At 33.6% G+C, this 288358-nt stretch overlaps 2 pseudogenes; both read right to left on the bottom strand.

Annotated features, from left to right (window-relative positions):
- Positions 1–59048: 59048 nt before the first annotated feature.
- LOC121498573 lies at positions 59049–256352 on the bottom strand (annotated as a pseudogene).
- Positions 256353–285465: 29113 nt separating this feature from the next.
- LOC121499009 lies at positions 285466–287326 on the bottom strand (annotated as a pseudogene).
- Between the last annotated feature and the right edge of the window lie 1032 nt (positions 287327–288358).

The raw sequence follows: 288358 nt of genomic DNA, 5'->3' as shown, positions 1-288358 counted from the left end.
CACTGATAGTTTTCTATCAATGCCTCTTCCTGGTTTTACTAAGCAAACTATTTCAAGATAATGCAATTATTAACTCCAGAATCCTTGATCAGCTAGTGATCCAATGAATCACCATGACTGGCAATATAATCTTTTGGAAGTGAGCCAATTTTAGGAACGTTTTTGAATAATTTAATAACTTTCCAAATAAATCGGAGTCAGTTACATAAATTGCTTAAATCATGTTGGACATTTTGACACTTCAGCTACCTCAATATTATTTAATAGTTCTCTGGGAAGTACCATCAAAAGAGAAAGAAAAAAGAAAAAGTAGAGAGCATTATGATTTGAGATGATTACAAACTTAGGTTGGAATAATGAATCAATATTATTTAATACAGTGATTCATATACTATTCTGTGAATTGTATTCTCTTTGCCTAGCTTTTCAATAGCATTCAATTGGATTATATATTTATAAAATACTTTAATTTAAAGACAATAAATTTAATTGCTATCTACAAATTAAGTTTTGAGAAATTACACGGAGGTCTCATACCTTTAAATTCCAAAACCCTAAGTAAAATTCACTGATAAAAAAAAAAAAAAAAGTCAGTAAATAATTGCACAAGTGGAAAAGTTACATTTTTCTGGCTAAGTTGTAACTTATGCTATGATAACCTGTGCTATGATAACTCTATTTCCATATGTGTTTTATGTATATCTTATGTATCCAACTAAGCCAAAAGACTTGCTCAATCAATGGAGTACATTTTATAAAAACTCTGTAATACATTCTTAATGCAATGCATAAGAATGACTAATATATGCATGCCTACAGTCTATATCAGTTGGTAACTTTTTGTCTTGTACAGTATCCTTCCTTATATTGGGAAAAATAATAGATGAAATTCCAAATTAGTTATAATCATTCTTTTTTTTAAATTTATATCATAGTTTATTTTCTATCTTTTATATATCACACATACTCATTGAAGGAAAAAGACTAAAACCACAGAAGTATGCCAAAAGAGGTGATATGTAACTGCTCTTACTCCAAAAGAGTCATTCTAGTATAAACAAATATACAAAAAAAAGCCACAAATATATATTTCAGATAGATGAATAGGCCATATTCTGTAAATACTAATTTATTATACCTTTTATGTTACAGAAATACTAGTTTTATATAACTACTTTTATTTTTAATTCATTATATTATTATTTTTTATATTTTTTTTAATTAGAGTTCAATTTGCCAACATATAGCATAACACCCAGTGTTCATCCCACCAAGTGCCCCCCTCAGTGCCCATCACCCAGTACCCCAAACCCCTGCCCACCTCCCTTTCCACTACCCCTGTTCGTTTCCCAGAGTTAGGTGTCTCTCATGTATAACTACTTTTCAAAATATTTTAACTTTGTCTATTTTTTCCTTATGCCTCACTTTTCTCATCTATAATTTAGGGGCTCATCATTTTTACCAATTTACAAGAAATTAAGATATTTTCCTAACAAGAATTGTCTTTGAAATCTTACCAACAAAGTAAACACTTTGAGATTTATTTTTTTTTAAAGTAACATGAGAGGTTGGAGAGCAGGGAGCCGGATGTGGGACTCGATCCTGGGACTCCAGGATCATGCCCTGAGCAGAAGGCACATCCCCAACCCCTGAGCCACCCAGGCATCTCAAGGGTTTTTTCTTTATCATACTAGTTCCAAATTAATCATACATAAAAATTGTGTCCAAACTTAAGAATTAGTATTAAGATAAGACTTAATGTCTCTTTACCTAAAAATCCATTTGCTTTCTTATTCGTTATTAATGCAAACAGACATATTTAAACTGTAGAGCAGAAATATATACTTAGCAATAAGTGGAAAAAGACAGAGAGAGGAATAATTTAAGCAGGATGGATGGATTTCACTTTATGTATGTCCTACACTGAATTCAAGGTGAAGTTTAATACTTAAAATAGATTTTAGGTATCTAGGCATCCCATGGGGCATGTAAGTCTAGTGTTTAATGATAGATAATTGTTATAAAATATGGGATCCAAATTCAACGAACTACAAAATTTTCTAGTGTTCCAACCAAATTAGTTATAATGATTCTTAATTTTGCTATTTCCAATCTATTGCATCCATTAAAACTTTAACAGCAAAATCAAATTTAAATAAGGATAGCAGTCAGCCTTATGTTGTAACTGATATGAAAGTCAAAAGATCCATTACCTTATGAATAAATTTGATATATGCATGTAGGTTTATTTTAATAATAAAAATTGCTGATTGCTCCTTCAAGATTCTGTGAGTAATATAGATATATACATTTGTTCACGAGATGGTCTTCTTGGGTGTATGTCAATCTAGCTATGCTATAGTTTTCCATTTATTCAGTCAAACAGTAATCTAGGTAGTTTGTAGATGTGATTAAAGTCCATAATCAATTGACTTTAGGTAAGGGAATTATCATAGATAATCTTCCAGGTTATTCTGCTTCAATCAGTTAAAAAGCAGAGGTGAGTCTTCTCTGAAGATGGAGAAAAGTACTTGTGGACAGCAACTTCAGCTTATGTCCAAGGGTGCCTGGTGTTCTGCAGTAGGAATTTCACACTTGTCTAGCCAGATCCACAATTATATAAGTTAATCTATTGCAATAGATATCAATATATTCCCTACTAGTTCTGATTCTCTGGTTGAACCCTGACTGATAAATATTTTGGTACCTGAAATAGTTCTAGAGGAATACAATCTTAAAGACAAGTTTCCTGAATTGATTTTGGTATGGAATTGGTTCTCTAATCTGATTAGATTTAAAGGCACTAATGACTGTATGTTTAGTAATCAAGAGAGCACTCAGAGTCCATGGCATAATGTGACAATGGCAATATGAAAATACTGCCATTGAATATTCCTAATCATATGCTTACAGAAAGCAAGGTTCCACATGATCATGTATTTACTACCTTAGAATATTTTATTCAAACTAAGGAGTAAAATAGAATTGGCTTGTTGGTCCTGTGAGAAGAAAGTGGGTAACAAAGATCTCAGGGCTCCAAATTCCCAGCTCTAACTGTGTGTTAATGACTTAAAATCTCTATATGTCCTGAAATAAATCACTATCTCCTATAACTTTGAAAAAATGCAGAAATTTCTGGAAATCAAAGCCATAAATACTTCAAGTGGTTGAATTACAAAACAAATTGAATTATCAACCCCACAGGTTGATCTGCTCTACAGATTAAATATGTCTTCCTAAAGTGAAGTTATGGATGAGGAGGGAATAGGATTCTGAAAATTGAGATTTTGAGATATGGGCAGATTTTGATGAAGCTGGAGACATTGAACCCACCAATTCTGCTTGGTCTTCTTTGCCAGAAGCAGCAGCTATTCCTCCCCTGCCTGTGTGGGTTAACTCTCTTTCACCTAGAGAACCTGTAACTGCATCTCCTGGGGTAGTTGCCTAGCAAGTCACTGCTGATTCTCCTCAGGACCTAGCCCTATCATCAATCTTTGGTTTTAGACTATAACTAGACTCAAATCCCAATAGGCTACACAGGATGAGATACAAAGTTCGACTCATGAGAAGTGGCATGATACTCCCACATATCTGGATTTTTATACAATTTATGCAGAATAAAATGCAGTGAATATGTGTGGAACTGGATCATAAGGATAGTGAATCATAATGGCCAAAATATAAAGTTGTGTCAGGCTGAATTTATTGATATTGTTCACTAAGGAGAGATCCTGGATTTGATGTATAAGTTTGAGGGTTTTGAAAGGTCAAATATAGCCCATACTAAATGAAGTTAAAATGCTAAAACTGCCTTGGTATAACATAGAGGCAGGTGTCCAGACATTAGGAATACTGGAATGCCAGAGTATACTTATGTAGATCTGCTTCAAAGTACATATTTTCCACCTTGACTATGAGAAATGTATCCATGAGAGAAGCCCTAGCATTCTTGAAAAGCTCTATGTTGTGTCTTGTTTGTAGACTATAGACTAGGGCAGAAATTACTACCAGCAAACTGTAACCCCTAAAATGTAATAGTCATAATGGGAGCCTGGTTAACAGTGCCTTAGTGACTGTACTTAATTGTCAAAGATAAGGTGAGTATGGTTATGCTAATGAATTATAGAACCAAGGCACAAATCAGAGCACTGATTTGCAAAGATCTATAATGTTGGTGAGTTTATAATGGTATACTCAGATAATGACAGTGGATTATTATAACCTTAATCAAGTGGTGTCTCAAATTGCAGTTGCCGTCGCAGATGTGTTTTCATTACTTGAAACGAAGTTCCCTACTACCCTGTACGCAGCTATTGATCTGGAAAATGCTTCTTGCTCTATAGCTGTTGGTAAGGACCACTAGAGCGTTTTTCTATCAGCTGGCAAGGAGAGCAAAATATCTCAGAGATATATTAGCTCTCCAGACATATGAATTTAGTCAAGAGACATTTTGATCCTCTTTCCCTTCCACAAGACAGCACACGGGTCCTTAACATTGATGACATTATGCTGATTGGACCTAGTAATCAGGAAATACAACTAATTTAGACAAATCCAACAATTAAAGGGCCTTTCACCTCACTGAAATTTCTAGAGGCCCAATGGTTGGTCAAACTCTACCCTCTAAGGGTATGAGGGTATAAGGGTATGAGTTGCTGTATCCTGCCCCTCCTACCACAGAAACACACACACACACACACACACACACAGAGAGGTAAAATGGCCTTTAGAATTTTAAAGGCAACATATTCCTCATTTGGGTATGCTATTGTGTCTCATTTACTGATTGACTGGAAAAGCAGCTAGTTTTGAGCAGAGCCTGGAACAAAAGAAAGCTGTGCAGCAGGTACAAGTTGCCTGTTGACACAGGTTTTCTTAAATGCCTGGAGCAAAAGGGGAGGTGGGGTGGGGGGTGTTGGAAGAAGACAAAGAAAAAGTAAGAAAATATATACCTTTACCTTCCCTGTCCTTGCAGATCGGCTCTGTTAGTTATTCTTCTGACACTTGGGTAGGCTGCTCCGTTCACCACGCTTTACACTCTCATCTCCCGGGTGGGATGAAGACAAGCCAGAGGTGAAAGCTTTGGTCTTCGCGGGTCTTTTCTGAGCATGGGCCGGGGGTGCGGATGCGCACAACTTTCATCAAGCGCTGTATATTTGGCAGCACCTGCGAGAGCTTTTCAGTCCCTCACTTACCTCCAAAGAATCTCTCTCTTCAGCTTTCTATTCTCCCCTCCAGACTCCATCATGTTTACTGTTTGCCTGAACTGGCACCATGTGCCCCAGAGAGGTTTTTCCTTGGCCTTTCAACATTTTTCGAGGAATGCTCTCATCGTGTCTCCCTTTCCGCCCTGAGCGAGCTCCAATTTAGATGTAACAAAGTGAAATGCCCTGCGTGGGTTCTTCAGGCAGCCTCGAGACACGTTCCAACAGACGCAAGTTCTGTGGATCTCTTCTGCTGGGTGCAGAGCCAGGCCACGTGCTGCTGCGCTGCCAAGACTGGGGGGAGCGGGGGAGCGCGGGAGTGAAGGATGAGTGAACATGCTGCAAACTTCTACCATTTCAAAGGTGAATTTTCCTAGATTTAGCCTTTACTTGATTTCTCTAAACCCCTCCCTGTTTTCCAGAGGTCCAGCAAATTGATTCTGGCACTTTTTGCTCATTTTTTTGCTGATTTTTTTTTTTTTTTTTTTTTTTTTTTTTTTGTGGAGTGATGAGCCATCAAAGCTACCTAGGCTGTCGTTGTTGCTAAGGTCATTCCTTTTTTTTTCATTCCTTTTTATAAGAACTTTTGAAGTCAGGGTTCCTGGGTGGCTCAGTCCGGCTCATTCCGCTGTGAGCAGCGGACACTTGATCTCAGCTCGGGTCTTGATCTCAAGGTCAAGAGTTCAAGCCTGGCTTCAGGCTTCACCTATGGAGCCTACTAAAACAGCTTTTGAGTCAGGCACTGTAAGTTCATTCTCTCTCTCTCTCTCTCTCTTTCTCTCTCTCTCGGTGTTTTTAAGTTTCTATGTCTTTTCTTTTTCCATATATATTTTAGGAATAGCTTGTAACATTTGGGAAATAGTACTCAGACTTTAATAGAAACTGCCCTAATCTATATAGATCAGGAATTCTCAGCTTAGTAATAATGAGCTTTTGAATTCATGGACATAATACTCTTCATTAATTAGATCTTTTAAAAACTTCCCTCAGGAAAGCTCTGTAAGTTTGGGTATACCTTTTTGCACTTGTTTTGTTCAATATGTTTCTAAGCATCGTATTCTTTATGATGCTATGAATATGTAGTTGCTTTCTTATTTATTTTCAATTATTTATTGCTAGAAGTACATTTGATTTTTATATATTTCCCTGAGTTCTTGCTGAGCTCATTAGTTTTTATACATCTGTGTGTATGTAAAATTCTTAAGATTTTCTTTATACATATTCATGTTGTATATGAATAAAATAATTTTAAAACCAGATATTTTTGTCTCTTTATTTTGCCCAGTTGGCTAATTGCACTGTCTAGAATCTCATGTACTGTGCTGGATGAGGAGAGAGGACATTAAGCTATATTTCTAATTTTAGGGAAAAAAAACATTCTTTCTTTTACCATTAAATATGATACCACTTCTGTTTTTTTATACCTGCCCATTTTCAATTGAAGAAATTCACTTCTATTAGTTAGATCAGAGTTTGTTGAAATGTTTTTTCAGTAAAATAACATATTTTAAAAGATTTATTTATTTGAAAGAGAGAGAGTGCAGGAGCAAGAGTGGGAGAAGAGGCAGAGGGAGGGAATTTTTAAGCAGACTCCTGGATGAGCCCAGAGTTCAAATCGGGACTAGATCCCACGACCAGTGAGATCATGACAGAAATGGAAACCAAGAGTCAGAGGCTCAAAAACTGAGCCACTAGGGTGCCCTAAAATGATGTTTTCTTGACCCATTTCTTTATTGATATAATACAGATGAATATTTCCATGTGTCTGATAATCATTTAAAAAACAAACCAGAAACATCTTTTGTTCTATCACTAGCCAAAGTAATTAACATTTGCATTTCAGAAATGTGAATGTAAAGTTTTACTTATTTATCTACAAAATGTACAACATAAGTGTTACTCAAGAAATATTAGGGGGATCCCTGGGTGGCTCAGCAGTTTAGCGCCTGCCTTTGGCCCAGGGCGCGATCCTGCAGTCCCAGGATCGAGTCCCGCGTCGGGCTCCCAGTGTGGAGCCTGCTTCTCCCTCTGCCTGTGTCTCTGCCTCTCTCTCTCTCTCTATGTCTATCATAAATAGATAAATAAATCTTTTAAAAAAAGAAATATTAGTAATTATTCCTTAATTCCAAACATCATGATGAATACTTGAATTATTAGATTTTATTTAATATTAACAATAATTTAAATATGAATAAATAATTTATTAATAAGCCATCTACTGTGAATCTTTCACCAAGCCTCTTTTAGATGCACTGAATATTATTTTTTTTACATATTAATATATTGGTCTTGGCCTCCATAGTTTCAAATATGCAAATAAAAATCAAAGAAATAAGATAAAATGTCAGATGAGATTATCTCTGATTGGGTAGATCTTTAGTATATATCAAAAGAATAATAGAGAAATAAATGAAAAGCTAACAGGAGTTATGTAACAAATGTTGGATTATGGTTAATTTTTAGTATCAGTTTACATACATATTTTCAGTTCTATTATTGGAATATTTTAATATTCTAAAAACACTAAATAACTGATCTTTATTTTAGTGAAGACCACCACTATAACTCTTGCCCCAAAGGTGTTAATTCCCTATGAAAGATTTTCCACAAATTTTACTCATTTTTTCAAACTATCCATTTTATTTTATTATACGTGTACATTGCTTAGGAATATTGAGTTTATGGAGCAGATTTTTTAAAAAGGTTTAAATACTAAGTGTATCATAAGAAAGATCTAAGGCATCTTATAAGTGGTATCTAGGATAATTTTTGGAGGTGTGTAGACAAGGGAAGCTTAAGAAAAGCTAAATGTTTATCTTTACATTATCTACCATTTTAATTATAATTTTAACAAGTTTCCCTAGGTCTTGAGTATCTTTTTTTATCTAAATACACCTATTTTTTTCTAATTGGCTTATAAGAGAGAACAAGGGAAAATTGTTATGTTTAGTATTTGAGTTAGTGTTGGGCAGGGAAACAAGACATGGCAACAATGAATAAGAGAGAGAATTTAGTAACAATACAATTGGAACCAGAGGGAAACATGAAATCATAAGCCATGGGTATTTGTCAGCATATTGGAAAATAGACTACCTTCCATAAGATTGAGGAGGTATTTAAATTATCTGTGATTTTAATGATATAGGCAGGCATCTGGATTGAAGTTGGTTTCTTCACATAGAAAAACTGTTGGGACTCTGGTGTAAGAGTCCATACTAGCCACCCACCTCTTCATATTGTGCTTGTGATTTACTCCTACTATCTTCAAAGTTTGGAATATTTTTGAGTCTCTCTGAATTATTCACCATCTGCTAGTCGCTTTTGAGTGCAAAAGTCACCATGTGCTCTATTGTTGCTCAGAAGCCAATTTGCTGGTATGATATTCCAAGGTTTACTATGTGGCTGCACTATTGCACATTGGAGCAGAAAAATATGTCTCTGAAGTTCAATTTATATATTCAACCAACTGCAGTTATTTTGAAAAGTACAGAATTATTACTGTTCTAAAGTGGATCTACCCCAATCTAAAGAGATTTAGTATATTCAGTGATCAATTCCATGCAGGGAGTATAAATTTCACATAAACTAACACTAACAGATTGCAGTGATTCTAATGAGTGAGTTTCTCTGTCTTTTAGGACCTATACGAATAATGCAGCCATGATAAAGGAGAAGAACTGAAAAAATATGCACACTCTTCACAAGGTAATTACCCAAGGGAAGATTATATTAAAATAGATATGTTGCTCAATTTCTAAAGTAAATTCACACATTTTTACCTTAAAAATGACAACATATGTGGAATAATGCCTAAGTATGAAATCATTATACTGGTGTTTTCACTACAGTGAGGAGATGTTGAATAAAATATCCACCTCAATAATTCAGCAAGTTTCAAAAGGTGTTACGGTAACCTGGAGTTGGCAGTTAAAATGCATAATTTTCATACACCATTACATAAAACTTTCTAATTCTGGGCATCAACTCAAAATCTGAGAACTTGTAATTTACTTTCTATTGAAGCCAGTACCTCAATTATAATATATATATATTATATGTATATGTATATTTATTTATTTATTTATAACATACATATATATATACATATATATGCGACAATATTATCTGAGTAACATTTATATGTGATATATCAACATGCCTAAAACATGTTACAAAGAAAACTGAACTTCTTTCCCCTAAAAGTCATAGAAAAAATATACTCTTTCAAAGTTTGTCTACTCTTTTCAAACTTACAAAAAATAGTGCAAATGTAACCCTCAAAGAGATGCAAATGTCTTCAGTATCAGAGGGATGAAGTATCTGAACATTAAATTTTGCTGCTAGAATTTATCTCTAAGTTGAACAGTCAATTAAATTATGATTTGTTAGAAAGGATACCTATAATTTTTGTCTGTGTGAGCCATATTGTCCTGATTACATAGTGTTAGAAGTATAGTATACTGGACATATTCAGTTTCTAATTTGCACTGTCGGGATGAGAGGTCAGAATCTTAAGCTACACATATTAAGACATTGCTAATTCTGGGACACTAAATCCTCCAGAAATGTCAGCTCTACTGTTTCTATTACCTGTCATACTGAATGCCCTTGCTTGTTTTCCAGCTTTTTGGGTTTTATCTTTTCAAGACAAATTATTATATCATTCATCCAGGCCACATATCTATAGGAATAAATATATTAAAATCCTATTATAAATTTCAATTTTGTCACAAATTTCTAAATAGCAATTAAAATGTCCCAATTAGACTAATAAGAGTGAAGTCCTAAAATAGTACAAACTGAAAAAGGTATTTTATACATTACCTTACCTTATTTCTAGTAACTTTTTCATTTGGAGAGGGAGGTAAATAGGAGAGTTGGGTAAACCAGCATTTGTTTTATTCCTTGAAATGGAAAGAAAAACAAAAAAATAAATTATATGCCTGTTTTTTCAAGAATTTAATTTTGTTTCAAAAATAAAGAATCAGGGGTGCCTGGGTGGCTCACTTGGTTGGGCATCTAACTCTTGGTTTCAGCTCAGACTGTGATCTCATGGTCATAGGATCAGGCCCTGTATACGGTTCTGTTTAGCATGGAGTCTACTTGAGATTCTCTCTCTCCCTCTGCCACTTCCCTTGATACCTCCCTCTCTCTCTCTCTCTCTCTCTTTCTAAATAAGTAAATAAAATCTTTGAAAAAAAAAGGATTACATTCACACAAACACACAGACACATTTTATGTATTAGCAAATTTCTAAAGATAGTGTAAAACCTATCCACCATTCACTCCATGTGCATTCAGCACGTGTCATCAAGAGTAGAAATTCTCCTTCCCTTGAACCCAAGCTAGTCCTGAGACTGCTTTGTCAATAAAATGTGAATAAAGTGAGGGTTAAATGCTTCTGATCTCAGGCATTAAGATGACCTAGCAGCTACCATCTCCATCATAAAGCCCTAAGATGCCATGTAAGAAATCTAAGAATCCTGATGAAGAAAAAGCCACTGAAAGATGTCATGATAGTTTAGATATGATGTGGAGAGTCCACATAGAGAAGTACAAAAAAAAAAAAAAAAAGAGAAGTACAGAGACACCAGACATGCAGACTCAGAAGACAAGCCTAGCCATTATCTGACTGTACCTTTACAAGAGACCTTAAGCTAGATCTATAAAGCAACCTACCAGCTCTGCTCTGGTCAACCAGAATCATGAGATTCAATGCTTGTTCTGTTAGGTACTACATTTTGGAGTTATTTGTTATTCGACATTATTGGAATGGAATAGACTTTTTTTAATGTAGAAGTGATGTGCTGCTGTTGCAAAAGTAGAACAAAACAAAAACTTAGAATATGTGTTATTCATCTTGGAACACCATAGTGTATAAAAGCTGGAAGTGCCTTGTGAAGACTGTTATGCTTGAAAGAAAGGGAGAAAATTATGATTTGAGCTGGAAAAATAGGGGCCTATATTATATTAAAGCAAAATAAATAACAAAATAGCCTACCAAAAGCCTTCACAAAAGGTTGAGAGAGTCCCTGAAGAATATGTTGATCTGACTGATGAGGTTTCTAGGCAGAATGGTGAATGTCAACTGTTTTTGGTTTTGTTTAATAATAACAAAAATAAAGTTTGATAGGTGATAAAATATAGGAGAAGTCAGCTGAACACTCAGTTTGGCAGGATAAGTTAGAGGAAATATAAAAAAGTAAGAATAAGAAATAGAAGTAAGCAGGAAATAGCCTCAGAGTAAAGGTCAGATCTAGGCCATTGCCAGTAAATGTCACCTCAGGATATATTTTAGATCAAGGATTAGTGTAAACCCCTTTGTTAAACTTCAGAAAACTCTAATTTGTTATCTTTAGACATTTTGACCCAGACAAAAAGGGCTCTAGGTTAAAAGTAGGACTTCTAAGAATTTAAGGGCACTTAACTCAGCAGCCTCACAAGAGGTCCAAGATACCAAAGATTCCACCTTTGAAAGAAATAAAAGTGATATTTGTTTTTATCTAAAGGATTTTATTATAATCTGATACATAAAAATTCATAAATTTTATTAAAGAAATTATGTTATATTGGACTAAAAAGGATAGATACAACTTATGATGAAAAGAGTCCAAAAAAAAAATAGAAAGAAAGAAAAGAGTCCTCTGGACCCTCAAGTCAATAAGCGGGATGAAGATTGAAAAAGCTACTGAGCTACAAACATGAGTCATTTTTTATACAGAAGTGAAGTTAACTCAGAGAGCAAATTAAAATGTAGGAAGATAGAGCCAACATCTAAAGGAAGACACTTCAGTGGAGCTGGAAGTTCTAATCAAGGAACTTGATATATATGTAACTGGATTTAAAATTCTCATGAGCTACCTATTCCTCTCTTCGTGCCATTTTCTCGTGAAAGCCAACTATAGATTCTCTGTCTCTGCTCACTACTGTATTTTGAGTGAGTGGAGTGCAGAAAATTTATTTCTCTTTCAGAGGTCCTCAGCTCAAAAGTGACAACATATAAAAGCTGAGAAATCACACCAGAGGAGCCTCATCCACACTGGAACTGATTTGAACTAGGGAATTCTAGAATTCAAGCTGATACTTTAGAAGGATGAAACTTTTGGGGTTCTAGTAAGGGAATGGGTAGGTTTGGCACATGGAAGGAAATAAATTGTTATGGCCAGAAGGTGGATTGTCTCAAAAGCTGCCCCATACAGGATGCAAATGATACTCAATCAGGAGGTGGAACTTAAGTCTTTCCACTTGAATCCAGGCTAGAATTGTGACTAATTTGACAAATAGAATGCAGAGGAAGTAGCATTCTGGAAGATCTGATCCTAAATTTCTTAATGGTCTTCTAAGACCATTAAGGTAACTCACTCTTCTTTACCCTTGGAGCTATAAGACTTTGTACAAGAAATACAGGCTATTATGTAAATGGAAGTCCATGAAGAGACATCCTGGATAATGAGGTGCTAAGAGACGTCCTGGATGATGAGGTGCTAACTGGAGACAATAGCCACATGGAGTATTACGATATTACAAACAACTAGCTTCAACTCTAAGCCCAGGTACTGTCTGACTGCAACCACATGAGACCTGAAGCAAAACCAGTAAAGAAACCAACCAGCTGAGCTCCTTCTAAATTGTGACTATAGGGATCCCTGGGTGGCGCAGCGGTTTGGCGCCTGCCTTTGGCCCAGGGCACGATTCTGGAGACCTGGGATCGAATCCCACGTTGGGGTCCCGGTGCATGGAGCCTGCTTCTCCCTCTGCCTATGTCTCTGCCTCTCTCTCTCTCTGTGTGACTATCATAAATAAAAAAAATAAAAAAAATTGTGACTATGTAATAAAATGGTGGTCATTTTAAGCTAGATATTGACAACCATATTTGACAAAGGGTTCCATAATATATATTTTAGGATTTGTGATCCACATATGGTCCCTATTCTTATAACCCTTTAAAAGTGTGAAGAATGGACTTATTCTAGTTTACAGGTCATACAAAACCAGGACACAGGCTGTAGGCAGTACTTTAGCAGCACCAATTTTAAGCCATTAAGTCTTAGGCTGGTTTATTCCTGAGCAGCATGCAACCAAAACAATTTATTATCATATTTGAATCATAAGGAAGGAATTTGATGCCATATTTAGGAACATACAGATATATTAGAATAATAAAATTTCATTATGTTCTTAAAACAATGTAAGCTTGTATCTGGAAAGTAATGTGCTTTGACCTCGTTTCTCAAACAGTAATACATAAGATAAAAATATGTTATAAAGTAAATCAACACTAATTCACTAATTCTAGGAATATAATGTGACATTATAAGTTTCAATTTAAATATATTGTAGCTGATCAAATAGGTTATGGCTCTCTGAATTCCAACTTGGCACCCATAAATTATAAAACAATCAGTTTAATAAATGCATGTGCTTGATTTCACTTTGCTGAAATCCATCATGTTAGCTCACAAGAACCTTCAAACCCGCACACCTACCAATGTTTGTGAACAAAACTCTATGATTCCTCATTTGTCTTGTTATGAAACTGCTTATTGAGTGCCTAGTGTGGATCGTAGCGGTTGCTTTGTAGTTATGTGGCGGGAAATGATAAAATATTTACAGTACATATTTTGATAGAGAAAATGACTTTCTCAAAGAAAGAAATAAAGAAAATGACCTTCTCAAAGGAAAAAGATGCACATGGTTAAGAGTTAGAGATAAAATGGGAAGTAATTTTAATACATGTTTATATCCGCATGGTAATTTTCATAGAGTATGCAGAATATTTGCCAATTGACTGAAAATAAGGTGGGACATAATTGTCAAGTGAATGTTGTGATTAGTAGTTTTGGTATGTGATTGGTAGCACATATTTTGTGCTAAACTTCCAAAAATTGATTTGTTATCGATCTGTATGTATTACTTTTGTATATATTATTTTCCATACAATATATGGAGAACTGAAATCAATAATTTGTAGTATCATCAGATATCCAAATTTTTGTTTGCATGCAAAACTTTGGCAATTATATACATGTAAGTTTATATAAATCAATATATAAATATTTAAACCAATCAAAGTATGTAAACATATCAATAAAAATGAAAATTTAGATTTTTAAAAATTGTTTTTATTTATTTATTCATGAGAGACACACAGACAGAGAGAGAGAGAGAGAGAGGCAGAGACACAGGCACAGGCAGAGGGAGAAGCAGGCTCCATGCAGGGAGCCCAACATGGGACTGGATCCTGGGTCTCCAGGATCACGCCCTGGGCGGAAGGTGGCGCTAAACCCTTGAGCCACCAGGGCTGCTCTAGATGTTTGATTCTAAGAGGTAATGTATAAAAAATTTAAGATATCCTTGTTTTTAAAAATTTATTTGAAAGAGAGGGAGAGTGTACAAGTTAAGTGAGGGGCAGCAGGAGAAGCAGATTTCCTGCTGAGCAAGAAGCCCAATGTAGGGTTCAATCCCAGGACTCTGGAATCATGACTGAGCTGAAGGTAAATGCTTAACTGACTGAGCCACCTAGGTACCCCAAGATATGTTTATTGTAAGTGAAGTTCAGAATTATTAGTTCTATTCTATTTTTATACTGATGTGTGTCAACTCAGTGGACAACTAAACAAAACTCAACTCACAATTCTTCATTTGGAATTTTTATTTAGATATCTGTCTCTTAAGTATTCACTGGCAAAGTCATTTAATTCCCTTCTTACAAATAAATAGGCATATAATATACCAACTATCAACTTTGTTGCTTGTTACTTTACATTGTTATGTCCCTATAACATCAGTTTTACATTGGCCCTCTCCTGATAAGCATCCAAATTATATATGATCCTTTTCCTATATTCTCTTGCACATTATAAACGTGTTAGCATTCCAAATTCCTGTAGAGCTTTCAAAAGTCCTTCTAAGCAGGATAACCATAGACCTTGAGGTTTTCATGAGAATACACAAAATATCTCAAATCACCTACTCTAGCCATTGTAAAATTTATGCTCACAGTTACATCTTTAAATAGGCAGTTTGAGAGCAGTCCGGGTGGCTCAGCGGTATAGCGCCACCTTCAGCCCAGGGTGTGATCCTGGAGACCCGGGATAGAGTCCCACGTTGGGCTCCCTGCATGGAGCCTGCTTCTCCCTCTGCCTGTGCCTCTCTCTCTCTCTCTCTCTCTCTCTCTCTCTCTCTCTCATGAATAAATAAATAAAATCTTTAAAAACAAACAAATAAATAAATAAATAAATAAATAAATAAATAAATAAATGGGCAGTTTGAGGGAAATACCCTTTCCTGTTTCTTACAGGAAAAGAGAAGGATACAGAATTGGACATTTATTATTCTGACTCACCAAAAGAAACACACACTCATGCTGTCTTTTTTTTTGTCTGTATTTAAAATGCTTACCAGCCATTCATACTATCATTTGGTCTACATTTAAAATGCTTTACAACCACAAAGTTCTTCCATATTCCACTTTTTGGACACAAGCCATACCCTTAGTTGAAGTTTCAGCTTCAGCTATGTGTAACTTATACATTTTTAGTGAAATCTGAGGGTTATAACTAGCATAGCAAATTAGCTTTCTGAGTTCTGAGAAAAAGTTTAGCGTTATTGAATACCTTAACTAACCATTAACTCCAAGATGTCCCATTTCACCTTTGACAGTTTTCAGTGTGGTATTCCTTAGAAATCCATCTAATGCTGATAAACATTTTCCCAGGGAAGATTCATTCAACATCACATACCTGTTTCTCTTAAGTGGATCGTTAATATTAATGCCTACACACATGGAACCAGAGTGTGTTATGACGATTAAGGTTTTTTTGTTGTTGTTATTGAAATATAACTGACATACAATATTCTATTAGTTTCAGGCATATATCATAGTAATTCAATGTTTTTATACATTACAAAATAATCTACACATTAAATCTAATTTCCATCTGTCATCATACAAAGTAATTACAATATTATCAATAATTTTTGTAATTTAAAATTCAGTGCTTCTTCTGAGTGGACTTTTTTTTTTTCCTTCTGCACAGGATACCTGATAGTCTTTTTATTTATTTATTATTTATTTATTTATTTATTTATTTTCCTTGCTCTTCCTCTCTTTTGGGAATTCCCTACTATATTTTGGTTACTATATTTGTTGTATAGAAAAAAGTATAGCAACATTTATGAAAAAAATCCACTAAGAAAACTAACAGTGTTTTCCTAATTACATATTTTATGGTGATAAAAAGAAGCATTTTTAAATAATGTTTTTAAAACTGTTTAAGTGATTTTAAACAATTATTCATTTTTGAAGTACAAAAGTGCCTTAAGATTTCATTCTGATTCATTTCATATCTTTTTATGTTGCTTAGCAAAAAACTTTGAACCTAAATAGTGCTTAATATATAGTTGCAGAAGAGTTAATTACTGAAGTCGTGTTTTTATACTTTAACATATATACTTTATTCATACTTATATAAATGACAGTAAGACTGCATACTTAAATTATTTTCTTTTCATACTTTAGCATTGTTTTAGCTCATTGAATTTGAAAATGATTGTTATTATTTGAATAAATAAGCACTTTTTAAAAGTAAAACATAGATAACCAAACCTGTTTCTCTACCTATCAGGTGATGTTGTACATTAAAAGTAAACCAATAATCAAAATTATAATGATTATTGTTATCATCAATCATATATATTTAAAAACTACAAGTAACACCTGTACTTCTGATTTCTTTTTTCTCAAACTAAACAAAAACACAACTATTTTTAACCAATATGAAAAAAGTTAGTATATTTAATGTATTTCTAGCTTGCAAAATAAAAAGAAAACATAAGAAATGCAAACAAAGTGCTTAAAAGACATAAACAGGAAATTGAAAACATAAAATATACATGGACAATAAAATGTGAATGCACAGCAAGTAAAATGTGAATAAAGAATAAAAAACATTAAATATAAGAGTGCATTTTCACCCATCAAGTTGACATTTTTTTAATGATAATATTTAATGCTTTTGAAGGTAAGACAATAGTAAAGACAGATTCAGTGCTGGTCAGACTTATAAAGTTAGTAAAACGTTTATGAAAACATTCATATAGCCTATGTACATTAGTATGCCCATCAGAAGTGCTCACTGATAATCCAATTTATGAGAGAAAAAATAAAAAATATTAACCACAATTGTATACAGAAGCTGAAACATTTATACAAATGTGAAATATTTAGAAACAACTTAAATTTCAAAAAAATTGGTTAATAAATTATACCACCTGTACAACCATCAAAAACAGCTGTACCTCTCCCAAATGCTTGCTAGGATATACAACTACAACTGCATGTTGCCCACTTTTGAATTAAAGCCTCATGGGGCTGCTTCTGAACTGGCAGCATTTAAGAAACATTCATGCACACCAGAAACATAGGGGGTCTGGAAATGTTTATTGCATAGTTTCTACTTTAGGAAACCCAGGCTCAGAATGTAGACAATTACTACATTAGAGAAAAGACACCCCACCATGTCGGACACAAATAATACATATTGACTGTAAAGTGTTTATTTTCTATATTACTTACAAAAACAGAGTTATTTACTCTCTTAGTTGCAAAACTTTCTCAATCACATATGTTTTTGAAAAAGCATAATTTTAAGCATAGTCACAGCAGTAGATGTATTTCTCCTGACTCCACCATTTATTAGCCAGGTAATATTGTAGTGATATTTGTTTCAGTTTCTTCATTTGTCAAATTGTGGTAATATTTATAGTTAAGTAATAAAATTTTGTGAAAACGGAATCATTTTCTATATATAATATACATTAATATATAATGTATATAATATATAATATATTCAGTGAAAAATTATATAATATATATATATTTAATTTAGAACAATGCCTGGCAGAGTAAATGTTAGCTAAGTGATTTTTACAAAAATACATGATTGTTTGTTTGTGACTTTTTTTCGGGTGTGGAATTTTCATTCTAACAGACATACATGGAGCTATGATTTTAATAGCTTTATTGTCCACGATGTGTCTTATCCAATTGCCTACCTCCATACAGTTTCTTCAGCACTATTTTGTAGATGTGGAAATTACTTCCTTCCTCTACCAGGTATTTCTTTCTATTCCCTTCTTCCTTTGCTCTTCAGAAAGATTACAGCAGGGATGCGTGGGTGGCACAGTGGCTGAGCATCTGCCTTAAGCTCAGGCCTGATCCTGGGGTCCTGGGATGGAGTACTGCATTGGGCTCCCCATGGAGAGCCTGCTTCTCCCTCTGCCTCTGTCTCTGCTTCTCTCTCTGTGTCTCTCATGAATAAGTAAATAAAATTTAAAAATAAAAGAAAGAAAGACTATGGCAAGTGTATTCCTAGTTTTAGGATGTTTTGAAGACAAATAAGCAAGAAACTTTATTTCAATCATATATATTTAAACCATAATATAAATTGGTTTTCTATAAGATATACAGGTTAAGAACATAATAGGGAGAACTTATTTCAGCTCTTTCACCTAAGGGTATTAGAGAGGCTTGGTGAAAAGAAAAAAGAAATCGATATAGTTATACCATTCTTGTTATAGGATTTTGCATTCTCCCCATCCCCCTAATTGAGAATTGATTATTAATAAAGGCTCTTGGGAGTAAATATGGGGATTCATCCCTTCCATATTTTTGCATACTCAACATATTCCTTATCCTTTTATATTTGATGCCAATCTAGATGTTCTAAAATTCTGCCTTGACAGAATGCCCTGACATTATATAAACTGACATTACATGGTTCCTGGGAAGAGCTTGTTTATTGATAGTTTAGGAGTACGTAATCACAGGGAAATTATGCTGAATCCTGTTCAGGTCTGTCTGTGGAAGATAATCTCCTTCAATATCATAAGCACTTTTGTAGAAATGTTTCAAAATGTAAAATGTTCCAGTCACATGGCCTTCTACAATTAGATTTTTAATACTATTTCTTGTCAATCTACATAAGCTAAATTTCAGACTTAATATTTAAAACTCATTATAGTTACAATTTATCCATCACCTCATACCTGTAACATTCACTATCATAATTACTCTCCAAGGCTCCTGAGTGGCTCCTTCAGGTCAGGTCCCTACATTTGGCTCCCCGCTCAGTGGAGAATCTGCTTCTCCCTCTCCCTGTGGTCTCTTTCTCAAATAAATAAATAACATATTTTAAAAATTACTATCCATTTATAGCACATCACGTTTACATAGTTAATATTTTCTCTTCAACTACAAATGCTATCAGTAACCTATAACAATTAGTTTCATCTTTAACATAATATTAACTTCATTATGTTCATATAAAAACAATATACAACTTACCAAAATTTGATTCTATTTAATATTATTATCAGTGATCTGTATAATAGAGTTAAGAGGACAGCTAGTAGTTTTATAGTTAAATAGTAAGCATTTCCTTTAACAAAATTAGCTGTTTCTTCAAAAGTAGCTATTAGGCTCTTGTCATTATACAGCTTAATGAATTATTTAAATTTTTCTGATAATAAGATTCTTGTTATAGCTATTTTGTTGATGGTTTGAAATTGATATTATTTACAAATCTATGTTAATTTACCTTGTGGAAGACACTGGCGGAACATATAATCTCATTTTGAACAAATTATTTTATTGGTTTCAGTATTTATGTTTGGATTTATCAAAGTCCACTCAGGAGATAGAAATCACACAATGGTTATTTTAATAGAGAACATGTGTTATAAAATTCAACTAGCTCTTTTAAGAACTAAGAAGGCTTTATTGTTTATACACTACTATGTAACCAACTATCCTTTTACTTAGTGACTTAAGACAATCATGATTCATTTTTCTCATGATTCTGTGGGTTGACTTGGATCACCTTGGCAGTCTTTCTATAGCAAGTGGTCCAATTGGGATAATGTATGCAGCTCCACACAACTGCAGTCTGGCATCTCAGATAGGGTAGCTGAAATGTCCAAGCATGGCTATACTTCTCTCAAAGTGACATAGCTGGACTTCTTAAGTGGTCGCATAAAATTCCAAGAGTACAAATATAAAGTTGCCAGGCCTAACTTCTATCCCAAATTGGTCAAAGCAAGTTGCCATGTCAACTCAAATTCAAGAGGAAAGGAAAAAAATCCACGTAATGGGAAGAGTTGCAAAAATGTACAAAGATGGGAGAATAGTTGACAAATGTTTACTGAAGACAAAACATAGAAAAGAAGACTATGTTCATGGAGGTAGCAACCACAAAAGACAGCTACCCACTTAGAATGTTAGAGCAGAGAAAAGATTGAGATAACTAAAACTTAGAGGGTTGGAGGAGAAACCACATGAGGCTGGAACTCAGACTCTTGGTAAAAAGGCATGACGCAGCTAGAGCTTTTTTCTCAAAGCTCAGCAGACGGACACCATGGGATGGCACCAGACATTTTATATATTAGCATAGAAAGCCTTTATTTAATTTCATTCAGTCTTTCATGAATGCTAGCAGCTCTGAAGGGATATGATGATGGTTTCAAACATACTGAAAAAAATAATGGAATCACACTATTACTGGAACAAAATGTTCACTGTTTATCACTGGAGTGAATCTTCCATTACCATGTCACTATAGTGAATCAAATAGGAAGCAAATAAGATGAAAAAGAAAAATCAACAGAAGATAGCAGAAAGGAACAGGTCTATTCTCCATCTTTTTTTCTCCCTCTGGCACCCCCTATTGTTGAGCCTAACAAAGAGCCAGGTGGCTGAGCAGAAAGGTGGTTTGTAGACACTCTGTCCCTTCATTATAAAGTCCAGTGTGACCTGGGGTTCAAATCTGAGCATAATATCTACTTGTGGATGTGAAAAATAAGGGAAAAAGTGAACATCCCCGTACTTGAGTTGATAATTAAAGGGGAAATTTGTCATAAGTTAATTTGCACTATGAAATTTTAAAGGTAATTTAAAGGTAGCTTCCTATATTGCCTCCATAATCTCTAATGTTTATTGACCCTTAACTAAAGATAATACCATAAAAATTATATTTTCCCTTAACTAAACATCATATTATAAAAATATATTTTCCCTGTATGAAAAAAAATTGTTGGATTCTGTAAGCCTTACAAATAATTTCTCAATATATTTTTTAAGATTTTATTTATTTATTCATGAGAGACACATGAGAGAGAGGCAGAGACATACGCAGAGAGAGAAGCAAGCAGGGAGCCTGATGTGGGACTTGATCCCATGACTCCAGGATCTTGCCTTGGGCTGAAGGCAAACACTCAACCGCTAAGCCATCCAGGCGACCCCCCTCAAAGAATTTTAAAGTTAAATTCAGTGATCACACTATTTTAATAAATTCATGGAATCCAAGGATGGCTACTTATAAAGGATGTATTTAGGTATTGCAAGTTTAATATGGATTTTTGTCTTTTATCAGTGTCATTAACTTTCATTTACAACACATTTAGAGGGTGTGCCAGTATAAAGAGTTTAATTCTGCCATACAATTCTTAGAAATATTTTACTTGTACATACTTTATTTAAAGGCATGATTAAATATGTTCAAATACTTAAAACATAAGCACACATTTATGGAATTTTTACAATCAGTAATTTTTGGTTGTGAATAGCAGTCCCAATTTCTTATTTGTCTTTAGAAGACAACTGAAGCCTCACATTATTTCAAGACCGCAATTATGGTCATTCTGCTATTCTCCTTTTTTACTCTTCAGCTTCCACTAAATAGTAACAAAAGGAAAGCTCCACAAACAAGTGAATTGCTTACAGAGTATGATTTTTGTATAGAAGTCTGTAGGTAGATAATAATATTTCAATGTTTTTAAGAAATTAAATTTTTATACCTAGTTTGAAATTAAGATAAAAATTTGAATATGAATGACTTTTTTAGTTGAAAGTGGGAACAGGAAAGTAAAAGTGCAGACTGCAAACTTAAGCCCTCCATTATATAGTATTATTTATGCAGCCTGAATTACTTGTAGAACAGGTATGCTTTTTCTAATGGCATTCTGAGTAAATGGTCTGTGGGCCCGGATGAATTACATGATGTCAGTATTCTATGCACTGGGCAGAGATTTTCATTCCATACATCATTCACAAAAGGCAGCAGGAATTCTACAGTCAGGAGTTCACATTTCAGTTGTTTTTAACACTTAGGAGTTGTTTTGAAGTTAAAAAAAACAAAGATCATATAGTAAGTCATTATGATCTGCATCCATATAATTTAAGACAGAAGCTATGCCACCCACTTGGGGCAAGGCACAGTAAGTTCTCTTATAAGAACCATGGCTAGAGAAATGAAACTATCACAGTGCCTCAGTCTTTCATGAGGAGACATTTCTTCTTTTATTGTTCTATGTGAAATAGTGCACAGTAAATAATGCTTTTACAAATGTTACCTCTGATCTGCTGAATACATAATGGGGAAAGAGGTAAAACTTAATTTTCCTTCAAAATGCTTTCACATTGACACATTTACAAACGAAATCACAGTATAGACCCAGAAAAGAATTGTTCTGGTACCTTACAGCAAGCATTGGGAATGCTACACTCATTTATTTAGAAAAGCCCTCTTCCTATTAGCTTCCTTTGGTTTTGTATAGCACATGGAAAACTTGTGAGATAGGCTAAATTCATATTCTCTATTCAGAAGTACTTACTAATTTGCAAGATTATTTTTTGGTTATGGTTATTTGTTCTTCCCATATAAAAATCCTAAAAACTGAGATATGGGAGTATTCCCTAGAAGTTCTCTTTTTTTATCACTCATAAAATTCAGTGCGCTTTGTGCAACATTACTAATGCATGATTCTCCACTTAGTTTTGAATTATCCAAGAGATAGAGAAATAATTTTCGTATTTGGCAGGGTAGTGAACAAATTTATGCTAAGTGTTTCAGATATTCTGAATCTTAGTATGTGAACCCCGCATGTTTTTTTTTTTAAGTTTCTCAGTGTTACTTACGGTCATCTTTATTTGTGATATGAAGACAGGATAGAAAGTTCTAGGCACAAAAAGATGGAATGGAATAAGATTAAAGAGAACATACTCTGAGCCTGAATGCTTGAATGTTTGAATCCTGGCTCTGTCACTTGTAAGCACTGTGCCCTAAGGGATTTAACCTCCTTGTCTTTAATGTCTTATGTGAATGGGAGAATCAATGATAATATTTACACCATAGACTTGTATAAGGTTTAACAGATTAGTGTATTTAAAGTATACTGGTATATTTAGAGTAATTTTGAGTAACTGGTACATTGGAAGCACTACAAATTAACCTCCCAAGGAAAGGGAATTGGTCAGTTTTATTACTCCTGAATTTCTATTACCTAAAAGAGTACATAGTTGACACTTATTATTTGGATTTCAATTAATTCCTTGCTGTTCTGGAAACTATATTATCTGGCTTCTTTTGTCTGGTGCCTACTTGGTAGCTTCAACCAAAGGAGGCACTATTGGAAAACGAGTGAAGAAAGAGAAAAGCCACGCTGTTCCTTCTCTATCTCTCTCTTAAGTTGAGTTTTCTGTAGTGGGTGTCTTTCCCTTGTACTACTAATTCCTTGTTTGGCTCCTTCTAACAAGTCCTCAGGTACTTATACACAACACTGGTTTCTGAATTAAAGTAACAATACTTCATCCCTGTGTCCATTCTCTTCTGGATGATAGCTGCCTTCCCAATTTTTCTTCTTTTATGTCACTTCACTATCTCTTATTTATCCTCTCAAATCTTGTATTTTATACAATTTTCTATATAAAATTATCTCTGAAATACCTAGAATGTTTCTTGTTTTCTTGTAAGACACTTATTGATATATTTCTCAATAAATAAATGCTGTCCAAATGAATTAATAAAGAAAACAGCAGTTACATATCACCACATGATACATTCTGATTCTTGAGGTTCTGGCATGTTCATCCAGTACGGAGGAAGTCCTACTTCAATGTGGCAATCTTTAAAGGAAAGATGTTTTAGAAATGAGGCTTACTTCATAATACTATAATTTGGGAATTAAAGAAACAGAAAGAAATGAGCCTCTAGACACTGGGAAAAGAATGAGATTGATCCCTCATTTCATACTAGAGTTGTTACAGTACAAATCCCGCATGTTTGTATGATACTTCCAGACCTGTCAAGATCCTTTATCTCTTATGAAAAAAGAAGAAGAGTGTTTTAAGAGTGGCCACTATCATACCCATCACCAGCACATAGATCCAAGTAGGAGATGAATAGAGCATGATGCTAACACAGGATATTAGAGCTATATTAAAGTTTCTTTATGCTTTACTTTTGTTCAGTGTCCTGCCCAGTACTAATAGATTCTCTACTAACTAGAGTGTGCCTTTTTGAAGGAAGCCTTTGGTATGAGCTGTAGAGTTTGATAATAAGCTATTATATATTATCCTGGTACTTCTAAAGTCACAAAAACTAAGAAACTTTCTACACATTTATAAGGAAGGTCCATTTTTTTGTTGTTGTGAAATTGTTAACTTTCAACCATCTATTATATCTTAAATGCATTAATTTATTGTCATTATCATAGTAGCATCTTATTTCATAAAATAAACTATTTAATATTGAGTTAATGCTCAATATTTGATTGACTTGGGTTATCACCTTTTCTTGAGCTTCATGACTTAGAGATAAGTTCAGTGCACTTCTTCTAACTGAAAAGTAGGATAGAATTTGCTGTTAGCCAAACTCCTAATATTCCTAAGGACTCAAAGATTGTCCATAGGCTGACTCTACTTTAGGATATTGGTATGCACAAACAAATCATGTAATGTGTGTTTTTTTTCCCAGAGCTCATTGCAGTTATCTTAAATGTGGCAATAGTAGTACAAAAGTGGAAGGCAAGTTGGTATAAATAAAGGGTAATGAAACAGAATCGGAAGAACTCAGAGTTATCTCATTATTGCCGCATACTTGCTGTGGGACTTAATGTCTATGCCAGTTGAGAGGACTGGGCTGAGTACTGAAGTTCCCTTTAATCTGATGACCAACCATCTAATTGAGGTTTTCTATCAATTTAGGCAGACCTAACAGGACTTTTGGTTGTAAATTAGACCTTGGTAACAGAATAATCTATTTGTTCTACTAACAGAAGTAAAAGGGTATATGGATTCTGTTGATTTTTGAACTTTTATAAATAAATAGAAAAATATCTGTGGTTTTTTTATTATTATTATTTTAATCTGTGGGTTTTGAAAGACTGATAAGCACCTGAACATTTCTGCTCAAATGTAGTTAACCAATTCATAATAAAATTATGCTTATTTGTTATTTATATTTAAATTATGAATAGCAACTACTATTTTTTCCAAAAAAGATCCATCCATCTCCTAGAAATAAAACTAATCAGTATAGCTATTTAGGGATCCACATATAGAAATAAAGATGTAGGCTTGAATTTTATCAAATAGTTCACTGACTTACAAACATAGCTGTTGCAAAATAAATTAGCCCCTGACTTGTTGTAGCAAATTTTCTTTAAAAATACAGTATGTATTTTCACAATTATTATATATTTAGTAGTTTTTTGCATTAAATTGTATCTCAAACCTGAACTTACAGTACGTTCTAAATTCACTAGTTCATGAGCTCTTAGGAGGAGATACTCTATGTTACTCTACTCAGATATAAGTAACATACCCTGTGCTGTTACTTATCCCTGTGCTGCTACTTACTTTCCTTATCTCACTTTACTTACTCCACCAAGAGAAGGTAGGACCATTTGCCTTTTGAAAAAAATATCAGAATATCCTGGACATCTTTAGCTCAGCTATCCCTCTGTGTCTATTGGAAGATAGCTTCCCCCTCTCCTCTACAGACTCTTCTACATCATATGGAGATCCCTGCCACCCTAGAATTGCTTCTGTGCATCTAGGTGGGTAAACCCTTCCTGATATGGAGTTCAGTTTTAAGTCCTGTTTTGATCTTCTGCAAAACAGTATTGACAAACTATTGCAACAAGAGCAATATCTGGATTACCGTATTTTATTCCTTTATTTCTAAACTGTTCGAGAATAGAGAGATTTGGGGAGTTGCTACTGTTGGAGAGGAAGAATTTTCCCTATCCTTTAAGGTCCTTATAGCTGGACAAATAATCAAATTGACATGAGACAGATTATCAAAATAAGATCAAATTTAGTAGCATTTTGTAAGGAGAATCCACACAGACATGGGGATTCCAAGACAGTCAGGCAAGATGATATTTATGTATTTATTTATTTAGCCCAAGGCAGATGTTCAACCACTGAGCCAACCAGGTATCCCTAGATTTGCATATTTTTATAGACAAACTTGTATGTCCATGTACATATGTTGGGTCGAAATAATCATTTTCCCCTACTCTTGATCACATGGACAAGCTACATGTAGCTGAGGTTACTACTTCTAAAGATTTCCTTGTAAATTTATGCTTGTTGAAATTTAAAAGACTAGATCTAAAGTTACCTACCTAGTGTTATACACTAGTAAGTTATCAGTAATGCTGTCTCTGGCAAGCAAAACTTATCGATTCAATAGGTCTAGAAAGACCAAATTATTCTAAAAACAAAACCCTGTCTAGTAGAAAAATGTGTGCCTGTGTAGAGAGAAATAGTAGCCTTGCATTCTGAAACTGTGCCTCTACTCTAGGTCCTACAGGCTGGTTATTTGTTGAAGTTTGGACAGCCAGTATATGTTTGTTGGTCACTGCAGTAGTCAACTGAAATTACCTACAAATTTGCCAAGACTGAACATGCAGCTGCTTCTTCTGCAGAGACCTAAACTTTACTACTTGTATTTTTGGTGACTCATCAGTGGATAGTCTCATTATAAGCAATAGTCAAAAATGAGTGTAGCTTCCTTAGGTCAGAGCAGTTTAAAGTCATCTAATTATGGCAACAACCAGTCTAGCCACATAGAAATGTCTACAAACTACAAGTTCAATATACCTTGTCCACATATTAGCCAAGGTCTGTGTACTCTGCCTTATTACAAGACTCTGCCATGTTATTTGGCTTTGAAATTCTATTCCCTGCTTTATTTCACTCCATTTATGCCCAGTGTCCAATTGTTGGAGACTTTGTAGTATAGGGGCCATGGGCAGACCACCCAAGATGGGTCACTTTGGCATGAACATTATTTTGAGTTCAAAGCAATCCAAACCCAACAGATTCAGAAAAATCTCTTTACATTCCTTTCAGTTGTCTGCATGTACCAGGAAGAGAGCTCTTAGCAAACACTTCTCACTACCTAAGAAACTTAACTATATAATAGGGCAACCTTTGTTTTCTAAATATCTCCTTTCATCTTCTTGCTAATAGTCTTTGGCCCTTTTGTATCCTCAGACCCCTATCCTTCTTCTTAGCTCATGTAAATATCATCTTGGTCAGCCCGGGTGGTTCCGCGGTTTAGCAGCGCTTTCAGCCCAGGGCGTGATCCTGGAGACCTAGGATCGAATCCCTATACCAGGCTCCCTGCGTGGAGCCTGCTTCTCCCTCTGCCTGTCTCTCTCTCTCTCTCTCTCTCTCTCTCTCTCTCTCTCTCTTTCTCTCTCTCATGTGTCTCTCATGAATAAATAAATAAAATCTTAAAATATATATATGCAGAAAGGCAGCACCTGAAGGAGAACAAGACAGAAGTACTGTTTCTCTATAGATCTAATGGACTTATGATTCAGATTTAAAATATTAGCTTTAGTTAGGACTCTTCTGAATATTGTTTATTTGCTCAAGGTACATGAATACTAGTTGAAAAGTCTTCCTTAGGTGACAGATTTCTCACACTTGAGAGATTTAAGCATATTTTTAGCCCAGATAAAGAAAACACATAAAGTTAAACAAAGTCTTATCTAGAGTATTATTCAAAGTCTTCCATTGTTAATTCTGAAAAAAAAAAATCATTAACATGATTGATTTGCAGGCACAGTTGAAAACAAACAAACAAAAATCTTCATAGAAACTTTCTCCCTCAAATATCACTGGATCTTTGCTATGCTCTTGTCCATCACTAATAAATGGATTTTTTTTTTTTTTTTATGAGAGTCACAGAGAGAGAGAGAGAGGCAGAGACACAGGCAGAGGGAGAAGCAGGCTCCATGCACTGGGAGCCCGACGTGGGATTCGATCCCGGGTCTCCAGGATCGCACCCTGGGCCAAAGGCAGGCGCCAAACCGCTGCACCACCCTGGGATCCCCAATAAATGGATTCTGAAAACAGATTTGCCTCAACTATTCCTCTAGGAGAGGGACAAGTTTGTTTTTAACTTTGATGGTGGTGAGTTCAAGAATATTTTTGCCCTATTAAACAACAGTATGGTCTACCTCAAGACTTGGCCTAAACTAGTTAAACTTTTGGATCTCTGAAAGAACCCCAATAGTTCCAGTGAAAGAAATCTCATAATCCAGCAGTTGACAGAACTCTAACACAACCTAAGATTGAAGAACCACTTTGGCTAAGGCAAAGCACAATAAGACATTGGAACAGATTTTAATTCCTTTGCATTTTTAACATATTAAGGCAAGATTTTTTTTTTTTATTTCAGACTTGAACTCCTTTGAAGTTTAAATAGAAAGAGGATTTAATCTTTGAACTTTAATATCTCCTTGGAAAGTTCATAATGCTAAGGGGCTTATATTCATATTATGGCATGTGTACAATGCTGGCATTCTATTGTTGAAAGCCTTTATGAATTTTATGATTATATTTCTTAATGAAGACATTTTAGACCCTTGGATAATTTCTGATAGGCTATGTCTAATCTGACTAAACCTAATTTGAGATGAGAAATGGAATAGAGAATAGATTTTCAGCCTTGGAGCAGAGTAGGTTTGGCATGAAATTTAATTAGTGTATTATTCAGATCTATTTCACAGCCCATGACAGCAAAATATTAGCCATTCTCCAGTGGTCTCAAAGGGGAAGGTTTGGTTTGGTAGGGGCAGTACAGGAAGGTGGTAGCAGGCTTATGCTGAAAGACTATTAATCACCTATAATGACATGAATAACCTCATCATTGGTAATCACGGTCTTAATTATTAAGACCAGTGGGGTAAGGAAAAATAGCTGGGGGATGATCATTGGGGCATTATTTATTTTCTCTTCTTGATAGTTCTTTCCAATTGGTAAAAAAATTAAAAAAAAAGTCTCTTTTCGTAACACTTCTTATTCCGTTTAAGACCAATTTTCACTAATTTCACCAAAGAAAATTTGGAAATGATTAAAAGGCAATGATTAATTAGCATTGCTATGCTCTTCTTTCCCTAGGGCATGAGTTTCCCAGGTGTGGGCTCTGATCCTGAAGAGATGAGAGCTACTTTCCTTGAGTTATACTGTGATTGAGTGGGTTATCTGCTTGATTCAGAGATTCCACTAGAAGGTCAGATTGATTGTAACCTTTATATTGGACTTAATCATAAATATAGCTTACATCTTTCTCTCTTTGCTTTCTTGTATTTTTTCCTGGTAAACAGGAGGGAATATTTACTGGATGTTACTTTGAGATATGCAAAGTACACATTTTGACATACATTTTTTTTTTTAATTTACTAATCATGGGCACAATAAGAAATTTTATAATGCTCTTTCATCCTGTAACAATATAAACTTAATCTACTAAGCTTTGTTATTTGGGGGCAAATATATACAAACACCATAAATCTATACCTACATACATACTTACATACATATATATATAACGTGTATATATTGAAACTTAAAAAAAAAGATGCTGAAAAAAGAATATTCTTTACAGAATCATTAGTTATATTTCAAATAAATTAGCCCTTATTTTTGGGTTGTTCCCTAACTCAATTTTTATATCTACTGACTAAAGAAAATATGAAAGAGTAGGTACCATGAAAAAAAATTCAGATCCACATTATTAAGTGAGATAGTTTGTAATAGTAACTAAAATAAAGTGCCCTGCAAATTGACTGCCTGAGTTTAAATCTATTTTCTGGTATTTATTAACTATGTGAACTTGGGCAATTCATTTAATGACCTTTGTCTCTGTTTTTACATCTGTAAAGTAATGATACTAATATTAGTATTTACTGCATTGGATCATTTGAGACTTAAATTAGTAATTACGTAAAATATCCAGAAGAGTTATTGGCATATGGTAAATACTATAAAATTGTTGGCTATTATCATTTGCAGGGTAAATGATATGTTGAGGATGTTCTCAGACAGATATTGTAGTGAAATAGAGATGGTGAACTTCAGAACTTCCAGACATGGTTATAAAGTTAGCTTAAAAAGCTAGAGGAAATATGAGCAAACTTTTTCATGTAAGAAGACAGACACAAATTTATTTGCTTAAGACAAGATAAGGGGGATTCTTGGGTGGCTCAGCAGTTTAGCGCCTGCCTTTGGCCCAGGGCGTGATCCTGGAGTACCGGGATCAAGTCCCACATCAGGGTCCCTGCATGGAGACTGCTTCTCCCTCTGCCTGTGTCTCTGCCTCTCTCTCTCTCTCTGTGTGTGTCTCATGAATAAATAAATAAAATATTTAAAAATAAAAAAATAAAATAAAAGACTAAATAAGATGTTATTCAACCTTGGATTTGTGAAATTAATGAAAATTTTAAATATAGCAATCCATTTATTGTATGATTTGGAGATCTGGTTCTCTAAATATAGTTCCTAGACTAGCAAAATTAACGTCATCTAGAAACATTTCAAAATATAATATCTAGGCCTTACCCAGCCCTACTGAAGTAGAAACTCAGGAAATGGGACAGAAATCTGTTTTGAACAATTCCTCAAAATAATTCAGATACATGCCTATGAACCATTCATTTTTGAGGTTTTTGTATGTAATATCAGACACTTAGTCATTTAGAATATACCTGAGGAAGTTAATTATACAAAATATAAGTGAGTTTAATGTTTCAAAAATACAGGTTAAAAACATAACATGGTGTTTAGACTGAACAATGATAATGCTTACTTTTCATTGATAATCTCCATATGCCATTTAATTAATGAAAGCAGTCTTGTTAGTAAGTATTAATTTCTACATTCTACTTACCAAGGGTTAATCAAAGGCTCTTACAGGATTAAAATTATATAGCTAAAAGATGGTAGACTAAAATTTTTATTTCATGATCTAGTGATTCCAGACTGTAAAATTAATGAGAGCTATGATGCTTTGATAAGAATGGGACCGGGTAATGATGAAAAGATAAAGATGAAGCCACGTTGTCCCTTCATTTCCCTCTGACCGTTGTTTCCCTTTATCACTTGGGAATAACACTTCCCCCATAGAATGACATTTTCTTCTGTATTTCCAGCATTATGCCTGCCAGTAGATGATTGCATAGTTATTTGAGGATAGATCATTATATTAAACAAATTTCAACTTATAATCAACAAATATATAATGAGAGCTTACTAAACAGCTTTATGTATCAACTATTGATACAGACTTGCATAAGATAATGCATATTCCAAGGAGTTAACAGTCTTGATGAGATAAACATGAAAATAAGTTTTAAACAGCTTTATTGAGGTATGAGTACCATACAAAAAGTTCTCCATATATAATGTATACAACTTCATGAATTTGGAGATAAGTAAATACTCTCGAAACTATCATTACAATTTATGCCGTAAATATCTACCACCTCCAAAAGTTTCTCCATGTTCTATTTATTATTTTAAAAATAAAAATATTTATTTAAATGGGTAGATATTCAAAGGCAAAGTAATGAGGTGATTATTTTTGTTATTGCTTCTGTAGATATTTATCATATCCTTTGTGTGTCCAATTTGACTTTAAATAATTTGTATCCAGAGGCCACTAGTGAGCTGATTAGTTATTAATCATTCTGAGTTATTTTTGTTGATTTTTTAAAATTGATTTTATTCTATATTTTAAAGTGATTATAGTTATATGTTGTAAAACAATCAAATAAGAAAGTGAAGGTTAACTACTGTCAAGAACCTACAATATTTCCTGTCCTTTCCATCTTATTGCTGTGCCATTTCTATTCCTTGCTCTCTGTCATTTCTTTTCATACACTTATAATGTCCTTTATATTCAGAAACTTTTTCAACCTCTATTTTACTGTTTTCAAATTGATTTATGGCATATTGTAAATAATTAACTAGTCAAACTATTTCTAATAAGTAATCATAAGGAAGGTGATATCAAATGTTTTCAAATTAAAAATTGCCATCCTATAAATGTAAAATCCCATAAATATCAAATGAACATTTACACAACAATAGTTTTCCCTTTGGACATACAAGCCAATAGTCATTTGCTAGTTCAAAGATTTTATTTGGCTTAAATTTTTAAATATTGTGTTTAAGTATGGTGGTCTAAAACACAATAGTGAAGACCCATTTCTGTATTGAGGGTGTGAAGAGTTCCACCTACCTGCTCTCACGAAGAACAATTACAATTGGTAAAATAATTTTAAAAAACACATATACACACATTTAAAATGTCTGGAGTTTGTCCTAAGGGCACACAACAACAACCAACCAAAAATCACACTTAGGTGAGAAAACCTGTTAAAGCAAAAAAACCTAGAGATTCTGTGGCAACTTGAGCCCCTACCTGCTGCCTTCCTGCTCTTCCCTCAGCACAATACAATGGAAGATCCACCCCAGGTAGCTGTGCACAAGAAATTGAGGCTTTCCCTCACCAGCTCTAATTCCTCTCACTCTATATTACAGAAACTACATTTCAGGTGAGAGTTAAAAAAAATAAACCAAAAAAAAAATCCAAAGAAGCACATCAAAATGATGCTCACTATTATTACATCAATGAAATGTAAATCAAATCCATAGTGAGATACTACTTTGCAGTCACTAGGATGATGATAATAAGAAAGGGGATAATCAGCTGCTTGAAAATATATGTATAAGTTGGAACCCACTTACACTGCTATGAGGAATGTAAAATGGTGCATTGCTTTGACAAGAGTCCAGCAGTTCCTCAAAATTTTGAAGCATTGGCTTAACATATGATCCAGCAGTTCTACTTATTGGCATCTACCCAAGGGAAAAGAAAACATATGTCCACACAAAAACCTGTATATAGATTATCACAGCAGCATTATTTATAATAGACAAAAAGCTGTAGCAACACAAATGCCCATTGATTGATGAATATGTAAAATGTGGTATACTTATATAATACAATGTTATTCAGCTTAAAAGGAATGAGATACTGATGTATTCTACTCCCTAGGTGAACCTTGAAAACATGCTAAGTGAAAAAAGCTAGCTACAAAAGACCACATTTTGTATCATTACATTTATATGAAAATACCCAAAATAGACAAATCTATAAAGACCAAAAATAAATTGGCAGTTGCCTGCAGTCAGAGGGGTGGAGGGGGAGTAACACATTTCTGCTAGTGTGCATGGATTTTGTGGGACAGTGAAAGTTCTAAAATTGGTTATGGTGATAGTTATACATATGTGAATATCATTAAAAATGAGTTATACATTTGGAATAGGTAAATCTGTGAATTTTATCTCAATAAGCTATTTAATAAGATATTAAAAAACACAACACTCATATTCACAGCATACAAACCTTCTTAATATTAAATGTTGAGAGCTATTTGTACACATAAGGTCAAGAAAACATAATTTAGAAAGCATTAATGAAAATGAACCACTCATAATGCCATTTTGGGGAGTAATCTTGCACTGAAGTTAGTTTTCCACTGAGATGATAGAAAATTAATACTGTCGTTTGTTTAAGTATAAACTAATTGGTTAACCTAGAGAGCCAAAATATATATTTCAAGGGAAAAAAGAAAACATACTTAAGAGCACAAACTATACAACCAGATCCCTTGAGTTAAGATACTTGACTGAGACTTAGAGGCTATGAGACTGGTTGCAGAATTCTGGTATCCTACAAATCCTTTATAGATTTTTGATACTAACCTTTTACCAGATGTGTCACTTGTAAATATCTTTTCCCAACTGAAGATTGCCTTTTAGTTCTGTTGATTATTTCCTTCTGTGTGCAAAAGCTTTTTATCTTAATGAAGTCCCAGTAGCTCATTTTTGCTTTTGTTTCCCTTGCCTCTGGTAACAGTCTAGTAAAAGATGCAATGGTCAAGGACAAAGAGGTTGCTGCCTGTATTCTCCTCTAAGACTTTGATGGTTTCCTGTATCACATTTAGGTCTTTCATCCATTTTTATTTTTCTTTTTTTTGCATATGGTGTAAGAAAGCGGTACAGTGTCATGCTTCTACATGTTACTCTCCAGTTTTCCCAATACTATTTGTTGAAGAGATTATCTTTTACACATTGGATATTCTTTCCTGCTTTGTTGAAGATTAGTTGACCATATAGCTATGGGTTTACTTTTGGGTTTTCTTTTTTTTTTTTTCTTGTTTATACTTGTTTTTCTTTTTTTTCTTTTAATTGGAGTTCAAGTTGCCAACATATAGCATAACACCCAGTGCTCATCCCATCAAGTGTCCCCCTAAGTGCCCGTCACCCAGTCACCCCCACCTCCCTTTCCACCACCCCTTGTTCCTTTGCCTGAGTTAGGAGTCTTTCATGTTCTGTCTCCCTTTCTGATATTTCCCACTCATTTTCTCTCCTTTACCCTTTATTCCCTTTCACTATTTTTTATATTCCCCAAATGAATGAGACCATATAATGTTTGTCCTTCTCTGATTGACTTACTTCATTCAGCATAATACCCTCCAGTTCCATCCACGTCGAAGCAAATGGTGGGTATTTATCATTTCTAATGGCTGAGTAATATTCCATTGTATACATAGACCACAGCTTCTTTATCCATTCATCTTTCGATGGACACTGAGGCTCCTTCCACAGTTTGGCTATTGTGGACATTGCTCCTATAAACATTGGGGTGTAGGTGTCCCAGTGTTTCACTGCATCTGTATCTTGGGGTAAATCCCCAGTACTGCAATTGCTAGGTGGTAGGGCAGATCTATTCTTAACTCTTTGAGGAACCTCCACACAGTTTTCCAGAGTGGCTGCACCATTTCACATTCCCACGAACAGTGGAAGAGGGTTCCCCTGTCTCCGCATCCTATTCAACATTTGTTGTTTCCTGTCTTGTAAATTTTCCCCATTGCAACTGGTGTGGTGGTATCTCATTGTGGTTTTGATTTGTATTTCCCTGATGGCCAGTGATGCGGAGCATTTTTTCATGTGCTTGTTGGCCATGTCTGTGTCTTCCTCTGTGCAATTTCTGTTCATGCCTTTGCCCATTTCATTTTTTTAATAATAAATTTATTGTTTATTGGTGTTCAATTTGCCAACTTACAGAATAACGCCCAGTGCTCATTCCATCAAGTTCCCCCATCAGTGCCCGTCACCCATTTACCCCCACACCCGCCCTCCTCCCCTTCCATCACCCCTAGTTCCTTTCCCAGAATTAGGAGTCTTCATGTTCTGTCTCCCTTTCTGATATTTCCCACCCATTTCTTCTCCCTTGCCTTCTATTCCCTTTCACTATTATTTATATTCCCCAAATGAATGAGACCATATAATGTTTGTCCTTCTCCGATTGACTTATTTCACTCAGCATAATACCCTCCAATTCCATCCATGTTTAAGCAAATGGTGGGTATTTGTCATTTCTAATGGCTGAGTAATATTCCATTGTATACATAAACCACATCTTCTTTATCCATTCATCTTTCGATGGGCACCGAGGCTCCTTCCACAGTTTGGCTATTGTGGACATTGCTGCTAGAAACATTGGGGTATAGGTGTCCCGGCGTTTCATTGCATCTGCATCATTGGGGTAAATCCCCAGCAGTGCAATTGCTGGGTCATAGGGCAGGTCTATTTTTAACTCTTTGAGGAACCTCCACACAGTTTTCCAGAGTGGCTGCACCGGTTCACATTCCCACCAACAGTGTAAGAGGGTTCCCTTTTCTCCGCATCCTCTCCAACATTTGTGGTTTCCTGCCTTGTTAATTTTCCCCATTCTCACTGGTGTGAGGTGGTATCTCATTGAGGTTTTGGTTTGCATTTCCCTGATGGCAAGTGATGCAGAGCATTTTCTCATGTGCATGTTGGCCATGTCCATGTCTTCCTCTGTGAGATTTCTCTTCATGTCTTTTGCCCATTTCATGATTGGATTGTTTGTTTCTTTGCTGTTGAGTTTAATAAGTTCTTTATAGATCTTGAATACTAGCCCTTTATCTGACACGTCATTTGCAAATATCTTCTCCCATTCTGTAGGTTGTCTTTTAGTTTTGTTGACTGTATCCTTTGCTGTGCAAAAGCTTCTTATCTTGATGAAGTACCAATAGTTCATTTTTGCTTTTGTTTCTCTTGCCTTTGTGGATGGATCTTGCAAGAAGTTACTGTGGCTGAGTTCAAAAAGGGTGTTGCCTGTGTTCTCCTCTAGGATTTTGATCGAATCTTGTCTCACATTTAGATCTTTCATCCATTTTGAGTTTATCTTTGTGTATGGTGAAAGAGAGTGGCCCAGTTTTATTCTTCTGCATGTGGATGTCCAATTTTCCCAACACCTTTTATCGAAGAGACTGTCTTTCTTCCAGTGGATAGTCTTTCCTCCTTTATCGAATATTAGTTGACCATAAAGTTCAGGGTCCATTTCTGGATTCTCTATTCTGTTCCATTGATCTATGTGTCTATTTTTGTGCCACTACCACACTGTCTTGATGACCACAGCTTTGTAGTACAACCTGAAATCTGGCATTGTGATGCCCCCAGCTCTGGTTTTCTTTTTTAATATTCCCCTGGCTATTCGGGGTCTTTTCTGATTCCACACAAATCTTAAAATAATTTGTTCTAACTCTCTGAAGAAAGCCCATGGTATTTTGATAGGGATTGCATTAAATGTGTAAATTGCCCTGGGTAACATTGACATTTTCACAATCTTAATTCTGCCAACCCATGATCATGGAATATTTTTCCATCTCTTTGTGTCTTCCTCAATTTCTTTCAGAAGTGTTCTATAGTTTTTAGCGTATAGATCCTTCACTTCTTTGGTTAGGTTTATTCCTAGGTATCTTATGCTTTGGGTGCAATTGTAAATAGGATTGACTCCTTAATTTCTCTTTCTTCAGTCTCATTGTTAGTGAAAAAAAGAAATGCCACTGACTTCTAGGCATTGATTTTGTATCCTGCCACACTGCCAAATTGCTGTATGAGTTCTAGCAATCTTGGGGTGGAGACTTTGGGTTTTCTATGTAGAGTATCATGTCATCGGCGAAGAGGGAGAGTTTGACTTCTTCTTTGCCAATTTGAATGCCTTTAATGTCTTTTTGTTGTCTGACTGGGGAGGCTATGACTTCCAGTACTATGTTGAATAGCAGTGGTGAGAGTGGACATCCCTGTCTTTTTCCTGATCCTAAGGGAAAGGCTCCCAGTGTTTCCCCATTGAGAATGATATTTGCTTTGGGTTTTTCATAGATGGCTTTTAAAATGCTGAGGAATGTTCCCTCTATCCCTACACTCTGAAGAGTTTTGATCAGGAATGGATGCTGTATTTTGTCAAATGCTTTCTCTGCATCTAATGAGAGGATCATCTGGTTCTTGTTGTTTCTCTTGCTTACAAGAGCAATCACATTGCTTTACGATGTTGAACCAGCCTTGCATCCCGGGGATAAATCCCACTTACTCATGGTGAATAATCTTCTTAATGTATTGTTGGATCCTATTGGCTAGTATCTTGTTGAGAATTGTTGAAAATTTTTGCATCCATGTTCATCAGGGATATTGGTCTGTAATTCTCCTTTTTGGTGGGGTCTTTGTCTGGTTTTGGAATTAAGGTGATGCTGGCCTCATAGAACGAATTTGGAAGTACTCCATCTCTATCTTTCCAGACAGCCTTAGAATAGGTATGGTTTCTTCTTTAAATGTTTGATAGAATTCCCCTGGGAAGCCATCTGACCCTGGAATTTTGTGTCTTGGGAGGTTTTTGATGACTGCTTCAATTTCTTCCCTGGTTATTGGCCTGTTCAGGTTTTCTATTTCTTCCTGTCCCAGTTTTGGTAGTTTGTGGCTTTCCAGAAATACGTCCATTTCTTCTAGATTGCCTAATTTATTGGCGTACAGCTGTTCATAATATGTTTTTAAAATCGTTTGTATTTCCTTGGTGTTGGTAGTGATCTCTCCTTTCTCATTCATGATTTTATTAATTTGAGTCTTCTCTCTCTTCATTTTAATGAGGCTGGCTAATGGTTTATCTATCTTATTAATTATTTCAAAGAACCAACTTCTGGTTTTGTTGATCTGTTCCACAGTTCTTCTGGTCTCGATTTCATTGAGTTCTGCTCGAATCTTTATCAACTCTCTTCTTCTCCTGGGTGTAGGATATATTTGCTGTTTTTTCTCTAGCTCCTTTAGGTGTAAGGTTAGCTTTTGTATTTGAGTTCTTTCCAGTTTTTGGATGGATGCTTGTATTGCAATGTATTTCCCCCTCAGGACTGTTTTTTGCTGTATCCCAAAGATTTTGAACAGTTGTATCTTCATTCTCATTAGTTTCCATGAATCTTTTTAATTCTTCCTTAATTTCCTGGTTGACCCTTTCATCTTTTAGCAAGATGGTCCTTAACCTCCGCGTGTTTGAAGTCCTTCCAAACTTCTTGTTGTGATTTAGTTCTAATTTCAAGGTTTATGGTCTGAGAATATGCAGGGGATGATCCCAATCTTTTGGTATCAGTTCAGACCGGTACCCCGGGCGGGGGATGCCAATCTGCACAGCTGGGGGCCGTCAGGCCGCTGGAGTATCCTCGGTGCCCTGTGTCCATCCGGCCTCCACCTGTCCCAGGGGGAGGGCAGGATCCTGGGCTGTGTCCTCTGGCGCCCTGGACTCTGGGGCCTGCGCCACTGGAATCGTGCTCTGGAGGCTGCACAGCCCCCTCCGCGTGGAGCCTCTGTCCCAGGCGACCCCGGAGCTGCTCCGGGGCAGTGGGGTGCGTGCTGCAGCCCTTTAGGGAGCTCGGCTGTGGGGTGTGGCACACTCTCCTGGGGCGCAGGTGTCACAGTGTCCCAGGGAGCCCGAGGGCATCCCCGCCCTCCTGGGGTCCTGCTCCAACTCCCTGCCAGCGCCTTTCACCCGGGAATATTGGTGAAGCTCCTGCTTCTCCAGGACCGGGCTTTCCCGCCCTGGGGGAACTCCCTGGGCCTTAGCCCACTCCTCTCGGGGCCCCTCCCCCTTGGATGCTTTTTAATTTTTTTTCCTGTCTTCCTTTTTTTTTTTCCCCATCTTCCTACCTTGATAGAAGCGCGAACTCTTCTCACTGTAGCATTCCAGCTGTTCTCTCTTCAAATCTCAGACTGAATTTGTAGGTTTTCAGGATGATTTGAAAGTTATCTAGGTAATTTGGTGGGGACGGGTGACTTGGGGACCCCACTCTTCTGCCACCTTGCCGCTATCCATTTTTGGGTTTTCTATTCTGTTTCATTGACCCACATGTCTGTTTTTTGTGCCAGTACCATACTGTCTTTATGACTGCAGCTTTGTAATATAATTTGAAGTCTTGAATTGTGACTTCTGCTTTCCTTTTTTTTTTTTTTTTTCTCCTAAGGTTGATTTGGCTATTTGGGATGTTTTATGGTTCCATACAGATTTTAGGATTGTTTTTCTAGCTCTGTGAAAAATGCTGGTGTTATTTTGGTAGGGATTTCATTAAATGTATAGATTGCTTAGGGTAGTAAAGACATTTTAACATTATTTTTTCTTCCAATGTTATGAACATGGAACGTCTTTCTATTTCTTTGTGTCATCTTCAATTTCTTTCATAAGTGTCCTATCGTCCTCAGAGCACAGATCTTCTACCTCTTTGGTTTATTCCTTAGGTATCTTATGGTTTTTGGTGCAATCTTAAATGGGACCAATTCCTTGATTTCTCTTTCTGCTGCTTCATTATTGGTGTATAGAAATGCCACAGATTTCTGTATATTGACTTTGTATCCTGAAAATTTAAGATTTGCAAAATATATTCATTTATTTAAAACTCTGAGAAACATGGGGAATCCCTGGATGGCTCAGCGGTTTAGTGTCTGCATTGGGCCCAGGGTGTGATCCTGGAGACCCAGGATCAAGTCCCACATCAGGCTCCCTGCATGGATCCTGCTTCTCCCTCTGTTTGTGTCTCTGCTTCTCTCTCTCTCTCTCTCTCATGAATAAAGAAATAAAATCTTAAAAAAAACCTCTGAGAAACAGTTGAATAACTGCTTAGCTTCTTTCATGCATAATTTTTCAGAGATATTAGATGATTAAAAACATTTTTTTTTCAAGGCACACTGATTATACACTTAGTATTCCAAACAACATTTAAGAAAATATTGTCCTGTGTCATGGCTTGACAAATTTTTTTTCAGCAAGGGGCCATGTAGTAAAATATTTTTGGCTTTCCAAGTTTAAAAATCTCTATTATCTTTATCACCTCTACTCCCCTCTACCTCTATAGTGTGAAAGCAGCCATAGACAATAAAAAAAAAAAAGATAGCTATAAATAAAACTTTGTTTACAAGAACCCAAGGAAAGCTGGATTTGCCTATTTATTGTCTGATTCCTATAGGGAATGGAGGTGCTTTTTTTTTTGAAAATATAGAACAAGTAGGCCAAGATAGTTTCAATTTCAATTCATAGCTGCTCAGTCTAATAGCTGTTAGTTTTCACAAGCCATTAGTTAAACTAAATCTACTCTAATAATTAACTTTAATCTCTACTTTCTTCCTATAAAATATGAGAACTATATCTAAGAAGCTATTACTAAGTATATGTAAAATAAAATTTATAAATTACCTATTATATACAGTGCTTAGCCAAATTTATAGTTATTGCATTTTTAGTGTTTTACAAATACATGTAACACTTTCACTGAATTAGGTAAATTATTGGGTAAAATAATTTAAAATTATATGTTAAGAATTCTTTACCTATTTTATGTTCAGTTCCTTAAAAAGATTTTAAAAATTATTTTTAAAAAAGAATATCCACTTAATGTTTATCTGTTTGGAGATATTTTTTTCCTGTTCTTTATGAAGAAACTTTTTCAGTAAAGTCCCTCGGGTCTTAATATCCAGTGTTTTTTTTTTTTTTTTTTCGATTTCTATACAATCATTTTATTTATGTTTAATAAAAAATATGACTCTTGAAACTACTCAAATTCCCATTTTCATATTTGTTGCCAGAATGTAACATTGAGCAATTGAGCATGTGCCCTGTATAAAGCAATTAATATGATTTTCAAGTAGACATATAAACACACTATCTCTCTCTCTCTCTCTCTCTATATATATATATATATATATATTACTCCTTACCAAATCTTCCTTTGTTTTTTCAGCATGGAATCCTGTTTGGCAATTTAAATTTCATTAATTTAAATATATCCATCATTTTAAATGAATTTTGAAATAAGTGTGATTTTGCATTAAACACACATATGTATATACACACAAACTAACTGATACCATACACTTAATGGTTTAAGCCATTCTTCAGTTTTGATGGTGCTCTTGTGTTATTTTATAGAAAAGTGTAAAGAGTAAAGTCCAGGTTTCAATTGAAATAGGCTAAAACTGGGATCCCTGGGTGGCGCAGCGGTTTGGCGCCTGCCTTTGGCCCAGGGCGCGATCCTGGAGACCCGGGATCGAATCCCACATCGGGCTCCCGGTGCATGGAGCCTGCTTCTCCCTCCGCCTGTGTCTCTGCCTCTCTCTCTCTCTCTGTAACTATCATAAATAAATAAAAAAAAAAAAAAAAAAAGAAATAGGCTAAAACTCACTTTAGGGTTAATGAATCTTGTATGAAAAGAATAGCCCATGGGATTTATTATATATATATATATATATATTCTTGAGTTTCAGTCAAACCTGTGACCATGTCCTGGAGACAATATGACTTTTACAGAAAATGGTGGATGTCATTTATTATTTTTTAAAAATATTTTATTTATTTATTCATGAGAGACACAGAGAGAGAGAGGCAGAGACAGGCAGAAAGAGAAGCAGGCTCCATGTAGGGAGCCTGATGTGGGACTTCATCCTGGGACTCCAGGATCACTCCCTGGGCAGCCACTCAACCACTGAGCCACCCAGGCATCCCGGTGGATGTTGTTCAAATACTGGCTCTGACATTTGAAACCTTTGGTTCTCTTTTCATCTACAAAATTGAGGCAGTAATGTCCTAATTGCAAGATTGTATTTAGAATTGGATGAGATAAAGCATTCTTAAGGAGCCTCAGGAATAAGTTTTCAAACTTGGCATCACATTGAATTAACCTGGGGAAACTGTAAAATCCTAATGCCTAGTGAAAACTAGATTAATTAAATCACAATAACGAATGGACCCAGGCATCAGCAGTTTTACCATCCTTCTAGGTGATTCTAATGTCTAGACAACTTCAAGAATTATAGGCGTATAAGAAGGATTCTCAAACTTCCATTGGAAATTGATCAACTGAGGTTTGAGATAAAATATGGACTCAGTATTTCAGGGGAGGTTTCCAGATTCTGCACTTAAAAAAAAAAAAAAAAAAAGTTAACTAAACAGAGAGAGAGGAAGGAAAGACCAGAGGGGGAGAGAGAATGCCAAGCAGGCTCCATGCTCAGCAGAGCCCAACATGGGGTTCAATCTCAAGACTCTGAGATCATGATGTGAGCTGAAATCCAGTCAGATGCTTACCTACATTCGAATAGCAATGGCTCAACAGATACTAAGTTTTCTCCCACTATTTACAAAAATATTTGAAAAACTAGCAGAAAATTGAGAACAGGTTTATTTATTTATTTTTTAATCCATGGAAATGATGCAATTCTTATAGTCAGGAATTAATTTGCAGCTAAATGCATAACCTTTATTATTATCATTGTTATTGTTGTTATGAATTAAATCATTTGAGTATTTTATTTTTGAAAAACTTATAATCCTTTCTGTGGTAACTCTGAAAAGTAAAAAAAAAAAAAAAAGCATGTATTTGCTTTATTTATTTTTTTTTCTACCATTAAAACTGGGAGAGTAAATAAAATTGCATTTTTACTTATGAATGGAAAGAACATAAAATTAATCTAAATGCCAACATTTGAACTTTTAGAATTAAAAATGGCCTATTTTTCCATGCTACATCATCAAATAGTATTCTATGCTACACACACATACACATACACTTGCGTGAGCACACACACACACACACACATTATAATATGCTTAAAACAGAATTATGTTAGCATGAGTATTAGGGTTTTTCCAGATGGGTGCTTCTGAAGAATTGTAGCCATTACATTTTAGAACCCTTTTGTCTTCTTTCCAAATAAGTTAGTGATATTAATGAGATTTTCTATTTTTGCCTGAAGAGTTTCTTAAAACTGTTTTTGGGTTTCAGAGAGTATTTCAAGTTGTACCTATATTTTATTTCTTATACTATTTTTCTTTCAAAAGTATATGTTTTTCAGTGATTGAAAATTTCTTATTGGAGAAAATATAAGGAAAAAAGTAAAACCCATTCCTAAAAAAATAGATTTGTATAACTTTCTCTTTATAAATACATTTTATTCATTTTCTTTAAATATTTTATTCATTTGAGAGAGAGAGAGAAAGAAAGAATTTAGAGGGAGAGGGATAAGCAGACTCCCCATTGAGTAAAGAACCCACTCTGGGGCTTGATCCCAGGACCCTGAGACCATGACCTGGGCCAAAGGCAGACACTTAATCCACTGAGCCACCCAAGCACCCTTTGAATATATTTTAAAATAATTACTTAAAAGAGATTATATTGGTTCACTATTATTTAATCATTATTTATTGTAGAGGAACAAGGACATATAGATTATTAGTACCATATAGTATAATTATAAAATATGGTTTTTGTGGAGGGGGTTGTAGAGGAGGGCTTACAGACAGAGGGAGCAGAGCACAAAAGAATCCCAGGATCCTATCATCTCATAGTGAGCTGTGTCCAGTGGGCAGTGCTGTACTGCGTTCATAGCAGTTGCTCCTTAAATAAAGGGTGTCCCTACCTTCTGAAGATATATGCAGTGAGTAAGGGAATTCCCAAGGAAATCATAAAAATGGTATTTGCTCCTGGTTGAGGGAAAGGTTGGGATAAAAAGAGGGAACCTCCCAAGTTCAGCAACTCATAGGAACTTCCTGGGGGTTGACTCATCCTGGGAGAGTCAATTCTCTATTGAGTATATCTATATACTCATTCTCCTCATGAGTCATTATCTGATTTTGTTAGAGTCATCTAGAAGAAAGTTTTATATGTAATAATTCCAAATAGTTCCAAAACATATTAAAGTACAAACCAAGCACACAATTAATTAAAAATTATATATATATACCATTTCTTGTCATTTACCTGGAAATCTTTATACTAAACATTTACAGTATACATTTAAGTGCAATCTTCCCCAAAATTTCTCAGGTTAAAAGAAACTGCTTGAAATTCTGTTTGTTACATATGAAAGTTTTAGGACCATTTGCCAGTAATAACCCATGCTCATTTATAATTCCAGGTTGCAATAAAATGTAAAATAAAAAATAACAATAACCTAGGTTCTAGGCAAGATCATCCCTGAAATAAATGAAAACATGCAATTATTAAATTCTATTACTGATTCATTGTTAATAAATATATAAATATATATTATCAATAAACAAGATGACATTTCAAAAATTAAAATTACATAAAATTATAAGCATAAAAATAATTCACATAGATATCACAATGAGTAAAAACAAATATAAATTATTTAATAGTAATACAAAGGAACTAAGAAGTATCAGAAGCAACAATATAAATATGAAGACTACCTCACTACAGATGCTCTTCTTAATTTGTTATTTGTATGATTTTGTTAAATCACTTGATGGCCTTTGGACTCATTTCTTCATTTCTAAAACAGGAATAAAACATTGTACACACACACACACTCACACATATAAACACATTTGCCCACGGAAAAGGCTAAATTACTATTTTATGGCTGGGCCAAAATGCATAGACATTGCTGAAATCTTTTTATTTCAAAATGAAGCTTGGGAAGAAATCAAGAGCATACACACACACACACATACACCAACACATACCTAAATATAGAACATGCTTAAACACACAGATTATCTATTTGTGCAAATAGTGGGAGTACATATTCTTACCTTTTTGAATATATATTTAGGGTATGATCAGAAGAAGACATATCTATGTGCATTGTATCTCCCAATTTTAAGTTAGGTCAATAATTACAATACATTTGTATTCTAATTGTGGAAGACAGAAGTCATTCTTCATGAAAAGAAATACACCAATTAAATGCAAGGCAATGTTCGGGAATCTCTGGGTAAATCAAAGCTAAATGTCTTAAGCTCATGCATTTTTGTCTGTAGTAAGAAATGTCCCAAAATGAATGTGAAAACATATTATGTGCCCAAACAAGAGACATAGGAAAAAAATGAAAATATCCCACTGAATGATTCAATACGATTTCTTAAGATTTGGTGTTTGGAATGATCCATGATTGACGGTTAGGGTATTATAGGTGCCATTTATGGGAAAAGAACTGTTTTTATAAGGCTTTACTATGCACATTTTGTATTACTCTGTAGGATTCTGCTTGAAGTCAATGCATCTTCTATAAAAAGATAACCAACAAAAGCAACTGCTTTAATTCTTTTCACAATCTGTTCATTTTCTATGAAATATTATCTTCTATCTAGTCGTCTTTTTGTTTCTGAATTCATAAAGTTTCTCCCATTTTTGTGATTCTGATAATAATATTATTAAAATTTGAAGAATTCACTGCCTGGGATATGTTGATTTTTGGTTGTTTTTAGCAACTTAGGATCAGAATAATTTTAAAACAAAATTGCCTATGTGGACTGTGTTCAATCTATATATTCATTTGTTTAAATACTAGTTTATAATGAATTGAAAGATATTCTAACAATGAAAATATTCAGATAAAATATAGTATGATAAATGATACTCTTTTTACCACCACATAGCATATTATAGAACAAGTTTAGTAATTGTGTTTGTAAGTATTGGAAAAGACATCTTAATCAAATAAAATCACATATAAAACATGTTTCTAATCACAGCTCAGGGCAATAACAATATTAACTAGCTGCTTCTAAGATTTAAGGAGTGTTACGCCTAATTGATTTTACATTAGCAGTGGCCTGAATCACTTTTTAAGACAAAGTTATTCCTAATTATTGGAACTGTGACTTGATTTTGAATTAAAATTTAAAAGACCAAATCATGATACATTAACAAACAGCATGCCTTCTTTCAAAGATCTAAAGAAATAGCTATAGCAATGTCCATAATTCTTTTTAGTATGGTATTAGCATACCTCAAGAAGTCAATACTGTTGTTGAAGGGAAAAAGGCATTTACTTCTAAATAGCTCCAGTATTTTAAACATTTAATTACTCTATTCCTAAAACTACTATTACTACATAATTGTGAGCTGGACTAATGTCGTGTTGATATGCATCACGCATATGAGGCTTCGCTAAGTGACTTATTCTTCCAGCTGCTGTCATGCTTCTGGCTACTTTGCTGCTAGCCTTATTCTAAGAAGTTGTCAGGGGATGCAGAGTTTTCACTCAAGGAATACCAATGTAGGACACAAAGCCCAGTCCCTCTCTCTGCATTGAAGCATGACTATGAAAACCTACTTATAATGGTTATACTTTATCTTGCTAGGAATATGGAGCAAAGTAGAACTCTCAGTAGCTACTAGTAGAAGTAAAATTAGTGCAAACAGGAAGTTTAACAGAGTTGGATATCCACATACAATATAACTCAGCGATTCTTCCCTTAGGCTATAATAAATAGGAAACCTGTATCCTTACTCCAAATCCATGTACAAAAACATTCATACAGGAAGTATTCAGGACACTGAAATGACGCATGTCTGTTAATAGAATATTAATAACCTACATGAAAGTGAGCAAGTTATTTAAGAACTCCATAAAAGGATAAATTTCACAAACATAATACATATAAATATGTGATTCCATAAATATAACATATAAATATATTTTATAAATATAAATATAAAATAAAAACAAAGTTGGATAAAATTAATTTATTGGGGTAAAAATCAGGCGCATACTTCACTTTGGGTCAAGGGACTAACTTTTGATTCATAAGTGGCAAATCAAGGGCTTCTAGGTTTATACTAATTTTTTAAATTAGTGGGTAGTTGTAGATTTGTTCATTTTGTGATAATTTATTGAAATGAATACTCAGGATCTGGGTATTTATATTTGTGTGTTTCACTGCATTTGAAGAATTGACTAAAAATATTTTTGAAAAGCTTTAAATGGGGCAGCCCTGATGGCTCAGCGGGTTTTACGCTGCCTCCAGCCCAGGGCGTGATCCCGGAGACCTGGGATCTGGTCCCACATCAGGCTCCCTGCATGGAGCCTGCTTCTCCCTCTGCCTGTGTCTCTGCCTCTTTCTCTCATTCTCTCTGCATTTCTATGAATAAATAAATAAAATCTTTAAACAAAAAACAAAAAACTGTATAATCACTGCTCTTTGATTTATATCTCAAAAACTAATTTCTGCACACCTTTATTCCTACCCTTGGAATCTCCCTAAATTATTTCTAAAATGTCCTTCTGATCTCTCATCTCTGAATACAGATTGGTTTATCCTGCAATGTCTTTTATTTGTTACAGTACACTATTGGACTTATTTTTCAGAAGATGTATGAAGTATTTTTTCTTAAAGATTTTATTCACTTATTTGACAGAGAGAGAGAGAGAGACAGAGAGAGAGAGAGAGAGAGAGAGAGCAGAAGAAGGGGAAGCAGCAGGAGAGGGAGAAACAGGTTTTCTGCTGAATGGGGATCTCAATGAGGGCTCAATCCCAGGACCTTAGGATCATGACCTGAGCTGAAGGTAGGCACTTAACCAACTGAGCCACTCAGTTGCCCCAGATATATGAAGTATTTATATTACTACTTGTATTTTGTATTTTCCATACCCAGTCGGGACAGTTATACTGCTCTTTTATGTTTCTTTTTTTTTTATAGCTACTGTATTTGCCAAGTTCTTTAAATTAATATTGGGATGTTTACCTCATTGCTAGTAGTGTTTCCTTTATGAATTTCTCACTGCCATTTCAGACATTTATTAGCTGTAAGATATGCTTGTTTATAATTAGAGTAATGACTCTTATTTTATTTTTTTATGTAATGTCTCAGATTCTTTTTACAAGTTTACTTAATCCATAAAAGCAGTAAACTTCATATATTTTCACTAATTTAATTAGAAGATTGAAATTGTTAACTTTTTAAAAATAATGACAAGGGTGATAATTTCACATGAGGCTTTTGAAAACAAATGGGATACATTTTAACTATCACAATTAGTAGTTGTTTCTATAAACATTCTTCATCTATTCAAGTCACCTAGTAAAATTCAGTTAATAAGACGGTGTTTCCTACATGGATATTCTCTTAAGAATATTCTGAAATTGTTCTTTTGATGTTTTGATTTGATGATATTTAGAGTTTTAATTTTGCTTATCTTTATATGGCAGTTTTTAATGAAATTAACTATAGTTTTGTATTTGGGAACACTTGGTCCAAATCTTGGTTTGCCATTAACTTTAGATATGAGTTTGGAAATCTAATATGTTTTATTTTATTTCTTTTCTTAGGGCATATTTGTTTCTATATTAAAATGAAAAATTTTTATGAACAAAAAATTCATTTACACACAAACATAAATATGAATAAAATATATGCAAAGTAGCAAATTAGCTATGTTGCCTCTTACAACTTGAAGTGATGTGAAACATATGAAAGATATATAAAATTGGCCTCTGCTCCATAAGTGCTTTGGTATAATTGTCTGAATAAAACATTACTGTTGTATTGGGATCATTGCTGTTTTCAGCACACAAAATATGTTTCAAAATTTATGAATTTTACTTTTAACACAGCATTCTTACCTGTTTGAATATTGAACTCTTTCTCTAACCATCAAAGATTATGTGTAGCAATATTTTTTAGGAATAGACTAGGTCAATATGCTACAGTTATTCTATGGTGGTCTTGACATATATATGTATATATGTGCAATATAGAATTTATAAATTATGTCATACACACACAATAAGATAGACTAGTTCTAGTGACTTCTAATATCAAGTAGTAATGACTGAGTGTCATTTCACAGTAGTAAATGGCTGGTTTAAAAATGATGACTCCATTTATTATCCCCTTACGAGATGTTTAAAGATTAAAATTAAAATTAGATTTGTTTCCATACTTTGGCTATTGTAGATAATGCTACTATAAACATTGAAGTACATGTATCCCTTTGAATTAGTATTTTTGTATTCTTTGGGTAAATACCTAGTAGTGCAATTCCTGGGTTGTAGGGTAGTTCTAATTTTAATTTTGACGACCTCCATACTGTTTTCCAGAGGGACTACACCTCTGCTTTCCCACAAACAATGCAAAAAGGCTTCCCTTTCTCTACATCCTTGCCAGAACATGTTGTTTCTTGTGTTGTTGATTTTAGCCATTCTGACAGGTATGAGATTATTGTAGTTTTGATTTATATTTCTCTGATGATGACTGATGCTGAGCATCTTTTCGTGTGTCAGTTGGCTATATGTTTTCTTTGCCAAAATGTCTAATTATGTCTTCTGCCATTTTTAATTGGATTATTCATTTTGGGGGTCTTGAGATTTATGTTTTTTATGTAATTTGGGACCCAACCCCTTATCAGATGTATCATTTAAAAATATCTTCTCACATTCTGTACGTTGCCTTTTAGTTTTGTTGATTGTTTCCTTTGCTGTGCAGCAGCTTTTTATTTTGATGAAGTCTCAATAATTTATCTTTATTTTTGTTTTTGTTTTTGTTTCCCTTGCCTCAGGAACATATCTAGAAAGAAGTTGCTATAGCCAATGTCCAAAAAGTTATTGCCTGTGTTCTCTTCTAAAACTTTTATGGCTTCATGTCTGCATTTTAGGTCTTTAGTCCATTTGAATTTATTTTTGTGTATGGCATAAGAAAGTGGTCCAGTTTCATTCTTTAGCATGTTGCTTTCCAGTTTTCCCAACACCAGTTGTTGAAGAGACATTCTTCTTCCCATTGGATATTCTTTCCTTATTCATGGAAGACTAATTGACCATATAGTTGTGGATTCGTTTCTATTCTTTTCTATTGATCTATGTGTCTATTTTTGTGCCACTACCATACTGTTTTGATCACTAAAGTTTTTTAATATATCTTGAAATCCAGAAGTGTGATGCTTTTAGCTTTGCTTTTCTTTCTCAAGGTTGCTTTGGCTATTTGGGGTCTTTTGTGGTTCCATACAAATTTTAGGATTGTGTTTCTAGCTCTGTGAAAAATGCTGGTGGTATTTTGATAGAGATTGTATTAAATGTTTAGATTGCTTTAAGTAGTATAGACATTTTAGCAATATTTATTCTTCCAATCCATGATAATGGAATTTTTTCCATTCCTTTGTGTCATCTTCAATTTCTGTCATAGGTGTTCTGCAGTTCTCAGAGTACAGGTCTTTCACCTGTTTGGTTAGGTTTTTCTTAGATATCTTATGGTTTTTGCTGCAATTGTAAATGGGACCAATTCCTTGATTTCTCTTTCTGCTGCTTCATTATTGGTGTATAGAAATGCCACAGATTTCTGTACATTGATTTTGTATCCTGCAACTTTACTGAATTTATGTATCAGTTCTAACAGTTTTTTGGTGGAGTGTTTTGGGGTTTTTATATAGAGTATCATGTCATCTGCAAATCCATTGACTGGTGAATGGATAAAGAATATGAGGTATCTCTCTATATATATATTATGCTATATTTATTATCCCATCTATATTATGTCTGTATATATATAGATATAGATATAGATTTATAGATATATACATACAGATATAGACATAATGCGATATTACTCAGCCATAAAAAAAGAATGAAGTCTTGCCATTTGCAACAACGTGGATGGAGGTAGAGAGTATTATGCTAAGCAAAATAAGTCAGAAAAAGACAAATACTATACTATTTCACTTGTATGTGGAATTTAAGAAACAGCACAAATGAGCAAAGGGGGGGAAGAGAGAGACAGGCAAACCAAGAAACAGACTCTTAAAAAAAAAAACAGTTTATTTATTAATGAGAGACACAAAGAGGGAGAGGCAGAGACATAGGCAGAAGGAGAAGCAGGCTCCATGCAGGGAGCCCGATGTGGAATTGGATCTCAGGACTCCAGGATCACGCCCTGAGCTGAAGGCAGACGCTCAACAACTGAGCTACCCAGCTGTCCCAAGAAACATATTCTTAACTATAGAGAACAAAGGGATGGTTACCAGAGGAGAGGTAGGTATGGATGTGGGGGGATGGATGAAATAGGTGATGGGGATTAAGGAGCGCAATTGTGATGAGCACTGGGTGATATATGGAAGTGTTGAATCACTGTATTGTACACCTGAAACTAATATTACACTGTGAACTAACTGAAATTTAAATTTAAAAATTTTAAAATAAATTAAATTAGACTTAGTAGAAATATCTTATTTGCTAAGTCTTATACTTTTTTAATTGTTTTCACAAGAAAACAATTTTAAATCTTACCCTTTTAACAGATGGAAGAGTTTTCAAATTTTCAATTGGAAAGAAGATGAAGAGGGTTGTGTGGTCTTTCCTTGTGTCATTGAGCTCACTTATTATGATGAAAAGAATAATAAAATAAAAATAAATAAAAATAAAATATTCTAGTAAAAAAAGAATCAACTCTGCCAACATCCTGATTTCAGACTTTTAGATTCTACTGTGAGAGAACAAACTTCTGTTGTTTTAAGCTACTCAGTTTGTGGTGCTTTGTTATGGCAGCTGTTAGAAACTAATGCATATAGACCTTGACTTTTATTTATGATCTTATTTTGGCTTCCACCTAATCACCTGTTGTATCATTTATTGTTGTCTCTTTCAAAATGAAAACCAACAGTATGAAGGCTTTAGAAGTAAGATGGGTTCAAATATCTTCCATCATTTAGTAGCTGTGTGATCAAGAACAAATTATTATTTTTTTAAAGTCTGAATGTCTTATTTATAAAAATTGTAAAATAATAATAATTCTTTATGATTGTGCCTGGTATTTAATTTCAGCTGTTATCATTAATTTAAGGTCTTTCTGCTATATTATTTGACTTACAGAAATAAGTCAATACTACTTGCCCTTTGCTTACACACACACACACACAGACCACACACAGACACATATCTTGTAAACATGCTGTGCATGTGTTTCAAATGTACAGACTACACAGGAAAGTTATGTACAAATTATTCTACCTAAACTTTTAGTCTATCTTCCCTACGTCAATTTAGGATTGACATAGAAAATGTGAGGAAATTCTGATAGTGCCTATTATAACACTCAGTGTCACATTTTCTGCAGCTGGTTGTGATGTTCCTTATAATTGTGAATATTACAAATGTAGAATTGCTGTAGTATTGTCAAGATAGGTAATGTGTTTCTACTAAATGAATGACCTGCCAAGCTGTTGAGATTGATATTAATTTGATTGAATGGAATTTTTTGTAATGACTCTACGTGTAAGGTGTGATAGCAAAATAAATCATTTGTTTCCTTGATGTTGAACTTTATTATATATATATTCTTACTAGTTCTCAGGAAACAGGATAATACCACACTTCCCAGTAAACTGGCAAGAAATGGATGTACTTAGCGGACCTGTAATCCTTTGATTCCCCTCTTAACATTTAGTTCAACCCTGAATTATCTGAGAAGTTCAAGGCAGTTGGTGCCTAAGTCTAAGAATAGTTGAGCTGTGTTAGAGCAGCCAGATGTGGTTTGTATTTGTAAATGTAGATAACATAAGTCTTTCTGAATGGGATATTACAGCTAGAAAACAAGATTATGCTGCATAAATCGGGGTAGTATCTGTAAATATAACAACATGGATTCAATAGTAAAATATGTGAACTTCAAAGAGAGGTACCTTATAATGTTTTGCCATGTGAGTTCTTGGGTCAAACTGCTTGGTATGGATTTTTGCTCCACCACTCAGTAGATACACCACCTTAATAAGGGACTTCAATATGGATAGCTCCAGTTTCCTCATCTGTATAATAGAAATAATAATATTTAATTGTGTGATTTCATGGTATTCATCAAATATTCTATCAACTCTTCCTCATTTCAGAGTCCTCGAAGTAAATCCAAGGCAAAGTGACTTGCTTTGGCAAATAAAAATATGACCTGACATAGATATAGATAAAGACATTTATGTTTTTAAATATATTTAATGTATTATATAATATATATTATTTAATATATAACATATTTGTTTTACTAAAATAGTGAAATGTTTATGTATGATTCTCCAATCTTTCTTCCCTTGCCATGACAACTGCAGTGGATCAAGGAGAAATATATGAAAACAACTCTATACCCTTTTAGGCTTCCATCCTTGGTTTCCAACCAGCATTATCTTTGTGGCTAAGCATTGTTGGTCCTGATAGAGTTGACTACTCAATGACTTGTCATCTGCAGTTTAGGGCTTTAATTAGAGTTTATTCATTTGTGGGATGCTGTCATGCCCATTCAGTTCACAAAATATTATTCAAAAATGAAGTTTCAAGATCTTGACCCATTCCAGGCCTTTAATCATGAACAACTATCCTCTTTCCTGGTATTTATCTCCTAAGGCCATTACTTCAGAAGAGAAGCTTATTCTTCATCATATTATTTCTCTCTAAAGAATACTTATTACAAGATAAAGCCTTCATTTAACTTTGCTGTTCTCCTCCTTACTGAAGGGACAGTTATGAATTCTTGAAATGGATATCCATTTGGTCAACAATGGTTGCAACACAAGAAAACATTTTCTTTCCTTGAAAATTTTTAACATATTGTTCCTGTGATATTCTTTTGGCACGAATTGGTGCTGTCAAAGTCTAAGCACACTCTTCCCTTACACATGTACTCTTTCTCTGTCTACACACCCAAAGGACTTATTCTTCGTCTAAAGTCAGGTAGTTTTATCACAATATGTATCGATAAATCGCAGTCATCACATAGTTTTCATTTATTTTTTTAAGATTTTATTTATTTATTTATTTATTTATTTATTTATTCATTCATTCATTCATTCATTCATTCATGTGAGACACAGAGAGAGAGAGGCAGAGGCACAGGCAAAGGGAGAAGCAGGTTCCATGCAGGGAGCCCTGACGTGGGACTCGATTCTGGGTCTCCAGGATCACGCCCAGGGCTGAAAGTGGTGCTAAACCGTTGGGCCACCATGGTTGTCCTCATTTATTTTAAATCAATACAGTTTCCATTAATAATACAGTTTACTATATGTTCTGCTCCCTTGCTTCTCCTTCAACAATTCCTATTAATTTGTAGTTTCATTGTCTATATTTAATATCCCTTATTTCCTTGAATAATTTATGTTGCATTTTTATGTTTGGCTTTTAAATTTGTTTCTTTTTAACCTTATGATCTTATATTGGGTTCTCTTTGTCTAATCTTAATTTCTAAATGATATTTTTAGTTTATTTTAATTCTCTCATTCTTCTACTCATTTCAGATTATTTCTAGTTTTCACATTTTATATTTTCATGTTTTGTGTAAATGTCTTAATATCTTTTAATCATTTTTTAAAAGTACATTAAGCTTTGATACTTTTAGCAAATTTTGGGGGTGAACATGCTGTCTTTAGTATTGTTTCTAATTCTCTTGTTTATCAGGATAATTTTAGGTAGGATTAGACCTTTATCACTTACTACTGATTTTGTCTGCATATGTGTGTGTGTATGAGTGTGTATGTGTGTGTAATAATTTTTTCTAATTTTGAGGCAGAGGCTTGGTTTAGTCAGTAGCTTTTTATAAATTAACCAAATTCTCTACAGTGTTAAAAATATAACTATTTTCTACCTATAGCTAAGGTGGAATAACCTCCACTGTAAACAATGGCAAAACTGGGTACATTTATATTGCAGCTGTTTTTGGCATTGAATAATAAACCACAGTGAGAAGAGTTAGAACCATAATAAGACCTCCACATTCACCTCCAATTTCATCCTTGGAACATATTCCTAATTAAGAAAATGGATCCCAAGCTGAGCTGAGATATAGAAATGGAGGGTCTGTAGTTCTCAGTGGCTGGAATTTGTGGGCCAGGTTGTTTGAAAAGATACAGCTACCTAAAGAAAGGACAACTGAACTGAAATATGTAAAGGGGTTCTGCTCAAGTCATTGGCCAAGCTCTTGTTTGCATTTTCTTGGAGGCCTCTTTGAAACCTAGCAATTAGTGGTTCTGAAGGTAGAAACAAAGATGTAACAGATTACACATATCTGGAAAATGCTGGAGCTAAATAGCCCAGCCCTTGTGGAGAAACTGCACCAATCACTTAGATCATTCAGATTAACCCTACAAATATTTACATCGGATATGTAATATGTTTATATTATATATACACATATTTATGTTGTTTTAGATATATATACATTTTTGTATTTATACATATGTTTGTTTCTTTGCAAGTCTGCTGATTTATTATTGTATTCTGGACTTGGCTATTGGCACATGGTAAAGAGTGAATAATTTGATTTTTCTGTGAAACATTTTGATTTCTTTTAAGATTTTATTTATTTATTCATGAGAGACACAGAAAGGAGAGAGAGAGAGAGAGAGAGAGAGAGAGAGAGAAAGGCAGAGGCATGAGCAGAAGGAGAAGCAGTCTCCATTGCAGGGAGCCTGACATGGAATTCGATCCCGGGTCTCCAGGATCATGCCCTGGGCTGAAGGCAGCACTCAACTGCTGAGCCCCCCGGGCTGCCCCCATACATTTTGATTTTTGTTCAAATCCTTGATTTTTGTTCAGCAGATATATGTGTATATGGAGATGTATATATTTGTATCTATTGCATATAAATATCTATCTTCATATCCACATGTCTCTCTCTCTCACATATATACATATATATCTTTATATACATCTGTTTTTCAATATATGTGTCTATATATTTATGTATCTATCTCTTATACATATCTCTCTATATAGATAGATGTAGATATATAAAAGCAGTTACACATATAAATATATCTGACAAACTAGAGGATACATTGCACTAAATAGAAACAAATCCAAGAGTTGACCCAGATGTTGGAATTAGTTTATAAGGACTATGTTGCTGCTATTATAATCAAGTAAGAAGATGAAGACATCATTCTATTGATTGTAAAGTAAAACCGCAGGAGACAAAGTATTAAACAACATAAATGCAATAAATAAAGATCATAATACTTGAACAAATAATTACATGTTAAGTATGAAATACACATTAAGAAGCTAGAAATTTGTACTAAAATTATAGAAATGGAAAAAAGTGGAAGGAAGAAAATAACTACAAATGAAAACAGATCAACAAAGTAGAAAATAATAAGTTTAAGGAAGCTTACTGCTGGGAATTTTCATAAAACAGGTGAGTCTCCAACATGACTGATCACAGTGGAAAAAAAAGGAGATATAAACTATCAATATAGGAGGAATGAAGGAGGAGCCACCATCAGCCATCATATGGACCTTAAATGTATAGTTGGTCAGTATAAATAAGAATTTTTATTTTCATAATTATAACAATTCAAATAAAATTAAAATCTGAAAACAAAATTTGTCAAGTTGACACATGAAGAATTAAAAATTGTGAAGGGCTCTATATCTATTGTTTTCAAGTTTTAATTTAAATTCCAGTTAGTTAAAAAGTAAATAAATAAATAAAAATAAATTCCAGTTAGTTGACATACAGTATAATTTTAGTTTCAGGTATAGGATTTAATGATTTGTCACTTACATATAACACCCAGTGCTCATCACAAGTGGATTTCTTAATACCTATCCCATTTAACCCATCCTCCTGCCCACCTCCCCAACAGCAACCCTCACTTTGATCTCTAGAGTTAAGAATTTGTTTTATGGTTTGCCTCTCTCTTTTTTTTGTTTCCCCTATGTTTATCTGTTTCGTTTCTTAAATTCTATATAAGAGTGAAATTATATGGTATGTGTCTTTCTCTTATTTTGTTTAGCCTAATACTTTCTAGCTCCATCTCTACATCTATTTTTTAATAGCAATTTAAATTTTTCCTGTCAAGAGGTCTCAAGGGCCAGATTGCTTAATTGATAATTTTTATCAAACACTTAATAATTAAATCATAACAATTTTACACAAGTTATTTCAGAAAATAGAGGACAATAGATACTTTCCAAAATAATTTTATTCATTCAATGTAAGTAATTAATTCATGAACATAAACAATTTTTCAATGAAAATATTAGCAGATCAAATTATGGAACACACAAAAGGTTTAACAAACTTTGGCATAATTTTATCCCCATTATGGAAGGTTGTTTTAATATCCCAAAGCAGTCAAAGTAATATTCTACATTATTAGGAACAAGAAAAAAATCAATCCCCTCAAAATTTGCAGAGAAAGTATTGACAAAATTCAAACCAATTTGTAATTTCAGAACATCTCTCATAAAATAGGAAACGTTAACTTTGTTAAGTTATAAAGATTGTGTACAAACCATATATAGCTGATATTCTGGATGTTGAAATACTGAATAGTGTCTTCTAATTTGGAAGCTAAGATAAGAGTGTGTCATCTTAAAAAAAAGTGTGTCATCTTAACATTTCTATTCATTATTACAGTAGAGGGCATAAATTGTGGAATAATCTAAGAAAATGAAATAAAAAGCATAATGATAGGGAAGGAATAAGTAAAACTATTTTACATGCAGATAATATGTCTGTTTGGAAAAATCCTAAGAAACCTAATAAGTGAATTTACCAAAGTCTAAGAATAAAATATCATTTTTTTAAAAAGATTTTATTTATTCATGAGAGACAGACAGAGAGAGAGAGAGAGAGAGAGAGACCCAGACAGAAGGAGAAGCAGGCTCCATGCAGGGAGCCTGATGCGGGACTTGATTCCGTGACTCCAGGATCATGCCCGGGGCCGAAGGCAGGCGCTAAACCACTGAGCCACCCAGGGATTGCCCTAAGAATAAAATATCAATGTTGTTTCTATAAGCTAGCAAACTAGCAAGAAAAACTGAAAAACGTGTTTTATTAAAGTGCTATTTTCAATAAGATTTTTAAAACATCAATTACTTTGGAATATCTTTTACTGAAGACAGACCACTACACTGGAAACTATCATACTTTATGGAGTAAAGAAAATCAAAAGGCTTTGAAAATGTAGAGACATATCATACTCATACATTAGAAGATTTTGTATTGTTATAATGCTAATTATCTCTAAAATGATTGGTAATTGCAAATGTATCCTGATCAAAATCCAAGCAGCTTGTAGAAAGCAACCATCTGATTTCAAACTTTATATATAAACAGAAGGACTTAAACCAACCAGATTATGTTGAAAAGACCTAAAATTAAAAAATAAATACCTTTGTAACATTCAGTAAGAAATATTTCTTAGGGAGGTCAAAAGAACAACCAAAAAATGAAAGTGATGAATTTTATCAAAATTTGAAACTTCATCTAGAGATACCGTTAAGAACATGAAGAAGCTGCTTCAAACATTAACAGACATGCTGTTTGAGGATTTCTTTAGGTTAAGCCACTAAATGGTAGATTCTTAAATTATATTCTTATCTATAAAAATAAAATTATGCTCAGCTTTGAGGGAAAAGAGTGCTTTGATTGGTATTCAATTGATACTACTGAAACAATTATTTCCAAATAAGGTTAATACAAATGTAATAACTTAAAGGGTTGACTCTACAAAACATTCTTTGAGTAACTTTGAGAATGGAAACCCTTGGAAGCTGAAATCCATCTATTTTTACAATACACTTTTTTTTTTTTTTTTTTTAGGAGTTGCCAATAGCACTTTATTTTTTCTTTTCAACATCCTGTTCTGCAGCTTCCTTGGCCCTTTTTGCCCGGATGCCAAAGAGCCGGGCATTGGCATGGGCCATGCAGAGGCTGGCAAATGCCTTGAAGTTCTTCTCCTCTTCTGTGATGACTCTGGCCTTCTCCTTCTTGTAGACATTCCGTATGGGCATGACTGGTCCTGTGAGCTGTGTTGCCAGTTTGAGTTCTTCAGCTGAGCTGTTGCCCTTCTTGGGGGCCGAAGGCTTCCTGGGGAAGAGGATGAGCTTGGAGCGGTATTCCTGGAGCCGCGCCACCTCCCTGTGAAGCCGGCCACCCGGAGCTCCTCCAGGCTGAAGCCCCTGCCGGCCCGCACCTTCGTGTGGTACCTCACCGTGGGGCAGGGAATAAAGAGATACAATTTCTTATAACATTACAGCTCATTTCAAGTTAGCCTGATTCTTTTTTATCAATGCATGTCATTGGCAACTAGATACTATGAAGCAATACACTTAAGTCACCTTTTCTTCTCTAATCACAGAACACCAAAAAATAATGGCAATTTATATATTCATAGAATAGCTTGAGGCTACAATAAAAGCATTAGATGTACTTTCACTATTTTCACATTATTTCCTAAAAATGTTTTAGTGTCATCAGAGGGAATTGTCTTAACAATCTCTAAAATGAAGGAAACATACCATCTCTAAAATCAGTTATTATCCAAGGGTTTCTAATAAAAGCTGATGAAATCTTGTTTCCAACAGTAATTTTTATTATTACAACCTTTTTCAATTTATAGCACAAAGTGGGTCAAAAATTAATGAGCTTTTTAAAACTACTGGATTAAGCATCACTGAAGTTATCATTTGTAAATTGAAATATCTTTATATTAATCAAAATAAAATGATGCAATGATAATATGCATATAATATTCAGCTCTTATTACTGTTATTAGAAACTACATTATTTCTGTCTAAGTATTCAAGGACAAGACAAATATTTTATTAAATTAATAATTGTTTTTCTTTAAAACATTGACTTAAATAGCATTAATCTGATCGCAAATTAAACAGGCTATGACAAGAATATAATCTCCACAATTCAAATTTAAAGAAGAGTCTACACTTATAAGATAGAGCTATTAATAGATCCTTTGTTACTAAGAATTTTTTTTCTGAGAGATGTATAATAATAAAGAAATAAAATAAATTTTGGGGACACAATTTTTCACTTTCATAATCTTTCAGTTAATAGTTTCATTTCCCTGGGTAGCCTATCAGCAGAAAATCAGGAATCATAATTTAGACACCATGAATAAATCATTGTGTATATTTCTCAAGCTTTGGACCCTGCAATGTGTATTGTTTTTACTTTTTTCTGCTTTCTGTATTCTTTTTTGTTTTGTATGTTTGTTTGTTTGTTTTTAGGATAAATACATCAGCAGTAAGAGGGAGTGGGAGGTATACTACAATGAATTTTTGGTAAAATTTCATTAAAGAAAACATCAAATATGAACCAATTTGATGTGATTCAAACTAGAGATTAGTTACATATATATATTTGTTAAGGAACTTAAAGCTTCAGTTTAGGGATGCCAGGTGGCTCAGCAGTTGGGTGTCTGTCTTCGGCTCAGGGCATGATCCCGGGATTCCGGGATCAGGTCCCACGTTGGGCTCTTTGCATGGAGCCTGCTTCTCCCTCTGCCTGTGTCTCTGTCTCTCTCTCTCTGTCATGAATAAATAAATAAAATCTTAAAAAAAATTAAAGCTTCAGTTTATAGCAATATGCTAATATAGGATATCTAGAAATGTTAAAAGTGTAATTTATTTAACACACTTAGTTTTGTTGCTGTAAACTCTTGAAGTTCAAATCAATAAAAATGTAGCTATTTTTCTGTCATTTCTACCATCAAAGAAAATGCATGTGCTTCCAGACAAATCCTTCCATGCTATTGCCATAGTTCTAGCATGTGACAGGAGGCAGCAGGTCTAAGGTTCCCAGCTGCTATAAGCATACTTTAACCTGTCAAGTCTTTATGGAAATAACTTACCCAAGTAAGTTTGAGGTAAAGGAATTATCACTCTATCCACCACTCCTCTTCCTACTCCAACCCTCTCTCTCCATGGCATATAATATAGCCACATACTTCCAGCCCAAAGAAGACTACAGTAAGACACATTGTAATCAAATTGTTTAAAGTCAAGGACAAAGAGAAAATTTTGACAGTACCAAGAGAAAAGTGTTTTTTCCCTGTATAAGAATAGCTCATAAGATTGACAGATTTCTCAGAAGAAACGTTGTAGGCCAAGAAACAATGGGATGATATATTCAAAGTAATAAAACAACTACCAAATAAGAAATCTATACCAATGAATTATCCTTTAAAAATGGAAGAAAATTGGGTGGCTCAGTCGGTTAAACATCCCTGCCTTTGGCTCAGGTCATAATCTCAGGGTCCTAGGATGGAGTCCAGTTCTCTGCTCAGTGGGGAATATGCTTCTTCTCCCTCTTCCTCTGCTCCTCCTCCATGCTTGTGCTCTTTTCTCTCAATAAATAAGTAAGTAAGTAAGTAAATAAATAATAAAATAAAAAGAAGAAGAAGAGGAAAAGAGAAAATCTTTCTCAGACAGAAATTGAGGGAGTCTATCATAAGACTTGCCTTATAAGAAATACTTAAGATCTTCAAATTGAAAACATGTTACCACAAAAACATATAAAAACATTACTGTAAAGACAAATATATAGGCATAGACAGTTTAAGTAATGCTATAAAGGTGATGCATAAGTCACTTTATGCTCTAATGTAAAGTTAATAGATAAAATTTTCTTAGTGAATACACAATATAAAAAAGAAACAAAAAGAAAGTAGGAGAGGAGAAGGACAAAAGAAATGCAAGATAAACAGAACCAATTAACGAAATGCCAATAGTCCTCACTTATGCAAAAGTACTTTAATGTAAATGAATCAAACTCACCAAACAAAAAGTACAGTGTCTGAATGGATACAAAAACAAGATGTACTTTCACCAGTTCCACCTGAAAGGAGCTAAAAAGTCTCCACTAAGTCCTAACAATAAGTTAAACAATGGAGACAGTAAAAAAGTAAGTGATTGCTGAAGGTTGATGAGGCTGGGGGTGAATAGATGGGTCATAGAGGATTGGGGGGCAGTAAAAATACTCTGTGTGATACCATAATGAGGTATTTGTCCAAATACACACCAAGAATGTACAACACCAAAATTGAACTAAAATTTAAACTCTGGGTTTGTGTGACAATGATGTGTCAATGTAAGTTCATCACTTGTAATAAATGCACCACTCTAGTGGGGGAATACTGATATTGGGGAGGTTGTACATGTGTGAGAACAGGAGATATATGGAAACTCTCTATATTTTCTGCTCACTTTTGCTGTCGATCTAAAACTTCCAAAAATAAAAACAAAACTAAGATCCAACAACATCCCATCTGCAGAAGACTTACTTTATAATTAAAGACACAAATAGGATGAGAAGTGAAGATAAAAGATACTTCAAAGAGAAACCAACAGTGCTTATGCTTATTTTAGAAAAAATGGACTTTAAGTGTAGAGACAAAGAATGTCATTATATGCTGATAAAGGGTCAATTAAACCAGAAGATATAATAATGATAAATATACACCCATCAAACTTCAGAGTACCTAAATTTATAAAGCAAATATAGACAGAACTCAAGGCAGAAATTGACAGCAATATGATAATAGTATGGAATTTCTATAACCCACTTACAATAGTGGATTATATATGTATGTGTGGTGTCCAGAGAGAAAAATCAATAGAGAAATAGATGACTGGAATAGCACTTATAGACGAAATGGACCTAACACAAGCAAATTTTTTTACTTAACAGCAGCTATTCACAATCTTATGGCACTCTATAACAAATTAATTAAAGACTTAAGTGTAAGACTTGAAACAGTAAACTACAAGAAGAAAACATAGGGGGAAAATCTCCTTGACATTGGTCTTGGCAATGATTTTTTAGGTATGACATCAAATGCACAAGCAACAAGGCAAAGATAAATAATGGGGACCATATCAAACTATTAACCTTCTGTACAGCAAAAGAAGCAACAGAATGAAAAAGCAACCTACTGAATGGGAGAAAATATCTGCAAATCATACATCTGATAAAGGGTTAATATTCCAAAATATATAAGAATGCATATTACTCAATAATTTACTCATAAATAAATAAATACATAAATTAATTAATTAATAATCTGATTTTTCCCCAATGGCAAAGGATCTGAATACACATTTTTCCCCAAAGAATAGTTGCCAACCACTCATCTGATAAGAAGTTAATATCCAAAATATGTAAAGAACTCTTAAAATTCAATAGTAAAAATACATAAATGAATAATCCAATTTAAAAATGAGCAAAGAACCAGAATAACATTTCTCAAAAGAAACAAACTGCCAACAGGCTTATGAAAATTCAGCTCATACTTTTATTTAAAAATCCAAACAAAAGGGGCAGCCTGGGTAGCTCAGTGGTTTAGCGCCACCTTCAGTCCAGGGCCTGATCCTGGAGACCCGGGATCAAGTCCCAGTTAAGACTCCCTGCGTGGAGCCTGCTTCTCCCTCTGCCTCTGCCTCTGCCTCTGCCTGTGTCTCTGCCTCTCTCTCTCTCTCTCTCTCTCTCATGAATAATAAATAAAATATTAGAAAAATAAAAATCCAAACAAACAGAAGTAGATAACCTAGTGAGTGACAGTGAGAGGAAAGGAGTTATCCAGACAGTCTGACATAAGAAATATATAAGATCAGGAGCACCTACATGGCTCAATCAGTTAAGCTTCTGATTCTTGGTTTCAGCTCAGGTCATGATCTCAGGGTTGTTTGATCAAGGGCCCTGTGTTGGGGCTCCCTGCTCAATGGGGTCTGCTTCTTTCTCTCAATCCTTTTGCCCCTTCCCCCACACACCCTCTAAATCAAACTTTTAAAAATAAACAAATCAGGAGATTGAACAAACATAAAAATTAGGCTAGAGATTACCTCTGGGTTACCATTAATGTTTTTAGAAAGGAGTTTATTGCACCTCAAGAGTGCTGACTGGGTTTTATTTCTTGACCTGGGTGGCTATTATATGATGGCTCACTTGTGCAAAATTTATTAAAATTTATCATTCTCTTTATGTGTGATAATTTGTAATTATGAATGGTTTAACTGTAGATCACTTTATCAGAGGAAGGTTTGTGGGAAAGAAAAAAGAAACAATCTGGTGACTGGCTTTTAGCAGTATGTACTCATTTGTCTAGGATTGATAATGGTAAATAAGCCTGGAATATATACATTTATGAGGTTTGGCTTCCAGGAAAATGTCACATAAGCCATTTAGCCTCTGAGTATGAAATGAAGATGTTTCATTACCTGGCTTCTGTGCCAATATGGTCACTGCCCACCTATCTTAGAAATATATCTTTAATCTGGGTCAGTGAATATCAAATGAAGAAAGAAAAGACCTAAGGAGATATGTCTATAGTCCTGGCCTCTTCTGTTTTCACCTTGTACTTATTTGAAAAGCTTTATGGACCACGATCTCTGATTCATGAGAATCTGATTAGGAAATCCAGTATCAGTGCTGCTTTGATGATACAATATAAAAAATAAGTATGTTTATAAAAATGATAAAAACACAAGTATGTTTATACAATTCACAACTATAACATAGTGTTAAAAACTGCTTGATAACCATGGTAGTAAAATTCATGACACTAATATATTCTTGAAATTATTTAACTAGATATATTAAAATAATTCACGTAATCAACATAATACATAAAGTATGTGATACAAATATTTGATAAAAAAGTATTTCATATAATCAAAGACTAATTTGAAATTTAAAATGCTTCATAGAAAATTAAAAGAATATCTTTAACCTAATAAATGTTACTTATCACAACTCTACAGCAAATTTAAGGACCAGAATGTACATATAGACACCACATCTTTAGTATTGTTTCTTTACTCATAGGCAACAAAATAAATTAAATAATAAAAATATGTCAAAAATTGAAGTTATAAGTATTAGAGAAAAAGAAAATATACTTACCATATCAATTGTCATTAAGAAGTATGTAGAAGTATCTACAGTAATGAGTCAAAAACATTTGCTTTTTACAAGAACCATTAAAATAATTTCATTTCCAAAATAGATAAACAAATTTAAAATATAACAGCAAACAAAAAAAAAAAAATAAAAAAAAAAAAAAAATAAAAAAAAAAAAAAAAAAAAACATAACAGCAAACAAAACACATGAATAAGATTAATCTAATAGAGAAAAAACATTATTTTAATCAAAATATAAAATTTACTTAAAAATATAGAAAAACAGACATAAAATGATGCATTTTATTCAAGGAAATAAAGACACAAACTTAATGTAATGTGAAATTCCAATATGGCACTTTAGGGAATTTGACAAGGTAATTCAAAATGCCAGTGAAATAAATAAATAATCATTAAAATTTAAGAGTATTCAAAGTGTTTTTATCCATCACCTCAGAATAACTTTTCAAACTTTCTGTCACAAATTTATATAACGTGGCTTTATTTGGAGGTTTGTTTACAATTCTATAGTCCATTCATTTTTTTTCAATTGTTATATTTATCCAGAATAAGATTAGTCAATTTAATTTAATCTAGAGTTAAATAATTTATAACTGAGAATGTTTACAGTTTAATCTATTTTGTCAAGGTCCGTGGTCCCAGACCTTTAGACAAATGCTATAAACCTCTAGTCAGCAACTTTGTCCTTCCGTCAACATAGAATAGCATGAATTAAGGTGCCCATAGTGTTTTTGGCTGTAATTCTTACAGAGGTATAGAGAGTAACCTTAGTTGAATGAAACATATATAAATATATAATATCTGAGTTAATTTTAGGATTGTCCATTTTTTGTTCTCACTTTCTGAGGATTTGTAGATCAAAGGCAAATAGATATTTTACCATACACTGCTATTGAAATTCCTAGTCTCTATAGAATGATTCATTAAAACATTTCCTCAGTGGAAAAAGATGTAAACATTTATCATTCAGATAAATATGTCAATTAAAACATACAGTTTGTTGGAACAAGAAAAAGAGACCAAAGATTCACAGTGGTCTATATAAGACAAACTCTGCTTGGGAGACAATAAGAACATTGCGATTATCTGGCAACTGCTATATTTATCTTAATTTGAGTTACAATCCTTACAAGGTACAATATTATACTCCAGATCAAAAATACATGAAAATATATGGCTATCAATTGATCTAAAGATGTAACCATCGTAAGTATAAATAGGAAGTGAATTGATAAGGGAGTTAAGTGCATTTTATAAGAGTACCATTTTTTTTTATTTTTTTAGCTTGAGATAACACAGACATACAAAAACAATTAAGATAGATGCAAAAAATTAATCTAGTAGAGAGGAAGTACAATATTTTGCCGTTGCTCATATTTCATATTTTGTCTAAATAATATTTCATACTTTTGTTAGCATTTATAAGCATTGAAAGCAATGTAATATGTCTTTTGATTTAAATGATTATATGGTCTCATATTTCCCATGCTCACATTTACAAAAAAATCCATTACATTTTTATGCCTTTGGGCATTGCTTCTTCCCTTCTTAGGTTCAGAGTTATTCCATCCATACATCATCTTCTACTTGGTCAAATGCGTTTTAACTTTAATATCCTTGGTATACTATCATGTGTTAATCATCAAATGTTTTTGCACATGCATAAAATACATATGGATATTTAGTTTTAACATCATATGTGTAATCATAATTAACATATAATTTTAATACTTCATTTACGTAGGCAGCTCTGGTGAATATTGTAGTATATTGCTTAGATGTCATCTCCTCTAGCTCTTTCAAGAACAAAAAGTCTTCCCCAACTTCAAGTCTTAGAAAACTCAGAAGGCTAAATATTATGCATAATACCTGACAACCCAGTCTTAATCGGTGGTAGAAAAAAGCCTCAAAACTGTTCGTCCCAATTGGCCATTTAAGTTTAATAGTAAAAGACCAATTAATGATAACAATACTTAGCAAAACCTTCAGAAGGAAAAGAGAGTGTTTTATGGACCATTTGTGTGTGTCTGTGTGTTTGTGTTTGTCTGGATGTATTTATGGCAGCTTTAGGTTGTTAGTTTTTAAAGTCAGTACTTTTTAAGTGAAAACAACTTGACCAAGAAATCTGTCGCAGAATTTTTGAAACCTATTAAAAACAAAGTTGATGAGAAAAAAATCCGGTCCCAAACAGACTAACCCCATGCCTACCCTAATTTGCAGACTTACTGGTTCCTGCCTCCTCCCTTCTCTGCCTCAGGGAGGGAGATCCCCACCAATGGCTCTACTTTCTAGCTGATCACACCCATTTACCTATGCAGATTTATGTGGCACAAAGACTACTTCAAGAAACCAGATGTCTCTCAGGGGACATGTTGCTAAGTGTGTACTTGCCTTACTACTTGTTTCCAACCAATTAAAAAAGAAATCTAAAACTCAGTCCTACAAAGAGATCACAACATGAAAGAATTGTTTAAAACCTCTTTTTTTCCCATCATATTGTCAGTCTTTTTGGACTGTTTTACGTACTAATTGAAACAAATTTACTTAAGAGTCAGAAGTCATCTAGCTGTTTTCTAGTCTCTTCACTTTCTAAACTATATTCACTCTGTTTTTAAAAGGACCTGAAATTTTGGCTAATGTAGGATATAATGGTGGTGGCAGAGACTTAAAAAAGGTGTTTTTTTATTGTTTTTTTTTGTTTTATACTTCCAATAGATGCTGCTGAGTTCAATTGATGCCTTGGAAAGGCTGAGGATGATCAATCCTCAATTAAAACCTAAATGTGAAAGGCATATGGCTTCATTGGCAGCATGTACAGGGACTCTCATTTCCTGCAGCTGGAACATAGAAAATACGTAGGATCAGGGCTAGAACTTAATTATGAAAGAAGCAGAGCTCCTGAGAAAGTTGTATTCTCAATCCCAGCAATATGTTACACTAAGGTCAGGGCTCTGAAAGGAAGGATTGGGACTCTGAGACTTCCTATGGAGTTTTCTTTGTAAATGCACACTCAGAAGTCTTCAAACATCAGATTCTTCTGACAGCTTTGCACTTGGAATATTATCCCTTTGTGTCTTTGTGCCAAAGCTCAGAATTCACCTCTTGGTTGAACAAAATACAGAGGTGTCTTCCTTGTAGGAAACATGTGCTCTCCTCATCATCTAACTGCCTATTTCCTCCTGGCCACAAATTTAATTAGCATTGTTAATCATTTCCTGTGGCCGCTACAACAAATCACCTAGGTGCTTCAAACAATAAAAAATTATTCTTTCAAAGTCCAAAAGCAGTATTACTAGGTGATAACGTGCCATCAGGGATGTGTCCATTCAAGGGGGTCTAGAGAAGAATCATTCCTTGCCTCTTTCTGCTTCTGGTGCTACCTACATTCCTTGGTTTGTGGTCATAATGTTGCAGGGTTGCAGAGTTTTTGTCTCTCAGAATCAAAGAATGAATCCTGTAGACACAAAAGGATGAAGTGAAAGTTTATTAAGTGAAGTGTTTATTAAGAATGGGAAAGAGGGGATACCTGGGTGGCTCAGCTGTTTAGTGTCTGCTTTCCACCGAGGGCATGATCCTGGAGTCCCAGGATCGAGTCCCATATCAGGCTCACTGCATGGAGTCTACTTCTCCTTCTGTCTGTGTCTCTGCCTCTCTCTCTTTCTGTGTCTCTCATGAAAGAATAAATAAAATCTTAAAAAAAGAAAAGAATGGGAAAGAAAAGCACCTCTTTAGAGTGAGAGGAGTCCAGAATAGATTGCCAATGAGGTCTTTCATGGTACTCTTTTATAGGAAACTGACCAGGGAACTTGGTAAATTTCTTGTCAATATCATGGTGGACTTGTAAATATCATGTCTATATTTAGAATAAACATGGTGGACTTTTAACTATCATGAGACTAAACTAAACAAGGGTTCATGTAAATATCATGAGACCAGAACACCTTGTCTGGTCTCATGTCATCCATAACATTTCTCCACATCTGGGATTTCTGTGAGCCTGGTTTCACAGTCTCCCTGCATGAGCCTGATCACATAGCCTCCTATCAATCCCTACCTAGCCTCTCCTGCCCCTCCTATCTCTTTTATACAAAGATGCCTGTGACTGTATATAGTGCCCACACTGATAATCCAGGATAATCTTCCCATTTAAATATCCTTACCTTAATCTCATCTCAAAGGCCCTTTTTCCTCATAGGATAACATTAATTCTCAAGCATTAAAGGCTTGATAGTTTTGGGTTGTCATTCCTTGGCTTACTACATAATTAATTCATAGCTGTAGTAGGCATAGTAAAAAAGGAACAGACTGTACTATTAATGAGCTACAGAATTTAGTCAACAAGTATGTATTAGCAGATGACGGGATGCTGTGTATATGGTTGGATCCTGAAGATACTGAATCAAGAGTGGTGGAATGTAAGGTTGGATTAAGAATTCCCTTCCACATAAAAGCCCTCTCCTGTGAAAGGCAGCTTCTCTACGGCACCAGGAAGTAAGAAAAGAAGTCACTGATGTGGCAAGGGTTCCTATTCCTGATCAGCTCTAAGAAGTTTGGGATGCTTTTATATGATGAGGGCAGGAAGGAAAGGTGTGCAACCCTGGTGATCCACTTCTGCATCCCTTAGCATTTTTTCTTGCCTGATTGTAACTGAATATATATGTGCAACATTTCGACCCTGAGAAGAGGAAAGTTAATAAGAACCTGTATCACTTAGGAATGAGAGTTTAAGTGTAAGTGATAGTGATAATGGAGAATGAGGATTTAGAATAAATAATAGAAAAGGAAGATGATGGGAACTAGTTGTGGCCCTGAAAACAACTGCAGAACTGGGCCTGCATGTCACTAACCTTCTTCCAAATTTTAACTGAGGAAGTGAGGCCCACGAGAGCCATAGAAAAGCTGCTTCCCATATATGTGTAGAGAAGTGATTTGTATAGCACATGGTGCTATGAAATTGTAGAGAAGGTATTTTCATGCTTCTGAATGTTCAGGGCTTTTGGAGCAAAAAATACAGACAATCTAGGTTAAAGAATTGTTTAGTAGTAACCCTAAGAGGAAAATACCTCTGAGAGATTTATTGGTTTACCTCTTCTGAGCTATGTGTTTATAGTCCAATGAAGAATTAAAGCCCAAGCCATTAGTTTATATTCCAAAAAACTGTAAAATCCCAGATACCATTCTCATAGAAGATTTGAGGGTTTTCTCCCTTTCTCCGGAGAAGAGAGTGGCAGTTGTGCAGCAATTCCTCTATAAACTCCCAAATTTATTACATCAGTGTTCCTCCTCAGTAGTACATCCCCCTGTATGTGCAGCTGACAACTGCCTTCATTGTATTGCCCCAGAGAGATTGGGGTCCGGGGAAATGATGCTGCTTTGCTATAGGTAATTCTGATGCCTCAGCCAGAAACTGCATGCTTCATTTTATCTTACTTATTTTTTAAATATTTTATTCTGAGAGAGAGAGTGTGCATGTGCATATGTGCGAGGTGCGGGAGGGACAAAGGGAGAGAGAGAGAGAGAGAGAGAGAGAGAGAGAAACAGACTCCCCACGGAGCTGAGTGTGGAGCCCATCACAATGCTAGATCTCATTACTCTGAGATCACAAACCAAGCCAAAATCAAGAATCAGATTCTTAACTCACTGAACTACCAGGCACCCTCCACATGCTTTGTTTTAAAAAACAATCCATCTATACATATAAAACTTAACAGGAGCAGACCTTGGCAGCCGTAGAGCTGTGCTGCTAAGATGCATTTGCTTTATTAAAACAAACAAACAAACAAACAAACAAACAAACAAAAAAGCTTTATTGAGGTATAATTGATATGCTAAAAACCGCACATATTTAATGTTTACAATTAAATTGAGTTTGGACATAAGCAAACACCAGTGATAACATCATCACTATCCAGAATCTCCCAAACTTCTTGGTGTTCCTCTGTTTTGGGATTTGTTTGTTTTGTTGTTTGTTTTTACTTTGAAGAGAATTATTGTGTGTGGGGTAGTTGGTAGACACTCTCTAGCTGCCACACAACTGGATGCCCAGCAGTGCTCAAGACAAAGCTTCATTCTTTCTGGCCTGCTCACAGACAAGAAGTGAAGATGACAGGGGACTACTGGGTCATTCCTGCCCAGTGTGGTACTCCACTAATGGCATTTTCCCCTCTGGGCCTTTCCATCTAATTGGCCAACAATTTTTGAGAACTTCGCTGCAGTCTGAGAATCTTCTTTCCAATCCTCATTCCTTCCCCTTTCACAGTTATAAAACCTGTATCATGGTCTGAAGTCTCTGCCTACCTTTTCCCACCATACATCTCTTCATTGTTTAATTAGTTCTTTGCATTTGCTTCTCAGTAGAACTGAACTAACACCAAAACAGTTTGGATATAGGCGGGATCCTAAACAACATACAGTTGCCTCTTCTCTGCCATAATATATTCAATAGAAATAGGGCATTTCACATACATTGAACAACTATATCAACAACATTCTTTTAATTCTCTCTCAATAAACAGAAAGTGACCAGTAGATTAAAAATGTTGGTAAGACACATGCATCTCACACAGTGGATAGTAAAGCTCACAAAGATTCAGGGACTTTGTACTACCATAAAACTATGAGGTGTCTAGCGCTATAGGTTATCAGTATACTCAGATGACTACTCCAGAGTAACAGATTAATTATTACATTTTACACCTTCCACAATAAGAAAAGGAAGCAAAACCTCTAATAGACATCTTTAGGTTCTGGATTACCATGTTCCACAATTGGTAATACTATTTTAATGCATGTACAAGGTGACACAAGAGGCTACCAGTGCTGAGTGGGGATCAGAACAGAAAAAGGCACTACAGAATGTCCAGGCATGATGCAAGTTCATACTACTTTTTGCTGTATAATCTAGCAGACCCTATGGTATTAAAAGTATTAGTGCTACAGGAAGATGACTTATGGAGTTTACAGCAAGTCCTAATAGGATAATGACATGTGACAAAAACCATGCTATCTACAGAGGAAAATTATACATCTTCTGCAAAATAGCTCCTAGTATGGTAATGAGTCCTGGTAGAGATGAAATGCCTAACCAGAACACCAAATAAGCTCTGTTTCACCCTTTAAGTAATAAGATTGGGTAAACCAGTCAGCATTCCATAGTAAGGCAAATGTGGAAAATCCAGTTCAAAAGCAATATTGGAGGAGACAAATACATTACGTGAGCAGAGAGTCAGACCCTATATCTTCTACCATGATTGTAGCAGTGCATCTCCATTAGAAATATAATACTCACCAGGCATAGCAGTGGGAACTTTGGTTTATCCTACTAAATGTCACCTTGTAAGTACTCCAGGAAAAGCAGCTGACCAGAATTATGGAGAATATACTTCCCTAACATATTATATGAGTAAGTGGTTGCAAGGATCACAAGGGATAAGTCTACACTGGATGCCCTTGGGGGTTCCTAGAATTTCCCTGCTATTAGAATATATCATTCATTTCCTTGGTGTCAGGAGTGTTGGGAGCTGACAATAGTCAACTGTGTACCTCTCCAGGAATTGTTCTTATCTGAAGAAAGCTTTCTTGCCCAAAGTTATACCTCTTATCCAAAAGACTAGTCAGTGCAAGAAATGTAGGCCAAGTTCCCTTGCATCAATATGGGACAAGTTTGCAGGGCCATCCCCATCACAGATATCTGAGTTTGATGAGCTGAGACTGTTGTTATAACAAAATATCACTTCAAGTTCTTGTTCTATCACTTTCGCTTTTTTCATTTCTCTACGATGTACATCAAAAAGCACTTCCCAGTTAATCTCCTGGACATAAACTCCTGTCTCAAATTCTGTTTCCCAGAAAACACAACTTCCAAGTCCACTTATTTATATTATGATTTTTAAGGTTATGAAACTGTTGATAGATTTATATATTCTGGGCTAAAAACAAAATAACAACAGAGAGGAAATAGGAATGTTTTTTGTTTTTTTGTTTTTTTTTTTTTGCTTTTCCAAAGTAATGTGAAACTATTGTGGGTAGTCAACATATCCTTGCTTTAAAGGTAATAAATCTCTCAGATCATTGGCTTCCTATCAAAGAAGATGGAATGTAGAGAGATTTTTCAAAATAAATGTGATATCAGATGTCCTACTGAGATGGTGTATCCTAATTTAGTTTTTTAATACCCATAGGTTATTTCCTGGTGTCATTTAGACAAATAAATCATAAACACAGGCAGCCCCGGTGGCGCAGTGGTTTAGTGCCACTTGCAGCCTGGGGTGTGATCCTGGAGACCTGGGATCAAGTCCAATGTCCGGCACCCTGCATGGAGCCTGCTTCTCCCTCTGCCTGTGTCTCTAAGAATAAATAAATAAATAAAATCTTCTTTAAAAAAATCATAAATACTAGATTAGATCATTTCTGGCTCCTCCAAATTCTGGACTGTAAATTGTAATTTTATTCATTAATCCTGCGACTCAATATATATATTTTCTTGTTTTATAATGTTGATGAGGATTAAGGTCTTTGATATATCCCATTTAGAATTCCCCTTATCCATGTCCAAGGCCTGTGGTTTTTTTGCAACAGCTGCACAAATTCATATATATACAAATATATATATATATTCATATATATACAAATTCATATATATACATATATATAGATATATCTATATATCTATATCTATATCTATATATCTATATCTATATATATATTAAAGTAATCTCTATTACCCAACATGACCCCAAGATTAAGGGTCACAATCTCTATTGCCTGAGCCAGCTGGACACCCCTACATAAATTAGTTATAAAACACACCCAGGGAAAAATGAAAACATTTCCAGTTACCGCAACTTAGCAAACAGATTTGTGTCACTAATTTTCTCTAATGGTCTTTCTCTTTTATGTAATCTCAAACATGAAAATCAAAAAAACAAAAATTTTATCTCATTCAAAATACCTGAGCTATGGCATACAGCTTAGGTCCCTCCAGACAGTTTTGATATTTTAACGAACCTGGAGAAAACGATTAAGATTTGTTACCCATACCGTTGATAGGTTTCTACCATCTGCCTCAGGGTTTATAAGGCAAAAGATTTTTAAATTTAAAAAGAGAAGCATAAGTAAGATAGTCCTTTAGATGCAGAGAGAACTTCATTCTTAAGATATATAGCTCTTTATCTTGGTGCTATCTCTCTTGGACCCTTTCCCAGAACTTTTTACTGTCCAAGTTGATAGTCTGTCAAGACTTTTGACCTGGATATAGTAATTTCTCAGAGTTTAACTCTTTCTGCAATTGAATCAATCCCTTTAAATTTTATTAATTCTCTACTAGGGTTTTTATGGATTTGAAGAACAGGTTTTTAAGAAAAAAAAAATACTATGATCAGGTAATTTGTCTTTGTCCAGACTATGTAATGCATCATAAATAGAGCAAGAAATTAGCTACTCAGAATCTTTCTCATTAGTCATTTCCCTAGGAATTTCCCCCACATTAACTCTGTCTCTGTTAAAAATGTTCTAAGTGGAGAATATGAATATCACAAAGCAGATTTAAGATATCAATTTCAAAAAGAAAATTTTTCAAGCAGTGCAGAATACCAGCCCCTAGACAATCTGGGTGGTAGATTAGGTTTGGTATCCCCCTTTCAACATTTTTTTAAAGATTTATTTATTGGGGTGCCTTGTGTGGCTCAGTGGTTGAGTGCCTGCTTTCAGCTCAGGGCATGATCCTGGGGTCCTGGATTTGAGTCCCACATCAGGCTCCCTGGAGTCTGGTTCTCCCTCTACTTCTGTCTCTGCCTCTCTCTGTGTCTCTCATGAATAAACAAATAAAGTATTTTTTTAAAAAAATAAAGTGATTAGTCACTTAATATTAAAAAGAGAAAAAAAAAACATTTACAGAGTTTTAGGGAAATAAAGCTGATTTACAGTCGAAATTTAACTCTGTCAACTCTGTCTCTAACTCTGGATCACAATAAAGACAATGAGGCCCCTAGTAGCTAGTTGGTTAAGCATGTGCCTTCAGCTCAGGTCATGATCCTGGGGTCCTGGGATCAAGCCCCAAGTTGGGGGTCCCTCCTCAATGGAATGCCTGCTTCTCCCTCTCTTTCTGCAGCTCCCCCTGCTTGCATTCTCTCTCTATCAAATAAGAAAAATAAAAATTAAAAGAAAAAATAAAAATAAGGACAATGGATTTATGTTGTGCTCTTAGAGTCTAAAACTCCCTGGAGGACCCTCAATGTCAGCATATTTAACAATAGCTTTCAATGGGCCTAACCAGCTTAATAAACCTGACTTGTTTACATGATTTCTTGCACAGATATTGATATTTGAAACCATAAACACAGTACAATACATGAGTTCAAATAAAAAAACCATGAGAAGTATGCACATAGCATGTCTCATGGACCTACGGTGCTCACCTGCACTTTCTTCCGCTGCCTCTATCCTTTGCCCTAAATGATAACTATAATGAGTATGTTCTGTAAAGTTTTGTGAGTCCTTTCAAATATCTGACCCAGGGAATTTTGTACTATTCAATTTCTCTTGCTCAGGTAAATAAATTCAGTACCCTTTCTATAAATTTATACCATTGAAAAAAAAAGAAAGAAAGCTTTCTTCCCCTTCTTCCCTCCCCACCTTCCCTGACTTCCCCCTCTTCCTTCCTCTTTCTTGCTTTTTCTTTCTCTCTCATTAGAATACAATTTCTTATACCTATACAATTCTCTATCTCGTATACTTCTTTTGTTTTTGTTTTGTTTCATTTTGTATGGCAGATATGCATGCTGACCCTTCTGGGGACAGGCATAGTCTAAATTCAGATATCTAGTCTCGCTCAGAAAGACCTGGATGGGATCAATTTGACAGAAAGCTCCTTTCTCTAGAGGTCTTTTTTTTTTTTTCTTTTTCTTTTATTTTTTCCCCCTCTGGTTTGCAGGCAATTTGTCTTCACACTCTAGTCTCTGAACCTTCTCTAATTATACAAACTGGATACATGCTAGTTAGAGTATGGGTTACACCTTTGGGGAAGGTTAATTCCCTGCAATTTACTAAATATATTTACAGACTTAAGAAAAAGGAATCATTGAAAGAACCCCTAGCCTTCCATTACCACTTCACCTGGTGTTCTACATCAAAATTTCATGCAAATGAGAGAAAGGTTTAATTGTGACTCCTAGATTTTGGCCTTGGGTAATTGAGTGAACACTGGTGATGTTTAAAGGTAGGGGAAGCCTTGGTTGTTTATTTTGTTAACTGCAGTGTTGAATGATAGAATGAAGTATTTAACTGTACCATACTGTGTTTGAGTTTCCTATAAGACATTCAGGTGAAAATGACAAATGGCAAGGTGAATATTTGATATACTTAAGAACAGATGCTATTCAATAGGAGTTTACTAAGATACCTATATTTGTTTTGAGTGTATCAGTATTGTAATGTTATAATGAGATGTCAAGTATTTTTTCACAAAGAAAAATTTCAATGTAATTTGAAATTGAGCAATAAAATTATTTTCCAGGTTATCATCATCATCATCATCATTATTATTTTAGTTTTGGTCAACTATCCTCAGGGTACATAAACCCCAAGTAAAGCATCCCAATAAAAATCAATGGTTGTCCTCCCATTTCACTCCATTATCAGTAAGGACTAGAAATGACAAAAATAATGGATATAGCACAATTTGACTTGGAACATTTTCTTGAAGACAACAAATAAAAGCTCTTCAACATAGAGCACTATCTAAATAATTCATCTTTGGGCTTACTCTCTTGTGTTGTCATGTTTTATTTAGAATACTTCTTCCATAAAATTGTTATAGTAAGATAGAGATGGATCTACGTCCCTTAGCTTGCAAAGTGGTATAAGTAGAAGATATATCAAAGACAAGTTATGAGGGCAAACTAGAAAGTGAGCAACAACTAAATGGGGCAAGTCATGTAGTCTGTCTTACTGGTGTATAAGATAAAACAGAAATTTTGGATTATAATATAGTTTAAAGGAAACGAACTAGGGGTGGTGGAAGAGGAGGAGGGGGGTGGGGGTGATGGGTGACGGGCACTGAGGGGGGCACTTGACAGGATGAGCACTGGGTGTTATTCTGTATGTTGGTAAATTGAACACCAATAAAAAATAAATGTATTTAAAAAAAGAGTAATTTTACCAGAAGTCTGTCATTCTCTGTGTATATGTATGTGTGTGCATACTCACATACATATATATTACTTATATATGTATATATATATTTGTATTTAATTATTGATACCTGTAACAATAGTAAGCTGAGGTTAGATTTTATCTTCTTTAATGCTTAACTCACTCAAGACCTTAATGGTATTGGCATTTGTTAGTTGAGGATAGATCACTAGTTCCCTCTCATAATCTCTTCTTTCTCTATAACAGACAACCTTCCAGGTTCTGTTTTTTTCTGATGAAAAATTTCAGTAGAGCCTTAGAGTCACTGTCAATATAATTTTGGAAATTATGAGTTTTATATAAATAATTCAAGTGAGAATAATTATTTTATGCTTAAAATGGTATATGCATTTAATATATATTTAATTAGGTATAAACCACCACTAATCAATTTTAGGAGTTTTATATATCTGGTCAGAAAATATTCCCAGCCTTCCAAACACTTTGCATTATATTGATGATGATTTTTCTAACCTAGAGCTGACCAATTATTATGGCGAGGATTTACAAAATCTGCAATAAAATATCAGAAGTAATATTCTGGATGAGAATTTATAACTGGAAAGAATGAGATAGGAGAGTAAGAGTAAACATAATGTCTCATGGTTGAAACTGCTAACAACTTTTTCTTAAGATGTTTGATAAACTGGGTCACCTGGTGGCTCAGTCAATTAAGCATCTGACTCCATCTTTAGTTCAGGTCTTCAAACTGTGAATGTAACTCTTGGACAAGGGTTATGAGAAAACTGCTCAGCCACGAAGCAAGCATATTCCCCAATGTTCACTTCAAATTTAGCCAAGTAAGACTGGAGAAGGGAAAAAAATCTTAGAAAGCAGAGACAAGATTCATGGTAAAATATCATATGGGGATTCCTTACCCACTGAGGAGGAGTACTGGCGGGGATCCTTGATTATAACTGCTGAGCAGGGTATCAGGTTTGCTACAAACCAGGGGCTTCTGTGTCTTTCTCTCTTCCTCTTTCTTTTCAAATGGGAGTGTTTATTGTGGTGTGTTGGGTATTTAGAAGGTAGATAAGTTGTCATTTTATTTTATAATAACTGGTTCAAGTCTGTCTGCTACTGAGATTACATGTAGGCATCTTGGACTTGAGTTACATTTTAGAGAAAAAAAATCATTTTTTGTTTGTTTTGAATTCTAAACTGAACCAAATGCTTTGTGATCATGGGGTATTTACTGCTTCAATTTTATAATAATTCTGATTCTCTGTTTTTGGATTCTGATGGCATTACACTTTCTGGCTCCTTTTCAGTGTGTGTGGGGGGAGGATAGTTATATCCAATGAATTGTTAGTAGAAATTTTTTTTTTTTTTTTTTTGTTAGTAGAAATTTTAAGTGTCACTTCTGAATATCAGCATGTTATTGGGTGCATAAGATTGTCTGAAGATCCCTATTATTCTGCCAAGGAGAATGGCAATATTTACTTGGGTGACTCTTCTTTCAGCCTGGGTCCTAGAGTAGCAAGTGAGAGAGTTGCTTGGCTATGGACATGTAGTGTGAACAATAAGTAAACCTTTGTTATCTTACATCATTTTAATTTTAGAATTGGTTGTTACTGTACATTAGTTGTTATAGCCTGAATAATACAGAAATAATTATTAGAGTATTTCACATTATTTAATTGAATATTTACAAAATTATTAGTAAGTTTTTAGATTTCCTAATTATAGATGAAAAAACAAAGCTTTAAAATGCATATTTCTTAATTTTTAAACATGTGTGTCTGCTTACCTTTTATTAAACTTGTGATCAACTACAATTTTGATAGCATATCTATATGAGTTCCTAAATGGGGGATGGGAAATAGATGTTAGCATATTACCCAGGAGCCAAACTTAAGGATCCTCTAGAATTAAATGAAGATTCATAAATTCCAAAATACTAAATATTAAAAATGTATCTTTTCCTTTGTTTAAGCCATAAAATGTATTCTACTTGGAACATACCAGTACTCTTGCAATAATGTATTTATAATATACTGTGATAGTGAATGTCTTATTTATGGTAGTTAGCAGTGTAATTTTTACACTGGGACCCATTCTTTTACAAAGCTGTCAGATGTCACAGGAAACTGTTGGTTGCCAGATACTGCTTCTTGCTCTGTGCTGGAAGATAGTCACTAGAGAAGTTGTGAGCAGTGCAGGAACCTGCAAAGCCAGCACAACAGAAGTAGGAAACAAAACTCTTTCTCTGACAGTGGGCTCTACTGACAAAACTTTATGCCAACTGACAGAGGAAAAACATATTTTAAAGGACCTCACTCCATTTTCACAGAGCTATCTAAAAAGGTAAATTTGTAACGAAGAAGCAACAAAATTATAAGGAGCAAAATCAAGAAATATCAAAACTTTTTACAAAAATTACATATCTCATATATTTCTGGGTACTGTACCCTGCAAATCCATACATTTCAAATGTATTTGCCATGAGTAACCTAGGCAGCTCAGATATGTCCTGCTAAAAGCTTGCCAGAGAGGAAAACATCTGTTCTGTTAATAAATGCTATCAAGAGATCCAGTTAACACATTTAGAAGAACATTTATTTAATTAGACCATTTTTCCCCAGGTGGCTTCAGGGGAGGAAACCTGAATTACATTTCAGCTGGTAATCTTTTTATTCTCAATTGGTTATTGGGTAATAGTGTTGGCCATATAATTTGAATAATGCAGAGGGATAGCTTGGGTTTGGGATATAATCAGGGTTTTTATTATTAGAACATAGAAACTTATGAGAAATAACTGATTAAAGTACCTGTAGGAGAGAGGAAGAGTAAGTCTATTATTTCATAAGATGTGGAAATGTTGATGACAAGAAGGTTTCAAAAAAAAAATCCTTTGAATATATTCCAGGTTTACCAGAGTCAGTAGTTTATACATTTTTTACATCATTACTTCAAAATATTGCTTTCTACTCATTTTCCAGACTATAACCTCTCTATCATTTTAACTGTATTTGTAAGTTGACCAAAATGTTTACTGAAATGCACATCATTTTCCATCTTACAAAGTCATATATTATATTATGAACATGATATTTTACATTGTCACTGCTCACTATATTTTCATAACAAGTAATTACAGGCAATCAATCAAAATTCCAATTGTTTGTATCACAGCATTTAAAAATCTGTGATCATTAATTTCAACATTCAGAAGCACTGAAAGATCAGTCTCAGTATCATAAAGACGTGAGACGTCATGAAATAAAAATAGCTTCATAGATTTTGCCAGTCTGTCACTTCTTTGCTTTCAGATATCTTCTCCAAGTAAATAAATTAAAAGGAAGGAACTAAAAATCTATATTGTAATAAAAAGCAGGCCATGTGTGAAATTATTTTTGTTTTTATTTTACAAGAAACAATACGAAAGACATCCGCATTTTCTAGGGAAAGCTCAAGTGCAGTATACATTTCTCTAACTAAGGAAAAGTTTTTAAGCCTCATTTGTTTTTTGTTTGTTTGTTTGTTTGTTTTTCCTACTTAATGTGGTCATGGTAGAAAAGAAAAGTGAAAAATGATTATTTCTTAGTGGTAATGTGGAAGGGAAAAGACTAGGTGAGCATAATTTTTTATTTTGGGTGTTATACTATTATGTGAAATTTAAAAATTTAAAAATTTGATTTGTAAATGAAAAAGACCAACTGAATGGAAGGCATTTTTGAAGAAATATGTGCTGGTGCTCAAGGTCCTCATCTATTAATTTTTTCATAGGCATAATTTTGCATACTTCTTTGGCTAAACCAATAGAAGCCACCCAGTGGAGCCTATACTCAGCACCCAGAGGTCAACAGGCCATAAGCTTAGTCAGAATTATATGAGAATAGGGATAACAATCCAAAGAAATGTGTTTTCCTTAAATATCTGTAACAGTATTTTTCAAGTGAGGCCCGTTATAGGGTGGAAGTTTCAGAGGCCACAAAAACTGTAATAATTTTGAATTGCAGAGCTGATATCTCTAGTTTAGGTCAAATTCTACCACCCAGTAAATTGCAACTTTAGTATGTTAAATGGCGCTTAGTAGCCTGACAAAGTTAATTAGCTTCTAAAATATTGAACTTATTTTTACTGAGTGACTAACTGGAGGAACCTTGCTGATTATGGAGTATAACATGAACATATTACTATTATTAATAAAACTAATTATGTGATAATTATTTCATAATTTGACATTAGCTTGTGTGTTCTAAAGACATAACACACTAAATTAATTCTTCCTGAGCAGCAAGCTGCCACTTAGTACCCAGAAAGAAGTAATTTACTAATACCTGATTCTTTAAGAGTTCCATATCTTGTGAGGATAAACACTGTATCTCTAGAATATTTTTCTCATCATCATTTATCATGGAATTATTCTTAGTATTATAAAGCAAAGCATATAATTATACCTTTATGCTTCAAAGTATCACTTTCATTTTTTTAAAAAATTATTTATTCATAAGAGACACAGAGACAGAGGCAGAGACAACTATTTTATTTTATTATTTTTTTAAGATTTTATTTATTTATTCATGAGAGACACACAGAGAGAGGCAGAGACACAGGCAGAGGCAGAAGCAGGCTCCATGCAGGGGGCCTGATGTGGGACTTGGTCCTGGGACTCCAGGATCATGCCTTGGGCCAAAGACAGGCGCTAAACTTCTGAGCCATCCAGGGATCCCCATCATCCTGCATTTCATATTGCTTTGGATAGTTAGATTTTAACCTAAGTAATTCAACACATTTAGTTCTCTATCTCTGTGAGTAACAAGTATAGGAACGATGAACAGCATCTGAAGACTTTCCAGCTGTTTTTGTCTTCCTGTTATTTGACTTTACTTGTATTTTTATAATTAGGCATTTAAAAAATTGAACTATCCTATCTGTATCTCTGCCTCTTGCTACTTTATGATTTCCTTACTATAAAACATGGTTGTGACAGTAATAAGATGTCTTAAATAGTTTAGAAAATGCAATCTATTTTATCATCATAGTATAACCTAGTTTTATTATAGTACGGGGAAATGATATTTGCTGTATTCAAACAAGAAACCATTTCTGCTTTTATCATCTGTCAGCTTTGAAGTTGAACCCTCTCGACTTTCACTTAAATGCTTATGTATGTTTTCCACCCTAAATCATACTTGGCCTTAGTTGTGTCAATAGTTCACTGTCTTAATATTGAGTAGGCCTCAATGCATTCTTTATATAAGCTGTTTCCTAAGTACATTACCTCTTTGCCCTTTTGTGTAAAGTTCTTTTGTTTAGGACCTAAAAACCTTCAGATAGATTGTTTTCCCACTTTTCATATTATTTTTTTTCATAATGATGAATCCTGAATATCTGGCAATACATCTGCTTTTGGTTAGTTCTTTTTGTATTAAATAATAAATTTTTACAGAATGCACACTGTCTAGGTATTTTAACAAATACAAAGAATGTAGATATAAATATGAAAAGTATCCCTACTTTCAAGAAACTGTCAAGCAGCAGTAGCAAATACATAAGTAACTTCAGTATGATATGATGAGTGATATGACACAGACAAGGTACAAAATAGTAGAAAAAGATGTGATGAATCTGGTGGGATATAAGTTATTAAAATTGTACATGACTTTCTGAGCTTAGATCTTTGTCAGTGGAAGACTCTGAACTATATTTGATAAATGGTTTGCAACTTAGAATGACTTATTAGAATGACTAATGAGCCTAAATCATAATAGTATTATTACACTGTTCTTTTAATCAAAATACTCAACTAAACAGTTTTACAAATTACTATTGAGTACAAACCTACTTGATCAACCATGTCTGAATTTGCTCTTATATTTAATAGTTAATTTTACTTGCATTTCCCCAATCTAATGTATCACACTAATACTAAAGGTTATGTTCTAAAATTTGTCTATTACATCCTAAACTCTGGAATAATAACCTAAATTTCAGAATATAGTGGACAGTAAAAAATTTTTCTGTTTGTTTATAAGCAGTCTCTTCCTTTCTTCTGAGAATAGTCCTTTCTACTAAATCCTGCTCCTATCTTTCCTCTAACCATATGGTTCTAGAAAAATCTTTCATATTTTACTATGGTCCTATCAGCTGCAAGTTAATGGATCAAGACAGATTGTCTGGCATAAGATAAAATAACAAGAGCACACTTCTGCAATTTTTCAAACTTAATTCTTCAAAAATCTTAAGTAGCAGAAACATTAAAACATATATCTTATAATTTTAGCAACATGAGATTAAAGACATTATTCAGTGAGAAAAAATGAAGCAATCACTCAGAAAATTAAAAAAAAAGGATACAGAAATATCTAGAAGCATTTAAGCAAATAATTATAAATATTACTGAGTACAGTTGCATTGCTAAACTTTCAACTTTTTGATTTGACATATTTTTAAAAATTCTGTCAATTTTATCTAAGTCAATTGAAGGAACAAAAAATGGCAGCTGCAATCCAAAGAGTGTTGAATAATGTGTAGCTATTAATCACTGAGGGCATAGATCTCAAGGGGCCATGTTTTGGAGAACAGTACTAGAATCTAATATATCATAGACTTATGACATTGAGGTTAATTTAAGCACATGATATTTAATTCAGTTATTTAAATGATGACAGCCAACAGCATTCGAATTGGCTGCAAGTCAAGATCACTGTACTGATAGCAATTTCAGCAATACAATCAAGAAACAAAGATATGTTTTATTATTATTATATATCTATTTTTAACAAAATACCAGTTTACATTAGGGCAAACAAGAGAGCAGAAAAAGTCACAAAACAGTATTCCCTATTTGTTGATAAATTTAAGTAATCTCCACCTCTCATAATAGCACTAAATAGAGAAAAGAGTATGGGAATTGTGACAATAAATGTGGAATTTAGAGTAAGACTTTCATTTGTGTGACTTAGGTTCTTAGAGGAGCAGACGCTAAGACAGTATTAGACACAGAGGAGATTCGCTGGGAGAAATACTTGTGAGGGATAGTGGGTATGGGCAAGAAGACTAAAAAAAGATTTCAGACTACAACGCAGGTTTGACCACCGTAGGAGAAACAAGGCAGGATGGTTACCTAGGAAATCTCTGATTGCAGCGTGGTTACAAGAAAGTTTCAGTCAGGCCAGTGGAGTCCTTGAGCCGACCATTCATCCAAAGAGTCCTGTGTCTTGTAGAAATCAACCTGCATTTGTATCCTTGCTATATTCAGTCACTGGCTTGAAACAGTTCATGGGACCCCTGGCCCAGTGCAAAAGCACCACTAGATTCAGAGAGTAGCAGCTGGAACCAACAGGCAATTATATTGCATGAGCTGTATATCTGAATGGTGTATTTTATGCTTGCTATTAACTCTAGATGTCTTATTGTCCCTCAGCAGGGTACTGATGCAATTTAACAGAAACGCACTAACTCCACTGTCTCTGTTGATATCATTGCCCATTTATCTTTTGAATGCTTGAATCATTCCACTTCAGTGGCCTTCTCCTCCAGCAGGACATTTAGGCATCACTTGGATTAGTTGGGGTTTTCTGAGAAGCAGACATTCAAGCTGAACTAGACTGACAAAAGATTTATTGAGGAAAATTTCTTTGACAGAAAAAAAACAAGAGGAGCCAGAGATAGTGAAGAGAACCCTCAGAGCATGATTCATGTATTACCTCTATGGCAGAGGATGGGAGAGAAGAAGGGTCAGAGATCTAAAAAATATTCAGCCGGTCAAATGAGTCCTGAGCCAAAGTCTCCCATCAGAGGAATCTTACATCATTTTGTATGTATGGGTCTGCATTACTGTATCTAGCTACTCTCAGTTATTAGCTTCAAGCAGTCTTTCTGGGGTGTGGCTTAAGTGCTAACATGATGATGGATTCAGAGTACAGTAACAGGGGCCTTTTGTCAATGTCCCTTCCTACAGCAGGAGATCTGGGTGGGACATATTCATTGTCATCATGCCATTTCAGTGGTATCACAGAATGCATGTTCCCCCAAATAAGTGAATAAATGAGCAGATAGTAATTGAACCATTTCAAGTTCTTGTTTGAACATTGAATTTTCTCCTTGCCCTGTCTTCCTTATTTTGGAATGATAGATAGCATTAAGGCAGGAAACAATTTGATTTCTGGAGAAGGGGAAATCTAGTAGCTCCCCAGGTGAATATAAATTTAATTTATAATGAATCCACCCAGCAAGTTCTGCCTCAAGACACAATCAACACAATGGAAATCTGAGTTGCCTCTCACTATGGTACTTGGTACAGTGTCACCATGTACCTAACACCACTGAGTGCAGCACTCTATAGTTCACAAGATGTAGTACATTTGGGATTAGATGTGCCCAAATACAAATCGCATCATACTTTTGCCATTTTATGTCTGCAGAACCTGGAGTGAAATTTATTTCACCAAATCCCAATGTAATATAAAATACGTAACACAAGGATTTTTGGGGGGGAGAGAGGGATTTTATGGGATCAAATGAAGAGCCTAACAGGTGTTCAGTTCATATTACTTTATTGATTGGTAGACTAGCAATGTTTGGCTGCAAACTTAGGCATTACATTAAAGCTGAGTACACTTTTAATGGACCTTGTATTATATGAAAAGGTGTTTCAACACAATGTTATATCTTGCTTTATAATAGTTATGTTCCAGTAAGAGTATATTGTAATGTTTTCATGGATTATATACATTATATTAATAATATAAACCATTAATTTATCACTGTATTTCAAATCTGCCTGTACACCATAATCACTGTGGAATACTTTAAAATGTCCAGATTCTTGTATGCAGGCAATCTCTGGCTTACAGTGGTTCAATTTAAGATTTTGTGACTTTATGATGGTGTGAAAGCAACACACATTCAGTAGAAATTGTACTTCAAATTTTGAAGTTTAATCTTTCCTCAAGCTGGCAATATGCTGTATGATAATTTCTGATGATGCTGGATAGTGGCAGTGAGCTGTAGCTCCTAATAAGTCACATGATCACAAGGATAAACCACTCATCCCCTTACAATCATTCTCTACCCATACAACCATTCTGTTTTCATGTTCAGTACAATATTCAACAAATTATGTGAGATTTTCAATACTTTATTATAAAATAGGCTTTGCTAGATAATGTTACCCAACCGTAGGCTAATGCAAGTATCCAGAGCAAGTTTAAGGTAAGCTAAGTTATGATGTTTAGTATGTTAGGTATATTAAATGCATTTTTGACTTATAATATTTTCAATTTATGATGGGTTTGTTGGCTATAACCCCATCATTACAGTACATTAAAAAGATCTGTACTTGCTCAGGTAAACTTAATCAGAACCTCACAGGATTGAGTTTTTAAGTGATGCTTAGTTATCTAATTAGAGCACTGTTTTATACTATAATTTGGTAACCATCCTCCTAGCATATTTTTAAAGATTTTATTTATTTATTCATGAGAGACAGAGAGGCAGAGACATATACAGAAGGAGAAACAAGCTCCCTGTGGAGAGCCCAGTGTGGGACTCGATCCTGGGACTCCAGGATCATGACCTGAGCCAAAGGCAGATGCTCAATCACTGAATCACCCAGGTGTTCTCTCCTAGCATAGTTAGATAAATGAAGAAAAATATAGTTTTATGATACTATTCACAATAGTGAGCAACAACTTTAAATGTCATGAAGGCTTTTATTTTCTTATCATTAGGCCCTTAAAAACAAGGAATTACCCCTGGATAAAAATGAGAATTGTGTTTATTTGCTTATTTATTTACTTGTTTATTTATTTATTTATAATTTTATTTATTCATTCATGAGAGACACAGGAAGAGACAGAGACATAGGCAGAGAAAGAAGCAGGCTCCCTGCAGGGAGCCTGATGTGGGACTTGATCCCAGGACCCCAGGATCACGACCTGAGCCAAAGGCAAACACTCAACTACTGAGTCATCCAGGTGTCCTGAGAAAGGTTTTGTATTAGTTAACCAATGCTGTGGAACAAATTACCCCAAGAATTAGAGGGTCAATATAATGTATATTTGTTTACTCACATTTTCTGAGGGCCAAGAATTTGGATGTCATTGACTCAGGGTTACTAACAAGGGTTCAGTCAAGATGTTGGTCCTGTCTAGTCATAGAAAGGCTCATTTTGGGGAAGATGCACTCCCAAACTCATTCATATGGCTGTAGGCTGGTCTAAGATCTCCACTTGTTGGTTGGACACATCAGTACCTTGCCAGATGGATTTCTCCATAGTTCAATTCACACGTCAGTTGACTTTCTGCGGAGTAAGTAAATCAGGGAATTAGAGAGAGGGCTGAGTCAGAAACTACTGTATATCTACAACCTAATCTCAGAAGTGTTCTCTCATAACTTCATTTCATAGGTGAGTCGATATGCCCAATCTACATCCAAGAGGAGAGGATTACCCAAGGTTGTGAATACCAAAAAGCAAGTATCATTAGGACGCATTTTTGAGGCTACCTACCATGGCACTACCATTGAATTCCATATCACTGATTTCCTCTCCAGTTCTATTTATGTTAATGTATTAATTCATTTACTTTTTATTCATGGATGTTATTGATTTATTGTTGTCTCTTTGAAGACATAAGCCTATTATGAGTTTATGGATGTTTTAGTCTGTTCAGGCTGCTATAACAACATGCCACACACTGGGTAGTTTATAAACAACAAAAGCTTCTTTTATCACAGTTCTGGAGGATGGGAAATCCTAGATCAAAGTGCCAGCAAGATCACCTTCTGGTGAGGACTCGTCCTTGTTCAAATCTGGTGGTCTTCTCACTATCTGCACATGGAAGAAAGGGATAGGGATCTCTGTGGAGCCTCTTTTTTAAGATTGCTAATCTCATTCCAGAAGGCTCCACCCACATATTCTAAACATTTCTCAAAAAAAAAAAACCCTCTCCTAGTACAATCAAGTAGAGCATTAAGATTTCAATATATGAATTTTAGGACATAAATATTCAAACCATAGCAATGCTCTTCAGAGAAAGAACCTGTATATTTCCCATTCATTCTGTTATTTCTAGAGTAATAATGGATTTATCCATCCTGAAAACTAATATATGACTAATCATTTGATTTCTCCACAAAGTTTTCAATGTGGTTCTGTTTATCACATTGCTTGATAGATGCCTAAAGCCTGAGTTTTTAAATCTGTTTTCAAGAAGCCCATGCTATTGGATGACCTACTGCTACATTCTCTAGTATCTCCTCTATAATATACCTGGCAACATTTTTAGTTTGAATATTAGTTCTAATAACCCCAAAATTCAGATGAAATATGGCATATCAATAGGTTGATACATGGACATTCTGAAAATGAATAAATAGGCATTCTGAATAATGTGGTTTTCTCTATTTTTTCATTCAACCAGATACTTTGTAACTAACTTGCTTATTATGACTTCTCAAAAGTAGAAATTCAAGATATATTTATTTGCACAGTAGAATATTTCTCTCATAATTCACAAAAACATGCAGTCTGAACCTTCATCCTTTCTTTGTCCTTTTCTCAGTGTTCCCTCTTTTGGAACCCAAGTCCTATCTCAGTGCAAACTAATATAGAAAACTTTCCCAGAGCCACTATTTTACTTAACTAAGTACTCAAGATTTTCTCTATACTGTCCCATTTACTGGCCAGTATGGACCCTTTTCAATTGTCATATATTACTTTGAAGTAACTTTTCATTTCTGACTTCAGTTGAAGTAAGTGAAGTATATCAGATCAGGTGTTATCAGTTGCTGTAACAAAAAACAATTATTGAAATGTACAATAGTTGAAACAGACATGAGAAATATCTATGTTATTTAGACAAAGTCCACCATGGCCATTCCTGTTTGATGGGCAGCTTATCTCCAGTGGTGATTCAGGAACACAGGATTCCTCAAATGTGCAGTTTTACATTTTCCAGATTTGAATTCTGAGGTCAGGTAATCACGTACAACAAATCAGTAGAAGGAAAAAGAATGTGGAAGTTTGTGCCTGGCAAATATTCATGAGCCAGTATTAAAAATGGCTCACAGAATTTCCATTTACATGCCATTGACTAGAACTTTTGAAGAGAGAAGTATCAAAGAATGTGCATGTATTTTGAAATCACTATTATTACCTGCTGTAAGTTATATCAGATATTTGCTTAAGTAAAAAAAAAAAAAAATGTGTCTAGGGCAAGATCATAATTTAACAAGAGAAAATTTAAAATGCATAAGCAATTAAGTCAAATCTATATGACATGCTGAAGTGTAAATTAAAATTATGGACATATAAATGAATAAGTATTAATGTTATAACTATGGGAGATAAGAATTTTTTTAAATGTAGCCATATGTTGCTAAACATTGAAGAATAAAATCAATCTCCATAAGTAGATTAGATAAAGAATGGTGTTTGATCATTATTGTGATCATCATCATAATAGTTTCTGGCAAAAGACATTGAAGAATAATAAGTCCAGTGGCTGAGACATAATATGAAAGACAGTATGTGCATCTTATCTTCACTCCATATAATATACTTATAATTTTTTCGATTTTATTTATTCATTCATGAGAAACACAGAGAGGGAGGCAAAGGCACAGGCAGAGGGAGAAGCAGGCTCCATGCAGTGAGCCTAATGCAGGACTCTATCCCATTACCCTGGGATCACGACCTGCCAAAGGCAGACAGTCAACCACTGAGCCACCCAGGTGCCCCATATAAAATCCTTATTTATTTTAGAGAAATAATTTTATATTATAAAATGTGGAAGACTCCATCTTACCTAAGTAATCAAATTAATATCATTAGTAATTAGAGGGATAGATATTATGTGCTTCCTGATATAATATTGAGAAGGAAACATGACCTTCATGCAATTCCTGACCAAAATACATAATCTGATTCTGTTTATAAGGAAACTGTCTAACGTGTACCCATGGAATTTTAATTTATGGAGGTAACTGAGTGATGACACAGTGAGGCCAATGCCATTGAAAGATTTTTATTACTTACACTTCTGAGAGAAGGGCATGCCATACCATGCAAGGCCACAGGGAGAGTATATTGGTTAGGAGACAGGAGCAGGAGCAAGAAGAATGTCCAGCCCAAAATCTTTAATGGAGTTTTCACAGGGAAGGAAAGGCAAAACAAGGTAAACAGTTTAGGATAGGCTAGTTTGAATAATTTCAGCAAGCAATAGGAATGATTACTAATTGCCTCCATTTGGCCCTAGATGATTTAGAGGAGGGGAGGTACTGGCTTTTGTGTGAGTTTGATAAGAAAATGGCTGGTGGTAAGGCTCTGGACTGGTTAATTTGGATGTGAAAAGCATGCTCCCAGGTAAAACTTTGCTGTCTAAAAATTGACTTAGCTCTGAGAGGGGTCATTCTGTTCCCACACAGTGAGACTATAAATGCCTAAGCATTCAGAATACAGAAAATAAGAAAATATAATTAATATAATTTGGCCAGTGTTGAATGAATGCCAAACAGACAAATACAGAATCTATGAAAGCACATTTGGAATGAAAGCATAGAAAAACCCAATAGAGGTACTGCTACAAAATGAGTAGCTTATATTCTTCAAAGATGTTAAGGCAGAAAGAAAAGATAGGAAAACTATCCAATTTTAAGGAGATTAGTGTCTTGTTTTGTTTCTAAAACACAGCAAGGATTCACCTTTACAGTTAATCAGGCCAAAGTTAGCATACCTTCAGCAGTTCATTCTATTGCCACTCAGCCTGGTCATGCAATTATTCTAGAAGAGAGGTATAGGAATGGCAGGGAGTGAAAACAAAAAGGTAAATTGATTTCATAGGTCCTGGATAATGTGCTCTTTCATGAGAAATGAAATAAAGTATGTTTGGTTTGGTTTTTGAAATATGTTCCTAAATAAGGGCTTGTTGGCAGATGGATTGTGAGGAAAAGACGATAATTTTTTATGTCCACTTGTCTAACACACTATTATGAAAGAGAAGAAAGGACTTCTATAGCAGAGTGTTTACTGAAGATTATTTGGTCTGTCAGTTTCCTGTTCAGGAGGTGTTGTTTGTAAAGCTCAGAGCTCCTAAAAGAGCTACAATTGATTATATCAGTGGTGAAACTTGATATATCTTAACTGCTGGGAGGTGAGTGTAGCTGCTGCAATCATCTTTTGCTATAATTTAAGGTGGGACAATGGAAAATATGATAAGATTTGGGATGTAGAGAAAGTCAGGTGTAATTTATTTGTCAGCATTAACTTTATTCGTGCTCTAAAGATAAGTATATGTTAATGATAAGAGCTGCTTTCACTATCAGATTGTATTTTAATTTCTTTTCATAGTGTATTTTATATTTTCTGAAAAGGTTGTCACATTTATTTTACGAATGAAGACAAATTTCCTAGATAGATTTCATTTGACTTTTTTTTTTTTGAAATTTCACATAACATTATAAGAAAACTTTTGGTTAAAATGTTGTAAGAAAGATCAATCTAGATCTAAATAAACCAGAAAAATTGAAAGAATGTTTAAAAGTAAAGTAGTTTGGGGATCCCTGGGTGGCTCAGTGGTTTAGTGCCTGCCTCTGGCTCAGGGCGTGATCATGGAGTCCCAGGATCGAGTCCCAGGATCGAGTCCCACATCAGGCCCCATGCATGGAGCCTGCTTCTCCCTCTGCCTGTGTCTCTGCCTTTCTCTCTCTCTCTCTCTCTCTCTCTCTCTCATGAATAAATTAATAAAATCTTTAAAAATATATATAATAGTTTGATAGTAAGAAAATGAAGAAGCCAAGATAATCTTTGTATAATTAAAAACAAATTAAAAATGATAAAGTAGCAATGGGTAATTTGATATGGGTTATAGGTAAAATCTATGATTAATATTTTGGGTATTTCTATACAAATATAAGATTTAAGCAAAAAAACAAGATTTTTATCTAAGAAGATACGGAAAAAATATACACTTAATGAAAGCCTACAATAATTTTATCAATGTAAGTATAAATAGGTTCATATGAATTAAAAGATGATAATATATTTGAAATTATGCTTCATATGTGCAGATGATGGGAATCTTACAAATATAAAGTGCACATTCATTACAATTATTATGGTGAATTTTTAAAACTAGGCATATGTTGGCCCGCAAGGAAAACCTTAGTAAAGCCAAAATGCAGAATTTGTTTAGGCCAAGTTTCTCTATGAAAACAATATAAGTAAAAATTAACAGTGAAATCCAAGTTAACAAAAAACAAACACTTTACCTTAAATATTTGGGCTAAAAAGGAATATCAAAATTACATTTATACAATTTTGAGTAAATTATTTAAAAAAATAACTCACATATATATTTATATACACACATGCAAGCACATTCATATAATAGTGATAAAACTCTATTCAGAATAATACATGAATTTAAATGTCTGGTTAGCAGAAACCTATAGTGATTTTTTTTTAATGTTCATGGGTTGAAAACACTTCATATTTCTATTTAAAAAAAAAGCTTTTTCTTAGGAAGACTATACAATCTCAAAGGATATCCAACATCTTATTCCAGGAGCCTAATCCCACACTTAAAAATCAGTGTCAAAAATATCCAAAAATGAAAGTATTAACTAAAAAAAAAATTAAAAAAAAGAAAGTTTTAACTAAGAACTAGCATTTCCTTTGACGTTTTAGCCAAAGCACTGTATTCTGTAGACATGAAGGTGTTAAAAGAGTGCTAAGTACTAATCACAGTAGAGTAGGGGGGCGGGGGAGACAAACAAACAAAACAAACAAAAAACAGGGCACGGGAAATTTATTTAACAACGTGGAATAAATAAAAGCAATGGAGTGCTTGAGTGGCTCAGTCACTTAAACATCAGACTCCTGATTTTGGCTGAAGTCATCATTTTAGGATTATGAGATTAAGCCCCATGTAGGGCTCTTAGTTTAGCACTAAATCAGGTTGAGATTTTCTCTGTCCTTTTCCCTCTGCCCCTTCCCCCACTTGCACACTCTAAATCAATAAATACATAAGTAAATATCTTAAGAGTTAAAAATATGTGCCAACTGTGTTAGATCTGACACATTTCATCACTGAATGTTAGATTAGTAGGACTAATACTAGTAGAAGTATTGAAGTAGTAGCTGTGGTAATGATAGTAGTAGTAAAACTAGAATTTTTTTTTAAGTTTTATGATATATTTGGACTTGTTGAAATTGGTAGTTTGGAATTTTACAACATAATATCTAGGAACAAAATATGCTTAAAACTTTAAAGAAACTGTGGCACAGTCATCTACACAAAACCACATGGCCTGTGATTTATAGGATATCTCCAAAACTAGTAAAAAGTGTTTATAGGTCAACAATGAACAAATATTTCATAGTAAAGAATCATATATTTGGCATGAATTTGTAATATGACTTGGGAAACCTCTTGGTTTATATTAGAATACATTAGAATTGATCTATGTTAACAAATAATGTCAGTTATGTTATCCAAATGTTAAATTATCTATGTTAAATAGATAGGTTAAAATGTTTACCTGTTTACCTGTTTTCCCTTCACATAAATTTGATACTTTTTTTCCCAAATATATAAGCATTTGAGTTAGACTTCATCATATTTAAAAGTCTAATTGAAATTAAAGTCAATAATATCATTATTGAATGACATTTAGAGATGAGATATGCTGCATTTTGGAAAATCTACATGGAGACACTTGCGTGGGTCAGCAGTTGAGCATCTGCCATTGGCTCAGGACATGATCCCTGGCCCCAGAATTGAGTCCTACATTGGGATTTCCACAAGGAGCCTGCTATTCCTTCTATGTCTCTGCCTCTCTCTCTCTTTAAATAAAATCTTAAAAAAAAAAAGAAAAAAGAAAATCTACATGAAGTTATATATGACATTCAGTGAAAATTTGTTTTATAACCTTAAATACATTAGGATAAAATCCAAGTATACAGTATATAATTTATTCAATGTTTTAAAAACTCCCAACAGGAATTTTTTACCTTTTGTCAGTTAACTCTTCATAGAATCAGAAGATAAACATTCAGTTTCCACTCCTTGTTTCATTGTCATTTGCTATCTGTCCACCTTCCTGGTTTTTCCTGCAGATTCAGGATTGTCAGAGGCTGATAAATTGGTGCTTTCACTTAGAGCATCTCCCTTACCCTCTAAATCCCCAATCCATCTACCACTGTCTGTGATTCTTGACGACAGGCTTTGTGGGATATTCTGTTAGCACTATGCAGCTATACTGAAGGAAGAGACAGGTTTGCTACTGCAAAATTTGTGAGCATGTAAAAAAATCCATATTTTTAGCATTTTCTTTTTCTACTTTTTTTTGGGTGGTGTGCTATTTGATTTCTTTAGCCATATTTGATTATGTGGTGTTTTAATTTTAATTAATATTTTCATTGTATGATTTAAATATAGATTTTATTTTCTCAGTAATAAAGCTCAGGAGTATATCTTAATGATATTATAGGAATAATGACATTTTGCAAGGGGCAAATGGGTAAACATGAAAATAGAAAGGAATTTTAATTAGCTGATTTGTTTATTTAACTGAGGAATGCATGCATTGACTATTGTGCTATTAGAAAATGATAAAAAGATATTTCACAAAAAAAAATAAAAAAAATAAAAAAAAGATATTTCACAAATATGACTATTTGGAAAATTAAATAAAAATTCCAATGTATAAATATTACTAATTTCTTAACTTATGGTGATAGTTTAATAAAATTTTGATGGATGTTGACATTTATTAACTAAGTAATTTAACTTAGATAAAACAAGTTTAATAAGAAAACAGTTCTAATATACTATTTTTAAATGTTTTATTTTGTTTTATACAATATTGACTTGTATTATAATATAAAGCATGTAACAGTAAGTAAGACATGAATTGTGGTCAGGGGAGGCCTCAAATTCCAGCTGTTTCTAAAAGATAAAGGCTTCAGTGCTTTCTTGATGAAAATTAAAAAGAAAGGTACCAGCTATAAAATTGTGTTTTCTTTAAACAAATGACATCTGTGATTATATATACATATTGTCTGCCTCCTAAAACTATTGTTTGCCTGCCTTTATTTTCTATTATAGAAATATGTTTTGGATATTTGTGTTTACTTTATGTGATTAGTATCTGTTTGTTGACTATGTATTTATTATTGGTCTGTTATATAAACAGACAGTTTGCTTTTGCAGCTGACCTCCAAAGAAATTTTAAATAGTTTATAGCCAGTAACTTATCAATGAGTAAGTATTTTTTAGATTAGGAAGGAATTATGTTCGAGTCAACTTTCTTCTAAAAATGTGGCTGTATCCTTTATTTTCTATGAAAGTTTGGTAACCTTACGATGATTATCTCTATGATTTTTGTTTCTTTATTTTTAATCAAAAAGAACTTCCATGAATTTGTTAAATATCTGAGTCATCCAGTGTCTCCTTATTTAAATAGTCATTCTAATACATGAACTTTTTTTTTTTAAACTACACTGAAAATACGTGAATGGATATAACAACTCATTAAGTCAATAGGCAGTCCTAACTCAATTAAAGCTCCAGAATGATTGTCAGTGAAATACAGTTGCTACTCAGGATTTAGGTGGTGTTACTTATCTAGAAAATATGCATTTTGAGAATGGAAGAATCGAAATGCAAGGAAAAATAATTCACATGACAGTTTTAGTATAATTGATGATTTCTGAAATATCTAAGATAATCATTACTCTCATGTTCTATATATATAGTTTGTGTTAGATAGTAAGGTTCATATACAAGTATGAAATGGATTGTTTTTTAACGATTAATTTTAATATATTTCAGAACTATTCAAAGTTTTTTGGAAGAAAACAGAATCAGAGTAATCTACTTTTGAAATTTTACACCTATTTTTCAAACACCACTAATTGGATTTAAAATTTAATTTATATTATGAAAATCGTGAACAGAATCATTTTATTTTTTAAAGCTTAAAATGAATATTTTTAAAAAACAACAATCTTGATGAAGTTTGCTTACTAGTGATTTTTTTCCTAACAAATATATTTGTGATTAGGTTTTCAAATAAGTGATTTTTTTTCCTAACTGGTATAAGAAACATAATTCAAAGCAAACGACTACCGTGGGCCTACTATCTAGAGAGTCTTCTGAATCATTGTTGGTCCTCAGAGCATAATTTCTGTTCTTTCATGTCTCCACTGAGTATTTTGCCATTATCAATTATAGCCTACACACCAAGATTCTTCTAACATTTCAAACCTCTGTGGTAACACAGTGAGATCACTGCCATTTGTTGCCCCCAAAACACTCAGTAATTTCTGTTATTTTATTATGCTATAAACTTCAACTGGTTTAGTTGCCCTTGTGAAAATATATCTTGTGATTCCTTTACCCTGGATCTAAAAAAGCAGTAAATTTCTAATCTGCTTTCTATGTATAAATGAGCTTTGAAGGCACAACTGAGAATTGAATTAGTTTTCTTTCTTCAAGCCACTAATATATATTTTGAAGGAATTTTTTCAAACTTGGTCAAATCACATCTTATATCTCACAATTGATAAGTTTAGATATAAATATGCAAATAAAACCACCTACACAGTTAAGTACCAAACTCTTATGTGCCTATGTACATGTACACACACAGGTTCCTTACCAAAAACTGTCAATGTTTAAACTTTTTTGCCTCCTCCTACACTGTTGCTTTGAAGGTTAAAACAAAAGGTGGGAGGGGAACTTTTTTTTTTTTTTTTAATCAGGGAAAGTGGCATCAGTTATAGAAATCTAGGTCACTTTTGCAATCCTTATAAAGATATTTTAAGATATTCCTCTTAGAAATATGTGTGATATTTCTAATCTATATTGTAAATGTTAAATTTATCAAATAAGTGTTTTCCCTTGACAAATATTAAGTTACTTCTATATCAAAAACAGCTTTGCTGAGACATCAATTTAAGTAGCATAATTAGATATAGTCTAACAACAACAGCAACAGCAAACCCTTGAATTAGTTACTATTATTTTTCGTGTTTGAACCTCAGACACATCAAATGACTAGCCTTCCCTTGCACAGAGTCCATAAATGAACCACATGCTCATTAGCACATGCATTACACAGAAGGTACTGGTAATCTCTGAGCTCTTCAGCTTTGGTAGGAGTTGGAATAAATTGGATTATGTGATAGCTCACTTGGTTTAGCTTTCATCTCAGAAGTTTGGATGTGGGTCTAGTATTCCTCAAGAATCACTCCTGGAATTTCATGTGAGTTAGCATTCACTTGAGCAATGTAATAAATGCATGCCTGTGAGGTTGCTGAGACAATCACAAAAACCTGAAACCATAAAAAGAATGTCCAAAGGATCATTCAGTTGACCTTGCTTGTCCTCTGTAGCATTGATTAAGCAGACTCTATCTGGATCATGTTCAGTCATCATTTTAGAGGTAAAAGATTGTAGAAAATACTGAATCTTGAGATATTATTCAGGAGTGGAATTTCTCTTCTGATGTTATTCTATTGGTCAAAGCAAATCATGCAGCAAAGCATGGAAGAATAATCACTCGAGATGAGACACGAATACTACAGTACATTTATAGACTCTAATACCACCTCTTACCTTCTCTCTTCCTTCTTTAACCTCTTAAACGTAATTGCCCACTTACCCAGGCAAAGCTCCTGTTGCAGTTTCTTAATACACACTGACTACCCATATTTTCTGCTATAGCACAGCCTTGTTTGCAGTTGGGTTGATTGAAGTGATACGTGTCCAACTGCGGCAAATGAAAGCCATTTCATCTCCTTTCCTCTCCACTATCTGAGTTCCACACGTTGACTTGGTAGCATCATAGGAACCATAGATACACTGTGGCAATGTGTCACTGTATTTAAGAGTCATTCCTTTGACCTATAGTAGATTTTCTGTGAATAAGAAATAAACTTTTCTTGTTCTATAACAATGTAATTTCAGGATTTACTAGTTAGTCTGGCTTAACTTGACTAATTCGGCTGCCCTTCCCTAGGAACTTTTATCATATACGTTTATCTCAAATACTAGCTATATATATATATATATATATATATATATATATATATATATATATACACACACACATATATATATATATATATTTTTTTTACTTTGGTAAAAATTGCATTATGCTAGGAGGACACAGAGTTCTATTTCTCATTTTGATTTATTCTATTTTACCAGCCAAGCCCATAAAGTTATAGAAATGGTACAAGATGACTTCATAGCCTAAGTAAGCAATAGAAATCATAGTAACTAAGTATGCATATACAGTCTGTTCTAATTTGTTTAAAACGAGTAGCATCTTATATCTTGTTCAGATTTCTGTTCTTTTGCATATTTTGCCCACATTTTTCAACAAATGCATACACACACACACACCAAACACAAGTGCTTGCACATCTTTTCTTTCAGAATGTATATCTCAGTCTCTCTAACTATATTCCAGTGTAGAAGACAAATATGGCAGATACTGTTAATGGTTAGCGGTTTGCAGTCAGATAGTTTTAGTGAACTGTTAGTAGTCTTGACATGTAAATTCCTTGGTTCCTTCTTTGTAACAGACTCCCTGTATTATTTAAGTGACTCGGGGTAAGCCAAGCACACTCCCAGATTCAGTTATGAATTCTCACTAATTTGAGTGAATCACGGTGCTCACTTGACCTACACTGGTGAATGGTTCTGGAATGTGATTGCAGTCTAAGTCTGCTAATGAGACACGAGACAGCATTATCCGAGAGTAATATGGATAAAATTTCTTCACTCCATTGAATACCATGGACATTTTTCCCATTTATGCACATCATATTTGTTACCTGTCACATCTCCAGTCATCTTGATGCCAAATGAACGATCAAGCCAACATCTGGAAAGGGTTAAAATAAGACAATCAGAGACACAGAAAAAGAGCAAGGATGAATTGTGCCTAGATTCTCCTTAGCCATCAATTTCTCATGTGAATTTATAAATGCTTTTGTTAAAAAAAAAAATAAATAAATAAATAAATAAATGCTTTTGTTTTTTAATTACCTTAAGATTGTGTAATATTTGCACTGTATGCACTGTATGTGTCCTTAATGACACACTAGAAGTGAACATCTTAAAAATGAATAACATAAAAAAAATGAATAACATAAAGCAAGAGTAAATGTATTATTTTTGTGAAAGAAAAGAACACTGAACTTGTATTGGGAAAGCCTGGCTTTAATACTCAGATGCATCTCTTGATAGTGTTGGGGTAGGTGCCTAAAGTCAACGAAGTCTTAGTTTCTTCATTTTAAGTGAAGACAATTATGAAGACTGAATTACAAGATTTCTTTATAAATTTAATTTTTATAATATGAGAGAATTAACATACTATGGTTCTTGGGACATATTTGGAACAAAAATTGTTTAAAGGTGAAAAGTTTTCTTTTTATTATTTTTATTATAATGATAATGAACTAAGTCAAATGTTTATATTATTTTACTGTATGATAATAAATAGGTCTAAATTATGTCAAATGTTTTCTTTTGGAAGAAAACTCATGACTTGTTTTAAGGTAACACATTAAACATTAACAAAAAATAGAAAAAAAAGCAAATAATTAATTTTTTAAATTGTATCACTTTACTTATTAGGAGATAATGAGTAAGTGGAAAAAGGCAAAATATTAAGTTGAACAAATATATAACAAGAAATACTCCAATAACTTTGAATTATACAAGAGAAACTACTGTTAACAGAAGACTAAGACTATGTTATTGCCATTGTATTTCCATTATTTTTGTAAGATGCAATTGCATATGTTAAACTCATAGCAAAGACCTATATTTAAAATAAACTACCAGATATTCTAAAATAAAAGCAATTGCCAGAGGAATATTCAATATATTATCTACCTTTTTGTCCTTGAACATTAATGAGATTTCCTTGGGGACATGACAAACACATTTTCTGTTTGTGAAGATTGCCTGAGTAGGTGAATATGCACTTACCATCACTGTGGAAGAAAATAAGATCATAGCAATTTATATCTCCTAGATTTAAAAAAAACCATATTGGGATTCTGAAACTACCTTAATCTATGTAGACTAGTTGGGTTCTAAAGTCATATTCATACTTCAGTTTATTTTTTTATAAACTAGCTTAATATTTGCCTCATAGAACTGCGAAGATTCAAAACTTTTGTAAGATTCGAGTAGTTACTGGAATAATTTAACTATTCATGAAATATCTATTTTGCATTTCTATCTACCTTGTTTTTGTAGTGTATTTGTCTTCCTCACTTTCAGTGGCATGCTAAGGAACAGATTCCACTTCCTCACTTTCAGTGGCATGCTAAGGAACAGATTTTGTCTTCCTCACTTTCAGTGGCATGCTAAGGAACAGATTCCATTTTCTAAAGATGAAGCCATAAAAACATGCTTGGCTTCATGTCTTCATGCTCTCTTTCTGCCCATACTGGGGGTACCTTGCAAAGTTCACATCAGTGACCCTCCCATGGTTGGTGCACATAAGATTCACATGAGCAGCTTGCTAAGTATTTTGATACCAGGGGCCTACTTCAAAGTGTTCTGATTCCAGTAGCTGTGATTTGTATTTTAATAATTGTCCTAGACTTTTATATAGCTGGTCTTTATATACAAGTCCTGAAACTTTTCACTATAACCAAGCCATAATGTATTGGAATAGGGAAAAATATTATAAACATAACTTGATATCAGAGAAGTCAGAGTATCTTCTTCCATGCAGATTATGAGGATAATCATTCAATAGTGGAAGTAGCAGTTCAAGCCTGGAAATCATGAAAATCTTAGATTATTAAAGTTCTGTGTTGTTCAGGGAAACTGTGTGATCACTTGTTTTAGTGTCCTGCACAACAAACGTAATTCTCCCATACGTATTTTATGAGAGTAGTTCTACTGGTTGCCCTGAGCATCCTGTTCTGTTACAATCATGGAATATCATTTTTTACCTTTGCTTTCCCATGCTATATAAGATGACCCCTTCATCCATGAATGGTGTTTTCTTCTTCTCTGTCATGAAATTTTACTTATTCTTTAATATCCAGATAAAACATCATATCTTCTGTGATTTGAAGTCTTCCCAAGTAGTTTTAGTTGCTCCTCTATTTATATTTCTCGAATATCTCCAGAACTCCTACAAATTCTGCAGTTTTTTATTGTGTTATACACTTTAGTCCTTCACTCTGGCCTATGTTTTTTTTTTTTTTAATGTATGCACCAGCTAAAGACTAAGTGCAATAAATGAGTGTTTAATGCATCTTTTTTTTGTGGTAATGCATCTTAACATATGTATCAATCTGTTTTATTTACATATGACAGAATGTCATCAGCACTATAGAAAGTTGATCATCTATGAAAATGACATTCCATGAGTAAAGCATATAGTTGACCCTTAAACAACTTGGAGTTATGGCCACCAAACCCTCATCCAGTTAAAAATGTGCCTGTAATTTTTGATTCCCACAAAATTTAACTACTAATAGCCTAGTATTGACTGGAAGATTTACCAATAACATAAACAGTTAATTAACACATATTTTGTATGATATATATAATATACTATATTCTTACAATAAAAAAACTAGAGAAAAAGTGTTATTAAGGAAATCATAAGGAAGAGGAAATAGATTTATAATACTGTACTGTATTTATGAAAAAAAAATCCATGTGTAAGTAGACCTAAAGTTTGAATTCGTGTTGTTCAACACCTTATTAATAATAGTTTAACATCTAAAGCAAGTTAATGATAATGGTTTATTAATGAATTTCTTTAGACTTGAAATGACCCAGTTATATAAATGTCAAATATTTGATATTTTAAGTAATTATATTTACATCATGATTTACCCCAGAACAAACCCATTACCTCTAGAAAACTTTAATAGTTATAAAATCATGTTAACATGGAATCTTAAACAGTGTACTATATCTAAATTTTCTTTGTTAAATTATAATTGTTTAATAGCTAAAATTAATTGCAATTTTAACAAAATGTGCTATTCAAAGAAAAGTGTGTGAGCATGATCTGTATTCATATTAATGGTACATTTTTTCCTCCATGGAAATAAGCATACATTATATTAGTTCAGCATGGAATTAATCAATCAGCTTAATTTTTTCTGAAATTTACTTTAAAACATAAAACAATTCAAAATTATAAACTTTCAATTCAGGACCCCTGGGTGGCTCAGTGGTTGAGTGCCTGCGTTTCGCCCAGGGCATGATCCTAGAGTCCTGGGATCAAGTCCCACATTGGGCTCCCTGCATGGAGCCTGCTTCTCTCTCTGCCTATTTCTCTGCCTCTCTCTCTGTGTTTTTCATGAATAAATAAATAAAATTTAAAAAATAATAAAATAAAAAAATAAACTTTCAACTCTAGTATTTATAAAGCTATAAATATAAGGCTTTGTATATGTGATATTATTAAAGTTCCCAATTGAATTAAAAAAGCATTAAAGATTTTTTAGTCATTGTATAAATTTTAATTATAATTTAAATTAATGTTTAAAAGGTAATACATTTTAATACATTTTGACATCTTTTAGAAATATTTCCAGAATAAAAAATATCACTTTAGAGTTTGTTTTCTAATTTTTTTTAAGTAGGCCCTGCACCAGTGTGCAGTCCAGTGTGGAGCTTGAACTCATAACTCTGAGATCAAGACCTGAGCTTAGTCAGACATTTAACCAACTGAGCCATCCACGTGCCCCTTGTTTTCTTATTTGAATTACAAATTCATTACACTAGCCAAACATAATTTAGAATTCTAATCATTTATAAGGTGCTAGAACAAGAGTAGGCATTCTGAAATCTATGTATAACTTGTTAGAAATAAGAGTCCATTATTTAATTATTTAATTAATGACTATGTTATTCAACATAGATTTATAGTCAATAATGCAAAATTAAGGTACAAATAATAGGGACAGTTAAAAATAATGAAAAGTTTATGATTGTTAGAAAATTATATTTATTAGAAGAAAAAATATAGGTATTCATTTCAAAGTTTTGTATCATTTGATTAGAGGTTTTCATTTAGAAATTAGATTGCATAAAAGACTAAAAAGTAGTTTGCAAATTGATCTATTGGTTCTGGTTTCCTAAAAAATTAGTATTTGAATTGGATCTATTTTAAATTTGTGCTACAATTTGAAACTTAACATTTCAGATTATTAAAAAAATTTTTTGTTTATTCATTTTAGAGACAGAGAGTGGAAGTGAGGGGAGGAGCAGAAGGAGAGGGAGAGAAACGTCAAGCTGACTCCCCAGTGAACACTGAGCCCAACGTGGGCTCAACCCTAAGATCATGACTTGAGGTGAAATTAAGAGTCAGATATTGCAACCAACTAAGTCACCCAGGCATCCCAACATTTCAGATTTCAAGTCCCACTAAAATTGATTTAGGAAATTAATTATATTTTTAAAATATTCAATTTATTAACATCTATTTAGATGAGATAGAGGTGCAATATGGTCTTAGTTTCCTACAGAGTTAAAAATCTAGGTAAATTAATGGAAGAGATTTTTCATTAACCTGTTTTATGTTGCAATTTCATTTATGCTAAATGAGTTGTAGTTAATATTACTATAACATTTTTATAACAATATGCAATAGAAAGTATATGAACTCTTCTCACCTCATTAATAAATCAGAAAAAAATTATATATGAAATAACTTGGAACTAATTTAGAGAATATATTTACCAAAAACAAAGAAATTACAGAAATATAATATGTAAAAAAATTCAGAGCAAATATTTATGCAGTTTAAAACCAAAACAATTATGTTATTCTTAGAATATGAAATTTTGTTTTGATATGTATATTATCATAGAAAGAATTAATAGTTGGTATAACTTAATGTAACCATATTATTTAATACAAAATTGTTAAAGAGATTGCATATTCATAATACATAATTGTATGTGCATAAATTCATTAGTGACAGTTTCTACACTTTAATTCCTTAAAATTGTCATATAACAAAGCCACGCAAATTCAGTTTCAGTGTCAATACAAGGAATAATCTTAAATAGATATGTTGATTCATGTAGACATGAGGTACTTACATGACTGCCAATCAGAAAACAATTAGAATAGAATTTTCTCTGAGGATAAATACTTTACATCCATTTTTATCATAAGTTTTGCCAATACACACTGTGTAGCATATGTTGTATACCTCTGTATTTTTATAGATCACATGTTGTGAGCATTGGATTTCTAAAGGCTACTGAACTATTGATTCCTCTTGATTTTTAGTGACGTTACTTAATGAAGCATCACCCTGTTCAAGGATATTGATTTCAGCTTCACCCCATTCCCAGTTTGAATAGCAACACTTTCTGGTAAAGAAAGCAAATGTAATCTAGTTCAGAGACACAGTCTAGATTAAATCACTGATCTTTGCAGCAAATGTACTATTTTAGATTGAGCATTATCTGCAAAAGGTAAAATATATCAAGTTGAGTAGCAAACACTTGGAGGTTAAACTACTAAAAGCAAAAGTACAAAAAGAGGAGTATTGTAAAGGATCAAAACAGAGGTTTGGGGGTTTTTTTGTTGTTGTTTTTTTTGTTTTGTTTTCTTTTGTTTTGTTTTGTTTTGTTTTGTTTTGTTTTTATTGGTGGGGTTTTTATGCTAGAAAACAGGGTTTCAAAAATCCTAAGGAGAGAACTTATAAAAAGACAATTAGAATGTATGTATTATTGGGACACCTGGGTGGCTCAGCGGTTGAGTGCCTTCCTTCGGCCCAGGGTGTGATCCTGGAGTCCCAGGATGGAGTCCCACATCCCCGAGGATGGAGTCCCAGGATGGAAGCAGTCCCACAACTGCTTCTCCCTCTGCCTATGTCTCTGCTTCTCTCTCTCTCTCTTTCTCTCTCTCTCTCTCTCTCTCTTTCTCTGTCTCTCATGAATAAATAAAGTTGTTCAAAAAAAGAATGTATATATTATTATATTAATTGTTTTCCAAGATCTTAGTTTTATCATCTTTTTATTTTTTTTAAATATGGATTTTTGTCTGTTTTTTAAATTTTATTTCTTTATTTGATAGGGAGAGAGAGAGAGAGAGAGAGAGAGAGAGAGTGTGTGTGTGTGTGTGTGTGTGTGTGTGTGTGTGAGTGTGAGGAAGGGCAGAGAGGAAGAGAATCACAGACTCCATGCTGAACATAAAGGCTGATAAGCAGCTCCATCTCACAACTCTGAGATCATGACCTGAGCTGAAATCAAGTCAGATGCTGAACCAACTGAGCCACCCAGATGCCCTGGGTTTTATCGTCTTTTAATGCACCAGATTGAAGTACTTCCTACATATCTATTTTATTTATATCATCACATATGTTAAAAATATTAAGCTAAATGTGGGGCACCTTGCTAACTCAGTTGGTAGAGCCCCACATTGAGTGTGGAGATTACTTAAAAATTTAAAAATCTTAAAAAATTAAACTAAAAAATAAAATGATATAATACAAGCAGATGAAGCCAGGGAGGCTAAAGGAATAAAACAAAGTTTAGCAAGAAAATATGATAATATAATACATGAATATAATTTGAAGGAAGCATTATAAATCAATGGGAAGGGGTAGAGGATATAAAAATTGGCATACAAATAGTTTTTAGAGAAAAAGTCTCATATCAAATAATACTCAAATGTATTAAATATTTTGGCATAAAACAAATAAAAATCAGAAAGAAATTGAGGTGAATATTTGATTTTTGATATAGAAAGTATTTTGAAGAATGAGCTCCTTGGTGCTAGGTATGTATTTATCTATATAAATATATGAATATAAATCATTTTATGTAAATATATGAATATAAATATTAAAATATGAGTATAGATCATTTTATATAAATATAAAATGAATATTTTATTCATTTTATTTTTTATTGTCTTCTGTCCTAGAACCAAATAAATAAAACATGTTATAGATGTTCAATGAGGATTTACTGGAGAAATAAAATTAACCAATTCATTAATGAATTATAGCTTCGTTAACTTAATTAAAACTTCATTTTCTATTTCGTTTTATTTTTTATTTTGATTTTCATCTCTCCCAGTTTACGTATTTCAAGGAGACAAATTAAATCCAAATTTTGAATTTTAACTTGATTATTTCTACATGAAGATCTAAAAATGATTAGTTTTCTAATCATTTAAAGTAATTTAATTATCTCTCTTATTTTAGTTGAATATAGTTGACACATAATGCTTCATTACTTTCAGGTGTAGCACAATCAGCATAGTGATTCCAGAAGTCTATACATTATGCTATGCTTATAAGTGTAGCTACCATTTGTCACCACACAGCACCATTACAGTACTATGGACAGTATTTTCTATGCTGTATCTTTTATCCTCCTGACTTATTCATTCCATAATGAGAAGCCTGTATATCTCATTCTCCTACATCCATTTTGCATATCCCCACCACCACCATCTTCCCCTCTGGCAACCATCAGTTTGTTTTCTGTATTAATATGTCTGATTCTGTTTTTTGTTTATTCATGTTTTGTTTTTTAGATTCCACATATAAGTAAATCATATGACATTTGTCTTCTGTATTTTTTCACTTAGCATAATACCTTCTAAGTCCCTGCATGTTGTCACAAACAGCAAGATCTCTTTTTTTTATGGCTAAGTAACATACCAGTGTGTGTGTGTGTTTGTGTGTGTGTATCACATCTCCCTTATCAATTCATACTGCTGGACACATGATTTGCTTCCATATCTTGGCTATTGTAAATAATGCTGCAATAAAAGTAGGGGAACATATATATTTTTGAATAAGTGTTTTTGCTTCTTTGGGTAAAAATACTCAGTAGTGGAATTACTGAATCACTGGATCATATGGTAATCCTATTTTATTTTTTTTGACAAACCTCCATGCTATTTTCCAGAAAGGCTGTACCAGTTTACATCCCCACCAACAGTGCATGAGGGTTCATTTTTCTCTACATCCTTAACCAACACATTTTTCTTTAATCATTTTATTTTATTCAGTTTGTTCTCTATAGTTGAATTTATTTCTTTATTTGCCTCACTTTCTCTTTTTCTCCTTTGCTTATTTGTTTTGTTTCTTAGATTCCAATATAACTGAAATCATATGGTATTTCTTTTTTTCTGACTGACTTCTTTAACATTATACTTGCTAGCTCTATACATGCTGTAATTAATAGCAAGATTTTATTCTTTTTAATGGCCAAATAATATTCCATTATATATATATATCACTTCTTTATCCATCCATCTATCAATGGACAATAGGCTGCTTTCATAGTTTAGCTATTTATTGTAAATAATGCTGCAATACACATAGAGGTGCTTGTATCTTTTTGAATTGTTTTTGTAATTTTGGGATAAATTCCCAGTAGTGCAATTACTAGATTGTAGGGTAGTTCTATTTTTAATGTTTTTAAGAACCTCCATACGTTTTTTTACAGTGGCTGCAACAGTTTGCATTTCTAACAACAGTGTAAGAGGGGTCTTTTTCCTCCACATCCCTAATAACACTTGTTGGCACTTGTTTCTCGTGCTTTTGATTCTAGCCATTCTGACAGGTGTGAGGTGATAATTGTGGCTTTGATTTGCATCTCTCTGATGATGAGTGATGATATCTTTTCATGTGTCTGTCAGTCATCCGTATGTCTTCTTTGCAAAATGTTCATGCCTTCTGCCATTTTTGATTGGATTATTTGTTTTTTGGGGTATTGGGTAGTATCAGTTTTTTATATGTTTTGGATACTAATCCTTTATCATATATATCATTTGTAAATGTCTTCTTCCATTCAGTAGATTGCCTTTCAGTTTTGTTGATTGTTCGTTTTGTTGTGAAGATTTTTTTTTTTATTTTGATGTAGTCCCAATAGTTTATTTTTGTCCCCCGCCCCCATGCCTTGGGAGACCTATCTAGAAAAATGTTACTATGGCCAATGTCAGAGAAACTACTGCCTGTGTTCTCTTTAAGGATTTTTATGATTCTGGTCTGACATTTAGGTCTTGAATACATGTTGAGTTTATGTTTGTGTATGGTGAAAGAACATGGTGCTGTTTCATTCTTTGCACATTATTGTCCAGTTTCGCCAACACAAGTTGTTGAAGAGACTTTTTTCCATTATATATTCCTTGCTCCTTTGTTGAAGATTAAATGACCATAAAATTATCGGTTTATTTCTGTTTATTTCTGTTCTATTTCATTGATCTATTTGTCTATTTTTTTATACTAGCACCATACTGTTTTAATTACTAACACTTGGTAATATAACTTGGAGTCTGGAATTATGATACCTTCAGTTTTGTTTTTATTTTTCAGGATTACTTTGGCTATTTGACGTCTTCTGTGGTTCCATGCAAATTTAAGGACTATTTTTTCTAATTCTATGAGAAATATTATTTTGTATTTTGATAAGAATTTTATTAAATCTGTAGATTCCTTGGGTAATATAAACATTTTAGTGATATTTGTTCTTCTAACCCATGGACATGGAATGTCTTTCCATTTCTTTGCATCATCTTGAATTTCTTTCAGCAGTGCTTTATAGTTTCTTTTTTTTTTTTTTTCTTTTTTTATGCTTTATAGTTACCAGAGTACAGGTCTTTCACCTCTTTGGATATGTTTATTCCTGGATATTTTATTATCTTTGGTGCAATTGTAAATGGGATTGTTTTCTTAATTTCACTTTCTATTGCTTCATTGTTAATGTATAGGAGTGCAACAATTTTCTCTACATTGATTTTGATTCCTGTGATTTTACTGAATTCATTTATCACTTTTAGTAGGTGTTTTGGTGGAGTCTTTAGGGTTTTCTATATACAGTATCATGTCATCTTCAAATAGAATTTTACTTCTTTACTAATATGGATTCCTTTTATTTCTTTATATTGTCCAAGCACTGTGGTTAGGATTTCCAGTACTATGTTGAATAGAATTCCTGATAGCAGACATCCTTGTCTTATTCCTGACCTTAGGGCAAAAGTTCTCAGGTTTTTACCACCGAATATGATGTGGCTGTGGGCTTTTCCTATAAGGCCTTTATTATATTGAAGTATGTTCCCTCTAAACCTACTTTACAGAGAGTTTTTATCATGAATGGATGTTGTGCTTTGTCACTTGCTTTTCTACATCTATCAAAATATTCATGTTTTTTTACCCTTTCTCTTATTGATATGATGAATCACATTGATGTTTTGCAAATATTGAACTACCCTTGCATCCTGGGAATAAATTCCACTTGATCATGGTGTATGATTTGTAATATATTGTTTGATTTTGTTTGCTAATATTTTGTTGAGAATTTTTACATCTATATCCATAAGAAATATCGGCCTGTAGCTCTCTCTTTTTCTGTGGTGTCTTTATCTGGTTTTGGTATCAGAGTGATATTGGCCTCATATAGAATGACTTTATGTTTTCCTTCCTCTTGTATTTTTTGGAATAGCTTGAGAAGAAGTATTAACTCTTTGAATGTTTGGTAGTATTCACCTGTGAAGCTCTCTGATCCTATACTTTTGTTTGTTGGGAGTTTTTTTTTTTTTTTTTATTACTGATTCAATTTCATTGGTGGTATTTCATCTGTTCAAATTTTCTATTTCTTTCTGCTTTAGTTTTGGTAGGCTACATGTTTCTAGGAGCTTATCTATTTCTTCTAAATTGTCCAATATGTTGGCATATAGGTTTTCATTATGTTTTACTACAATTGTTTATTTCTGTGGTGTTGGTTACTTTCATCTTTCATCAGTGATTTTGTTTATTTGAGACCTCTGGCTCTCTTTCTCTCTTTTTATGATGAGTCTTGATAAAGGTTTATCAATTTTGTTGATCTTTTCAAAGAACCAGCTCCTGGTATCATTGACTGTTCTATTGTTTGTTTGTTTTTTTTAGTTTCTTTATTATTAATTTATGTTCTAATCTTTTTTTTTTAATTTTTTTTTTAATTTATTTATGATAGTCACACAGAGAGAGAGAGAGAGGCAGAGACACAGGCGGAGGGAGAAGCAGGCTCCATGCACCGGGAGCCTGATGTGGGATTCGATCCCGGGTCTCCAGGATCGCACCCTGGGCCAAAGGCAGGCGCCAAACCGCTGCGCCACCCAGGGATCCCTGTTCTAATCTTTCTTATGTTCTTCCTTCTGCTGTTTTGGGATTTTCTTTGTTCTTTTCCTAGCTCTTTTAGGTGTAAGTTTGGATTGTTTACTTGCGATTTTTCTTGCTTATTGACATAGACTTGTATTGCTTTAAACATCCCTCTTAGAACCACTTTTGCTGCATCTCAAACATTTTGGACCACTGTGTTTTCATTTTCATGTGTTTCTATGTATTTTTTTTTTTATTTCTTCTGTGATTCCTTGATTGACCCACTCATTGTCAAGTAGTATGTTTTGTATTTGTGCTCTTTCCAGATTTTTTTCTTGTGGTTGATTTCTAATTTCATGGAATTTTGGTCAGAAAAATTTCATAGAGGAGTGCCTGAGCTGCTCAGTTGGTTAAGTGACTACTCTTGATTTTGGCTCAGGGCATGATCTCAGGGTCCTGGGATTGAGCTCTCTGTTGGGTTCCAAGCTCAGCAGGGAGTCTGCTTGAGGATTTTTTCCCTCTCTTTCTGCTCCTTCCTCTGCTCACTCTCTATCTCTCTCTCTAAAATAAATAAATAATAAGTATTTTTTAGAAAGGAAAAGATTAATAGGGGGTGTCTAGGTGGCTCAGTTGTTTAAGCATCCAGCTCTTGGTTTTGGCTCAGGTCATTACCTCAGGGTTGTGACATAAAGTTCCATATAAGGCTTTGTTCTCAATGCAGAGTCTGCTTGGGATTCTCTCTCTCCTCTTCTCTACTCCCCACCCCCCTTGCTCTCTCTCTCTCTTTCTCAAATAAATAAATCTTATTTTTTTAAAGAAAAGATTCATGGTATAACACCATTTTTCAAATTTGTTGAGACATGTTTTATGACCTAATATGTGATCTATTTTGGAAAATGTTTCATGCGCATTTGAAAAGAATGTATATTCTACTGTTTTAGGATGGAATGAATATACTGTGACATCCATGTCATCAAGTGTGTTATACAAAGCCACTGTTTCCTTGTTGATCTTCTATTTGGATTGTCTGTCCATAGAGGTAAGTGGTATGTTTAAGTCTCCTACTATTATTGTATTACTATCATTTATTTCCTTTATGTTTGTTATTAACTCTTTTAGGTATTTGAGTGTTCCAATATTAGGTGCATTAATATTTATGACTATGTACCCACTTGTTGGACTAGCCCCTCTATTATTATAATATAGTGTACTTATTTGTCTTCTGTTACAGTCATAGTTTTAAAGTCTATTTTGTCCAATATAAGCATTAATACCTCTGCTACTTTTCACATCCATATGCATGATAAAGGGTTCCCTATCCCCTCTTTCAATCCAAAAGTGTCTTTCATTTTGAACTGAGTCTCTTGTAGACAGCATATTGTTGTTGGTTTTTTTCAACCACTCTCTTACCCCATGTCTTTTGATTGGAGTATTTAGTCCATTTACATTCAAAGTAAATTTTCTTTCTTCTCCTTTGCTCAACTTGGTTACTTTCCATTACTCTGTCTTCGAAGTTACTAATTAATTTTTCTGCTTCATCTAGCCCACTGCTTATTCAATCAGGTATATTTTTAATTTCATTTATTGTGTTCTTCATCTCTAGTTAGTTCTTTTTATTTTCCTCTGTGTTAAGGGTCTCACTGGTGCCCTCCACTTTTTGCTCAAGTCTGGTGAATATCTTTATGATCATTATTTAAATTCTCCATCAGGCATATTACTTATATCTGTTTCACTTTGGTCCCTTGCTATGGTTTGTCAATGCTGCCCTGGCTGCCACAGGTGGCCTTTATTTATAGTGGGGGGTGGCAGAGGGACATGGCACCAGCAAATCCCTCTGCTCATAGTGTTTTCAAACTTCTGATTCTACACTGTATCTGCTCAGGTTGTTTGTCCTGCTGTCTCTTTAAGGATGGGTACTTTGTTTCCTAATGTCCTCTGGCTCCACCAGTGCCAAGATTGCTGATTTTTTAAAAAATATTTTATCGTTTATTTATTCATGATAGAGAGAGAGAGAGAGAGAGAGAGAGAGAGAGAGGCAGAGACACAGGCAGAGGGAGAAGCAGGCTCCATGCAGGGAGCCCAACATGGGACTCAATCCCAGGTCTCCAGGATCATGCCCTGGGCCAAAGGCAGGCACTAAACTGCTGAGCCACCCACTGCCCAAGATTGCTGATTTTTAAAATACCAGGTTTTAAGTCCCCCTGGTTGTGAGAACTCACAAAATTCAGCCCTTCTCACTTTCAAAGGCAAGTGATATGGAGATTTGTTCTCCATCTGTGGCCTCTGCAGTGTGAAAATCAATTTTTCACCCTTCTCCATGCCACTGGTTCTCTCCTCATTGCAGACACAGTCCATTTCACTCTTAGACAATGTGGTTTCCTCTCTACCTTTAGTTGTGGAGTTTATTCTGCCAGTACTTGGGTCATTTTCTGTGTTATTTATGCTTATGTGAGTGTTACCCAGTTGTATCCATGGAATAAGGTGAGTTTAGGGTCCCCTACTAGGTCATTTTCCCAGCCAAACTCTAGCAGTAGTTACTTATTATATATAAACTTTTTTATTTTGGCTATTTGTTAAGTAAAAGATGTTACTTCAGACTCCGAGATATACTACAAAGCAATAGTAATCAGAACAGCGTGGTATTGGCACAAAAATAGACACATAGATGTGTGGAACAGAATGGGGAGGCCAGAAATAAACCCAACGTTATATGGATAATTAATCCATGTCAAAGGAGAAGGAATATACAATGAGAAAAAGTCTCTTTAGTAAAAGGTGCTGGGAGAATTGGACAACTACATGCAAAAGAATGGAACTGGACCACTTTCTCACACCATATACAAAAATAAACTCAAAATGGATTAAAGACCTAAATGTAAGATATTAAACCATGAAATTTTTGAAGAAAATATAGACAAAAATTTCTTTGACATTGACTTTACCAACATCTTTCTAGATAAGTCTCCTCAGGCAAAGGAAACAAACAAACAAAAAGATTAGAAGTACATCAAAATAAAAGCTTATGTAAAATGAAAGAGACCATCAACAAAACAAAAAGGCAACCTACAGAATGGGAGAAGATATTTGCAAATGATATATCTGATAAGGGATTATATCAAATATATATAAGAACATACACAATTCAGGAAATAATATAATTAAAATGGGCAGAGAACCTAAATAGACATTTTCCAAAGAAGTCATACAGATATGAAAAAGGTGCTCAACATAACTATTCATCAGGGAATACAAATCATAACCACAATGAGATACTACTTTAAAGTAATTTAATTCATAGGGATATTTTATGGTAATGGTGGCAGTTTATCTTATGTATTTTAAAAATTAAATTACTTTAAAGTAATATTCTCACCAGCATGGTATGGGAGTTCCAGTTGCTCCACATTCTAGTCAACACTTAGCATGAACAACCATTTTTAATTTTAACTTTTCTTCTAGGTTACTGGGTATGCAATGATATCTCACAGAGGACTCACTTTACATTTATTTAATGACTAATTGTGTTACATATGATTGTGTCCTACGTATTTACATATAAAATCTTCTTTGCTATGTGAATTTTTCCTTGGTGAGATATCTGTACACATTTTTCCCCCATTTTTAATTGGATTGTCTTTCTAATGGGAAAGTTGCAAAAGTTCTAAGGTTCTTTCCCAGCATCACATTTATGAATATAATCTCCCTTTTGTTGGCTTCTCTTTTTCTTCTCTTCGTAATAATTTTATTTTTTATTCTTAAAGAATTTATTTATTTATTTATTTATTTATTTATTTATTTATTTATTTATGAGAGAGCACAAGCAGAGGGAAGGGCAAAGGGAGAAAGAGCGAGAGAATCTAAAGCAGATTTCCAAAAAAAAAATTAAAAAATTAAAAAAAAAAAGCAGATTTCCTGTTGAGCACAGAGCCTGATGTGGGGCTCAATCTCATAATGCTGAGCTCATGACTTGAGCTGAAATGAGGAGTCAGATGCTTAAGCAACCAAGTTACCCAAGGGCCCCTTCATATGACTTTAAAAGAGAAAAAGCTATTAACTCATGAAAACTAATTTATCAACATTTTTATTTATGTTTCATATATTTTGTTCCCATTTAGGAGATCTATATTCTAAGATCACTAAAAATTTATCCTAAATTTTCTTATAAGTTTTATTAATTTTATCTCTTTCCTGCAAGAGTATTATCATTTTCAAATTCTTTTATGTGGTATGAGGTAACTACCAAATATTGTTTTTCATATGACTATCCACTTTTTCTAGTATTCTACTTGCTGAAATCTTCTGACACTGAATTGTCTTGACAACTTTGTTGAAAAACTAATTGACCATATATGTATGGATAGGTCCATTTGTAGACTCTGCTTTCTCCCATGAAGCAGTATGTTTTTATAAATGCCCAAATTACATGAACTGGTTAACTATAACTTTAAAAAAAGTCTTGAACACAGGTAGTATAAGTTCCCTAATTTTGTTCTTTCTTTTCATAATTGTTTTTGATTGTTTTAGATGCATTTAATTTCCATGTATTGTCTAAAAGCAGTTTGTGAATTTCAGTAACAAACAAAGCCTGCTGGAAATTTCCCTGGGATCAGCTGAACTTATACATCAAGTTGAGTAGAATCGGCACCTTAATATATTATCTCCCAATACATGAATCTAGTATTGGGAGAGTATTGAAAGTATTTTCACATTTATCCTCAAATTATTTATTTGTTTCTGAAATTCCTTCATTTCTTTATTTATGTTGGAATTAACTTTTTTGGGGTATATATTTCTATGTATTTTATATTTTGATAAATGTGTTCAGTAACCACTAGCACAACCAATACACAGAGCAATTCCATTGACCATCAAATTTTCCTTAAGCTGTCTTTTTTTTCTTTTTTTTTTAAGTAAGCTCCACACACAGTGTAAAGCCCAATATGGTACTTTAACTTATGACTTTAAGATCAAAACCTGAACTGAGATCAAGAGTCAGACACTTAACCAACTGAGCCACTCAGGAACCCTTAAGCTGTCTTTCTTGGCATTGGGTACTTCTGCATAAATACACACATAAGCAAATAATAGGATGGATTTCCTATCTTTATTATTTTGTCTGTTCCAGAATCTCATGTAATTGAATGATACAGTATGTTTTTTAGTCTAGCTTCTTACATTTAGTATAGTGTTTTTTTAAAAGATTTTATTTTTATTTATTTATTTATTTATTTATTTATTTATTTATTTATTCATGAGAGAGAGAGAGAGAGAGAGAGAGAGAGGCAGAGACACAGGCAGAGGGAGAAGCAGGCTGTAGGGATGCAGGGAGCTCGACATCGGACTCAAGCAAGCTGTAGGCATGTAGGGAGCCCGACATGGGACTCAATCCCAGGATTCCAGAATCATGCCCTGGGATGAAGGCGGGCACTTAAACCGCTGAGCCACCCAGGCTGCCCATAGTATAGCGTTTTTAATATTATTTCATGTTGTTGCAGATTTGTTATTCATCCATTTTTACTGTTGGATAGTATTACATTATTTCCATATCTCATATGTTTGCTATCAGTTCATCATTTGGTAGACATCTTAGAGGAGTTTTAATTTGGGATAACCTTTAAGAAATGTATAAGTGACATTTGTTTACAAGCTTTTATATGACTTTATAAGCTGTCATTTATCTCATAGGATAAATAAGATTCCATTTATCTTTTCAATCCATATCTAGGAGTGGGATTGCTTGGATATATGCTAAGTACAATTTTTTAAAAAGATTTTATTTATTTATTCATGAGAGACACACAGAAAGGCAGAGACACAGGCAGAGAGAGAAGCAAGCTCCATGCAGGAAGCCTGATGTGGGACTTGATCCCAGGACCCAGAATCACACCCTGAACCAAAGGCAGACATTCAACCACTGAGCCACCTAGGCATCCCACTAAGTAAATTTTTAAGTTTTAAAAGCCTGATAATTGTTTCAATAGTGAAAGTAACATTTTGTACTCTCCTAGCAATATAGAAAAGTCTCAATTGTTCCACCTCCTTGTCAGCAGTTGTCATTGTCAGTTATATTGCTTTTAGCCTTCATAACAGTTGCATAGTAGTATCTCATTTCTTTAAAATTTATTTTTTGAAGATTTCTTTAAAATTTAATAAATCTTAATAGCATGCCTACTGTTGGTCATTCCATCTAATCTTTTCCATGTACTAGTTACAGATCAAATAAATAAATAAATAAATAGTTTTATGAGATATTTTTATTTAATCAAAATTATATTGAATTATGATTTTTCTTGTTTCATTGTAATTATTTCCTTTATAGAGGTACCAATTATTTATATAATGTTCTCTGTTACATTTGAGTAGGTTTTAACTGTTTATTTTGATTCCTTCCCAGTATTTCCACTTTTTCATTTTCTATTCATTTCAATAAATTATTTTCTTGTTTTGTATTATATTTGTATTGTTTTGTTTCATCTCATACTTATAGGTTTTGTCATTTCTGAAATAATCTTTTTTTTCTTTTGCATCTCATTCTTTAAGTTCTATTACCTCCCTACTAGGTGTTTTTTTTGTTGGTTTGTTTGTTTTTAAAGATTTTATGTATTTATTCATGAGAGACAGAGAGAGGCAGAGACACAGGCAGAAGAAGCAGGCTCCCTGCAAGGAGCCGAATGTGAGACTCAATCCCAGATCCTGAGATAATGCCCTGAGCCACTCAGGTGTCCCCTTACTAAGTGTTTGATCCTGATTTATATTTTTTTCTTATCATTTGTCTTTATTCAGTCTTTTATTTTTAAACATTAGAAAATATGTTTTATATTTTTCAATAAACATAACTCTCTGCCATGTTGTCATTATCTAATATTTCATTAATTTACTCCTTACTCTTTTTCCTTGTAACTTTGTATATGATTTGATCATTATTAGTACATCAAAGTACCTTTAAAAATATGCTTTCATATACATCTCCTGGAATACTTCCCCATTTTAATTTTGATATTCTTTTTCCTTTCTCCCTATTGTATCTGCCTTGTTCATATTAGTTTCTAGTTCCAGAAGTTTTTTTTTTCTTATCTTAGTCACTATGTTTTTTCTCTGATTTCTCTAGCTGCTAATACAATGGAAGTCTTGTATTAGTGGTATTAGTGGCATTTCCCACATGCCCCACTCTTGGATTTTGTTAACACACCTTGTAACCTAAATTTTTTAAGCTTTTTTTTTGTTAGTTTGTTTCTGTCCTCGAGTTTTTGGTTTTACTACCCTTTTTACTCTCTCTAATATTATGGTATCTGAAATAAACTGAATATTTTTCTATTACTGCTAACATTTTCCAAGTATACATAACACTTTAAAATACAGTATAGCAATCGATTGCAGTTCCAGCTATATTAAGATGGCTAAATTTCATTATACCTCAAACAACTTAAGTAGACATGAAGATAAAATGACAAATTCTGACAAATCTGCTATAGTAATATTGAAGGAGCAAATTTTAAGATGCATGTGAAAAGCTCGAGTACCTGGCTTTATGAAATGAACATGTTTAAAACAATAGTTTATGTTAGTTTGTGTAAGATATATTTGAATGAATACTTTCTAGTCAATCTATGAATTATAAACATTATTGTAAGTGTTTTCCTGTTTCCTTTACACTCATTAAAGTTAATATATTCGGAAATTTCAAAGAACGATATAAACAACACCCCCCAAAAAAAATATAGGAGAGATTTTTGTCTTTGGGATGGGAACATATTTCTTTATATTAAAGATGGCTTAATATAAAATAAACCCATTTTAATTAAATTTTGGATTTATTATCAGGTGCTAATTTACTTAAATAAGTATTTTTAATGTCTTTATTAATTCCAACTAGAAGAAAACAAGAGTGCTAACAGATGATAAATGTGACTCACACTTAGTCTAATTCAGGGAGATGACAGGGAATAATGAGTACTAGAATGGAAGCATGCCTTGCCCCAAAAAGAACAGATGACTCTCAAAAAACAAACAAACAAACAAACAAAAAAAAAACAGATGACTCTCAGCTTTGTCTGATTGTTCCTATGCAACCATACAGCTTTGTGACACCAGATTCTCTTTTCTTCTGATGAATCTAGAAAATCAGAGTTTTAAATTAAAAATAAATAAACACAGTCATTAATTATTATTTAAAATTTGCCAAAGCAAATAATGGTTAATAGTGCACACCTTAAAAAACATCTTTTAGCTTCTATTTGACAAATTTGAAGCATCTGTAGAAATTTGTTCTCATACTCAGAACTTTATCACTATTCACTATTACATATGAATTTTTTTAAATAATAAATTTATTTTTTATTTGTGTTCAATTTACCAGCATACAGAATAACACCCAGTGCTCATCCCGTCAAGTGCCCCCCTCAGTGCCCTCCTCCCCTTCCACCACCCCTTATTCATTTCCCAGAGTTAGGTGTCTCTCATGTTCTGTCCCCCTCACTGTTATTTTCACTCATTTTCTCTCCTTTCCCCTTTATTCCCTTTCACTATTTTTTATATTCCCCAAATGAATGAGACCATATAATGTTTGTCTTTCTCCGATGGACTTATTTCAATCAGCATAATATCTTCCAGTTCCATCCACATCCAAGCAAATGGTGGGTATTTGTCATTTCTAATGGCTGAGTAATATTCCACTGTATACATAAACCACATTTCTTTATCCATTCATCTTTCGATGGACACCGAGGCTCCTTCCACAGTTTGGCTATTGTGGACATTGCTGCTAGAAACATCGGGGTGCAGGTGTCCGACGTTTCATTGCATCTATCTTTGGCGTAAATCCCCAGCAGTGCAATTGCTGGGTCATAGGGCAGATCTATTTTTAACCCTTTGAGGAACCTCCACATACATATGAATTTTTATTTCAGTTTTTAAACTTCATATTGAATCTTAAAGATGTGGATAATGTCCATAGGCAAAAAGAGGAATTAAAAAAAACACCACATTAAAACAAAGAAAATGAAGTACTACTGAGTATAGGTTACATGTGTGTAATCTCATGAGGGCCTTTTTTAGATTTGTGTGAGAACACAGCCAAAATATACTTCAAATTTATATCATGGATAAAAATAGGCATATATATGAAATTTTAAATATAACTTTGCTATGTAATACAATATACTGTAAATGTGATGTCTTGTAAATTGTTTTGTTTGGTGGCACCAAAGTTTTTTGAAAAATACAAGTATGAGAGACGATTATATTTTAGATTATATAATCATAGATATTAAAGTATATATACATCACAGTATTTAAAACATGTATTATTGTATTGATAACCTTAATCTAACATAAAAATAAAATACTAATTAACAGTGAGTAATGTATAGTATTGCTTAATTATTATTTTGTACACTTGAACCTAATATAATGCTGTATATTAATTATACATCAATGAAAAGCATAATATTAATTAAAACAATTTAGATTTTAACAGTTCAAAGAACAACTTATTTATTAAAAGCTGGTGATATACACAAGTAGTGTCAAATTCCTTAGTCTTCTAAGAACTATGAGAGTAAGATATTATTATATTTGTCTTTAATATGTGAGGATTAGACTTTTCCAATTACAAAAGGGTAAAATCTCTTATAGAAACAAATTTTTATCAGAACTTTGCAGAAGAAAATATTTTCCCCTCTACTCATTAAAGTTTGTCATGCTTTTATATTACAATGCCCGATGAAATCTTATTGCAATGACAGAAATATTCTGTCATTATTTACTTTTAAATAAATAGATTTATTAAATAGAGGTCAAAGTTGTATAAATTCGTTTTTCCAAATTACTTTTATAAGTTTGGATATTTCTTTGAATACACAGTTGAAATATAATGAGAATGAGAACAAGAAGAATGTTAAAAATAACCATCAAGAACCACCTACTTAGTCAACATATTTGAGAGTTGTTCTCACATTGATGAGGAGTTTGAAAAGAAACTCCCCCCCTCTGATTGCATGAATAAAAAATAAAAAACTGAAATGAAATTTCTTATGAGTGAATTAGAACATTAAGTACTAAAATTTAGGGGATACCTGGGTGGCTCAGCGGTTTAGCACCTGCCTTTGGCCCAGGGCGCAATCCTGGAGTCCCGGGATCGAGTCCCGCGTTGGGCTCCCAGCATGGAGCCTGCTTCTGTCTCTGCCTCAGACTCTCTCTCTCTCTTTCTCTCTCTCTCTCTCTCTCTATGTCTATCATGAATAAATAAATCTTTTAAAAATGTACTAAAATTTAAGGTAACATAATCTCTATCTTATTTTTAAATCACTGAAAGCGAGTATATTTATATTATGTCTAGATAGATGATAGATAGATAGATAGATAGATAGATAGATAGATAATAGACATATATAATCAGCTTTCTTTTACAGATTGGAATTCCTCATATGTACCACTAAATCATGGTTATTATACATGGCAATGTACAGGAACTAACATGACATCCCATCTTTTCTTATATTTGTATTTAGGAGTATTTTGTGAATGTGATAATAGAGTATAAGTGAAAATAATATAATTAAGGAGCCATAGAAAATAAGAAAATGAAAAGTTAAGCTATAACTCTTCGTCTTCTTGCTAAGGATTACTTACAGCTCTGGTTGCAAATGAAGCGTTTTCACTTAGCTTATAGCAAAGATTTTCTTCTCTTTTCTTTGAACGAACCATAAGAAAAATGTATATGATAGCAGTATATAATTGTGAGAGAATATTTTGCAGGCCAGTCAACCAAAATAAAGAGGAAAGGAAACAGGTGATCAATCAAAAAATAATACCTTATTGCTTCACTCATACATCACTAACCACCACATATACTCCAAGACTCAGAGTCTTGGTCTTCAGTCTCAAGAGTTGGCAGTTTTAGTGAGGTTACAAGGAAAATGTGAACCAAATAGAAATATAAATTATAGAGTCAACTAATACACTGATAGTGATTTATATCCTTGAGCATTTACTGAAGGGTTGTATCAATAAGAATGATTTGGCAGAGAATGTATCTAAGTGTTTTTCCTTAAGGTAGTGTTTGAATGAATGTAAGATTTATATTGCTAATCAAGAATAAAAAAATGTTTTTTTAAAAACACATGACAATGCACAAAAATTATTTGTTTCTATTAACTAGCAATAAGAATTCAAAATTGAAATTAAAAAAATAATTTCATTTAGAGTAGAATAACAAAAAAGAACAAAGCAAAATAAAAAGATCAAAACACATAAAATAGATTTTAAGTTTTTTCCACACTCCATACCTGTCTATCCCTTTCTACTTTTCATAAAAAACAAAAACAAAAACAAAAACAAAAAACTAAAAAAAAAAAAACCTTCATAATGGATATGATCCTAAATGTAATCATTAATTTAGTAACATATGTCATAAATATTAATCTGGACATCTGATTTTTAAAAAATAGTAAAAGGTGCTTATGCTTTGCATAATTTAGTCTATTAATTTTTGCTATTTAGACTTTTCCAGGGATCCCTGGGTGGCGCAGCGGTTTGGCGCCTGCCTTTGGCCCGGGGCGCGATCCTGGAGACCCGGGATCGAATCCCACGTCGGGCTCCCGGTGCATGGAGCCTGCTTCTCCCTCTGCCTATGTCTCTGCTTCTCTCTCTCTCACTGTGTGCCTATCATAAAATAAATAAAATTAAAAAAAAAATTTAGACTTTTCCAATTCTTCCATCAATATAAATAGCGCTATAAGGAACATCTATGAACAGAAATCCTTAACAACATAGTTTAGTTCCTAAATCTATTTCTGAGTTACTTGGTTAACACATTGTAAAATTGTAATAATTTTGATACGTTAAACAAAATATTGCTTTTTAAAAAAGGATTATTTTAATTCACAAACTGATTTCAGTTCAAATTTCAAAGTTAAGGTTACAAATAAAAGTAACTTTTACTTTATTTCAATGAATATGTGAGTAGTTTTATATTCAATGTTATTGTATCACCAAGATAGAACAGTTGCTTAAGAATTCTATATTAAAAATCATAGGATATATCCTCATAGCACCATGGCTTACTAATGAAAGTGAAATGGAATGAACTGGAAAGGCTCAGATGGAATTACTTTTGAATAAAATATTTCTAACTGCAATTACATGAGCAATTCGTGCAGATAGATTACATTTTTTTACCTTGTCAATCAAAAGAGTTTCATGTGTTTTAATAAAATTCTATAATATTAAGTATGAAAATTTTTATAAAGCTCTAAACACATAAAATGTAGACACTTGCAAGATGTTCAAAAGTGCTAGAAAACAACCTGATTAAAAAACAACAAAAGAAAAAAATCAACTAGTATGACTACATCAAACTAAAAAAGTTCATCACAGCGTAATAGACAGTCAACAAAATAAAATGGTAAGTATGGAATAGAAACAAATATTTGCAAACTATATATCTGATAAGGAATAATATTTAAGATATATAAGGAGCTCCTACAACTTGATATAAAATAAACAATCATCAAAAATTGGACTGATAACTTGAATAGATATTTTTCCAAAGAAGGCATACAAATGGCCAACAGGTACATGAAAAGATACATCCCTAATCACAAGAAATGCCAATCAAAACCACAATGAAATATCAACAAATGCTGGTAAGGATATAGAGAAAAGAGAACCCTGGTTCACTCTTGGTAGAAAGCTAACTTGGTACAGCCACTATGAAAAGCAGTGTGGAGTTTACTTGAAAAATTGAAAATACAACTATGATATGATGCAGCAATTCCACTTCTGAGTATAAATCAAAGGGGATGAAACCAATACCTCAAGGGGATATCTGGGCTTCCATGTTTATACCATCATTATTATTTACAATAGACAGTCATGGAAACAATGTTCAATAAACTATGATACATCCAGACAATGCAATAGCATTCAGTGTTAAAAACTAAAAGAGCTAGCAAGCCATTAAAAAAAAAAAAATCATAAAATAAAATTAAATGCGTATTACTAAGTAATGGAAGCCAATGTGAAAGGCTATAATACTGTATGATTCCAATTATATGACATTCTAGAAAGTATAAACTATAGGGAAAGTTAAAATATCAAGGATTGGGATATAGGGAAGAATGAACAAAGAATAAATAAGAATGTATAGAGTTCAGAGGATTTTTCAGGGCAAAAGAACCTCTCTGCATGATACTCTATTAATAGAAAAATATCACTTTATATTTACCAAAACACATAGGATATAAACATGAGCCCTTCTGTAAATGTGTGTCAGTGTAGGATACATGGATTGTAAAAGATGTACTACCCTGGTAAAACATGTTGATAGTAGAGGAGACTATGAATGTGTAGAAACAGGAGTTATATGGGGAATTCTGTGTTTTTTCTCTCCATTTTTCTATGAATATAAAATCACTTTAAAAAGTAATGTCTACTTTTAAAAGTAAGTGCATATCCAAGTCAATATTTGGTGTGACTATATTATTATATTTTTTTCTTATTTCTTCTATGGGATGCTTTTTAAAAATTCCATTTCATGTTTTTTTCTGGGTACCTTTGTTGTGTTATTTTGAAAATAGCACACATTTCTTGTAAAGATTACAATTTATTCAACCTTGTTGCTGTTTTCTATTGGATTTTACTTTATACCCTGATGTTTTCATGGGTGAATACCTCAAATATGGAAGGAAATATTTTTATTTGTGGCCTTATAAGTTACAGAATTTCCTCACTCTTTAGCACTGTCTTCAATGCTGGTACATGAAAGTTTCACAGTGAATATTTATATCTATGATATGAATTTGTTGTGAAAAGGTGTTTCAAATAATTAGGATAGAGAAAGGTCAAAGAACTTGTCATTTTCTTTTACCTTACTTTCCAAAACCATTCCCATAGAAACCACAAGCAAAGAACCTTATTTTAGTCCCAAATTTAAGAATAAATCCTAAATATGAAGGCATTTGAGCAGGATATTAAAATTGGAGCACATTTTGAAATAGATGAAGTCATCTATATAATAAAGCATGTTGCTGTAGGGTAAAACGCATAATGTCAATTTTCAGATTCTTCTTCAGTATCACCGGATTTTGAGCTATAGGCTTGAAATGTACAACTATTGTCAGAAGGTCCTAAGCTCATAGAAAAAATCAGACACTTGATGGATGTTTTTTTCAGGTCTATTCATTTCCAAGGCAGAAAATTATATGAAATTGTGACAATCACTATGGTGCTTTAGGGATGAAATGCCTAAGCACAGCTATAATAGTTTGGGCAGCATGTCACTATCATCCAGAAACTTGGCACTGCTTTCAGATTAAAAGTTTTCTCATTAAAATATTAACATTATGAAAGCAGTCCAGCAAAGGTTGGACTACAAGCAAAGTAAATTTATTTTATTTGATGTTCTTATATCTCATAAATATAGGTAAGTATAATAAATAAGAATGTGAGCTTTAGGGGTGCCTGAGTGTCTCAGTTGAGTGGCTGACTCTCGATTTTGGCCCAGGTCATGATCTCAGGGTCCTGAGATAGAACCCCACCTCAGGCTCCTATGCTCAGCATGGACTCTGCTTGAAATTCTCTCCCTTTGCCTTTACCCCACCCCCAAGTGTGTACTCTCTCTCTCTCCGTCTCTCTGTCTCTAAAATAAATAAATAACATCTTTAAATAAAAGGAATGTGTGCTTTGATGGAAAAAAAGATAGTCTCTTCAACAAATGGTGTTGGGAAAACTGGACAGCCACATGCAGAAGAATATAACTGGACCACTTTTTTACACCATACTCAAAAATACATTCAAAATGGATGAAATACCTAAATGTGAGACAGAATCCATCAAATCCTAGAATAGAACACAGGCTTCTTGATAGACATGGCTCCAAAAGCAAGAGAAGTAAAAGCAAAACTGAAGTATTGGGACTTCATCAGGATAAGGAAACAACAGCAAAGGAAACAACAAAACTGAAAGGCAACCTATGGAATAGGAGACAGTACTTTCAAATGACATATCAGATAAAGCACTAGTATCCAAAATCTATAAAGAACTTATCAAACTCAACACTCCAAAAAATAAAAAATCCTGGGCAGCCTGGATGGCTCAGCAGTTTAGCGCCGCCTTCAGCCCAGGGTGTGATCCTGGAGACCGGGGATCAAGTCCCGCGTCGGGCTCCCTGCATGGAGCCTGCTTCTCCTTCTGCCTGTGTCTCTACCTCTCTCTCTGTCCCTGTGCGTCTCTCATGAATAAATAAATAAAGTATTTAAAAAATAAATAAAAATAAATAATCCGGTCAAGAAATGGGCAGAAGACATGAACAGATATTTCTCCAAAGAAGACATACAGATGACTAACAGACACATGAAAAAATGCTCAGCATCACTCATCATCAGGGAAATACAAATCAAAACCGCAATGAGATACCACCTACACACCAGTCCGAATGACTAAAATTAACAATTCAGGAAACAACAGATGTTAGTGAGGATCTGGAGAAAGGGGGACCCTCTTACACTGTTGGGAATGCAAACTGGTGCAGCCACTTTGGGAAACAGTCTGGAAGTTCCTCAAAAAGTTAAAAACAGAACTACTCTATGATTTAGCAAGTGCACTACTAGATATTATACAAAAATAGTGATTTGAAGGTGCAAATGTACCCCAGTTTTTATAGCAGCAATGTCCACAATAGCCAAAATATGGAAAGATCCCAGATGCCCATTGACAGATAAATGGATAAAGAAGTAGTATATAGATACACAATGGAATATTAGCCATCAGAAAAGAATGAAATCTTGCCATTTGCAACAGTGTGGATGGAACTAGAGAGTCATGTTAAACAAAAGTCAGAGAAAGATACCTTATGATTTCACTCATATGTGGAATTTAAGAAACAAACCAGATGAACATAGGAGAAGGGAAAGAAAAATAAGATAAAAAACAGAGGGAGGCAAATCATAAGAGACTCTTAACTTTAGGTAATAAACAGAAGGTTGCTGGAGGGGAGGTAGATGAGGGGATGGGGTAATTGGGTGATGGGCATTAAGGAGGGCACTGGGTGTTAAATGCAACTAATGAATCACTAAACTCTACCCTGAAACTAATATTACACCATATGGTAGCTAACAAATTTAAATTAAAAACAAAACAAATGAATGTGACCTTGTGTCCTATTTGCCTATGTTCAAACTTCGGCTTCCCAACCCTTTTGCTTAGAATCCTATACTAGTTACTTCTTTGAACCGCAGTTTCCTCAACTATACATTAGAGTTGTTGATAGTGTCTTTTTCAAAGAAAGGCTATAAAATTAAGTTAGTTAAGTGCTATAAAGTTCCTGGAACAGTGTTTAGCATAATTAGTGCTCAAAAATACTAATACTATTACTATTCTTAGTAGTACTATTTTATTGCTTATTTTTAAATAATTATAGTAATGTTATAATTTTACCACATATTTTGAGTAACATCTATGTATTCTCAAAAAAAAGTAGAAGATAACAGGAAGTTTATAGCTCTCATTCTCTTGGAATTCTCTCATTCCCAGACTTGTTATTTTCAACAAAAGTGGAAAAGAAGTTAATTTCAATATAAAATAAACTATTTAAGAACTTTTTTGCATGTGGATTTTCTTTTTTATTTCATACTTAATAACATTAAAATATGTATTATTTATTAATAACGCTTGTCAAGTTTACTAAATTGTTAATATTTTTATTACTAATGATACTTATACTACTAAAATATACATTCAATATTTATAAAAGTATTTTTAGAAATTATTAATTCGGGCAGCCCTGGTGGCTCAGCGGCGCCACCTTCAGCCCAGGGTGTGATTCTTGAGACCTGGTATAGAGTCCCACGTCAGGCTCCCTGCATGGAGCCTGCTTCTCCCTCTGCCTGTGTCTCTGCCTCTCTCTCTCTCCTCTCTGTGTATTCTCATGAATAAATAAATAAAATCTTTTTTAAAAAAGATTATTATTAATCCATCCAAATTGTTAAAATTTCTCTAAGCATTGACTAAAGACAGCTTAGAATATTTTGCTAATTGAAAGCACAATAGAAATGTTAAATGCGCATTTACATGCTTTAAATGTTTTTTTTAACGAAGTCGGGCTAGTAAAAATGAAGAAATTATGTCATTTTTACAAGCTTTTGAGCGTATCCTAAAGTGAAATATTTTTTATTCTTGCCCAAATAACATAGTTAAACGTATTTTGTTGTGTTTTACAAAAAGAGCTGTTAGGAACATTCATGCAAGGTTTTGTAAGTGCATATGCCATCATTTCGCTTGGATAAATACTTAAGAAGAGAATGTCTGAGTCATATGGAAGTTATGTGGATTTTTTTTTTTTAGAAACTATCAGATTCTCTAGGTATTTTGTGCCATTTTATATCTCTAATAACAGTGAATGGGAAAGGTACTACACATCTCTGCTTAGAATTGGTATGGTCAGACTTTAATACACACCCACATACACAGAATCTTCTGAAAATTAGCAAGGTGTATATCTTCACTTGTTTATGTATCATGTATTTATGTATTATGTATTCATAAGTCTACCTCAATATTCGTAGTTCCAGTTATACAGGTATTCTACTTTTATTATATTTATCTCTAAGTATTTTATATTTTTTGATGCTCTGGTAAGTGATGACTTAAAATTTTAATTTCCAATTGTCCACTGCTCTTATATAGAAACACAATTTATATGTGTATATTGGTATTGTATCATACAAATCTGCCTAAACTCACCTAATAGTTTTAACTAACTTAGTTGTAGATGTCATTATATTTTCTGCCAAAAAAAAAAAGAGTTCCTCAATGCAATTCAATTTTGGACTGTATAATTATTTGTTGTGTGAGGCTATCCTGTGCGTTGTAGCATTTTTAACAGCATCCTTGTCCTCTACACACTAGATGTCAGTAGTACCCCATTAGTTTTTATAATTAAAAATATCTCCAGATACTGCCAAATATCTCCTGGTGGCAATAGCACCCCTAGTGTAAAACCATTGATATAATTATTCATGTCATCTGTGAATAAAGACAGTTTTCTGATTCCTTTCAATTCTGAATGCCTTTTTGTCTTTCACATATTTATATTGATTGCATCAATAAGAATTTCTAGTACAATGTTGAATAGAAGCAGTGAAGATGAATATACTTATTTTATTCTTGATCTTAAGGTGGATATATTTATTCTTTTGCCATTTAGAATGACATTAAGCTATAGGTTTTTCATAAATGCTCTTCCTTAGGTTAAGAAAGTTGCCTTCTGCACCTAGAGTGTTGATCTTTTATCAGTAATGGATGTCGGAATTGGTTAAATGTTTTTTTGTTGCTATTCCATCATTTAAGATTATCATATTTCTTTTTTCTTTTGAATCTTGCTATTATTGTAGATTACATTGGTTGATTTTTTAGTGTAAAGCAATCTTGCATTAGTGAGATAAACCTTACTTGATTATAATTCATTGCCCATTTCATTTATAACCGAATTTGATTTGCGAAAAATTTATGTAAAATGTTTACATTTATATACATGGAGGATAACAATCTGTAGTTTTCTTATAATGTCTTTGATTTTGGCTAAAGGTAATACTGATTTCATAGAATAAGTTGGAATGTATCCCCTCCTTTTCAATTTTTGGAAACACTTTCTGCTAGATTGTTTGATGTTTGATAGGATTCATCAGTGAAGCCTGTGAACCTAGACTTTGCAGAAAAACTTATAAATACAAATTTAATTTAATTTGTTTAATAGATATGAGGCTATTATATATATGTATATATCTCACATATTATATGAGATGTGATGCTCATATTACACATGTATTCTTGAATAACTGGTAATTTTGTCTCTAGAGCAATTGTCTATTTTACATTTTGTAGAATTACTGACATGTAGTGCATAATTCCTTTTTCTCCTATAGGCTGAGTATATATGTCCCCTCAAAATTCATATGTTAAAATCTAATCCCCGGTGCGGTGGTTTTTGGAGGTGGAGCCTTTGGGGGCCTTTGGTCATGAGGACTTCTCTCTTATAAAAGATTAGTGCCATAATTAAAGCATATCCCAAGGATTTCTTTGCCATGTTTACCATGTGGGAATATAGAGGAAAAAATAAAGGTCATCTGTGAACCAAAAAGCAGCTATTACCAGACACTGAATCTGCTGGCACTTTAATCTTGGACTTCTCAGCCTCTAGAACTATAAGAAATAAATTTTTATTGTTTATAAGTGACCCAGTCCATCATATATTGTTATAGCAGCCTGAATTGGCTAAGACATTACACTTTTAACTATTATAGAACCAGATTTTGTTATAATTGATTTCCTCTACTGTCTTTATATTTTCTATTTTAGGTATTTTGTTATCTCATCTTCATCACTGACTTTCTTCTACTTATTTTAGGTTAAATTTACTCATCTTTTTTGTTTGTTTGTTTGTTTATTAAGTTAAAGTCATTGGTATGAAACTATTTTTCTTCTCTAGCACTGGCATATACTACTATAAATTTACCGCTACCTTATTCCTTAGTGGTAGTCTACAAATTTTCATATTTGTATTTTTTATTTTCACTGAGTACAAAATGCTTTGTATTTTTTAATGCCATCTTCACTTTCATTCAATAAAAATATTCTCTAACCTCCTTCTTAATACTTTCTTCAATCCATTCATTATTTGAAAGTTGTTAATTTGTTTTATATTACTTGGGATTTTTCCAGAGATCCTTTTGTCATTGACTGTTAGCAAAACTCCATTGTAATCAGAGAACATACTTTGTAGAATTTAAATCCTTTAAATTAAGGCACCTGGGTGGCTCATTTGGTTAAGCATCTGACTTGGGCTCAAGTCATCATCCCAGGGTCCTGGGATTGAGCCCTGCATTGAGCTCCCTGCTCAATGGGGAGCCTGCTTCTCCTGCTCCCTCTGCTGCTCCCATCTGCTTGTGTTCTCTCAATCTCTCTCAAATAAATAAATAAAATATTTTAGAAAAAAAAATTAAATAAATCCTTTAAACTTATTCAGAATCATTTTATGGCCCAGAATATAGGCTATTTTGGTAAATCTTTTTTTGTCCACTTGAAAAAATGTATACACTTTTGTTACTGGGTAGAGTGCTCTGTACATGTCAATTGGGTTAAGTCGGTTGATGGCATTCATCTATAGTGAGGGTTTTTAATTTTTTTTTGTCTTACTGATCTTACAATTATTAAGAAAGCAGAAAAAGCATGAAAATTAGCATTCCAACTAGAAGAAATAGTTTTGGGATCCAGTAAATTAATGCTTAGTTGGTGATACATTTGGTTTGAATTTAGCAAGACATAGCTATAGGTGTACATGTAGATACATATCAGTCTCTTCAGTATATATTTATTATTAACCATTCTTGAATGCAAATATCTTCTAGAAATATCCTTCATTCATTTTGTGGATATACTTACAACCTTGAAAAAATATGTGGGCTTTGGCAATGCTTACTGGAAAGATAAGGTATAGTAGAGGAGAAAAAAATTGAAATGAACATAGGCAGGAGATGATTGGCAGAAAAAATACTCATCATAGTATGGAAGATTTAGCTCCCTTTGAGACCTAGTTGAAATGGAAGTTCTTACACACCAGGAACTGATACTGTAGTATGTAGAGGCCACCTTTAGGCAATAGGATTGAGCAATGAAAACTTGAGCAAGGCAGAAGGGCTCACAGTGACCACCCAGACGAAAGCAAACAGGCTTATAAAGTGACCCACCTTGAAATAGCCATAGGCCCTAACTGACCAATTACAACAAGTCACAGTTCCTAAGGTTACCAAAAGGGAAGATGCCATACATTCTCTCCAACTGTGGCCCCTCACAGACAAACTCTCCGTTGCTGTTCTGCCCACCACTCCCTGACAATGTATTAGATAAATTTCTATCTCTTTTGTCCTGCCTTGGGCAAATTCTTTCATTACATGCACACTGGCCCCCACCCAATTAGGACACCCCACACTTGGTGGCTCCCCATCTGATCAGGGAGTCTCACGTTGTATGTAAAATTATAAACACAGATCTTGTTTTTCTGGATTGATATAACCTGAAATTGAAATATCAGAATCTGTGCATTCAAACCAGAGTATGTCCACTTTTAAATGCTCGTAGCTTATGTATCAAACAATACATAAAAATAAATAAAGACCAATCATGATATGTGACTGAATTATCTTTCTACTCTTTCTTTAGAAAATTACATTACAAAATTATTATGATATGAAAACACAATTAGAGTATCCAAGAATCAAATGCAGGAGAAATTTTATAGAGTAGTTCAAGCAGGTAATTAATAATAATAATGTGTTGTGGTTTTTTGCAGTTTTTGATGTTATAGAATTCGTAAGTCTTCAAAAAGATGTAATTTGTTATGATTTCTCTGCACATTTCAAATTAGTATTCATTCTCATACATAATTTGTTTTCAATATATTTTATATTTATATTCTTTTAAGAGTCTCCCAGTATCTGAATCTTATATGATTGTGTAGCAAAAGCTTACTAGAATGAAAGAGTATTAGGAAATGATAGGAGAAAAGTAAGGCACAGTCAGATTCTGTTGGACTTTTAGGCTACAGGAGTGAATTTAAGTCATTGTCTTACAGCATTGGGCTAGTGTTAGGGGGAAAATAAAAAGAAAAAAATCATTCTGGTTCTGACATAAAGAATAGATCAGAGAGAGCAAACACAGAATCAGATTCCAGTTGAAAATGTATTTCATTATTCAGGCTTAAGATGATGGTAACCTGGTCCAGTATTTCATGATGAGCTTGAGAAGATATAGAAAGCTTATAGAAAGGGATGAAATAAAGTGTTATAAACACACAAGGAGGTTTTTGTTTTGTTTCATTTTGTGTTAAAGTGTTGTCATGGACACATACAGCAAGTTATATAGATTCATGAGTATTTGTCTTGAGCCTCTGGGTAAATTTTTGTCCATTTACAAATATAAAAAAAGAATAAATCTTAAACATCTATGGCTTGTGTAAAGCACGCATCAGGAGATCTCATCAAAGAAAAGAGAAGAAATGGCTGAATGGCTCAGAGCCAGAATAGTGCAATAATTCACAAGAAGTAGGGTGTGTTCAGTAGTGACAAATTCTGCTGAAACTGATGTGGGCAGAGATGTGTTCAGAGGATCTAAAAATAATGCTACTTTGGAAAGAACACATTTAATAATCTGGGAATTTCTAGCTTTTTTGCAAAATTGGAGTGGATTGAAGAGTCAATAAGGTGTTAGGAGATGATAATCTATCATTAATGCTATCAAGAAGTATTTATTAATAATGTTTTCCCACAGGTCACCACCTGTGATCACAGTGAGTTCTGAAGTGTTCATATCCTGACCCAATCCATCGGGGGGCTTACCTGCAGGTTGGGAGGAGGAGTCAGCTATGTGTGCTGTTTCTCACCATACCTACTGCCATCTTGCTACTAATACTTCTAGGTTGCTGTGAATCATGGGCCAAGCCAGCTCATTAGTCCCTCGTTCTGTAGCCTGGGGTTATACCTACAGCCCCTGGGCCCACAGAGGATCAAATTGTTTAAAATGCTAAATATCAAATATACTTCAAGACAGAAGTTTGAGTGAGACACCTTGTGGCCCTGTGCCTGGGAAGAGTAAAGGTACCTCGCCAATATAATTTTTTAAGTGTTTATTGAAGCTAAGCAGAGAAATGAGAAAATCTAGAGGGAATATAAAGTTTATTTTTTGGGGGGGAGGGGATATGATGTTTAGAAAGAAATGGATAGTGGAGGAGCTATTCTGAGTTATTATTATAAGAATAGGGAAATTCATTTATCTTGAAAATAAACAAACGGAAGTTGAAAATTTGTTAATGCAAGGGAGAGACTACCAAAAGGCTAATTTATGAATGTTTTAAATGACACTAAGGTAAGAATTCAAGGAGTAGTTTATTTAGAAGATATAGAAACACTAGTAGGGCAGTGGGAAATTGAAATTGGAACAGAAAGAAGCCAATAAATTTGTGTTATCAATCCCAGTAGCACTATGAAAAATAGTGTAGAGCACACATTTGTTATTCTATACAAGGAATAGGAAGTCGGTGCAAACTTATTTGAGAGCTTCTCCTAGTCCAGAATCTCAGCTCTGACAGCATACAGTAGTCTTCCCTGGAGAAAGCCCTCAGGCAGAGGTAGAGATAGTGTGGCAGCTGGAATTTGTCCAAGACACCAGAATTGTAAAGGCCTAAGGGCTGTAGGTGTAGCACCAATAGCATCACCCAATTCAAAAACTAGATATGTTATAACTGAATATTATAAATTCTAGGTTAAAGTGCACATTTCTACTTAAGAAAGTAAATGTTATAGTTTTTGTTCATCAAGTTATCATATTTGAGTCATTTTTAAAACAAATGACGTGTTGTATTTAAGTTATTCCTTTCAATTGAATATTTGGGTGGAATAGATTGCAGGATAAAAGCAATTGATATTAATATAAATTGAGAAACAATTTTTCATTAATTTTAGATTTAATTACGGGATAGCATGTGCAACTTATCAAATAAATTTTGTCATTTTGCCTAATGCAACTACCTGCGGCTACAGATGACAAAACTGGAAGAGAAGGAGACTCCTAACTATTGAAGAAGACTTTCCTTTGTTATCATTTAACTTAGTTTTAAAAACTTTTACATAGAATAACTCTATTCTTTAGTCACAAATACTTAAATTGGAGAAATGTTAAAGGGAAACTATTTTATAAAGGCAAGCATTTTGGAAAGGAATACATTGATTAAATTCACAGTAAGCCTGTGAATGGTTTTGCCCAAGGTAAAATGATCAACTAACTCAATTCAGGGAAATATAAAAGAGGGTGAAAACCACCATTTTAAATATTAATTCCTTCCACTGGAAAGGTAACAGCACTTCTTTAAACTCTTATATCACAGTCCCAGTTGGTGGTTGATGATTCTGACAAGCTGTGATGCTATCTACTTAACAAAGCCCAGAGCTTTCATGCTGTTATACAACAGTGATTTTCTGATATGCTTGATATGAGTATAAGGTTTTATTCTAATAATGCTATCTTGAAACTCTGACACCCCTGCAGTCTTTCTTAGAAAAGAATGTGACAGCCCCTGGGCCCACAGAGAATCACATTGTTTAAAATGCTAAATATCAATGACTGCTGGAGAAAAGAACACTATTCAGATGAGTATAGATTTCTAAGCATCACTTCCGTTCACTTTACTAAAAAGAAAAAAAAACTAAAAACTAAAACTATATATGTACATTTTTACATGTTACACTACTATTCTGATTTCCTTATGACAGCTAAACAACTAACATTTGATACAACTGTAAATATTCTGCAAACATCTGAAATTTTGCAAGTTCACTTTTCCTGATAGGCCCTCTTTTTAATTATTAATATTTTAGTTAAATATTATTTAATATTGGTATAATATAATAAGTTCTGTCCCTCCCACCAAACTTGCAGTTATGAAGAAACAAGAAACAGTAGTCTCTACTACTTAGAAAAGTACAGAAATATAGAAATGGTCTCCATGATGCCAACTTGACAGGATGACTGAAAGCTGCAAGTGAATGTGATACCTTTGAGGATTTCAGAGCTAATAAAAAAACAAACAAAAAAAGAAGTGACCAAGAGAAGGCAGTATTGCACAGTAAGCTTTATTGGGTGGCCACTTAGAAAGGATTGCATGAGGGATTCATTCACACCAAGAGATCTTTTAGAGGCAGCAGTGCAAGACCTTAGTCTAGAAATGGAAATGGCCAAGGTAACTCCCATGGGAGAGGGATTTGGGAGAGGGCATTTAGTTTGTCTATGATGTTGCTTAGCAACAAAGTGGGGAATATGAATTGCCAAGCACCAAAGAACAATAGTAGCTTGTTGTCTTTTATAGATACGAGTTCTGTTTTTTTTCATGGCTATTGTATGTTGAGTGAATTTTCGTATGTTATAAAAAGCAGGTAGTATCTATATGGCAAAACTTTGCTGATTTCAGCTGTATTTTAAGTAATTGCATGTTTAAGAATTTGAATTTTGTGCCAGCAGTCTTTAAGCTAGTGATCTGAGCTTGCTATGAAGTAACCAACAAAGGGGTGAATAAACAGGTAGATCTTTGGCCATTTACATAACAATCCATCCTTTGGTCCCATGTTTTTTATATACAATTTTGTGTGCACAATCCTTTGGATGTCACTATCTGGTGTTTCCTTTAACTGCTGTGTTAAAGAATATAGAAATATACTTGCATATAAACATAAAGTATTACTTTCTAATATTATAATATTTATAATAGTATTATATTAAGCACACTTAAATATAATGGTATATTCTATACCAGGAGGGCTATTAGAAAGTTGCTTTATGTCATTGGAGGGTTGCAGCTAGCATGGTTTTTAGGGTCAAGTACTTGGGGATTTCACTGCTCATTAAAAATCTATTGGAATTTTGAGCTAAAGTCGAGTACCAGAAATATTGTCCAAAGTTGGATGAGGGAAGCTTATGATAGAAGAAGCAATTTGACTTCCCTTACAGGTTCACCAGGCTCCCTCTGCTGCCTCTATACTGTGTTTTTATGAAAATCAATTTGTATAGTTTAGTGCAATTTTAAGTGGTGCTAATTGGAGCCTATAATAGTGTCAAAAAGCTTGGATTTTATCTGCCTTGCATTCAGACATAGGTCTAATAAATTGGTTATTTGTGATAACCACAAATTCCTAGGAATGTAATTCCTAGTAATGGTAGGACTCATCCTACCATTGCCCATATTATTCGTGTGAGATTAGCTTCTGGATATTGCTGTTGGATGTCATTGATTAAGGGCATAATCTTATTTTGGTAAATAAAGTTCATATGGGAAATTGGCCAGGAGAGATTTATTATGCTAAATGTATTAAAATTAGGTTGGAAATGTCCTATATCCATGCTATGCAGTGTAGGTGCCACTGGCCACAAGCACCTATTAAGTAATTGAAATGAAACTAGTGTCACTGAGAAACTGGGATTTTTAATTTTATTCAGTTTTTAACAAGAATTTGGTGTGTAGTGACATCTCATTGTGGTTTAATTTTGCATTTCCCTAATGACTAATTATGTTGAACATCTTTTTGTGTTTATTTGCTCTCTCTCTCTATCCTCTCCATTAAGATATCTATTAATGATTCTTTCATCTTCACTGAAGTATATTGGTATACAAAAAAAAAACAAATATAATTAATGCACATAATTTGGTGAGTTTGGACATATGTATATACTCATATTACTATAAACACAATCCAGGAAATAAACGTACCTGTCACCTCCAAAAGTATCCTTGTGCCCCCCTCCCTTTTTTTAAAGATTTTATTTATTTATTCATGAAAAACACACATAGAGAGAGGCAGAGACATAGCAGAGGGAGAAGCAGGTTCCCTATGGGGAACGTGATGCAGGACTCAATCCCAGAACCCCGGCATCACAACCTGAGCTGAAGGCAGATGCTCAACCACTGAACCACCCAGGTGCCCCCCTTGTGCCCCTTTTTTGATGTGATAGTTTCTTTTCTTTTCTTTTCTTTTCTTTTCTTTTCTTTTCTTTTTTTCTTTTCTTTTTTTTCTTTCTTTTTTTCTTTCTTTTCTTTTCTTTTTTCTTTTCTTTTCTTCTTTTCTTTTCTTTTCTTTTCTTTCTTTTCTTTCTTTTCTTTTTTCTTTCTTTTCTCTTTTCTTTTCTTCTTCTTTCCTTTCCTTTCCTTTCTTTTTTTCTTCCTTCCTTCCTTCCTTCCTTCCTTCCTTCCTTCCTTCCTTCCTTCCCTCTTCCTCCCCTCCTTTCCTTTTTTCTATCTTTTTTAGTAAGAACACTTAACATGAGATCTACCATCCTAATACATTTTTTCAGATGCAGTAGTTTATTGTTAACTATACACACTTTGTACAGCAGATCTCTGTAACTTACTTGTCTTATATACCTGTAACTGTATGCTTATTGAACAACTGTCCATATTCTCTGTTACAGCATTTTATTGCACACTTCTGTACATTTGACTATATAAGATGCCTCATATAGTAGTATTTGTCCTATTGACTTATCTTAGTTAACATAATGTCATCCAGGTTCATCCATAATATCACAAACAACAAGAAAATTTTCTTTTTAAAGGCTAAATACTATTCTGTTTGTATATATACCACATTTTCTTTATCTGTTCAACTCTTGGACATTTATTTGGTTTCCAAATCTTAGATATTGTGAGCTTTGGTACATTGAACATGGAAATGCAGATATCTCTTTGAAATCTTGATTTCAATTCTTTGGATACATACCTAGAAAGGAGATTCCTGATCATGTAGTATATAGTTTTATTTTTTTTTTTTTGAGGAAACTAAATATTGTTTTCCAAAAGAGCTGTATTATTTTACATTCTTAGTATAGTAGGATTTTAACTTCTCCACAAACTTACTGGGGCATTTTTAAAAAATAATAGCTAACCTAACAGGTATGAAACGATATCCTTTTGTGGATTAATTTGCATTTCCCTGATGATTAGCTATATTGAACATCTTTCACATATCTGTTGGCCATTTGTATGTCTTCTTTGGAGAAATTAAAGATCTTTTGTCCATTTTGCCCAGTTTGTTTTCTTTCTGTTGAGTTTCATGAGTTTCTTATATATTTTGCTGGGTGATGGGCATTAAGGAGGGCACATGAAGAGATGAGCACTGAATATTATACTATATGTTGGCAAATTGAATTTAAATTATATATAATACTTAATATATGAATATTTAGATATATAAATTAATCCCATGTCATTTATGTGGCTTGCAAATTTTCTCCCATTCATTTGGGAGATTGGTTGCCTTTTTACTCTGTTTCTTCTGCTGTACAGAAGTCTTTTAGTTTGATGCAATCCAACTTGTTTATTTTTGCTTTTGTACTTGTTTTTTTGATTTCATATCCAAAAAAGTGTTGCCAAAACCCATGTCTAAAAGCCTTTATCCCATTTTTCTTCTAGTAGATTTATGGTTTCAGATCTTATTTTTTTTTTAAAGATTTTATTTATTTATTCTTGAGAGATAGAAGGAGAGACAGAGCCAGAGACACAGGCAGAGACAGAGCCAGAGACACAGGCAGAGGGAGAAGCAGGCTCCATGCACCGGGAGCCCAACGTGGGATCCGATCCCGGGTCTCCAGGATCGCGCCCTGGGCCAAAGGCAGGCGCCAAACCGCTGCGCCACCCAGGGATCCCCTCAGATCTTATTTTTAAGTCATTAATTCTTTGATTTGATTTTTGTGTATAATGTAAGACAAGGATCCAATTCCATTCTTCTTCATGTGGATAACCATTTTTCCCAGCACCATTTGTTGAATAGACTATCCTTTCCCATTGTATTTTATTGATACCGTAGTTGAAGTTTAGTTGACTATAAATGGGTGAATTTATTTGGAGGGGGAACTTAGAGCTTTTCCTCTAAGATCTGGTCATCACTCTCTCTTCTGCTATTTAATATAGTATTGGAAGTCTTAGCCAGGACAATTAGATGAGAAATAGAAGTAAAAGTCATCCAAGTTAGAAAGGAGAAAGTAAAATTATGTTTGCAAATGACATGATAGTATATGTAAAAAGTCCTAAAGACTCAATCAAAAATAAAACAAAACAACAACAAAAAAGAAACCCCATCAGAACTAATGAACAAATTCAGTAAAATTGTGAAATACAAAGCCAACATAAAAAAATTATACTTCATTACAATAACAGCAAACTATCTGATAAGGAAATTAAGAAAACAATCTCATTTACAATAGCAACAAATAGACTCAAATACTTAACAATAAATATAACCAAAAAAGTGAAAGATTTGTACACTGAAAATGATTAAACAATGGTGAAGGAAATTAAAGAAGACATAGATAAATGGAAAAAATATCCCATGTTGGAAGAATCACTTCTTCACACTTTCACAAGCAATTTGAGCAAGTACAAAACTAGTGGTATACTTCCCGACTTTAAAATATATTACAAATCTGGGGCACCTGGGTGGCTCAGTTGGTTAAGCATCTGACTTCAGCTAAGGTCATGATTGCAAGGTCCTGGGATCAAGCCCTACATTGGGCATCCCACTCTGTGAGGAGTCTGCTTGTCCCTCTGCTCTTCCCCCTGCTCATGCTTGCTCTCTGTCTCTCAAATAAATGAAACCTTTAAAAATAAAAAGTAAAATATGTTACAAATATACAATAATCAAAACAGGCATAAAAACAGACATATATACCAGCAGAATAGAATAGATATCTCAAAAATAATTCCACACATTTACAGTCAGTTGATTTTCAATAAATATTATAGTGCTCAGTTTAAGCCTTGATCAGTTGATCGATTAGATGCTGCTCATGGATATCCAGTTGCTTTAGCACCATTACTTGCAAAGACTATGTAACTATCCTTTTCTTCTTTTTCTTTTTCCTCTTTGTCAAAATTAGGCATATTTTGCATGTATGTTTCTATATTTGCTATACTATTGCATTGATCCATGTGTGTTACTCTCTGCCAATATCACATTCCTTTTAAAGACATTTAGTATGTATGTATTTATTTATTTATTTATTTATTTATTTATTTATTTATGAGAAAGAGCTTGCATACATGCACATGAGTTGGGGAAGGAGCAGAAGGGTAGGAAGAGGGAAGGGGAAAGAATCTCAAGCAGACTGTGCAGAGTACAGCACCTACTCAGCGCTAGACCTGATGACCCTGAGATTGTGACATGAGCTGAAATCAAGAGTCAGACATTTAACCAACTGGGTCACCCAGGTGCCCCCTATATCACATTCTCTTTAATTCTGTAGCTATATAATAAGGACTATAATTAGGAACAATGATATTTCCCCACCTCATTCTTTTTATTTTTCAAAGTTTATTTTAGCCCTTCTGGTTCTTGTGCCTTTCTATATAATTATAGTATAACTCATCTATCTGTAAAAAAATCTTGCTTGCTTTGATAGTAATTAGAATAAGCTTATAAACTCACTTGAAAACAGTTTACCCTTTACTATGCTGATGCTTCTAAATTATGCACATGGAATATATCCCTAATTACTGAAGTCTTTTTTATTTCTTCATCAACATTTTTCAATTTTTAGAATGTATTTTTCATTTGTAATTTTTTGTGCTTCTTTTATACCAAAATATATCATTATCTTTGTAGTAAGTGTAAATGATATTGTTTTTTGAATTTTGGTTTCCACATGTTCATTATTATTATTTAGAAATTTTGTTGAATTTTTTGTACATTGATCTCATATCTTGCATCATTGTTGAACTCAATTATTAGTCTAGGAAGAATTTTTTTTTTTTTAGATTTCTTGGAATTTTCAATGTAGAATATCCTGTTATTTGTAAATAAATATAGCTGCAGACTGTTTCCAATATACAAGAATTTACTTATTTTTATTTTTTATTATAGTGATTTGAACTTCCAGGACCACATTGGATAAAAGTAAACATCTTTCTTTAAAGAGAAAAAAATATCCTTTCATCCTAAACCTTAGGGAGATCTTAGGGAGAAAACATTAAATTTTTATCTATTTAGCAATAGGTTCTCTGTAGATACTCTATATCAAGTTAATAAGATTCCTGTCTGTCTCTAGTTCTTTGAGAATTTTATTTACTTGTTGGATTTTTGTTAAATACTATTTTTTAATCAAGTGATATTAATCATATAATTTTTCTTCTTTAGTCTTTTGTGGTTGGTTAAATTGATTGATTTTCTTTCTTTTTCTTTTTTAAAGAGGTGAGACAGGGGGACTGGAAGAAGGAGAGGGAGACAGAATCTTAAGCAGACTCCATGCCCAGTGTGAAGGCCAGTGCAGGGCTTGATCTCACAACCCTGAGATCAGGACCTGAGCCGAAATCAGGAGTTGGACACTTAACCAACTGAGACACCCAGGCACCCCACACTTATTGATTTTCTAATGTTGAACCAGCTTTGCAGTTTTGAACTAAAGTCCACTAATTATCATGTATAAATTATATTTATACATTGTTGAATTGATTTACTAATATTTTAATGAATATTAATATTCATCTAGAGTATTCTTTTTTTTTTTGTATTGGCTTCTCTCTTTTTGGTATTAGGGCAATAACAACCTTAGAAAATGCAGTGGTCCATATTCTTTTTTCTTTTATGAGATGGGGGAAATACCGTGCAAATCTTATGTTACTTTTTCTTTAAATTATTGGTAGAATTCTGCAACTAAAACTTCTGGGCCTGGAAGTCTTTCTGAGGAATCTTCATTTCTGAGGGATAATTTTAACAGATATTATATATATATATATATATATATATATATATATATATATATATATATACATATATATATATATTACATATATCATACTAAGCCACCCAGGCGTCCTTGCAGATATTTTCATCATATTTTCTAAATCCTATTTTACCTACTTTCCAAAACACACAGTCTTATGTTCTTATTGCTTAATAATTAACTATATTTGCTGATTAATATTTAATACCCTTATTGATTTCAATATATTTTGTATTCCTGCTTATTAATTACAATGGCATGTTAATTACAATACATTTGTTATTCCTACTCAATGGCCATGACATTTATCATAACAACAAATGTATTTTTATGTAAGAATTCTTTGGAAAAATCAAAAAATATTCAATGAATTATAGTTTGTAAATGGTAAAAAAAAACTAAGAAATATATCAACTATATGGATTTAATTTCATCATTTGAAAATGCTGGTGAAGAGAGGTATTTGAAGAGTCTTTGCAGGACATTATCACAGGCATTTATATTTGTAAGGGGGACATGCATGTACACACATATTTACATTTGTGTACATAGGTTCAGAAGCTTCCTTCTAACACTATCACAGATTAGCTCATACTATGAGATTAGGGTACACACATTATGTACCGTCCTATCAAAGATAAGGATTTTGGGCACCTGGATGGCTCAGTGGTTGAGTGTCTACCTTTGGTTCAGGTCATAATCCTGGGGTGCTGGGATCAAGTCCTGTATCAGGCTCCTTGCCAGGGGTCTGCTTCTCCTTCTGCCTATGTCTCTACCTCTCTCTCTGTCTCTTATGAATAAATAAATAAAATCTTAGAAAAAAAAATAAGGATTCGTAGAATAATTTAGGCAGAAAATTTGATATAAACTTGGTTTTGGAATTATATATTTCAAGTAAGAGGTGTGATGTTCTTATGCATTCACCATTTTTGATACATTAGTATCATTTTGAGATGTGGTAACATCTTTTTACAGAAAGAGTTGGTAATAGTATTGGTATTGTATTAAATTTCTACATTAAAGTGTTTCTGTCTTCTATTTATAGAATATATATTTTGCTTATCAAAAATTTTAATCTCAACATCAATTTTAACATATACTCATGTTTTCTGTATATTTGCTAATGATTTATTTTTAAGTAGTTTCAGTTCACTGATAAAGTAAATAATAACCCTTCTATAATTATGTCAAAACATTTTTCTAAATCTCCTTAAAAATTAAAAACGTGTTTTTGAAAGAACATTCTACAATAATAACAATGTACACATGAAAATTAGTATCAAAATACCCAATGGTGTCAATAAAGAAGAATAATTAGATCCTAAACACTTTATTAAAAATAAGATGCATTTGAGACACCTGGGTTGTTCAGTCAATGAAGTGTCTTCTTCAGCTCAGGTCATGATCCCAGAATCCTGGGATGAAGCCCCAAATCAGGCTCTCTGCTCAGTGGGGAGCTTGCTTCTCCCCCTCCCTTTGGTTGTCTCCCCCACTCGTATTCTTTCTCAATTGCTCTACTCTCTTTCTTAAATAAATGAATAAAGAAATAAATATTTAAATAAATAAAAATAAAAGCATTCAAAATATACTATTTCATATTACTCTGATAGAAATAATTTTTAAAAATAAAATGATTAACCCAGCACACGAATTATATTTCATATAGAAAAAGCCAAAAAGAAATGAATGATGAGGAATTAAAAATCAGAAATCAGTTGATTTAAGGATTAATTCACTAGTTTGAATATTGAAAAAAACATTGATGAAATGCCCCAGTGGAAAGGCAAAGCCTAAGATAATGACTGGTCAATTAAAAATACTATTATTTTGAACTACCTATGTGCCATGTGCCAAAAATACAAAGGAAAATAAGACAGGCATTCTAATTAGGAAAAACAAACAAACAACAAATAAGTTAAAAAGTAATTATTAAAAAAGTGATACCTTTAGAGTTTGAATTGCCTAGATTTAAATAAAAGAGTCAAGTAGTTCAGGAAGAATTTAGGCAGCATTGTCAGAAGTATTTTCTTAGGGCAGGTAGAATTTGAGCTCAGACCTGAAAGTTGGAGTAACCACATTTAAGAGGATGACCAGATCCTGGAGATTCCCAAGATGAGGTTTATTTATCAAATTTGATTAGGAGCTGAGAAACTAAAATGTGGTTTCCGGGTTTAGGGAGAGGGGGAGAAGAGAGGTTGATAAAGTTGCTGTTCAATGTGTATAAAGATTCAGTTATGCAATATCAATAAATTCTAGATATTTTCTATACAACATTGCATGTGTAGTTAACAATGCTGTACTGTATACCTAAAATTTTGTTTCAAGTGTTGATCTCATGTTACCTATTCTTGTCACAATAAAAAATATATTAATTAATGGGACACCTCAGTGGCTTAGTTGGTGAAGCATCTGATTCTTGATTTTGGCTCAGGCCATGATCTCAGCATTGTGAGACTGTGTCCTGAGTCTGTGCACAGAGTCTGCTTAAGATTCTCTCTCTCTCTCTGCCCATTCCCCCCTCTTTCTAAAAAAAAAAAAAAAAAAAAAGTAAATAGATAAAATAAATGTATTTATATATTTAAGATCTCCTACTTGAAGAATTCAAAGATTATTTTAAAAATCATTACAAATAATAAATGAATTTCATTTAGGTGAATATGATAACCAAAATATGTATATTAATGGTTTCCATATAACCAAGTAAAATTATCACATAGGCAACAGTAGGGAGAAAAAGATAAATTACTAGAATAAAAGTAATATACCTACATAGAAAAACCTATAATACTTCTTTATAACTGAAAAACTAATCTGGAAATAAATGGAGAGACATACTATTTTCCAGCATATAAAAACCTATTTTCTATATAGTTTTCATATGGAAGATTATCTAAAATAATACATGAAATCATTATAATTTGAGTAAAATATCCAATGATATATTTTAAAACTTTATAAAATTATTTATAAACTTTATTTGAATGAACAAGTATGTCACGAGTCAAAATATTTAAAAAAGAATGAAAAGAAACACAGCCTGTCCTTAAAATATATTAACAATGATACACAGAATATTATTTAATGTCTGCCACAGTAGACAAATAAATATGAAAAATAAAATGCCAAAAAACTTAAGTGTTTATATGAATTTAACATGTGATAAAAATTCACCTACAAATAGTCATACTAGTTTGCTGGTTTCACAAGTGAAAGATCAATTTTGGGTACATTTTTTTATGTGATCTTAAAAACATAGTCTCTGTCATAAAGTGTTACCACTTTCCGGTTTTTTACCTGAGTAGCCACTCTCTTGGTCTTTATTTTATCATAGGTTTCCTTTGTTTTATTCTCTGCAGTATATCTACACATTCCCCATATAAGAATGTGATGTACATTTTAAGGATTATCAATAATACAATGAAGATAAAGAATGAGGTTAGAGAAATAGTCAAGGAAGAGTGAAACCACTCAAAGGGAATCACATCCCTTGATGTTTGAATCAAGAAAAAAATATAAGGTAGCTGTAATTGAATACATACCCAAGGTTTGTTTATTTTTTTTATGAATTCTTTTCTTTTTTTGTATTTTAAATAGTAAAATGTAACCAGGGAAATTATGAATGACAAAATATAATTGGTATTAAGAATAATATAAAACTTCAGTATAAGTATTTTCATTTGGCAGAAGATTGGAAACATAGCAAAAATTATGCAATTGTATCCAGGAGATTTGAAGTTATACAACAAAAAATATTGAGTTTCTCTAACAAATTCTTCAAGAATTTTGCAAAAGATTTAGTTTATACATTCTGAATAAATGAATTCATTGTTTGAAAGAAGAGTATTAAGAGGTGAAAGTCAGGGCTTTAGATCTTTTAGATCTTTAGCTTGCTTTTGCCTTATCTGAAAGTTTGCTTTTTCTAGACAAAGCATTTGGTACTATGACAATATAGGTATGTCAACTGAAATATCTACAGAGTTCTGTGTTTAAGTCATAAGAAGATATATTGTGCAAATTCAAAGCTGGCTACTAGAATAAAAAAAGGAATTAAATAAAGCTATTCGAAAATGGTGAAACAGCATAATTTCCTATCAGGAAAACAAATTAGCTTAGATTTTAACTGGCATTTTTTGATACTTTGCTGAAGTTTTTCAATTTAAAATATTTTCTTCTTCACTATTTTGAATCACTTAACGAGTTCCAGAATTTCATTAGTTACTAAAGCTGAAATAACAGAAAAAAATCATCAATAAATATTGTTTTTAAACATCTTTAATGTATTTACTAACCTCATAAGAATTTTTTTAAATAGAAGAAGAAACTATTGTTTACCTTAAAAACAAAGCACTCAAGTAATGTGTTGTAAACATGGGGAATAATGATCATAGGCTGGAGAACAGTAATGATAGATATATTTTAAGAGTTAATGTATCAAATAACTGGGTTTTGTTGTTCTGATACCATTCAAAATGTAACCTTTACAGAGCAAACAAAACAAAACAGAAAGAAAGAAAAGGAAAGGAGAGGAAAGGAGAGAAGAGAAAAAGAAAAAACATCTACTTATATTATACCAGATTAAAGATACTATGGGAATTTCTTCTGATGTCTAGCCTGCTTGAGGAAAAATTGAACAAATTGCTTAACCTCTCCAAATTTACTTTATCATTTAAAAATTAGTATGGCACACATGGCATCTCTTATATATAAAAATATAAATGCTATTAATATGCATTTGTGTTGCTTCTTACCACTTTTTGTGTATGTACTTTATTAATCTAGGATATTTACCCAATGAATCTTTTTACTTTTTTATAGCAATGCATTTTACTTCCACTTTTCCACTTTTCTTCAAAATTTATATTTTTTATTATATTGTTATATTTAATTAACTGTCCTTGGGAGCATAGTAAATTAATTTTTTCTTCTTAAAGGTCAGTATTAACCTTTATTATTATCCTTAGAATTACTTTTTTTTTTTTTTTTTTTTTTTTTTTTTATGATAGTCACAGAGAGAGAGAGAGAGAGGCAGAGACACAGGCGGAAGGAGAAGCAGGCTCCATGCACCGGGAGCCTGACGTGGGATTCGATCCCGGGTCTCTATTATTATCCTTAAATCCATCACTTTTCTTTACAGATTCTATCCAATTCTTCTAACTCTCCTATCCAATTGTAGATATTATTCTAGTTAATTTTTTAAATTTCTCTTATGTGTATCTTTCTTCCCTTCCCACCTGTCCCTCCCTCCTTACCTCTGTTGCTCCATTCTCACCCACTTTATCTGTTTTTCTCTTATCTCTTTCTTTCCATCTCTGTTTTTCCCTCTTTCTCTCCCTATCTCTCTTCCTCTTATCAAAAAGACTTGAAGTAGTTTTTCACATGCCTGTATTTTCTTATAATTTTAATAGTTTAATATTTTACACTTGAATAATTTTAACTATATTTTAATATTTAGTTTTCTTTTTTAAGATTTTATATAGTCATTCATGAGAGATACAGGGAGAGAGGCAGAGATGTATGCAGAGGGAGAAGTAGGCTCCTCAAGGGGAGCCCAACGTGGGCTCCATCCCAGGACTCCGGGACCACTACCTGAGCCAAAAACAGATGATCAACCACTGAGCCACCCAGGCATCCCAATATTTAGTTTTCTTATTTCTTTTACATATCATTTTATAATGTTCTTTATTTATTCTAATGTCCTTTTCCAGAGTGAAAAAAGTGTTTTTTTTCTTAATACATAATGACATATTTTATAATCTCAAATTCTGAGTGTTTTTTAGATGAAATTATTTCTAAATCCCAGAGTTTATTAGAAATGAATACTCTGCACCCAAATTTTTTATTCTTTTGTATATAGGCAGAGAAATGTTTCTTGTATCTAATATTTTAATTAAAGCCTTGTAAAATAAAACTCAACTATTTAAATCAAGTATTTTTTGCTAGTCCTTATAAACACTCATCACAAAGAATCAAAGTACATAAACTCCATTACTAATATAACTAAAAATTCAGTTTATAATGATAATAAAATATACACCAGTTAGAGCATTTAATGAATCTACAAATTGTCAGCTTCATTTTTTTCTGAGGGTAAAGATTGATATATATATTTATATTTATATATATTTTATATTTGTATATGTATATGTATATGTATATGTATATGTATGTATATGTATATATACATACATATGTTTGGGAAAAGTGAGAGTAACAAACCTTTCCAAAATACAATGAAAATATTACTTTCTGTCTTTGAAAGATAAGAATTAAGGTGGCTTATTTGAAGACCTCAAATTTGTGAGAACTACAAAGTCCAGACTGAATTTCACACACATGTAGGTAGTAAAAGAAAAGAACAATGAAAATTTCTTTTATTACCCTGAGAGATGCATAGATGCACTTTGTGATTGTCTTCTTTATACTCCCAGGGTGAACCCTGAATTCACTGGGGAGGTATATGTTGATGGTTACAAGTGTCAGAGGGCCTGTGATCTTGCATTGTAAAATTAAAAAAAAAAATTAGTCATTCTATTGTTTGGTATGTTTTAAAGAAGACCCACTAAGGTAGAGAAAGTGGAAAGGTAGTCCCTCCCTCAAAATTCTGTCATTTTATCCTTACACGTGGCATTATTTTAGTTCTTCACAAATAGGCAATAATAACTTCTGATCAAACATGTTCTTACACAGACAGCCACACAATTATGTTGAAAATAAAATTGCAATTAGCTTTGCCATGAGTGAACATTTTAAGTGGAAGTAACAGTGGAAAGAGCCAGAGAGGAAGCACATTGTTATTAGCTGCATGACGATGATGTCTGGAAAAACTTCTGGTGACTCCAAAGCAAATGTGAATGACCTTTTCAGGAGCTGGGATCCTGTACGAAGTAAAGGCAAAAAAAGACTTAGAGAATTTAGGGTGATACATACATTCATAGTTACTCAGCTATTTAACAATGCTTAAGGTATACAATTCATTCCATCAACACATGAAACACAACACACATCATTTGCAAGGATGTGGATGGAGCTAGAGGGTATTATGCTGAATGAAGTCAGTCAGAGAAAGATGAATAGCATATGATTTCACTCATATGTGGTATTTAAGAAACAAAACCGATGAACATAAAGGAGGAAGAAAAATAGAGAGAGAGAGAGAGAGAGAGAAATCATAAGAGATTATTAACTCTAGAGAACAAACTGAGGGTTCCTGAAGGGGAAGTGGGCAAGGGGATGGGCTAAATGGGTGATGGGTATTAAAGAGCTGTAGGCATTATATGTAAGTAAGGAATCACTAAATTCTACTCCTGAAACCAAAATTACACTATATGTTAACTAACTTGAATTTAAATAAAAACTTGAAACAAACAAAAAACAACACACATATGAATGCATGCATATGCTCACACACATACAAATGAACATGGAGAAATAATCAAGCTCCTTTAGGATAGGAGACATAGGAAGTATAAACAAATTTGAAAGGCTTTATTGGCACACTGTTTCATATCTATAAAATATTTGATATTTAACGATAGAATTACTTATATTACTGGGAATATTGATAACAAGGTCTATAGAGTAAACAGTAGAACAAAACTTCAGATTTGAATTCCCTGACGTTTTCTGAATACTATAGGTAGAGTTTTGAAAATAATGTTTTTAAGTATACTAAAAATATCCTCCTTAAAAGGAAATACCTGTTTAAAAGTTATTTAAAAAGTCAAGAATTAGGGCAGCCTGGGTGGCTCAGTGATTTAGCGCCACATTCAGCCAAGGGTGTGATCCCAGAGACCTGGGATCGAGTCCTGAGTTGGGCTCCCTGAATGGAGCCTGCTTCTCCCTCTGCTTGTGTCTCTGCCTCTCTCTCTCTCTCTCTCTCTCTCTCTCTCTCTGTGTGTGTGTCTCATGAATAAATAAATAAAATCTTTTTAAAAAGTCAAGAATTAGATTATAATATTTTGAAGTTTTTACTTTATACATTCATGACTAAGTCAAATGATGTACATTAAAGACAATTGATGAACTACTAGGAATTTCATTAACAACAACCAACAGAGATGGAAAGAAAGAGATAAGAGAAAAACAGATAAAGTGGGTGAGAATGGAGCAACAGAGGTAAGGAGGGAGGGACAGGTGGGAAGGGAAGAAAGATACACATGCATATGATGGCATCTCTATCTGAAAATTTCACTGTGACTACAATGGAAAATGAACTTAAGAAAAGAATATACTCATAATAGGCAACCAGTTAGTGACTATTATAATATTTTAGGCAAAAACAACTGGTGGAAGGTTTATTTTAAAAATACAAATTTAATTTTTTTTATTGAAAAATAGTTGACATACAATATTATAATAGCTTCAGGTATGCAATGTAATGATTCAATAATTCTATATGTTATGCTATACTCACCATGATAACTAAAGTCACCATCTTGCCTTCATAGAAAAATCATATATTATTTTATTGGCTATATTCCCTAGATTGTACTTTGTGTCCCCATGACTTATTTATTTTAGAATTGGAGTTTGTACATGTTAATCCTCGTCACCTATTTCATCAATTCCCCCACCTTCTGGGACCCCCTTCTTTGTTCCTTGTGTACAAGAGTTTGTTTGTTTTTTTGTTTGTTTGTTTGTTCACTTGTTTTGCTTTTTTTTTAATATTCTATGTATAAATGAAATCATATGCTATTTATCTTTCCCTGTTAAATTCTTTCACTTAGCAAAATACTCTCTAGGTCCATCCATGTTGCTCCAAATGGAAAGATTTCATTTTTATAGCTGAATAATATTCCATTATATATATCACACATCTTTATCCATTTATCTATTGATGAACACTTGCATTACTCCTATAACATAGTTATTGTAAATAATGTTGTAATAAATATAAGATATATATGTGTGTGTGTGTATATATATATATTTTTCAAATTATTGTTTTCATTTTCTTTGTATAAATACTCAGTAGTGGAACTACTGGATTGTAGAGTATTTCTATTTTTAATTCATGAAGGAACCTCCATACTGTTTTCCACAATGGGTGCACCAACTTATATTCCAATCAACAGTGCATGATGGTTCCCTTCCCCCCACATCCTCAGTAACACTTGTTGTTTCTTTAAATTCTAGCCATTCTGACAGGTGTAAGGTGTTTTCTTATTGTGGTTTTGATGAAGTCAGTTTTAATGAAACAAATTGTATCTTGAATAGAATATAATACTCAATTGGGAATACAAATTTAAAGCCAAAATATTGAGGGAACAATACAAACTAAAATTGTGAATATAATATGATGATGACAAAACCAAAAGATATTGAACAAGGTGTAACATAAACAGTGTAAGAGGGTTCCCTTTTCTCCACATCTTCTCTGACATTTGTGGTTTCCTGCCTTGTTAATTTTCCCCATTCTCACTGGTGTGAGGTGGTATCTCATTGTGATTTAGATTTGTATTTCCCTGATGGCAAGTGATGCAGAGCATTTTCTCATGTGCATATTGGCCATGTCTATGTCTTCCTCTGTGAGATTTCTCTTCATGTCTTTTGCCCATTTCATGATTGGATTGTTTGTTTCTTTGGTGTTGAGTTTAATAAGTTCTTTATAGATCTTGGAAACTAGCCCTTTATCTGATATGTCATTTACAAATATCTTCTCCCATTCTGTAGGTTGTCTTTAGTTTTGTTGACTGTATCCTTTGCTGTGCAAAAGCTTCTTATCTTAATGAAGTCCCAATTGTTCATTTTATATTCGATAAAGGAGGAAAGACTATCCACTGGAAGAAAGATAGTCTCTTCAATAAATGGTGCTGGGAAAAATGGACATCCACATGCAGAAGAATGAAACTAGACAACTCTCTTGCACCATACACAAAGATAAACTCAAAATGGATGAAAGATCTAAATGTGAGACAAGACTCCATCAAAATCCTAGAGGAGAACACAGGCAACACCCTTTTTGAACTCGGCTACAGTAACTTCTTGCAAGATACATCCACAAAGGCAAAAGAATTGTAAGAATTCTTTGTAATTTCACATGACAGATGCAAAATAACAACACAGTATTGTAGGAGAAGATTAATACTAACCAATATCAATACTTAACTATAAAACCTGTGGTAATAAAGACTGCATGGTATCAGTGAAAGAAGAGACAAGAAGATTAGATGTAGATGGAAATAAATCTACATAAGTGTAGTCAATCTTTGACAAAGAAGCAAAGGCAATACAGTGGAGCAAAGATGGGTTTTTCAAGCAAATGGTGCTGGGACAACTAGACACCTATGTGTAAAAAAATGAATCTAGAAGGGGCCTCATACCTTTCACAAAACTCAGCTCAAAATGTATCACGGACCTAAATGTATTTCGCAAAGCTACAAAACTCCTAGAAGATAATAGAAAAGAAAGCCTGGTGACCTTGGGTATGGCAATGGCTTTTTAGGTGCAACACCAAAGGAACAATCCATGGGAGGAATAGTTGATAAGTTGGGCTTCGAAAAAAATAAAAACCTCTGCTCTTAGAAAAGCAATGTCAAGAGAATGAGAAAAGGCACAAACTGGGAGAAAAAGTTTACAAGACACATCTGATAAAGGACTGTTATTCTTCAATATATTTTGAATGACATCAAAATGGTTTGCTGTTCATATGATGATCTTTATTATTCTTCACAAAATCTTAATTTTTTAAAGATTTATTTAATTAATCATGAGAGACACAGATTGAGAGAGAGAGAGAGAGAGAGGCAGAGACATAGGCAGAGGGAGAAGCAGGCTCTTCACAGGAGCCCAGTGTGGGACTCCATCCTGGATCCCAGAATCATGACCTGAGCTGAAAGCAGCCGCCCAACCGCTGAGCCACCCAGGTGTCCTTCACAAAATCTTAATTGAAGTGTTGTCTGATTTGGCCAGTGTTTCATTTTTTTCTCCTCTTTGGTCAATCTAATGCCTACTACTTGACAAAGTACTATGTAGAGTTACTTCACAAGTTTATCACATCAAACTGGAAATGCCATTTGTAAAAGCAAGAAGCACTATCAACAAGGATGATTGACCTATAACATTCCAGAATATGTTCTCTGAAGGTTTAGAATGGACTTACAACACAAGAAAATGGGACAGCTGCTTGCAAAATATTTAACATAAGGATAGGGCTACCTTTAAACACACACACACACATACACATACACACTAATTCTACATTTGCTGCAATTAGCTTTTGTGTACTTGGCCAATATTTGAGAAAATGTCTTTAAAGCCTCAGTTTTTGTTAATGAAAATTAATCAACTTCCATGTCTACAGTAATGAGAAATTAAAAGCAGTAATAGGAAATTAAAAGCAAAATATTTTAGTTATTAAATCATAAATTTATAGAATACAAATACTGATGTCTTTGTAGTCTCCCTCACATAAATGCAAATAATTTTATAAACATTTTTAGTGATGAAATGTACTTAAATTATGGGACAAATGATTTATCTTAGACCAATGTTGATAGAATAAATAGAAAAAAATGTTAAAAATTAAAAAATGATATAGAATCATTAAAGTAAATAAAAAGTATAGTAGAGAAAATATGGAGTAAGATACAAATACAAAATACATATTGAATTGAAAATATTTTAAAGACTGCAAAATTCATTTAGGTGGAAATTTTGTAGTGCTGTGTTCCATGGTGATCCATGTATGTTTGGGTAGCAATGAAGATGATGTTATGAGTTCCATATGTGTACATTTTGGTGTGCTGCAATACTACAATGTGAGGATACTACAGTACGAGTATTTGCTGGGTTTAAGGTGTTGTAGTTTCCTCTGATGCATTTTTCATCAAATACATCAACCTTTTTTGGGTTGGTCAAAGGGGAGAACAATTTTAAAGAAAATCATGAGATTTTATATGGAGATAGTGCCTACTCTTACATGAACTTTGGGCTAACAGATCCTGATGTTGTCAGTTTAGGTATTTGAATCAAAGCCACACTTTCACTTGAATTCTTATTCTATATCCTGGATGACATAATGTTATTTTCCAGAAGTGAGAAAGGTATTCAGGTTCAGTTCATTTTCAGAATGAAACAAATAGCAATATAGAACTTTGGTTCCCCTCTGTTTTTTTTTTTTGTTTTGTTTTGTTTTGTTTTGTTTTGTTTTGTTTTGGTTTGGTTTTTTTTTACAATTTTGTTTATTTATTCATAAGAGACACACAGAGATAGGCAGAGACACAGGCAGAGGGAGGATCAGGCCCCATTCAGGGAGACCAATGTGGGACTCAATCCCAGAACTCCAGGATCATGTCCTGAGCCAAAGGCAGACACTCAACCACTGAACCATCTAGGCATCCCTCTTTTCTGTTTTCTATTCCTTCTCAGTCCATGGCCCTGGGTTTTTTCTATACCCACCAGTTTTGAGGAGTGCTGGTAAATCTATCAGAGAAAAAATATATTATAAATTGACTTCTTTTATCAATGTTGGATCGATTCTTATGACAAATTTGAATGTATTTTCTTTTTTTGATTCATGATATTAGAATAATTGAAAAGGACAGAGAGGGGGGAAGGAGAAAAGAAACCCCAACCTTATCTCAGTGGGACTGTGGGGGAATGAAAAGTGATGAAAGGCAGAGGGAACCTGTTTTATGTGAATATATATATGCTCTGATGCTATGCAAATTTGATAGTGTGAAGATTCAAGCAGTGAATAAAAAGATATTCAATAAAAAGGCTCAGTTTAATACCAGGTAGTAACCACAAGTCATGTGTATTGAAACTATTCAACAAAGCTTGTATTGAGACCTAAGGAGTGCTGACCTCTAAGTTTTATGCCTAGCATATCAGCACTGAAACGTTTTGAGCCTCCTAATGAAGTACTACACGTTGTATTCTATCCAATCAAAGTCATCTGATTCAAATGCTATTTTGGATTGTCCCTTAAATTTAATCCTACACCAAGAAATTCTCATTTCTTTATTTACAAAGCAGTCAATAAGATTGGCAGAATATTTGCACATGGAAGTATAGCATCTGCCTCCCTCTTACCAATTAAAACTTAAATGTGATACTCCCACTGTAATGTTTCTTGAATTGAACATAATTATCATGCATTCTCTTCTGTTTTATTTGAGTCTTCATTCTTTTTTTTTTTTTTTTTTTTTTTTTGAGTCTTCATTCTTCTAGAAAATTGAACAAAACATAATTTTATAACATTTCCCTTTATTTCTCTGTCTACTATATTTCACCCTATAGCTCCTTAAGAAGATGGTGAAGAATTAATGTATGTGAAGATATTTACATATTCTTATTTACATTATATATATATATATATATATATATATATATATATATATATATATATATATATATCAAATGGATAGTTAGAAATCAGGAACAATAGGAAACAGGTAATTCCTTGAGAATGACTTCCAGGCATTTGGTACTTTGGCTATCATTGGAATATTTTATATTCTCAACAAAATTTAGTGACATGAATCTTATTCTTTCCTCAAAATTGAAATTTAAATTAATTTTTTGAGAATTAATATCAAGACAAATTTTGAATTCTGACTTTTCAAAACTATATATATGTAGCAAAATAGTATTAACATATAAAATATAAAAATAAAGTCATCACATATATAAACTTGTTATAGGAATTTTATAATTTCTTTCTGGTTTTCAGATTTAATTTAGAGTCAAATGTGTTTTACATCTGAAAGAGATTTTTCTAATTTACAGTTTTTGTTAGGAATTCTTTCTTAAAAAAAAAAAGAATTCTTTCTTATCAGCTTCTGATTAGCATGTTTTTCTCCCTATGATTGGGTTGTATTATTTATTTTAACAAGAAAAGCAGGGGAATATAATAGAATGAATATGAGATTTGTATTAAGATGCAGATTTTACTAGCTGTGACACATAACTGGGTTTATGAGCATAAGCAAAGCACATTTTTTTCTGAGATTTATTTAAAAGTAAATAAAAATACTAACATATGCATTTTTAAAAGAAAACTATGTTAATATATATGTGTATTTCCATGTATGTGCCACATGTCAGACATGTTGCTAAGTGGCTAAGATCTCTCTCTCTCTCTCTCTCTCTCTCTCTATATATATATATATATATATATATATACACACACATATATATATGCATGTGTGTGTATATATATATGTATATACAAATATATATTTGTCATTTTCCACAAATTTGATATTATTATGGGCTCTTTGTACATTTATACGTTTAGACACAAAATAGTTGAGAAAGGTTTCCAATACTTCACCTAAGAAAAAGACACTCAGCTACAGATGTAAGCAAGCATGCAGGAGGTTTATTTGGGTGTGCACTTAGGATCATCACCTTTGAAAGAGAAAGAAAGGATACAGGTTTGGGTAAAGGAAGAAGGCCATGAAGTAGTCCAGCAAAATCTTCATCAACACCACATGAAACTTTGAAGCTAGAATGGCCCTTCATTGTTTCTAAAATTAGGGCAGAAAAATATAAAATAAAATAAAATAAAATAAAATAAAATAATAAAATAAAATAATAAAATAAAATAAAATATAGAATAAAATAATAAAATAATAAAATAAAATAAAATAAAATAAAATAAAATAAAATAAAATAAAATAATAAAATAAAATAAAATAAATAAAGGCAAAAGGTCAGGTCTTTATTTGCCTACATTAACCAGTCACTAGATGCAAGCTTCCCTGGGAAAAGCGTGTGATATTTAGTGAGACAAATATTTTTAGCTGAAATAGTTCCCGGAAGTATCCCTGCGTGGCACAGCGGCTTGGCGCCTGCCTTTGGCCCAGGCGCGATCCTGGAGTCCCACATCGGGCTCCCTGCGTGGAGCCTGCTTCTCCCTCTGCCTGTGTCTCTGTCTCTGTCTCTGTCTCTGTCTCTGTCTCTCTCTCTCTCTCTCTCTCTCTCTCTCCTCTCTCTCTCTATCATGAATAAATAAATAAAATCTTTAAAAAAAAAAGAAAGAAAAAGAAATAGTTCCTAGAGAGGTCTGACAGTTGAAGGGTATCTGCCAGCAGCACTTCTAACAACAGGCAGAATAATTCCGTCAGTCTTGGATCTGGGTGGCATATCACAGAGTAATACACTGCATATCATTCTTAAAAAACAAATGTGGAAGAAAATTAATATCCTACCCCACAGTCAATCTCTGTTTTCTTTTTTTCTAACAGAACCTCAATTTAGTTGAAATTACTCTAGCAGTTATTTATGTCAGAGAAGACGTTTGTATTCCCAGATCCCAGACTCTGAGAAAAAAATATGGTTAATAGAAACAGCTCTTTTCCACTGGGGTTCTGGGAGAGAATTAAATCCTAATGCCCTAAGACATCCATTTTGTGTAATAAAGTAACTTCTATTCCAGGTATCTGAAATGGTGCTGACCATGTACTGTCCTTGGAAAAATTGAGAACATAGTGTTTTATAGTGCTTTATTCTGTCCTGTAAACCTGGTGAGTAAAAGCTAAACCAATCCATGTGGTCTTATTAGCTTTTGCATGGTGGGCATTCTGAAAGAGCTCTGACCCCCTCTATTCTCAGGAGAATACTTGGAAGGCTTTTCTTGTGCTTAAATAATGATTGAAGAGAGGGAATATTTTCATACTTAGAACTATACACTAGGATATGAAGATAGTTTGTCTAAATATTGTATCTCCATGTATAAAGCAGTAAAAAATGCTAAGAATGACAGAGAAAAGATAAGAGAACATGGGTCCTTGAGGACTTCATTTAGCTGAGGAATTAACCAATCCTTGATCCTCCCTATCAACACTCATCAGCATATGTGAGGTTAAGGTATAAAAATCTACTATTTAAACAGATTTTTAAACCCATTTAGGGGTTAAAAGCATTTTAATTGTCACAATAATACACAGTTTACATATTTATGATTAACCCCAAATCCTGTCCACTTTCCATTATATACACTGTCTCCTAAATGCATCTGATATCAAAATATACCTGAGAGTGTTTTATAAAACAAAGTATTTTTTTTTATAAAGCAAGCAGATGTGTTAAGTATCAATGATCTCTACTGCCATGGATCTACAGAGATCAGATAAGGTTTCTGAGGCCCTTGAATATATTCCTCCTCCATCCAGAGGTTTGGGCACATTACTTAGCCACCAGAGGCCTCAGATTAAAATACCTTTCACATTACTCCTAGGACTAGTCTTTACTACTTGGGTCTCAGCACCTATCCCTCTCCCTTGCTCTGCACACGCACACTCTTCTTTTAAGCACTGAGTGTCATGTGTGCTGTTCTTTTCACGGTAAGTATAAAAAGCAAGGGTTTAGAAAGAGTAGATGACAGAGAAATGGGTTATTGCTGATTGTATTTCAGTTTCAACCATGTGTTAAATTGAGAATGCTGTTCACATACTACTATTTCGAATATAAATTAAGGAAACAAACTGGTTATAGGCTGGAGATAAAGTCTGATAAAATTTAATGGATGTTGAAGTGCTAATTCACCATTTTGTTTGACTGAGCCCTTGTGTGTCTTTGAGGCTCAGTGTCTTACCTAATTCACCAAATGAAAACTGTGGATTTCATGATTGCCAACACCTCTCAAAATCCAAATTCTGTCAATTATCTTTCAATTGCATGAAAATACTATTGTCATAACATGAAACCTCTTTAAAATGCTAGGTTTTAATTCTTTGAAAAGAAAAACTACAGGTTGATTTGTAAACCTTTTAAACGGTATGAGTAAGAAGAACATTCTGAAATACTTTTAAGAATCACTGTTTTGAGGAAAAAATTGCTAGTAACTGTATCTTAATTAAAGTGTTTTTATATTTTAATGGAGACACTTTTATGATTGGGGTCATATAGCTCTGATTTTAGGAAAAAAATGAATTTAATTAAAATAGGTCATATATATTATGAACCTCATTTAAATTACATTGTAAGATAAAACAAAGAATGAAAAATCTTAAGTGGAATACCAACTAAAAATATATTTCATTACCCAGGAAATGAGTAGTTAAAATGTGAACAAAATCTGAGAAAAATCTAAGGACAATTATAAATGTAGAATCATGGGTTATATTTGATAAACTTTGCTGGATTTTTTGTCATTTTAGGATTAATATTATTGAACATTGTTCATATTATTGAACATTGTATTGAGTCAAGGGATTCTCTGTCATGTTTTCTATTATTGATCTAAGGCTATATTAATACTATATAACTCATAATTATTTTCCTTTCTCCTTGTAAATAATGAAATAGACAAATAAGGGCTAATGAATAAAAATAATGCATTTTTGCATTATTCAATTCAGAAATAATGCAAAAATAATGTATTTATGGCTAATATATATAATAATGCATATATGTATGGTATTATCCATAAATGGCCATATATATATATACTCCCTAAGAGAGGGAATAGGGAACAGTTGTCAAGAAAGAGTCTCATGGTCAACCAGGAAATTAGAGAAGAGTTAAAAAGATTCATGGAAACTAATGAGAATGAAGATACAACAGTTCAAAACCTTTGGGATACAGCAAAAGCAGTCCTGAGGGGGAAATACATCACAATACAATCATCCATCCAAAAACTGGAAAGAACTCAAATACAAAAGCTAACCTTGCACCTAAAGGAGCTGGAGAAGGACCAGCAAATGAAACCTTCACCTAGCAGAAGAAGAGAGTTAATAAAGATTCGAGCAGAACCCAATGAAATAGAGACCAGAAGAACTGTGGAACAGATCAGCAAAACTAGGAGTTGGTTCTTTGAAATAATTAATAAGATAGATAAACCATTAGCCAGCCTTATTAAAAAGAAGAGAGGAAAGACTCAAATTAATAAAATCATGAATTAGAAAGGAGAGATCACCACCAATACCAAGGAAATACAAATGATCTTAAAAACGTATTATGAGTAGCTTTACGCCAATAAATTAGGCAATATAGAAGAAATGGACGCATTTCTGGAAAACCACAAACTACCAAAACTGGAACTGGAAGAAATAGAAAACCTGAACAGGCCAATAACCAGGGAGGAAATTGAAGCAGTCATCAAAAACCTCCCAAGACACAAAAGTCCAGGGCCAGATGGCTTCCCAGGGGAATTCTATCAAACGTTTAAAGAAGAAACAATACCTATTCTGCTAACGCTGTTCAGAAAGATAGAAAGAGATGGAGTACTTCCAAATTCGTTCTATGAGGCCAGCATCACCTTAAATCCAAAACCAGACAAAGACCCCACCAAAAAGGAGAATTATAGACCAATATCCCTGATGACCACAGATGCACAAATTCTCAACAAGATACTAGCCAATAGGATCCAACAATACATTAAGAAGATTATTCACCATGACCAAATGGCATTTATCCCTGGGATTCAAGGCTGGTTCAACATTCATAAAGCAACCACTGTGATTGATTATATCAAGAGAAAAAAACAAGAACCTAATATTCCTCTCAATAGGTGCAGAGAAAGCATTTGACAAAATACAGCATCCATTCCTGATCAAAACTCTTGAGAGTGTAGGGATAGAGGGAACATTCCTCAGCATCTTAAAAGCCATCTACAAAAAGCCCACAGCAAATATCATTCTCAATGGGGAAGCACTGGGAGCCTTTCCCCTAATAGCTGAAACAAGACCACTCTCACCACTTCTATTCAACATAGTATTAGAACTCCTAGCCTCAGCAATCAGGCAAAAAAAAAAAAAAAAAAAGTCATTAAAGGCACTTGAATTGGCAAAGAAGAAGAAGTCAAACTCTCCCTCTTCACAGATGACATGATACTGTACTTAGAAAACCCAAAAGACTCCACCACAAGATTGCTAGAACTCATACAGCAATTTGGTAGCGTGGCAGGATACAAAATCAATGCCCAGAAGTCAGTGGCATTGACTTCAGCCTCAAGGCTGAAGGCTGAAGAAAGAGAAATTAAGGAGTCAATCCCATTTACAATTACACCCAAAAGCATAAGATACCTCGGAATAAACCTAACCAAAGAGGTGAAGGATCTATACCCTAAAAACTATAGAACACTTCTGAAAGAAATTGAGGAAGACACAAAAAGATGGAAAAATATTCCATGCTCATGGATTGGCAGAATTAAGATTGTGAAAATGTCAATGTTACCCAGGGCAATTTACACATTTAATGCAAACCCTATCAAAATACCCTGGACTTTCTTCAGAGAGTTGGAACAAATCATAAGATTTGTGTGGAATCAGAAAAGACCCCAAATAGCCAGGGGGATATTAAAAAAGAAAACCATAGCTGGGGGCATCACAATGCCAGATTTCAGGTTGTACTACAAAGCTGTGGTCATCAAGACAGTGTGGTACTGGCAGAAAAACATACACATAGATCAATGGAACAGAATAGAGAATCCAGAAGTGGACCCTCAACTCGATGGTCAACTAATAATCTACAAAGCAGGAAAGACTATACACTGGAAAAAAGACAGTCTCTTCAATAAATGGTGCTGGGAAAATTGGACATCCCCATGCAGAAGAATGTAACTAGACCATTATTTTACATCACACACAAAGATAAACTCAAAGTGGATGAAAGATCTAAATGTGAGACAAGATTCCATCAAAATCCTAGCAGAAAACACAGACAACACACTTTTTGAACTCAGCCACAGCAACTTCTTGCAAGATACATCCATGAAGGCAAGAGAAACAAAAGCAAAAATGAATTACTGGGACTTCATCAAGATAAAAAGCTTCTGCACAGCAAAAGAAACAGTCAACAAAACCACAAGACAACCTACAGGATGGGAGAAGATACTTGCAAATGACCTATCAGATAAAGGGCTAGCATCCAAGATCTATAAAGAACTTATTAAACACAACAGCAAAGAACAAACAATCCAATCATGAAATGGGCAAAAGATATGAACAGAAATTTCACAGAGGAAGACATGGACATGGCCAACATGCACATGAGAAAATGCTCTGCATCACTTGCCATCAGAGAAATGCAAATCAAAACCACAATGAGATACCACCTCACACCAGTGAGAATGGGGAAAATTAACAAGGCAGGAAACCACAAATGTTGCAGAGGATGTGGAGTACGGGACACCCTCTTGCACTGTTGGTGGGAATGTGAACTGGTGCAGCCACTCTGGAAAATTGTGTGGAGGTTCCGCAAATGGTTAAAATTAGAACTGCCCTATGACCCGGCAATTGCACTGCTGGGGATTTACCCCAAAGATACTTATGCAGTGAAATGCTAGAACACCTGCACCCCAATGTTTCTAGCAGCAATGTCCACAAAAGCCAAACTGTGGAAGGAGCCTCGGTGTCCATTGAAAGATGAAAGGATAAAGAAGCTGTGGTCTATGTATACAATGGAATATTACTCAGCCATTAGAAACGACAAATATGGGCGCAGCGGTTTAGCGCCTGCCTTTGGCCCAGGGCGCAATCCTGGAGACCCCGGATCGAATCCCACGTCGAGCTCCCGGTGCATGGAGCCTGCTTCCCTCTCTGCCTCTCTCTCTCTCTCTGTGTGTGACTATCATAAATAAATTTTTAAAAAATTAAAAAAAAAAAAGAGAAACGACAAATACCCACCATTTGCTTCAACGTGGATGGAACTGGAGGATATTATGCTGACTGAAAAAAGTCAATCGGAGAAGGACAAACATTATATGGTCTCATTCATTTGGGGGATATAAAAATTAGTGAGGGAGTAAAGGGAAAGGAGAGAAAATGAGTGAAAATATCAGTGAGGATGACAGATCATGAGAGACTCCTAACTCTGGGAAACGAACAAGGGGTAGTAGAAAGGGAGGTGGGTGGGGGTTTGGGGTGACTAGGTGATGGGAACTGAGGAGGGCGCTTGGTGGGATGAGCCCTGGGGGTTATGCTAAATGTTGGCAAATTGAACTCCAATAGAAAAAAAAAAATTAAAAAAGAGAGTGTCATGCACACTGTTTTTAGATGTATTTCACCCCAGGCCAAATAAGAATGGATATTGGGCTTGGAACACTTTTCTTAAGGAGCCCCCAGAGCCTATGCCAGGTTTATCACTCTGTGTTCCCTCTATCATGGTCAGTGATGGTTCTTTTGTTCTGCTTAAACATTTGTGTCAATGGCCCTCAGGCTTTTAGCATTTTAGACTGTAAGGGAAAGGAAGTTGCCCTGCTCCCGCAACAGGAAAATGGTGTTTATACGATAATCATACCATGTTGCTGCCAGGGTCCCCACTACTCATAAGATACCAACACAAAATGTTGGAGGAGATACTGTTCTGTCTCTTCTCTGTGTGAGTAAAAGTGTTGTTTCAGTGCTCGACTGTGCTGTATTTTCTTTGACATCTCCTATACCAAGATGCAGTGAGCAGAAGTATTTGGGTTTCTGTTCCTGGTGACTGGAACTATAATGACCTTTGCTATCTTCCATGTAGTTGTAAATCTTTTCCTGTCAGTGATGACCATCCATGGTGTTCTGCTCAACAGCACTTATGCTCAGTCACAGCAAAAAGAAAAGAAGCAAAATAAATATAATAATATGAAGGCCCAAAATAATGTATTTTTCATTTTGTGAACACCTGGGGGGGGGGCTGTCAGTTAAGTGACAGACTCTTGGTTTTGGCTTATATCATAATCTCAGTGTTGTGAGATTGAGCCCTCAGATGCGCTCAGTGCTCAGTGTGGGGTCTGCTTAAGATTTCCTCTCCCTCTCCCTCTCGTGTTGGGCTCCCTGCATGGAGCCTGCTTCTCCCTCTACCTGTGTCTCTGCCCCTCTCTCTCAGCATCTCTCATGAATAAATAAATAAAATTTAAAAAAAGAAACCACAAATTTTTATTTTGTTAATTGAATAAATTTTATTTTGTTAAATGAGTAAATATACGTGGTAAGCCTTACCTTGTTCTAGATAGGCCTACGATTGAAAATTATCAGAATTCCAACTCTTACTCCTCATGTTCAGTCTTCCCAATAGAGAAATTATCTTGTAGTTATTTGGTGTTGTGTAAATTAATTTAATTATGATACTTAAACATTAATTTCCTAACTTACAGGTGATAGAAAAACTGCACTGGCAGCCAATCTGGAACATTAAAACTCTGTGTCCCTTGCATAACTCCCAATGTATTCCTCATTGCATAAACAAATATGTCTTATTAAGGCTTATTATGGTAAATGGCCGTTGATCTTCCTGGGATCTATTAAATTGTATTCATTATCACCTTCATTCTTATAGAAATGTATTTAATATGATGAATATCAGAAATTTTGAGATTGTGAAAGTTAGCAAATATAGGTTTAAACTCAATATTTGGTATCTAAAAAGCAGATGGAGAAAATAATGAACATTATTTCACTACATTTTAATATAAAGTAGATAAAATATGTAAAGTCCATGAAGAAGGATGAGGGAAAGAAAATCCCTGGCCTAGGAAATTTTGAGTAGGGAAGAGTGTATTAAGGGTGCACTGGATCTGGCATAAAAACATTTTTGCTTGGGACATCCACCCAGATTTTTCAAAGCATTGCAGAAAATGGAAGAAAGGATTTTCTTAATATATAATTGAGTAGAGTTTACTGTAAATACATTGCTAAGCAAACAGCCAACTCTGAGTAACAAATATTTCCAGGTTCTGACAACTGTCAAGTGTAGCAAAGTAAACAGGTCTCCAAGTGACAAACAGCAGACAAGAGACATTTGACAATATATACAGTCAAACTACTGAATTTAACTGAAGATATGAGTGTGCCTATTCTTGTTTTTCTGAGACATCTAATGATAAAACAACATGACTGATCACATTTCAGTCCTTCCTGTATACGTTAGAAGGAAAATGTTTCTGAATAAATACAACTGTACAGAATTCCTTAGAGCTCCATAGATTCAAATGTGAAATCAAGGTTGAGAAGTACTAGAGAGGGTTGAGGCTTTTATCTCCAGGTCCAAGACCTTATTATCATGGTTCTGTTGTGGGGTTTTTTTTTCTTTTGATATGATTTTTGGTAAGATCAAACCTAATATTGCTTCCTGCCTTAGGTATGAACTCCTGGAGAAGTACTGTGGTTAGTTGGTTAAAAATACAAATTGTAGCGTTAGAAAGTGTTGGATTGAATCCATAACTTTGTTTTGTTTTGTTTTCTAGTTTTGTTGTTTTGTAAGTAACAATCCTGAAAAATGGTGCATGAGGGAATTAATGCATATAAAAGTGGAAGATAACAGACTGCTTGAGTTATTTTAGTTACCTATTATATATAGTAGTTATTAAGATTTAGTTTGTTACATTGGTAGCAATGGTTGAATTTTTAGGGATTGTGAGAGTGTGGGAGGGTAGGACTTTGATGACATTTGTGACAGGTGGTGTTTTTGTAGCTGTAGGCATTAGCAAGTTGAATTTAAGTGGAGTTCAATGGACAGGAAACACAATGTGAACTGTTATTCTAAAAGTTGAATTCCTTGGCCCCTATAAATCCCTTAGATATATTTAGGGATCTGCAAGGCCAAAACTATTTTATAATAGTTTTTGGATAAAAGATTTTGCATTCTTTTCCTTTTTTTTTAGTGTGTTAATTTTTGCACTCATACAAAAGCAGTGGTAGGTAAAATTGTCAACTACTCAACACAAATCAAAACACCTCTGCCTTCCTATAATAATAGTCATTGTATTTTAAACTGTTGCCTACACAAATAAAACAGACAAAAAAGTTTCCCTAAGAATGTTTTGATGAAGTAGTAAAATAATTAGCTTTCTCATACCTTGAGCTTAATATCTTTAAAAAATATTTTCTGTAACACTTTGGAAATATACAAAAAGCTCTTCTGTGCACTGAAATAAAATGATTGTCTTGAGGAAGAAACATTTGTGTGATTGATTGTCAGCTGACCAAGCTGATTTATTTTATAGAATGCCACTTTCACTTAAAAGAACAACTGATAGCCTAACTGTGGTATTCAGATTTGGGCATTTGGCAGAGATATTCTCAAAAAAAAAAAAAAAAAAAAAAAAAAAAACTTGAAGTGAGCCTGTCATTGCAAGGGAGTAAAATCTGTACTTTTGGATCCAGTGATAGAATTTGAACTTTCAAGGAAAATAAGAATTTTGAAAAACATATCCAGGACCAAGAGCTGAATAGATTTTCAGTACTTAAAAAGGTTTAAAGTGAGATGGGTGGTGATATTAATAAATATGATTGTTTTTTATATTATACCATATGATTTGCCAATATTTGAAAGAACTTCAATATCAGTGATTCAGTATTTTCCAAATGACCAATTTATAATGTTACAAAATGAAGCATGGATGTAATATCCATTCAAAGTACAAGATAGAACAATGGATTTTAAAGTAACCAAATATGGAAAAATTTTGATATGATCTCAGAATTTAACTTGCAACTATCTTTGAAGAAACTACCTTTTTCTGTTTTTGAGCTTTGTATAGTATCAAGGTAGGATAATTGCAAGGGAAGAATAAAATATTCTTTATTTTTCAAACTACATTATCTATGTGAAGCCATATTTTCTTCCTGTGCTTCAATCAAAACAAAAATATGAGTGAACATATGAATGTTCAAAGAATTGTATTAATTTTTTTAAAAAGCCAATAACAAAAATCTCACTCATAGTATGATTCTATTTACATAACATTCTTAAAATGACAAAGTTTTAGATTTAGGCAGCAGATTACTGCTTGCCAGTAGCTAAGGAAGTAGTAGGATAGGAGAAAAGAAAGTGTGGCTATTAAAAAGATAATAGGAAAAATTTCCTTGGTGATGAAAATACTATATTTTATATTTTGCAAATACAGACTTTGCAGTTATTGCATTTTGACACTATTCCAGTGGTGATATTTTATTATAGATTTGCAATGTGTTAAATTGGTAGAAATTGAGCAAAGGGTATCTGAAAGTTCTATGTGTTATTTCTTAGAACTGCATGTTAATTTACACTTATCTCAAACTAAAAACTTAATAGAAGCTATGGGCAATATTAACCTATACTGCTGATATATTATATATATGTATATACACACATATAATATATATAAAATCTATATAGATAAATATATATACTCACAATACTGTTTATATGTATAATATAGTTAGTATTTACATCAGAAATTAGAAATAAAATCTCCAACATCTGAGAAATATTATGAATCATACTCATAAATTGCTGTTATTAATAGTATTATATTTACATTATTTTGAATTTGATTTTATTTTTATTAGGTTTTTAATTTTAATTTCAATAGAATTAACATACATATTATATTAGAATTAATGTTATATTAGTTTCAGGTGTACAATACAGTGATTCAACAATTCTGCACATCATGATTCAGTGTTCATCATCATAAGTATACTCTTAACCTCTTTTACCTATTTCACTCATCCCCCCACTTCCTATCTGATATGCTTTATTTTAAACAAGTACTCTCAGTTAAAGTTGTTGCTTTTCAATGAGAACATTTTTTACTTGCATCATACTTCAAAATACATGATTCTAAAAATATATATGTAAAACATTCTATCCAAGACAAATGGAATACACATTTTCTTCAAGTACACAGAGAAGAGGACCCTCATTAAATCTCATAAAGATACAATGAGGTTTACAAATTTAAGAAGACTGAAATGATACCAAATATATTTTTTAACCACAATGATAAAAAAACAAACCTAAAGATCAATTATAAAACAGCTGGAAAATCTACAATGTAAGTGTTAAGTATTTAATATGGAAATATTAAATAGTACATTGGTATACAAGCAATGGACCAAGTAAGAATTCAAAAGGTAAGTCAAAATGTGTCTGACGGGGCATCTGGGTGGCTCAGTTGGTTAAGCATTGGACTCTTCACTCCAGTTAAGATCATGATCTCAAGGTCATGAAATTGAACACTGTGTCAGGCTCTGTGCTCTTTAGGGAATTTCCTTGAGATTCTCCTTGCCTCTCCCTCTGCCCCTCCCCCTTCTCTAAAATAAATAAATAAATACATAAATACATAAATAATAATCTTTCAAAAATATATCGCAATACAAAAGAAAAAACAATATCTAAAACCTACAGGTTGCAGCAAAAGCAGATAGAGTAAAATTCATGCTATAAATGCTTGAATTGAGAAAAAAGTTCAAGGCACCTAGGTGGCTCAGGTGGTTGAGCATCTGCCTTTAGCTCAGGTCATGATTCCAACATCCTGAGATTTAGCCCTGCATAGGGCTCCCTGCTTAGCAGGGGACTTGCTTCTCCCTTTCCTGCTGCCCCTGTTTGTGCTCTCTCCCTCTCTTTCTCTCTATCAAATAAATAAATAAAATCTTAAAAAAAGAAAAATGTTCAAATAACACTACACCACAAGGAACTAGAAAAGGAAGAAATTTAGCTGAAATTTAGTATAGGAAAATCAAAAAGAAATAGAATAGAGACCAGAATAAACAACAACATAACATTGAAAGTAATGGCCAATTTTTCCAAAAAAAATAAATAAATAAACAAAATTAGCAATGCTTTAGCTACATTAAGAAAAAAAAAGACTCAAAAATGAAAATGAGAAATAGAATAAAAAATAACAGATAAGCACAGAAATATAGAGTATGAAAACAAATTACTATAAACAATTATATACTAACAAATCAGATAAATTAGGAGAAAAAAAAACCAGATAATTCCTAAAAGCACACGTTATCAAGATTGAATCAAAAATCCTGAATCCAAGAAATAGGAAATCGTCTTATAAACAATAAACAAGAATGAAAGTTCAATTAGGAATAAAAAAATCTTCCAGCACAGAATAGTCAAAGACCATATAGGTTTCATTGGTAAATTCTACCAAACAATAAAAAAATGACAATGACAATCTTGATCAAAATCTTACAAATAATTGAAGAGAGAGAGCACATTCAAAATTGTTCTATGAGGCCTGTATTACACTGCTACCAAAACAAGATAAAAATAATACAAGACCAAAAAAGGCTAGTTTGTCCCATGTAATTATTACTACTCCAACTTTCTTCTGACATCCTTTTGTGTGATGTTTCTCCACTCCCTCACTTTTAATCTTCAGGTGTCTTTAGGCCTAAAATGAGTCTCTTATAGGCAGCACACAGGTGGGTCTTTTTTTTTTTTAAATCTATGCTGACACCCTATGTTTTTTGATCAGTATATTAGTCCATCTACTTTTAAATGAATTATTGATTATGTATTTATTTATTATGTATTTATTATTTATTTATTTATTTATTTATTTATTTGTTTGTTTGTTTTGTCATTGTTTCTGGATATTATCTCTGATCCTTTCTTGTCTTTGTTACTTTTGGTCTCTCCTTTCCACTAAAAGGGTCCTCTTTAATATTTCTTGCAAAATATTTAGTGGTCATGAACTCCTTTAATTTTCATTTGTCTGGGAAACTCTTTATCTTGCCTATTCTGAATGAAGCCTTGCTGAATAAAAGGTCTTGGCTGTAGAGTTTTCCTATTCAGCACTTTGAATATATCATGCCACTCTCTCTGGCTTCCCAAGTTTCTGTTGAGAAATCTCCAGTTAGCCTTATGGATTTCCTTTGTAATTTAAGGACTTCCTTTGTCTTGATGCTTTTAAGGTTTTTGTTTTTATCACTGTATTTTGTAAATTTAATTAAATATGTCTTGGTGCTGGCTTTCTTTTGTTGATTTTGATGGGAGTTCTCTGATCTATATCTGGATGTCTTTCCCAGATTAGGGAAGTTTTCTGTTCTTCCTTCCTCAAATTTTCTGCCCCCCTTTTTTTTCTCTCTTCTTCTGGAACTCCTATAACATAAATGTTATTACACTTGATGAGGTTACTGAGTTCCCTAAATTTATTCTCATATTGTTTTCTTTTTTCCTACTTTTGTTCAGTTTAATTATTTTCCATTATTTCTTCTTCTAGTTCACTAATTTGCTGTTCATTTCATCAAGCCTGTTTCCAATCTCATTTATTACATTCTTCATCTCTGATTCTTTTTTAACTCTTTCAAGTCTGTGGAAAAGATCTCCTTGGTGTTTTCCATTCTTTTCTCAAGCCTAGTGAGTATCCTTATTATTGTTACATTAAATTCTCCATCAGGCATATTACTTGTATCTGTTTTGCTTAGATCTCTGACCAGGTACTTGTCTTATTCTTTCATTTGGGATAAATTCCTCTGTCTTGGCATTATATTCAGAACAGTCCTCCATTCTACTAGCTGTGCTGTTAAAAGGTGCTTGTTTTTTAATTCTGATAAATTCATCATAGTTATACAAGATGTTAATATCAGGAAAAGCTGAGTGAAATGTAAAGAGAATATTTTTTACATTACAGTTACATATATTTAAAATTCCTTCCAAATGGAAATTTTAAAGTCAAGTAAAACTAAATAATTAAAAAGAAAAGCAAAAAAATATATATTCAAAAAATAAAAATTAAAGTTGATAAAATAATAAAGGGTTGAAAAATAAATTAATTTAGCCAAACATAGGAGGAAGAAAGAAAGTGTTAAGAAAAAATCTAAAGATGAAAAAGGTACATACGTAAAAAAAAAAAAAAAATCTGAAAATCAAAATAAGTGTGAGGTACTTTTCACTCTAAAAAATAGAAAATAAAATAAAAGTGCAAGTTGACATAATTTATGAACATATATATTCAACTCCCAACCAACAATATTACCCAAATACATGTAAAACATTACTTTTTCTTCTAATGATGAAAATTTTTAAAGATTTTATTTATCAGGGATCCCTGGGTGGCTTAGCAGTTTAGCACCTGCCTTTGGCCCACGGCGTGATCCTGGAGTCCCAGGGATCGAGGCCCACATCAGGGTCCCTGCATGGGGCCTCCTTCTTCCTCTGCCTGTGTCTCTGCCTCTCTCTTTCTCTCTGTGTCTCTCATGAATAGATAAATAAAAATATTTTATATATATATATATATATATATAATAAGCCAATATATTATATATTATATTATATACTTTTGTTTCCCTGGCCAGATTCCTTTAAACATATCTTTTATAATCAGAGCCCTCTCCCTCTTTTCTATTTAGTTGGAAAGTCAGTCAAATATGCATTGATTTTTAGAGTTCTTTCCTTTCTCCCTCTCTCCAGCAACCACAAATTTAGGAATATGGTTCATATCTATATATTCAGAATATTTTTAGGGTGCCTGGGTGGCTCAGTAAACATCCAACTACTGGTTTGGGCTCAGGTCATGATCCTCTGGTCATGGGATGGAGCCCTGTATCAGACTCTCCACAAAGTACTAAATCTGCTTCAGATTCTCTCTCCCTTTCCCTAACCCTCTGCCTCTCTCCCACACTTTTGCATATGTGTGCTTTCTCTCTCTCTCTAAAATAATAAAGTATTTTTATTTTTATTTATTTATGTTTAAAGATTTCCTTTATTCATGAAAGACAGAGAGAGAGAGAGAGAATGAGAATGAAAGGCAGAGATACAGGCAGAGGGAGAAACAGGTTCCATGCAGGGAGCCTGATGTGGGATTCGATCCTGGGACTCCAGGATCACGCCCTGGGCCAAAGGCAGGCACTAAACCGCTGAGCCACCTAGGGAATCCCAATAACGTATTTTTTTTTTAAAGAATATTATTCCACTGTTGGCTATGATAATTCAGGAATGGGCACATAAATCAAAGTAAAATAATTAGAACATTTCCTGGACTTCATTTACCAGATATTTTGCCCTTTGGAGTGTGCTTAGTGTCAAAAATATCCAATCCAAAAATATCTTTGGAAGGAAAAAAATAAAAGGAAAAATGGAGAGAAAAGAAGGAATGGAAGCGGAGTTTTCAAATGTAATTGTCAACATAATAAACAGAAAAAAAGTTCAATTAGACAATTCTTTGTTGATAGGATTTAATGCTCTCGCTATGGTGTTGTAATATTAGACCTAGGATTGCCATACTGCCACGTGATTTCATGTATACACAGATTAATTTTGTTATATCTCTCTAAAGTTACCTTAGCCAGATACTTTGTTTGAAAGAGGGCTTATTGCCCTATTATATTTATTAAAATATTAAAGTCGGACTCAATTTATATTTTTCTTTAGTGCATTTAAATTATTTTGGAGAGCTTAAGCATTTCAATATTTTAGTAAAACATTTTAATGAATGAGGAAATATGTTCATTTGGAAAAACATTAGTTATCAAACATCTTTTATTTAGCCTCCTAGAAATTATTTCTAATATGGTCATTTTTAATGAGATTATTGAAGAATATAAAAATCTATCTCCAAAATTGAAAATACAACCAAGTCATGGAAAAATGACTTTTAAATATAATTCTTCTCTATATGCCCTTCACAGAACTGTGCTGCATTTCCATTTGGCTTTTATGTCAATCTACTCAACTTGAAGCTGTCACTATCATAGCAGCATATGTATTTTAGTGGATTTAGTAGAAAGCAGCATGCAAAAAGCAGCATAAATTTAAATGACAGGAATACTACAACTAAACGTTGAATTATATTTAAGCCATTTCCTATATGATAGCGATGTAGCACTTTTCCACTGTTGAAGAACTTTATGATAATTGTAAATATTGAGTTCCTTTCCATGAGGCCAAAAAATTGAACGTTCTTCACCTTAAACAGCTCTCAAGGAAACTGATGTATAAAATATATAAAAGGATGGTATAAGGTCATCTCATGAGTAGAGGAGTATTTAAGATTAAAGGAAAATATATTGATAGAAAAATGAAGACACTTTGATTATGAAATTCTACATAGAATGCCATAAATGGAGAATATGACATCTTTTATTATGGAAAATGTATATATATATATATATATATATATATATATATATACTTAGGTATTATATACAAATATGTATTTTTCCCTTGTAGCTAACTATGTATGAAGGTCTAGCAAAAAATGTCTTTATTGAAAGGTGAATGTCTTTCATTGAAGATGCCTCTGGGAATTTGGAAGAGCATCATTTGACTTAAGGTCCATCTCAACTGGCAGTTTTAAAGCATATCATTTTCCCCTGTTACAGAATATAACTATTAAATATTTGATGTATACTCCTGTCCATATTCCAGGACATGTGCCCTTTCAATCCAGTCATTTCCAAAAACTGGCCATGTCATATCACCTCTACCACTGTGATTTATGACTAAATGATATGGTATCTCTTTGAAAAGCACCCCTCTAATTTTGTTAAAAAATGAAACCTCAATCCTTATTTTATATAGAGTGCCAAATTGAGTTTAAAAACAGAAAAAAAATTGGGTACAGATTGACCCATTAGCAAAAGAACTAACCCAAAGACAGAAATGCGACCCTGAATTTCCTTCTCTAGGATTCCAGAGTTTTTACATCAGCCTTGTAGATTCTCTTCAGATGTGTGGAACACTGAAGAGTGTGCCCTGAAGCAGAGCCCTCACAAACAACGCATCACAAACAAATCACATATGAACAGTTGTCATAATCTCTATACCTTTAACCAGCACTAAAAATGAAATAATAAAATAAAATAAAATAAAATAAAATAAAAGCATCAGGCCATGCTACTTTTTATTTTATTCAGGTATAATTAACATACAATTTTGTATTAGTTTCAGATGTACAACATATTGATTCAACAATTCAATGTATTACCCACCACCATAAAGGTAGTCACCATTTGTTACCATACACATTATTACAATATTATTAACTGTATTCTCTATGCTGTACTTTTCATCTCCATCACTTATTTTATAACCAGGCATTTGGACTTCATATGTTTTTAAATATTGTGTTGTGAAAATGTTACAGATTCACAGAAACCTGCAATGCCATGTATTGGGAGTCCCCTTCATCCTTCACACACCTCCCCCATTGTTAATATCTTGCATGCCTATAGTAGAATATAAAAATTGGCTCAGTGTAATCCAAATAACTTACTAGATTTTACCAGTGATATATGCACTATCTGTATGCTTGTGTGTATTCCTATGTTTGTGTGTCTTTGTGTGCATAGCTCTATGCAATATTACTATATGGATAGCTTCAGGTAACCACCATCCTAATCACAATACTTAACTGTACCATCACCAAAAATGCTGTTTTTAAGTAGCTAATATATCTGAAGTACTCTGTTAAGGCTTTTTTGTGCATTACTTAATCTACAAATCACAACAGAAGGTAGATCATATATTTTTTTGATGATAGGGAAACAAGTCTCAAGAGGTTTACTTATTCAAAATCATAAAACTAGTAATAAAAAGTTGAAAAAGTCAGGGCTCAACTCAAACTTTTTATTAGCCCCAAAATGTGTACAAAGTATTTTCATAGTTCACATCCAAGCAGGAGACACTTCTGTTTTTCAAAGAGCTAGTATTTTGGCAGAATTGGCAGAGTGGGGAATGAGGACAGCTATACAGAGAATGATTTTGAACCCTTTGACTCTTGATGTAAAAAACTGAATCTTCTCCATTGTTTTTCAAACTTATCTCCTCATTTGAATTGCCTGCAGAATTAGGGGATGAAAAAGAGTGAAGAGAGATATATGGAAAATATGTATGCAACATACACATTGTACATAGATATATGGCATATGCATATACAAATATGTGAATGTACACGCATACATATTCATATTCACATAAATGCATGCATTTGTTGTGTACATACTCTGCATTCATACTATGGATAAATATTTTCAGAAATGTTTTCTCTCTTGGAGTGCATGGGTGACTCAGTGGTTGAGTGTCTGCCTATGGCTCGGGTCATGATTCTGGGGTCCTTGGATCAAGTCCCACATCGGGCTCCCATGGTGAACCTACTTCTCCCTCTGCCTATGTCTCTGCCTCTCTCTCTCATGAAAATAAATAAATAAAATATTTTTTAAAAAAGAAATGTTTTCCCTCTAAAGTAAGAGGAAGACTGAAAAGTCATCAATCATGTTTATATATTTAAGAAAGCAGAACAAACATTGGCATATTGTTAGGTAAACTAACTTCTTTTTTTTCCAGTTTATTTTTTTAAACTACCCATTTCTCTGACCCCCAACACCCACCTCTGGAAAGCACCAATCTGTTGTCTACCTGTATGAGCTTTGTTTTTTTCTCAAAATTGCATTGGTTATTTGTTTTTTTTTTTAATTCTATACAAATTTTAGGACTGTTCTATTGCCATGAAAAAATGCCATTGAGTTTTAATAAGGATTGCTCTGAAATCTGTAAATGGCTTTGCATAGTATGGACATTTCAATAATATTAACTCTTCCAACCCATGAGCATGGAACATATTTCCATTTATCTGTATCTTCCATTTTTTTCATTAATTTATTCTAGTTTTCATTATATACAAGTCCATCACCACTTTGGTTAAATTTATTCCTAAGTATTTTATTATTATAGATGCAATTGCAAATGGGATTGTTTTCTTAATTTCTTTTACTGATAGTTTATTATTCATGTATAGAAATGCAACAGATTTTCATGTATCAATAATGTGTCCTACAAATTTGCTGAATTCCTCTATTAGATCTTAAATTTTCTGATGGAGTATTTAGAGTTTTCTATATATAATTTCATGCCATCTACAAACAGTGACCATTTTATATATTCTTTTTCAATTTGATGTCTTTTGTATCTTTTTCTTACCTAATAGCTGACTGACTGACTCACATACATGTAAACTCAATAGCTCAACCTCCTTCCTTCAAAGTAAGATAATTTTGCAATATAATGTACATTTTTTTAGATTTATTTATTTATTTATGAGAGACACAGAGAGGAAGAGGCAGAGACATAGGCAGAAGGAGAAGCAGGCTCTTTGCAGAGAGCACAATGTGGGACTTGATTCCAGGATCCTGGGATCATGCCCTGAGCCCAAAGGAGAAGCTCAATGGCTGAGCCATCCAGGCATACCATATATGTGCATTCCTTTGTGTTCTTCCAAATCAAGTCAAGGCTAAAAGCTACATAAAAACATACTTGTGCAAATTTTCTCCAGTTCTTATTCTATGCTTTGTTAGACAACTCTCTTAATCAATTGTATGTGATTAAATCCTTGTCTCAGGGTTTGTTTCTAGTTAATTAAACTTATATCCCATGGCATAAGCTGTGTTCCATCCATTCTATTTATACTCCTTCTTTTGATTTACTTTGCATTTCTTTGCTTTTTGAATTTATAATTTTAAAACCACAATGACATATCACATTATACCTGTCAGAATGGCTAGAATAAAAAAGATAACAAAAAGTCTTGGTGAAGATACAGAGGAAACAATCTTCATGCACTGTTGGAGGGAATGTCACTTGGTACAGCCAATGTCAAAAATATTATGGAGGTCCCTCAAAAAATTAAAAATAGAAATACCATATGACCCCGCAATTCTACCACTGAATATTTGCCCAAAGAAAACTAGAACATTAACTTGAAAAGATATATGCACCCATATGTTTATTGCAGCATTATTTATAATAGTCAAGATATAGAAGCAGCCCAAGTATACATTGATAAGTGAATGGATAAAGAAGGAATATTACTCAGCCATGAAAATGATGAGGTTTTACCATTACAACAACATGGGCATTATGCTAAACCAAATAAAGCAAAAAAAGACAAATACCATATGATTTCACTTATATGTGGAATCTGAAAAACAAAATTAATAAACAAAAAGGAGAAACAGACCCATAAGTACACAGAACAAACTGATTATGGCCAGAGGAAAAGATGGTAGGAGTATGGGCAAAATAAGTGAAAGGGAGTGGGAGATACAGCCTTCTAGTTAGGAAATTAATAAACCCTGAGAATAAAAGGTACAACATAGGAAATACAGTCAATTGCATTGTAATAGCATTGCATGGTGACACATCCTAGCTACACTTGGAAGCATAGAATAACATGTAGTTATGAAACAGTGTGTTGTAATACCTGAAACTAATGTCACATCCTGTGTCAACTACACTAAAACAAACAAAGAATAATTTATTTTGTATTATTTTGTTTCTGTTAAAGGCTGTACATTTTTCTCTAATTGGACATAGAATAGTTCCATGAGTTTTTTCCTAAGTTTTGCTTTTGGTTTGCCTTATCCCTTTAATCAAACTTATAAAATATTCATAAATTCTCCTATAGATGAGTCTTTATTGTTAGTGTCAATTTCTAGTTTTATTATTTTGTGATTATTTTTTCTTGCTACATGAGACTTATTCATGTTTTGGTTGATTACTGTGTGAATGTTTAATATAGACTTGAGAAAAGATGTATTTACTAATATTAAGTGTTAATAAATATCCATGAAATCTACTTTATAGATTATGTAATTTACATATTGTAAATAATTCCTTATTTAATCTGTTATGATTATGTCATGAATTCGTGTGTTTTAAATATCATGTATCATTAATGTGTAACTGAATTTATCTCCTTCAATCTATAACAGTTTTTGCTCTGTAAAAGTTGATACTATTTTGTCTGGTGAATATCCAAAATTGTGTCATTAACATTGCAAACTGTAAAAATTCTGAATCCTTTATGGATTAAAATGTATCTTGTCTAGATCACAAAAACATTTCCTCTTCCTTATTTTTCCCCATTTGACACATATACCAAATATTTAAATATCCTATTTTATAATAAGATATTTAAGCTACTTCATATTTATTGGTCACAATGTTATAGTAGTCTCATTGTTTTATATTATATACTGTGTGTGTCATACTGTATTTAGTCTATTTTTCTTTTTTTAAAGATTTGATTTTTATTTATTTATTCATGAGAGACGAGAGACAGAGAGAGAGAGTCAGAGGCAGAGGGAGAAACAGGCTCCATGCAGGAAGCCTGATGTGGGACTCGATCTCCGGTCTCCAGGATCACACCCTGGACTGCAGGCAGCACCAAACAGCTGAGCCACCCAGGCTGCCCTAATCTATTTTTTTACATAAACTTTTCCTTTATTTTTTATTGTGGAAATAAACTTAGTAAAATTTGTATTTTTGTTCCAATGTTTATCTTTTAACTAATATGATTGGTAATGTTTTTTTTCCATATGTATATGTGTGTGTGTGTGTGTGTGTGTGTGTGTGTGTGTATATATATATATATATATATATATATATATATATATATTGCAGTTAGCATGGGAGTTCAGATATTTGTTTGACGTAGTGATATCATTTCCTTTTTTAAAAAAAATTTTGATATATATCCAGAAATGGGATTGCTGAGGTTGTGTTGGCCAAGGACAGAAGCAGTAGGAAAGGGAAGGTGCTTAAGCCAAAGCCTTTACTGGGCTTTCCCTGAGAAGGTAATGAAGGACTGGGTAAACACTTTTAAGATTGAGTTTGAATAATTTCATCAGGCTTTGGGTGATAGCAGTGATCTCTAGTTGTTCTGGGATGATTAAGGCTAAGAAATATTGCCTCCCAGGGTGCACTGGCCAGATAGAGGAGGTATGGCTTTGAATTGGTTAGTTTATATATCAAAAGTGTGTTTCACAGCAGGGCCTTTTGCCATCTCTAATAATTGGCTAGCCCAAGAAGAGGCAATCTTTCCCGAGTTGGAAGTTTTTTGTTTTTCTTTTGTTAAGATGTCAAAACATCATAAATACAGAAAATTTTATACATACATGTATACACAGAGAGAGAATACAGACATGACAAGAATTTGGGATGTTATTTTCAGTAAGATGAGAAACCATTTCTAATTTGTTGACAGATAAATTACATGATACTCATGTTTTTTAAAGGATCATTCTGCTGGATGAGAATAGGAAGTGTGGAAGCAGAGACTTTTGAGAAAATTATTGCCATGATCAGTGAAATGTGATGAAAGTTTGGTCAAGAGTGTTGGTAAAGGCAATAATGGTGAGAACTGGCATCAGTTTTTCATGCTTTGGATGTGGTATGTGAAAGAAAAAAAGACCTAAACCCTGTCTTTAAAATTTGGCCTGAATACCTGACAGATTAGATTTGCCTTTTATTTAAATTAGAAAATAAAAAACAAACAAACAAACAAACAAAACAAAAAGGCAGTTGAAGAGGGCATATCAAGGCTTCAGTAATCCATGAGTTATTAAGGATATATTTGTAATATGGGTTTAGCTTTCATTAATAGATCAATAATGAGGATATATGTTTGGAAATGCGTGTGGTACGCATTCCAAACTATGAACTTGGACGAGATCACCAAAAAGCATTGTGCTGAAACGGGCCCCTGGATGGCGCTCACTCAATTGAACGTTGGATTCTTGATTTCTGCTCAGGTCATAATCTCAGGATTTTGAGATCAAGTCCCACCTTGGGCTTTGTGCTGGATGTAAAGCCTGCTTAAGATTCTCCCTTTATCTCTGCTCTTCCCTGTCATCCCACTGGTATACAGTCACTCTCTCTGTGTGTCTCTGAAAAAAAAAAAAGAAAAAAAAAAAAAAAGACTGAGAGACACATAAGTTTCAGTACTGATTCTTGAGCGGCACTCTAAAATTCCATTTTAATAAGAAGAAAGACAGAAGTGAAACCTAAGAAAGAATGGTAATAAGAATTAAGGCAAAGAAAGAAAGCATTTCAAAAAAGAAGAAGAAGAAAGAAAGAAAGAAAGAAAGAAAGAAAGAAAGAAAGAAAGAAGAAGAAAGAAAGAAAGAAAGAAAGAAAGAAAGAAAGAAAGAAAGAAGAAGAAGAAACGTGTGAGAAACTATGTCGAATACAACAAACAAGTCAAGTATGATAAACCCTGGGAATAACCATTGGGTTTCCAAAATAAAGGTCATTGGTGTTTTATATAAGAGTAATTTTTGGGACACCTGGGTGGCTCACTGGTTGAGTATCATGTCGTGATCCCTGAGTCCTGGAATTGAGTCCCGCATCAAGCTCTTCATGGGGATCCTGCTTCTCCCTCTGCCTATGTAGCTACCTCTCTCTCTGTGTGTGTCTCTCATGAATAAATAAATAAAATCTTAAAAAAATATATAATAATTCTTTTCCTCAAGTCTACCAGTATTCTATTCCAGAAAGGTTTTATTTGTAATAGTCCATGAAAATTACTCTTCCTTTTTAAAGATTTTATTTATTTATTCATGAGAAACACACACACACACACAGAGAGAGAGAGAGAGAGAGAGAGGCAGAGACACAGACAGAGGGAGAAGCAGGCTCCATGCAGGGAGTCCAATGCGGGACTCAATCCCGGAACCTAGGATCACACCCCCGGCTAAAAGCAGGTGCTAAACCACTGAGCCACCCAGGCATCCTGAGGAAAATAATTAGACTGAACTAAAATACTTAAAATACTTTAGGTATTTCTTTTGAGGAAACTTGACTTTTCAAGGGAAATAAATAAATGGGGAATTAGCTAAAGGGAAATGTGGAGTCAGAGGTTTTTTGTTGCTATTATTTTAGTTATGTGTAATTTATGATTAATGGAATTTCATCATGTTTGTTTAATGATGAAAATAAAGGAGAAGGAAAAAATTATTCAGGATACAGAGCATAGGCAAATGCTGGAGTGCAAATGTGAAAGGGTTGGCCTAATATAGGGGAACATAATAGGAGAAAGTAGAGTGTATGAGCAAATGTGCACACAGCTGCCTAGCTGTTGGATTAGAATTTATGGAAATTATATTCTAATTGCTTTTATTTTCTCAGTATAGAAGTATAGAAGCCAAATCATTTACTAAAAATGAGGATATGAGAGGCATTGTTGTAGCTTTTAGTAGAGAGGCTATAATAATTAATAGTTGTCTAAGACAGAAGTCTTATGAGATAGAAAAAAAAAAAAACAATAGCCATTTGAGTTTGCTAGTCCTGAATTTAAAATAGGATCAATCAACAATGATTAGTTGTTTTTTTATAGTCATATACGGCCTTTTTGGAATAGGCTCCTTATTAAGAAAAGATGAAATTTAACTGGGGTTGCAGTTCTTTCCAATAAAGTGAAATAAATTGAGAATGAAAAAGTTAAAATTCTATAGAGAAGGAATCAAACATATTGATGGACTCTGGAATCTATACTGGATAAACAGACAAATCAGAACACAGAAAAATGAGGGTCAGAAAATAGTAGTATTAATAGATTGTTATATTGGTGGAGACTAAAATTTATTTGTGCCAGTATTAGAATAAGCAGGAAATTGAGTAGTTGTAACTGCTAGTGGAAATTATAGGTTTGACATTTTTAAAGTCAGTGTGTTTGAATAAGGAAGGATGATAGTATCAAGGAAGAGACCATATCTTGGTGAGGCCAGTATATAAGAAGTATAATCTACATACATTTTGCAGTGTCTAGAGATTTGAGAATGTGTAGTATTAGGAAGAGTGATGGCAAGACAAAAACTGAAATCTTTATGGTATGAGGGATGTGATGGGAGAAAGTCTTATAACTGACTATAATAAGAAAGACCAGTGATTCAAATAGACTAAGATTTTTTTCCAATATCTATTGTAAGTAGCAAGGGAGAATGGTCTAAAAAAAAGAGGAGTGAAGACTTTACCAACCTGCTATCTATGTCATTGATTATAGGATAGAGAATAAAATTTCAAAGGAAGGTTTTCAAGAAACACTGTCCTAAGAAATAATCTATGTTTCAGTAAGAGTGAGAAAGTTATAACTGACTTTTAAATTCTTATAAAAATTTATAAGAATTCTTTAATTCTCTTTTATATTAAAAAGCTATCATTAGAGGGTAGTTGGGAAGAGGTAAATATTGGTGTTGGTCTTATCTTCACTTTGTCATTATTACTTCTTAAGAAGTAATACTTAAGAAGTAATAATGAGTGTGTGTATATTTACAAGTCAAGTTAGTGTGTGTGTGTGTGTGTGTGTGTGTGTGTGTAATTGTTTAAGTGATTCTGGACAATTAAATATTTATTGACTGAAAAATTCTAATTAAAATACTTTTAAAAAAACTTTGGGATAAAGGTGAAATACATGCATATGAAATATTGGAAAAGATAACCATTTATTTTATACTTGTAGTAGAGTTAAAATTTACACAATTACTAATGTGTGACTATATAGCTTTATCACATTCCAGAATTGACCTTCCCATTCTCTAGATTCCCCATTAACAATATTGCTGGAAAATACTTAATTTTACCATTTAAAATCTGTATATAAATGGTCCACTCCCAGGTAGTTTGGAATAGTTGGCTTTAAAACCATTGCTCTTCCTAAGGACAACCTAAGAAATAATGTACTTGAAATCACAGAAAGCTTTCAAATGATAAATGCAGGGATATATTCCAGAAAGAGAAGAGAAAGAGGTTATATTTGCAGTTACTTTTGCCCAGGGAGCGGGCATTAGTTCATCTAGGAGACAAGTGGATGACTGAAAATGTGGATCCTACACTTGTGACACTTGTGACAGGGTCCTGCTAGAGGAAAATTATACTGGAAAAACTTCACAGCCCTTAAGGTACAACTGATTTTGCCTCAGGACATTTGGTGAACTCAGACTCTGTATAGATAACTAAATACTGGATCCCTGGGTGGCGCAGCGGTTTGGCGCCTGCCTTTGGCCCAGGGCGCGATCCTGGAGACCCGGGATCGAATCCCACATCGGGCTCCTGGTGCATGGAGCCTGCTTCTCCCTCCGCCTGTGTCTCTGCCTCTCTCTCTCTCTCTCTGTGACTATCATAAATAAATAAAAAATTAAAAAAAAAAAAAAGATAACTAAATACCAAGGGTGAGTGAATTAACTTGAATAATACTAACCACTCCAAACAAAATTAAAACCTGGAAAAATGTGAAAACATTTTTTCATAGGCATGGGAGGTCAGTTAATGATGTGGAGGCTGTGGTTCCCGAGAGAAGGAATATATATTAGGGGAAATTCCACATTCAAAGTAGTTTTTTTTTCTATGAGCACATTTAACTAACTAAGCAAGAAGTAGACTGTCCCTGAGACTAGAGTCCTAGCAGGAAGCAGGTGGAATTTATGCTTCCAATATCACAGGAACTTGAGGGACAAAATCTTACAAAGGAGAAACCACAAAGAGGTACCCTTCATGAAATGCTTGAAAAATATTGTTGTGGCCCTTGACATTTTTAGCAGTTCCTAAACTGTAAAGGACTCCAAGAAAAGAGTAAATAGTATCAGAACATTAAGGAATTTAGCAGAGAATTCAGCAACTGTGTGCTACTAGTATAACAGAGGTTGGAATTCAAGGTCTGCCAAGGTGGCGAGGCCCAGTAAGGACCCTAGGCTTTCAGTTAGATACAATAAAGCTCTAGAGTAGACTAAATGGAAATACATCAGCATAAACAGAATCTAAAATTATTAACAAGTTTAGTCTAAAATTTAACATAAAAGACCTTTAGTAAAAATATTTTCTGGAGCTTTTAAAAATTATAAGTTAAATGTAATATACTTCAATCAATCAATCAATCAATCAATCAATCCATTAATAATAAGACAAAGACATCAATAAAATTTCAGAGTAGGCAGCCCCTTACTCCTGTCTCTCCACACAAACATGGAAAAAACAAGCAAAAATTGTCAGAACCAACCTTGTTACAACTCTCGAAGAAGTCAAAGATTTGTAGCACTAAGCAAACACTGAATTTTAAAAAAGGCAATTAAAAAATGCTCCTGCATGGGGTACATGGGTGGCTCAGTTGGTTGAGCATCTGACCTGATCTCAAGTCATGATCTCAGAGTAGTGGAATTGAGCCTTAAATCAGGCTGCATCCTCAGTGGGAAGTCTGCTTGAGATTCTCTATCTCCTTTCTCTCCCTCCCACCTCCGATCTCTCTCAAATAAATAAATCAATGTAAAACAAATAAATAAATCAATGTAAAACAAATAAATAAATAAATAAAATATTCCTGCCATTCAAGAAAATCTTTGTCAAAATTATATTTGAAAAAAGTTAATGGAGCAAGGACTTCAGAGACCACACATAATACAGTACATATTTTTGAAAAAATAGCTTGGAAAAAGTAACTAAGCAAACAGATGATAGTAGCCTTTAAAAACCAATAATAGCAAATTCTGGGGAAGAGGAAGAAACTGATTTCTTTAGTTACTACATTACACTATTCAAATATTCAATTTTCAACAAAATATCATAAAGAATATAAAGATACAGGAAAGTATGACCCTATTTATAGGAAAAATATAAGTGAAGAAAAACTATCCTCTAAGATAAACAGGGATTATATTTACCAGGCAAAGAATAAGCTAATTACACTAATTACGCTCAAAGAGCGAAAGGAAATCATGAAAATCAGGAATATACTGCAAGAAAGAAAATTAAAACATTAGTAAAGAGAACCAAACTATAAAAAGGAACCAAACAAAATGCCAAGAATTAAAACAAATGAAAACCCAATTCATTACAAGTGTTAACTGATCTTAAACTCTTCTAAAAAACTGAAGAAGGAGGGCTCCGTGGGTGGCTCAGTGGTTTAGCGCTTGCCTTCAGCCCAGGGCCTGATCCTGGAGTCCCGGGATCAGGTCCCACGTTGGGCTCCCTGCTCCCTGCATGCTTCTCTCTCTGCCTGTGTCTCTGCTTCTCTCTCTCTCTGTCTTTCATGAATAAATAAATAAAAATCTTAAAAAAAAAAAACTGAAGAAGGAGCACTTTCTAACACATTCTATGAGGCCAGCATTATCCTGATACCAAAGCCAGATAAAGATATCATTTGAGAATAAAATTACAGACCAATAATTATTTAGATACAAAAATACTACACAAAATAATAGAAATTGAATCCAATAACACGTTAAAAGTATTATAGTGAAGTGAGATTTATCCTAGGAATACAAAAGTTGTTTAACATAAAAAATAAGTGTATGTAATATATCACATTAATAGAATGACCAAAGAGAAGACATGTTCATCTCAACTGACACATAAAAGGCATTTGACAAGATGTAATACCCTTCATGATAAAAAAGCTTTCAGAATACTAAGACTAGAAGGAAAGTTTGTCAACATGATGAGGAACAGTTATAAAAAAACCAACAGCTAGCATCATAATCAGTGATGAAAGACTGAAAGCTTTTCTCCAAGAGTAAGAAAAAATGTCAGGATACCTACTTTCACCACTGCTATTAAACATTGTATGGCAAGTTTTACCCAATCAATTAGACAAAAAAAAAAAAAAAGTATTAAATTAATCCAAATTGGCAAAGAAGAGGTAAAAATATCTCTATTCATATGTAACAATATTTTTTATCTACATGTATATAAGACCCACAAGAGTCCACAAAAAGCTATTAAAACTGACAAAGGACCCCCCCCAAAAAAAAAACTGACAAAGGAAGCATAAAGATGATCACACAAAAATGAGATGTTTCAAAAAAAAAAAGAGATGTTTCTGTATATCAGTAATTAATTCATAAAACAATAAACCTAAAATCTATGCTTTTATTATACATTATATATACCTCAATAAAATTTATTTTTTAAAGATTTATTTATTTTAGAGAGAGAGAGAGAAAGTACATTGGTTGGGTGAGGGACAGAGGAAGAGTAGCAGATTTCCTTCTAATTGCAGAGTGTGACAACTGGGGGCTGGATCCCACAACCCTGAGATCCTGACCTGAGCTGAAATCAAGAGTCTGACCCTCAACCAACTGAGCCACCCCAGGTGCCCCTCAATAAAATTTATTGTTAAAAATAGTTCAGACACAACAGAAAACATATTTAGTCATTGGCAACAGATCAGGAGAAAATATTCAGAATTATGGAGGAAAAATATGAAATACAGGAAAAGCAAGTTTACATGATGAGTTAGAAATAGTGAAAATATCTTAATATAGGTAAATAGAATGCTGAAAGGTGAAGGAATGGAATGGTAGCAAAACAATATTTGAACAAATGTCAGCTAAGTATTTTCTATAACTGATGGAAAATTTAAAAATACATATTCAATTTTTTTTAAAAAATTGTAATCAGGAAGCCTACTAGCATTACCTCCAACATTAGAAATTATATATATGCCTGTTGTATTATGTTATACCTTATGTTAACATATTTACCTTTTCCTGAACAATGTGGAGATTTATACATGTTTATTTAAGCTGTCATGTCTTTTGAAATATTATTGTCACATATTTATAACCATAAAACATTATTGTACTACTATTGTCATTTATTTAATTTTATTAGACATTATTATTATTACTTTAAGAATAAATATATTCATATGTTTACTTGGAGTTCATGCTTTCCAGTGATGTTCTTTCTCCTGGCATTTATGCAATTCCTTTAAAGACCACATTTTTTTTTAACTACCAGTTTAACTACCAGTTTCATTATATCTCTTATTGTGGATCTGCTCATGAAAATTTCTTCTATTTTTGTCTACTAGAACATATTAATCATCAAGGTAATACATGAAAAAATGTTTATGGGTAATCCATGAGAAGGCAATATCTGATAGAATGGAGTAAAGAAAAAGTTTCATAAATAGAAAAACAGAGATTCAACTTCCACCTAAAAGTATGAATAGCTTCATATTCATGAGCTAAATACTGCAATTAAAAAAAGAGGGTGTCAAGTTAATATATGTGTGTATGCATATAAACATATATAAAATCTTATAAACTCTAACATGATTGTGTGTTAGGATACATACATTGTGTTCATAAAAAACAAACTTTAAAATGATAAAACGTTGATGTTAGAAAAATCATATATTTTAGGAAAACCATTAGGTGCAGAAACACATGTTAAAAAAATGACACTGTTAATTTCATGTTATAAACACTCAACAAGTTATGAATAAATGGAAAAATTAGAAATCTATTGAATTTGTCTAAAAGATATATAAAGTAATAGCCATGGATGTGGAGAAGATATTTGTAAAACATCATGCTGACAAAGGACTCAAAAGGCTGAAGAATTGATCAGATATTTTTTTAAAGAAATCCACCAAAAAGGTTAAGTACTTTTTTTAAGATTTTATTTATTTATAATAAACTCATGAGAGACACAGATAGAGAGGGAGGCAGAGATACAGAGGAGAAGCAGGCTCCATGCAGGGAGTCTGATGTGGGACTCGATCCTGGTACTTCAGGATCACGCCCTGGGCCAAAGGCAGGTGCCAAACCGCTGAGCCACCCGGGGATCCCCAATAAGTATTTTTAAATGCCTCAATTTAATTAGTTATTAGGGAAATGCAAATCAAGAGCACAATGAAATACCACTACATTCCCATTGGAATAGATAAAAGGATTGACAACCCCAAGAAATAATGTGCACAAATGCAAATACACATTGTTGGTGAGATTTAAATTAGGGCAACCACTTTAGAAAATTTTTGCAGTATCTAATAAGGCTTGGTTGTATCTACTATATATATGTATATAATGGTGAACTAGAAATTATGTTTCTAACAGAGAGGAATTATAATGTCCATCAAAAAACAAATACAACAATGTTTATAGAAGTTTTATTCATAATATCCAAGACTTAAACAAAGAAGATTTCTAATAACAGAATGGGTACATAAATTAAGAAATTGTAGGTTAATTGGCACAATGGAATACTACACAGTAATTAAAATGTATGAAATACAAGAGGGATGAATCTCAGATATGATATTGAGGAAAGGAAGCCATAAACAATAGTTTGTTTATGCTTTATTGTTCCATTTATATGGAGATCAAAATCAGGAAGAATCATTCTATGGTGATAAGAGGTTATAATAGCAGTTAATATTTTGGGATTACTGACTGTGAACTGATGCCACGGGATTGTTGATAATGCTCTATATCATAATCTGAGTACAGATTTGATGAGAAAATACATACCTGAAAATATATTAATCTGCACAACTTACTGTATATGAGTTATATATAATCAGTTATGTTGCATTTATTTCCAAAATTCTTTCCAGATATCTCATGTATCAATTGTTACACATGTTAGAAAGCACATAGATTTTTGGGAAATAAAATAAATTCTAAACAAAACAACATAGCAGAAACTTTCTATATCTATTATTCATTTTAGACGTAATAGCTCTCTTGCTTTTTCCTAACAACAAAATTCTTCCTTAACAGCTCCATTGTTTATCTGCACATCTGTTTCAAAATAAAAATAAATGTATAAATAATCCACAGATGTGTAAGTGCCTTCTGGGATTTAAAACAAACAAAGGTGTTAGGGTAATAGCAGGTGTTTTAGCTTAGTACTGAGGCATGGAAGTAAATGAATATAAACCAGAGGATTACTCTTCCTAGACATTCTTTCAGTTTGCTTTATGACAAATAAGTCCCATCTGGCCCTTAAATCTAGGGCTTCAGATCCTAGAAAGACAATAACTTTATATCAAGAACTAACAGATCATATAGTTTACCCACTAATTGTGGAAGTAATTCTGACAGTATTTTGGCCAAGGATAATGAATGTAACTACCTCAGAATCGCAGGGGTGATTTGAATATGGTCTCTGAGTTTTGTTGTGAATATATTGGAGGACCGAAACCCAAACCTGTCCTTAGGTTTACATTAAAATGTTACAGTGCCAAACTTTGTATCCAGTTTCATCACCCTGATTGTTGAAGTCTTCCTTCTATACAGATAGAATTTTTTTGATAGTTTTTATTTAAATAACTACACTCTCCTCTGTGTACATCATCACAAGAAAATCTACTCTTCACAAGCCACAATTTTAAAAACAACACTGTAGAGGATGACATTTTTTTCTGTATTTAAATCCTTGCCCATCTTTCCTTTTATAACAGGAATGTTAGCTGGTTAGCTCATTAATTAACTCATCTATTCATGCAGCACATACTTATTAAAACTCTTCTATGAGCCATCTCTTATGTATTCCTTACTATACGTTCATAAATAAGTTTTATTAAATGAAATCAATAAAACTGTAAAAGGGAGACAAAGGTTTTATGGTCTAGTGGATGCCTGCATCATAAAGACAGGCTTCTACTGATGCCCTTTATTCACCTTCAAAGAAGACTTCTTAATTTTTCATGTATCTTCAAAACTTCTAAAAGATTTAAGTAGAAATGTGAGTTTGATTGATGATATGATATCAAGAAAAAGGCACTTTCATTACATACTAAAATTTTAAAATACATACATTTCCTACTAGTAGTCTAATTTGTCATCCCTAAATCTCTCTCTTGCTAGGTCTCACGTCTCTCTCCATTTCTCAATTTCCATATCTTTGTCTATTAGTTGAAGACATTTTTCTCACCTTGTGACTGGCACTTACAAAAAGTCTGTGGTAGCAGAACAGAGACCCACAATTGTTCCATAAGCATGGCCCTTATGAGTTTCCCCTAATAGCCCCACCAATTATCACAGTATTAACCTGATGAAAATAGTATATAATTTTGTGTCTTCTTTGAAAATAGCAGAATGGGGAACTTGGAAGGTTTTCCTTTTCCAAGGAACCAAATTCTCTTTTTGTATTATTATGCTATGAGAGCTCAGCAAATATTATTTCCCTTATGACACACAGGATCTTCTTGTTATCCCATTCCTATTGCAATTACTCATTTGAACCTCAAAGTATATCTATGGATGATAGATAATAGCCTGATACTTTGGTTACACTCCACAGAAAATTAGGTAAAATTATGTAAATTATACATATGTATATACTACATATTTATACTTAATATAGATATTAAGTATAATAGTGTGTGTATATATAAATATGTAGAGTATATATGTATGTTTGTATATGTTTACTCATTTTCTATGCATTAAAATCAAACTTCCAGCTAATAGCATGTTGAACTACTATCCACCATTCTCACTGCAAACACACACCACACACAGGCACATATATACATGCTTTAAAAATAATTTTTGTAAGTATATTATATATACTGATGTGTGCATAATTGCATATATTGATAGGTCATTGTTTAAGTATATTAATAGATCAAGGGGAGGGAAATAGTATTCTCTCTCTTACTTTTGTCTCTGATCCACTTCATTTCATGAGGCTCCTGTTAAGGAATCTTGCTAGAACCAACGTTTATTTTCAGTCTTCATCTGACTACATCATTTATCTTCAGTGTAATAAGTATTTTTTCCCTAGACATGTTTAAAATTAATGATTCTTCTAAAAGTAGTAGGTAGGCAAACTCTTTCAATGTTGATTAGCTGTTCTCAAATATGATGTGGACAAGTAAATATGGAACATATAAACAGTTTGCATGGAAAGTTTTGAAAAGAAAAGAATAACATAAAGAGATCTCACTCTACCAGATAGTAAAATATATTTCAAAATGCTTAATTTATATTTAAACATATCAACCTAACGGCCATTAATTCCAACTGGGTAGCCATCTGGAAGAAAGAAAACTACATCTTTATTAATATTTTGGAATTACTTTTTTATTTTTTAATTTTTTTAATAATAAATTTATTTTTTATTGGTGTTCAATTTGCCAACATACAGAATAACACCCAGTGCTCATCCTGTCAAGTGCCCCGCTCAGTGTCCTACGACCCAGCAATTGCACTGCTGAGGATTTACCCCAAAGATACAGATGCAATGAAACCCTGGGACACCTGCACCCCGATGTTTCTAGCAGCAATGTCCACAATAGCCAAACTGTGGAAGGAGCCTTGGTGTCCATCGAAAGATGAATGGATAAAGAAGATGTGGTTTACGTATACAATGGAATATTACCAAGCCATTAGAAATGATAAATACCCACCATTTGCTTCGACGTGGATGGAACTGGAGGGTATTATGCTGAGTGAAATAAGTAAATCGGAGAAGGACAAACATTATATGGTCTCATTCATTTGGGGAATATAAATAATAGTGAAAGGGAATAGAAGGGAAGGAAGAAGAAATGGGTAGGAAATATCAGAAAGGGAGACAGAACATGAAGACTCCTAACTCTTTATGAATATTTTGTACAACAATTCTTGTTTTTTGAGTACTATTAGTGTTTAAATATATACATATATATAACAACTTTATACATTTTATACATTTTATACATTTATATATTTATGTAGTTTTATTTACATATAGTATTTATTATCTAAACATTATTTTGTAGTTCTAAAATCTACTAAAGATTAAACCAAAAGTAATAGATTTGACATACACCCAAAGAAAAAATATGTGTGAATAAAGCCCAAAGTGCATGATATATTGGGGAATATATGGACAATACATATAGCAAACACTTTATCTCTTTAATATAATAAACATTCTTACTGCACAGTATAAATTACAAAAATGCATTGGGAAAAATTAAATGGATAAATTACACAACTATACAGTTTACAGATATTTCTATTTACTTTAAAAGACATGAAAATATCCCCAACTTATTTCTGATAAAGGAAACTTAAATTAGAAGAGTAATTTTCTATATAGAAATTATTTACTAGGTTGGCAAGCCTCCACAATTTGATGACACACCATGTGTGTGATAGTTTGTTGAATTTGTTACTGGCAAATATTGCTCATGTTTGTATATTTTGATGATATACAATGTGGAAGAATTATCAAATACTTATTAATATTTTAAACAGATGCTAATTTTTGACCCATATTTTCTCCAGTGCTAGGAAATTAACCTACAGTAATCCAGAACACTTAGACTTTATACATAAAGATATTCAAGCATTTTTAAGACGTACAATTTGAAATAGAATATGATTAGTAGAGTATGGATTAAATATGTACACATATAATGAAAACTCTACAGCTGTTACAAAGAAGTGAGGATCTCTATGTGCTGATATGGAAAACTTACACCTTATTTTTAATGAAATATAGTAACATATGAAACTGTTTATAAACAGTCCACAATTTCAAAAAATGTGAAATTTCAAAACCAGATCACTATTTGCAGAATGGGAAATGTCTGAGAACCCACTTCCTGAACCCTGAATTCCTTTCATCATTTTAAGTATAAAAGACCTCTAGTGAAGGGAAGAGAAGGAAATATATTAGAGGCAGCTATTGCCCACATAGTGGGAGAAGTAAGTGTACTAATTCTAACCTCTGCTTTAGTAAGAAAAGCTTCCCAAGTGCTTTGAAATATACTCCTGTCATTGAGACACAGAGAGGATTGGTGCTGAATCCATACCTAAGAAAGTCCATCCATGAAACAAGATAGAAGGAAGTGCTATGGGCTTTCTTGGACTCACAGAGTTTTCCAAAGCATGAATAGTTTTTGTTTTTGTTTTTGTTTTTTTTTAAATATCTATTTCCCAATTCCTTTGCCTTGGTCTGTGGATAAGTTGTATAGCACACAGAATAAAGAACTGAGATCAGGAGACATTAAATCCTGTCATATATGTTCCTTTAAGTACAAGGAACATTTCCAGTAGCAAAAAGTTGAGAGACAATGCTGGATACTAGATTAGTTATAAACAACAACCAGCAAGAGTTAAATGAGGGTAAGAATAATGTCAGTTGGAGAGGCATGCCATCAGGAATCTCTAGTGATTCCATGAAAAACGTAATGGTAAACTTCTGCCATGCCCACAGAGTACAAGTTCAGCCCACAGAAAAAGGAACATCTGCAATTAAAATCTTAGCATTCCTCTAAATCTCCCTCTAAATCTTCCTCTAAATCTCCTCTAAAAGATCTGATGTTATTAAAAAACAAAAACAAAAACAAAAAAAAACAAAAACAAATCTCTCAGAAGTAGACATAGTGTGTAAATGGAGGAGAAATTGTAAGCAGACTTCAAACCTGAAGCAGGCTTACATTTGGGAAGAAAATGGAATGATGAATCAACTTCAGTCATTGATCGCTAACTTGGACTGGATATTCTAATTAATATGTTTCTCGTTGCAACTCAACTTTTGTAACAGAAAGTGAAAACAGATATGTTTGCTTAAAGAAGTACATATAAAATACATGAGATTTGCCTAAGTTTTCTACCAAGGTTATATAATTACACCAAATTAATAATGGGCAATGCAAATGGCTTATTCAATGTACATACACATAATGCATATATGTGTGTACCTGTATGCATATTATTCATAATGGAATGATAATATATGATGAAATATATATCTGTGAAAACTAAAATTTAAGATAAATGAAAACAAGTTTATTGGCATTTTAATATAATTTTTTGAGTTTAAAAATTTTTATTTCTATCAATTATTCTTTCCACAAATTTCAGGAAAGAATTATTCCAAATAACACAGAACATATTAGCTCAGCAAAACTTAATACATTAAAACAACACTATCATTTATTGATAACTCTGTATATTGGTCTATTAGCTATTATGCATCTCACTTGAATAATCACATTTAAACCAAGGAGATCTTTTAACAAAAAACCTGCCTTCAATAAATACATCACTAGGGATACCTACCTGCCTCAGTCACCAAAGCATGCAACACTTGATGTTGGGGTCATGAGTTCAAGCCCTAATTTGTGTGTAGAGCTTACTTTAAAAAAATAATAAGAAGATAATAATAAATACATCAGCAACAAATCAAATCTAAATTTAAAAAAAATGAAATATGAAATATTTTAAGTTTAATCCAAAGCCCATACACTTTTTATTAAAACCTAATTACTTTCTAGAAAAATGACATGAAATTTGAGAGAATAATATTGTACTTCTCTCTAATAAAATATTATTTAAATAAGAATTATTTCCTAGTAAATTGGACATGTCTTATAGAAGTTAACTATAATTTTTATGGACAAAATAAATGGGAGACCATTCTAACTATACAAATCCACTTAAATTTTAAAATTTAGAAATAAAACAAAACATAATTACAACATTCTGGCAAGAAGTTGCTATCCAATCTATTAATTTTCTTCTTCTTCAACTACTTAATTTTTTCAGTATAATATAAATGTTACAACTTTTCTGAATCTATCGTTTTCTTTAAAAAGTTTGGTATTTTGGGTCCATATGTCTACCTAGTTTTTCATATTGTTCTCATTAGGAAGACAAAAACTTAGTAGATTTGTTCACTAAGCTTATATTTTGGTGCAGAAAGGAAAGGGTAACAATCTTTACTGCTTTCAGTTACTCAATACTATTTGAAAAGCTAGGAGGGACTCCTGAAACAAACATTTCTGCTAAAAAAGTGCATGTGTAAATCTTCATTCCTTTGTCATAATCAACAATATTTAAGAATATGCCTTGAAATTATTTTAAGTACATTGTTATGTGATGATGTATCCCCAGGCAAACCTGAAAAGATTGATAACTGATTCTAGAACATCTTACTTTAAAACTATAATGACCTGTAAAATATTGTTTTAAGATGATTGAATAATCTTTAAACATTTGATCCTAAGGATAATTACATTTTATTGAGTGGTTACATTCAGTTAAAAAAAAATCAACCATTAGTTGGGATCCCTGGGTTGCTCAGCGGTTTAGGACCTGCCTTTGGCCTAGGGTGTGATCCTAGAGTCCTGGGATCGAGTCCTGCCTCTGGCTCCCTGCAAGGAGCCTCCTTCTCCCTCTTCCTGTGTCTCTGCCTCTGTTTCTTTCTGTGTCTCTCATGAATAAATAAATAAAATCTTTAAAATAAATAATAAAATAAAATAAATAATCGTTAGGTATATTTTGAGTTAAATCTGTATCCAAATGTAACCATTATGAGTTCACATATGTATTCACTAAAAAGTCATAAATGAAAGATTTTTCCTAATATATATTTATAAGGTAACATTTAAAATGTCTACCATATGTTTGAAGTTTGAAAAATATAACACTAGGATAACAAAAAATGGTAAGAATCTAAATGTCCATAGGCATGAAAATTTTACCTGTAATTCAATGGAAGTTATTAAATTGAGACAAATTATATCCAGCAAATGAATTGCTTGTTGAGAGATTAAATAAATTATGCATATTATGTAAATTAACATTCATAGAGCCACTGGGTATTTTCTCAATAGTAATGTTCTATTTCAACTAAAAAGGACATTATGCTTTTTAATTTTTAGTGTACTAAGAAAAAAATTCTTAAATAAAAAATTAAAATTCGGATATAACATATCACTAAAATTATCACATTTAAATATATAGAACCACATTTAATGATTTTTTTAAATAGAGTAAGAGCAAGTTAACATTAGATCTACTCTCAACAAATTAAGTTAAAATATTGAATAAAATGCAATGTTATAACTCTAGGCAGTATGTTGTACAGCATTTCACTAGAACTTATTTATCTTGCATGACTAAATCTCTATCTTTTGAATGGCAGCTTCCTGTTTCACCTTCTATGCTCCTGGCAACCACTATTCTACTCTTTGTGTCTACGAGTTTTACTATTTTAGATACATTATATAAATGGTTATGATTAATTAATCTTCAACAAGGGTGCTTAGAATATATAATAGGAAAAGGATAGTGTTTTCAATAAATACTGTTAGGAAAATTGGATATCCACATGCAAAAGAATCAAAGTGGACCTTTATTTTTATACCATAAACAAAAATCAACTCAAAATCATTTAAAGATTTAAGTATAATACTTGAAACTGTAAATCTCCCAGGAGAAAATGTAGAGCAAAAGCTTCCTGACATTAGAGAGCATGGTTTCTTGGATTGACATTAAAAGCACAAGCAACAAAACTAAATTAGGCAAGTGTAATTATGTTGAACTAAACAACTTCTGTACAGCAAAGGAAACAACGAGTGAAAAGACAACCTGCAAAATGGAAGAAAATATTTCTAAACCATATATCTGATAAGGAATTACCATCTAAAACATATAGGTAACTCCTACAAATCAGTAGCAAAAAAATTAACAATCATAGCAATAATGGAAAATGATTTTGAATATACATTTCTCCAAGTAAGACATGCAAATAGTCATCATGTAAAGATAGTACACTGAAAACATGTTCAACAGCCCTAATCGTCAGGGAAATGCAAATCAAAACCATAATAAAATAGCACCTCACATCTGTTAGGATAGGTGTTATGAAAAACTAATAACAAGTGTTGTGAAAGATGCATACAAATTACAACTTTTAATGGCACTGGGTGGCTCAGTCAGTTACATGTCTAACTCTATTTTAGCTCAGGTCTTGATCTTAAGGTCATGAGTTCATACTCAGCATGGAGCCCACTGCAAAGAAGGGAAAAAAAATAGAACTTTTAGAAGTGTTAGTGGGAATATAAAATTGTGCAGCTACTAAGGAAAACAGAGATTCTTAAAATTTTTAAATGGAACTATCATATGATATAGCAATCACATTTCTGGATAAATATACAAAAGAAATGAAGTCAGAGATATCTACACTCCCATGTACATTGCATCCCATATACCATAGCCAAGATATGGAAACAAAATAAATGTCTATTAACAGATGATTGTATAAAGAAAATGTGGCATATGCATTCAGAGGAATATTATTCAGTCTTGAAAAAGAAGGAAATCCTGCCATATGCAAACAGTGGATCAACTTGTAGAATATTAAGCTAAGTGCAATAAGTCAGTCATGAACCAAAATTTTTTTAAATAATTATTTTTTAAATAATTTAAATAATTTAAAAATTTAAATTTTTTTTAAATAATTACTTTTTGGCAGAAATAAGGTTGATATTTGATGCTTAAACAGAAAATAAAATCACTGAATGGTTTATTAAATATTGGAAAAACATTTTATTAGAATTATATTCACTTGTATTTATTTTCTCTAAAGCCCTTACATTCACAAAGATAGCATGTATAAGGAACACACAGGGAGAAAATATTTATAGTGACTTTCCATAAGAAAATTCAGTAAAAAAACTGTATTGCACAAAGTGGGAGAACAGGAAACTAAACTCTTTTAAGAACATTTAATACCATAAAATAAATTTTGCTTTGTTTTGTTTTTATTTGTCTTTTTTTAAGATTTTATTTTATTTTTTTTAAGATTTTATTTATTTATTCATGAGAGACACAGAGAGTAGAGAGAGTGAGACAGAGAGGTAGAGACACAGGCAGAAGGAGAAGGAGGCTCTATGCAAGGAGCCTGACATGGGACTTGATCCCAGCTGTACAGGATCATGCCCTGGGCTGAAGGTGGCACTAAACTGCTAAGCCACCTAGGCTGCCCTGTTTTTATTTGTTTTAATGGCAAATTGGGAAGAATATTTTTTTTTTAAGTGAGGTGATACCATGGTTAAAGTTGTTTTGAAATTCTGAGGGTAAGACACTCACAAGAAAATAGTAAGCTTAATCTGTAAATCTTTTTGTAGAGATGTTTATGACACACTTCCTGTTGGATAACTTACATGCTTTTTGCTAGGATGATAGTCTCTATGTGTAGAATGCGTTCAACAAAATGGACCTACTTGTCTCAAATTATTTAATGTTAAAAATCTGGAATCTAAGAACTCTTGGAGAGAATATCTCTGGACATATCATGGGACTTGTATAAATATCTGAGTTTAAAATGATTTTCCATGGCCCCCATGTAGATGAGGTGATTACACATCTCATTTATGGATGCCATCTGTTAGCCTACATCAGAGTAGCCTGAAGACAGAAGGAAAAATACTGTGGTGCTAAGTTGGATGTCCTGGACTTGCCCGTTTCATTTGTGCCACATAATTTTTGCATACTTAAAAACTAATAGTAAAGCTTGATATTAGTTAATATCACTGATGTATAGAAGTCTGATGAAGATATCTAATATGTTGTATAATATCAAAATGCTACTGTGAGCAAGATTGTCTTTTATGCCCATGAGCTATAATTGCTAACACGCTTTTTAGCAAGATAGAGAATGGTAAAACCCTTAGAAGGACTTCATGTCAGATAGCTGTTTAGAATGCCTAGTCTTTTACTAGGAAGACATAGAAACTTCCAGAAATATTATGAGAACAGGACATGAGTGGTGGGAGGTAAAATTTACCAATGGTGTGTGGGGAGGAAATAGACTTAATTCAGGAAAAGTGGCTAAATGGATAGGCAAGAGGTACAAAGCTGAAAGGGACACAAGTGAACATTTGTATTTCTTTACTCTTGCTAACAACTGGGGTAAAAACCAGACATATGAAAGATCAGGACTAGAGTCCATATAAAATTCAATTTTGTATTCTCTAACAAGCTTCATCAGTCATTGCTTATTGGAGCAAACTTTTAAAATATTTGTTGATTGAGTATTATGCAAGTTTATAAAGATAGAATTTCAAACACTAATACTCAAATTGTACCTGTCTCGCTCCTTTGAGACCTGTAAGCAATGATGTGAGGAGTAGGTTTACTTCAAATTAATTTTTAAGTCACCTGTTGAATTAACACCTTCACAGTAACTACTAAGTATTGCTTTAATCATGTTTAGGTTTTGGGAAGGAACAATGCCATGGTTCCAGACAGGTTAGGTGACTGAGACAAGAACCCCTCCATTAACATAGATGTTGAAAATTAACATTAGTGTTCCTTCTTTGAGGTTTAATATGAAATCGTTTAGTCAAATGTTTCTTGAGGGGGCACCTGGGTGGCTTGGTCAGTTATGCATCTGTCTTTGGCTCATGTCATGATCCCAGTGTCCTGGGATTGACCCCAATGTCAGGCTCTTCACTGCTTCTCCCACTTTCTCTGCCCTTCCTCCCCCAGCTCAGACTCGCTTGCTCTCTTCTTATTATCTCTCTCTCTCTCTCTCAAATAAATCAATACAATTCTTAAAAGATTTCTAGGGTTATAATGGAAAATTCAAAAGGTTTAATTGAATTGTCCTCTAATTTTGTAATGTTCCATATTCAGAGTTTGCTTTCTATAGTGGAGTTAATGGAGAAAATCTGACTTCCTACTCAGAAAGATACTGTTGAATCGTGCTTAAGAAGGCCACAACTAAAAACAAAAACAAAAACAAAAACAAAAACAAAAACAAAAACAGGTATACTATCTTCATATCACAGAAGAAAGATAAATTTTCATTAAACATTTAAAAAATACTTTTAAAAAATGTTAACAATATGTGACACTCAAATTTAAAAATAAGATAATGAATTAAGTGTTTGAGAACAGATTTCAGTTAACAGTTCCTTTTGTTAAAAATATCAAGTGAAATAATGCAAGATAAGCATTTGGTTTGAATGACTGCAAATAATTAAATGATTAGAGTGTTCTTATTACTTAAATCTTTTTTTATTATTATTACTTAAATCTAAAGTAGAATCTGAACTTCTTTCTTTTTTTTTCCTTCTTTTGAATTTTACGTTAAGAGAAACTCTGAAAAAGATTAATGTTCAGTTGTCAAATGATCACAATAACATCAAAGCAATAAAAGCACATGACATTTTAAACTGGATAGACATTCTGTACAATTTTTAAGCAATGTATTTTGAAAATTTGGGGTGTTACATATATGTTTATATATGTATATATATATATACATATTGATGATATTTCATGGAATTTTAAAGATTTTATTTCTAAGTAATCTCTACATCCAACATGGGCCTAAAACTCACAAGCCCTGAGATCAAGAGTCACATGCTCTACTATCTAACCCAGCCAGGCACTTTACTCTTCCATAATCTAAATGGCTCCTGTTAGTTAGCCCAGTAGTCACTATCACAGCTGTTGATGCTGTCATTATTAATTATTATGTCTACTATATATTTTTCTATCTTGGCAAAAATACCACATCAAGGATATTGCTGTCCCAAAGCAATCATCTCTTTAGATTAGATGATTATGTAAACTAAATATTTGTCCTTACTGTGCAAAAAGTGAGGCTTTCTTATTAAATATACTGAATGTCCTTATCTAGACTTAATTAGCTCTGATGGTTCTCCAAGGGGTATATCAATTTCAGACAATTCTAAAGACGTATCTCATGTAAATTAGTCCAGATAGAAGTCATGAAGCTGGGTAGAGGAAAAAAACATAGATGATTATACTGTTCTCAAAAGGATGTGGTAAACATTAAAACTGGCTGTATAGGATAGCAAGTGGTACTAAGGAAATTTATGTAGGGGCCAATATATATGCTAGGTACTTTCACATACAGTATCATTTAATCTTTTTTTAAAAAAGATGTTATTCATTTATTCATGAGAAAGAGAGAGAAGCAGAGACACAGGCAGAAGGAGAAGCAGGCTCCATGCAGGGAGCCTGATGTGGGACTCACACCCTGGGCCAAAGGCAGGTACTAAACCACTGAGCCACCCAGGGACCCTCATTTAATCTTTATAACAATATGATGTACATTTTTTTCATTTATATGTATAGAATTACTGAGTTTAAGTATATTAGGCAACATGTCCAAATATCTTAGTTCAGCCTGCTGTAACAAAGTGCCATAGATTGAATGGCTTATGAACAACAGAAACTTATGTATTTTAGTTCTGGAGACAGAAAGTCTGAGATAAGAGTGTGCACATTGTTGAGTTCGGATGGAGGACATCTTCCAGGTTGCAGACTGCCAACTCCTTGGATCCTTACATGGTGGAAGGAGTAAGGCAGCTTTTCAGGGTCTCATTTAAAAGGGACTAATATCTTTCAACAGAGTGTAGCTCTCATGACCTAATCACCTACCAAAGCCCAACCTCCTAATACCATCACATTGGGGGTTAAGATCTAAAAAAAAAATGAATTTGGGAGACAAACATTCCAGTCGATAGTACCAAGGATTTAGCTACTACATAGGAACATTATTTTAATTCAGTCTGTGTCTGATCTTAAATCTCATGCCTTACACATTAATATGACAATTTCTTATTTTTGAAAATAAACCTTGGAGAGAATAAAGGCTTACAGATGGTTAGTTATGAGAGTGTAAGGGAAAGTACAGATTTACAGTTCATATAGCAAAATAGAGTCACATTCATGAACAAAGAGAACTAATGGCTAAGAGGAAGGAGGAGATGTCACTCCTAAGATTTTTATTTATTTATATTTTTATTTTTTTAAGAGAGGGGAAGGATGAGTGGAGAGAGATGGAGGGAGAGGGAGAGAGAATAACCTCAGCAGAATTCATACCCATCTGGACACTGGGCTCAATCTCACAACTCTGAGATCATGATTGCAGCTGAAATCAAGAGGCCAACAGTCAAAGGACTGAGCCACCCAGGTGCCCTCTGACTTTGAACCTCATGTATTTGGGAGGTTGATGATCTAGTTAAGTAACTCTTAGAGGACTATTTGAATACACTGAATTAAAGGAATTCAACCTAAATGTTCTATACAGCAGTGTATTTGTTACAATTAATTACCAATATTGATAGATGATATAAATATTATTAGATTATCAACTGGAATTTATATTTCATTTCAGATTTCCTTAAGTATTATCTATTTTTATTTTGTCTTCCAGGATCCCACCTAGGAAGCCACATTTTATTTAGTTGTCATACTTCCATAGGCTCTTTTTTGACAGTGACAGTTTCTTAGACTTACTTTGTTTTTGACGACTTAGGACTTGGTGAAGAGTTCTTAGATATGACAAAAAAGACATGATAAATAAAATAAAAAATATTAAATTGGATTTTATCAAAATTGGAAGTTTTATGATGTGGACTATTTTGTTAAAGAGGGTGGAAGACAAGGTACAAACTTGAAGAAAATATTATCAAACCACATATCTGATAAGAGATATGTAGAACCTATTCTCAAAACTCAATAATGAAAAAATTAGAAAATGAACAAAATTAAAGAGATCAAGTGACATTTCACTGAAGAGGATATATGGGTTGCGAATAAGCACATAAAAAGGTGTTTAACATCACAAGCCATTAGGCAAATTCAAATTAAAACCATATTAAATCAGTGTATACTTATTAGAGCAGTTACATATTTTTAATAGTGATATTGTAAATACTGATCAAGATGAGAAGACACAATATCTCATATTTTTTTGGTCAAAATGTGAAGGATGCTACCACTATGAAAAATAGTTTGGCAGTTCTATGAAAAACCAAACACAATTGCCGCACAATTCACCAATAGTACTCCTTGATATCTATCCTGGGGAAACAAAAGTTGATGTTCACATAAAATCCTGATAGGATTGTTTACAGCAATTTTATTTGTAATAGCCAATATTTGGAAACAAAATGTCCCTAATAGAAAAGTAGTTAAATTAAATGTGATATATTCATGCAATAAAAGCAAACTAACTACTGTTACACATAAAATCTCTAATGGGTGACAAGGACACTGTGCCTTTTCCAAAGGTCATATTGTAATTCCATTTTAGATTTTTTTTTTTTTTTTCATAGAGACAGAGAGAGAGAGAGGCAGAGAGAGAAGCAGGCATCATACAGAGAGTCCGACATGGGACTCGATCCCTGGCCTCCAAGATCACGCCCCGGGCTGCAGGCGGCGCTAAACCGCTGCGCCACCAGGGCCGCCCTGTAATTCTATTTATATAGCATTCTCAAAAGGAAAACTGAGAGAGAAAAACTGATTGGTTTAGTAGTTAGGAATGCTTGTTTTGGGGAGATGGGGAGTATGAGTATAAATGGGTAGTATGAGGGCAATATTGGTGGTGATGGTACAGATCTATATCCTAATTGAAGTAGATCTTTCCTAAATTTCCACATGATAAAATAATGTAAAATTATATACAAACATGTACCCATATAAATTTCCTGATTTTGATATTGTACTATAATTTGAGGGAAACTTCTCACAGGCGAGATTTGTTGATGAACCATGGCACACAAATAATTATCAAGCCAAGATTGAAGTATTGCAGCCAAACTGTTATTAATAAAATTAATTAATTCTGAAAAAAATATGAGAAAGAGAAAATAATCCTTCATTTGCTACTTAAGTGTTGTTTTTGTTTTGTTGTTGTTACTGTTTTCAGAAAGCCTGATAATATGTTTTCCTGTATTTGAGTTACTCTTGGACTTAGTTACGTATTTTTATATTTAAGGTTTTCTCTTCATTTCCTCTGTCATTACTATATCGGATAAATTTCAAAATCACACAGAAATTGTAACACAATGCAGAAAATATTAAGCAAGGAGTCTGAAGACAAAGGGACTTCCACACTGATTAATACTTAAACATAATGAAGAAGTAGATTTGATTAGTGCAGGTTTGATTCCAGCTCCCTACAAATTAGGCAGAGATATAAAAAGAGCAACCTCATTCCCTGTTGAGTTTGAGTCTATATTCGAACACTGATTTACCATAAAGAGAAAAATAATAATGCCGTAAGATGAGTGCTTTCTCCTTGATGTCAAAAGATGATCGACTGAATCAATCCCAATTAATGTAGGTTTTTATAAGAAGAACAAGTTATTTTTATTTCTTTGTGCTTTTCTGGACTCTGTTTATAAAAAATTCTATCCTGATGGAACAGTGGATGTAATTATTTTATAGCAAGTTTTCAATAATGGTAACATGGTCTTATACTCACCAGCATGTCATTTACTATCATGATACTAAACCCTTAGAATAATGACTCCTTTCATTTGGATAATTATTGGATCAGAATTTATAGTATTTTACAAATATTTTATTTGCTATTCTATTTTTATTAATTCCCAATTTTTGCTTCATTTAAAGTAAAACTATTACAAAATTTTAAACTTTTGCTTGGTCACTATATTTTATCGTGTATTTTGGAGAAAGTTTTATAGCCCAACTACATTTATTTGTAAGTTCCTTCAGACCTGAATTAAATGTTACCATGGAGGACGATACTCATCCCTCACCAATTAAAGTATTTCTGATGTATTTATGGTATAGGCTACCAGACAGTACTCTCTGATGGCCATTTTAGCCTTGTTGTCTAGCTACTTATATCCATTAAAAGGTGAAAGAAGAAGAGAGAAGAAGAAAAGAAAGAAAGAAAGAAAGAAAGAAAGAAAGAAAGAAAGAAAGAGAAAGAAAGAAAGAAAAGAAAGAAAGAAAGAAAGAAAGAAGAAAGAAAGAAAGAAAAAAAGAAAAAGAAAGAAAGAAAGAAGAAAGAAAGAAAAAAAGAAAAAGAAAGAAAGAAAAGAAAAAGAAAGAAAGAAAGAAAGAAAGAAAGAAAAAGAAAGAAAGAAAGAAAGAAAATAAAGAAAAAAGGGGGAAAAAAAGCAAGCCAGGTTAGTTGGAATTTTAGAGTAGAAATGTGAACAGAAGCATTGAACTAGAATTTCACACTTTACATATGTTTATTTATTGTTTGGTCTTATTCTGCTTCCCTATCTTTGTCCCTCAAATCTTTATAAGTATTCTAATTAAGGGTAACCCTTCATGCTATTACCATAAGTGACTTAAATGGCTAAAAAAACTATTCACTGATATTAGTGTTAAGAGAACAGAGATGTGCTTGCTTTTAGCTGTTACTATTTTCCTGGCAAATAAATTCACCTTTGATGTATGACATAGGCCCACATATTTAAAACCTCATAATTATAGTACTGAGTTGTATTAAAGCTCCAGCTATCTACTTTTTCCCAATTGGAATGGCAAAGTAGTCTCTCAAGGCTCTTTTATTATCTACTCTACGTAATACATATTTCACTTTACTTACTGATGACATGAAGTGCTCCCTAGGGTACTTGTTCTTTTGAAAAAGAGTTCAATATATACTATGAGACTATACAAAATATTAGCTTATTAAAATATATCAAAGAATGCAGGGCTTCCATTTGAGTCTATAAGGAAAAACAATTTCTATGTGGCAAACTGACAAGATAACCTAAGTCACACTTATCCAGATAACATTATAGTATATTTTAGCTTCTGTTTTTAGCAATTTTTCTCCTGACCCCCCCCTCCAATATTCAGGCAAATTCTATATGTATGTAACAAGGCATATAATAATACAAAAATATGAAATTCCATTAATTTTCAATTTTCTCAGAACTACTTCATCTCCTTAAAGCAAAACTTAGATTCATTATTATAAAAGCATATCCCATTTTTACATATTCAGTAGAACCCAGATAATAGCTAAGACACTCCTAAACATGAATATTTATTCTTATTTCAGCACATAACCTAGTACTGTTGAGAAATGGAAAAGTAGGAAAGTAAAGACAGACAAGTTTACCATTCATCTGTGGCAGGAGGTGGGGGCAGGATCTTGGGCAGGCAAGAATTTCCTGCTCCTCCCTCAGAATAGCAGACGTCCACATTGCTTCAGTTCAGAGTTCTGACAGTGAGTTTCCAGTCCTTCCCACAAGGGCAGAAAGTTTTGTATCTACTACTCCTAAAAGGTAGCTGGTATGAACTGAATTGTGTCCCCCTAAAATTTAAATGTTAAAGCCCTACCCCCCAAAGTGATGGTGTTCAGAGATGAGACTTTTAGGAGGAAATTTGTTTTAAATGAGGTTGTAAGGATGGAGTCCTCATAATGGGATCAATGACTTTACAAAAAGAGGCACCAGAGAGAACTTCCTTCTCCTTCTGTACCCTCTACTGTCCCCTGACCCCATCTTTTTCTCTCTTTTTCTCTCTCTGTCTTTTATCTTTCTTCTCTTCCTTCTATCCTCTCTTTTCTCCTCTCTCTCTCTCTCATTTCCATACATACCTGCCAAGGAAAGGCCATTTGAGCACACAGCGAGAAGGCAACTATCAGCAAACCAGGAAGAGAGATCTCACCAGAACTCAGTCAGCCATGATGGCACCCTGATATCAGACCTCCAATCTCCACAACAGTGAAAAATAAAATTTCTCTGGTTTAAGCCACCCAGTTTGTGGTAGTAGTTATGGCCCAAATAGACATTGACAGCAGGGCATGTTTATGAGGGACCTGAGTGATTCTGATCAAGATATCCATGAGCACAACTGGAGAAAAAACACTAGTCTAGGTGCCCTGATCATACTAAGCAGTTATAATAACACAGTCTTAATGTAAAATGTGGGGTATAGGACATAGGGTCAAGACAAATAATTTACATGTATAGCAGGACACAAGGTATAAAGAATTGCAAATTTCATCTTAGACTACAGGAGATCCTAATATCTGTCAGAGCACTTAATGTCATCAGGGAATAGACATCATCTCTCTAACAAAGGTATAGCAGGTTCTTAGAGAAGGGCTGAATGAACAGCCAGCCTCATTAAAGACAAAAGCATGCCTTAAACTAGTTTATACTCATTCTGTGCTAGCAATGTTTTCACCCTTACTCTTACTTTCCATGCACATTAATAATGCAACATTGCCATTTGTTCAATTTCTAAGTTATGTTTTCATGAATATACATCCCTTAAATTTTTCCATGATCCAGTATTGTACTATCTTCTTTATAATGGGATATAGAATTCCTATTTCTCTTTCATGTTTAATCCAAATAATAACCATAGTCACACAAGTCTCTCCTAACTCATTTCACAGCGATACATTTCCCCTTTCAATCTGTGCAGTATTTATAATTTTAATTGTTGAACCTATTTGATATATTTAATATATAAAAATGCTTCCTTGTTACCTTATAAAATGTATTACTGGGGTATCTGGATGGCTCAGTCGGTTAAGCATCTAACTCTTGGTTTTGGCTCAGGTCATGATCTCAAGATGCTGGGATTGAGCCCTGAGTTGGGCTTCCTGCTTAGCAGGGAGTTTGCTTGTCTCTTTCTCTCTCTACTTCTCTCCCACTATCTCTCTCTCTCTCTCTCTCTCTCAAATAAACACGTCTTTAAATAAAGTAAAATAAAATAAAACGTATTACTTATATAAAACATTTTTATGCTAAACTAGATTATAATATCTTGGAGAACAGAAATTATTTATGAGATATCTTTGATTATCTCCAAGTTAACTTACAAAATTCCCTAAACAGAAATATTCAGTAATTATTTTATGAGGTTATTTTTTGTTGTTGCTTAGTTGTAGTTCTTTATATATTCTATTAGGGAACCATAGATTTTTTTAAATTTTAACTCTAATATAGTTAATATACAGTCATACTAGTTATACATGTACAATTTAGTGATTCAATAATTCTAGATATTATGTGCTCATCATGGTAATTGTATTCTTAATACCACATCCTTCACCTATTTCACTGATCCTTCCCCACCCACCTCCCCTCTGGTAATCATAAGTTTGTTCTCTATAGTGAAAAGTCAGATTTTTGGCTTGTCTCTTTTTTCCTTTGTTATGTTTCGTAAATTCCACATGTGAGTGAAATCATACGATATTTGTCTTTCTCTGATTAGTATATCTGTTAAACTCTCTAGATCTATCCATGTTGCTGCAAATGGCAAGATTTCATTCTTCTTTATGGCTGAATAATATTCCATTTGGGAGAGAGAGAGATTGAGAGAAAGAGAGAGAGAATGTATCTCACATCTTCTTTAACAGTTCATCCATGAGCACACAGTGATCTATAGAAATATAGGCTATTTTCATCTATAGAAATATAGATGTTTTCATCTGTTTCATCTCTTTCATCTATAGAAATATAGGCTGTTTTCATAATTTGGCTATAGTAAATAATGCTGCAAAAATATAGGAGTGCATATATCTTTTCGAATGACAATTTTCATATTCTTTGCATAAATACATAGTAGTAGAATTACTGTATCATAGAGTAGTTGTATTTTTAATTTTCTGAGGAACTTCCACAATATTTTCCACAGTGACTGTCCCAGTTTGCATTCCCAACAACAGTCCATAAGGGTTCCTTTTTCTAAACATACTCACCAACACTTCTTGTTTTCTTCTTCTTCTTCTTCTTCTTCTTCTTCTTCTTCTTCTTCTTCTTCTTCTTCTTCTTTCTTCTTCTTCTTTCTTCTTCTTCTTTTTTTGCCATTCTGATAGGTGTGAGGTGATATCATCTCATTATGATTTTGAATTTCTTTCCATGATAATCAGTAATGTTGAGCATCTTTTCATGTGTCTATTGACCAACTATCTTATGGTGGGTTTTTTTTTTATTTTGTTTTGTTTCTTTGTTTTGTGGTTGTTTAGATTTTATTCATTTATCTGTGGGAGAAAGAGTTAGCAAGTGAGAGAGAGAGCACTGAGTAGGGGAAGTAGCAGAGGGAAAGGGAGAAGCAAACTCCCTGCTGAGCAGAGAGCCTGATTCAGAACTGGATGCCAGGACTCCAAGATCATGACCTGAACTGAAGGCAGATGCTTAACTGACTGAGCCACCCAGGTGCCCTTGTATGTCTTCTTTGGAAAAATATCTATTCATGTCTTCTGCCCATTTTAATTGGATTATTTGGGAGTTTTTGTGTGTTGAATCATATAAGTTCTTTATATATTTTGTATACTAACCCTTTCTCATATGTCATTTGTAAATATCTTCTCCCATCCAGTAGGCTGCCTTTTAGTTTTGTTGATTATTTCCTTTGCTGCACAGAAGCTTATTATTTTGATGTAGTCCCAATAGTTTATTTAGCTTTTGTTTCCCTTGCCTTTCCTAAGGCATATATAGACAAATATTACGATGGCCAAAGTCAGAGAAATCACTACCTATGCTACTTCTAGGACTTTCTGGTTTCAGGTCTCACATTTAGGTCTTCAATATATTGTGACTTTATTTTTGTGAATGGTGTAAGAAAGTGGTCCAGTTTTAGTCTTTTGTATGTAGATTTTCAGTTTTCCCAACACCATTTTTTGAGGAAATTGTCTTTTTCTCATTATATATTCTTGCCTTCTTTGTCATAGATTAACTTACCATCATATAATTGTGGGTTTATTTCTGGACTCTGTTCTATTGATCCATGTGTCTTTTTTATGCCTGTGCCAAACTGTTTAGATTACTATAGCTTTGTGATATATCTTGAAATCTGGGATTGTGATTTCTTCAGTTTTGTTCTTTTTCAAGATTTCTTTAGTTATTTGGGGTCTTTTATTATTCCAGACAAATTTTAGACTTATTTGTTCTAGTTATATGAAAAATATTATTAATGTATTCATATGGATTCATTAAATCTGTCAATTGCTTTGGGTAGTATTGACTTTTTAACAATATTTTTTCTTCTATTCCCTGAATATGGGATATATTTCCATTTGTTTGTGTTATCCTCAATTTCTTTCAACAGTATTTTATAGTTTTTGGAGTACAGGTCTTTTACCTCCTTGGTTAAGTTTATTCCTAGGTATTGTATTTATTTTAGTGCAATTGTAAATAAGTTATTTTCTTAATTTCTCTTTCTGACACTTCATTATTAGTATATGGAAATACAATGGATTTCTGTATATTGATTTTGTATCCTGTGACTTACTGAATTCACTTATCAGTTCTAGCAGTTTTTGGTGGTCTTTCAGGTTTTCTATATATAGTATCATGTCATTTGCAAATACTGAAAGTTTTAATTCTTCCTTACTGCTTTGGATGCATTTTATTTCTTTTTGGTGTCTGATTGCTGAGGCTGGGACTTCAAGTACTATGTTAAATAACAGTGGTGAGAGTAGGTATCCTGGCCTTTACCTGATATTAGGAGAAAAGTTCACAGTTTTCCCCACTGAGCATGATGTTAGTTGTAGGTTTTTCATAAATGGCCTGTATTATATTGAGGTACATTTCTTCTAAACATACTTCCTTGAAGGTTTCTATCATGATAGATGTTGTACTTTACCAAATGCTTTTTCTGCATCTATTTAAATAATCATATGATTTTATTCCTATTCTTGTTGATGTGGTATGTTATGTTGATTGATTTCCAAATATTGAACCACCCTTGTATCCTATGAGTAAGTCCCATTTGATTACAATGAATGGTTTTTTCATATATTGTTAGACTCAGTTTGTTAATATTTGTATTGTATAAATATTGTATTTATGATTATATAGTGTCCTTTTCTCTTGTTGCAGTCTTTGTTTTAAAGTCTATCTTGTCTGATATATGTATTGCTATCCAAGCTTTCTTTTTACTTTTGTTTGAATGATAAATGTTTCCCCATCCTTTCACTACCAATCTGTATGTGATTTAAGGTCTGAAATAAGTCTCTCATAGGCAACATATGGATAGGCCTTGCTATTATTCATCCACTCTATCTTTTGATTGGAGAATTTAGTTCATTTAATATCAAAGTAATAATTGATAGGTACGTATTTATTGCCATTTTGTTACTTGTTTTATGGTTGTTTTTACAGTTCTTCTCTGTTCCTTTCTTATTTTGCTCTCTCACAATTTGTTGGCTTACTTTAGTGATATACTTTAATTTTTTGCTCTTTATTTTCTGCATATCTATTACTGGTTTTGTATTAGTGGCTACCACTAGGTTTGTATATAACATCTTATGCATATAGAGTCTATATTATTTTTTGGTCACTTAAGTTTGAATCCATTCTTATTCCTCTCCCTACCATGTTTTAGGTAGATGGTCTCAGACTTTATAAGATTCGATTTTGTGAATCCCTTAATTTTTATAAATATACTTAATTTACTGCTTTTATGTTTCCTACTATTCTTACTTCTGCTTATGGTCTTTCCTCAAAGAGTCCCACTTAATATTTCATGTATGACTGCTTTAGTGGCGACTAATTCCTTTAACTTTTGCTTAGGAATTATTTTTCTCTCCTGTTTGGAATGATAGTCCTGCTGGATAGAGCATTCTTGGTTGTAGATGTATTTGTTTATGTCTTTGTTTCTTTGTTTCAACACTTTCTATATATCATGCCACTGTCTTTGGCCTGCAAAGTTTCTGCTGAACTACCGACTGATAATCCTTTTGGACTTTCCATTGTATATTACTTTCTTTGCTCTTGCTGCTTTTAAAATTCTCTTTATCACTACTTTTTGACAGTTTAATTACTAGGCACCCTGGGGTTTTGACCTCCTTGAATTGATTTTGTTGTGACTCTCATGCCTCCTGGATCTGGATATCTGTTTCCTTTCTCAGATTCAAGAAGTTTTCGGCTGTATTTCTTCAAATAAATTTTCTGTCCCCCTTTCTCTCTCCCCTTCTTCTAGGATCACTATAATACAAATGTTATATTTGATGATGTCACTAAGTTCCCTAAATCTATTTTCTTTTTTTAAGATTTATTTATTTATTTATTTATTTATTTATTTATTTATTTATGATAGAGACAGAGAGAGAGGCAGAGACACAGGCAGAGGAAGAAGCAGGCTCCATGCAGGGAGCCCAATGTGGGACCCCATCCTGGGTCTCCAGGATCACACCCTGGGCTGAAGGTGGCACTAAACCATTAAGCCACCAGGGCTGCCCTATTTTAGTTTTAAAATTATTTTTCCCTCTCTCCTGTTGAGCTTTATTGCTTTCTATTAATCAGTCATCCAAATCCCTGACTCATTCTGCTGCTTCTTTTAGTCACTGTTTATTCTTTCTAAAGTATTTCTAATTTCAGTGATTGAATTCTTCATCACTGATTCATTCTTTTTTATGTTTTCTATCTCTTTATTTAAAGTTTTCACTGAGAATTTCACTCTTTTCTCAAGTCCATTGAGTATCTTTATGATAATTAAATTCTCCATTAGGCATATTGCTTATGTCCATTTTGTTTCACTCTCTTGCTATAATTTTGCCCTATTCTTTCATTTGGACATATTCCTCTGTCTCCTCATTTTTGTCTAACTCCCTGTGTTGGGAAAGTTAGCTATATCTTCTGCTCTTGAAACCAGTGGCCTTATGGAGAAGAGGTTTGCAGTGTAATATCTTCTGTTCACCAGACCCTGGACCCTCAAAAGTGTCTCCTATGTGTGTTGCATGTGCCCTACTTTTGGGTTGAGCCTCTTTGCCTTCAATCCAGTCATCTGTAATGGCTATTTTTGCCTCTTGTGGGCAGGATTTGGTCCCTTGTTGTTAGTGGGCCAGTCTGGGGCTGCCTTGGGCTTCAGTTGAGTCAGGTCAGGCATTTGACAGAGATATAATAGCATTGAACTGCAGGGGGTTTTCTCTATTTAATTCTCTGGGAATTTTTCATTGGTGGGTAGGGCTTGCAGTCTGACCAGAAGTCATCACCCATCCTACTAGTGGGGCTGCAGTTGGACTGGTGTATGTGGTTGTCCTCCCTTCCCCCTGGGGTTAGAGGTACTTTGAAGTGGTGCTGCTCCCTGTCAGGACTGAACACTACCAGGCTGTGGTACTGCTTCAGATGGGCTTTTGCTAAAGGTATATTGGAGGGGGCAGGTCCACAGAACAGAGGGGTGGATGCCAGTTCTGCTATGGGGGGGGGGGAGACCTGAAGCTTGGACCTGGCTACAGGGAGTGTGTCTCATGAGAACACAGGGGCAAAGCATCTTCTTAGCAAGTCAGGTGGAGAGTGTTGTGCTGAGCTATTTCCCACAGGTGACCTTGTGTCCAGGTTGAGGAGCAGGGGAGAGAAATGCCGCACACCAACTCTTTTGTTCTTGGAGAAGTTTCCTAAAAATCCCTGTCCTTTGAGCATACTCTGAGATTAGTAAACAAATGTTTCTCACATATCCAGGTGTTGTTCAAACTACTACATCTATGCTATTCATCCAGGGAGCTGTTTAATATGCTGTCTCTTTAAAGGTGAGAACTCAGTTGCCTTTCACTACAGATTCTCCCAGAGCTGAGCCTACTGATTTTTAAACTTCCAGGTGTTAAACCCCACGGATTGTAAGAACTCTCAAAATTTGACCCCTCTACTTTTGAAAGCTGAATGTTATGGAGATTCATCTTCCTTGGGCAAGATCCTCATGACTGGGGTGCTTAGCATGAAGGTCCTTTTCTCTCCCCTTTCCATACTCACCTTTTTCTCTCCCTGCTGCAAACGGTTCTGCAAGTCTATTTAACTCCTGACTGTGTCTCTGCCCTTCCTATCATCTTCAGTGTGGCCTCTTCTTTACATTTAGCTGTAGAAAGTCTGCTCTTCCAATCATTGGATAGTTCTCTTGGTTATTTATACTGATGTGGGTGTTATCTGGCTGTCCATGGGACAAAGTGAAGTTAGAGCCCTCTTTCTTTGCCATCTCCCCCAAAAGTCTCAGGAATTATTTTATATTATATTTGAAAAACAGGGCACAAAGAAGGCCTAAAACCACTAAAATCCTCTGAGAACCACTTCTTAATCCAGTCAACGCTGTGACAAACACATATTTGAATTTTTGGCCAGGCTTCATGGGGTGTAAACTCTCCTAGGTAAGGGAGGAGAAATAATTTTCTCTCTACCCTTCTAGGATTCTTGGCTGAGATCACTTTGTAATAAAAGACAGAGTAACAGAAGAAAAACAACAAGTTTAATAACATGTATACCTCCTCTATATATGGGAGATACTCAGGAAAACTGAGATAATTCCTGAAATCGCCCAATCTACTACATTAAATACCATCCCCAGCTAAATACAAAAGAAGGGTGTTGAGGGTCGGGAGACCAATTATGGGAGGTTACCAGGAAAATTACAAAAACAAAGATATAGATTTCAAGCAGAATTGTGTCCATGCCTTCTCCTTGCCCCTAGTCTTTCTCATGAGCATTCAGGGAGTGCTGGGCAAAACAGTCTTTATGTTTCAAACTCTTCGTGTCTGTGACTCCCATGGTTTTTATAATCTCCTGCTAGATCACAGTTGGCCTTCAGCAATAAAGTAAACATTTTAGCAGTTTCTTCTTAATTGTCTGGAGGCTTTGTCTTTCTTCAGCTGCCAGAGGTTTGCAATGCTCATTTGAAGCACAGTAGTCCCTTAGCTTTCAGGTTAATTCATTGTTATATGAACTCAGCTCTCTGATAGGTTCAGGAAAAGTTATTATATTGTATATCAGCTAGATGTTTCTACTGGTCAGGGTGTGGTGATATTTTTTCCAGCTTCTATATGGTAAGCAGAAAATGTAAGTGATTTCCTTTAGCATTTCTTGTGATAAATATATACTAGCAAACATAATCTCTCTACTTTCACTGGTATGTTAATAGCTTTATTTCACTTTCCTTTTAGAAGCATATATTAACTGTACTTAAAACCTTGGTTGAGGGGCTCCTAGGTGGTTCAATCAGTTATGCATCTGACTTCAGCTCAGGTCATGATCTCAGGGTCCTGAAATCAGGACCCATGTCAGGCTCCATGCTCAGCAGGAAGTCTGCTTGTGTCTACCCCTCCCACTGCTCATGCTCTCTCTCTCCATCTCTTTTTCACAAATAAATAAATAAAATCTTTAAATAAAATAAAATCTTAGTTGAAAATTCTTTCTTTTATCACATTAAAGATGTCCTCCACTATTTTTTAAATTATGCATTTTCTGATGAGAAACCTAAAGTCATTCTTTTTAACTGTTTCTTTGTATGCATTGTGACTCTTTTAAACCATCCTAAAAGATGTTTGTCACTATTTTTTGTTCAATTATGATGTGACTTTGTGATTTTCTTTGGGTTTATCTTACTTAGAGTTTGTTGAGCAACTTGTTTCTGTACACTTTTTCTTCAAACTTGAAACTTTGGAACTATTTTTTCTCCATATATATTTTTTGTGTCCCTCTCTTTTCTAGAACTATGATAGCATTTGTGTTATTTAGCCTGACAATGTCTCTAGGATTATGAGATCGTGTTTAAATTACTAATTCTTATTTTTCCCTCTGTGATTTAGTTTACCTGGATTCTTTTGCTGTCTTCATGCTTAATGACTTTTTTCCTCTAGAAAACTTTAAAATCTTAATCTCATTCAAAAAAAATTTCTTTAATATATTTGATTTTCTATTTCTAGTAGTTCTGTTTCTTCTTTCCTTATATTCATGTTTTTTAATATATTTGATTTTCTATTTCTAGTAGTTCTGTTTCTTCTTTCCTTATATTCATGTTTTCTTTAAATTATTGAACATATTTCTAATAGCTGCTGCTAGCATCTTCTGTTATTTTAAAATCTGTTTTTGATTAACCCATAAAGTTCTCCAAGTTAGCAATCAAATTTGCTGCTTCATTAAAAATATAGTAACATATGATTAGATGCCAGATATATTGTGATTATTAAATTGTTGAAGTTTGGATTTTTTCTTCCTTTAAAATAAGTATCAAGTTACTTGCAAATCAGATCTATTTTTGGAATCTTGTTTATAAGTTTTGTGGCTTTTACTTGGGTTAATTTAGCCTTATTACTAAAACATACTCTTTAGTTCTCCATCGGTGCATCAACTTTTCAGTGAATTCTATTGATTGTGACTTATGAAATCAAATTTCTCCCATCCTATATGTGCTCCAGGAATCGTTCAATACTGGCAGCTGTTTTTGTTTGTTTGTTTGTTTGCTTTTTTGTTTTTTTCTGGACTAGTGGATTTACCTTATGTGTGATCAGAATGTTATTATGTCAAAGAATCCAGAAAATATTCTTCAGTTTTATACCTTTTATTCTGTGTATCTGCTGCATGTCAGGGATTAGGCCAACAATTTTCAGCAACTTCCTGCTTTTCAAATCCAATCTCTCTCTCCTTAACTCTGAGACAAACCTTCTCTACATGGGCTTCCCCTTTCTAGCATTAGATTGGGAAATGTCACCAAGGACAAAGCTGGGGTGACACTACTACACACCTCACTTCTTTTCTTTTTTCAGAGACCACAGGCACGTGCTACATTTTGTCCAAGGACTGAGAGCAATTGCTAACTTTATTCTGTTTAGCTTTCTAGTTTTTTATGGGACACAATAAATATGGCCTGTTATTTCATTATGACCTGAAGTAAACATCCTCATAAATTTTTGATTTAACAACTATCTAAAAGTTTTTTAAAGATTTTATTTATTTATTTGAAATAGAGAGAAAGAGAGAGCACAAGTGAGGAGGAGGGCCAGAGGGAGAGGAAGAAGCAGACTCACCACTGAGTAGGAAGCCCAGTGTAGAGCTTAATCCCAGGACTCTGAGATCAGGATCTGAGCCAGAGGCAGAGGCTTAACTGTCTAATCTGCCCACGTGCCCCTTCCTAAAGTTTTTAAAGCATAAATATTTTTTAATTGAACACTTTTCTATTAAATTTGGCTGTCATGTTGGTCTGTGGTAAACTGCTTCACTTTTCCTGAGTGAAGTAATAAAACCTTTTCTTAGTAAAGTTCTCCAATATGTTGATTTAATTTTCAGTATACAAATTCTATAAAGCTATGATGTTTAAACATAAATACCATCAAGAATCTTAGGACAAAATTTCAGGAATCTTAGAATACATGGATGTGTTAGATAAAATATAATACTTTAAAAAATAATGAATTGGTAATGAGACTATAATAGTATAATGGGTTGAATAGATAAAATTTATGTTTACCCACGCCCTCAGATGTGATCTTACTTGGAAATAAGATCTTTGTAGATGTGATTGAAATAAGATGAGTTTATACTAGATTACCATGGGCTCTAAATCCAGTGCCTAGTGTTCTTAAAAAGGAGGAGACACACAGAGCCACAGAAAAGAAAAATATGTGAAGATGAAGACAGAGATTGGATGTATGCTACCACAAGTCAAGGTACTCCAAAGATTGCTATGAGACACCATGAGGTAGGAAAAAGCAGGAAAAGATTCTTCCCTGGATGCTTCAGAGAAAGCATAACCCTGACAAAACTTTGTTTCAGACTTCTAGCTTTGAGAAGTATGAGAAAATAAATTTCTTTTGTTGTAAACTATCAAGTTGTATAAACTCGTTAGGGCAGATTTCAGAAACTAATACACATAAATAGAAAACATACATCTAGAATATAGGAATTATTATTATGTTAACTTTATAGTTAAGGAAACTAAGGAAAAAAAAAGTTTAAGTATTTTTTCCAAGAGCAATTGGTCAGAAGATTTTACAAAGGTAGATGAAAATGCTACCCCTTTTTATTTTTTATTTTTATTTTTTATTTTTAAAGATTTTATTCATTTATTCATGAGAGACACACAGAAAGAGGCAGAGACATAGGCAGAGGGAGAAGCAGGCTCCCTATGGAAAGCCCGATGAGGAACTCAATCCCAGGACCCTGGGATTATGCCCTGAGCCGAAGATAGATGCTCAATCACTAAGCCACCAGGCATCCCAAATGCTACCCCTTTTTAAATTATCTTATTCCACAGTGATCAAGAATTAAAACTACCATTATCATCTATTGTCAGAGTGAATGATTGTATACATTAAATTATAAAATTATTTCTAACATAATCTGCCAATGCCAACATTGCCTCTTTTTCCTTTATCATGGCCAAATTTTACTTACGCTTCATTTGAAATTAGAGTAGAGTTATAATTGGTCTACATTTATAGTCATAAATAAGAAAAAGGAAAGTGAGAGAGAGAGGATTGATTTTGTTTTTGATTAGTAATAAATACTTAGTAAACTTTTGAAAATTATATGGTGTGCTTTGCTTTTTAGTACTTTCTTCTTCCTTGAATGTTTGTCTTGCAAAATGTGTTCATTTTCGGTACTGCTTTTGTCACTCAGTTAAACAAGTAAAATTTCTATCCCAAATATTGGCAATAGATAACTCACCTTAAACTTGGATGAAATCCTAAGGCTTCAAATTTATTATGATGGTGTTTTTTTTACAATACCTGTTCCAATGATTGCTCATATTTGAAATTTCAAAGCAAAATGTCTACTGAATTAAGTATAGGGACATTATATAATGAGTTTTGTTGGCATAACACATCCTTCAGTTTCTCCTCTAATATTATAATTAATAACCTCTCATTTATTTCTCATAGTCTTATTTAGACACATTTTCACATCATTTTTTAAAATTTTACAAATATCAGTTTGATATTGAACGTTTAAGCTTATCATTTATTCGTCTTTAATGAAGACAAAAGTGATTGAACCATAGCAAGGAGGCCAGTATTCAAATAAAATATGAAATGCAGGCAGCCCCGGTGGTGCAGTGGTTTAGTGTCGCCTGCAGCCCAGTGTGTGATCCTGGAGACCCTGGATCGAGTCCCACGTCAGGCTCTCTGCATGGATCCTGCTTCTCCCTCTGCCTGTATCTCTGCCTCTCTCTCTCTCTGTGTATCTATGAATAAATAAATAAAATCTTTTTTTAAAAAAAATAAATAAAATATGAAATGCATTTTTTCTCTAAATTTTATACATTATAGCTATTTTTGTGGCTGGGTATTTTGTCTATTTTTATTGAACACATCTAAAAAGTTATTAATTTGGATGCTCTTATTTATATTCCAGTAGAGTCAGAGGATCTTGAAGTTGTACTAGCTGATTGCCTATTAAAGTGAGCTTTGCATAGCTCCCACTGACTTTTTGAAAGAAGCACTTTCTTTTGTCATCTTTCTGCTGTCTATAAAAACCTAACTGAAGTGTCAGCTTGAAGAATATGTTCTACTAAAGGTACATGATGGGTTTATGCAGCAAAAAGTTAGAGAGCTATTAAAACTCAACGTTTTTTTCCTAATAATATGATTTTTATTATTCTGTTATAACTGGCAGTTTTGTGGCACTAATGATTTATTTTAGGACATATTGTATTTCACCCTGATATCAAAACCAGATAAAGACATCACTAAAAAAAGAACTACAGGCCAATATCCCTAATGAACATAGATGAAAAAAATCTTCAACAAAATACAAGCAAGCCCAATCAGCAACACATTAAAAACATCATTCACCATGGTCAAGTGTAATTTATTCCTGGTTTGCCAAAGTGGTTCAATATGTGCAAATCAATCAACATGGTACATAACATCAATAAGAGAAAGGTTAAAAACCAGACTATCATTTGTGTAGATGTACATCCATTTATGATAAAAACCTTCAACAAAGTGAGGTTACAGGGAGCATATTTCAACATAATAAAGGCCATCTATGAAAGTCCAACCGCTAACATCATCCTTAGTGGGGAAACAGAGATTTTCCCCAAGGTCAAGAATAAGACAAGGATGCCCATTCTCACCACTTTCATTCAACATAGTAATGAAAATCCTAGCCACAGCAATCAGATAACAAAAAGTAATAAAAGATATCCAAATCAGTAAGGAAGAAGTAAAACTTTTATTATTTGCAGATGATACGGTAATATATATAGAAAACCCGAAAGACTCCACCAAAAAACTACTAGAACTGATGAATAAATTCAGTAAAGTCACAGGATACAAAATCAATGCACAGAAATCGGTTGCATTTCTATACAATAACACTGAAACAGTTTAAGGAGAAATTAAGAAAACAACCCCATTTATAATTGCATCAAAATTAATAACATACCCAGGAATAAACCTACCCAAAGAAGTGAAAGACCTGCACTCTGAAAAGTATAAATGCTGATGAAATAAATTGAAGATGACACAAAGAAACAGAAAAACAGTCCATTCTCATGGATTGGAAAAACAAATGTTGCTAAAATATATTTCCTGTCCAAAGCCACGTACACATTTAAAGGAATCAAATATCAGCAGCTTTTTCACAGAACTATTAAAAACCATTCTAAAATCTGTATGGAACTACAAAAGACCCCTAAAAGCAATATTGAAAAAGAAAAGCAAAGCTGGAGGCATCACAATTCTGGACTTAATGTTATATTACAAAGCCATAGATAGTATCAAAACAGTATGGTCCCGGCACAAAAATAGGTACAAAGATCAATGGAACAGAATAGAAAACCCAGAAATAAATCCACAACTATATGACCAATTAATCTTTGACAAAGCAAGAAAGAATATCTAATCGCAAAAGACAGTCCATTCAACAAATGATGTTGAGAAAACTGAACAGCAACTTTCAGAAGAATGAATCTGGACCACTTTCTTACAACACACACACACACACACACACACACACACACACACACACACACAAATACACACATTCAAAGTGGGTAGAAGACCTAAATGTGGGAACTGAAACCATCAAAATCCTAGAAGGAAACAGGCAGTAACTTCTTTGACATTGGCCGTAGCAGCATTTTTTTAGATTTCTAGATGTCTCCTGAGGCAAGGGAAACAAGCAAAAACCACATCAAAATAAAAAGCTTCTGCCCATCAAAGGAAACAATCAACTAAACTAAAAAACAACCTGTGGAATGTGAAAAGATATTTGCAAATAACACATCTAATAAAGGGTTAGTATCCAAAATGTATAAAGAAGTTATAAAACTCAGTACACAAAAAAACAAATAATCCAATTAAAAATGGGCAGAAGTCAAAAACAAACATTTTTCCAAAGAAGGCATACAGATGGCCAACAGGCACATGCTAAGATGTTCCTCATCACTTATCATCAGATAAGTATAAATCAAAGCTACAATGAGATATCACCTCCCAGCTGTCAGAATGGCTAAAATCAACAACACAATAAACAACAGGTGTTAACGAGGATGTAGAGAAAAGGAACTCTTATGCACTGTAGTGGGAACGAAAACTGGTGCAGCCACTCTGGAAAACAGTACAGAGTTTCCTAAAAACCTTAAGAAAATAGAATTACCCTATGATCCAACATTTGTAGTATTGAGTATTTACCCAAAGAATATGAAAACAGTAATTCAAGGGATACACACACCCCTATGTTTATAGTTGCATTAGCTGCATTGCAGTAGCTGAAGTGTCCATCAATTGATGAAAGGATAAGAAGATGTGATATATATATATATATATATATATATATATATATATATATATATAATGGAATATTATTCAGACATACAGAAGAATAAAATCTTGCTTTTTTGCAACAACATGGATGGATCTAAAAGTATAATGCTGAGCAAAATAAACCAGTCAGAGAAAGACAAATACCATATGATTTTAATCATATGTGGAATTTAAGAAACAAAAGAAATGAACAGAGGGGAAAAATAGAGGATATGTTTCTTTTTTTTACATTTGGAATAGGACAAAAAAAGGTGTTTTCAGCAAAATTCATTTATAATTTTTCCAATTGGAAAATAAAATCTATTTATATCTTAAAAATATATGGAAATATCTCAAAATTAATAATCATATGATGTAATAGCCTAATAAAAATATATTACTGTATTGTAACCCTATATCATGTGCATGTTATATTAGTTTTTAAAGATAAGTATCACCATCTTTTTAAAAAGTTAATTTTCACATGATAGTGCCATCTTTTCATCACAATTAAAATAGTTTTTGACTAAAGTGTGGATATAATTAGTATTTTCCCCATATACATTTCTGTATATTTAAGCTTATTTCATACATTACAAATAAAATATAGTGTTCAGACATGAAAATTATGTCAACCTAATACTATATTGGCTCATGAGAAACTATTTTTTCTCAGCTGTTATATTTTTCCATTATTTATTTGCTAATAGGCTGTAATCAAGAGACCTAAAACAAATGTAACTAAACAAAATCATAGAGGTTTCTTTCTCAAATTATAACTTTTGAGATGAATGGTAAAATATTGTAACGACTATTCCACATAGTTTTTCAGGATCTTAGTTTCTTCCACTATGCTATTTCATCTTTTCCTGAAGCTTTGTCCATATTTGCTTTATAAGTGGTGGTTTCTGGAATGTTCAAGATCCATATCTCAAGAAAAGGAGGAACAAAATCTAAGGGAGAAGTTTTCTTTAATCAAATGAGATGAAATAATTACACAACTCTTATGTTTAGCCTCTATTTGTGTGAATTTACCCATATGGTCAGAAGTAACAATTTTAAAAAAAGGAAAGGAAAATATATTCTTTATATATACGTCCATAGGCATAGATTAACTCTCTTACTAGGGAAGAAAAGAAGAGCAGTTTTAATCAACATCTCCACAATTGATTATAACATTTTCCAGAATTTAATATATGCATATTTAATTTTATACTGTAGAGTATAAATTATTTTAATACACAATTTATTGAATATAATTATTTCCATTAATTTATTAATACAGATTTTATTTTTCCAGTAAGTCAGACAGGGAACCTCTAGAGACACTCTATGAAGATATACAAGAAATTATTATATTTTATTTGTATATCTTTGAGCATAGAACTGCAAAGTTGAAATGTTGAAATTCAGGTAGATTATTAAACTTGGGGTATATTAAGTTTAGATATCTCTGGCTTATATTTGTTGGGAGTTATTTTCTAACACTTCCCCAACAATAGTGGAGTTTAATTTTTTTTTTTTTTAATCAGCCCAGGATTCTGGGCACAAGCTGATTTCCTTAGATTCCCATATCAGTAAACATTGTTTCAGTCCCTCTCTCCCTCAGCAGGGACATTCAAGAAATAACAGTTTCATCTTCTGAATAAAGCATTTTATCAGTTCCAGTTTTTATACCTTTCTCTTAAATGCTAATATTCCCTAAAGCTCTTGTAACATAGTATAAACTCCTCCATATCATCAAGGCAAATATAATTCTACCTCATAAAAGACAAGTATAGTGATTATCTTGGTAGTGGAATTGAAATATATTATTGCTACCTTATAACTTAATATGGCTTCAGGTTTCAGAAAGGGGAAGAGAGAAACGAAAGTTAATTGCTTTGAGGATGTTTGATCATTTATTTTGCAGTGTCATTACTAACAAAAAAATAAAGATTTTATTTAAACATTCCTAATTACTTTTATTTTCCAAATTAATTTAACCTATTACCTGTCTATCATCTATTCAATAATATCTATAGCTATTTAGTAATAATTTTCAGATTTTCAGAATGAGTAATGCTTGTCTTTTGATTTATTAGAAAGCTTTAGAATGCTTCAGTGTGACACAAGTGTTTCTGTTTTTTTCGTTTTTGTTTTTTTTGTGTTTTTTTTTTTTCCCTACCTAATGTGGAGAGCAAGGTCCTTCACTTGCCTTAGGTCACATATGACACCTCCATATTAGAATGTGCATGTTGTCAATGCCTTGAGGACAAAAAATGATATGTCTATTTCTGAATTTCTGCAATTTTATGTATTCCAATGCCATAAAAATTGAACACTCAATTGTAAACATGTTTCGTTACAAAATAGGGTATGTACATGGAACAAAAAAATTGTGTAACACTATACACATTGTTAAAAAATCTCCTTAACCTCAAAAAGAAACACATTTCACTGATTGTCTTTTTTTGTTGGTCTAACAGTTATTTCTTTTTTTTTTTTTTTTTTTTTTTTTTATGATAGTCACACAGAGAGAGAGAGAGAGAGGCAGAGACACAGGCAGAGGGAGAAGCAGGCTCCATGCACTGGGAGCCCGATGTGGGATTCGATCCCGGGTCTCCAGGATCACGCCCTGGGCCAAAGGCAGGCGCCAAACTGCTGCGCCACCCAGGGATCCCCTAACAGTTATTTCTATACTACTAAATGATGGGTTCATTTATCTCCTTTGACCCAGAAATTCTCAAATGATTGAGATTATTTCTATAGATTTACTTGATAAAGAATTTGTATGTAGATTATAAAAATATTCTTATAATTTTATAATATAGTAACAAGCAAGATATTTTGCAAAATGTTTCAACAAACATTCCACAAAAGAAGGTATAAAATGGCCAACAAACTAAAAAGAACATTTCTAAGACCATTAGTGTTATTGAGCAATACAAATTTTAGCCACAATGAGATATCACTACACATCGTTTAGAAAAATAAAATTTTAAAATATGATGATCTCCAGGTGCTGGTGAGAATATGTAGCAACTAGAATTTTCACACACCACTAGTAGAATGAAAACGATAACAATTTGAGAAAGTATTCTTATTATGCTAACATATACTTTGTATACAACTCAAAGCTCTACACCTAGGCATTTATACATGAAAAATAAAAACGAACATCCACATGAAATCTTATACATGTACTTAGTATTTGTATTCCCAAAAGCAAAACTGGAAAAAATATTTTATTAATATGTGAGTGGATAAAAAGTTATGACATATTCATTCATTTGAATACTACTCAGCAATGAAAAGGACCAAAGGACCAAAATCAAACAATATGGATGATTCTGAAAAATAACATTGATCAACAAAGCCAGAAACAAAACTACACCCAATTTTTTATTTTTTTTTTAAAGATTTTATTTATTTATTCATGAGAGGTACAGAGAGAGAGAGAGAGAGAGAGAGAGGCAGAGACACAGGCAGAGAGAGAAGCAGGCTCCATGCAGGGAGCCTGATGTGGGACTCGATCCCAGGCCTCCAATATCACGCCCCGGGCCGAAGGCAGAAACTAAACCACTGAGCCTCCAGGGATCCCCCTTTAATTTCTTTTTTATAAAAAACCTATAAAAGCATATTTATTGAAACAGGAAGGATATCTATGGTTTCCTGCCCCAAGGGAATAGAGAAATCAATTGGGATAGAGCATAAAGAAAATTTGGGGTTTTAAATCCTACTATGTTTTGTTGTGCTTTCACAGATACCTGAATTTCTCAAAACTCATTATTTATTTACACAGCACTTAATTAGCTGCTTACATTGGCCTCTATGTAGTAGATGTCTTATTATAGGTCCCAAGCAGTGAATGCTGATAGGTTTTAAGATAGATCATCAGACCTTTGTGAAACAACTACTTAAGTGGACATTATTACAAGTTATTCAGTTGAGAGTAGTATAACTTTTTAAGAATGTGGTAGAAGAGTTGCTTTTCTAAGCAAAGGTCCTAAGCATTGTCAGAATCTACCCAGGCCCCTATACCAATCTTCATGATCATACCCCTTCCTAAACTAAGCACTAACCTTCATCTTTAAAGCAGATGTTGCAGGTTTGATATTTCAATTTATACGATCATTCAGCCAACTACAGGATTAGACTAAAATTTCAATGCTCCATGAAATATTTATTTTAGGATAGTTCTAGAAAGCTTTCTTCTTCTATGTGTCTTTATTTTTCAAAGTTTTGAGTATAATTTATCTGGATGAGGTTTCTTTATCTTGAGTTCACTAAACTTGGATCAGTAAGTAGGTGGTTCTCATGTATTTTGAAAATTTGCATCCATTAATCTTTTTTTCTTTGTTTTACTTGCTTTGTTGTCTCTCATCTTTCACTAACTTCCAATTGTATACATATTGTTTCAAATTGACTACAGGAAACTGAGGGTCTATTCATTAAAAAAAAAAATTCTTGCTAGATCTTTCCTGGTTATAAAATTTCTAGTGGTCTGTCTTGGATTAGGAGATAACAAGACTGTTACATTGGATAACAGTCATGTTTTTGTGCAATCTACAATAGGATGTCGAGCTCATCCATTTTGATATTTTACCTCTCAATGGAAGAACTTCCATTTGCTTCTTTTGCATTACATCTATTTCACAATCATAATTAACTTGTGCATTTATTCAGAGTGACTGCATTTTCCATTGACTTGTTCAGCATACTTAAAATAAGTGCTTCAAATTCTCTATCTGTAAATCCTAATGTCTCATGGGGTTTTTAAAATTCATCTATTTTAAAATGAATTGAATATTGTTCACATTTTCATGTTTCTTCACAAATATAATGAATTCTGATTGCATACTTGATGTTGAAGATACTTGGTTGTTGATACTCTGGATTATGCTAAATTCTCTTAGCTTTCTAGCTATTGTTCTCTGCCACTGAGTTCTCTGAAATATCCCACACTTCTACATAAATCAGGATCATTTAAAGATGTGAAGGGGGGATCCCTGGGTGGCGCAGCGGTTTGGCGCCTGCCTTTGGCCCAGGGCGTGATCCTGGAGACCCGGGATCGAATCCCACATCGGGCTCCCGGTGCATGGAGCCTGCTTCTCCCTCTGCCTGTGTCTCTGCCTCTCTGTCTCTCTGTCTCTCTCTCTCTCTCTGTGTGTGTGACTATCATAAAAAAAAAAAAAGATGTGAAGGGAGTTTGCACACAGATTTTGGAGACTTTCTCTCTAACTCCTCTTTCAGAGTGTTTATCCCCTACATTCCAAATGTTCTCTTGTATTAATTTTGTCCTCCAACTCCTCAGGGTGGTGCACTACAGATTCCTATTGGACTTCCAGACATCTTGCATGGGTTCTCAAGGTGCCTTCAAAGAAATATTTGCATACATGATCATTCTACCTATTGCAACTCCACTCTTTAAGGATCATCTCTTTCCCAGTTTGTGTCTTTTTTCTGTCGCAGAGTGCCTTTAAGAGAGTATAGCTGTTGGCTGTAGGAAGATTAAATACTGGATGCATCATTACCAGATGCTGAAATGCTCCTTCCTTATATTTAAAATATTTATAGACAAAAATGGTTCTAAAGAACTTGGAGAATTAGGATGTTATAGAATAATTCAATAGAAAAGACATGGGGATAAAAAGCATATCCTTTTAGGAAAGCTTCCCATATCCCTAACTTTTAATTATTGGTTACTATAGCCAATTTTTTATTTACTTATTAAGAAGACATAGATGGAGGAGGAAGAGAAAGTAATGTTACAAAATCAGTCTTTAGGAATACCTGTATGTTATTTAGACATGTTAGTCTATTTAATGATTTTTTATTGCGTCAGTTTCTGGAAATACAAAAAATAAGACAGAATAACTGCCTATAGAAAATGCATTGAGGAAAAAAGAATAAAGTGGTATAAATGCTGCACACATTAATATTGTCCATATAACACTTGGTTTGGAAAATTAATGTTAATGATTCATTCTTGTAAAAATGAATAATGGTCCCTAAGTTTTCATGGTTGAGATGGTATAGGATTTACATTACATAATATTATTAAGTATTTCCCTGAGAGAATGTGATGAGGAAATTATACTTTGAAAAATAAGCATAGTAAAGCTTAAAGGTCCTGAAAATATGCATAGTATTTGGTAAACAGTAAGTTCTCATTCTTGAAATATAAGGAAAGCTAGATAGAGGAGAAACTACAGTGGTTTCTGAGGATGTGACCAGCGACATGTCTGTGTGCCCAGCTAAACTGTTTGAAATTTATCTATTAGGTGATAGTGGTCTATTGTAGACTTTCAAACACGTTGCAGAGGATGTGGAGAAAGGAGAACCCTCTTGCACTGTAGGTGGGAATGTGGACTGGTACAGCCACTCTGGAAAACTGTGTGGAGGTTCCTCAAAGAGTTAAAAATAGATCTGCCCTACGACCCAGCAATTGCACTGCTGGGGATTTACCCCAAAGATACAGATGCAATGAAACACCGGGACACCTGCACCCCGATGTTTATAGCAGCAATGTCCACAATAGCCAAACTGTGGAAGGAGCCTCGGTGTCCATCGAAAGATGAACCGATAAGATGTGGTTTATGTATGCAATGGAATATTCCTCAGCCATTAGAAACGAAAAATACCCACTATTTGCTTCGACGTGGATGGAACTGGAGGGTATTATGCTGAGTGAAATAAATCAAATGGAGAAGGACAAACATTATATGGTCTCATTCATTTGGGGAATAAAAAAAATAGTGAAAGGGAATAAAGGGGAAAGGCGAAAAATGAGTGGGAAATATCAGAAAGAGAGACAGAACATGAGAGACTTCTAACACTGGGAAATGAACAAGAAGTAGTGGAAGGGGAAGTGGGCAGGGCGGGGGGGGTTGGTGTGACTGGGTGATGGGCACTGAGGGGGGCACTTGGCGGGATGAGCACTGGGTATTATGCTATATGCTGGCAAATTGAACTCCAATAAAATAAATAAATAAATAAATAAATAAATAAATAAATAAATAAATAAATTTCAAGCAGGTAAATATTATAATCACATTTATTCTTTCTTTCTTTCTTTCTTTTTTTCTTTCTTTCTTTTTTACATTTATTCTTTAGAATGATCCATCTGGCATGGTTTGGAGGATGAACTGAACAGGTGTGTATTTAGAGACAGAAAAACCAGTAAGGGTGTATTTCTAACAAACCCAATAAGGAATGGTAATGACTTGAATGCAGGCGGTATCAATGTGGATATGAAAGAGAAAGTTATTCCTAGAGTTGTTAAGGACATAGTAAAGAGATAGAATTGAGATAATAGCAAGTAGATGGCCTGGACAAGATAAAGGGGAAAAATGTAACCTAATGCCCCTAGTTTTGGGATTAGTCATTGAACAGAATATAAAAAATCCAGAATTTCTTCTCTCTTTCTCCTTCTCTCCCTCTCTCTCTCTTTTAAGCTACCTAAGAGAGATCTGCTAATCAATTCCAGTTCTGAAGATTTCTTTTGTATGGGTGTCTTATCTTTTAGATATCTTAAAATTAGAATTATTTTGATTAAAAATATTTTAGTAGTTTTCTAAATTTAAGAATAGAAAAAGACTAAAATCGTATTTTCACATAACTGTAGAGATAGGTTAACAATGTTATAAGTAAAAAGAAAAACATTTCCCCCAATGAACAGACTATAATTATTTAAATTTATTCATACGTCCTTCTAAATATTTAAGAAAATAATATTTATTTTATTTCAAAAATCAAGGATTTTCAATGGGTAAGATTCTATTTTTAAAATCTCTGTTTAAAAGTAAATGATATAAAAAGCACTTGGAACCACCCCTGGCCCATCAGATGCATCAGAGGGGGCATTTGATAAATGATTGTTGTAATTAATGAAAATACTTATGTTTTGAAAGCATAGTTTTTCTTTTTTTTTTTTGAAAGCATAGGTTTCAAAGGTATAGCAAATACTCCATAAAATACAAAATGAAAACAGCATTTTTCCATTCAGTTTAGCATTTTGAAAAACATTCTTCTATAAAAAATCCTTTTAAGCAAAGATGTATTTATCAAATTCAAATGCATACTCTTTTGGTTTGTCTCGTTTTCTTAATATTTATGAAAAGTTTCAAAAATGTCAAAAAATGGATAAAATTTTGCAATAAAAATTCATATATATATGACTATCTTATAATGCCATGCTCTAAATAGAGTTTTCTCTCAAATTTAGTAGTGATATTCAATAAATCGATTCAGCTCCCACATTTGATAGATGATTTTTCTTCTTCAGCATTCCATAGGGATACTGCCACTGAAAATGGCAATTATTTTAGAATAGAGTTTATATTTATTCAGTACTCATAGGTATAGACTGATTAGTTAGGCTATTTAAACATCTTCATTCTGGAAAGTAAATGTAATTTGCTAAGATCACAAATTAACTAATAACGTTCAAGGTTACATACTAGTTGCTCCCTGGAGCTCCGGAGTAGACAGCAGTAACAGTGGCAGGCAAGTGCATATCCCTTCCACCACTCTAGAACAATGTAAGGTAGCAATCCATTTACCATTGGTGTCAGTATTTTTCATTTGGACTGACACATCAGCCTTGGGAGCTCTGATTCTCAGCTTCACCTGCTTAAAATGAAACTGCAAATGCTAGTGTACTAATAGTGGTAATTTAATTGAAATTTGTTGAAAATGTTTGATGTATCTTTTAACAAATCATGGTTCAAACAGGAGGTATTCTTAAGCTAATAATATTGGCAATTTCTAAAATTCATATATGTTTTGGAAATTGAAAGAATATTTTGATCAGTGATCCATACTACAATTTGGATTATTTGTGAAGATATTTTATCACATATAAAATCAAAATAATAGAATATTATTTTACACTTTTATTAATAAATTACTTAATATGTTAATTTATATTTTTATACTAGTCAGCAAATGTTTTGATTGTAACTTTTGATGCATTAATATTGATGCTAAATCTGCACTTTAAAAGTAAATAATGTTGATAAATTACTGTGGTGTATTTTCCAAAAAATATTTTTCCATACTTGCTTATCTAACCCCATAATTTGTCACAATTCACAAGTCAAGAAAATATAGACATTTTCCTTACTATCACACATACCTCAGGCACTGCTGCCTTCATTTCATTGCAAGAAAGAATTTCTCTCAATATAAGTACAGAACAATTTATACTATAAGGCAACAAAGGGCACAGACAAATATTATTAGAAATGAAGAATTCAACATAACGTTAGATATGCCACAGATCTGGTCCATTATGGAAATTTATCTTGAAAATTATTTCCTTATTTTCAACATTCCACACAGTATTTCCAACAGTATCATAATAGGCAGAATCAATCATTTATTCATCAAACAATCGTAGAATAGCTTCTATATTTCAAAAAGTAAATACTAAGGCAAGTAATAATATAGAATAAGGTCAAAGCCTGTTCTCAGGAATTTAATAGGTCCACAACTGACAAACAGTATATATGTCAATAATACTGAAAGATAACATAAAAATGGCAAGAGAAGTAATACTGAAAGATACCATACCAAAACTGAAAGATACCATAACAATGGCAAGAGAAGTAAGCAGAGATTATGGTGCAATCTCGAAAGAAATAGCAGATAATCTTCCCATATGCATTCAGAAAAAAAATGTTAGAGTTTTATACTTAAAATTAGTCTTGAAAATTTATTACGCATTTACATGGAAGGGAATAAATGAAGGGCCTTCCAGGTTAATGAACAACATGAAGAAATGAGAGATGTGTAATAGTACAGTATGATCTCCTCAATATGATAGTGGTAGAGCCCAAGGGTAGTTATATGATTATCATATGAATTACAATCTAATAAGCAAACTAGTGATCATCTTGGTATCCTTACAAATTAATATATAAGAAATTATTTAATATGCCTATAATCATTCCATACCCACTGGAAAATGCTATAACTTATAGAATTTCATGAAATGTATTACTTATAATCATAATAATTATTATTCCTATAATTAAGTAAACATTTTAGGGACTTTTTTAGTTAAAGTGCCTCAAATCCAAGTGAATGTAACATTCTTTTTAAAGATAGTATCCACCAAATCATCCTTTGAATTTGGAAACATTATTCCTAGAAGAGAATAGAATAATCTACTAGAGGGATAAAGATATTTGATAATGTTATAAACTATTGAACTTAGGATGAAATAAGAATTCATTAGCAAAGAAAACATCAAGTTTATTAAAGTTTTTATTCACTCAAGATTAGACAAACTCTATATTTGCTAGTGATATGATATTGTTCAGCATCCAAAAACTGACACAAAAGAATGTGAGCTATCTTTCTGTTATGAATTTATCTACATTTAAATTTGTGATTATTTAAAGTTCACTAAATTTTATATTATTTATCTCCATCGATACTTACAATGGCCTCATGGGTTAACTATGCTTTTATCTTATACAAGAAGAAATTGATTATCAAAAGGGTTGAGTGCTTGAAGGTTAAATGTGGAGGGAAGTATTAAACTCAGTAGTTCGAAATTTAAGTTCAATAATTTTTGTTTGAATAGATGCAACATTGTCTTCTCAGTGTCCCAGAAGATTTGCTCAACTCTGTACAATGCTATCAATCCACAGTATGGTGTCTAACCTAGATTTGTCCTTCAATTAGCAATGAATTCACGGACTCTATCTTATTCCACTTTCATCAATTCAGAGCCTGTTCAAGTTACATTTTATTCACATGCAATCTCATTTCTTTTTAATTTGTATAGATTAATGTATTTATTTGAGAGAGTATACATGTGTGAACAGATGAGGGGCAGAGGGAAAGGGAGAAAAAAAAATCTCCAGCAGACTCCCTACTGTGTATGGAATCTACCAAGGGGTTCAGTCTCACAAGCCTGAGATCATGACCTGAGCTGAAATGAAGAGTTAGACACTTAACCAATTGAGTTACCCAGGTACCCCTACAATCTCATTTCTATTTTTGTTATAAGGAGATCTAATAGACTAACTCATTGCAGGATACTAAAGACTAATAACTAAATATCACAAATGAATACACATTTCCAGCCATATTTGTATGTCAGAAGTGATTGAAGTAAATTCTATATTATTTTAACATAATAAGCACATTATATCCAAAATTGAGTTTTTACCTTCTCTAATAGATATAAGGATCTTTGACATTTGCCCATTCTCTGAGACTATAACCTTCACCATAAGCAAAATATTACTTACATATATTGGGAAGGAGTGAATCCAATAATTTGCCTACATTGTAGCGGTTTATAGATTGCCTATGAGACTTTAAGAGCAATTTCTAATGTCTGTAGTTTCTAGAACTATTTAAACTAATTTACACAATTTTTGTTACATGACCTCTCACCTGTGGCCTGCCAACCAAAAAGTACTGATCTAAAACCAAAACTTATATATCTGAGGACCAGAAGGTGTAGATAAATCTCAAACATTAAAAGTCATCCCATATAGTCCACTCCTCTGGTATTTATAAATGGAGAATTTGAAGTTTATGGAGTAAAAAAATGTTAAGGCACCTTGGATACCTCTGAAATATTAAGTAGTCTCTTTTCTTTCAAATAATAATATACACTATTTCTATTTAAATACTGCATGCTCACTTAAGTGACAGGCACTGTGATAAGTAATTTATATATTCAAAAGATTCCTTTGTGAGTGTGATCTACATAGATAAAGAAACAATGAGTTCAACAGGTTTGATGATAGATCCAAGGTCACATATGAGTAGCAGAAATCTGAGCCGGTCTACTTCAAAAGCCAGGAGTTAAAACACTATTTGCTGCCTCAAGCACAGTTCTAGTACTACCACAGTCAAGTCAGATATCAATGCCTACTTTGTAGCAAGAAGCCCTTTCTGAGTTTCCTTAAACAATAACCTTTTGTTTAGAATCTTAATTGTTTTGTTGTGAGGTTTGCAGAACACCAGAGAGTACTCCTCTGAAAACATGTTTGAAGTACTCTAAATAAAAGACTCTCATTTTAATGTTGTAAGTGAATGTTGTATGTTTAAAAATAGTTTTATAATAATTAAAACCAAAACAACTACCATAGTAATAATATTGATACTAATATGCAATTTAAGCAATTCCATAGATAATTTTGCATGTAACACTTTGTTTAAATTATACAACTAGGGATCCCTGGGTGGTGCAGCGGTTTGGCGCCTGCCTTTGGCCCAGGGCGCGATCCTGGAGACCCAGGATCGAAACCCACGTCGGGCTCCCGGTGCCTGGAGCCTGCTTCTCCCTCTGCCTATGTCTCTGCCTCATTCTCTCTGTGTGTGTGACTATCATAAATAAATAAAAAATTTAAAAAATAATAAATTATACAACTAGTCCATGAGGCAAATATTGTTATTCTCTCTCTATTACAGATAAAGATATTTTCAAAAGTTGCTATTTCAGTCATGGAAGTACAATGGCTCAAAAATTTCATAGTGCTTTCAGACAAAGCAGAGAAAACTTTCCTTTTCTGTAACAGCTAACTGAACTGAGATTTCCTTAATATTCTCCATTCCCTAATCTACATTTATCTATATTGTCAGCTGAAATGATATTAAAATTTCTTAATATCTGGAAATAATATTTTTTCATATTTAAAGAATGAATGTCTTCAGTCTTCATAAATTGAGTTTCTTCATTTTTTCTTTTTTAAAATCATTGTACAATGTAAACCATTTATTATTTGTCCAGAAGAACTTTCCTCATTTTTTCTGCTCTTCCTAGTCAGGAGTTTGGATTCATGTTCCTGTTCAGCAAATCAGTGACTTAAGGCATTTATGTTTATGTATATGTGCTTTATAATAAACCCTAAGGATTTTTAAGCACTGGTGCATAAAACAATAACATACATTTTTATTTTAAATTATTTCTCTATCAGAAATAATCAAGTGTAAAACTAAAGTAAATGATAACATCCAAAACACAATTCTTTTTTTCCTAAAGCTTAATGGGAAGAAACATTCTGATGAAACTGTAAGAAAATGCTCACTTCAGTTTTTTGTGAATTCATTTTGAGAAATCTTGAACTACAGACTATGTAGAGCTTTTGTCATAGAGGAAAGATAAAAGCCAATATTCTCCTAATTTGGGGGAAAATACATCTTCATCCAAATCTGAACTATATCCCTTTAAAAATAGTATAATGAAGTATTTCTAGTGAATAAGAACATCAATGTGGGAGTTTACACAATCACACATACACTGCGTTCTATATTACAGAATCTTTTCAGGAATATAACAAATTATGGGGCACCTGGATGGCTCAAACATCTGACTCTTGATTTGGGGGTAGGTCATCATTTCAGGGTCCTGGGATAGAGCCGCCCTGGTGGGATCTGTGCTCAGCAGGAAGTCTGCTTGAGATTGTCTCCCTCTTTCCCTGCCCCTCACCCTGCTTATGCTCTCTCTCTCTAAAATAACTATATACATTATTTTAAAAAATACAACAAATTATTTGATAGAATTAACCATTTTCAGTTGTGTGTTACTTCAATAATTAAATGTCTGCCTATTACAAACCCATTTGAAGATAATTATACACAGTATTGAAAACTTAATGAATAAAAGATATCAGCTTATTAGGAATATGAGATCAAGGAAATAATAACTATTTTATTCTAAATTGCTTTAGGAATGAAAGAAGAGCAAAATCTCACATAATCTGACAATCGATGACAGAATAAAATAACTAATTGTCAAGGAAATCCAACTGAATATGTAATGATGTTGGATGACAAAAACTCACTATACCTGGAAGTTGTGTTCTCATAAAGAAATTATCTGGGAAACTAATTAAATAAACTAATTTTTCAAGACACAGTGTCACTGATTTTTATAGTATATCACTCAGGAAAAAGTCACTTAATTTGGTAAATTTATTCTAATAAACATTTTTATGCAGCCTATTTAAAAATTGTATAGTTTACCTGATGTAACTGATTTCCATAAACATAATGGTTCCTTAATTCAGTTATGGTAATCATAAATATTAAATTAGCTTAATTTGTGGGAGAAAGAGGTTAGTATTTCTCAATTATTTTTCTTTGACCATACAAAATGTAAAAATGTTTGCTATCTTAATATTGTTTATTAAATGCCTTCAGTTTATCATATACTAAAATAACTATTTCAATCAAGATCTTGGAGCTACACAGATTTAGCTACTTCAATTTGTGGATAATAATCTAGAAAATATCTAATAAGCAAACCTAATTGTCTCTTGCCAACAATTGTCCAATCTTTCAGAAAGAATCTGAGTTCATTTTTTAATTCAATATGTCTTAATATTCATAACAAGGAATAAGACAAATGGTAGTAAAACTTAGAATTCTATGATATCATTTACTTATATGTGCCTACTGATTTATAAAAATAAAAAATATTATTTCTTGTTCCTTAGCTTGTTATAATCCTATTTATTTTCTAGTTAAGATTTATTTATGAAGGAACATATGGTATGACTTCAATAAATTTTTCTTAGCATGTATGCTTAGCATCCGAGAATAATTAACTAAAAATCACATTTTAAAGCTCTGAGCTAGTGATATCAATATACAAATGCATCATTATTATACTCTTCCTATATATTAAATGAAGGAAAATATTGCTAAAAATAATTGAGCAATTAGAATTTAATTGTACTTATTGTAATGAAGTGGATAATATTAAAGTTTATAAAATGAAATAAGTTGATGATGGAATTAACTTTGAATAATTGTTCTACAGGGGCACCTGAGTGGCATAGTTGGCTAAGTATCTGACTCAGTTTCAGTTCAGGTACTGATCTCAGTATCATGATCTGAAAGTTGTGAGATCCATGCCCTCATCAGTACAGAGTCAACTTGTGACTCTCCCTCCCTCTCTCTCTGTCCACCAGTCCCCACACTCAAGTGTGCTCTCTCTCTCTCTCCCTCTCTCTCTCTCTCAAATAAATAAATAAATATTAAAAAAAGAACAATGTTCTATGGTGCAGTTTTTATAGAGTACAACTATTTTTATAGGTTTTTTTGCATAATTCTTTTTTAATGAAGTATAATTAACATTAGTTTCAGGTGTACATCATAGTGATTTTATATTTATATATGTTATGAAATGATCATGATCCTTACAGTGAGTCTAGTTACTGCCTGTCACTATACAAAATTATCCCAGTGTTACTGACTGTATTCCCTATGTCATATATTGAAATACTTTTATTCCATTTTCTAAATGATTGCATTTTATTATACTCTGGCATTATAATAATTGAATAAGACAAATTAAATATCTTATTTAGAAATATATCACTATGGATTTACATAAGACACATTTGCATTATAATTATGACATTACATTACACTATAATTTTAATGATACCCACAAATATATTTCATATAGAACCCATGACTTAACAAGTTGCCACTGAAGTTATAAAGGAATGAAAGAAAAACATATCAGCAAAATTATCAATATCTAGTCTGAGAATGGAGGGAAAGTGGGGAAATGGGAATAGTAACTATTGCCAAATTTAGCAGTTCCATGCCAGAAATAATGTCTATGATTACTTAAGATTATTACCCTGAATGTCATCTATTTTATTAATGATCTAGAATGGATCTGTCCAATGTACTTTTTATAATAGTGGATATTTTCTACTCTAACCACTATTCACCTGTGACTACCAAGACCTTGAAATATGTCTAGTGGGACGAGCTGGTTTTTTGGCCCTATGTTCTATCTTAACTTGCAGAGTTTGTTCTTTCTTTTTATACTCTTCAGCTCTGCAATCTCTCTACTAAAATATCTAAGTCATCTTGAAGAACACATAAAGTACATTAGAAAGTTCAATTTTAGACTTTGTATAGGATTGTATTAAAACTACTTGGAAGCACAAGCACATATTTGATATACAGAATTAGCCTTTTCTAATATCATTGGTGACTTTTCTCTTATGGATCATGTTATCCCCTTATAAATTTGTAATTCTGTTTCTCTTTTCTTGGGTAGGACTCTATTTTCTTTCAGAACTATTATAAGATAGCCTTGAACCCCATTTGACTGCACACCTAACTTCTGATGACTAGATTCTTTTTGCATTAGATAGTCTGACTGAACCTCTGTATTGAATAAGAACTCTTGTAGAAAACACAATCTTGTAAGAACATGAGAGACACCTAACTCTGGGAAATGAGCAAGGGGTGGTGGAAAGGGAGGTCAGCGGGGGGTTGGGGTGACTGGGTGATGGGCACTGAGGGGGGCACTTAATGGGATGACCACTGGGTGTTATGCTATATGTTGGCATATCGAACTCCAATAAAAAATATACAAAAAAAAATTTCCAGGAACCTATTACCTGAACTTTTTTTTTCATTTATTGCTACACTATATCTTTCATTTCTATCAAAAATGCTACTATGTTAGATAATATATATCATAATGCTCACAGTTTGTCAGAAGAGCCCCACTTTTGATTTTTTAATTGATGTTTTTTTTTCAGCCAATATAACGTGCCAAGATTTTAACATGTCTATAAGAGTCAATACCTCATATCACTTCCATAATTTTTAATAGCTTAAAAAATGCTGAAATGGAGTTGTCATATGCAGATTTACAGAAAAAAAATCAAATTTATGGGAAATAATTTAATTCAACAAAGATATCACTAATTAAAATAAAACTAACATGACTCTGCTTTATGGAAATTAAACCTTTTATCAAAACACTCTAGGGTAGAAGGTGAAATAAGAATTAAAGTAACAGATTTCCTAAAATTCAATATAAAAAAAATTTATTGAAATCTATGGAATAAGTTTAAAGCAATGCCCAGAAGAAAATGCATAGTTCTAAATAACTTTATTACTAAAAATAAATAAATAAATAAATAAATAAATAAATAAATAAATAAAATAATTAAAATTAAGTAAATGTCCATTGCGAAAAAAAAAAGAAAAGAAAAAACCTAGAAAAGAATTACAGTGTAAACCATAAAGAATGCAAAAGAAAGAAAATAATGAGAAAGAGAATAGAAGAAAAGTAGTCACAGCTAATAAGACAGAATTATGGAGTCTTTTGTAAACCATTGATCAACAATTTTGTAAAAAATAGAATTACAAATGTACAGAAAATAAGAGATGAAGTGGAAAAGAACTATTGAAAGAGTAAATAATAGATAAGTTACTCATTTGCAAATATCTATATAAATAAATGTTGAAAAACTCAAAGAAATAGATCATTCATTAACAAGAAAAACAGAAACAAAAATAAAAAACCAACAAACGTCATTCACAATAGAAAATTTAAATAGTCTAGTTTCCACAATTCAAAAAATTAATTCACCCACAAAAATCACCCAGGCCTAGATAGTTCACAGAAGACATCTGTAAAAAACAGATGGTTCCAATACTCTACAAATTGTTTCAGATATTGAAAATGAAAGAAAATGTTCCAAATATTTTTATAAAACCTGTGTAATATCATATTCTGAAAAATGATATAGTGCAAAAATAGTACAAAAATACCAATATTGTTTATGAATATTAATGCAAAACTTTAAATAAAATTTTAGTAAACAGAATCCAATGCCCAATTAAAAGTGAAACTTTAGTTATCAAATTCCACTTCGCTGTGTGGGTTAAGAAATTTAAACTGAATTATGTGTATTTTAGTTTGAATAAATCAGTATATTTATTGTTAAGAATGAGTGCCAGGTATCTCACTTGTGAAGAAAAGATGTAAGATAAGGAAAGGATGAAAAAAGAAAAAGATAAGGAAAGGATGATGGCCATAGTGAAGCTTGTGGCGTTGAATTCAAATTAGAGGTATTAGGGATCCCTGGGTGGCGCAGCGGTTTGGCGCCTGCCTTTGGCCCGGGGCGCGATCCTGGAGACCCGGGATCGAATCCCATGTCGGGCTCACGGTGCATGGAGCCTGCTTCTCCCTCTGCCTATGTCTCTGCTTCTCTCTCTCTCACTGTGTGCCTATCATAAATAAATAAAATTAAAAAAAAAAAAAGATAAAAAGTTTAAAAAAAAAAAAACAAATTAGAGGTATTAGCATGAATACATAGCTTCAAGAAAATAAATACACAGATAAGTATGGAAATAGACATTGATAGATGTACGTATATATAAATATATTTCCCATTCTGTTCACCATAAGGACATAGAAGTCATTATACTCCAGAAATAATAAGCACACTTAATGCCCAGATTTTATTTTTTTTTCTCTTTTTTATTTATTTATTTTTTTTTTTGAAAGAGAGAGAGATGGGAGGGGTGTGGAGAAGGTGCAGAAGAACAGAGAGAAAGAGAATCCCAAGCAGGCTGAAGCCTGATGACAGCTGAATCTCAGGACCCTGAGATCATGGCCTGAGCTGAAATCAAAAGTTGGGCGCTAAACCAACTGAACCACCAGGTGCCCCCAGATTTTAATATCTAAATAATAATATTTTCTAAATAAACCCTTAGAAAAATTACCGATAAGCTGGAGTAACAAAAATGCAGGATGAGGGCATACTATAAGGGCATAAACATAGTGTTCAAGAAATGTTATAAGGACAAAAGAATCAACTTTAATTAATTTCCAATGGCTAAACCTATAACAAATTCAGCAGCAGAATAAATATGGATATTAATGGATTATAATATATAGAATAAATAAATGTTCTCAAATCTACATAAATATAATTAATTAATTAGGACAGAGGAGATAGGTCTTCCTAACAGTGGAATTCCTATTTAAAAACACAGAAGGAAAGATATAAATAAAAATTCATCAGAAGGCACACAGCACAGTAAGATTTGTTAAAGCGATGATTATTCATGATTGCTATTGCTACTGGATGAAACAGTGATGACAAAGAATATAGCTCAAATTATCCTCCCACAAGGTAATTATTAATTACAAAAAAAGTAGGTTATAGTTAGGAAAGCTGGCAGACAGCCTCTTAACCAAGAAATGAATATCATCACCATTAATGAATTATGTAATCCCTGGTATAATGCACTAAGTCATAACATTATTTCTCTGGTATTCTTGCCCCAAATTTAATATCTTTAATCTTATCATGAAACATATTACACAACCCAAATTAAAGGATATTCTATAGAGTAATGGGACAGTCTGTTTCAAGAATAACAAGATCAGGGACGCCTGGGTGACTCAGTGGTTGAGCCTCTGCCTTCAGCTCAGGGCATGATCCTGGAGACCCAGGATTGAGTCTCACGTTGGGCTCCCTCCTTGGAACCTGCTTCTCCCTCTGCCTGTGTCTCTGTCTCCCTCTGTGTCTCATGAATAAATAAATAAGATCTTAAAAAAATTAAAGAAAAGAATAACAAGATCATAAAGCACTGCAGAACTCTCAGATTGGAAGATATTAATGAAAATTGAAAATTAACACAGAATGGGAACCTGGATTGGGTCCTGAGCCAGGAAAACAATACCAGACTTGAACAAGATCTTTAGAATGTTTAACGATATTTTATTAGTGTTAATTTCCTCATTTTGGTAATGTTAAAATGGTTGTGAAACATATTAACATTTAGGGACACAGGGTGAAGTATAGAGAGGAATTCTGTGTACAAGGGCCAATTTTTTTTACAGCCAAAAATTATCCCCAAAAAAGTTAAAGGAATAAAAAAATGTATTTACTTCCTTTATGCTGCTCTCCTTTTTTATACTTCACCTCTTCTTTTATAATTTAACTAAGATTTTTTTATTATTTTTTACTTTATCCCCAAAGTAGTTAATGTACAGTTATATTAGTTTCAAGTGCACAATATAGTGATTCAACAATTCTATACATTCCTCAGCGCCCATCATGATAGATATATTCTTTGAAAATATTTTTGTGATGAGAGTTAAATTATGTCTTCTAACTCACTTGAAGCAAAATGATATAAATTAGACTTATTGTTGGTGCAAGAGAATGTTCTATGAAAATGTATGAATTTGAGTTTATTTAAAATGTCAAGTGCACTAAATAGATATAGCTAAATAACTCCCCTAATGAATAGCCAGTCTTTACACCATATTAAATTATATAAAAATAACTCTCTAAATTAGAGATAATGAAAAAATATGAATTCCACTTTCATATACTCATTTTGTAGTCAAATGTAGCAGAGTAAGAGAGTTCTCATTCACCATCTATCCTATCCTCTGCCTATTTTTTTTCTCTAGGTAAAATGTAGATGTATTGATTTCTCCTAATATTTCTTAATTTTCCACTATAATGTTATAACTTTTGGAGGAAAAGATAAGCCTAGAATCAGTTTAAAATCCCTAAAATATTTTTCTATATATAGGATTTCAAGTGGGCTTTCAGTTTCCTTTTTTTCCTTTTAGAAGTATAACCATTTATTCTCATAACACAGCATAGAAAACTTGCAATAATTGCTTACTTTTCTTCAATATGGTAGTGACATTTAGAGTTTGTGTTTACTTGCAACAATAGCAAAAATAACCAAAAAATAAGCATTTACTGAGTGCCTGATAAAGAGCACTACTGATAAAGACATTATATATAGTATCCTCTTTTTCCTGTATAGAGCCCTATGAGGAATTTTTGCACAATTCATTGAGCAAATTTGGCTTGCAAAAGAATAAAATATAAACACACAGGCACATTTATGTTTTAACATGCACAAATACATATAAATATAAAAATCATATTTATTGCTATTAAAATAAACGACATATTTAATATTTAAAGATATATTTTTATTTATGCACACATTTTTTTGAATTTCAAAACTCAGTAAGGAAACAAATAATACAATAAAAATGGGCAACATATTTTAAGAATTGCTTTACTCCAGAAATAGTCAAGTGGCAAATAAGTACTTGAAAGTGTTTTAACATCATTCATTATAAAGGAAATGCAAATTAAAACCCCTGAGAGGGGGATCCCTGGGTGGCGCAGCGGTTTGGCGCCTGCCTTTGGCCCAGGGCGCGATCCTGGAAACCCGGGATCGAATCCCACATCGGGCTCCCGGTGCATGGAGCCTGCTTCTCCCTCTGCCTATGTCTCTGCATCTCTCTCTCTCTCTCTCTGTGACTATCATAAATTAAAAAAAAAAAAATTAAAACCCCTGAGAGATACCACTACATACTTACTACAATGTCCAAGTTAAAAAGACTGACCATTGACTTGGTTGTTAGAAAATTAGAACACCCATACACTGTTGGTGGAATGTAAAATGTACAACGTTGGAAAACAAATGGTAGTTTGTTAAAAATTTTAAATATACCCACCATATGATCTGGCCATTCTATTCCGAAATATGTAACATATACATATGTTATATGTATATGTATATATGTAATATAATATGTAATATAATACATATATAATGTCCACACAAAGATTTATACATGAATGTGCATAGTAACTTTATTATCATAGCTGAAAATGAAAACAATTCTAAAAAACCAAAACCAGCTGAGTAGATAAATCAATTATGACATATACATATAATGGAATTTGATTTATCAGGAAAAAATGAACACATTACTGACACATGCAATGACATGGATAATTTTTATGAGTTTTAGAAGCCAGACCAAAAAAAAGATTATATAGTATGATCCCTTTCATATAAAATTCTACAAAATGCAAACTGATCTATGGTGATCAGTACAAAAGCAGGTCAAAGGCTGCCTAGTACAGGGACAAAAGGGAATCAAAGAAATAACTTTACTAATGATTCATACGTTCATTTACCTGATTGTGGTAATGGTTTCATGATGTATACATATGTCAATATTTAGGAAATTATATATTCCAAAATTTCAGTTTAATACATGCAACCTTAATAAAATTATTTTTAAAATGAAGTATCACTTCAAATTTCCAACACATAGTTATTATCTGCATAAAATCATTTATCAATGTTGTGTAGAGGTAAAATTATGTTTTTAAAGAAGGAGGAGTTGTGATAGAAATAATAATTTAAAATGAACACAACATCTCCGGTTTTTATGGTAAAATGTGGGAGTCTGTTCTTTGACTTGATTACTTGGTTTTGGATCATTTTTTTTTTTAGGTTCAAGTTAATAATTATTTGAAGAAAAAAGTTAATTCCTTCCATTTACCCCTTTAGAAACATACATTTTCATGTTAGGTATTGTTTATCTTTACACTCAGTAGTCAGTGATAATTTCAGACTCTCTTCTAAGAATGCATTAAATTATTTGAATTATTTCATCCATCATCGAATTTTTAAGGCATTTTTTATTAACCTCATTCATTCTTCATGCATACTATAATATATCTTAAGGATGTCTTTGTAGAAGTTTTCTGTTTTATTGCTGCTTTTTTTAAAATGAAGATATGAAATGACTTCTATTGAGGATGGTTTATCCCCTGGGAAATACTTGGTGACAGTGACAACTCTGTACATTACTTTTAAACCCATATCATATATGGCATACAGACTACAGATCAGACAAAGTATGACACCTGGAGCTAAACAAAGATGAAAATGAAGGTTAAGGGTCACAAAGGAAATGTGCCCAGAAAACAGTGATTAAAGAAAAAATGGAATTAGAAGTCAGAATAGACAGTCAGAATAGACTGTGGTTAGATAACAGAAGGTTCAAACTCTTAGGACTGTGATGAGGTCAGGAGTCAAATAAATTAGAAAAGACAGAGAGATTGAGAGAGAGAGAGACAGAGAAAACAGAGATACTAGAACAAAAGAAACACGGAGCCATCAGGAGATAAGATCATGAAAGTTTAGCTATAAAGAAAAGATGAGACATTCAGGAAGTATACAAATGTAAATGTAAAAGTAAAATGTAAAATAAAACTCATGTCTGGAGACATTTACTTGAAAGAGAAGTTGCATATTCCTTTATGATCTAGCAAGAGCAAAGCAGTGAACCATGATAAAAAGATTAACTTTGGTGTTTGTATTATAGAAGTGAAGTTTTCTGGCAGGTGGTCAATATAGAGAGCCTCTAGATCCACTGCTCTGGGCATAATTTGACTCCACATTTTCAGATTACTCTATTTACTACAAGTTACATGGAGGAACAAAACCTATGTCTTGAGACATCACTGATTGGTATTTATAGGACTTATGCATAAGTGAATACAGTTATTTCATTTACCCCTGATCTAATATTTTTGTAAAGTTGAAATTATTCATCCAATTCTTTTTATCTTTAATAAACATGTGTTGCAGTGTTTCTGGGGTTCAGAGAGTAGCATCAATTTTTCTTATGACTTTTGAACTTTAATTTAGTGCAGACAAAAGAAAATGCACTAGGCAGACTTGAGAAGATTTTACTGGAGGGGAACTCAGTGAGACAGGTACAGGGTGGGTAGCCAAGTGCCTGCCTCCTTGTGCATTGGATTAGGGTGTAAACAGAGATTTAGAAGGTCCAGATATCAACTTCCAGTAGAGAGAATCTGATCCTTGAGCTCTCTGTCTCCTAAGCCTCATGTTTAAGTAGGCAAAAATCCACTGGTGTCATATAATCAGAATCCAGGAAAAATTTGCAATATGATATAGCAAAACTTAGGATGTATCCCTGTACAGCCAGCTTGGCGTTACTAATTAGAAAAGCTATAGTCCCTCTCTTTCTAAAATTAATTGCTGCCATGTTATAAAATCTCATCATAGAAGTAAAATCTATCATTTTACAGTCCAGGGAATTATATGGGCAGGTACACAAAAGTGTGTGAAATCTGTGGGGGCATCCAAGAATTCAGCTTTTCTCTACTCATATTACATATGCCACAGTCTGCCATTTGTACTATCTTTGCTTTTTGTATTTTTCTTTCCAACCATACTACTTTATTCATGTTTAAAAAAAAAAAAAGCTGAACACAGTGCATGGCACAAAATAATAGCTTAATAGACTGTAAAATTAGCATATTCATGTTACTAACAATTTGAGCCCATAGAAATATTTATATGATGATTTTGACATTTCTCAAATATTTTAAGATAGAAGTATAAATAAATTTAAAATCTATCTATCAAACATTACAAGGCTAAAAACAAACAAACAATTGCCTTTCCCTAAATACAATTATTTTCATAGTTTCTTAAAATGAGGTTTTTCTGTTCTTTAGAAAAGATTTAATTATACCTTTGATAGCAGTCACGTGATAGCAAACCTAGCAAACCTAGTTAATGTACCAATGATTCCATAAAATTGAAAACAATTTTAAGTAATTGAGAATATTCTTTTTTAATGAAAATAAGTGATTTTTTATATCAATGAGTATTTGACTAAAATGGATATCATTTTACTTCTAGTAAAATGTAAATTGGAAAGGTACCATGCCATTATTTAGTATGCATTATAACTCTATAAAATGATCCGCCTTAGGATGAAAAAAATTACAAGGTAGCTATGAGAGAACTTATTAAATTCTTTATTATTCTCAATATCACTATAGTGACTTCCTACAATAAAATATAACTCAGATGCAGAATAATTTATCCTGACATCATCAACAGATATCATTTGCAAATGGCAGAAAAACAAAATAGTAATAGCTAATTTTGAAATAGATATCAATATATTTAATAGCTCATTTATGGCTTTTAATTTTAATTTCCAGAATTAAAATTTCAGTATTAAGAAATGACATTGGAAAAAAAGAAGAAAGAAATGACATTGGAGAACTGAGGCAGCTGTTGGATCAAAAAATGGCTTTTGTGGGTTATTTTTTATTAAATATGTTTTGAGATTCTACTTTCTTATATTTGGTAGCTTAAAATCTCCTTATATTACTTAATAGGAAATAACAAGACTATTAGTTTCAAAGTACTCTTAATATAAGCTAAAGCCACAAACATAAAGTTTACTAAGAAACTATGATTAAATATTTTTTCTACCAGGTTAATAATTAAATGGAAATGTAAGTCTGTAATCTTGGGAAGTTCTTTAAAGCAAAAACACACACACACAAAAGAAAAAATATTTTAATAGGTTTTGTAGAAATTGACAAGCCAATTTTAAGATTTATAATAAAGAATTAGAATAGCAAAGTCAGTCTTGGAAAAGTAGAAAAGAGTAGAAAATATAAATTGTCTGTCTTCAAACTAAAAGCATAAATTAGAAGCTAGAAAGAAAAAGAAGAAAAGAAGAAGAAGAAGAAGAAGAAGAAGCTAGAAAGAAGCCAAATAAATCAAGGTGTAATTTTGACATAAAATTTAACAAAGAGATAAGTAAAATATATTTCTCATAAATCAACCACATTTGTATCATCATTTTATTTTTTTAATTGCTGTCAAATCAATTCAGTGAGAAAAGGAAAGTCCTTTCAAGAAATGGTACTTATGTAAGTGGATATTCATTTTTTTTAAAAAAAGGAACTTTGACCCCTACCTTATACCATGAACAAAAGTCAACTTAAGATTAATCATAGGCATAAACATAAAAACTAAAGGCATAAATAAAATCTGAAAAGAATAATTTTATGATCTATAGGTAAGCAAAGATTCTTAGAAAGACATAAAATGCAATAAAAATAACAGGAAGTATTGATAAATGAAACTTCATCAATTTAAAAACTTCTGTTCGTCAAAATCAATTGTTAAGAAAATGAATAGAAAAGCCACAAGTTAGGAGAGAATACTTATTCAACGTTTATCTCAGAACATAGAACTTGTATAACTCAACAATTAAAAGGCAAATAATTTCAAGAGACACTTCACAACAGAAGATATATGAATAATAAATAACACATGTAAAAGATTTTCAACATAATTAGACATCAGAAAAATGCAAATAATATCAGAAAAAGAGAAAAATCATGAGTAGTCAAATAATTAAATTTAAAAAGACCAAAAATATCAAATGTTGCCAAAGATAAGATCATATATTGTTGGTGAGAATACAAAATAGTATAACCAAAAACAGCTCTGGCTACTTCTTATAAAAGTAAACATAGAGTATAACCCAATCATTCTATTATTAGGTATTTATATAAGAGACAAGAAAATATATATCCACAAAAAGACTTGTATAGATGTCCATGACAGAAATTTGCACTGGTCCTGGTGTCCATTAATAGAATATTGGAAATTAGTATGTAGTATATCCATATAATGAATTATTGCTCAGCAAGAAAAGAGAAGGAATACTGATACACCCCCAAAACATGGATGAATCTCAAAAACATTATGCTATGTAAAATAAACTTTATGCAAAAAATGTATAAGCTGATTATTTATATGATATTTTAGAACAGACAAGGCTATTGTATATTCAAAAACTGGAAATATGGGTACTTTGTGTGGATATGAGTGAAAATTAGCGGGAAGAGCCATAAGGTAACATTCTGGAGTCATGAGTATGTAAAAACTCAATAAATATGCACTTAATCTTTGCGCAATGTGTGGTATGTAAATTCCATGTCAAATGGAAGAATATGTTAAAAATATTGAGCTTTAGTAAATGATAGGCATGCTGAAGTATTTCCAGAAACTTACTGAAACTTACTTCAAATACATCAGGTTGTAAGATGGATGAATAGACGTATAGAAAAATGGTTAGGTAGATACTTGCTAACAGAAGTGTAAAGATAAATATCGGTGGTAGAATCAGGTGGTATTTTAAAAGTGTTCACAGTAAATTTCCTTTAACTCTGCTCATAATGAAAAATTGGAAAGAAAAAAACATAACAACAGAAGCAAGGTGGTAGCATTCTGCCTCTGCACTAAGCTAAAAATGAAGAAAACACCAATTCTACAAATCAACATAATCTGCAAAGACTCTCCATCATAAGGGACCACAGTTTTGATAATCTCAAATTTAATACCTAAATGGAGAGATAAGTTTGATTATTTACTCAGTTCATTTAAGCATTATTTATTGGTTGCCTATCATGCCCAGGTATTTTCAAAACAATTGAAAAAATCTCTTCTCTTCCTCCAAAATTCTTGTGGGAGGAAGTAGACATTAGGCAGAACAAATAAACAATATAGTAGGTCAGATTGTGACAAGGACAAGAAAAAAGAAACAAGGCAGGGAAGGAGGATAAAATATCTTGGAGTTCTGGAATGGATATGGAGTTATATTTAACTTACTTTGAAAGAAGGCCTCAATGGGGGATATTAATTGGAATAAAGATTTGAAGGAGGTAAGGAAGTAAGCCATTAGCATTCTTATTAGTAGAGAGAGTAGGGACTGAAAAAGTCCTGATTCAGAACATTGGAGTTTGAGAAAGGGCAAGAAGACCATGAGACTGATGCAGAATAATACAAAAGAGGAAGAAGAGGAAATATCAGAGGTCAGAAGCCAGGACTTTGGTTTTTGTTTGGAGATGTATAAAAAGCTTTTAGAGGATTTTAAGATAATCTAGGCAAGAACAAATGGCATTTTCACTTGTACAACTGAATCCCCTAAAACAGAACTAATTAAATAAAAATTAAATCAAATCAAATTTAAATAATTTTTAAAAATCTGAAATAGCATTTGCCATGTTGTGTATACGTACATGTCAAAATATCACGTATTTTGGGAAGCCTGGGTGGCTCAGCATTTGAGCATCTGCCTTCAGCTCAGGGCATGATCTGGGGATCCAGGATCAAGTCCAACATGGGGCTCCCTGCAAGGAGCCTGCTTCTCCCTCTGCCTATGTCTCTGCTTCTCTCTATATATCTCTCATGAATAAATAAATAAAATCTTCTAAAAATCATATATTTTAATAAAAGTAGAAACAATAAATATTATTATAGTTACTTATAGAATTAAAATAATGGAACAACTCACACTAAAAAATACAGCAATACTTTACTAAACATTTATGGGAAAAATTATATTAAGTTACTATATATTATGTCACTTAAATATATTTAGTGAAAGAACAAAGGGAAAATATTGGGAAAGAGATACCATAAGAATAGTATAATAAAAAAAAAAAAAGAATAGTATAATAATAAAAAGTGTTTATGCAAAATGCTGATAATTGTTAAAGCTTAAATGATGACCATATGAGAGCATTATACTCTTTCTACTTAAAAATAAATAAATATTTTTATTTATTTATTTGAGAGAGTGAGAGCAAAAGAGATCACAAAGGGAAAGGGAGCTGGCCGCTGAGCAGGGCGCCCAATGCAGAGCTGGATCCTAGGATCCTGAGACCATGATCTGAGCTTCAGGAAGGCAGATGCTTAACTAACTGAGCCACCCAGGCATCCCTACTCTTTCTACTTTTGAGTGTTGAAATTCTTTACATGTATTTTTTAAATCCAAATGAATTTAACATGAGTATTTAAAATTAAACCATAAAATATGTGTAAATTTAAATCAGTGAAAAACAAGGGCACCTGGGTGGCTCAGTTGGTTAAGTGTCAGACTCTTGATTTTGGCTCAGAATATGATCTTAGGGTCCCAAGATCAAGCCCTGCATCAGGTTCTACACTGAATGTGAAGCCTACTTGAGATTCATTCTCTCTCTCCTTCTTCTCCCCCCATACTTGTACATTCTTTTTCTCTCTTTAACAAACAAAAAAAGCACATTTTATAGAACATTGTGCCTGCCTAAGTTGATTAATAGCTGCCAGGTGATGAAATGCCTTCTAGCAATTGGAGAAAGAAAGAGATGATCAGCAAATTATCTAAGGAAAAGAATTGAAGTTTTTTTGTGGGTGTGTGTAAATAATTAATGAAACATATTTTACGCTATCTGCATTGTCAACAAAGTGTGTCATAAATTTAATAGAGCATAGATTATTAGCTTTAGAAAATTAATTTAATATCTGATCTCTAATAAATTAGTTAGTAAAGATTTAACCTGCAATTGTCTTAAACCATATTTATAGTGAAAAAAAAAATTACCTCATGATTGTGTGTGTGTGTGTGTGTGTGTGTGTGTGTCTATTTATTATTTTACGGTCGGAATTTTTTTAAAGGGACAAAAACAATATGAAGGGAAAACATGTAGAGTCTATTGCTTTAAAAACATTAAACACCTGGCATATTGAAATTATATCTTAATGGCTTAAGATAGAAAATAGGTCCATAATAAAGACTACAGAAGTAGAAATGGGGGACGCCTGAGTGGCTCAGCGGTTGAGCATCTGCCTTGGGCTCAGGCCATGATCCCGGGATCTGGGATCAAGTCCCACATCAGGCTTCTTGCACGGAGCCTGCTTCTCTCTCTGCATGTGTCTCTGCCTCTCTCTGTGTGTCTCTCGTGAATAAAAAATAAAATCTCAAAAAAAAAAAAAAGTAGAGATGCAATGCTGAAACCTGCAGTTTGGAGAAGAGTCAAAGATGGTTTTCTAATTTACATTAACACATTTTATTTTAAATAAAAAATCTCCAACATCACCAAATAGAATTGTATAACTTTTAGATTTTAATATTGCAGACAAAACAGCAGGAGATATCTAAATATAAATCTGCATGTAGAGAACTACTGATGAGTACAGCTGTGTGAAAAATGGGTAACTGCTTTATAATTTCTGTATAACAACTGCAAGACTTAATTAAATGCTTACAATGTATTTTAATATAAAGTAGCTCTTGCTGACAGGACAAAAATTTTAATTGTCTTGAATATGCTTTGTGAATAAGGTTGAATTTTTAAAGGTTAAAGACATATCCATTATTTAGTTCATATTAATTTGCATGTTATACAAATATACTTGTAGAAAAAATAAGATAATTGAGGTATGGCCTCAGTGATGGCCTTAAAAGAGATTTGAAGTGGCTCTACTTCGAAGAAAATCTTTTTTTCCCTAAAAATTCTTAATTCTCTCCTGCCAATTTTTTTTTGTCTTCTCTGTGTTAGTCTACATTTGAGAAACTATTTTTTTCCTTTTTATTTTTTTTTCTTTTTTTGGAGAGACAGAGCACCACACAAGTGAGCCACGGGGTAAGGGGAGGGGCAAAGGGAGAAAGGGAGAGAGAGAATCTTAGGAGGCTCCACACCTGATGTGGAGCTCAATCTCACAATCCTTAGATCATGACCTGAGCTGAAATCAAAAGTTGGTTGCTTAACTGAGTCACCCAGGTACCCTATAAATAATCTATTTTTAAATAAAAAGATAGATTAGGGATATTAGGTGTCCTGCCATTTCACAGCATCTGTATCTGTGGGGTAAATCCCCAGCAGTGCAATTGCTAAGTCATAGGGCAGTTCTATTTTTAACTCTTTGAGGATATTTCACACAATTTCCCGGAGTGGCTGCACCAGTTCACATTCCAACCAACAGTGCAAGAAGGTTCCCCTGTCTCCACATCCTCTCCAACATTTGTTGTTTCCTGTCTTGTTAATTTTCACCATTCTCACTGGTGTGACGTGGTATCTCATTGCGGTTTTGATTTATATTTCCCTGATGGCAAGTGATGCGGAGCATTTACTCATGTGCTTCTTGGCCATGTCTATGTCTTCTTTGGTGAGATTTCTGTTCATGTTTTTTGCCCATTTCATGATTGGATTGTTTGTTTCTTTGCTGTTGAGTTTAATAGGTTCTTTATAGATCTTGGATACAAGCCTTATATGTGATATGTCATTTGCAAATATCTTCTCCCATTCTGTAGGTTGTCTTTCAGTTTTGTTGACTGTTTCATTTGCTGTGCAGAAGCTTTTTATCTTTATTAAATCGTAATAGGTCATTTTTGCTTTTGTTTCCCTTCCCTTCATTGATATATCTTGCAAGAAGGTGCTATGGCCAAGTTCAAAAAAGGGTGTTGCCTGTGTTCTCCTCTAGGATTTTGATGGATTCTTTTGTCACATTTAGATCTTTCATCCATTTTGAGTTTATCTTTGTGTATTGTGTGAGAGAATGGTCCAGGTTCATTCTCCTGCACGTGGCTGGTCAATTTTCCCAGCACCATTTACTGAAGAGACTGTCTTTTTCCCAGCAGAGAGTCTTCCCTGCTCTGTTGAATATTGGTTGACCATAGAGTTGAGGGCCCATGTCTGCATTCTCTATTCTGTTCCATTGATCTTTGTGTCTGTTTTTGTGCCAGTACCACATTGTCTTGATGACCACGGCTTTGTAGTACAACTTGAAATCCGGAACTGTGATGCCCTTGGCCCTGATTATCTTTTTCAATATTATCCTGGATATTCGGGGTCTTTTCTGATTCCACACAAATCTTAAGATGATTTGTTCCAACTCTCTAAAGAAAGTCCATGGTATTTTGATAGGAATTGCATTAAATGTGTAAATTGCCCTGGGCAAAATTGACATTTTCACAATATTAATTCTTCCAATCCATGAGCATGGAATATTTTTCCATCTCTTTGTGTCTTCCTCAATTTCTTTTAGAAGTGTTCTGTAGTTGTTAGGGTACAGATCCTTTACCTCTTTGATTAGGTTTATTCCTAGTTATCTTATGCTTTTGGGTGCAATTGTAAATGGGATTGATTCTTTAATTTCTCTTTCTTTAGTCTCATTGTTAGTGTATAGAAATGACACTGATTTCTGAGCATTATTTTTGTTTCCTGCCACATTACCAAATTGCTATATGAGTTCTAGCAATCTTTGGGTGGAGTCTTTTGGGTTTTCTATGTACAGTATCATGTCATCTGCAAGAGGGAGAGTTTGACTTCTTCTTTGCCAATTTGAATGCCTTTTATTTCTTTTTGTCATCTGATGGCTGAGGCTAGGACTTCCAGTACTATGTTGAATAGCAGTGGTGAGAGTGGACATCCCTGTCATGTTCCTGACCTTAGGGGAAAGGCTCTCAGTTTTTCCCCATTGAGAATGATATTTGCTGTGGGCTTTTCATAAATGGCTTTTAAGACGCTGAGGAATGTTCCCTCTATCCCAACACTCTGAAGAGTTTTAATCAGGAATGTATGCTGTATTTTCTCAAATGCTTTGTCTGCAACTATTGAGAGGATCATATATGGTTCTTATTTTTTGTCTTGTTAATGTCATCTGTCACATTGATTGCTTAATGAGTGTTGAACCAACCTTGCATCCTGGGGATAAATCCCACTTGGTCATGCTGAATAATCTTCTAAATGTACTGTTGGATCCTATTGGCTAGTATCTTGTTGAGAATTTTTGCATCCATGTTCATCAGGGATATTGGTCTGTAATTCTCCTTTTTGGTGGGGTCTTTGTCTGGTTTTGGAATTAAGGTGATGCTGGCCTCATTAAACGAGTTTGGAAGTATTCCATCCCTTTCTATCTTTTGGAACAACTTTAGTAGAATAGGTATTGTTTCTTCTTTAAACATTCGATAGAATTCCCCTGGGAAGCCATCTGGCCCTGGACTTTTGTGTCTTGGGAGGTTTTTGATGACTGCTTCAATTTCCTCCCTGGTTATTGGCCTATTCAGGTTTTCTATTTCTTCCAGTTCCAGTTTTGGTAGTTTGCGGTTTTCCATAAATGCATCCATTTCTTCTAGATTGCCTAACTTATTGGTGTAAAACTACTCATAATAAGTCTTTAAGATCATTTGTATTTCCTTGGTGTTGGTGGTGACCTCTCCTTTCTCATTCATGATTTTATTAATTTGAGTCTTTTCTCTCTTCTTTTTAATAAGGCTGGCTAATAGTTTATCTATCTTTTAATTCTTTCAAAGAACCAACTCCTAGTTTTGTTGATTTGTTCCACAGTTCTTCTGGTCTCTATTTCATTGAGTTCTGCTCAAATCTTTATTAACTCTCTTCTTCTGCTTGGTGTATGTTTTATTTGCTGTTCTTTCTCCAGTTCCTTTAGGTGAAAGGTTAGTGTGTGTATTTAAGTTTTTTTTTTTTCCGATTTTTGAGGGATGCATGTATTGCGATGTAGTTCCCTCTTAGGACTGCTTTTGCTGTATCCCAAAGATTTTGAATGGTTGTATCTTCATTTTCATTGGTTTCTAAGAATCTTTTTAATTCTCTAATTTCCTGGTTGACCCATTCATCTTATAGTAGGATGCTCTTTAACCTCCACGTGTTTGAATTTCCTCCAACTTTCTTCTTGTGATTTAGTTCTAGTTTCAAAGCATTATGGTCTGAAAATATGCAAAGGACAATCCCAATCTATTGGTATTGGTGAAGATCTGATTTGTGACCCAGTATGTGGTCTATTCTGGAGAAAGTTCCATGTGCACTTGAGAAGAATGTGTATTCAGTTGCATTTGGATGTAAAGTTCTGTAAATATCTGTGAAATCCATCTGGTCCAGTGTATCATTTAAGGCTCTTGTTTCTTTGGAGATGTTGTGCTTAGAAAAATTATCATTTGCAGAAAGCACTGTGTTGAAGTCTTCCAGTATAAGTGTATTATCTAAGTATGTCTTAACTTTGGTTATTAATTGATCGATATACTCAGCAGCTCCCACTTAGGGGCATAAATATTAATGATTGTTAGGTCCTCTTGTTGGACAGATCCTTTTAGTATGATATAATGTCCCTCTTCATCTCTCATTATAGTCTGGATAAACTTTAATTTATCTGATATGAGGACTGCTACCCCTGCTTTCTTTTGAGGACCATTGGAATGGTCAATGGTTCTCCAACCTTTCATTTTCAGGCTGTAGTTGTCCTTAGGTCTCAAATGAGTCTCTTGTAGACAGCAAATAAATGGGTCTTGCTTTTTTATTCAATCTGAAACCCTGCACCTTTTGATGGGATCATTTAGCCCATTCATGTTCAGAGTAACTATTGAAAGATATGAATTTAGTGTCGTTGTAATACCTTTTCAGTCCCTGTTTTTGTGGGTTATTTCTTTGGGATTCCTCTTTCTTTTACAGGGTCTCCCTTAATATTTCTTGCAGAAGTGGTTTGGTGGTCACGTAGTCTTTTAGTTTCTGCCTATCTTGGAAGTTCTTTATCGCTCTTTCTATTCTGAATGAGTGCCTTGCTAGATAAAGTATTCTTAGCTGTATGTTCTCACTTAGTACTCTGCGTATATATTATGCCATTCCTTTCTGGCCTGCCAGGTCTCTTGGAGAGGTCTGCTGTTAATCTGATAGTTCTCTCCATATAAATTTAATCTCTTGTCTGTTGCTGCTTTAAGGATTTTCTCTTTATCTTTGGAATTGGCAAGTTTCACTATTAAATGTCAAGGTATTATATGGTTTTCATTGATTTTAGGGAGGATCTTTCTATCTCCTGAATATGAATGCCTGTTTCCCTCCCCAAATTAGGGACGTTCTCAGCTATGAATTGTTCAAATTTGCTTTCTGGTCCTCTGTCTCTCTCGGCATTTTCTGGAACCCCAATTATACATAAACTCTTTCTTCTGAGGCTACCATTTATTTCCCTTAACCTTTCCTCATGATCTTTTAATTTTTTTTTTTCGTTTTTCCTCAGCTTCCTTCCTTGCCATCAGCTTGTCTTCTATATTGCGCACTTTTTCTTCCACCTCATTAACTCTTGTCATTAGGACCTCCAGTTTGGATTGCATCTCATTTAATTGATTTTTAATTTCAACCTGCTTAGATCTAAATGCTGCAGTCATGAAGTCTCCTGAATCCTTTATGCTTTTTTCCAGAGCCACCAGTAGCTTTATAATTGTGCTTCTGAATTGTTTTTCTGACATCAAATTTTAATCCATATTCTGTAACTCTGTGGCAGAGAGGACTGTTTCTGATTCTTTCTTTTGTGGTGAGTTCTCCCTTCTAGTCATTTTGCTCAGCGCAGAGTGGCTTTATGAGCTGGCTGAGTCAAGAATATCAACCACGACTTAAGTAAATTTCACCCTAGATGATTCTGATGAGGTCAGAGACCAGAAAATAAAAACAATGATAAGAACAAAATAAAACCAAAGGACCACTAAAGTGAAAAACAAATCTTAAAGTAGTAAAAAATAAAAGGCCAAGAATCCCAAAGAAGAAGAGAAAAAAAAGAAAAGAGTAAAAAGCAAAATAAAAAGAAAAAAAGACAAAAGAGAAGAAAAAAAGAGGGGACTGGGAGACGGTGGTGGTGAAGAAGTTGTAGTGGAGGGAGAATGTAGTCTACTGAGGGGTCCTAGATGGTGATCCTCTTGGTTCTGAGTGTATTAAGTTTTGTATGTTAGAAGATGCTCAGTCCCAAATTTTGTATAAACCAGTGATACTTGTAGAAAGCCCCAACATTGACCACCAAGACATAAATGAGATAAAAGAGGGGGGCAGAATGGGAATGAAGAGGGAGTATAATCTCACAGAATGAAGCAGCATAGTATTCCACTTGGTTCTGGGTGCACGCTGGTCATGTTTTAGAAGGTATTAACTCCCGCCATTGTAGAACAAAACGAGGCAGAGAAAACAAAAAACACAAAACAAAAAAAAATATCTCATATATCTCCCAAAATTAAATTAAGTATGTTGAAGGGAATCTAGAAGTGGAAAATATTTGTAAGACATGTGCTTGTAGCAATATGAAAGTCAAAAAGGAAGAAATTTAAAAATGTAGAGGTGGTAAAGTATTGTAGTTAAGGTGGGAAAAGAGAAAAAACATTGGAAATTTCTGGTCTGATATAAAAACAAGTTGTACAGGAAAAGGGGTGAAAAAAGGAGGGGGTACCCTCTAATTGTATATACTGTGAATCCCTGGACTTCCCCTGGAGCTTTCCAGCGCTGCTCCGCCAAGAACTTGCTCCTCCCCGTCCTTCCAGCGGGTCTTCTGGGGGAGGGGCCTGCTGTGCTGACTCTCAGGTGTGTGCACCTGGGGAGATGCCCACCCCCCACTCCAGGTAGCTGTGTACCCCCCGAGGTCCCTGTTCCCTGGAGGCCCGCCCCTCCCAGGCACAGAGTGACACCAGGAGGGACACCACCACTGGCGGCGGCCGCCCCCCAGCCCTAGATTCAGCTCCCCAGTAACCTCCGCAGTTCCCAGTCAGCAGGGGCCTGGATGATCCGGGGCGGGGCGCTGACCTGCACAGCTCGGGGGCCCGGGGCAGGAGCGTCTGTCCTGGGCCCTCCCCGCCCCCACCTGTCCCAGGGGAGCAGGGTCCCGGGCTGTGTCCCCCGCGCCCTGGGCTCCGGGGCCTGCGCCGCTGGACTCGCGCTCCCGGGGCCGCGGCTCCCGAAGGCAGCAGGTGCAGCCCCCTCCGCCGGGAGCCCCCGCCCCCTCCCGGCTTCTCCCCGAGGCCCCCGGGCGCGGCTCCAGCCCTTCCCCGAGCTCGGCCCTCGGGGTGTGGGGCGCCCTCCTGCTAGTGACCCCGGGAACCTGGGGGTCCGCTGCCCTCCTGCGGTCCTGCCCGAGCTCCCTGCGAGCGCCCTCCCGGCGGGAAGACTCCGGGGATCGTTCGAGTTCCCGCTTCTCCGGGCGGGCGCTCCCGGCCGAGGCCCTCCCGGCCTTAGCCCGGCTCCTCGCAGCCCCGCCCCGCTGGATGCTGCTTCGTCTTTCCCACCTTCCTACCGGGTTAGAAGCGAAAACCCTTCTCCGTCGTGCTCCGGCTGTTCTCTCTTCCAGTCTCAGGTTGAATTCGGAGGTGTGCAGGATGGTTTGAAAGTTTCTAGGTAAGTTGGTGGGCCGGGCGGGGTGAGGGCCCTGCTCCTCCACCATCTTCCCCGCCCTTCTGGATGGGATTTACCAGTGAAAACACCTAAATCTTTTCTTTTTGGGGCAGAAATAAGCAAAAGTGTAGTCAATTTTTTATTGCCAATTCAGTTTATTAATAGATATAGTGCTATCTAGATGTTCTTTTTTTCCCTCATGTAGTTTTACGTCTTTCAAGGAATTTGCTCCAATTATCTAGATATCAAACTTATTAGAATAATCTTTTCAAAGCAGATCTTTATTATAATCTTTTTAATGACCATATCAACTGTAGAGACATTTTCTTACACTCCTATTAGAAATGTGTTTTATCCCATTTTTTCATGATCAGTCTGGCTAGAATTTTATCAATTTTATTGATATCTTCAAAAACATCTCCTGGTTTCATTACTGCCTTACGTGACTGCCTTACAACATCCCGCAAGTTCTGATATGTTTTGTTGCTTCCTGTTAAAAATATCTTCTAATGTTCATTTTGAACTTTTTTTCTTTGATGTTTGTATCATTTAGAGTTGTGCTGCTTGGTTTTCAATATTTAGAGAATTCTCATGCATCATTTTGTTATTGTTTTCTCATGCAGTTCCTCTGTATTCAATCACATAGTATAGATGGTTTCAGTTTGTTTAAATTTATGGAGACTCCTTTATTGGCCCAATATATGGTCTATCTAGTTCAATGGTCAATGAGTTCTTGGACAGAATATGTATTTTGCTGCTGTTGGGTAGTATTCTATAAATGTCAAATCAGTGAAAGTGACTGGTGGTACTCATTTAATCCATTTTTGAGTGAGAAGTCTTAGAAGTCCCAAATATGATTGTGAAAATTCACAATCCTCCTTTAAGTTCTGGAAGTTTTTACTTTTTATTTGAAACATCTCTCATTTGGTGCTTGCTCATTTAAGATAAACATGTAGTCCTTCCTGACAAGTTGATACTTTTCACCATAAAATTTACCACTTTGTCTCTGATAACATTTTTAGCCTAAGAATTTATCTGAAACTAATAAGACAACTTCTGTTTTCTTTTCTTTTCTTCATTGTGGTGAAATATACATGAAATTTACCATTTTAACCACTTTTAAATATACAATTAAATGGCATTTGTATATTCACACTGCTGTGAAACTATCACCACTATTCTTCAGAGATTTTCATCATCTCGAACTCTGTAACTCCCTATCTTTTCCTCCCCATTCTACTTTCTGTCTCTATGTATTTGACTATTCTAGGTATCCCACATGAATAGAATCATATATTTTTCCTTTTGTGTCTGGCTTATATCAACTAGCATAATTATTTCACAGTTTATCCATGTTGTAAAATGTATCTGAATTTCATTTCTTTTTAAAGCTGAATATTCCATTGTCTGTATATACATATGTGTGTGTGTGTGTGTGTGTGTGTGTGTGTAGGTAGGACACTTTCATAGATTGATGAACACGTGGGTTGCTTGTGCCTTTAGGCTATCGTGAATATTGTGGCTGTGATCCTTGCTGTACAAATATCTATTTGAGCCCCCTCTAAATTTTGTGGGGTATATACCTAGTGGAATTGCTGTATCATAGGATAATTCTGTTTAGTTTTTTAAGTAATCTCCATAACGTGTTCTACATTGGTTGCACTAGTTTGCATTCATACCATCAATGCACAACAATTCAGGTTCTCCATATCCTCACCAAACCTTATTAAATTCTTTTTGTAGGGGTTGGGGACAAGAAAGGAAGAATAGCTATGCTAATGGTGTGAAATAGTATCTCCTTGTAGTTTTGATCTGCATTTCTCTATTGATTGTCATGTTGAGCATCTTTTCAAGTGAGTATTAGCTATTTGCATATTTTCTTTGTTGAAATCTCTATTCAAGTGTTTTGTGCATTTTCAAATTGATTTTGTTGTGGTGTTATGGTTGAGTTTTAGGAGTTCTCTAAATAGTCTGTATATTAATCTCTTATCAGATACTGATTAGTAAATATTTCTCCCCTTCTTTGGTGTCCTTTTTATTCAAATCATAATGTACTTCGATGCACAAAATTTCTTAATTATGATAAAGTCCAATTTGTCTAATTTTTGCTTGTTTGTTGCTTTTAATGCAATATCCAAGAAGTCATTGCCAAATCAAATGTTGTGAACCTTTTGCTCTCTATCATCTTCTAAATCTTTATGGTTATACTTGTTATGTTTAGATCTTTATTTTAAGTTAAATTTTGTATTTTAAGTGTAATTTTTTAAAGTAATTGTCCAATTTCATTCTTTTTCATATGTATATCCAGTTTCCCCAGTTTCAGTTGTTGAAAGACTGACCTTTCCCCATTATATGAACTTGGCACCAAGGTGAAAATCCTTTAGAGTGAGATATTTGTGTGTATATATATGTATATGTGTATTTGTGTGTGTATATACATATATGTATCTCACTCATATATATCCTTCCTTATTCTATTCTACTGATCTATATATCTGTCTTGGTGACAGTATCACAGTTTTGATTTACTGTTTTTTTCCATTAATATTTGCATTACATATATCTTGCTTATTTAAATGTATCCCATACCCATCTTTTTGTTTAACGTTCATTTCTTCTAGCATCATTGAGCTAACATAACTATAGGTAAAATCTAATTCATTCACTACTACCAGTTATGGCCCTCTCACTCATTTGTGTAACCCTGCCATGCCAACTACTTTCATTTTCTTTCCGCCTGAGACGGTTCCTTTGCCATTTCTTTTAATGCAGGTCTGCTGGAGATGAATTTACTTATGTTTTATTTACCTAGACATACCTTCAGTTGGCCTTTATTTTTGAATGAATTTTTTTCTTCCTTTATATTCATCTTGTTTGTAGATGAGTAAGCTTCTAGGATGTATAAGTTTAGGATTTTTACCAGACTAAAAAAGAAAAAAAAAGTCCTTATTTTTCTTAAAAACAGATATAACTCTTGATCTCAGGGTTGTGAGTTCAAGTCCCATGTTGGATGTAAAAAAAAAAAACAGATATATTTTTCCATTTTCTAATTTCCTTTTGGAACTCCTGTTTCACATAATTTAAACAAGCTGTATTGTCACAGCCTCCTTGAGACTCCATTTGTAGTTTATAGCCCATTACCTTTCTTTGCTTTGATTTGAGTAGTTTCTACTGCTTTTGGCCCAGGACATGATCCCAGAATTTGGGATCGAGTCCCACATCAGGCTTCTTCCTGTGAGCCTGCTTATCCCTCCACCTGTGTCTCTGCCTCTCTCTGTGTGTCTCTCATGAATATATAAATAACATCTTAAAAAAAATAAAGAGCTAAGTGGAGAATAATATCATCACCAAATGTTCTATTGGCTAGCACTGGTTTAGAATTTCATTCAATTCTAAATATCCCACTCTAAAGAATTCTCCTCTGGTCAGAATAGAAAATTCATGGGTACAGCTTTCAGTATATTGCTATGTATTTCTAGAAGCGAAGTTCTTGTCAGAGTACTTAAAACAATGAGAAAGGGACATTCATGAGTATTCAAGGACAACTTTTATGACACTTGTATACCTGCTTGGATGAATTTCATCTGAGGCATCCTTACATTTTCATAAATGACATGTTAGTGAGATTGTGGAGAAAAAGATATACAGTACTGACATATATTGCTTACACAAAGCATTCACTACAAGAGGTTGACAGTTGTGAACACCAGTTTTCCTTAGGTCTGCTCACAATTGATCAACTTAAAAATGAGGGCATCATCAATGAGTGGTTTGATAGAAAGGAACGTTTGTATTATTGAATCTGCTTTAGCGTCAATTAGCCACATGAAACAACTGGTATTCTATATAAAAACAGAAGGCCTATAATGAAAAAAAAGCATCAAGAAAGATTTTTACCTTTCCCCACTGCCTTCCATCTAGTTTGTCTGTCCCCAGTAGAGTTTCAGTGATACTACAGGGATTCAGTGTCAATCTCAGATAGGTTGAACTACAGAGCACACAGTCTTAATCAGTTCCCTATGTAGCATCTACTCCAAGGAGCATAGTCAAGGGTAATTGATGAAATTCACTCAACAGCCTAAGAAAAGCTTTAAATATAGAAGTTGTTTTAGAGTCATACAAGAACAACAAATCTACCATCTTTCATGGACAATTTTTATTGATTGTTTGTTCTGGACCAGTCATTGGTTGTTTGTGGATTTCCCAGCCTAAGAGGAAACAGAACAATGGTGTGTTTGCATGAGCTCACTGAATTATTCAAAACGATTTCCATACTGTGGCAAATCGCTCAAAATAATTGTGTCCCTCCCAGTGATGTTTGTCCCCAGTTCCCACTAATACCTACTGAATTAATAATTTGGAATAATAGCAGATGACTCTTCTTTCTGTAACTAAATCAGGAAAAATACTTTAGGAAAGTAGAAGTATGATAGTCAGCTGCTCTGTAACCCAGGAAGTGTGACTGTGATCAATTTAGATTTATTTTCCCAACAAGCATCATGTTTCCAGAGATATTATGGAAGCAAAAACATGCAGGTAGTATATGTCTTTATAGGAATATATCCATAATCTATACCTTTGAAATACTCCAGAAAATGGCATTCTAAGGCTGAATTTTGAAGAAAGACTCTTGTTTGGTTTTAAGGAGGAGCTGTCCAGAGATAATTCAATTCCCTGGATGAATATTTGGGATACAAAGAAATTCTCTGAAGATATATTCACTTTTCTGGGCTAGGACTATAAGGTCAGTATTATTTTAAAATACTAGCCAATTGTGTAATACTAGGATATTTCCCTTTCTATATTTAGCTATAGTTTTTTTGCTTCTCAAGGTGATACTGTTTTGAGGGAGAAATTAATCGTAAGACTAGGTCAAATATTGTCTTTTATTGAATGATAGTGCTCAGAGACACAACTCTAGTTTATGAAGTGGTAAACAGTTTTACAACCTCATTTATTACATAAAATGTGGTTCAATAGAAAATTGAAATCATGAACAATATTTTAATAAAATATTAACTACAATCCTTTCATATATATTTTCCATAAATAGACAAAGACATTCATTTTAAAGTATTATCTTTGAAAAACTTGAATATATAGAAAGTTCATAGAAGTTTCTTATATTCATAATTAATGAAATATCATTGTAAGATAGTACAGTACTTATGGGGAAAGTAACATGGATAGAAGAAAATCTCATTATCAAGGAATTTTATATGCAAATTAAAATTTATTTCTTTGAATTGGATGAGATGAATCAAAAACCTGCATATAAATTTTCAGAGCTATTCAAGCATAGTCTACAAAACAGAAAACAAGAAGCTTTTAATTAAAAATTCAGTAAGTGGTAGATGAAGTGCTCAAAATTCTTGTTGACTGAACTAGAAGAAAAGATAATTCAAGGGAATGATGGGAAGAAAAAAACAATCTTAAATAATAAAATAGAGGAAAAGGAGATATCTTTAAAGATACTTCTGCTTGTTTTCTTACTGTATTAATCCCATGTCTGTTAAGTATGGGAATCACAAGATGAGAAAGTCATACAAAAATATAAGACATTCAAAATTAAAACACTTTAAATTATATACCATTTTTAAATTAAAAAAGAAAAGAGAGAGAGAGAAAGACATTTTATCCTAGGGCATACTGGAGCACAGTAAAGGGATGGGGCTATTCCTTGTTCTCTAGGGTAGAATCTGTTTTTATAAACAACTTGAAATTGATAGTATGACCATGAAACATAAACACCATGAAACATAAAAGCATAAGTAAATATGGAAGGAATTATCTCATTCAAAAAAAAACTCCATTGTGCAATTTATAATAAAAATTGGGCTCTCATGCATGGTTTAGAACATGCCTAGAGCATCTGTTTTTATAATGCTTACAAAGAGTCACTGTGTACCTGAGTCAAGAGAGATCAGGATCCAGTAGCTTACTTGGCCTACACAGTGTTTGTTATGCACATGGATAGTGTACTGCAGCCAACTCTACTCAGTTGCAACCTTCCATCAAGAATTTCCTAGAAATACATTGGTAGTTCACCTAAATGAGAGTTAGGCTCCTGTGTTTGGAAACATTGTTACAAGACATTTTTCTCCCTTTTTGGTCTTTCTATGAAAAGAAGCAAAAGGTTATTTTCATCCTAGGGCATGAAGAAATCATTTACTGATAAGCTTAAGTAGAAGCAGATTTACAGATGTATTGTATTATTTAAATGAAGGTAAGTATAACAGTCAGGATCTTGGTAAGAAATAACATCATGCTTAAAAGGGGTGATGGAGGACTTTAAAGGAGAGGATTACCAATGTGGATAGTGTGAAGGAGAACTATAAAGTGATGATTAAGAATTCTAGTCTAGCAGCAATGAGAAACTTTTATCACTCTTGGAATTAAAGGAAGGATGCATAAGGAGCCATCAGAATGAAACAAGAACCGTATCTGTAGAAGATGACTACTGGATGGTATTTGTAGACTTTGGTAAACAGAGACACTGGCATGTGGGAAAAACAGTAATAAATAATTTAACCTGTCTTCCCATCATTGTTAATCCTGCCACTTCCTCCTGCTATGTGAACCTGACTAGAAACACATGTCATGTGATTCCAGATAATGCCATATATAGAAATCAAATGCCAGGGGATCCCTGGGTGGCTCAGCGGTTCAGCGCCTGCCTTTGGCCTAGGGCGTGATCCTAGAGTCCCGGCATCGAGTCCCACTTTGGGCTCCCGGCATGGAGCCTGCTTCTACCTCCTCCTGTGTCTCTGCCTCTCTCTTTCTCTCTCTCTCTCTGATAAATAAATAAATAAATAAATCTTTAAATATATATATATATATATATATATAAAGAAAGAAATCAAATGCTAAGGACGCAGAGCAGAGAACAGATCCAGAAAAAAAAAAAAAAAAGGATACTCAGAACACCTCTCTCATGAGTCTCACAGTCTCCACAGTTAGGCTTTATCCAAATGAAAAGCTTTTTCTCCAAATCTCAAAGGCACAGAATTCTATCAGCTACTATACCATTATACAGTGAGTTCAATTCAGATATACTCCTGTTATGGATTGAATTGTGTTCCTCCCCTCCCCCAAATATACTGAAACCCTAATGCTTGATTCCTAATGAATGTGACTTCGTTTAGAAATAAGGTCTTTAAAGATATAATCAAGTTAAATAAGGCCATCAGATTCCTAATCTAAAATGGCTCATGTCCTTGTAAGAGAGGAATTTGTACAAAAAAAAAAAATATATAGTGAATGTCATATGAAGACACAGACACAGAGGAAGATGGTCATGTGAAGACTGCAGAGTAAATATAATTAAAAAAAATCTACAAATCCAGAAATCCTCTCCACATAGGTAATAGAGAAATTATTTAATTTTTTAAAAATTGAATGAACATGAAATAGGAATGTGATGTGCAAAATAGATAATCTACCAGGAGATTGCAAAGACAGAAAGAAATTTCACTCTTTTATGTAGCCAGGCAGATATAACCATTATATACATGTTTTCAAGATAAACTATAGTCCTCAAGTAAGAAGCCTTGATAGTTCCATTTGTCACACATAGTTCATACTAACTTATGTGGTAATTGAGGTCACCTTCTGTCAGCTAAATGGGTTTATCCAGAGAGAAAGCAAACTATCTTCTCTGAGGCTTACATTTCAAAGATGGCTTCCATTTATTTAAGATAGACATTCCTGGATCATATAACTGACATGAGGCCTATCTAGTCTAGTTTTCAAGATGATCTTTTAAAATTTCACAGAGGAGAAAGTATTTACAATCTTAAGTTTTCTAAATTAGATGTGCCAAAGAAAAGGAGGGGAAAAGAACCTTTTCCCTTATTTTCAACTGGAATTAAGTCTCTTGCTTTTAATTTTTTTCTTTAAAGGGACAGACTGGAATTATGCTGCCATCAGCCATGACCACCTGCAGACACCAGAAATTGGAAAAGGCAAGGAAGATTTCTTTCTCAAGAACCTTTGAAGGGGGCATGGCCCTGCCAACATACTGAGTTCAGAATTCTAACCTCCACACTGTGAGAGAGCAAATTTATGTTGTTTTCAGCCATTCCATTCATGGTACTTTGTTATGGTAACCCCTAAAAACTAATAAAAATCCCATTTAAAGCTTAAAATGTTAACAACCAACAATTCCTTTATATAAGTTAGCAAGAAATATTGTGAGATTTAAGAGGAGTAAAACTGAATTAACCTAAAGTATAGCTTGTTTAATCTTATCTTCTATTTATTGGTCACAAGAGATTATGTTGATAATCATAGTTTCTTGCCTGGACTACCCATTTCCCATTCCTATACCTTCTAGCAACATGGTAGCTGTCAAGTGGTATGACCCTAATGTATACTCTCAAAATCCAACTCTTTACTGGTCCTAAGCATTTTTCTACTAGCCAATATTAGCAATGGAGTGTTAACAGGACTCCCTGGTTTCAGGATTTTTTGTCCTCATGGTGTAACATTTATTCAATTTCCTCTTGGATAAATCATTCTACCCACTAGAGTCAGTAGAGCCTAAGATGTCTATGTAGTAAAAAGCTTTTAATTCTGCTGATAGGTTACCTGATAGAAGTATTCCTTGGGTACTAGGAATATTTAGGTTCATAGGTACCCACTGAGCCCAGTGCCATGAAGATATGAACAAAAATGCCCTAAATGAATGATTAGGTATAATGAGAGAGTCCATTGGCATTCCGTCATCTGTTTCCCAGACCTATGACTTCTCATTATGTTGGAAACAGGACCATATCACTCTTTTCTGTAACCATACATACATGGAAGGAAGAGGAAGAGACAGAAAATTGAACATCTTTGGTTTGAAGACAAAGTTTATTACTATAGCAAACATAAACTGGAGAAAATTATAATGCTGATTTTTAGAATCCCAATTCCCACAGGGTGGTATAGTGATTTATAGTTGATAACTGTTCATACAGTGCCAGTAGGTTACAGAATAGAAACCACAAGCCTGGAAGACTCTGATCTTATATATAAACTTCTCGCAATCTTTCCCACCTCTTCTCCCCAGCCCTGTGCAAAGACAAACATTACTTGGATTATCTTGAAATATAAGAAAATGTTTCGGGGGTGGGGGGGGGAGGAAGATATGCCTAAGCTAATTGCCCTGAAATATAAGCAAATTTCTTCTAGGAATGATGTCTCTAAATGTCTTTGGGAGAAGTTACTGTCTTTATCTCTACTGTCCAGAAATAATTTTGCTCCAGAGAGATTGCCTGTCCCTATGTTTCCAGAGCTGCGCACTTACACAAAGATTTCAGATAATACCTAGATGGGTAATGCCTCTACACATTCATGGAAAATTGCCTTCCAACAAACATAATACTAACAAATAGACTAGCTAACTTTGAAGAAAATGTCAAAATCAAGTTTGGCAATAATACAAAAAACTAGAAATATCAGTAATATGGGTGAGTACATAAATTAGCATCCCCATTTTAGGAAACTGTCTAGTAATGTCAACCAAAACTGATCAGCATACTCTACTTCAGACAAAGCAATACATACATACATATATACATACATACATTGAGTAGTGTTGTTCCAAATTGGGGGGAAAAAGAACAGCTAGCAGTCAAGAGCAGATTTAGCCACTACCTAAGAGTGTATTGATAAGATCAATATAAGAATAAAAGCAAACTACTGCTACGGGTAACAAGATGAAGTTACAAACATTATGTTTCACGAAATAAGTCAGACATATCTATATATTGTATAATTGCCTCACACATGCAACTTTTTAAATATGCAAAAATAAATTATGGTGTTAGAAGTCATGACTGGGAAGGAACACAAATGAGCTTTTGAGATTCAGAACATTTTTCCATCTTGATATTTAGAGTTTCCATGGATGTGTTCCCTTTGCAAAAGTTCACTTACAACAGACTTATGATGTGTGTTGTTTACAATATGTTTATTACACTTTAATTCTAAAAGTAAAAAAATGATTTTGTAGAATTTTAGCTGTATAATATATAGTTTTATGATAAGCCCTGATAAAATTTAATTTATTGAAACTCTAGTTCAAGAACTTCAAACACTATAAAATACCATTCAAAATGTTTATAATGCTCATGCAAAGAAAGCTATATTTTTATGTGCAATCAACTATATGCTAAAAAGTTCTCATTAAAAGTGAGTTTTTAAAGATATTCTGTTTATGATGGCAATAAATAAATGCTTCAATATCTTAACTCAAATGTATTTCAGTTAGTATCTCTAAAGATATATAGCTATTATTTATGTAGGGATTTCTTTTAGCTTTAGGCTTTAGTATAGCACTATTAAAAATGCAATTATGTCAGTTATACAAGTGTAATAATAAACAAAAAATAACTGCATGAATTTCATCTCAGCTTGAGTAGCAAAATGATCAAAACATAATTATCTTCATATTCGGAGAATAAATATTAAAAGCAAAATTTTATGAACAAGCCTCACATCCAAAAGATGATGATGGTATTTCAAAGTTACATCTACCTTAAGATGAACTCCTGTTTTCCTTAAATTTTTTACTTTGACTTGTGTGACAACTTGATATAAAATGAAAATAACACCTTCACAAGTATATAATATAGAAAATTGCTAGTTAAAAACTGAAAAAAAAAGTTGTCTTCAAGTTATAATAAATTATTGAGAATTAGATTCACCAAAACAATATGGAGATACATTAAAACATGACAAATATGAATGATGATTCATTATAATAATTATATTTTAGGCATCTTTTTTTCTTCTAAAATTCACCCCAGCTCTAAATCCTCAGTAACTATTTCTATCATATTCTTCCAGGTAATTTCCTATTGCTGCTGGAACAAATCACTACACACTCACCTGAAAGCAACACAAATGTATAACCAGAAGGTCAAAAATCCCAAATAAGTCTTGCTAACCAAAGTCAAGGCGGAAGCTGGAATGGTTCCCTCTGGACCCAAAAGAGGGAATAATCTATTTCCTTACCTTTTCCAGCTCCTAGAAGTCATTTGCATTCTTTTGCTTGTGGCCATTTTCTCCATCTTCAAAATCAGCAATGGCTGGTTGAGTCTTTTTTCACATGGCATTTTCTGACATTCCTCTTTGTGGGCAAATCTCCCTCAGCCTCTGTCTTACAAAGAAATTTATGATTACATTGGGCTTATTTTGATAATCCAGGATAATCTCTCTGATTCAAGATCCTTAATTTAATTACATCTACAAAGTCCTTTTAACCATGTAAGGTAACATATTCATAGATTCTAGGGTTAGAATGTGGATATCTTTGAGGGTCCACTTTTCAGCCTTCCATGTTTTTTTTTTTCATTTACTTGGCCCATTTTAAATCATGGGCTCATTTCTAATATATATTTTTTATTTTTTTAAGATTTTATTTTTACTTATTCATGAGAGACACAAAGAGAGGCAGAGACATAGGCAGGAGGAGAAGCAGTCTCCCTGCGGTGAGCCTGATGCCGACTTGATCCCATGACCCTGGGATCACAATCTGAGCCAAAGGCAAACGTTCAACCACTGAACCACTCAGGCATCCCTCTAATATATTTTTTAAATCGAATGTATGACTGAGGAGTGGAGATTTGGAAGAATGGTGAAACCAAAAGAAACTAAAGGCCATAGTGCCACCATCTGGGAAGGCAGGAATATAGAAAAAAGAAAGGAATGTAGTTACTTTCTGGAGAATGGATGAAGTACCACTTCACACATCTCTAGGAACAGAGAAGAATATTTTTTTGATATGAAACCAGGTTTGAAGGATACCTCAATTCATAGACAGTGAGGCAGCCCAGCTCCAAAAAATAGTCAAATTATGCTATTAGAAACCATGTCCAAACCAATAAAAGTGTGTGTATGTATTTAAAGAAAACAAAATTGGTTGTATTTGTGGTTGGTTTTTGGCACTAAAGATATGGTAAACCAAGAATCTTGAATTGATATATACCTAAAGGTTTCAAATGTGTTCATGAAATAATAATTGTAAATTTTATCATGCTCAAATACTGGGATCTGTTGTTTAACCATAGCATATGCTCATTTCCAAGGGGATTTTTGTTAATATTGAGTTTTGAGAGCTCTTTGTGTATTCTCAACACTAGTTCTTTGTTGATTATTTGGTTTGTAAATATTTTCTCCCAGTCTATAGTTTGTCTTTTTACCCAAGTAACAAGATCTTTTGCAGAGCAAAAGTTTTTAGTTTCCAAGTTTCCATTTATGGATATGATTTTGGTATCAAGTCTAGGAACTTTTCACCACAACATAGATTCCAATGATTTTTTGCCATTCTTTAAAAAAGAATTTGGTTCATATAGTCCTATTTGAAGAAAGATTAAATGTTAAAGATAAGTCACTTAGAACTCTGTGTTTTTGAATGCTATAAACTTTGGTACAGGAAAAACTATCAATTCAATCAAGAATCCATATCCACTTCCTATTGTTCCTGTAATAATATACCATAACATTGGTAGCTTAAAATAAATTTAGTATCATAAGAGTTCTGGACGTCAGAAGTCCAAAACTGGTCTCATCTGGCTAAAATCAAGCATTGGCCTGGCTATGTTCCTTTCTGGAAGCTCTATAGGAGATTCTGTTTTCTTGACTAATCCATTTCTATAGGCTACTCACATTCTTTAGCTCATAGCCCCCTTACAATTTAAAGCAGATAATGATCGGTCAAGTATCTCTCCTTTTACATCACTATGTCATTAACACACCTGTAATACTCTTTCACTTATAAAAAAAAACAACTTATGATTATATTAGACCTGTCCAGATATTCCAGAATAATGTCCCCATCTCCAGTTCAGCTCATTATCAACCTTAATTCCACTAGGAACCATTATTCTCCCTCTCCACAAACCATAGCATACATTTTCCAAGGATTAGCCCATGGGCTTCTTTGGAGGGGCCATTCTTCTGCCTACCACATTCCCTATAAGTGGCAACAAACCTGTTGAGCAGAATACAGTGATGGAATTAATTTCTTGGCAGTCTTTCTTAGACATCACAAAGATCATAATAAAATTTGAATTTTGAAAACTTTATCTGACTTCCTTTCATGCTTCTTGAAATAAGCATGATCACATGCTAATGTAAGTTTTGGTTCCTGTAACAAGATGTACTAAGGAACTTGCTAGCAAGATTATCTTCAGTTGGGATTAAAAAGGAAACCTCACGTGTTCCATGTCTTCCTTTTCTTGTCCCTACTATAACACAAAGTCTGAACAAGCAGTGACCAAGTAACCCAGGTTGAAAAACAACTTTTTAGTGTTAGAGCTTTTTCCCCAGAAGCTTTTAACCAGGAATATAAAATAGTATTGAACAAAAGCTACAAAGGGTGATAAAGAAAGAAGAAAAGACCATGTTAAAACTACTCCTTAAAAACAATCCTATTAACCCTAGGTGAAAATTTGCTGTAGGGCTTGTTGTTAAATATCCAAACTCCTGGTTGAACAGGATTGTACCACAACACAACAACCTCCTAATGGTGTTAGCCATGCCTAACATTACCTCCTTGGATAATAAATTTTAAAGAAATATTTTTTCTTCAGTTAGAATAGGAATGTGTCATTTCATGCAAACCATAGTGTCTGCTTTCCTTTACATATGCCATGAGTTTAGGGAAATGGAAAACATAAATGATTAGCCATATATTTTTCAAAACGTTTAGAGGGAAAATGGCCTTAGTGTGTCTTTTAAATTATACATTAATATTTTAACTACAAAGATGAGGTTTATTCTAATTCCATTTTCCTCTTAAGACTTTTTTTTTTTTTTTGAGCAAGCTCCATGCCCAGCATGTAATCTAACATATAGCCCAATGTGAGGCTTGAACTCAAGACCCCATGATCAAGACCTGAGCCATGATCCAGAGTCTGATGCTTAACTGACTGAGCCACTCAGGAGCCCCCTCTTAAGTTTTATAAGATAATAATTTTGTTTACTTAATAAATACCATTATGTAATTGGATTGTAAAATTTTAGCCCAATTTTATATGTAGATTTTTAGAATAATCTCATCATTTTAGTTTTTTGGCATATCTAAAAAAAATGTGATAAAAATTAGGTTAGTTTTTAATTACAACTTTTTTTTGCACATTTTCAAATTGGCATTAACTACACATTTCTTCAAGAACTATCTGTTTAGCATATACTATATTCTAGGAATTGTTTCATTTACACAGAGTGGATATAACAAAGACAAAATAAACAGCCTCTCTCATCAAGCTCACTTTGTAATGGGAGAAAGAGGAAATGCATACATAAATAATTCTGTATTATATTATATGAGATTATAAAATGAAGGAATTTAAAGCATAGTAAAAATACAGAATGAAAAGAGGTGGTTAGGGAAATTATTTCAGTTATAATCTTTTAAAATATTTTATTGATAGGCAATAGTCACACAGACAATATGCTACTTAAATATCTTATATAATTGTAATCCTCAGCATTACCCAGGCGATGGAGATTCAGATTCAGACCACAAAATACAATAGATACTTACTTTAAAGTAGTTTTCTTGTAAGGAGATATTATAACAACTGTATTATAACTAATCCACTTATATTTTTTTAGGCCTTCACTGAATAAAGTCTCAAACTAAAAGTAGTCCTTAAGTAATCACAAAATTAAGACTGTCACCTATCATATTTAATTTTTGGTTCTGTATTAGAATGGTTTTAAATATAAGAGATATTAATTTTCATACATTATTAAGCCATGATTTGGGGAGTTTAAGCTTTTTAAAGAAAATATTTGAAGAGAAAAGAAAGCAAAAAAAATGAACAAGAATAAAAATTCTTGTCACTATTATTTCAGGTAAATTATATGTTCTTACCCAAAGATCCAGTGATCTCAATGGGAGAATAAAGTTCATAAACCAAGAGGAACAGGTACAGAGGTCCAAAGAAGACAGGGAGAGAAGTAGTTGTGTTAAATTTGTATTTAAAATTATCATTTCCACTCAAGTCTTTTTCCTTTCAGTGATCATCATCTGACTATGTAGAAGACAGATAATGCAAAAATAAATTTTTATCTCCTTATATTATCTTTCTGCATAAATAATATAGGGCCCTATGTGCTGGACATTGAGAATACAAAAATTAATGGGAAATTTTCCTTTTATCTGAATAGCAAACTAATGATGGGTTGGCAAATAGTTTTCATTTAATTTGCTTGGTCCAATTTATTGTTAGTGGTTGCTTAGAACTCTAAATGAAAAACATCACTTAAATGTTATATACAGTGGAAAAATCTCCTTTTCAAACTTGTAGTATCAGCCATGGGTAAAGAATGGGTGAAAAAAAAAAAAAAAGAATGGGTGAGTATTCATAGATTTGTTATGTATTATGTATGTTGAACCTAATCCACTTACTATATGCTGTTATTTTTAAAAAAATAGTTATGTGAATTAAAATGTTAAAATTATTAACTATAGGAAGGAGAAAGGACATTTTTTTCACTCAATCATAATTATATTTTCTTAAATTATATTTAAGAAGAGTTAGGGAGGGGCACTGGGTGGCTCCGTGGTTGAGCATCTGCTTTTGGTTCAGGTTGTGAGCCAGGGTCCCGGGATTGAGTCCCACATCAAGGTCCCCACAGGGAGCCTGCTTCTTCTTCTGCCTGTGTCTTTTTCTATGTCTCTCATGAAAAAATAAAATAATAAAATAAAATAAAATAAAATAAAGAAGAGTTAGGGAATACAGAAGAGTATATGATATGAGAAGAGAGAGACAGATTTCATTTACTATAATTAAGAACTGCCTGCAGTGGAGCATGTATTCTACAGGTAATTTTATGGTTTTTCTTAATAAAAATGTCCAACATATCCCTTACAGAGTTTTACTCATACCTAAGTAAATTCTTCATAATGATTCAATTTCATCATGTAATTAGAATGGGATTTAACATTAATATCCCCAAATTATATAATTAATTACATGCAGCTTCAATTACAATTACTAATTGATACTGAGCCTCTAGCTTAACTCCTAGAGGTAATCAGTTTTGCAATAGGAGGTGTGAACAAATGGTTGATCACATTAGCCTACTATGATGAAATTTTGTTTTACTAAACAGCTCAAGAAAACAGTACTAGGAAATTCAGTAGTAAAATTTCTCCCAAAGTTCTATTTATTTGTCAATTTTTTCATGTCATCAGTGCCAGCTATATCTTGTCAGAATTTTACTTGTGGTATGAATGAATTAATAAGAAAAGAAAGACACACAAATAAAATAGATTTCTCAACTTCCCAAGATTTCAACCAATATTGTTGATATTAAATATGATGAGTACATAGGATTTTTTTCTTTTGAATCTTTAAAGCAACTAAGTTGGAGCATAAGATTTTTAATTTGATGGCAAATAGTATTACTGGGTACATTTCTTAAAATGCAGTTAACTGAACTCTACTCAGAGCATCTAAGAGACCTATGGCCCATGGATTACAATTTTCGAAACACTGACTTTGAGACAAAGGAAGATATTTTTTTAGGTACCAGGAATTTGTGGCCCTCAGATAACTTTAAAAAAACTGAAAAGACAAAAGTGATCTGTTGTATGCTAGCTGTGAGTTCTTTATTTTCCTTGTGAAGCTGAATCACCACATCAGGGATAGGTAATGGAACTCCTTCTGTCTAAATGATAAATATTTTTAATAAAATCTTGCATAAATCCTTATTAAGCCCTCTTCAGAGTATCATTTTAAAATTTTCTCCATAGTCTAGCTCTTTTTCCAATAACCAAACTACCAATACGAAATGACTGGAGTTAGGAAAGATAAATTCTTAAACAGGGATATATAAGAAAACCTCAGACTTCATTCAGAAATTTGAGTACTATTTCCTTGTGTGGCTCACTCAAGTGATATAAAAGTGGATGTCTATTGGGCAGCTGGAACTTCCACTTCTACCTCAGGTCATATGCTCAGATAAATAGTGATGGCACAGATAGGTTTATAGCGACCACCAAATCCCTGACGTACATGTAAGTGTAAAAGCATTATATGTATAAAGAAACACACAGAAAAGGATCACTTTGGAGACTATTAATCCTATACATGTGATTGCTAAAGTGGAAGCTTAAACCATAAGCTCAATTACAATTAAAGCCCTTCTAAATATATGTAATCACAACTGGTTTTCTGTTGTAATCCTGTGGGTATTTCATAAATAGCCAATATATCTCAATTAACTTGAAATAACCCATCTATTATTTAAAAAACATATACACACGCACGAGTAAAACTTTATAGAAATTTTCTAAGTACTTTCATGTTCTTGTATTTGTAATATATCACAATAGTACAAGATGCAGTGTATCACAATATTGTGTGCTATAGATATATGTTACTTAAATATCACAGTACTGCTATAAGAATATGTGTGTTTATGTGTGAGAATAACATTTCGTTTAGAACTTGTTTGGATACAAATGATAGAAAAACTAAGTCAAGGGCACCTGGGTGGCTCAGTGGTTGAGCATCTGTCAGCCTTTGGCTCAGGTTGTGATACTGGGGTCATGGGATCCAGTCCCGCATCAGGCTCCCCACAGGGAGCTTGCTTCTCCCTCTGCCTATGTCTCTGCCTCTCTTTGTGTCTCTCATGAATAAATAAAAACTCAAAAAAAGAGAGAAAAACTGAATCAAACTGCCTTAAACATAATAGAAATATATCACTTACATAGATGAAAATCCAGGACTATAGTTACATTTAAGCATGACTGTATTCAGTGTTGAAACAAACACAGGAAGATTCGGATTCACTGTATCTGTTGATTTGATTTTCTTTACCTGAATGCATTTATTTTATTTTCAAGACTATGTGGAGATTTGATGGCAGTCGATGCTGTTTTAGTCTCCCAGGTTCAAATCTACCAACTGTCATTATAGCTAACTACTCTAGCATTACCAGTAGGATGTGAAGTAAACTTCTTTCATGAACCTAGCCTCAAATCTCTCCCTGTGGATAGGGGAATGTCATTAGGGTGAACAAAAACAGTGAATGCCACACCTTTTTATCCATTCATCCATCACTGGATACTTAGATTACTTCCATATCTTGGCTACTAAAAATAAGGCTTTAATAAGCACAGAGGAGCATGTTTCTTTTCCAACTAGTGTTTTCATTTACCTCAGATAAATAGTCAGTAGTGGAATATTGAATCACCTGGAATTTCTACCTTTAATTTTCTGAGGAAACTATACTGTTTTTCACAGTGGCTGCACTAATTTACATTCCCACCAATAGTGAATGCATGAGATTCCTTTTTCTCCACATTCTCACCAATACTCGTTATTTCTTGTCTCTTTGATTTTAGCCATTCTGACAGGTGCAAGGTGATATCTCATCATAGTTTTGATTTGTGTTTCCCTGATGATGAGTGATGTAGAGCATTTGTCATGTGTCTGTTGGCCATCTGGCTGTCTTTGTTTTATTTTATTTTATTTTTTTTTCTGGCTGTCTTTGGAAAAATATCTAATCAGTTCCTCTGCCTATTTATCAATTGGATTATTTGTTTTTCTGGTGTTGAATTGTATACATTCATTATATATTTTGGTTATCAACTCCTTATCAGATATATTATTTACAAAGATATTCTCCCATTCATTAGCTTGTCTTTTTGTTCTGTTGATGGTTTCCTTTGCTGTGCAAATCTTTTTATTTTAATGTAGTCCCAATAGTTTATTTTTGCTTTTGTTTCTCTTGAAACATACCTAGAAAAATGTTCCTATGGACAATACCAAAGAAATTACTACCAATGTTTTCCTTTAGGAGTTTTATGATTTCAGTTCCCATATTCAGGTCTTTAATCCATTTTGTGTTTATTTTTGTGTACAGTGTTAGAAAGTGTTTCAGTCCTTGCCATTGCAATAGCATGGATAGGCCTAAAAGGTATTATGCTAAGCAAAATAAATCAGATGGAGAAAGACAAATACCATATAATTTCACTCATGTGAAATCTCAAAAAAGAAACATGAATAATCAAAATCAGACCTAAAAATACAGAGAACAAACTGGTGGTTGCCAGAGGGAAGGAAGGGAGGGGGATGGGTAAGATGGGTGAAGGGGAAAGGGATATACGGTCTCCCAGTTGTGGAATGAATAAGTCACAGGGATAACAGGTCCAGCATAAGGAATACAGTCAGTGGTATTATAATACTGTTAAATGCTAACAGATGGTAACTACACTTATGGTGAATGTAGCATAACATATAGTGCTATGTTATACACCTGTAACTAATGTAACATTGTTAGTCAGCTATATTCAAATAAAAAAATTTTAAGAAGTATAAACTTCCAGTTATGGGATAAATGTCACAGAGATGAAAAGTACAGCATGGGGAATATAGTCAATGATATTGTAATAACAATGTGCGATGATAGCTGGTGACTACAGTTAGAGTGAGCACTGAGTAATGTATAGAATTATTGAATCAATATGTTGTATCCTGAAAGTGTTACCTATAGCACTGTATATGAATTATGTTTCAACCTAAGGAAAAAGCATTTGTTGAAAAAAAACCAAAACCATAAATGCCTTTTTAAGTCAACGTGGTGGGATCCCTGGGTGGCGCAGCGGTTTGGCGCCTGCCTTTGGCCCAGGGCGCGATCCTGGAGACCCGGGATCGAATCCCACATCGGGCTCCCGGTGCATGGAGCCTGCTTCTCCCTCTGCCTGTCTCTGCCTCTCTCTCTTTCTCTCTCTGTGTGTGACTATCATGAATAAATAAATAAAATCTTAAAAAAAAAAAAATAAGTCAACGTGGTGTCAGCTTAACCAAATGGAGGATGTCTTTTAACATTATAGGAAAGTTCCAAAGAGAAAAAAAATGTTTTAGGAGTGTTACTATAATTACTAACATAGTAGAATTTTGCATTTAAGTGGTTTGATAGTGTCAAGTGGCTATATCAAGTTGGCTAAATGGATTTGGAGTTCTGAAGAAATGTATAGGCTTAAAATATAAATTTAAAAGTCATCAGTGTGAATGTTATTTAAAGTACGGAATCAAACCAAAGGCGTTGAACATTTAGAATGATGTTGGAGAAGGACTGAAAAAAGAAGGCAGAATAACAAAGATAGAGAAGTGGGATTCCACAGATGCTGATTTCCAATTGTTTCCTCCCTGTCTGGGTATATGGTAGGAATCACTTCCTGGGCCCTGCTACTGGTGGTGCTGGCTCACCGATCCCACCAATACAGTCTGTGGCCATTGTGAACGATAGAATTTAATTGACATAATGAAACTCTTCAAGATTCTCTCACTCTTTTACTCTTTCTATATTCACAGCAAATAGCAACTTCATAATGGGAGCTGCTCGGCCTAAACTCACAATTCCAAAAAAACACAATTTCTCCACTGATCAGTTATTTCAACAAAGAATAAATGTGTGCATTGATATTTATAACCATATAATCCAACATATCCTGGCTGAAACATGTACCTCAGCTACAAATAGAAACATACATTCAAAGGGGAACGTGAAAAAGTCTATAAAAACAAATTGAAAATCAAAAGATATCCATGGGATTATTTATCAAAAGTGAAATGTTGTCAAATATATATATATATATATATATATATATATATATATATATATATGTAGATATTGAATTAACTTGGGGGAGGTTTAACTATTTTATATTGGTTTTGTTTGTTTACTACTCTGAGTGTTGGTTAATAACTGGGAATTATTCGAAAAAGACATATTACTAATATCAAACAATCTTAACCTTATATTTGTTACTTATGTTGTGATCAATAAGTAAATTGCTTTTCACATGGATAACATCAAGTTAAGTAATCATGACAAATCTTTTATAACCCTCTGCTTTAAATAATCTGAAAAACATCATTCTGCAATTAGCCCAAGTGGCCACTGGATGTCAGTATTATGTTATGCCTGTTGATTATTTGGCTTTGGTTACTAACTTCCAATAAATATTTTTCATAATTTTAAAATCCATGTTCTTAAAAAAAAAGTAAAAAAATAAAAAAATAAAAATCCATGTTCTTAAAGAAAAACATCAAACAAAGTAAGTCACATTATATTAAAAAATCATTTATTTTCAGGCCACCAGTGATCAAGGTCCTCTTACCTCCCAGAGTTATTTTGGGGAGGGGGGGTAGTTTGCATATATATATATTTTTTTTATCTCTGATACTGAATTTTAAAGGTTTATTTTGAAAATTTACAGGGCAGTTGTTTTTTGATTTGTTTAGTATGCTTATTTCATTTTGTTTTGAATTACCATTAAAATCAGCAAAAATGTTCCCTAAATTTAAACTATATCTGTTTTCTTGTTACTTATCTGTTGTAATTACAAGTTAACATTGTACTAAAACCAATACTAATTGTGAAGTCTAATTTAACAGAATTATTTAAGTATCATTTATCAGAATTATTGAAAAATAATGGTTTTGACTTTAAAATATTTATTATTTTATTTCATAAAAGAGCCTGTAGATTTTTGTGAATTGATATCCATAGGAATTTGGGGGTATAATAGGCAATCAATTCTGAAAAACAATGGAATTAAAGAATGAAATAAAAATATTGAGTTAAATAAATAAAGTTGGAATTCTGGTTTTTAGTCCACAGCTAAGTACATGTCATTTTGACTGGTAATAAAAATGTATATTCTTACTAGTTAGTTTCATTCGAAGTTTTTACTCTGAGCAATATTGAGTAGAACAGACTACCATTCTGTGATGATAAAATAAGCATGACATATGTTTTTCATAATACTGCCTATCGGTGCCTCAAGTTTGATGTGATTACTTTTTCTTAAAATTTCTTAGGGAAAATTGTGTTTATTAATTTTCTGATACACTAGCAACAAATTATTTTATCCCCATAACCTCTTTCCTTAAATAGTCAGAATGTTTTATTGACTTTTAACACCTAATTAAGAAAATGAATACACATATTAGCATATCTAATATACAAGGATGCCACTAGTTTATTTAATATTAAAGAAGGGGCAACTGGGTTCCTTAGTCAGTTAAGAATCTGCCTTTGGCTCAGGTCATGATCCTGGAGTCCTGGGTTTAAGCCCCACATGAGGTCTGCTTCTCCCTCTCCCTCTGCCCCTCCCCCTGCTCATGCTCTCTCTCTCTCTTGCTCACTTGCTCGCTCGTTCTCTAATAGATAAATAAAATCTTAAAAAATATATTAGAGAAAATTTAACTAAACTTGCAGATTCAATATGATTTTAGACAAATTTTTAATGTGCTAACTCAAATTTGTACTTTGAATCACTCTTGTTTATATACTACTCTGTTAAGTAATCTGAGTGATATCATTTATTAACATCCTTATATTTCATTTCTATTTAAATTTTTTCAAATGCAGATTAAAATTTAATAAGTCAGATAGATACATATATTTATTTCCCCCTCGATGGCCAAATTCACTTTATGTATGGGAAGCCACTTGTGTGAACTATGTGCAAGAGCATGGCCTGGGTGGATTTATCTTAGATAAACAGAACATGCAGGAATTTTGTATACAGTATCAACTGAATTGGGAGAAAGTTACCTTTAGATTAGCATACAATTTAATTAGATTGTATATTCCATTTTTTTTTTTAACCAATCTTCCCTGGAGCAATATTGATGAACAATAGATCATAACAAAAAGAAAAATAAACATTGCAATTTGGGCAGCATTCATTTATACACTGTCCCAAAAAGCAGAATGTATTATCATCCTTTAATCAATACCACCCATTCTTCAGCTAAATACATTAGTTATTCATAACTTCACGTCTTTAAAGTTTCAGATTATTTAACTTCCTCTATTTTCTTTAGCCAACATCAAATGATATTGTTTACTTCCTGTGTAGGTCTGCCTATAAAGAAACGCTATGTTGGTATAACTTGAGTTTTCAATTGTGTGTTAGAGCTTTATTTATCATTAAATATTACTAAAATGACATTCAGAGTTGTTATTTTGTCAGGAGCTTATTATGAACCAAAGCATTTGTTAATTACTTTGCATACATCATCTAATGAAATCCTTATAGAAATGAAGTAGATATTTATCTTATTTTACAGATGAAAAATTTGAGCATGAAATAGGTTAAATGGTTTCAGCAAGGTCAGAAAGCTAGAATATGGAAGAGACAAGTTTTTAATTTAAGGTGAAAACTAAAGAAGAATGATTCTATAGGCATGCTGCAGTCAGAACATTATAAATTCTTATTCAACTCATATCTCTGAACGTAAGCCCCTTGAAGCCTAAAACATAAAGTAATCTTTATAATTTGGAAATTTAAATAAGAACATATTTTACTTAAAAGTTAATGTAGCATATCTCTGCCTGCAATGAGTTTGCCAAAGTAAAGTTCAATGACATAATCAGTCAAAAGACTGCTCTCATTTTAGATACTGTCCACAAATTCAGGGGCCCCCAGGGTCACCCTCACATAAAACTGGTTACAAATTTGGGGGTTCCCACAATTATTCTCAGATTGTATAATTTGCTAGAAAGTTACCCAGGATTCACTTCAAGCACTACCCTCACAATTACAATTGAATTTTGGCAAGAAGAACAATGATAACTAGTCAAAAGAAGAACCTCATAGACAAAGTCTGGAAGGGTTCTAGATTTGAAGTTTCCATCATTTTCAGGGAAGGATTCCCTCCTAGTGCTAATATGTGACATTACTTAAAGAATATAGCCAAGCAGAAAAACTCAATTGAGTTTCTGTTTTCAGCATTTTCATTGAGCTTCATTATATAGGTGTGATTGAATGAACCATTGTCCATGTGACTCAATCTCCAGCTAGAGTTCCGGCTGATATCATGTGGCTTAAAGCCTGAATTCTGTAATCATACAATTGGTCTTTCTGGCTCTGCCAGCACTCTGGTTAGTATAAACTATCTAGGGCCCCATCATGAATCATCTCATTAGTGTTACAGAGGGCCCACCAAGAATAACAAAGGAACTTTTATCATTGATAAAGCTTCAAAATCTAGAGTTATATCAGACAGGGATCTCTAGAGAAACAGAAGCAAGAGGATGTCTGTCTGTCTCTCTCTCTCCCTCTCTCAATTTTAAATATATATATATATATATATGTATGTAAATATTTAATATATGTATATATAGTTTAAAACATAAACTATACAAAATACATATATTTTATAATATATAGTAAATTGTAATGTGTATTATGATATACCAAATAAAACATATAGTTTAAAACTATATATATAAATAAGTAAAACATATAAAAATAAAACATACATTTTAAAACTGTTTTTAAAGATTTTTTATTATTTTTAAGAATTGGTTTATGCAATTGTGGAAACTTGGCAAGACTAAAATCTGTAGAGTAGGCCAGCAGGGTAGAGACCCAGGAACAAACTGCAGTTTGAGTCTAATGCAGTAACTCTAGTGGATTTCCCTCTTTCTCCAAGAAAAAGCCTTTTCAATTAAAGCCTTCAACTGATTGAATGAGACTTGCCCATATACTGAGAGTAAATCTGCTTTATTCAAAGTCCACCAAGTTAAATCTTAACCTCCATTCAAAACACACATTCACAGAAACACCCAGAGTTATGTTGGAGCAAATGTCTGGGTATGGTGGCACAGCCAATTTGACACATAAAATTAATCATCACAAAAAGTTATCTCTCTGGAACAAGAGACAGAAACTAAATTTTTTTGTTACATACATCATTTTTGATTAACAAAATCATGTAGTGCACTATAGTACAGTTTTTATAAAGTTTTTATAATTTACTTTTTTTTCTATAAAGATTTTGAACCCAACATCAATATTTTTTTGTTTGTTTGTTTTTAACCCCTAATCCATTCCCCTTCCTGGGACTTGACACATATGCAAGATAACAAAGCAGAGGAACACCTATTAATGTGAATCGGTTCAGAGCAACAGACAGAAACAGAGAAATAATTAGCAGTGTGTGTGCTGTGAGGGCTCCAAAAAACAGCAGGTACTCTTTCCCACCCTCAACTTCTATCCCAAATGCTCAAATAGTAATGTTTTGGACAAATGATTGACAACTCCAGATTTAGGTTGAGAAAAAAAAAAAAAAAAAAAGCAGAATCTTGGAGTAGTAAACTGGTGATTTATAGTGAAGATGTGGCTTTAGGGGAGTATAATTGAAATACATAGTGCAATATTGAGGTTTGTTTCCTCAGAATAAAGTAGATTTTGAGGGGGTAGTCTCAGATTCAGTGTGTAAGTATCCAAGTATCTAGGCTTCTGGGAAGCTGTGGTAATGCTAAACACCTAAGGGGAACACTCATTCCATGTCTTTAGATTCTGAATGGTGTCTACCAAAAGTTGTTTGTTAATAGATTGTGTATCTCTTCTCTTTGACAAACAAAAACCTGATTATTCAAGTTCTGGGAAAACTAACCTTAGAGTGAATCAGAACTAACGACTAAGTCAGTCAAAGTGATGAATTGGTTGGGCCATGGCAGATGTTCTTTATGTAGAGAAAGACATAGATATGTTTCTAAATTTGGTCACCTTTCTGTTGCAATACATTGGATATGATTAGAAGTCAAGAAAAATGAGAATCAAGGAATTAGTAAAACACTTGCTATTTTTCATTCTTCTAGGTAAATAATAAACGTTTCCTGACATACTTTTTTTTTGTACTAGGAAGATGTCATTTATACTTTAAATAAGATAGAAACCCATTCATTTTCGTCATCTTAGTAAGTTTAACACATGATTTGTACAATTGCCAGTGTCATTTAAGACATAAATTAAATCAAGACATTTAATAATAGTATTATCAAAGTAGTCAAAGAAAAGCGGAGACTGACTGGGGATTAACCATGTGGAATTAAGAAGGAGGTGTTTAAAATGCTTTAGGATTCCATGAGATGTCTGGGTAGCTCAATTGTCAGCTTAGTTCATGATTCCAGGGTCCTGAGCTTGAGTTCCTCATTGGAGGGGGGAGGTCCTTGCTCTGCAGGGAGCCTGCTTCTCCCTCTGCCTGCTGCTCCCCCTGCTTGTGCGCTCTCTCTCTTTCTCTGACAAGTAAATTTTTTTTTTTTCAAAATAAAATGCTTTGTAATTCTAGATGGTCCCTGCATTTCTTTTGCTAGTTGTGTTTCACTAAGTAAGTGTTCCTCCTCATTTTTATTTTCTAAGAGCCCAGTCTCAAGCACTAGAAACAGAATTTCATCTTATTTGGCATGTGGGGTATCAGAGATTAGTGGCTTAATTGGAAAATTAAGAATGGCATTAAGAATGCATAAGAATGGTGTGTGACATGTCTAATTTCCTTACATAATAACCTTGAACATCTTTTAAAAATTTCTGTTATTAGCTACTGCAGATCTCTTCTCCCATACAGTGTCTACTAATTTTAAAAACTACATTTCCAAAACCGTCTTGAAATTCTTTTGATTCAGAACCAAATTTCATGGAGAGAGTGGGGGTACAGGACATATTTTATGGGTACAGTTCTAACCAAGTTGCCTGGTTCTGAAATTAGTAAGTGTAACATTGCCCTTCTTGACTTTTTTTTTTACCTGAAATATAATTAACATATAATATCATATTAGTTTCAGGTGTGCAATACAATGATCAACAACTCTCTATAACACTCAGTGCTCATCATGATAAATGTACTCTTAATCTCCTTTTATCTATTTCACCCATCTTCCTACACACTTCCCCTTTTCCCCTCCGGTAATCACCAGTTCATTCTCTGCATTTAAGAGTCTGTTTGTTTGTCTCTTTTTATCTCTACTTGTTCTTTTTATTTCTGAGGTTTGTGTGGTTGGGATGATGAACAGATTCTGGCAGTTTGAGAAGGTCAGTATTCAGGAGAAACCCAAGTTATTTCTTTATTATTCTTCCCATCCTGTACCCAGAGAACAGGTGGGGGATATTAGTAAGGAAAAGAAAGAATAAATATGTGGGGGCATTAGCAGTCTCTTCACTAATTTATTTATGTTGACCACACACACACACACACACATACACACACACACACGGTACACATGAATGGCTAGATTCATATATTGGAAAGAAGGAAACATCTCAGTATTTCCATGAACCAAATCTACACACCACAAAGAATAACACAATATCATCTAAGGCAGTGAATTTTTCCTCTGTTTTTAAATTAAGTCTACGGTCTTAACAATCCTGTAGGATAATAATAATTTTCTGCTATGCTAAATAAGATGATTCTTTCTGTTCACTATTTAAATGTGGAGAGAGTATAATGTTAATTTGTCTACCCCAAAGAAGCCAACAAATTTATGGAGTAAGACTTTGAGTAAGCAAATGCAAAATATGATTACAATTCCATTACTAAAATTGATTCAGCATATAATTATGAAAAGTTATCATTATTTTCCTGTTTTGCTTTTTTCCCCTTTTACTAAATTATCTCTAATGATAAAATTATTATGCTTTCTAATATTACCTTCTATGCTAAACTGTCCTCAATTTCCAAAAGAGAAACCAAAGTGTATTTTATTTATGCCTTTAAAGGGGTTATTGTTTCAATTGTAAACAATAAAATTGGAGTTACATAAGTAGAAAATTGGAGGAAAGGAGAATTATTTTTGTTTGTTTTTTAAGATTTTATTTATTTATCCATGAAAGACATGGAGAGAGAGAGAGGCAGAGACATAGGCAGAGGGAGAAGCAGGCTTCCTGACAGAAGCCTGATGTGGGACTCGATCCCAGGTCTCTGGGTTCACAACCTGAGCCAAAAGTAGATGCTCAACCACCGAGCCACCCAGGTGCCCAGAGGAAAGGAGAATTTAACACAATCTCAATATATAACATTTGGCTCAATAAGTAAAATTTGGTTTGGAAATATAGTGACTAAAATAAAATAACAAATATAATATGTCTAAATGCATGATAAAATTATCAAGATTCAAATGTTCTCAAACTATTACTAGAGGATTATTAGTTAAACGACACTGTAAAGATCTCACAGTTTTGGCTCAGTATATGAGTGATTGAAAGAAAGTGTAATAATTAAGGCAATAAATAAAAATAAAAGGACCTGCCATAAGATTGTACATAAGTGTCTTATACCTAAAGACAAAATTACTTCCCGAGAGTAAACAGGAACTTTTATGACTTGGCCATTGTTTCAGCCTTCATCTCATCCACTGTTCATGTTCTGTACACTGTTCTGATCAGAGCATGAGTCCTTAAACAGATCAGAACATTCACTAGTAGTACTTCTTGCTGCTTCTGCTTAGAATAAACCCCTTTCAACCACCTGATTAACTCATTCTCTCTTTTAAGACTCAGCTGTATCTGAAAAATCCTTCTGTTGCAGTCCTTCCTAGCAAAAACTTTAGGCCCTTACTGGTGTTTAAAAACAAAAAAAAGAAAGAAAGAAAATGGAGACCAGCCTTGAAAATCCCTGAGCAGACAAAACCATTTCAGTCATACAAACAAGTTTAATTTAGCTTATTTTGCCAGAATAACATGACCTGGATCATTTCATGCTTAAGCCTCTGGAAATCATAAGCAAAATTTAAACTCTTTCCAAGGTTGATATAAGTGAACCACTGACCAATTCCCTACCACTTAAGAAAATGCCAATATTACAACCAGTCACCATGGAGAAAAATAATCATTGCTTTTTTCTTTCTATAAGTTGCTTTTAAAAAATATACCCTCAGCCTCATTTTACGTTTTAGTTTAAGTGTCCCCAGTTTGCAGATTGTTTTTTTCTTCTTTATTTTTGGGGGTGGGGGTGGGAGAGAGGTTTCAGAGGGAGAAGGAGAGAGAGATTCTTTTTTTTTTAAACATTTGGAATTTTATTTAAAAACAAACAAACAAACATCACAACCATGAACATTGTTACAGTTAGAGGCCCTCTTGGTTCTCCACAATGATACTGAGCATGCTCACAAGGGGTTCCCATTGTTTAGTCTTTAAACAACCATCTTTAAAAGAAGGGAAAAAAACTCGGCACACTACCATTTAACTTGTTTAAATGTTTCTTCACAAATGGTGAAAAATACTAAAGTACAGACAAGGAATAATCATAATGTTGTGGCCAACATTATAAATATGGAATTATAAATTAAAAACATTCTCTGGTTTAAAAAATAAATCTGTTAGTCAATGCAGCTCTGCGGGGTCTCTGCGTCTAGTAGGGCCAGTCTCTGCGCTCCTGACGGTGCTCACCTTTATCCATTTTTCCAGGTCCTCCATGCCCGCCTCTTCTTCCTCCCATCTGTTCCATCAAAGGTCCAGGGGGCCCACCAGGGCCGCCTCTGCCACGGTCACCACCCGGGGGCGGGAAGGGTGGTGGAAGGAAGCCTTCAGGCTTCGGGGCCTTACACTGGTTGCATTCTGTTCTCCAGGCGAAGTTCTGGTTTCCACACCCCGGATTGGGGCACTGCCAGTCCCCAGCTCAGTGCTGGACGCTTCCTCCTCCAGATGGGTTCCCTCGGGAACCCCTGGGTCCTCTTGAGGGAAAGCCACCTCTGTCTCCTCCACGGCCTCCCATACGACCCATGGGGCCCCCAGGACCTCCTGGGCCCCCTGGACCTCCACGGAGTGGCAGTGGCATCCCTCTGCCCTCACGGGGAGGATACCACCCCGCATGCTGTTCATTGGAGGTTTCTTCTGAGCAAGAGAAACCTTAAGTTTGCTTCCTTGAAAATCTTTCCCATCAAACCACTCCACAGCAGCCTTGGCAGTTGGTGGGTCTTCATAGGACACTGTAGTATCACCTTTGGGCTTTCCTGTTTCCTTGTCCAAGTAGATATGGATCATGGGTTGTCCGGTTCTCTTGTTCATCTTAACAACTCCACACTGCTTAAAGAAGTCAGCCAGATCATCTAGAGTCACATTGTCATTTAAGCCTTGCACATAAATTGCACTGTTGTCAGAGTCTTCATCTGGATCTACAGGTGGGCCTAGATCAAGATCTGGTCCTTCATCCATGGGTCCACCAGGCTTATGAAGCCACCTCGCTCTCCAGCACTGCCCATTCCACCGCGTCCTCCTCCCCGCCCACCCCTGCTCATGCCTCCACCATCAAATCCCCCTCTTCCCCTGCCTGCAGTTATCAGGGCCACTCATGCTCCGGTTCTCTCCTGGTCCAGAAAATCCATAAACACCCATGCTACTGCGGTGGTCCTGTCGGAATGAACTCTGCTACCTGTAGCTGCTGCTCTGTTGACTATATTGACTTGTAGCCTGGCTGTAGGATCCAGTTTGGGGGGGATAACTAGTGGGCGGCTGTTGCCCATAGCTGCTTTGTTGACCATAGCTACTCTGCTGTCCATAGCTGCTCGGCTGCCCATGGGTGTTCTGCTGAGAGTAACTGCTCTGATCATAACTAGTCAGCTGTGTAGAGGAGTAGCTGGTAGGAGGATAAGATGATGGTGCTGTGACTGGCTGCATGGGGTAGCTCCCAGGTACCTGGGGATAACTGTAGTTACTCTGTCCATATCCTAGGCTGGGCTGGTTGTAACTCCCTGTGCTAGATTGAGGTTGACTAGTCTCAGTGGGTTTGTTACCATCCTGTGGTCTTGCAGGTGCGGTGGCTGCTGGCTGCTGCCCATAGGCTGGGTAAGCAGGCTGAGTGCCATATGCAGACTGAGCTGCATAGGAGGCCTGGGTGGTAGTGACTGTAGCAGTGGTGGTATCATAAGCACCAGTGCCGTACCCCTGGACAGGCTGACTGTATGCCTGGGAGGCAGTTGGAGTAGTATAACCAGCGGGAGGCTGTCCATAGGAGGTTGCATAGGCGGTCTGCCCATAGGTCACAGTGGTCTGAGCCTGGGTATAGCTGACATCAGTGGGCTGTCCATAGGTTCCATAACTCTGCAGCCCATATGCCTGGGTGGTCTGTGCATATCCTGGAGTTGGTTGGGCGGTGTATGCACTGTAGCCCTGCTGGGCTGCAGCTTGGCTGTAGGTACTGTAATCCGTGGACGCCATTTTCTCTCCTTCCCTCTCGTTCTCTCAACGTCCGTCTCCCTCTCGCTTTCCCTCTAGGGGCCCGAGAGAGAGATTCTTAAGCATGTTCATAAGCATTGAGCCCAAGGCAGATTTCTATCTTCATGCCCCTGAGATCATGACCTCAGCTGAAATCCAGAGTTGGGCACTTAACCAACTGAACCACACAGGCAGTCCATGCAAACTGCCTTTTTGGTATGTGCACAATAAATTTATACTGATCACTACTTTGGTGATTTGTTAGTTTTACTTTGGCTTTTCTGAACTTTTGGCCCCTGACTTGGTTATGGTCAGGAGTTAGTGGCACCTTCTTTGTCTGGTGGCCAGTGATTTCTCCTGGCTGGTTCATGGCATTAAAATATTTGGCTTACAATTTTTAAATGTGTTAGAAAAAACAAAATATGAAATAGTGTTTTATAGTCAAATTATCTCTTCACTCATCCCCACATTCATGAAGCAGGCAGACTTTCTTGCACTCAATTTCACCTGGGATAGGTTATGATTCTTCTCTGAAGATGAAGCTGGCTGAAGGTACTTCCATTCTTGGCTTTTTGTTTTATTTTAGTTTTCTAAAATCTATGTTTTTCTGATTGGGATTCCTGTAGTAGGTGAAGATAAACAGAATGGAAGAGATGAGGGGAGGGAAGTTACTGAAAAAAGGAAAGAGCTTTAAAGTTACCAATACACATGGAAGTGGCAGCACTATTGGGAAGTAGCGATGTCACTGAGGAGGTAACAATGAGGTACACCTAGGGAAAGTGAATCTCAGATGTAGGGCCCTCTAGACATGCTCAAGTTGAGCCTACTTTGGGGATGGTCTGAAGCAGCAGGACCCAGGGACCTGGGAGACCCATGGGAACTGGTGCAACAGGTTTCTCACCTGGAAAGCATATTCACATCATCATTGAGACATCTCCCATCTGTCATCTCCTTTGAGTAATCTTGTAGAAAGAAATACAGAATGGATATTGTGAAATCTCCAGTCACCTCTGTTGGGTGACTTAAAATAGGATTTTAGCTGACTCACAGATTTATAGAATATCAAAATAAAGGAAAAATACTGGTTATCA

This window comes from Vulpes lagopus, chromosome 9, assembly GCF_018345385.1.
Source record: "Vulpes lagopus strain Blue_001 chromosome 9, ASM1834538v1, whole genome shotgun sequence".
NCBI lineage: Eukaryota > Metazoa > Chordata > Mammalia > Carnivora > Canidae > Vulpes > Vulpes lagopus.
The sequence above is the reverse complement of the archived record's forward strand: the minus strand, read 5'-3'. Positions and strand labels throughout refer to the sequence as shown.